The sequence below is a fragment of the Polypterus senegalus genome, chromosome 9 (genome assembly GCF_016835505.1).
Source record: "Polypterus senegalus isolate Bchr_013 chromosome 9, ASM1683550v1, whole genome shotgun sequence".
Classification (NCBI taxonomy): Eukaryota; Metazoa; Chordata; class Cladistia; order Polypteriformes; family Polypteridae; genus Polypterus; species Polypterus senegalus.
Genome location: NC_053162.1, coordinates 6,661,722 through 6,900,842, shown reverse-complemented (window position 1 = coordinate 6,900,842; position 239,121 = coordinate 6,661,722). Strand labels below are relative to the sequence as shown.

Genomic DNA, 239,121 nt, shown 5'->3' with positions numbered 1-239,121 from the left:
GCGGAGCTTTTAGTTAAGTGCATGCATTAGATGATTAGAGCGAGGGTGGCCAAACGTTTTTCACTGGGGGGCCACATACAGAGAAATATACGAAGGGCCGTGCCAACCACTAGAGGTCAGGTCTATTGCTTCACCTCCTGTGTATTAAGCTAGCAAAATCAATCAAATATCGGTAAACTATGATTCATCATTGAATATGCTTAAAGAAAAAACAGCATCACAGCTCTCCATTAATGGGTTTTCATTTATTGTATTACAAAATGCTCTCGTCACATGAAATCCAGTAAAAATCAAAAGCACAAGCTTTATCTGTCACTTGATGTTTTAATTCGCCGCACAACTGCGTTTCTGGACAAGCGAACCTCGTTGAATTCCTGCATTTTCTCCGTCCGGACACTTTATTCCTGCGACTTTAGTGAGGTACAATATTGTTTTATGAAGTCACCATCTGAGAAAGGTTTCCTGTGACGGACGGGCAGTGAGTTGCGCTCGCTACTTCGTAACTGGCTAATGTGGCGTCTTCTTGTGTTTTGTTAGCACGGAAAAAAAATCCTGTTGTTGAGCTAGCAGACTGGCTGCCATTTGCTTAACTTTCTGTTCTCTCGTGGAGGTCGGATATTTGGTTTCGCAGTGTCGGCGCACATTATACTTTTTCATCACTGCAAATCAAACAGTCATCACTTGACTTCTATGAAGAAATATTTATTTTCCCACCGTGTCTGAAATTTTCTGCACTCACTTGCTATTGTGCGTTTCTTTGGTTTTGCCACTTTTGTTCACCCACTTGTTTGCGAAGACGCTGCCTTGATCGAGACAGCAGCTCCGCCTCGTGTTAAACCTAAGAAGTACAATACAGTTAAGAACAAGTTTCGTGTGTGGGCCATCCATCCATTATCCAACCCACTATATCCTAATTACAGGGTCACGGGGGTCTGCTGGAGCCAATCCCAGCCAACACAGGGCGCAAGGCAGGAAACAAACCCCGGGCAGGGCGCCAGCCCACCACAGAAAACTAATAATGATAACATAAGATAAATGTGGCCAAGCTTTTTACAACAGGAGCACCGGAAGAGGCGGAGCTAATTTCCCCTCACATTTGGTTTCTCCGGACTGCAGGGAGAAAATGAGATGACACGGTTAGTGACAGGGCCCCATCTCACCCCGACTGGTTATGAATGAACCAGCAAGGAGATCCTCAGATGCACTTGTGTGACATAGGATAAGAAATGCTTTTTCTCACTGGGACAAAGCTGGCTGCACTGTGATGATAATTGGCTTTGATACCATCCAGCCATCACTGTTAGCACTAGAATCCCTGAAGCCTACAAAAAAACTCTGGGCAGGGCACAGACACACACACCAAGCACTCACTGGGGACAATTTAGGATCACCAATGCACCTAACCTGCATGTCTTTGGAAGGAAACCCCCGTGTCTGCATGCAAACTCCACGCAGGGAGCGAACTCGGGTCTCCTAACTGCGAGGCAGCAGTGCTACCCACTGCGCCACCGTGTGGGCCATATTTCATTATATTTTTAGAATTTGCTGTGCGATTCAAAATGGACCGCAGGCTGTAGTTTGGATACCCCTACATTACAGTGAGAAGGGGATCCCCAAGAAAAAGTAACTTACGTTTGTATCGCGTAAACGGCTCTTCGTCCGGATGCGCTCGAGTTCGCGCTCATGCTCGTTCTCGTTCTCGCGCGCGCACACACACAAGAGGCCGCTAGCCCCGTAGACATATACAGGGTGGTCCAGATCTAAATATGCAGGTCCAGATCGTCTGGATGACTTTGATTTATGCGGGGACGAGTCCAGTTCGGCGTGAAGACGATTCTTCATGTCGCCAGTTCGCACACTTCTTGATGGTCCGGGATTTTTTGGGTGATTTTCTATGTAATAAACTTAATAAGTTACAGTGTAATGAAAATTGCATAACTAGATCTGGACCACCATATAGGAAGACACCGCATTCACTGTGTTGCCCAGTCGACACGATACGTCAGCTCATCCGCCACATTGCGAGTGGCTGGGGTGCCATTTAAACTAATAGAGGTAGACGTGGAAACCGGGCTTTCTGATGAAAAACAATAACGTTTAAAAACAGTATCGTTTACATACAAGAGATTTTGGCGAATCGTTTAAATGCAATTGTTTATATCCATTTATACACTAATAATGACATTTATTAAATAATAATTATTATCATTATTAAATAATTCCTCCCATATAAGTAACATTTCTCGACTGCCTTCTTCCATCTCTGAAACATTTCTAGACTTCGTCCTGTTCTTACCTAACACAGTACTGAAGTATCAGCTAAAGCCCGAGTCACCTCACACATTACAGATTACTGTAATGCTATTCTGTCTGGCATCCCACAATCTGCCAGCCAGGGGTTTGATGGTATTTTCCCCTCTAGTGAGTATTTTTGGTTCGTCATTCATAACGCTCTGCGTTTTCTCAATTTTGGATCTTCAGTTTAAAGGATTCCATTTTGATTTGCGACGACAGTTTAACACCAAGCCTGGTTTTGGTTTTGATGAAAGATGTCGGGGTGACTTTTGGTTTAGACGTTGGCTTGAAAACGCGACTACGCATTACTTTCTGGTAACTCACCATTGACAATCCTGTCTCTCTGCTTCAAGAGAGCCTGAGCTTGAGACCCCTGCAGTGAGACCACCCGCTCCTTTCTTCTGTTTGACACTCAGTTGGCACCTTGGGGTCTTCCGGTCTTTCTCCACACCCCCTAAGACATGCATGACTGGTACAGTGGTGACCCCAAATGTACCCTTGTGTATGAGAGGAGAGGGTGAAGGATTGGATGCTCACTGTGTTGTGTCCAGTGCCAGGAGGATGGGCACCAGTCCAGAATGGGCATTTTGGTGTGGTGTGATAAAGACCCCCAAATCCAGTAACAGTGCACCCTGACAGTGTAAGCAGGGGGTGATTGAAATGAGATGGGGGATTAGTGTGCTGAGCCCCACTATATGATTCCCTGCAACTGGGCCTGCGCCAGTCTGTGAACTGGATCACAGATAACTGTGAAAGGCGCTATATAGCATGGATGTATCTTAACTGTCTTGTAAATCACCATGGCGTGCGTGTCTGTGAATCTGTGTGTCCATCCGGTTGCTAAGTCTCTGTTTTTCCAACAGACGGGGTGTCACAAACATTTATGGTAACAAAATGCATTGCATTTATCATTCCAACAGATGGTGTATCACAAACATTACCACTGCAATAACAAAGTATTTACCAAATGGCATATTCTAACAGATGGAGCATCACAAACATTTCTAGTAATAAAATGCATTATACTTGTCATTCCAAGAGATGGTGCGTTACAGACACTAACTCTGATGGTGCAGAGCAAACTCTAACAACGCTTTCATGAATTCCATACCAATTGGCATATAACAGGGACATATGCATTTCATTTGTCATTCTACCAGATGTCACATCACACACATTTGGAAGAATACATTTTAATACTAGAAATGTTTGTGATGCCCCATCTGTTGTGTGCCTGTCTCTGTTATTCCAACAGATGGGGCATCACAAACATTTCTAGTAATAAAATACATTGCACATGCTATTTCAACGGATGGTGCATCACAAAAACACAGCTTCCATGAAATGGCACATAAGAGAGACAAAAGGGTAATCACAAACATTTGTAGTAATGCACTTTAACACTGGAAACGTTTGTGACGCACCGTCTGTTAGAATGATAAATGCAATGAGCAAATTTTGACAAATTTTGACATTACAAATGTTTCTGACGCACCATCTGTTGGAATGAATGCAATGAGTATAACATTATAAATGTTCCTGACGCACCATCTGTTGGAATGAATGCAATGAGTATATTTTAACACTGGAAATGTTTGTCACGCACCATCTGTTGGAATGATAAATGCAATACATTTTTACTACATGCATTACAAATACGTTCCTGAAGATGTTATTAAATCCGAGGCCTGCGTTGATCACTTTGATTTACATCCTGACGGGTAGCACAGTTGGTAGTATATAAAATAAACACAGATTCACTTGTAAATGACTTAACATTTTTATTAAATAAATCTTTTTTTCTTTTAAATCATCTACCAGTTTTAGTACCAATATATTTTCAACATAATTATAGGAGAGTCACTTATCTGCACATACAAGTACCTCTGCTTTTCTGTAGCTATTTATAAATCTTCTAAAAAACTTGAGGAAATAAAACTGTTTCAGTTTTCAAATAAATTACGAGGAATTGCACAAAGGAGACGCACACACACAATGATCCTATCATCCACATAATAACACGAGGAGGTCTCACCGTATTCTCTAAAGAAAGACTGATTGCTGTTATTGTTACGTGTATAAAAGTTTACAGCAGCCGCAGTACGGTGTGTACGTGTGTGTGTGTGTGTGTGCAACAAAAACAAAACACGGCGTCCGGGTTCAAATGAATGACAGAAAAAGCAAAAACAGCCACGGCGCCCAACCTTTGGTGGTTGTGCCACAGGCCAGGGTGGGCAGAGAACACGTGAGGGGGATTCCCGATGCGTAAAACAAAAAGTCTCTCCAAACGTTGGTAAAATATTTTACTGCCAAGTCAAAAAGGAGTAGAAATCGGCTGAAGAAAAGTCCAGCATGGCCTGTGGAGAGGCTGGCGTGTGCGTCGACTGGCACAAGTGTGAGCTGCTGAACTTCACCTCCACGTGGCTGCAGTGCCTATTAAGTGAAGTCTTCACCCCCTTGGCAGTTTCCACAGTTTGTTACCCAACACTGAATCCCAGTGCATTTGGATCAACAGAAGAACGTCAAAAGCAACAAGGGACCTCCACAGAGACCTCCAAACTAACTAATCGATCAAGAATTCGCCTCCTTCAGGTCAGGACTGAATAGATGGCAGCCATGATGGCCCACAGCTCTCCCTCTAGCAGCTTTCCACTGCCGTTTGTCCCCCCCATTCTTCTGTGCAAACAGATCTCCATAAAGGGGTCTAAATTAATTAACTACTCCACCTTAACAAAATGTCTGGCTGCTCTGTCTCTGCCATTCCAACAGATGGCGCATCTCAAACATTTTGTCACGACTCGATTCGTGTTACTAATTTGCTCCGTTCTTCTTTTGTTATTTAAAGTCTTGAACTCAATTTTTTCGGGGGGTCTTCAAATGTGCCATTTTGATTCCCATTGTTAGGCCCGCTCCTTGTGGGGGCGTGGCCTCTGAGGTCGTGACCCGTGATTATCGATGTGCTGGGGTAATAGGATGGTTTTGAGCTCATTTCCTTTTCTGATTGATTGGATACCAAAAACCTTAAAAAACGTTACTCTGGGTTTTGACCCAAAGTCGAGACTTTGATTCCTGGTTCTCGTTTTGGGCTTCGGGTTTCATTTTGTTATCAACCTTTTATTTGTTTTGTTTGCTTTTCTTACGGGCGAGCAAAATAAAAATAAAAAGCGATTTACAGACAACCTTAAAAGAATTCTGAAGTTGAAGTATCAGTCTTGACAACGGGGAAGCTGCTGCCAGTAACGGACACACCTGCAGTAAAACCGTTCGCGAGGTTAAATCCGCTGAACCGGCGAACAAAAATGACAACAGAAGGCCGGCAGAGCAGCTCTAAGTTACGCCGGTCCACTCCGTAGAAATCGGCCTCCATCGTCACCCACAGACTCACCAAGACAGAGAGCCCCTTCTGTGTCGTGGGACCACCATTATGAGACTTGCTGGCCATGAGACCAGTAAAGAGAGGAGGATCGAGGGCGGCACGAGGAACATCCAGTGAGACTGTTAATGGGAGAACTGAGAAGAGAAGTAGGATCTGGTGGGACTGGTCAGGGGGTCAAAGGCTGCTATGGGAAGAGGGTGGGCCCCGAATCATCGACGACCCCATTGGCCCAAAGATACTCCAGTAGAAGTGACAAAGTGACAGTCTGGGCTCCACCCCACCCAAAACAACTGGTGGTCCTGCCTGAATGAGTGACCCACCCAATAGCAAAACAGCTTTAAAACAACAAAGTGAACGTCCCTGGAGGGGCCGAGTCGGAGTCGAGATCTCAAGTTGCGGTCAGACCTGCCAAAAGATAATCACGTATGATCGCCTTGACAACTGACAAGAGCCTGAGAAGAAAGGCGGGACTTGGTGGGATTGGTCAAGGGGGTCAGAGGCTGCTATGGGAAGAGGGTGGGCCCCGAATCATCGACGACCCCATTGGCCCAAAGATACTCCAGGGGAAGTGTCAAACAGAGATAAACACCAGGAAAAGAGTGACATGTGACCCATTACAGCTGGTGGTCCTGCCAGAATGAGTGACCCACCCAATAGCAAAACAGCTTTAAAACAAACCATGTGAATGTCCCCAGGGGGGCGGAGTCAGAGTCGAGATCTCGGCCCAAGCGATGGTCTGGGCTCCACCCACCCAATGCAGGCGGTCCTATCAGAATGACTGAACCCCCCCATATCACAAAACAGCTTCAAGACTACAATGTGAACGTCCCTGGAATGGACAAGTCAGAGTCAAGATTTCGGTCCAAATCGTCAATTGTGGCTGGACCTGCCAAAGGCGGATGACGTACAATCACCATGACAACTGAAGGAGCTTGAAAAGAAAGGTGGGACCTGGTGGGATTGGTCAAGGGGGTCAGAGGCTGCTATGGGAAGAGTGCTGGCCCGACTCATCGATGACCCCATTGGCCCAAAGATACTCAGTAGAAGTGACAAATAGACATAAATACCAGAACAAAGTGACGGTCTGAGCTCCACTCCACCCATTACAGCTGGTGGTCCTGCCTGAATGAGTGACCCACCCAATGGCAAAACAGCTTCAAAACAACAACGTGAAAGTCCCCAGAGGAGGCGGAGTCAGAATCAAGATCTCGGCCCACGTGACGGTCTGGGCTCCACCCCATCCAATGCAGCTGGTGGTCCTATCAGGATGACTGAACCCCCACCCCACCCCGACTAATGGCAAAACAGCTTGAAGACAACCCTGTGAACGTCCCTGGAATGGTCAAGTCAGAGTCGAGATCTCAATCCAAAATCGGGAATTTGTGGCCAGACTTGCAAAAAAGGTAGACGACGTTTGATCGCCTTGACAACTGACAGAGCTTGAAAAGAAAGGTGGGACCTGGTGGGACTGGTCAAGGGGCTGCTATAGGAAGAGGGTTGGCCCCCTTACTCATCGACAAGCCCATTGACCCAAAAATGCTGCAGGGGAAGCGTCAAGCAGATAAGTACCAGGACAAAGCGACGGTCCGGACTCCACCCCACCCAATACTGCTGGTGGTCCTGCCAGAATGACTGATCCCCCAACCCCCATGGTAAAACAGGTTCAAGACAATAATGTGAAAGTCGCGAGTCAAAGTTGAGATCTCAAGCCAAAATCAGGAATTTGTGGTCGGACCCATCAAAGGCGGATGGCATCTACTAAATGGTGGCGACTCCTACAGTCCATTCATTGTGGGTTACACGTGTACAGTAAGTTCATTTTGGACCACTTGGCAGAGATCTGATTTCACTTTACTACACTAAAGGGTCTTCCTCTGTTGACCGGTGTCAGAAAATGCCCAATTCAACCCACTGGGATTCAACAAGAAACTGGAAACCTGCCAACACTTGGGACACTGGAAGTGGAGACCCCCACCCCCCACCATGCTCTTTTGAGAAATATTTTACCAATATTTGAAAAACGTGGCCCAAAGTGAGCAAATACCAGGAAACAACGCAGCGCCATCTCTTTGATGCCAGCGTCCCCCGGCCTCCATTCGTTCCTTGTAGGCCTGAAGCGTCAGACGTCACCTTTGAGACTCTGCCGAAATGAAAAACCCCACAACACGAAAAGTACAAATCCGCATCACCCTCGGAGTTCACTGTATGAGCTGCCTCACCCAGGGGCTCCCTGTCACCCCGAGTTAGACGAGGTGGGCTCGATCGGTCTCTAACCCAAGATCAACTTCATGGTATCGGTCTCTAACCCAAGATCAACTTCATGGTAGCAGTAGGTTGACATACAGTAGAGAGGCTCGAGAAATCTGGGAAAGAGAGGAGGAACTGGAAGGATGAGGAAAATGTGGAGATGGGATGGGAGTCTCGGTGTAGGAGGAGAGCCTGAGGAGCGAGAAGGTTACTGAAATACCATGGAGGAAAGTAGAAATAATATGGGAACAGGATAAGGAGGAAGAAGGGGAATGGGATGAGGAAGAGGATGAAGGGGAATGGGATAAGGAGGAGAAAGAAGGGGAATGGGATGAGGAAAAAGGGGAATAGGAAAGGGAGGAGGAAGAAGGGGAATGGGATGAGGAGGAAAAAGGGGGACAGGATAAGGAGGAAGAAGGGGAATGGGATGAGGAGGAGAAAAGGGGATATAACATAAAGTTAAGGGGGAGGATGTTGATTGAGGGAGAAAGGGGGGGGGGTCTAGTGGAGGGTGACAGGATAAGCAAAGATGGAGTGGACTTATCAAGGCAGCTGACATCCCGTAAGGGATATCATCATTTGGGGGGTATCGAGGGGGTTAGGAGTTAGAAAAAGAAGATGGATAATCAAGATTGAGATTGAAACTCATGAAGAAGATTGAGATCCACCTAGAGAATCACCAAAACAAGAAAAATTTGCATTTCTTGATGTGATGGGTAGACATCTCTGGAACCGGGGGTCTGGGGGGCTCATGGAAGGGTTTTGGAGCCCTTTTAGGATGGTGCCTAGTCAACTTGACTCTCACCCACACCAAGCCCACCCATCCGACATGAGACAAAACTCAGTCTGTTTGTTTCTTTCAAAGTGCGAGCCACAGACTGGTTGGACTGAGTGACTGGGGATGTCAGACTACATGACTGCACATTACAATGGCCTCCGAAATGATGAAGGAGAGTCGCCACCCAACTCAAGAAAAAAAAAAAAAACCCAAAACGAGCGTCCAATTGATAAGAAAGAGGGGACAATGGAGAGTTTTGAAAAACGCCGACTCCTAATTGTGGTCTGATTGGTTGGTACCTATCACATGACCCTGAAAATGAAACTCAATCCTAGCACCAATAGAGTGCCTTTCCGATGAGGGGAGTCCGTGGGAACAGCATGAGACTGTCAAGTCAGCAGGAACCAAAAACCCTAAGGAACATTTCCACCATCCATCCATCCAAAGACTCCCAGATGTCTCTATTGCCCACCAACTCCTCCAGGACACCAAGGTGTTCCCAGGCCAACTGGGAGGGAGATATCATCTCTCCAGCATGTCCGGGGTCTTCCCGGTGGTCTCCTCCTGGTTGGCCACGCCCCAAAACCTTAGGAGGCGTCCAGGAAGACATCCTGCTCAGATGTCCCACCCTCCTCCAGTAGCCCTTTTCGACTTTGAGATTCTCCCGACTGTCTGCTCTCCTCAATCTAACTCTAAGGCCGAGGGCGGACAATTGGAGAAGGAAGCTCACTTCCGCTGCTTGTTTCTATAACCTCGTTCTTCTGGTCACTTACCCAACATTCACGGCCCACAGGTAAAGTGTAGGCAGGCAGGTCACTAGGTAAATGGAGAGCTCAGTGGTCTCTCTTCACCACGTGTGACTGCAGACCCCGCACGATCCATCGGTCAATCTCTTGGTCCCATCTTTCCTCACAGGTAAAGACCCCCCAAAATACTTAAAACTCCTACGCTTCAGGCAGCACCTCCTACTCACTGAATCTATTAGAAATCATTCAGGCCTCGGTACTGGAGAGGTGGACTTCAACAAATGGACGTGGTGTGAAGGTCGCTCCTTGGCCAGTTAGTGGACAGACACTTCACACGATGACGACACCGTAAAACTTCTACATGAGATAAATGTTTCTGCCCAGTATCTCCTTCCATAACCACATGAACAAACGTGCACCACGTGTTGGAAACGTAACAAAGTCGTTTAGTGCTTCTCCTACAGCAGCTATGAAGATGGTAACCTTGTCTGATCCCAATGCACTCCAGCACAACTTTCAATGTCAAACAAATCAGCCGACTGATTACTGATAGCCATAAACGCATCCTGAAACCCACTCAAGGTGAAGGAAACCTGGAAAAACCAGAGCTAGAGGAGGAAGGAGTAGATGGGCGTGAGGCAGACCCCCAGTAATGCTTTCCATAGCCTGCAAAACCCAGTCTTCCCTCACACACAAGTCCAAATTCAATACGAAGTCGTAACGCCCGCTCATCTGTTAGCTGGGAGACGCACACACCAGCCCGCTGCAGCACAAGGGTCTGACGGTCAGCGTGGACTTCAAGGTGAGGCTCGGGACCCTGTCAGTGCAATCAAATCACGGGGTTCTTTGGTGGAAACCAGGAGATTGATTCCCAAAGCTTGGTCCAGTTTGTTCGGTTGCTGATGCTGGTGCTTGGTTTATTCCCAGTATATTAACACATTGATCAAGTCACTTGGGGGGGTATGGGGAGGGGCTGGGGAGGGGGGTTCCCTTTTCCAGAAAAATGATGAGGCAGGACAACAATTTTAACTCAAGCTTGAGGGAGGGGAGGAATCTTGTTCTCCAGGAGAATCTTCTGATTCGTCTAAAGCGAGGTGGACACGCTGCTCGTCCATTCGCTTGGCTTGAACACGCTGAATGAGGCTGAAAAAGTCCTCGTCGGGGACAGTGGGAGCCCGGGGTCCTGGATCAGGCGGGGAGCAGCGCTGGTCATCAATTCTAGCAGACTGTAGAAAACAACAATTCAACACAAAGATTAAATGTAAGGAGACAACGTGAACGTTAAAACACACTGACGACACGACATCTCATCTCACACTCAATGCTGAGACCACTTGGGACCACTCATTGTCATCAGCGACGTATAAAATACCCAGCAGCCATAGTGGAGAGAAAGAAGACAGGGCTTTCTGGAAAAATGACTCAAGAAAATGTACAATCGGCCCCGAGAAATCTACTCAAGTAAAAGTTTAAAAGTCAGATATAGATATGAAAGGCACTATATAATAGATAGATAGATATGAAAGGCACTATATAATAGATAGATGATAGAAGGCACTATATAATAGATAGATAGATATGTGAAAGGCACTATATAATAGATATGAAAGGCACTATATAATAGATAGATGAAAGGCACTATATAATAGATAAGATAGATAGATGTGAAAGGCACTATATAATAGATAGATATGAAAGGCACTATATAATAGATAAGATAGATAAATAGATAATGAAAGACACTATATAATAGATAAGATAGATAGATGTGAAAGGCACTGTATAATAGATAGACAGACAGACAGATATGAAAAGCACTATATGTAATGAATTATTTTATTTTTATTTTTATATATAGATGGATATGAAATACACTATAGATAGATAGATAGATAGATAGAGTGAAAGGCACTATATAATAGATAGATAGAGAGATAGATACAAAAGGCATTATATAATCGATAGATAGGTAGATAGATCTGAAAGGCACTATATAATAGATAATGTTGGATCACAAACATTTGTAGTAATAATTTTTGTGATGCGTTGGCTGTTGAAAGGCTCTGTAATGAAGAATTGTGCTAACTGGCATAAAAGACCATCATAAAACTACTGCAGCTACAAGAGTGCAGGTTGTATACTTTATGTAGTTCTTCTGCCTCTGCTTCTTATGGTATTAGTTGCTTATGTGATCACTCATAATAAAAAGATAGCCGTCTGTGTGTCTGTGAATCTGTAGGTCCATCCAGTGTCTGTTTCCTTCATTCCAACATATGGTGCATCACAAACATTAACAGTCTTTACAAATCTCATACAAAATTGCATATAATAGAGCCATAATCACTGCATGTGTCATTCCAAACATTTGCAGCAATGTATTTTATTGCTATAAGGGTTTGCGCCATCACTACTTGTACCATCTGTAGAAAGCCATTGATATATTAATCGGACAGACACATTGATACACAGACACTTTTCCTGTTTTTAAGGTCCATTTTGAAATGAACAATAGCATTAACCTGACACATCTCTGCTTTCTGTGAATAAAAGTAAAAAGCTGTAAGTGCCAGTTGGAGATTCTTTTCCATGGAATAATTTGCTGTTGGTTATTGTGGTCAAGCTTTGGTTTCCATAGATGGAAGAGACATCATCACATGTCTAGACCAGCAGTTTGATGATAGAAGTTTATAGGATGGCACAAATCAAATTGATTGACACATTAACTACACCAAACCCTAACTTTAACACACAAAGTCCTAACGTTAAGAAAGCCCTAATTATAACCATTTATAGTTCACATTAACCACACAAACCCCCAACATTAACTCCCATTCTAAAACTGCTGATGTAGACCTGTGGTGACATAAGGTGCTGTGGCTCTGCTTTTATGAAACCCATAACAAGTGGCATATAACAGAGACATACGCATTGCACTTGCCATTTCAACCGATGACACATCACAGACATTTGCAGTAAAGCAATTTATTACTACAAATGTATGTGATGTGCCATCTACTGAAATGACAAATGCCAAGCATTTCATTACTATATGCCTTACAAAACACATCATTACTACAAATGTTTTTGATGCGCCATCTGTTGGAATAAAAAAACACAATGCATTTTTTTACTACATGCATTAGAAAATACACTGAAAATGTTACAACTGAGGTCTACAATGATTACTTACATTTATTCTGTCTTAGGTAGGTAGCACATTTAGTCCACCTAAATAAATTGACAAGCGTCTGTGTGTCCATCCGGTTGTCATGTCTCTGTCACTCCAACAGATGGCACATCACAAATATTTGTGGTATTAAACTGCATTACATTTGTCATTCCCACAGATGGGGCATCACAAACATAACACTGCTTTCACAAATCCCATACCAAATGGCATATGACAGAGACATATTTCATTCATTTGTCATTTTAGCAGATGGAAGTATACATTTTAATACTATATATGTTTGTGATGCGCCAGCTGTTGGAATGATAAATGGAATGCATTTTATTACTACAAATGTTTGTAATGTGCCATCTGTTGGAATGACAAATGCAAGGCAGTTTTTTACTACATGTAGTACAAAATACATTCCAATAGACGGTGCTGCATTGCAAACGTTAACACTGGGGTATACGGATGAGGATTATATAGATTTCATCCCGTCTTAGATGGCTAGCACAGCTAGTCCACCTAAACAAAAAGACAACTTTCTGTGTCTGTCTGGTTGCCACATCTCTTTCATTCCAACAGATGGTACATCACAAGCCAGTGTAAGAATGCATTTTAATATTACAAATGTTTCTGATATGCCATCAGTTGGAATGACAAATGTAATACATTTTAATACTGCATGTATTATAAAATACATTCCAACAGATGGTACACTGCAAATGAGGTCTATGTCGATTACTTAGATTTCAGCCTGTCTTAGATGGGTATTATATAATTCTATACAACAGCAGGCATGGCTATTTTCATATACACGTCTAATGTTTTTTCAGTTTCTAGTCACTACTTCTGTGCTTTTCTCTTTCTCATATTTTTTATGGCGGCCTTATGCTGCACTGCCACCTAAAGTCTAAAGTACTCTAAAGCCACCTTCAGTGCTGATAATGGGGATGGAAATGAAGACGCTGCCTACACAGCACACAAGGACCACCACTGCACCGTCATTAGATTTAGGAAATCAGGAGGACAACGAAGCAAGATGACATACCTGGCACTTCATCAACATGTTAAAGAACTCGTCACTGGGCTCCTGGGCGTCCGTGTCCCCACAGAGGTGTCCCAGGTTATTCTCAGTTATTCGGAGTCCCGGCAGGTTGCTAACATTGGCACGCTGATCATCTAAGCGGCGACTCTGAGAAGTGGCAATCAGGTCGAAGAACTCCTCTGTCTGGGGGGACGTCATCAGGGAGGATGGCACTAGAGGCAAATAAAGAGGAAAGGGTTAAGGGAGGTGCCTGTCAAACATGCCGTCAGACTCTCACGGGTTCGGTTGGCTTTGGGCGGCATATAAGGAGATGAGACTGGCAAGAGAGGGCACACAGAACCAGCAACTACCAACATGACCAGGACCCCAAAGTGGACAGTTTATGTTGTGTACTGTCAAAAAACTTCAAGGATGGGCGACTTGCAATTCCACCCCAAGTCACAGGGTGGCACTGCCTCCTAACGCCTCTCCTCTCCTACTCTCTGCAGAGCCAGAGAATCAGAGGCCAATCACGCATGATGTCACTTCTGGGCTTGGGGCGCCTGAACCTGCCCCTTCTGCCTCATCCACTTCATAATTGGCATCACCACCACCAATTTTTGTCAACTGTCACAATGTCATTAGATGCCCCAGTAATTTACCTTGGTTTGCGTTCACTAATAATATATTATTTAAAGATTAGGACATTCAAAGAAAAAGAATGACAATAAAACAATTCAAAAATTGTCCATTTAACAAGTTCAAAGTTCCTTAAACGTCCTCTTCCAGTGTGCGTCCATGGGTTCTTTAAAACAGTCAGGCTCCTATTCTGCTTGCCATTCCTCTTTTCTTCTGTCCCCATCACGAACTTATCCCACTGCTGCCACCAACTATGATGGTGCAGTCCTGCCCCACGCTACCGGGTCCCACTGGGAGCCTCTTCAACTTACCAGTAACATTTCTGAGGGCTGAGCCAGCTAATCAATTATTCATTTATTAAAAACGACCACAAATTCTGAGCCGCGGACCCTCTATCCCACAGTACAACACCAACGGTGTGCAGGAATAAAAAATGAGGGGCTGCACGACAGGGACGAGAGCAAAATTCCGGTACATTTCTCATTCCAATTCGTCCTGCACCAGACCAAAAGGGGCTGATTATCCACACCTACCCGGCCCGAGTCTCCCTATTAATTGTTGATTATTGAGATCAATGGAGTTTGAACTGGCGTCTCCGGTAGAGTGGCACACTTCTCTGGATAGCTGCTATTGTATTTGCTGGTACTGAGGGGCAACATGCATTCCCACTTTAAAGGATATCACTTTTGTTTTTCTAGTTAGCACCCAGGCAGGTGAAGGGACTTGCTCAGGGTCACACCAGGGTTTGAATCCCCAACCTCAGGGTTTGAAGTACCAAAGCTGTAACCCCTACACCATAATATAAAGTTCCATATCTTAGCCACTAGGGGGCATTGCTGGCTACAAAAAAACAAAACACAAAGAGCCTCTGATGGCCCAGCAGTCCCATTGTGAAGCTGGCACCTGTATGTACGCCAGAACCTACAGGGGGCATTAAGGGTTAACAGCAGCCCAAGGAGGCCTGGATTTGCTGCACTGGTTGACGCACCTTGGCATCTGTAAAGCGTCTCGGCAGATAAAAGCTGCTTTGTAAATGCAGACTTTAGCCTTCTGATTATAACATACTTGGAACTGATGTGGGCCGAAATTCAAAACGCTTGTCCGCAAGCAGCTGCTGGCATCGCGTGGGGGTTAAATGACAGGCCTTGTGTATTTTTTGGGTGCTGCCCGCTTTTTTTATTGGCTCAGTAACAATAAAAGACGCAGTCCATGAAATAAAACAAGAAATAACCTGGAGCACTGAGACTCGGAGAGAAGGAAATCAGACCGTGATTAGAGTTTAAACAAATCGATACAATAACATTTAAGGCTGTGTGTTTAATGTTTCGTGGTTGTAAGAGATGTTTGCCAATAGCTCAGAATAATAAGGCCAAGCAGATATATGTTTCCGGGCATTTTTTTTCTCCTTTATTCACTCCATTAATGATCCGATGGACTGGCGACTTTAAATTACGAGCATTGATTAAGAAAAGAGGATGTTGGTTGTGGATAGCAGAGCAACTCCAAGGGCTGGAAGGGTTTGATTTCTTAACCTTGACCTTAAAGTTCAAATGTTCAGCTGGGTGCCACTTATCTACAAGGCATGACCACGATCAAGTAAAATTACTGAAAACCAGCTGTGCTACCCATCTGACACAGGGCTGAAATCGAAGTAATTAATGTGGACCTCAGCGTGTTCAGCATTAACGTTTGCAGTGCACCATCCATTGGAATGCATTCTATAATGCTTGTTGTAATAAAATGCATGGCATTTGCCATTCCAATAGACGGCGCATCATAAACATTTTTAGTCATAAACTGTTTTGTAATGCATGTAGTAATAAAATACATGGCATTTGTCATTCCAACAGATGGTGCATCACGCACATTTGTAGTAATAAAGTATTTTGTAATGTATGCAGTAATAAAATGCATGGCATAAGTCATTCCAACAGATGGCGCATCACAAATATTTGTAGTAATAAACTGCATTGCGCATTTGTCAATCCAACAGATGGCGCATCACAAACATCTGTAGTAATAAAATGTTTTGTAATGCGTGTAATAATAAAATGCATGCCATTTGTCAATCCAACAGATGGCGCATCACAAACATTTTCTTTTATCCTACAAGTCGGAGTGTGGCGGAGTTGTGGCTCTGAGGCTAGGGATCTGCACTGGTAATAGGAAGGTTGCCGGTTAAAATCCCGTAAATGCCAAAAGGGACTCTGCTTTGTTTGGCCCTTGAGCAAAGCCCTTAACCTGTAATTGCTGAGCGCTTTGAGTAGTGAGATAAGTTCTATATAAATGCAAAGAATTATTATTATTAAGTCAACACATCCATAACCTGATCAAAGTGGTAAGGACTTCAAGAAGATCACTGGTGCAGACCGCCTCTTACTGGGATCTTGTTGGTTACCCTGATCCCGGGTCCACACTCAGAGGCACTCGCAGACTCAATATACAGTACAGTGTCCTCCATAATGTTTGGGACAAAGACCCATATTTCCTTGATTTCCCCCTGTGCTCCACAGTTTAAAATTACAAATCACACAATTCAGACTTGTTTCTGGTGTTTGGGGACTGGTGGCACCCTCTAGAGGTGACAAATGCTACCGCCAGGTATGGCAGTAGGCACTAGCTACACATGCTAAACTAATGGACATCACATCCTTGTGGCAAAACAGAAATTGGCACTCAGCCTTGACCTTGACTGCCAGAGTACCCATGAGTTGGTCTCAGTGCCCTCTCAGAACTTTCAGGTAGCCCTCCTACACATCAGAAGCACCCAAGGAAGATATAGATCTCTCAATGAGCGCTTACTTACCAGTCCCACCTTCAAGAGGAGACACCTGGTTGGAGGATGCTCCCTCAGTGCCATTCTGCTGCTCATCCAAAGGACAGCGCTGGTCATCCATGCGATTGCTCTGGAATTTACTGAGGAGGTCGAAAAAGCATTCTTCATCCGATGGGTCACGGCTGATCTTCTGAAAAACATGGAATCGCCAACACATTAAAAATGCCCAGGTGGCAAGGTGGAGCTGTCCTTTAGCACTGGAGTGACATGAAACAGAGTAGCCTACCCCCACTTCCTGGTGGAAAGGGGGGCATTATTACTACGCAGCCAAGTTACCTGCCAACCAAAAAACAAAGACGCACAACTCCTAAATCAGCCGACTATTACTCATGTTAACGGACTCTTGGAGACGCGGGAGAAACAAGGAGCCATAGTGAGGAGCATCGTCTTGGATAGATAAATGATTTATCTCTATTCTACATCTTATATAGTGTCTTCCACTTCTATCTATCTAGTGCCTTTCACATCTATCTGTCTATCTATCTATATCTAATTTTGTGATCCTGCTGACTATACTAAAACTAATATATTATATAGTACCTTTCATATCTATCTATCTATCTATCTATTATATAGTGCCTTTCACATCTGTCTATCGATCTTTTATACAGAGCCTTTTACATCTATCTATTATATAGTGCCTTTCACATCTATTTATATGTAATTTTGTGATCCTGCTGACTACTAAAACTAATATCTATTATATAGTTCCTTTCACATCTATCAATGTATCATTCATATAGTGCCTTTCACATACATCTATCTATCTATCATACAGTGCCTTTCATATCTATCATTCATATAGTGCCTTTCTCATCTATCTATTATATAGTGCCTTTCACAACTGTCTATTTATCATATAGTGCCTTTCACATCTACTTATCTATCTATCTACTTAGTGGTGTGAAAAACTATTTGCCCCCTTCCTGATTTCTTATTCTTTTGCATGTTTGTCACACAAAATGTTTCTGATCATCAAACACATTTAACCATTAGTCAAATATAACACAAGTAAACACAAAATGCAGTTTTTAAATGATGGTTTTTATTATTTAGGGAGAAAAAATCCAAACCTACATGGCCCCGTGTGAAAAAGTAATTGCCCCCTGAACCTAATAACTGGTTGGGCCACCCTTAGCAGCAATAACTGCAATCAAGCGTTTGCGATAACTTGCAATGAGTCTTTTACAGCGCTCTGGAGGAATTTTGGCCCACTCATCTTTGCAGAATTGTTGTAATTCAGCTTTATTTGAGGGTTTTCTAGCATGAACGCCTTTTTAAGGTCATGCCATAGCATCTCAATTGGATTCAGGTCAGGACTTTGACTAGGCCACTCCAAAGTCTTCATTTTGTTTTCTTCAGCCATTCAGAGGTGGATTTGCTGGTGTGTTTTGGGTCATTGTCCTGTTGCAGCACCCAAGATCGCTTCAGCTTGAGTTGACGAACAGATGGCCGGACATTCTCCTTCAGGATTTTTGGTAGACAGTAGAATTCATGGTTCCATCTATCACAGCAAGCCTTCCAGGTCCTGAAGCAGCAAAACAACCCCAGACCATCACACTACCACCACCATATTTTACTGTTGGTATGATGTTCTTTTTCTGAAATGCTGTGTTCCTTTTACGCCAGATGTAACGGGACATTTGCCTTCCAAAAGTTCAACTTTTGTCTCATCAGTCCACAAGGTATTTTCCCAAAAGTCTTGGCAATCATTGAGATGTTTCTTAGCAAAATTGAGACGAGCCCTAATGTTCTTTTGCTTAACAGTGGTTTGCGTCTTGGAAATCTGCCATGCAGGCCGTTTTGCCCAGTCTCTTTCTTATGGTGGAGTCGTGAACACTGACCTTAATTGAGGCAAGTGAGGCCTGCAGTTCTTTAGACGTTGTCCTGGGGTCTTTTGTGACCTCTCGGATGAGTCGTCTCTACGCTCTTGGGGTAATTTTGGTCGGCCGGCCACTCCTGGGAAGGTTCACCACTGTTCCATGTTTTTGCCATTTGTGGATAATGGCTCTCACTGTGGTTCGCTGGAGTCCCAAAGCTTTAGAAATGGCTTTATAACCTTTACCAGACTGATAGATCTCAATTACTTCTGTTCTCATTTGTTCCTGAATTTCTTTGGATCTTGGCATGATGTCTAGCTTTGGAGGTGCTTTTGGTCGACTTCTCTGTGTCAGGCAGCTCCTATTTAAATGATTTCTTGATTGAAACAGGTGTGGCAGTAATCAGGCCTGGGGGTGACTACGGAAATTGAACTCAGGTGTGATACACCACAGTTAGGTTATTTTTGAACAAGGGGCAATTACTTTTCACACAGGGCCATGTAGGTTTGGATTTTTTCTCCTAAATAATAAAACCATCATTTAAAAACTGCATTTTGTGTTTACTTGTGTTATATTTGACTAATGGTTAAATGTGTTTGATGATCAGAAACATTTTGTGTGACAAACATGCAAAAGAATAAGAAATCAGGAAGGGGGCAAATAGTTTTTCACACCACTTTATCTGTTATACAGTGCCTTTCACATCTATCTTTAGTGCCTTTAATATTTATATATCATGTAGTCCTTTCTGTGGGGCTTAGTGGGGTTGGGGTTTTGAAGGCTATTCCAGCTAGACAAGGGCAGAAGGCAGGAACAAATCCTGGAGCTGGCATCAGTCCATCACAGGGCGAATACACACACACAGGCCAATTTAGCATCACAGTTCACAGATAAACTCTGATGATCGGCAGCAAATCTCGAAGGCATAAGCTACAGTGGCGTGCAAAAGTATTCAACCCCATTGAAAGTCATCCTAATATTCTGCATGACAAAAGATTTGTCCTCATATTTATTATCCATTCAGTATTTCTAATGTGAACTCTTCTGCTGTAACAACAAACAAACTGAATAAAGAAACTGGGAAGAGGAAACAGAAGGCAGTTTGCCACAATTATCAATTTTAGACGTAATGGAAACGTATGGAGCACATGCCACTTGAGTTGCATTAATGGCGCCCCCCTTGTCATCAAAGGCTAATAATGCTGAAAGCACGATATAGACACTGGGGGGCGCCATTAATGTAAGTCAAGTGGCACGTGCTCCGTACATTTCCATTACGTCTGTGCAATGGACAGTGAGTGGTGCCATTTTGGAACCTCAGAAGGTGTGTGCTAGTGAGGGGGACCACCCCCCTTGTCATCGGCCTGTAGCACACACCTTCTGATGTTCCAAAATGGCACCACTCACTGTCCATTGCACAGACGTAATCGAAACATATGGAGCACGTGCCACTTGAGTTGCATTAATGGCGCCCCCCAGTGTATATAATGTGCTTTCAGCATTATTAGACTTGACTTTGATGACATCCCCCTCACTGAGTTTCACTTGAATTTCTAAAGTGGTTCCCCTCACTGTCCATTGCACAGACGTAATAGAAAGGTACAGTGGAAATGCCGATTGAGTTACATAAATGGCGGCCCCCCTCCCCGGTGTCTATGGCATGCTTTCAGTATGATTAGACTTTGATGACATTGGGGGGTTCCCCTAATCCCCTCACTGTCTGTACCACACACCTCTTGAGTTTCTAAAGTGGCGCCCCTCATTGTCCATTGCGTGGATGTAATGGAAAGGTACAGTGGAAATGCCACTTGAGCCAGGATGGCAGAGCTACAAAAGTCTAATAATGCTGAAAGCGTGTTATTGACACCGGGGGGCGCTGTTTATGTAACTCAAGCAGTATGTGCTCTGTACCCTTCTGTACTGACTGCACTGTGGACAGTGACAGCTGGTATTTTGTAGACTTGAGGGGCTTCTGCTATGAACCTCCCAGTCCTCAAAGTCTAATAATACTTAAAGCACACTATAGATCTATAGACCACAGAGGGGCGCCATTTATGGAATCAAACTTTTTCGTCGCCCCCGACTTTGTCCATTAAATAGACAACCAGGTTTGCAGCTTTGGTAAAATAAAGGGACCAGGCATCACCAACCCCCCCAGCTAGGACTCCATATGGGTGGGCTTTGACTGGCACTGCATATTAAGAAATTGGGAGGACGCCATTAATTAGGAAGCACAAGACTGCAAATCTTCATCCCCACCAGAGGAAGAGGTCAGTGCTCTGGATAAACAAAATGGATGGCTTCTCTGACAGACCGTGCAAAAGGAAATGAATTGAATGTCTGTGCTCAGCACCGGAGCTTGGCTCTATAAAATAAGTAAATTGAAAAAATTAATGACAAAGAATAACATTGCAGTGTCCTTCAGATGTCAAACGATTCCTCCATAAATCTCCCGCTTTAAGTTACTGAAAATAGAGGCAATTTAATGAAAAGTTTGTATTACACGAGTTCAGCGGAAGGCAGAAGGTAACGGAAGACACCGCAGTGCTTGGGGTCCATTTACAGAAAGTCCCTGCCTGAGAAAAATCGGTGATAATTAACAATAAAAGTGGCACCACAGCGCTGAAGAAATTGCAGGCGGCGGATGACAGGGGGCGTCTCGCTGCCCAATCCCGCCGCATGAAGACCACCCTCAGGTCCGAGAGCCTCTTTGTGTTTTCCCTCAGCAGCTCCCACTACTGGCCGGCTTGTCTTCTTTCCATCTCCAACTTCACTCGCCTCACAGAGGAGGATGGACCCCTGGAACGTCACAAGCAAGGTGAGAACTTTGGGGGTCTGACAGGGTCTCAGATCTCCTGACAAACCATGTGGTCCTCCTGAATTCTGAAAGTCTAAATTGTTAGGGGGTCCCGGAAATAAAAATTTTAAAACATGGTATACTGTTCTGACGTATTCAGTGCCCGTTACAGAGTTTGTGAGAGAAGTTCTTCCTGATGCTCTGGTTATCTCGTACACTCCAAAGACACGTAGGTTAGGTGGGCTGGACATGAGGTTTTGTGTGTGTGTGTGTGTGTGTTCACTCTGACTTATGGACTTGTGCCCCTTCCATACATTGTTTCTGCCTTGTGCCAGATGACTGCCAGGACAGGCGCCAGCTGCCCAGTGACAAGAAACTGGATGGAGAGACGTTGTGGCTGATGGCAAGAGTTCTTTACAGGCTGAATGGGGAAAGATAAATGTCTGGGAGCAGGATGGGCGGGGCCATACGAGTGTTAGGCTGCTGGCTGGGCGGGGCCATACGAGTTTATGGCCACCGTTTGGGTGGGGTTATATGTGTGTGTTTGGCAGAAGGCTGGGCGGGACAACATGAGTGTCTGCCTGCTGGCTGGGCATTGCCATATGAGTGTGTGGCACCTTAAGGGCCATGTGGCCTCAGGTTAGGTGGGACTATATGTGTATTTGGGCACAGGCTGGGTTGGGTCATATGTGTGAGGGTGGAGCCATACGAGTGTTAAGCTGCTGACTGGGCAGGGCCATATGAGTGTGTGGCCACCATTTGGGTGGGGTTATGGGTGTGTGGGGCTTCAGGCTGGGCAGAGCTATACAAGTGTGTGACCGCAGGCTGGGCGGGGCCATAAGAGTGTGTAGCTACATGTTGGGTGGAGTCATATGTGTGTGTGGCACCTTGAAGACACTGTGACCTCAGGTTGGGTGGGAGTATTTGTGTGTTTGGCTACAGGCTGGGTGGTGTCACATGTGTGTGCGTGTGTGGCAGCTTGTTTGGCCACGTGGCCACATGTGGGTAGGACTACATGTGTGTCAGGCAGCATGCTGAAAGGAGCCATACGAGTGTGTGGCTGCAGGTTGGGTAGCCTATATGAGTGTGTGGACATAGGCTGGGCAGGGACATATAAGTGTGTGGGCATAGACAGGGGGTGGCGGCATATAAATGTGTATTCGGGGTCACATGTGTGTGTGGCAATTTGTTGGTTGTCTGGCTGGGTGGGACCATATGAGTGTGTGGCCACAGACTGGGTGAGGGGGGGGGCATATGATGTGTGGCCATAGACTGGGTGGGGGGGGCTATATGAGTGTGTGGCCGCAGACTTGGGCATATGAGTGTGTGGCCACAGACTGGGGGGGGGGATCGGTCATATGAGTGTTTGGCCACAGACGGGGTGGGGGGGGGCATATGAGTGTGTGGCCACAGAATGGGTGGAGGGGCCATATGAGCGTGTGGCCACAGACTTGGTGGGGGACATATGAGTGTGTGGCCACAGAATGGGTGGGGGGCTATATGAGTGTGTGGCTGCAGACTTGGTGGGGGACATATGGCGTGTGGCCACAGACTCGGTGGGGTGTATATGAGTGTGTGGCCACAGACTGGGTGGGGGTCGGTCATATGAGTGTTTGGCCAGACTGGGTGGGGGCTATATGAGTGTGTGGCCGCAGACTTGGTGGGGGGCTATATGAGTGTGTGGCTGCAGACTTGGTGGGGGCATATGAGCGTGTGGCCACAGACTGGGTGGGGGCCATATGAGCGTGTTGCCACAGACTGGGTGGGGGGCCACATGAGTATGTGGCCACATACTCGTGGGGGCCATAGACTCGGTGGGGGCATATGAGTGTGTGGCTGCAGACTGGGCGGGGACACACGTGTGTGTGGCAGTTTGCTGGTTGTGTGTACGCAGGCTGTGCAGGGCTGTATGTGTGTTTGGCAGCAGATGAGGGGGGTATGGGGGCATATGAGTATGTGGCAGTAGACTGGGTTGGGGTCACACAAATGTGTGTGAAGTCATTTGGAGACAATGGGACTCGCATGGTGATTCCTGGGAGTCCCAGATTTTACAGATTGCTTTGTAACTCTTTTCCTGACTGATGTATTTTCCATATCTCCAAATGTAAACTGTTATCATTTCAATTTGGTTCTTGGATTGATTGATTAAGTAAGGAGACAATTACTTTTTCACATGGGTGATGCAGGGGTTGTTTTTTTGCCTTCTATAAATCAAATCAAGCTGTGTGTTATGCCCTTGAGGGTCCCAAAGCATGCAAGTCCCAAACAGTTCCACAAATTGCACAATAGAGGGGGAAACACTGTTAAAAACCCCGGCTAGATACATTAAGAGCCACATGGAATCCTTATCAATAATAAAAAAAAAAAAAACCAAAATCTGTGGAGCACAAAAGGCCAAAAAGGACTTGACTAAAAGGCAATAGCAATCCAATGCAAAGAAAAAAAAATGTCTCAATATAAAATCCAAAGCGAAGTCCAAACTAAAGCACAAGTTCAAAAACCTGAGTAGTCACAATGAGCAAAGAAAAAACACAAGAGAGCTCACCACACCACAAGTGCATTCTGGAGACTGTGTGCGTCGGCCCCGCCTTTACAGGGCTGAGGGCAGTCCCTTGTGATGATGGACAGACGGCCCCGCCTCTTGGGCAACCACCCACAAAACAGAGGAAACATAACAGAGGCATGGAGAACAAAGCAGATAATTAACAAACGCAACACTGACACAAAAACAAACAAAAAGGACATAAAATAAGGAACCGAACTGTCATGTCTCAGCCGGCTGTCCTCCTCTTTTGTCCTTCCGTGAGAATCCTAAAGCCAAAGAGGACTGTTTCATTTATGTTAGGTAGAATGCCCAGAGGGGACTGGGTGGTCTCATGGTCTGGAATCCCTACAGATTTTATTTTTCTCCAGCCGTCTGGAGTTTTTGTTTTTCTGTCCCCTGGCCATTGAACCTTACTCTTATTCGATGTTAATGTTGATTTATTTTTTATAATTATGTCTTTCATTTTTCTATTCTTTAATATGTAAAGCACTTTGAGCTACTGTTTGTATGAAAATGTGCTATATAAATAAATGTTGTTGTTGTTGTTGTGTTTTTTGATGCTGTTATTTATGTGCATTACTCTTTCTTGTTGGCTTTGTCTGTGTATACAAGCTGCCTTTGCTATGAGTGGTCCCTCCAGGAGGCGGGGCCACCTGCCAGTCACCCTATAAATCTGGAAAGTCCGAACTTCCTGGCATTTCATTTCAAAAGCGCCTGGGACTTGGTGAGCCTAGTTGTGTTTATTGCGATTCTTGTACATTTACTGGATCTCGGATTGTTTGACTTTCCGCTCCGTTTTCCCACCTTGTTTTTCGGATTTTGTTTGATTTGGACCGCCGTTGCTACTGTGGAGTAGAGCTTCACTTCACTTTTTGTGAAGAATAAATCTTTTTATTTTATAAAAAAGTCAGTGCTTTCCCCTTATGGCTAAGCCGGGAAGAGACAAGAAGAACACAGCAGTGAATGAGTAATCGCTATGAACACCGTGGGGTTGGGTCGGGAGGGGTTGCGTTTGGCGAGCCCCAAAATGGATTCCCGCAGGGCAGCATGGGAGTTGTGTTCCATTTGTAGGGTTCTGTGTTAGGGGGTCTGCACCAGGGGAGCTGTCTGTCAGATATTAACTACCTGGCCGAGAGGTGACTCTCTTGGATTGGATGTTCAAAGGAAGCCCCCACTTGGGCTGGAGAATCCGAGTCGGGAGGATTTAAAAAAGGAAAGAGAAGAATCATCCGATCATTCCGGAAGAAGGGGCAGAATGAGGGACGTTATTTGAACCCGGGACTGCGTTTGCAGCCATTTTGTCAGGGGTTTGGTGTTCTGGTGTGCCCCCTAGAGGCCACACTAATAAAATATAAACAAAGTGAAAGGGTCCGACGACTTTGGCGTGTGTCCAGAATGTTCTTCCGTGGACGTCCGTGTTTTCTGTCCGACTTGCTCTCAGCTGCACTTTGAAAGAGTCTCTCCTTTCATTTTGCTTTTATTGTCACAATCGGAGCCCAGAACAATTTGGCTATTTTTAACGGCATCATCAGGGCAATGCATTAACATTATTTGTGACACTCTATTTGTCACTTCAGGAATGTGAGCGGGTCGGTCTCATTACCTTCTATCTATCCACAGTTTAACCCATTCATCATCTCGACAGTCACGTTTTCCGAGTCTCCGTATTTACATGGAAACGGCCATCTGTCATGGGATTCGGTTGGCTGGCTCTATCGACAGAGATAATTTACACAATTAGGCTGCGAGGGGTCCTGTGACTGCTGAAGCCCAGACCGCCATTACCGAAATGATTGTAACCGCCAGCTTCATCCTTCAGCTCAGAGCCACAGCAGAGAAAGGGGGAAGGAAAAAACAAAAACCTCCGGCATCCTCACTGGGGGGAATTTACAAGATAGGATGATAGGAGGGTCTCTATAGAGAAAGAAAAAACAAAAAACAAAAATAAACGACAGGCAGCTGTCACAAAGAGAAGCGCCGCTCGTGCCATCGCTGCAGATGTCACCAGGTCCTTTCAACACGGCTCAGTGCTTTCATTGTTCTTGATGGCCCTGTGCTTTACAGCCCAAATCAAAGCTGCACAATGTCACCTTCCAGTAGGCAAAGGATGACAAAAATTCAACTGACAATCAGTTTTAGAAGCCCTCGAGGCACCAACACGTGACCTGCGTGCCCAGAAAGCCGAGGACAAGGACGTCAGGCCACATGTCACCCATAAAATATGGGAATGACCAGTCTGTGACCTCCAGAAATGCAGTTACTAATCGATCCTCTGATGAGTATTTGCTTGAGCTTTACAACTGGGAGGACCCCCAATGTCAACACAGCCCCGGTGTGATGGGCACAAAGAGGTGACGAAGGCAGAGGTCTTCACAAATACAGTGAAGGGGCTTCCTCGAGCTGGAAATGTCCGCGTCATTTAAATGTCACTCACAAATACGAGAAGTGCCTGTGTCTGGGACATTGGGGGTCGGAGATGGGGGGGAGTGGGTGTGCATCGTCAGCTCCAGGCCCTCACAATGTCACAAAGGGGAAACAGTCCTGTGAAAAAGTAAGGGCACCCCATTGGCATGGCTTTATTTTTAAGATATAAGCCCATACCTAAGACTTGACTGTCATTTAGAGAAAGGAGGCCATTCAGTCCATAAAGCTTGTTGGTGCGGCTAATAGCTAAGCTACGCTGTCCCAGTGTCTCAGCCAGAGCCCTTTTACAGGCCATTAGGGCTTCGCCTTCAACTCCACGTCTCGGTAGTTTGCTGCAGAGCCCCACAGCACTTTGCGTAAAGAAGAGCTTCCTGGCATCAGCCCTGCCCTGCACTGCCCCTCAAATTCTACTGATGTCCTCCAGTTTGGGATTCACCCTCAAGATCAAAGAATTCTGCGGGACTGACTTTCTCAATGTGTCCTGAATGTGGACAACCCCCTCAAAACCCGAAGAGCTGTGTTATACCAAATGGTTTGATTACACGTGAGCCCGGAATTACAGCACAGGCAATCTACGCAGTCCTCTCACCTCGATAGAGTCTTAAGGTACCACACTGAAAAAAAACACACACACCGATTACGACTGAACACTCCTGCTCTGGTGGGCCACTGTGGTGAAGGGTGGCTCAGTCTGCGGTTTGAACTTACGTTTGAAATATTATTAAAAACATACTGTATCATTCAGAACTAGTGCACCATGTCTGACGAGTACATGACAGAGACAGACAGCTGCGAAAGGCGCTATACTACATCAACAGACAAACAGATAGGTAGGAAGTCACTATGTAACACTTAAAGGCATTACATTAGATAGACAGATAAACAGATAGATAGATAGATAGATAGAAGGCACTATATAATAGATAGATAGATGTGAAAGGCACTAATAGATGGATAGACGTGAAAGGCACTATAAGATAGATAAAGGTGTAAGGCACTATATTATATATAGAAAGATAGACAGATAGATAGATGTGAAAGGAACTTTATAATATATAGAAATATATGAAAGGCACTAATAGATAGATAGGTAGATAGATAGATGTGAAAGGCACTATATAATATATAGAAAGATATGAAAGGCACTATATAATAGATAGATAGACAGATAGATAGATGTGAAAGGCACTATATAATATATAGAAAGATATGAAAGGCACTATATAATAAATAGACAGAGAGATAGATAGATATGAAAGGCACTATATGAATGATGGATGGATAGATAGATAAATGTAAAAGGTACTAATTAATAGATAGATAGATATAAAAACCCACGCAGACACGGGGAGAACATGCAAACTCCACGCAGGGAGGACCCGGGAAGCGAACCTGGGTCTCCTAACTGTGAGGCAGCAGTGCTATCCACTGCGCCACCATGCCGCCCAGAGACAGACATGAAAGGCACTATATAAGAGCAACAGTCAGATGTAGTTAGGCTGTCATAAAGGCACAGGTTACTGGGTTGAGTTTCACCTGATATTAAACATTTACGATGGGCTGCGTTTTGGGGACACACTGCTCTCTTGGTACAAAGCCCGTCAGTGTATAGGGCTGCATTTAGCTTCAAAATAAGAATAAGTAGAGTTTTACAGATTCAGAGATTGTCCAGCGGAAGGCCAATCAGAAAACAGAGTAAGGTGGGCTGTACTGGTAGGTTGTGGGTAGAAGGGGAGGAATGTGGTGACCACCTCGCTTGCCCCTCAGACATTCCAGAAACACTTCCTAGTATCATCTGAGGTTTCAACTCCAGTTCCAGAATCTTTTCCCCTGCAATTCCAATGTTCCACAATTCAGTTCTCCACAACTCGGCATTTGCTGTGTTGTCTCGAGAAACTAATGAGGAAAGTGGGACTGGTGGTCTGCGTACCGACTGAGTGTGGAGTAGGATCTATAGGATATGGCGCTAGAACAGTGGGTGAATGTTGATGTCGCCTACATTCCCAAACTGGTGGAGTCTGTGCCAGGCAGGAACTGCAGCCGCTCTTGGGTCCCACAGAGGAGTTCTGCACCGTTAAAGGAGACTTAGCCAGGGGTGACTCGTTATCTATATATTTATGTTATATAGTTTTTCTGATATATCTTATGATATGATATATGTGATATATTATACTAGCATTCAGAGTTGTGAGGCTCCAAAGCCTTTCCTGGTAGCAACTGCCAGGCCATTGAGTAGCCCACCTGTGCACACAGACCCTCACTGGGCCCATTTTGAATCGCCAGCCATCCTATTCTGATGAACAGTTACCATCCATTCTCATCATGAAAGTATTAGCACATCACCCGCTGTCCTTTCATACTGTACATAAGTTATTGAAATCAATTTTAAAGTCCTAATGACGTGAATTATTATTTTTTAATTAATGATGATATTATTCATTCAGTGACAACTGACCTCGAGAAGCTGGAGGGCCAAGGATGGATGCGTCTGGTCAGACGGGGCTCCCATTAATTGTTTCAGTGTATTTCTACTTACGCAGCCTGTTCTTAGATCATCCGTCCATCCATTCCTCAATGCTTCACTTTCTAAGCCTGTGCATCTGTTATATGGAAGAAGGTGAAACAGCAGAAAAGGGGAAGCTCACCCAAACAATGCATGGACCCATTTTCCAAACCTGCTTATCCAGAGAAGGATCGCAGGGAAGCTGCAGCCATTCCCAGTAAGTATTGGGCACAAGGCAGGGATGCAAACTGACTGCAGGGAAAATCCAAACACACACAGACCACCAATCGACCTAACCTGTACGACCTTGGGCTGGAGAGAAGGGGAGCTGACCCACATGAGAAGAACATGCAAACTCCAGGCCTTGAACCCCAGTCTTTTTGTTGTAACGCAGCAGTGCCTGTCATATACTAGGAGTCCCAAAGCTCTAAAGAGTATCTTCAAGTTCCACAAGCACTTCCAAAAATACTCACTAGAGGGGGATATCACCGTCAAACCCCAGCTAGTAATCAAGGTACAGGCAGGATCTGTTTAAAATCTGTCAGTCAGTCATTATCCAACCTGCTACTTCCTAACTACAGGGTCACGGGGGTCTGCTGGAGCCAATCCCAGCCAGCACAGAGCGCAAGGCAGGAACAAATCCCGGGTAGGGCACACACACACCCACCAAGCACACACTAGGGACAATTTAGGATTGCCAGTGCACCTAACCTGCATGGTGTCTTTGGACTGTGGGAGGAAACCCACGCAGGCACAGGAGAGAACATGCAAACTCTACACAGGGAGGACCCGGGAAGCAAACCCTTCAGGGTCTCCTAACTGCAAGGCAGCAGCGCTACCCACTGCACCACCGTGCCGCCCTCTGTTTAAAATAAGATATATTCTTAACACAGTGCTCAGTAAGAAGAGCAGGCCCAGAAGAGCACAAAAGAAACTGTCTGAAGGGGAGGCAATCCAAGTCACATAAAGTCCCAATAGAGAAATCCAAGGCAAGGTCACAAAAAGGAGCAAAACGTCAAAGCACCCAGAGAGCCAATAATTCAAAGAAATAACAGAAAAACACAAGTAAGCTCACCACACAAGTACGTACATTCAAAAACGAACCGCCAGGAACTGTGGGGCACTCTCTGGTTTTATAAGTCGGAGGGCAGTGCCCACTGGTGATTGGCAGGTGGCCCCGCCTCTTGGGAGACCACCCACAAAACAAATGGAATGTAACAAAGCAACTTAAATACATAGACATAACTAAAGCTAAACGAAAACGCACATAAACAACACAACTTAATAAGGAACCCTGGCTGGGGCAGTACAATAATAATAATATAATATAATATAATATCTATAGTAATAAAAGGCAAAGCCCTCACTGACTCACTGACTCATCACTAATTCTCCAACTTCCCGTGTAGGTAGAAGGCTGAAATTTGGCAGGCTCATTCCTTACAGCTTACTTACAAAAGTTAAGCAGGTTTCATTTCGAAATTCTACGTGTAACGGTCATAACTGAATCCTACTTACTTACATATATACGGCCATAGCCTGCAGCTCGGTCGCTGTGTGAGGTGGAGTTGCGTCCCTCGTCGTCGCGCCGCCCAAGTAATTGAGTGCATTTCCATTTAAGGCCGTCTGTCAGCAGCAACTTTGATGTTTATGAATGTTTAAACTCTTAACACTAGAGTTACCAGAGCCTACGAAAAAACTCGTAATTCTGTCCCACCTTAAATTGCTTCTTAAATCCCTTCACACCTCTCCGCCAGCGTCTTTTGTCCTCTAAATGTGCTGATAAAGAGAAGCTCGGAGCAGCCGGCTATTCCATCCCCCCACCAATTTAGAACGTGCACGAACTTCTCTCAGCTCAGGCCTTGATTGAGTATCTGGGAGTGAAGTGGAGTTTTAGAGTGGAAATAATAGATCGTTGTTTGGAACACACGCATTTCATGTCTGTTCTGTTTCTACAGTAATCTGTGTAAACACATTGTTAAAACAGAAACGTTTTTTATATTTTAGTAGTAGATGACAAAATGTAGGCATTAACTATATAATGTATGAAGCCTGAAGTCCAAATATCAAAGAAGCATTTTCACAAAAGGTACAAATATAACACAACAATTGCGCTTTTCTTCAAAAATATAACTGCAGAAACAAAAAGCCGCCTTAACATGCGACATTGACACCCGTTTACTGTAACTGCCTCCATGGTGCAATAGAATCAGTTCCCGCCTGGGAATCAAAAGGTTACGAGTTTGATCCTGCACCACTCCATTTTGAGAAGTAAACTGCTCTTGGTCTTACTATTTTAGAATAAAAACATACATTTGATTTCAGTCTGTAACAGCCGGTGTAATTTATGATACTTGTAAAGATTAGCTTTTTTTTTTTTTTAATTCACTTTTCATTCTCTCAGTCGCATTCAGAATCAATGCATACAACCCCATCTGACACGGCTGTTTTCACATAAAGACGCGCTATAGCTCTGCAGTGTACCAAGATGCATATTAACGCCCAATCCTCCAAAGGGTTCCGACACACAAACGCTGGCGAAGCTGCCTTCTTCGTATCTCACCGTCACTTGATTTTCTTTTTATTCATTTTATTGAGTGTTCCTGCCAGTCCCCGCATGTTGCTGTATGCTGTTTCTTTTGTACTCCAGGACATGCAGAGGAGAGAATGGTAAAGAGCAGTAACTTCGGCGCTATATGCAATCATATAGCGTGCATTGTTGCAATGTTACTTTTCTTAGTTGTTTATTAAATTACAGATTTTTCAAATGTTCATTTTTTTCCCCTGTGCCTAAAACTCATTAAAAAAAGAGTTTTTAGCGTGCTGGTCATAAGGCAATAGCGCAAATTCTTGCAGTGTTAGTTTTCTCTGTTGTTCAGGGTTTTCTTAGTGTTATTCAATGTTTTTACATTTAGTTTACTATTACGCTGTGCTTTCTATGGTATAGTTAACTATATTTGTGCTTAAAAACTTAAAAATATATATATTTACATACAGTTCATATGGTCTGGAACGGATTAATAGTATTTACATACAATCCTATGGGGGAAATTATTTCGGTTCACGACCAAATCGGGTTACAACCAGAGTTTTGGAACGAATTGTGGTCGTGAGCCGAGGTTCCACTGTATTACTGTCAGACATAATTACAGGCATTTTACGAAATACAAACCAGTTTTACTGAGAGAGAAAATGAAAGGCACACAATACAGTGACGGATATTACAGCCACATACAAGGTCCCTTGCCATTTAATATAGACTGTTCATACAAATGTTTATGCACTACTGTTCTAGCGCCCGTTATTTTAACGGGCTTAATGTCTAGTATATATATAATATAATATAATACAATATAATATAGTATAGAAACAAGTGTCTGTGTGTTTGTGTACCTGTGTATCTGTCTAGTTCTTATGTCTCTGTTATAAGCCATTTGGTATTGCATTTGTAAAAGCAGCACAAACATTTGTGATGCACCATCTGTTAGAATGACAAATGCAATGCGAATGTCTCTGTTATATGCCATTTGGTATGGGATTTGTAACAGCAGTGTTAATGTTTGTGGTGCGCCATCTACTGGAATAACAAATGAAATACATTTTATAACTAAAAATGTTTGAGATGTGCCATCTATTAGAACAAGAAAATGCAGTGCATATGTTTGTGCTATATGCTATGGGATTTGCAAAAGCAGTGCTAATAGTTGTGATACGTCATCTATTGGAATCAAAAATGCAATGCACTTTATTGCTCCATTCATTACAAGATATGTTTTATAGATGGCACACTGCAAACATTAACACTGAATTCATCCAACTGAGAGTAACTAGCAGACAGACAGAAGTCAGCCTATCCACCTTAATAAAAGAACAAGTGCCTGTATGTGTGTATTTTTTTCTCCAGCCGTCTGGAGTTTTTTTTGTTTTTTCTGTCCCCCCTGGCCATTGGACCTTACTCTTATTCTATGTTAATTAATGTTGACTTATTTTGTTTTCTTATTGTGTCTTTCATTTTTCTATCCTTTATTATGTAAAGCACTTTGAGCTACTGTTTGTATGAAAATGTCCTATAGAAATAAATGTTGTTGGTCACATTGTCTCTGTTATTAGCCATTCGGTATGGGATTCTTAAATGCAGTGCCAATGTTTGTGATGCACCATCTGTTGGAATAACAAATTCAAAGTAATTTATTACTACAAACGTTTGTGATGTGCCATCTGTTGGAATAACAAGTTCAAAGTAATTTATTACTACAAACGTTTGTGATGTGCCATCTGTTGGAATAACAAATTCAAAGTAATTTATTACTACAAATGTTTGTGATGTGCCATCTGTTGGAATAACAAATTCAAAGTAATTTATTACTACAAATGTTTGTGATGTGCCATCTTTTGGAATGAAAGATGCAATGCATTTTATTAATACATGCATTACAGAACTGCATTTTAATAAATGGTGCACTGCAAACATTAATACTGAATACGCTGAGGTCTTTGTTGTTTACTTAGATTTCAACCCATCTTAGACAGGTAGAACCGCTAGTATAATGTAATATAGTATATTATAATATAATAATGTATAATATCCATTTTCTTTGACTTATCTGGGTCTAGGTCTTGGCAAAGATGCCCAAACATTCTTCCTTCCTGCCATCCCCTCTAACTCTTCCAGGGGGACACAGAGACATTCCCAGATCAGATGAGAGATATAATGTCCCCAGTACGTCCTGGGTCTGCTCCGAGGTCTCCTCCTGGTTGGACATGCCCAAAAAACAACCTTATAGGGAGGCGTCCAGGAGCCCCCCATTCAGATGCCCGATCCACCTCTTTTCAATATCAAAGAACATATCCATTGAAGTTAATCCATTTTATGGTCAAGGAGGCGCAGGATTCAAATTGAGCTGCGAGTCTAAATACTCCACCACAAGGCCTCTCATTATATTATATTATATTATATTAATGAGTCTGAATTGGTTTAGGGCTCTCTCTGTGTGGCATTCACATGTCCTGGCTGTGTTCTAGTAGACTTTCTCCTAAACGCTCCACGCTATTTGGATATCTGGTGACATACGCTGGCCCATTGTGGGGGGCCAGTCAGAAACATTCACCACCTCCTCCAGCCGCAGTTTCTGCTAGGGTAGGCCCTATCTGCCTGTGACCCTGACCGGGAGCCATTCGGATGAAGAAGGACTGACTGAGCCGCTCGTCACTCTGCCTTGCTGCACTCGTTGACCACTCAGAGGAGATGCCGCCACTCATATCGGCCATCATGACAGCTTTGCCGGACTTGCAGACAGTGACAAGCAGCCGAGGCCCAGATCTTAAGCGTGTCGTTGCGGTGAGAAGGATGCCACGCGAATGCTGCGAGCGATGAGCAGATCTCAGTTCTCTTCAGTCACAGCGGTGGCGCCTGGCGGCCCCCTTTGCTTTTGCACTTTACAGCTTATCAGTCATGTCATCTTGAAGTGTCATTTTTCGAAATGTAAAGGAGTGACAGTACTCGCCGTGAGCGGAGCTGGCATCACTACACCCCTTTGCACTGCTATACTGCGATGCCCAAGTCTGTCCTGACAGCAGATGCCAAGCTGCCTTACGTCACACATTCACAGACAGAATGGCCGTCAGGTTCACCCCACCGACCTCCTTCTTCTTCTTCTCTCTGAAGTGCACTAAAATGCAAGCCGCTGTCAATCCCATCCACCTTTGATTTGGCCCCCTTTTATTTTTTTTTTTAAACATCTGATGGAAAAGCCAGCCGTGGGTCGACTCTCATTTCATTCCCAGCCTCAGGGGCGTTGCATGGCAGGCGTTACCACAATTGCATTTTAATTCAAGGTCTTGTGTTTTCTAAATTTAGCTTCAGGGGAGTAAAAGGAATTGGAAGAGACGGACAGCTCCCATAATAGGTGGGCTCGTGGAGTTGGTCTCTACTGAAGGAACTGCCGACGTTACAATGAGGGCATGAAGCAGGACCCCCCATTCATCACTGGAGTCCTACCTGAAGTGGAGCTCAAGGTGCCCACAGATGTCGTTTGTCTCCGTCTCAATCGGTGCCTCGCGCTCCACTCGGATGTCCCTTTTCAGGCTCTTTTCTTGTAATCTGACCTTGGCACCTCTTTTACAAATGATGGTGGCCCACTGGTTTGTGCTGCTGCTACTTCATGGATTGTGTCTACATGGGCTTTCTTCTTGGCACCCCATTAAGTTAACTGATGGCCCAGTGTTTCAGTTTGAGTGTGTCAGTTGGTGAACTGATACTCTTTCCGGGACCTGTTCCTGCCTTGTGCCCAGGGCTGCTGGGATAGGCTCTGCCACCCCACGACTCGGAATTACATCACGCGGGTTTAGCGATTGTTATGTAAACTGAAAGCTTTATGTACTCAACCACCATAAGCTGCATTTATTAATATATCTCGTGACACTTCCACACATCTAACTGGATTCTGTTTTTAATGTCCTCAATGCCCAATATGTCTGAAAATCCATTCCACCTGCAGTAGACAGTGGGCACAGGCTGGCATTCCTGCTGGGATGAGTTGCAGCCAGTCCATTGCCTGGCTGTGGCAAAAAAAAAAAAAAAGCAGGAAGAAAGGAAGGATGTCTCCAGACAGACAACTACTTTACGCTGGCATCTCTGCCAGGACAGGTTCAGGTGCCAATAGGATGGTAAAATGGCGGGTGTCAACCTACTTGAACTACTTGTGACCCCGCCCCCAGGATATGCTAGACGGCAGCATCACTGAGTTAGGATTTCCACAAAAGACAAACACAGGGCATGATGGGACCTGTAGTCCCATGGGGGCTAACCCTGTTGGGATGTGTGGGGGGCCACCAGGAGGGAAGCCACCGGGATTCACAATCCTTACTTTCAGGGATTTCTGTTTGACCCAGCAGAAGAAGTCACTTGACCTCATCCAGGTGAGATGGAGTCGGGGTGTGGAGGACGGGCAAAGGCTTGCCAAGGACCCTGTGCTGCTTCTGCTGATATGACTTTGGGGGGTCCCCAGAACAGAAATACCCCAAACTTATACAGCAACTCAGGCTCTTCTCATACTGCTACCCTATGAGATGCCATGCCAGCTCGGTCTTTCTGTTGGCCTTACCTGCCGGGTGTCCCCTCTCAGGTCTGTCCCCCATTTGTTCCTGCTTGGCCATCTAGAAGGGAAGTCTGACATTCAGACCCCCACTGGGTTTACATTTCAAAGTCACTGATGATCCAGGATGAAGTCTGGGCGATGGCGTCACAGCACCAAGGACATCCGAAACAGCCTGCGTCAGCATCCACAGGGAATTAAGGGGATGCTATTGCCAGGGGTTGACTCTTAAGGTGGGCCTCAAGGCAGACAGGACAACAAAAAGAGTCCCATGTTGTAAAGAAGTGAGGGGGGCACCGAAGAATGAGAGAGAGGGAGGGAGGGAGACTCTAAAATGTTAAAATAGAGGAAGAGTGGAAGCAATCGTCACCACCAAACAGGATCAGAGGACTGGTGTCGAAGTAAAAGACGCTGTGAGAAACTTACACAGGGTGCCCCATGGTCGATGTCTTAGAGATATGTCATGGTGGGGGGGCTTCTCAGAAAGATCAACCTAGGGAACACCTGATTCACGGTCACGGACCGCACTTTGACAACCACCGGCGTACAGCGAAAATGTCATTTCACCTGCCTGGACCCACGTATGGAAAATACAAAGAATCAGAACAGCTGAAATAAATCTCATCAGTTGTATGGGGCCTTGGCATGGTGTTCGATATCACAGGAAAAATAACGGAAGGAACTGAGCAACACCGGGCAAGAACAGGAGTTTTACTGAAGAGTCGGCCTGGGGGTCGGAAGAGGGAGGTCGTGTTTTACTAACACGCTGGAATTCTACGAGGAAGAAACAAAAGGATACGACCAGAGCGGGGCATCTGATATTAATGATCTTGAAAGCATTTGATGAAATGCCACACAAGAGGGTGGGCATCAAACTGCAAGATGTGGCTGTTCAGGGTGTGGTGTGTAGATGGGCGCAGACACAGGAAACAGAGGGTGATGGTAGGTGGAACCTCCTCAGATTTGGCTCATGTTAAGAGTGGTGACCAGCAGGGGGCAGTGCTGGGGCCGCTGCTATTTTTAATGTTGATAAATGATTTAGATAGGAATAGAAAGAACAAGATGGTTAAGTGTGCAGATGATACCAAGATGGGTGGGCTAGCAGATATTCGAGAATCTGTTCACTCATCATAGAGGGACGTGGATAGCATACAGGCTTGGGCAGATGAAATTTAATGTCGGTAGAAGTAAAGTGTTACACGTGAGGTTTGAATACACAATGGGGGGTCTAAAAATTGAGAGTCCACCTTATGAGAAGGATTTAGGAGTCATGATGGACTCTAAGCTATCGGCTGCCCGTCAGTGTTGAGAGGCCATTAAGAAGCTAACAGAATATAGCGCGGAGTACAAGTCACAGGAGGTCCAGCTGGTGAAGAGAGAGAAGCTGCCGATCACAAGTCGCCGGTGTATCTGTGTCCTTTGGCTGCGCTACAGCGTCGGCTGGGACTGTCCCGGGAGCTCCGGCATTGGGCGGACTTCAGATAAACCGCAACTCCTGATACAAAACAAGATCCTTTGACACGTCCACTGAACACACAGCTCTCCGTACGCCGACTTGTGCCAACAGGATATCCGACACAGTAGTAGAGCACGGGGAGGCACAGGTTTGTCATTTCTTTATTGCTAAGCCATTGCTCTTCTTTTTGTTTGCTTTTAATTTGCACAGATAAGGGAAAGGAAAGTAAAGTTTACTTAAGTTACAGGTGTAAAAAACGAGGAGGAAAGTGACGTGCGTTTGAAGGATTTACATAGCAATGTGACCAGAGCTCATTTAGTGTTTAACATTTAGAAAGCATGGAAAGAGCAATAAATCAGGGTGTGCTAAGAAATGTGAAAAATGTACTTGATGAGGCAGAAGTACAAAATAAACAAGAATAGTCGTGTCAAGTACTTGAAAGAATAAAATGTACACTATAGAATTATATAATATACATAATCAATATCATTATTAGATAGATAGAGATATGAAATGCATTATCTATGTATCTATCTATCTCTATTATAAACCACATTCCCTAAATGTCTATTAAAAATAATATATATATACATAAAAATATAAAATATATTATTAGATATAAAAATATATATATATATATAAATATCTACATTTTGTTATATCTATTATATAGTGACTTTCATATCTATCTATCTATCTATCAATCATATAGTGCCTTACATATCATCTATCTCTCTATTTATTGTATAGTGCCTTTCACGTCTATCTATCTATAATATAGTGCCTTTCACATCTATCTATCATATAGTGCCTTACATATCTATCTATCTATCATATAGTGCCTTTCACATCTATCTATAATATAGTGCTTTTCACATCTATCTATCTATCTGTCTATTATATAGTGCCTTTCACATCTTTCTCTCTATCTATCTATCATATAGTGCCTTTCACATCTCTCTCTATCTATCTATAATATAGGGCCTTTCACATCTATCTATAATATAGTGCCTTTCACGTCTATCTATCTATAATATAGTGCTTTTCATATCTATCTATCTATTTATTATATAGTGCCTTTCACATCTATCTATAATATAGTGCCTTTCACATCTATCTCTTTTATCTATCTATAATATACTGCCTTTCATATCTATCTATCTACCTCTCTATCATATAGTGCCTTTCACATCTATCTATCATATTGTGCCTTTCACATCTATCTATCTGTCTATTATATAGTGCCTTTCATATCTATCTATCTATCTATCATATAGTGCCTTTCACATCTATCTATCTGTCTATCATATAGTGCCTTACTCATCTATTGTAATATATTGCATATCTATCTATCTAATTTATAGGGTTATTGCTATCTTGAAGTGTGTTTATTCTCTCCCTCTTGATATATATATATATATATATATATATATATATATATATATATATATATATATATATATATATATATATATAGAAGCTCACACACCAGCCTCATAATATGCTGTAATATTTGTTATTATGATTGGCTGTTCATTAATGGAGATTGGAGAAGTTCAGACAGATAATCAAAAGTGCATCAGACAGATGAACATTTCCAATGGAGAACAACAGGAAGTAATCTTAGCCGCCCTGTGGGTGTCCAAACCTGAGATATGGCAGAGGAGCACCAGCACCTGTGATACTGGGGTGGGCAGGCAGTCTCCCTCTGTGCCCACCCATTATATCTGCAACCCGAATTGTAAAGAGAACATCCTAGCTGGGATATGCACCGGCTCATTCAACATATAATTCAGAATGCCAGTCTGTCCATGTCGTACGTCTATTACGAGACCTAAATGGATCTTTTATAAAGTCATCTTTATGTGTTTCGTTTTTTTTTTTTTGCTGATTTTTACCACCAGAGCACCTGCCATATGGAAAGGGGTGCCAGTTAGTGCTCACGTGTTTGCCCTTTAAGTTGAGTAAAAACCCATAGTGGAAACAACAGGACAGGCAAAATACAAAGTTATTTCCATTTGTTAATGTTAAAAAATGTCAGAACAAGAATGTTGGGTGACAGCAAAAATGGCACACTTATCCATTTAAAATAAAACCTACAAGACAATAAAGTGCGCCGCGAGCTCGCCCACCAATCTAAAGCCATCCTTTCATTTTCTGTCCCACCCTCGTCATGTCGTCACAGGGTCACAGCAAGGCATATCTCCTCCTGAACAGCCTAGCCTTTGTGGGGTCCCTAGCAGTACCCTGAAGTGCTCATCGGTCAGACGACTGGAACTCACTATGTTGACTCGAAACAGACATGTTGGACGTTGCCTTTGGGATGTGCATGGAGACTGAAGTACCTCAAGGATGTCCTCCACGGGGAGACCCCACCTTGTTGTCTGCCTTTATGTGAGTCTTCATATCCCAATTGGTGCCTGTGCTTTCATCCTACAAGACCACCTCTGTCTGTCCACCATAATCCCCATCTATGTGATGTTCTGTTCTACTGTGGTTTGGCCAGGTGCCCCCCGGGCACTGAGCCCGTCACCACCATGTTGTCCATCATGTGTGCCTTTTTGTGACTCGTCATGTCTTATTTAAAGTCCGTGTTCTCATTTTGCAAGATCATCACTGTCTTCCCACCATAATCCTTGCCCCTTCTGCTATGGTTTGACCGCCCAAAACACCCCCCCAGCCAACACGGCACCCTTCACCACCTTGTTGTCAGCCATGTGTGCCTCTTTGTGACTCTTCACATCCTAAATGATGTCTGTGCTCTCCACATGTAAGATCATCACTGCCTGCCCACCATAATCCTTGCCCCTTTCGATGCTCTGACCCAGTTTGGTTTGGCCAGGTGCCCCCCCTGGGCACTGAGCCCTTCTCCACCATGTTGTCCGTGACGTGTGCCTTTTTGTGACTCGTCATGTCTTATTTAAAGTCCGTGTTCTCATTTGCAAGATCATCACTGTCTGCCCACCATAATCCTCACCCCTTCTGCTATGGTTTGACCAGTTCTCCAACACTGCACCCTTCACCACCTTGTTGTCTGCCATGTGTGCCTTTTTGTCACATCCCAGTTGAAGTCGTGTGCTCTCCTCCTGCAAGAGCGTCACTGTCTGCCCACCATAATCCCAATCTATGTGATGTTCTGATCTACTGTGGTTTGGCCAGGTGCCCCCCTGACACTGACCCTGGCACCACCTTGTTGTCGGCCATGTTTGCCTCTTTGTGACTCTTCATATCCTAATTGACGCCTGTGCTCTCCACATGTAAGATCATCACTGCCAGCCCACCATAATCCTTGCCCCTTCGATGCTCTGATCCACTACGGTTTGGCCAGGTCTCCCCTGACACTGTGCCCATCACCACCTTGTTGTTTGCCATGCGTGCCCTTTGGTCACTCGTCATCTCTCAGTTGAAGCCTGCGCTCTCATCCTGTAAGACCACCTCTGTATGTCCACCATAATCCTTATCCTGCTTTCGATGTTTAGACCCTTCAAGGACTCACTGGTGGGAGCGGACCGAGTGAAAGGCGCTATATCACAAAAGCACAGACTGTTTAATGGATTGGGTCCCAGGTGTCAGTCCAGTATTTAGAGCAGAGGATTCTTTTGGTGGGCCGAATGTGTGCTCAGATGCACCCCCAATACATTGTGCTGGATGGTGTTCATTCCTCCCAAAGAAAGTATGGACAAGTGAGGTGGACAGACACAAGTGCACCCAATAAAGGCCCCCCAATCTTAAAGACAGGTGAAACCCAAGTGTGTTTAGCATCTCAATGTAACAACACCACGTCCCCGTCCCGACTGTATGAAAGTCCCTGTCAACAGGGGGGCCTTTGTGTCCCGTATGGAATTACTTAGCTACTGTGGGAAAAGAGCTCATTATGCACAGAGGGCCTTTGTTATGAGGTCAGGCTCTCGAAATGTGGGGTGTGAAGAAATTCAAAGGAAACAAACTCAGACACCCCGGACGAGAGGGGGACAAAACGCAGCCAACACTGGCAAGGCAAAGAAAGACAGCAAAAGCAAACAGACAAGACAAGCTGGCATGCCATCCATCCCGCCCGGAGAGGGGAGAACCCCTGCAGGCGAGTTACAAACTAAAACAAGGTTAAAAGTTTTGCTCACCTTTCCCGATGGTTCGGAAAAAAGAGACAAAATAAAGAACCGGCAATGTCAAAATAGAAATCCCTTCACTTGCACTCCTCTTGTTTCCCCCCATGCAGCGAAGCTTTCCTTCCTTACTTCCTTCTTTCTTTCCTTCTCCACCCCTTGGGGGGTCAACTCCTAATACGGCATGGAGGGCTCCATTTGAGACTGAACAGGACAAAGTTGCTCCAGCGCGCTTACATTAACAGTCACTATAGAAACCAAACTCTTTCTTTTTTTCCAGACGGCATCCCATCAGCCTTCCAATCGGAGCCCGGCTTGGCTGGGCTTGGCTCTGCTGTGTCCTGTCAGTGACAGAGCATTCCTCTGCAGCGCGGCTCACGGCACCTCGCGGCTTGTTGGGATTGGGGGTGGGGAGAAGAGGCGTCACTTGGCGAATCACATCCCAGCGGCTCCCCTCTCTCTCTCTCTCTCTCTCTCTATCCCGGTGACTGAACTTCTCGGGGTGTGGGAGGTCTCACTTCTCAGCCTAAGAGTCTCTCTCTCTCTCCCTCTCTGTGTCTGATTTTTGTGAATGTACCAAATGGTGTATGTGTGACTGTTCAAGGGGGTATTGTTTGGGGGACGGGGTGGCTCCTTTTGTTCTTTCCTAAACCCCATTGGCTATATCATGAATACGTCATTTGGCCAGTGCTGGACTCTGCTGGTGCTAATGTGCTGAGATATTCAAAATTAAAAAAAAAAAAAAACAACCCTCCACTCATCACAAAGGGCAGAGCAGCAACCAAAAAAATGAAGAAAACAAAATGCACTGTTTGTCCTCGACTGCACTGAGGCCATTTAGCTCACAACTGCTATTGAGCCCATCATGTTATACAGTAAAGTCATTTTCAGGTAACAATTTGGTTCTACAATCACATGACTCATTAATGATTCAATTCGAGGATCAAACGGCCAAGAATCACGTGACTCATTTTCAGGTAGTAATTCAGTATGAAACTTAAATGAACAAGAATCGCACAACTCTTTTCAGGTAATAATTCTGTTTCAGAATCATTGGATTTCTTTTATGGTAATGGTTCAGTCAAAATCAAATATACAAGAATCACGTGACTCATTTTCAGGTAATGATTTCATCTTGAGAATCAAACAAATGAGAATCATGTGACTCCATTCCAGGGAATGATTTAATTGGAGAATCATGTGACTTACTTTCAAAGAATGATTCCATCCAAGCATCAAATGGCCAAGAATCACGTGACTCGTTTTCGGGTAATGATTCAATTCCTCAATCCTACGACTCATTTTCAGGTAATGATTTACTTTGAGAAACAAGTGAACAAGAATTGTGTCGTTCCATTACAGGAAGTAATTCAGTTTAACAGTCACGTGACTCATTTTCAAGTAGTGATTCCATCTGAGAATCAAATGCACAAGGATCATGTGACTCATTTTCAGGTAATGATTTAGCTTGTGAATTGAATGGAATGAGAAATGAGCGACTCATTTTCAGGCTTTCATGCCTATCTATATATCATAGTGCTTTTCATATCTATCTATTAATTATAGTGCTTTTTATATCTATCTACAGTGGTGTGAAAAACTATTTGCCCCCTTCCTGATTTCTTATTCTTTTGCATCTTTGTCACACAAAATGTTTCTGATCATCAAACACATTTAACCATTAGTCAAATATAACACAAGTAAACACAAAATGCAGTTTTTAAATGATGGTTTTTATTATTTAGGGAGAAAAAAAAATCCAAACCTACATGGCCCTGTGTGAAAAAGTAATTGCCCCCTTGTTCAAAAATAACCTAACTGTGGTGTATCACACCTGAGTTCAATTTCCGTAGTCACCCCCAGGCCTGATTACTGCCACACCTGTTTCAATCAAGAAATCACTTAAATAGGAGCTGCCTGACACAGAGAAGTAGACCAAAAGCACCTCCAAAGCTAGACATCATGCCAAGATCCAAAGAAATTCAGGAACAAATGAGAACAGAAGTAATTGAGATCTATCAGTCTGGTAAAGGTTATAAAGCCATTTCTAAAGCTTTGGGACTCCAGCGAACCACAGTGAGAGCCATTATCCACAAATGGCAAAAACATGGAACAGTGGTGAACCTTTCTGGGAGTGGCCGGCCGACCAAAATTACCCCAAGAGCGCAGAGACGACTCATCCGAGAGGTCACAAAAGACCCCAGGACAACGTCTAAAGAACTGCAGGCCTCACTTGCCTCAATTAAGGTCAGTGTTCACGACTCCACCATAAGAAAGAGACTGGGCAAAACGCCTGCATGGCAGATTTCCAAGACGCAAACCACTGTTAAGCAAAAAGAACATTAGGGCTCGTCTCAATTTTGCTAAGAAACATCTCAATGATTGCCAAGACTTTTGGGAAAATACCTTGTGGACTGATGAGACAAAAGTTGAACTTTTGGAAGGCAAATGTCCCGCTACATCTGGCGAAAAGGAACACAGCATTTCAGAAAAAGAACATCATACCAACAGTAAAATATGGTGGTGGTAGTGTGATGGTCTGGGGTTGTTTTGCTGCTTCAGGACCTGGAAGGCTTGCTGTGATAGATGGAACCATGAATTCTACTGTCTACCAAAAATCCTGAAGGAGAATGTCCGCCATCTGTTCGTCAACTCAAGCTGAAGCGATCTTGGGTGCTGCAACAGGACAATGACCCAAAACACACCAGCAAATCCACCTCTGAATGGCTTAAGAAAAACAAAATGAAGACTTTGGAGTGGCCTAGTCAAAGTCCTGACCTGAATCCAATTGAGATGCTATGGCATGACCTTAAAAAGGCGGTTCATGCTAGAAAACCCTCAAATAAAGCTGAATTACAACAATTCTGCAAAGATGAGTGGGCCAAAATTCCTCCAGAGCGCAGTAAAAGACTCATTGCAAGTTATCGCAAACGCTTGATTGCAGTTATTGCTGCTAAGGGTGGCCCAACCAGTTATTAGGTTCAGGGGGCAATTACTTTTTCACACAGGGCCATGTAGGTTTGGATTTTTTCTCCCTAAATAATAAAACCATCATTTAAAACTGCATTTTGTGTATACAAGTATATATATATATATATATATATATATATATATATATATATATATATATATATATATATATATATATATATATTGTCACAGATGCCTGGGGCAACGACCCGGCCGGGACGCCTTGGAGGACCAGAAGAGGGCGTGCGTCCATCTCAGACCACGTGGGAGCAGCCACCCTGGTTGCTATGGGGACCATTGGTACAGAGCTTTGAAGCTCAACCCTGTAGGGGCCCGAGGTCACGCCCCCATGCTTTTGGAGCCCTGGACCTCAGCACTTCCGCCACACCAGGAAGTGATTGGGGGAAGAGCAGCAGGGACACCCGGAGTGCTTCCGGGGATACAGCTGGCACTTCCGCCACACTGGGGCATGTCGGCAGGAGATTGCCGGGAAGCACCTGGACCACATCCGGGTGTGAATAAAAGGGGCCGCCTCCCTTCATTCGGGACGAGAGTTGGGAGAGGAGTGGACTGAGCTTTCTGGAGGAGGCAAGGAGGTGGCCTGAAGAAGAGAGTATGGCATTGTGTGGCCAGGACTTTGGGGGTTTGTGTGGCACTTGATTAATTTGTAAATAGTGTAAATAAATGTGTGGTGGGAAAAATGAACGTGCCTGCCTGTCTGTGTCCGGGGCTTAGTCCACTATATATATATCTATCTATTATATAGTGCCTTTCATATCTTTCTATCTATCTATTAATCACAGTGCTTTTCATATTTATCTATCTATCTGCTCTAGCTAGCTAGCACTTTAAACAACATCAGGGCTGACCAAAGTGCTGCACAATAAAACCCAACATATAAGACACACAATAACCAAATGACCAGATCGTCAGCTAAGGTCCCAGTCAACATCTCACACTGGGTCCAAGGCTGGGGAGTAAAAGTGCATTTTTAAATAAGATTTAAAGACAGCAAGTGAAAGAGACTCCTTAACGTGCAACAGCAAATCCTTCCAGAGTTTTGGAGTTGCGACTGAAGAAGCCCGATCACCACTTCTAAGTTTGCATCGTGTCATCTGCTCTGCTGACCCGAGAGGGTGAGACGGTACATAAGGGTGCAGTAGTTCTGACAGATAGAATGGGGCACAACCATTAAAGGATTTAAAAACAAATACAAGGATTCAAAAACAAACTGGAAGCCAGTGAAGGGAAGCCAAAATCGAGGTAACGTGCTCATGCTTCCTTGTGCCAGTTAAATATCGAGAAGCAGGCATTTTGCACCAGCTGTGAGCGAGCAATGGAGGCCTGGCTCATTAAAAAAAAGAAGTGCATTGCAGTAATCTAGACGAGAGACGCTATAAAAGCACGTAGACCCTGTTAGCTTTATACTGATGTAAGACACGTTCCACAGGTTACCCATATGACCAAATCGGCATGCCAAGTTCTGTTAAAATTTGTGATAGTGAGGTCCAAAGGTGTGACGATTTCACATGAAATTACCCAACTCAGATGGGGGAAGGCAGCCCTGCCGCCAGATAATCTTGGGCCCCTGACAATTACAGCTGAGCCCCCCGGGCTTTGTACTTCGATCATTTTGCCTCCCCAAGCTGATCGAGTGACGTGCCTGTGCTACACTCAAGCTTAACGTCAATCACATTGAAATTTTCGCACAACTGTAATTAAATTTACATAATCTCGTATCGCATGTCGTGTCTCGTGATGCGTGGAGGGTCTGCTAATTCTGAATTAAAATTACTAACAGAGTCAACTTATCTTTTTGCAACGTTTTCATTTCTGTATGTGTATCTCATGATATGATATTAACGCTCTTGACGTGAATTGCCTCATCTTTCAAATTATGCGACATCCATCCATCCATTATCCAACCTGCTATATCCTAACTACAGGGTCACGGGGGTCTGCTGGAGTTAATCCCAGCCAACACAGGGCGCAGGGCTGGAAACAAACCCCGGGCAGGGTGCCAGCCCACCGCAGGGCACACCCACACACACACTAGGGACAATTTAGGATCATCAATGCACCTAACCTGCATGTCTTTGGACTTTGGATAGATAGATAGATAGATAGATAGATAGATAGATACTTTATTAATCCCAAGGGGAAATTCACATTACGGGGAGAACATGCAAACTCCACGCAGGGAGGACCCGGGAAGCGAACCTGGGTATCCTAACTGCGAGGCAGCAGTGCTACCTACTGCACCACCGTGCCGCCCATGATGCGACAGTTCTTTTGAATATTTTGCATCTAAATTTGCACAAGAGGCTTGAGATCTCCTCCGTGCTCGTGCTGTTAAAGTTTAAAACTGGACAAAAAAAGGCGACGTGTTGTTCAGGCTTTCTGAAATTAAGAATCCATCATAATGTGAAACATGCCTCTTGGGAATTTGACTTCTGGGTCTTGGGATTCCCAATCATCTGCTTCTGGATGGATAGATAGATAGATAGATAGATAGATAGATAGATAGATAGATAGATAGATAGATAGATAGATAGATAGATAGATAGATAGATAGATAGATAGATAGATAAGGCACTATATAACAGATAGATAGATAGATGGGAAAGGCACTATATAACAGAGATAGATAGATAGATAGATAGATAGATAGATAGATAGATAGATACTTTATTAATCCCAATGCGTCAGATCCATCGGACACGTGATAAGACGTCTTGGCCTTTTGCGACGTGGACCTGATATGAATGCTGCAGGGATTTTCCGTTTCATTCAGCTTCGTGCAAGAGAGCCTCCCACTGCTCGGGGGGTCCTGACAGGTGTCATGGTTGCCTCCCCCTGGTGGCAGCTCTAGGGAAGGCCAAGGGTTTAATGGCCTTAAGGAGGTTTTCATAAGACTTCTTACCCAGAAGTCAAGTGGAATAAATTTGCGAAAACTTGTCCTGGTTGGGCAAGTTTGTTAATAAAACTCCTTATTTCAACGATCTTTCAGCCTCTTTGGTGACACTCTGGGTTCAAGGGGTGCCCCCCTGGTGTTAACTGTATTTATTTTGCCTTGATGGGACACTTCAGTGTGCCTCCCTGTTACCAACTATTGACCTGAGGGGGGCACACAACCACTGTATTGACCCCCCAATCAAGTACTGATGCCCTTCTGTTCTTAACCTAACCAGAGCCTTGTGTTATCCATTAAGCTGGCATCCCTGCCAGGACAAGTCAAGGCAGGCTTTCTGTCCAAGATGGCAAAGTCCTCCTGAAATTGTGCCAGTTGGCAAAGGCAGTTTAGCTGAAATGTTGTGTCCTGAACCGTCTTTTTGTTTTTTTTAGCATGGAAGTAACTTTTACTTTGTTTCCATATACACGTGAAAAAGTAAGTACACCCCATGAAGCATAGATTTCTTTTTATGTGGAGTGGTGGCTCTGAGGCTAAGGATCTGCGCTGGTATCCCGAAGGTTGCCGGTTCGAATCCCCGTCACTGCCAAAAGAGATGCTACTCTGCTGGGCCCTTGACCTTCAATTGCTCCAGGGGCTGAGCCTGCGCTCTGACCCCAAGGGGTATGTGAAAAACCAAGTCATTTCCTTCAGGATTAATAAAGTATAATAAAAAATATATCAAGATTTGATCTCTGTTTAAACACTATCTGTAGATAAAGGTGATTTGATTGAAAAGAAATTGAAAATTCAACTTTGTAATCATTTTTGCAACAAAAACTACGCAGAAATGCCTTCTATTGTACATTGTAAGTGTGGGATCGGGCAGACTGGCATTCCAACTGGGATTGAGGAACTAATAATGGATGGACGAGGGTCCGGTTGATTTTTTGAGCAGTTCGTCCCCCAATACGAGAGGTGGCAGTGTTCCTCTGATAAGAGCCTCAGGGTTGCCAGGGACTCTGGGAGCCCCAAGGGGGCGCTGTCAAGACTGAAGATCCCTATTATGGCCTGGAAGTGCTTCCTCTGGGCACCACAAGTACCGTGGCATAAAAGGGGGCACCTCAGCTACTTCAGGGTCATGAGGAGGTGGACGAGGCTCACAGAGGTTAAAGTGGAAGGAGACAGAAGTGCTTGCTCTTTCAAATGTATTGTGTTAGACTGCCTTTAACTGTGTTAAGGTACAATTATAAAATAAATCTTATTTTATTTTACCCTGGAAATTGCATTCAACTGAGTTGTGTCTGATGGTTGTGGCTCTGGGGGGCCCCCTACAGTCCACAACGTCTGTGGAATAAATAATAAGTCCACCTTTAGATTTTCTACTCACATTGGCATTTCCTAGAACTGAGTAGAAGTGTCTGGGTGTATGCAGCAGGGGGCGATCTTTCTCCCCTGGGATGTGTTTCTTAATGCAGAATTAACAAAAACCAATGCCATCCCCTTTGTACCCATGGCGGAAAGAGAGAAATATGGTACAAAAAGAGAGATATACAGTGCATCCGGAAAGTATTCCCAGCGCATCACTTTTTCCACATTTTGTTATGTTACAGCCTTATTCCAAAATGGATTAAATTCATTTTTTTCCTCCGAATTCTACACACAACACCCCATAATGACAACGTGAAAAAAGTTTACTTGAGGTTTTTGCAAATTTATTAAAAATAAACAAATTGAGAAAGCACATGTACATAAGTATTCACAGCCTTTGCCATGAAGCTCCAAATTGAGCTCAGGTGCATCCTGTTTCCCCTGATCATCCTTGAGATGTTTCTGCAGCTTCATTGGAGTCCACCTGTGGTAAATTCAGTTGATTGGACATGATTTGAAAGGCACACACCTGTCTATAGAAGGTCCCACAGTTGACAGTTCATGTCAGAGCACAAACCAAGCATGAAGTCAAAGGAATTGTCTGTAGACCTCCGAGACAGGATTGTCTCGAGGCACAAATCTGGGGAAGGTTACAGAAAAATTTCTGCTGCTTTGAAGGTCCCAATGAGCACAGTGGCCTCCATCATCCGTAAGTGGAAGAAGTTTGAAACCACCAGGACTCTTCCTAGAGCTGGCTGGCCATCTAAACTGAGCGATCGGGGAGAAGGGCCTTAGTCAGGGAGGTGACCAAGAACCCGATGGTCACTCTGTCAGAGCTCCAGAGGTCAACTGTGGAGAGAGGAGAACCTTCCAGAAGGACAACCATCTCTGCAGCAATCCACCAATCAGGCCTGTATGGTAGAGTGGCCAGACGGAAGCCACTCCTTAGTAAAAGGCACATGGCAGCCCGCCTGGAGTTTGCAAAAAAGGCACCTGAAGGACTCTCAGACCATGAGAAACAAAATTCTCTGGTCTGATGAGACAAAGATTGAACTCTTTGGTGTGAATGCCAGGAGTCACGTTTGGAGGAAACCAGGCACCGCTCATCACCAGGCCAATACCATCACTACATTGAAGCATGGTGGTGGTAGCATCAGGAACTGGGAGACTAGTCAGGATAAAGGGAAAGATGACTGCAGCAATGTACAGAGACATCCTGGATGAAAACCTGCTCCAGAGCTCTTGACCTCAGACTGGGGCGACGGTTCATCTTTCAGCAGGACAATGACCCTAAGCACACAGCCAAGATATCAAAGGAGTGGCTTCAGGACAACTCTGTGAATGTCCTTGAGTGGCCCAGCCAGAGCCCAGACTTGAATCCGATTGAACATCTCTGGAGAGATCTTAAAATGGCTGTGCACCGATGCTTCCCATCCAACCTGATGGAGCTTGAGAGGTGCTGCAAAGAGGAATGCGTGAAACTGGCCAAGGATAGGTGTGCCAAGCTTGTGGCATCATATTCAACAAGACTTGAGGCTGGAATTGCTGCCAAAGGTGCATCGACAAAGTATTGAGCAAAGGCTGTGAATACTTATGGACATGTGATTTCTCAGTTTTTTATTTTTAATAAATTTGCAAAAACCTCAAGTAAACTTTTTTCACGTTGTCATTATGGGGTGTTGTGTGTAGAATTCTGAGGAAAAAAAATTAATTTAATCCATTTTGGAATAAGGCTGTAACATAACAAAATGTGGAAAAAGTGATGCGCTGTGAATACTTTCTGGATGCACTGTAGATATATTTACTTGCTTTAAAGGTAACATCTCATTTCCATTTTTATATATACAGTAATCCCTTGCTATATCGCGCTTCGACTTTCGCGGTTTCACTCTATCGCGGATTTTATATGAAAGCATAACTCAATATATAACGTGGATTTTTCGCTGCTTCGCGGGTTCTGCGGACAATGTGTCTTTTTACTTCCTGTACATGCTTCCTCAGCTGGTTTGCCCAGTTGATTTCATACAAGGGACGTTATTGGCGGATGACTGAGAAGCTAACCAATCAGAGCACGCAGTTAAGTTCTCCTGACTGAGAAGCTAACCAATCAGAGCACGCAGTTAAGTTCCTGCGTGCTGAATGCAGTGTTAACCAGGAAGTCTCGTCTCGCTCAATCAGCATCAACGTGTTTCGCTGTGTAAAGAGTTGTGCTCTTTTGTGTTTATCTTTGTGCATAGTCAAGCCCTTCATTATGGCTCCAAAACGATCTGCTACTGCTTCAGGGGCCGTGCCCAAGCGCAAATGGAAGATGTTAATGATTGCCAAAAAGGTAAACGTTTTGGATTTGTTGAAGGCTACGATTCTTTTTATTTAAAAAGTAGGAAAGGAATATAAGATCTACGGCCGCAGTGTCCTTTTAACCAGGGTGCAAAACGAGTTGTATGTGGATGTAATAAGGCAGTAGTCTGGATGGAATCTGCTTTAGGGATTTGCATTGAAGACTGCCAGAAGAAGAACAACGGCAGTGCTACACAATCGCCTGAAGTGGCTACTTTGGAAGAACTGTAACGCTCTCCTTTGTTGTGCAGTAAAATTAAACTCATTGTTATCGGACAAGTCATCGTGTCATTGTTGGTGAGTAACCATAATTAATTTTCAACTTACAGTACTTAGTACATGTACGTACGTTTAGTGTCACTGTACACATTTTACTGTATACAATTTTTCTTGCGTTGTACGTATTTATTGCTGGTGGCCTGTCTATCGTAATGGCTGTAACATATGTGATATCGGAGACACTCAATATCTTTAAAATAATATTTAGGTTTTACTGTATATAAACAGTGTGTTTATATACATAATTTCAATGAATCTTACCTAATATCTAAGAGAATACAAAGGGGTTATGCTGTATAACTCTGCGGGGAATATTTATAAACAGTGTGGGAGAGTTTATAAGGGCTTAAAATATATAAAAATAACTATACAAACATATGGTTTCTACTTCGCGGATTTTCACCTATCGCAGGGGGGTCTGGAACGCAACCCCCGCGATCGAGGAGGGATTACTGTATATATATATATATATGCTAGCAGGAGTACCCGGTGTTGCCCAGTAATCTATAACCGGTGAATTTCCCAAATGAAAGAAACAGAACATAGAAATAGAAGAAACATTTTATTGTAAGTTCCTCCACTCTGAATTCTGTCTGCTGTGGCGTTTCAGACGCCCTTGAAATAGACTTTCTTGTGGCATCTGAAGTGGACCTTCCAATTTTACGTCTTTTTTTCGGTGGCATGGGTAGATTAGCAAAAAACAGGACAATTATAATGTGTTACATGGTATTACGTACGGAATGAGCACCACAGTGAGATGAATTTACGTTATTTACAATACGTCGGAAAGCAAACAAATAGCACCAGTCCGTCAGAAAGAGCAACACTGAAATCGTACTGTGAGTCGCAAAGCGAGGAAATAGCACCACAAATACAGAAGCCAGTCAGAAAGAGTGGCACTGAAACTGTACTGGGAAAAATGGCGGAGAGGGGTGCTGTGTTTGTAAGAACGTTGGCGATGGTAACTACAGAGAGAAGTGACATACAACCGGTGCTGCGTTTGGGGAGAATGGCGGGGGAAGGATGGTGTCTTTTTAAGGCGAGTCTCTGTTCAAACGTGCTGCCATATAATGGACGTTGGCGAATGAAATACAGCACTATCAGTGCATGTGGGAGTGTCACGTGCAGAAACGCGGGTGTGCCAGACAGTCACGTGCACTGGGTCGTTCACGTTTTACACCCATATAGCAGATCCGCTTCACCCGATCAAAGCAGTCGGCCTTCTCATACCTTAGACACTTCCGCCATCTCTTGGCAATTTAAAGAAACATGGTAAAGAGCGGCGCACAGGGACCAAAGCTGCCACTAGATGGCGCTGCGGTGAACGTCTGTTGGAACGTCCAGCCATCTTGTCGATGATAAGTACGGGGACGTGTGCCAAAGGTTGTGTCGGTGAAAAGGTGCTCTGCGGTTCACCACGAACATGTTTCCAAACCAAACATACCCCATGACCTTCTCCTGGTCACAAAGGAGCCCAATGCCCAGTTTGGTGCCAATCGGACACCCGGTGTAGATTTGTATGGCGGACAAACATACATACACACATCGACTCTGCTTTATATATTAGATATATATATATACATATATATATACATATATATATATATAGTGGAAGTTGACCCGGACACAGACAGGCGGACATGTTGTTCTCAACCACCGCACGTTTATTTACAATATTTACAGATTATTTGGTTACTCAGACTCAGTCCAAAATGTGCACAAACCCCCAAAACAGTCCTGGCCACACAATGCCTTGTCTTCGGGCCACCTCCACAGCTCTCCTGAGCTTTGTCCTTCCTCCTCCCGACTCCAGCCTCGAATGAATGGAGACGGCCCCTTTTATATGGTTCCCGGATGAGCACCAGGTGTTCCTGGCATTCCTCCTCTGGCCACACCCCAGTGTGGCGGAAGTGCCGGCTGTCCTCCCAGCTGCTCTCCAGGCGCCGTCCTAAATCTTTCCCCCAGCACTTCCTGGTGTGGCGGAAGTGCTGGGGTAACAGGTCCTCAAGGCATTGGGGCGCCTCCTGGCGGTGACCACGGGCCCCTACAGGGTGGAGCTTCCATGCCCTGTACCCGTGGCCCCCACAGCAACCTGGAATGCAACCCCCACGTGATCCAGGGTGGGCACAGACCCACATCCGGTCCCTCATGACGCCCCGGCCGGGTCATGGCCCCTGGCATCCCTGACAATATATATATATATATATATATATATATATACACACACGCAGAGTAAATGAAGGCCCAATCTTGGTATGTCCACATATATCAAAAAAGAAAAACCACATCATGGGGTGCACTTACTTTTTCATACGACAGAAAATAAACACCTACCATGCAGGGTCGAGGTCCTATGCCAGGTGAATTCTGAAGAGGATCATTCTGTTTGAACCCTGCACTAAATTTCGCAAATTGAAAACAAAGACGACAAAAATTCCTCAGGTTTCTCTGCCATGACGGCCTCTTAAGACTCGACTGAACTGCAGAGACGCCAGAGGCTTACGGGGAGTCAGGTTTAAGATCAAAATTAAACAAACATTCCACCGAGATAAAAAGCAAATCAAACAAAGCTTCTCGCCGGTCACCTGGGACATGCAGTGGCGGTCCGGTGATTACGAAAGCGAGGGGCCGCGGTGTCATCTGCACATGACAAGCGCACAGACTCCCAGCGATATCCGCAATAAACGGCCTAATTTTACGCGACAGCCAATATTTCAGAGGCGCGGTTGACCCGCGATAGGAGAATGGCCGCTCCGGTCTTCATTTCGATTCGCTTTATTGCCCGTGATTTACTTCGTTTACTTCTTTACCAACTGCTCTATTAGATTACCCACCCGTCAGTTCTCATTACCAGGATCTCCACTTCAGGGTCACTGCCAGACGCAGTCTGTCCTCCTGGTAGAAACAAAGCAGCTTCAGGAGGGCTCCAGTCTGTAGTCTATTATATTATAATATACACTCACTGGCCACTTTAATAGGTACACCTTGCTAGTAGCCGGTTGGACCCCGTTTTGCCTTCAGAACTGCCCCCATTCTTGGTGGCGTAGACTCAACAAGGTGCTGGACACACTCCTCAGTGATTTTGGTCCATCGTGACATGATAGCATCACACAGTTTCTGCAGATTTGTCAGCTGCACATCCATGATGTGAATCTCCCGTCCCACCACATCCCAAATGTCCTCTACTGGATTGAGATCTGGTGACTGTGGAGGCCATTTGAGTCCAGTAAACTCATCGTCATGTTCAAGAAACCAGTTGGAGATGATCTGAGCTTTGTGACGTGGCGCGTTATCATGCTGGAAAGGATGGACATGGTCAGCAACAATACTCAGGTAGGCTGTGGCTTTTAAATGGTGCTCAGTTGGTACTAAGGGGCCCAAAATGTGCCAAGAAAATATCCCCCATACCATCACATCACCACCAGCAGCAGCAGCATGAACCACTGATCCAAGGCAGGATGGATCCAAGCTTTCATGATGTTGACCCTCCCAACTGAATGTTGCAGCAGAACTCAAGAAATCGTCACACCAGGTAACGTTTTTCTAATGTTCTACTGTCCAGTTTTGGTGAGCCCATGTGAATTGTAGCCTCAGGAGTGGCACCTGGTGGGGTCTCCTGCTGCAGTAGTCCACCTACTTCAAGGTTCAGCGTGTTGTGTGTTCAGAGCTGCTCCTCTGCACACCTCGCTTGTAACGACTGCTTATTTTCTTATATTAAAGAGCTTATTATACGTTTGTGCGGTGGGCTGGCGCCCTGCCCTGGGTTTATTTCCTGCCTTGTGCCCTGTGTTGGCTGGGATTGGCTCCAGCAGACCTCTGTGACCCTGTAGTTAGGATATAGCAAGTTGGATAATGGAAGGATGGATTATACGTTTGCTACTACCTCTGTACCTTACTGCTTTTTCTTTCTCTTCGTTTAATTTTATTAATGTTTAATGTCATTGTAAGGTAACCTTGAGTGTTAAGAAAGGTGCCTATTAAATAAAATGCATTATTATCACTATTATTATTATTATTATTATTTGAGTTCCTGTTGCCTTTCTGTCAGATCAGACCAGTCTGGCCATTCTCCTCTGACCTCTGGCATCAACAAGGCATTGAACAGCCACTCACTGATATTTTTCACACCATTCTCTGTAAACCTTAGAGATGGCTGCGTGTGACAATCCCAGTAGATCAGCAGGTTCTGAAATACCCACAGCAGCCCATCTGGCACTAACCACTATGCCAACACATTCAAAGTCACTTCAGTCACCATTCTTCCCCATTCTGATGCTCATCAGGCCATCTTGACGATGTCTACAGGCCGAGTTGCTGCCGTGTGATTGGCTGATTAGGTATTTGGGTTAACAAGCAGTTGTAACTAATACATTGGCCGGTGGGTGTGTATCCACCCATCCATTTATTCTTTTTCTTTGGCTGTGTATCTGGGTCCCTTCTCTCTACCACCTTCTCCAACTCCTCCAGAGGACTACTGAAGCAGCCACCCATCCAGCCAAGAGACATAACCTCTCCAGTGTGTTCTGGGCCTGCCCAGAGGTCTCCTTCTGGTTGCCCCAAAACATTTCCTCCTGGTGGCATCCTAATCAGATATCCGATGCACCTCCACTAGATCCTTTCAGTCCTGAACGTCATGCGCTCTTCACCCCGTTTCCAATTCTGAGCCAAGACACCCTGTGATGGAAGTTCATGTCCACCACGTGTATCTGTGATCGAGCTCTTTCCGTTGCTACCCACACCTCTTCTGACTATACAGGTGCATCTCAATAAATTAGAATATCATCAAAAAGTTCATTTATTTCAGTAATAAATAAATTCAAAAAGTGAAACTCGTATATCATTTAGATTCACATGCAGAGTGGTATATTTCCGGCATTTATTTCTTTCCATTTTGCTGATTGTGGCCTACAGGTTATGAAAACTCAAAATTCAGTATCTCAGAAAATTTGAATATTACACAAGACCAATAAAAAAAAAAAAAGATTTTTAATACAGAAACGTTGGCCTACTGTATGCACTCAATACTTGGGGCTCGGGGCTCCTTGTGCATGAATTACTGGCATGGAGGTGATCAGCCTGTGGCCCTGCTGAGGTTATGGAAGCCCAGAATGCTTTGATCGCGGCCCTGATCTGGGGTCTGATGTCTCTCATCTTCCTCTTGATAGATTCTCAATGGGGTTTAGGTCAGGCGAGTTGGCTGGTCAATCAATCAAGCACAGTGATACACACCATGGTCATTAAACCAGGTACTGGCACTTTTGGCAGTGTGGGCAGGTGACAAGTCCTGCTGGAAAATGAAATCAGCATCTCCATAAAGCTTGTCAGCAAAGGGAAGCATGACGTGGTGGCTGCGCTGACTTTGGACTAGATAAATAAAACACAAGTAGACCAACACCGGCAGATGACATGGCTCCCCAAATCATCACCGACTGTGGAAATTTCACACTGGACCCTCAAGCAGCTTGGATTCTGTGCCTCCACACTCTGGGACCTTGATTTCCAAAATTGACTTTCATCTGAAAAGAGGACTTTGGACCACTGAGCTGTTAACAGTCCAGTCCGTTATCTCCTTAGCCCTGATAAGACTCTTCTGACGTGGTCTCTGGTTCAGGAGTGGCCTGACTCAAGGAATGCTGTGACAGTTGTAGCCCACGTGCCCATTACGTCGCAGTCCACTCCTTGTGAATCTCCCCCAAATTCTTCAATGGGCTCTGCTTCACAGTCCTCTCAAGGCCGCACTTATCCCTGTTAGTTATGCACCTTTTTCTGCTGTCACATTTTTTCCTTCCACTCAGCTTTCCATTAATCTGCTTGAATACGTCACTCTGTGAACAGCCAGCTTCTTTAGCGATGACCTTCTGTGGCTTCTCCTCCTTGTGGAGGGTCTCAATGACTGTCTTCTGGACAACTGCCAAGACATCAGTCTGATTGTGAGGCCTACTGAACCAGACGGAGAGACCACTTAAAGGCTCAGGACCCCTTTGCAGGTGTTTTAGGTTAATTAGCCGAGTGGAGTGTCACACCAGGAGTCTACAATATGGAACTTTTTCACAAAATTCAAATTTTCTGAGATACTGAATTTTGGGTTTTCATTAGCTAGAAGCCATAATCAGCAAAATAAAAAGAAGTAAACACTTGAAATATATCACACTGTGTGTAATGAATCTATATAATATAGGAGTTTCATTTTTTGAATCAAATTACTGAAATAAATTAACTTTTCAATGATATTCTACTTTATTGAGATGCACCTGTAGGTGAGGACAGGCACGTAGATCGACCGGTAAATCAAGACCTTTGCCTTTTGGCTCAGCTCTCTTCACCACGACTGACTGACACAATGTCCACATAACTTCTGACTCCGCTTCAATCCACCTTTCGATCCCATCTTTCCTCACTCATGAGCGAGATCCCGAGATACTTAATCTCCTCCATTGGATGCCATACCTAATCGCCAGCCTGGAGGGGGCACTCTGCCCTTTTCCAGCTGAGAACCCTAACCCTCAGGTGTTGATCCTCATTCTGTCCGCTTCTCACTCAACTGCAAACTGCCCCATGGTGTGGCATCTGAGGTCAGCACCCGAGGGACCAAACAGGACCACATCAGCCACAAAAAGCAGAATTGTTAACCCTGAGCTCACCAAAGTGGAGACTTTCCACTCCTAGAAATTCTGTCCATAAAAATTGTGAACAGAATCGGCAACAGAGGGCAGCCATGGTGGGATATCACACACCTACCAGGAACAAGTCAGACTTACTGCCAGCAATACAAACCGGGCTTTCAGGGATGTACAGGGAGGGAACAGCAAACGACATCAGGTCAGGTATCCCATATTCCTGAATTGTGACTGGGCCATTACAATGGACCAACTCCCCCCAAAAGTAACTGGCTTATTGCGATCGAGACTTCACGATGGACCCCTAATTGCAACTGGGACATTACAATGGACCAAATCCTCCCAAAACTGCCCATGTTATTGCGATCCACACTTCACAATGGACCCCTAATTGCACTTGGGGCAGTACAATGGACCAAATCCCCCCAAAACTGCTCGCCTTATTGCGATCGACACATCACGATGGATCCCTAATTGTGCTTGGGATATTACAATGGACTAAATCCCCCCAAAACTGCTCGCCTTATTGCGATCGAGACTTCATGACAGAGCCCCCTACCCTTATTGCTATAATGCACAATGGACCCCTCCCCTTATTGTGATTGAGACTTTACGATGGACCCCTAATTGCGATTAGGACATTACAATGGACCAAATCCCCCCAAAACTACTCGCCTTATTGCGATCGAGACTTCACGATGGACCCCATTATTGCGCTTGGGACATTACAATGGACCAAATCCCCCCAAAACTGCCTGCCTTACTGCGATCAAGACTTCATGATGGACCCCACTTCCCTTATTGCAATCATGCACAATGGACACCTCCCCTTATTGTGATCGAGACTTTACGATGGACCCCTAATTGTGATTATGGCATTACAATGGACCAAATCCCCCCAAAACTGCCCGGCTTATTGCGATTGAGACTTCACTGTATGTAATTCAGCACAATTGGGTGGCACACTAGTAAGGCAAGCAATTATGAACCACACCAGGGGGCCTGGAGTAAGACAGGGGGTTTTGGAGTTATTTGTTATTTGTATCAGAACTGTTTTGGTGCAAATATTGGGCCAGAAAGCTGCTATTGATACTGTAATCAATATTTTAGTACCGATCAAACACTAATGTACGTGCTGATCCACTGACTGCTTACTTTGTAGGCAGGCATCATGGATCTCAACTTCATGTGTGCTGCCAAAGGAAGCCAACAGAGATGTTGGGTAGGGAACAGGCACTGATAAGTGCATTGCCGTACCCACCCCGATGAACCACCTGGATTAGGAGCCTACGGATTGATCTGAAAAGAGGAGTGACATGTCGACAGCTCTGCTGGTTGAACATCACTGAGTTTTAAATCACCTACACTGGCTTGGTGACACACGAAGTGTCACACACGTGCACACGGGAGACAGCTAGAGAGACCAATCAAAGAGAATTTCACGTCAGGCCAAGGGGCGGCAGGGGTACACTAATCTTTCCTCTGATATTCCTGCAGATCAAATATGGGAAATTCTGCCTGAGTCCGGCCCTGAAGACGTCACTTCTGTTTCTGACCATGAAGGCGTCACTTCCGGGCCCAAGAACTCAATTCTGGTTCGGGCCCCCAGATGAAGTCACTTCTGTTTCTGACCATGAAGGTGTCACTTCCAGTTCCACCCCAAGGCGTTACTTCCAGCTCCAGCTACAAGAACATCACTTCTGATTCCGGGCCCAAGAACTCAATTCCAGTTCCAGCCCCCAGATGATGTCACTTCCGTTTCCGGCCCCCCAGATGAAGTCACTTCTGCTGACCTACATTAAAAGCAAGACAACCTCCACTTGGATTTGGTTCTGTTTGGGACTCAAACCGGTTTGCAGCTTTCCATTAATCTGCCCTTTTTTGCCTCCAGGGATTAAGTCTACGGGTGGCGGCCCCAAGCCTTTTTTCCTTGTGCCAAGGCTGATTATTTTCACAGTTGGTGCTCCTGCCAGACGTGACGAGACCAAAGCCTGCATGCTCTGATCGTGTAGATGTTGTATGAAGTGAATCTGTATGACCGAGAAAGCATTGCATCGTGGGCTGTGAAGGACAGCTTGTCATCAATCACCACCCTGGGGTTGTGGCGGATGTTGGCGATAATGAGCCGCGCTGAACAGAGGTGGGCTGCTGGAATTGGAATAAGAAGGAGGTCCGACTGTGGCAGGTTGACCTGGAGAAGGTGGTCCTTCATCAAGATTGCAATATCAGTGAGACACGCGTGGTCCTCTGGGGGGAATAACAGGTACAGCTGTGTGTCATCGGCACAGCATTGATAGGTGAAACCATGGGACAGGATGACAGTGTGGTGGTGTATAGAGAGAAGACGAGAGACGCCAGTTCAGTATCGAGGGTGACTTCGGTGTCAGTATTCTTTCTAAAAGGGCCTCCAGATGAAGGCCAAAGCCTGGCTCTGTTATGAAGCGTTTCTGGGTCCGTTGTGTTAGAGCAGAGGGTGGGCCCAGTAAGGGCTTATACAGCCACAAGGGCTGTGCTTCTACACCAGGGGTCACCAACTCTGATCCTGGAGGGCCACAGTGACTGCAGGTTTTCATTTTAACCATCTTCTTAATAAGTGGCCTGTTTTGGCTGCTAATTAACTTCTTTTGAATTCATTCTAATTGACTTGCTCTTGGAGACTCAAGACCCCTACATTGTTATCTTTTTCCTCAATCAGCAGCTGAGCAATGATGAGATACAAAATGAGCCAAAAACAACCAGCAACCATCATACAATCTCTCTATTATAATAAAAAAAATCTTGGGAAGAGAGAGACGAGACGTGATTTTCTCGGAGAGACGAGATTTTGTGCCAAGAGATTTCATCACACGTGGGGCCGGAAATAAAAGACAAAGAGTAGATGACAAAGTAGAATGTCGTAAAGAATTCAAAAACGCAATACACGTCATTAAAATGAATGGAAAAGAAGTTGATTAGCAGCAAAAACAGGTCACTCATTAAGAAGATGGTTAGAATGAAAACCTGCAGCCACTGCGGACCACCAGGATTGGGGTTGGGGACCCCCACTCTACACTATGGATTAATTTCATCCTTTTTATTACTCAGTTAGACTTTTGCTTTTCTTTCAGTTCTCCTGCTGCCCATTTCTTCATGGGGGGCATTTTTATCTTTTTCTTTTACTGGGGGATTTCCATACTGATATCCCCCCAGAAGCCGATATCGCTGGGTTTTTTGCTGCTCTGTTATCTTACATTGGACTCTTGTTCCACACGCGCTGCATTATTCTATTGTGTCTCCGAAAATAAAACAGCGCCTGTTCTCGCTCAATAAAGTCTGCTGGGTGTGCGGTGGGGCCTGGTGACGCAACTCGTCTTTGTGCCCTAAGTGGTGACAATGACCGTCTTCACAAATGCATTCTGCACTATAACAGACCACAGAAAGAGTTCAGGGTGACGCACCCTCAGTCTCAATGGCACTTTTGCTACTGGGTGGTTGGAGGAAAGCCAGACCATAACTGAGCTGACACAAGCCTGGACGGGAATGGCGTCCACATCTAGAGGAATGACACCAGGCCCTAATGGAAGGGCCTCTACTCCAGAGAAGTGAGGAAGACCTGGATGGAATGGGGTCCTCGGGCCAATTCACAAAGTATCATACCATACCACCTTTAAAGCCCACTTAATCCTGAGCAGTGCTGTGGGAGGCTGGAGTCCATCCCAGAAAGCGTTGGGCACAAGGCAGGAACAATGGCTGGACGGGGTGCCAGCTCTTAACAGGGTGAACACACACACACCAGCGCCAACTTCACATCGCCAGTCCATCTAACCTGGCTTGCCTGGCTGGGATGCTCCTACAATGGAAGGTTCATAGGACAGGGCCAATCCAGACCATTACCTCCCCCCAGAGTGCTTGAGGGAAGCCCCCCTGGCATGCAGCACTGCCGCTGTATGTGCACACGTTAAGCTGTGATGCTGCTGCTGTGTGGGCATCTCGTGCTGCGGTGTCGGGTTGGCCACAACAATTGTTTAAACTGGGTTTCCAGACAACAGACGGCCAGGAAGTCCTATCTGGGATGCCACTTTTGGACCACCAGGGGGCGTATGGCACTTCAAACCCCAGCAAAACAGACACCAAGACACAACACAAGTTTACTCAGGTGTCTCGTTTCCCACCCATGCAGCATAGTACAATAAGGATCGTCCACAGCACACTGCACTTTCTTCTCCTTCTCCTCTTTCTCTCTTCTTCTCCCTTCCTCCCGACTCTGGCTCTCCAAGTAGTGGCAGCTGGCTAGCTCCTTTTATAGGACACCCGGTAGGACTCCAGGTGTCCAATGACCTTCTTCCGGCAGCACTTCCTGGTATGGCAGAAGTGCTGCCAAACAGGACCCAGTAAACATTCAGGCACCCCCTGGTGGTGGCAACGAGCCTCAGAAAGGTTGAACTTCCATGCTGTAAACCCATGGCACTGCTGCATGACAGTGGGGCAAGCTCTCTAGCACTCAGGGGGTGGTAAAGGTCTGAATAAGCTCTCTGCCCTGGACTTTCCATTATAGGGGCGTCCCAGCCCGGCAAGGGCCCCATGTCTTTTAACTGTAAAAGGAAACTGGAGCACCTGGAGAAAACCCACGTAGACAAGTGGAAAACATGCAGCCTACATACGAAGGACCCCCTTGACTCCTTACTACAAAGATAAGAGTGCTACCACCGTACCACACGATTCACGCAGGCCTAGACAGAACAGCGCCCACTCTATTGAGTGAGCTTCTATGCTCCAAGCTCATGGTGCCACTATGAACCAGGGGAATTGCCCTCTAGTGTTCTGGGGGAGGTATTGCTCTGAATATGCTCCACTACCCCAGTACATCCATCACAGGGGCATCCCGGCCGTCCACCACATTAGGTATCCGTTTAGGGGGTCTGCATATTAATGCAACCAGGTTTCTGCAGGATTTTTGTGTTCCTTTTTTAACTAAACAGTTTCTGATTTACTTTCTCCTTCTTTGTATAGATTGCAATTTTACAATCAAGGTGGAATACGTTCTGACTGGACTGATCATGCACAGAGTCTGCGATTTTGGCAGGGGTATGTAGACTTTCTATATCCAATGTACTCTAGCGAAATGAGAAAGACCTTTTCGAAATGGCGTCCACACCAGACAACTGACGTTGTTGCGAACTGAGAAAGACCAGGATGAGATAGCTTCCTCTGGACAACTCATAAAGTCTTGGATGGAATGGCCTCCACCCACTCTGGTGTATTCAGCACAGACACGAGGAGAACACACCAAATAAACAGAAATGACATAACATAATGTTCTCAAACTTAGAGTCCGGGGAGGACTGGAGCCGATTCTAGCAGAGCTGCCCACTAGACGGGAACAAACTCTCGGTGGGTCGCCAGTCCATTATGGCGTCCACATTTGAAACACCGGGCTCATTTAGAATCACCAATGAACGAGAAAGTCTGGATGTGAGAAGAAAGCTTTATACGGTGTGATGGGCACCCGGTCGGGACGCCCACAGAGTCGAAGGAGGGGGGAAGGCAGCTTGTCAAGGACACTGTCCCCCAAACCGTCCCAACACTTGATGGCAGCTCGCCTGGACTACAGCAGTGCCCCAGATTCCTGCAGTGGCATATGGGACATTTAGTTTAAAAATATCACAGTCCTGCTGGGTACCGTGGGTGCCACCAGGGGACGCTGTAAGAGAACTGGACGAGTCATATCTTATCCATAGCCTGGAAGTACTCGCACGTTACGAGAACGGAAGCTCTGAAATACTTCTGGAGTGAAGAAAATTCAGATTCTCCGTCTGACCCGGAAGTGCTCGCAGGTCACGTGATCGGGTCAAGGACTATTTGAAAGGGCTGCTGTGAACCCAGCAAAGGTGCCATCGTTGGGTGGAGGTGGACAAAGCTTGCTGGGAGGTGTGAAGGAGAGCTGGAGAGTGAATTGTGAATATTTTGAGTTTTTACCTGTGTATGATTATCATGGCTGTGGTGCTTAAGGCACTGTCGCTAAGGAGGAAGAATATTAAAATACTTGGGACTTTCACTCGGAGTCCAGAGCGTCTGTCTGTTGGGGTTAACGGGGCAACAGTGACCCCTGGTGTTTATAACGGGGAGAACCTACAAACTCCAAACAAGCATCGATCTGGTGTGAGATTTGAGCCCAAGACAACTGGAGCTGTGAAGCCGCAGCACTAACCATGGGGTAAGAAAACGAAAAGAACGGAGGAATGCCGAGATTTGAGCTGAATATCCGATATAAACCGGGAATTCACCAGAATGGACACTTTAATCGAGCGACGGGCCGCGTCCATCATTTGAGACTGTTGAATGTGTGTTGAACCCGTGCGTCTTCTTGGGCGTGCTTGCCGTAGCGCCGGTCGATTAATTCACGTGGTTAGTGCGGTCAGTTGTTCACGGCCTCCTCTCTGTTCGTTTTCATGAACCCACGGGATCAGACGCCGACAGACCCTGCTGGCTTTAAAAGCGTCGTGAGCTAATGGGTTTCCTGCAGAGCAATCTGTGGAGGCATCATGGGAACAAAAAGGAGAGAGAGAATTGAGTGAGGGGGTCACATAGGCCACTGGCAGCGCCTGCAGACTCCGACGGGCCGAAGCAAATTAACATTCTAGTCAGCCACCAGCGAGGCCACCAACTGGAGTTAATGTGAAATCGCTCAAGTGTCTGACAGCGGTAAACAAAAGTCGGAGCATCGGGCCGCGGGATCCTCCGAAATAGCAGGCTGCGCGGCCTGACCCGTCAGACATTCAATTACAGCGCAGCGTCAGTCGGCCTGCAATCGGTAACCTGCACCCGCTAGCCATTCCAGTCAATGAAAACTTGGGGAATTTATTTTTTGTTTTGTGTTTACTAATGTAGTACAGACGGGATGATTTTATTACAGGGATTCTTCAACTTTTTCATCTGAGGACCCCCAAAATATGAAAATCGGTACCATCCTGGGACCCAAGAAGTAGATTATGATTATCATATCGGCAGCATAGCCATAAATAGACACACAACACCAAATCCTATTATGGGATATCATCTACTGTTGAATTCTGCTCTGTACTTGTAATATGTCTATTGTATTGTACTGAGGATGACTTGTGTTCTGTTCTGTGTATTGTTGTACTGACCCCCCCCTCCTTCTTTTTGACACCCACTGCACCCCCAACCTACCTGGAAAGGAGTCTTTGTTTGAACTGCCTTTCCCAAGGTTTCTTCCGTTGTTTTTCGGGAGTTTTTTCTTGCCTTCTAAGAGAGTCAAAGCTGGGGGTCTGCTGTCAAAAGGCAAGCCCCGTTAAAGCCCACTGCTGCACTCCTTGTGTGATTTTGAGCTATACAACAAATAACTTGAATTGTATTGTATTGTATAACAATGGCCTATAATAAGAAAGAGGAAACACTTGTGTTTACTTTCATTCACTTCTCTCCCATGAATATTAATAAAAGCAGATGTGGGGTTAATAAGACGATAATTAGCTTTTAAAGCAGGGTAACAGATTCCTGAGGTCTAAAACCGGGAGAAGCTGGATATGGCCTGAAGAGGGCGCTCCATACCACCCAAACAAAACCAACACCCACAAAACCGACACAGACAGACACAAGGCACCAGTCCAGCACAACACACAAGTTTGATTTTCTTGTGGGAAACTCTTTCCCCCCAAAAGCGTTTCCCACAGCAAGCTTTGTCTTCTCCCTCCCAACTCTGGGGGGTCCTGGACTGAAGGCAGCAGGCTTATTTTAGTCTACACCTGGAAAAATTTCCAGTGGCCCGTTAGCGTGATCCGGAAAGCACTTTCGAGTGAGGTGGGAGCCTGACGAGATAGAAGTAGGGCTCAGGAGTCCCCGCAGCGCCCACAGGGCTGAGCAATAGAATTCCATCTCCCATGAAGCCCTGTGGAAATCCGTGGGCACTGCAGCAACCCAGGGGGCTGCCATCTAGTGCTCTGGTGGAAATAATGCCCTATGCACGCTCTCTCTCCGGTCCTATCAGTATAAAGGTGTGCAAGGGTGCCGGCCTTCCGCCATAGTGGTCATCATCATCACCACCATCATCGGTTGGCTAAGCAAAGGTGCTGGCCATCCGCCACAGTGCTCATCATCATCATTGGTTGGCAGATTTTGTGCGGTCAAGAACAAGTTTCTGCCACTTCTCTCTCAGTTTTGCTTGGGCAACAGTTGAACTGCGGTGCTGATGGCATAGGCGATGTGTTGCCAAGAATGTTTTATTGGATGACCTTGTTTAGGCACTTTGGTGGGTCTCTCCGATGGGTCGTATAGCACGTATTTTCTAATGAGATCTTTTGTGTCTCTTCATTGCATGCAGTCATGTGAAAAAGGTTTTATGTATCAGGTGTCACACATATTTACATGGGAGGCAGCCAAAGGGCTCAAAATAAGGTAATTCCTGGGCGGACCAGGGGGTGGCAGAGTGCACTGATCCTTTCTCTTTCTTCCCCAGAGACCAAAGGTGGGGAATTCCGCCTGGGCTCTATGACGTTAACTTCCGGTTCCTCCCCAGATGACATGATATCCCCCCAGTCCAACTATGAAACCACCTTGCATATACCATCACCTCAGCTCTGTTTTGGACTCTTGTCTGTAAAGACCATTTTTTTTCAACAATTCTTCCAATGCTCAGCCAAACACAAGGCACAATGAACAGCATCCAATGAGAAGGAAGTGGGAATCAACAAGAAAAATGGCAAAAAATTAAAAGCAACACTGCGCCACAACATTGGCAGTCACTTCATCAATCAAGTAAACATAAAATTCTAAGGACTAGGCGAGAGTGAAAATCTGCAGCCGCAGTGGAGCCCCTGGGCTGGACTTGAAAAACCACAGGACTAAGGAAAGCGCCATCTGCTGGTCATGGGTTGTCCTGCTCACTTTAGGTGCCAATCATTCTGCGCAATAAAAACAAAACCCACGAGTACTTACCGACGGGGTTACTTGAACTCTGATGTCATTGGTACCCACTGGTGAAGCTCTCTGGTCCAGCCAGTTCTTCACCTCCGCTGGTTGGCTGTCATCAAAGCCTTTAGATTTAATTCGCCCAGACAGATGACACTGGGTTCGGCTCGGAGACTCTTCTAGATGATGGCTGTCACCATTCTCATCCTGAAATGAGCAAAACGAGTGGTGACTGTGGTATCCCTTTACACGATAAGTGGCCTTGTGGACCTGTTGGTGTTTTACACGCGTGTCTGGATTACAACTAGAGGGCTTATGTGGTCAAACTACCCATAAGCCATTGCAAATGTCTTGCATTGTGTCGACCTCTATCCGTGCCATTTTCATATTGCCTTTCCTTTTTGATTTACCTCATAATTAATTAACATTATCAGTGGCCATACCACTTGCACTTTAGAACAGGTCATCCATCTGAAGCTAAGCATGTTCAGGGGTCCGGCCAGTACTTGAATGGGAGGCCATCTAGGAACCCACCTGAAGCTAAGCATGTTCAGGAGTCTGGCCAGTACTTGGATGGGAGACCATCTAGGAAAAAGCTTTAGTTGCTGCTGGACGAGGTGTTGGTGAAGCCAGCAGGGGGCGCTCACCCTGTGGTCTGAATGTGGATCCCGATGCCCCCAGTGTAGTGATGGGGACACTGAGCTGTAAAAATTGTGCCATCCATTGGATGAGATGTGACACCAAGGGTCCTGCCTCTCTGTGGTCATAAACGATCCCTGAGCACCCTTTATAAGGAGCAGGGCATATCCTAATATCCATGCTAAATTGCCCAACACAGCCTAGTTATTCTGGCACCAAAATGGCTGCCGTCACATCATCCAGGTGGATACCAACATTAGTGGTGGTTGACGTGGCTCCCCATTCAGTATGTAAAGTGCTTTGAGTAGTGAGAATGGTGCTATATAAATATAAGGAATTATTATTATTATTATTATGTATAGAGTTTGATCCCTTAATTGTACCCAGATGCTGATGAGCGCGTATTAACGAAAGTTTCTTACAAGTGGGCGGCCGCCGAGGTCATTGCATCTCCTTGTGTATTCCGCGTTGTCAGCATTCAGATTCAATTAAGAGAGTTAAGCTCAGGAGAAAAAGGGTTTATTAAAAAGAAAATGGAAGAGGTAAGATACAGGAAATGTTTCAGGTTTTGGCAAAACACAAACGTCTCTGAATTTCTTAGAATTAGAGAATAAAAAAAAAAGGGGGGCAGTCATTAAAGCCTGGCATCAATTAAAAGTAAATGGGAAATTGATGGGAATAAAACATGTGCAGCCACTGGGGACCCCCAGAGATTCAGTATATTTAGCACTGCGCCGCCTTCTGAAAATCTTCAGACCCCCTTTCACTTTAGTCTCATTTTGTTACGTTACATTTTCGTGCTGAAATCATTTTACATTCATTTTTTCCCCTCATCCAGCAACATTCAACATGAAAACAGTGCAATGGCCAGCCAGATGGAACTGACCTCCCAACCAGGCTTCTGGGTTTCATGCCCTCATGAAATGTTAGGTGTGGCGGATGGCTGGGGCTCTTGCCCAACAGGGAAGCCTAAAGGATGGAAGGACCAGGAGAGAGAGAGAGAGAGAGCCAATATCTCCCCTGGGATAAGAGAAAGCAGCCCCCCTGGTCTGCATTGGGGCAATGGGACTGGAACTTGGAAGCTCAACCCTTTTAGGGACCGTGGCCACCGCCAAGGGGGCGCCTGGACAATCCCACAGCCCGGGACTGCAGCACTTCCGCCACGCCAGGAAGTGCTGCCGGAAGAATGTCAGGGAGCACCTGGAACACATCCAGGGACAATATAAAAGGGGCCGCCTCACTGCATTCTGGGAGCTGGAGGACAGAACTTGTGAAGAGAGGAGTAGAGGCGGCAGAAGTAAAAAGAGAAAGGAAAAGAAAGAAGGGATTGAGCCCAATTGTGTTGATCTGTGCACTGTGTGCTGTGCTGAACTGGAAGAAAAGAAAAAGTGTGATCTTTTGTACGTGTGCCCCTTGTGTCTATCTGTGTCGGGCTGGGTGGCTGGCATGCCCCTACAGGTGTCATATAGGACAGGGGGAGAATGGCTATTGGACCTGCATGCTCCCTCCAAGATACCAGGTGGCAGCATCCTGGGACTGAAACAGAACAGTAGTGCACCCTGGGTATTGATACCCCGAAGCACAACCCTGCAGGATGCCACAGTTGCTGCCAGGGGGTGCCACTCAGAGTCAAGTTTTCACTATCCCGACTGGCCTTAGACGGAGACAATTCCTCAGTGGGAAGTCACCCCCCTCTGGAAGTGCTCCACGGGGTCCGGCATAAAAAGGAGACACCGTCCTTCACTCAGAGGTTCGCTTGGTGCCAGTGGACCAGCCTGAGGAGGAGTGGAGTGGAGAAGAAGTGAAGCAAGAGGGAGGCCAAAAGAAAGGAGGAGAAAGGAGAATGGAAGAGTTCATGTTGTTCTGTACAGACCTGAGTGCAAGAGGAAGACTGTGGCAGGGATCTGTGGGAATATCGACTGCACTGTTAACCCTGGAACTGCTGTGGGAATTGGGGTCTGAGGGGCTTTAGGGGCATAGGTGCACCCCCTGGTGGTCACAAGAGGATACCACAATTTTTTACTCATTTATTAAAAAAGAAAAGTGAACTATCACATTGACACAAGGATTCAGACCCTTCAATCCTCACTTCGTGGAAGCCACTCTGGCAGCCATTCCAGCCTGAGGTCTTCTTGCGTCTGACACTACAAACTTCACGGACCTGGATTTAGGGATTTTCTGTCATTTCTCTCTGCAGATCCTCTCAAGCTCCATCAAGTTGGATGGAGACCACTGGCATAAACGTGACACTGACACAAGTGTTCAGACCCTTTACCCAGCACTTCGTTGAAGCCCCTTTGGCAGCCATTCCAGCTTCGATTTTTCTCAACTTTAAAGCGACAAACTTCACACACCTATATTTGTGGATTTTCCACCATTCTTCTCGGCAGATCCTCTCAGGGTCTTTCAGGTTGAATGGAGACCACTGCCACAAGTATTCAGATCCTTTACTTGGCACTTTATTGAAGCCCCTTTGGCAGCGATTCTAGCCTGGAGTCTTTTTGGTCTGACATGGATTGATGAAGACCATCAGGGGGCAGCTATTGTCAGGTCTCTCCAGAGATGTTTGATTGGGATCAAGTCTGGGGCAGTGGATGGGCCACTCAAGGACATACCCAGGGTTGTCCCAGAGCCACTCTTGTGTGTTCTGTTGGACGGTAGTCCTTAGGCTCAGTCAGGGGTCAAGGGCCATCTGGAGAAGTTTTTATCAAGGATAGCTCTATACTTAGCACCATTCAGCATCTCCTCCACCCTGTTAAGTCTCCCAGTCCTTGATGCACCAGGTTTCATTGTTGGAATGGTAACTGCACAGGTGACGACTGGTGCCTCTTTTTCTCCAGACATAACACTAGTCTTGGTTTTGAGAGACCTTAAGTTGCCTTTTTCCATGTGTCGTCCACTGTGGAGAGGCTTCTGTCTGGCCGCTCTCTTATAAAGTCGAGTGCTGCACTGGTGGATATCCCCTGGTAGCTTCTCCCATCACCACACAGGTTCTCTGGAGCACAGCCATTGGGTTCTTGGTCCCTTCTCTTACCATAGCCCCTCTCCTATGATTGTTTAGGCTGAATAAGTGACCAGTTCTAGGAAGAGTCGTCATCGTTCTAAACTTCTTCTTGTTAAGAATTATGGAGGCCACTTTGATCTTGGGAGATTTCAATGCTGCAGATGTGTTTATGACCTTCCCCAGATCTGTACACCATCACAGTCCTCTCTCTAAGCTCTGCAGGTCATTCCTTCGACTTCATTGCTTGGTTTTCCTCACTTGTGGGGCCTTCTGTAGGCAGGTGTGCGTGTCTGTCTGTCTTTATCAGGCCCAGTCAACTGAACTGACCAGAGGTGGACTCCAAAGAACCTGCAGAAACTCAGCAATGATAAACAGGGTGGGACGAGCCAAAGGAAAGGGTCAGAACACTTGTGTTAATGGAATATTTCAATTGTTTAATAAATCTGTAAAACTATCAAAAATCCTGTTTTCACTTTGTTATTATGGGGTGTTGCTTGATGTGAGAAAAAAAAAAACATTTAAATTATTTTAGCACAAGGCTGCAACAAAACAAAATCTGCAAATTGTGAAGGGGTCTGAACACTTTCTGCAGGCGCTGTATATGAATGCCAAATATCTAACTATTACAGAGTGCCTTTCAAATCTATCCTTCTATCTCTTTTATATCTGTCTGTTGTTTTATATAGTGCCTTTCTTATCTATGTGCTTTATTATACAGTGGCTGTCTCGCTGTCTACTTATCCATGTAGATCCCTCACATAATTGTACTCTGTTATATAATGCTTTTAATATCTACCTGCCTATATGTCTATTGACTAAATGGTGACTTTCAAATCTGTTTGTTAAAGCATTATACAGTGGCTTTCTATCTATCATATAGTGCCGTTCAAAATTAATCTGCTTTTTATATAGTTCCTTTCTCACCTAACTATTTTACAGTGGCTGCTTGCCTGTCTATTTATATAGGCAGATACTGTACATGGCGGAATGACTCTTTATTACACAGTGCCTTTCATATCTAAGTATCTACATTATAGTACCAGTGCAGTGATAATATGGATTCTTTGCTCTTTACATTGGTCTTTTAGGTAGCCCGCTGTCCTCATAAGGACCATCTGCTGTTGCAGCACTAGTTGTAATTCTTACATGACTATGGCATGCTCGCCTTTTTTCTAAGCTCCCTTGCAGCAGGGGATGAAGCTGCTTGGTTACATGGTGAAATGCCAGCTTATACCTTGGGTGACTCCTGACCTGGCTGATGCAACCTGTCAGTGTCGTTAGAGTATGCACGATAAAGTGGATGTCCACATGTCTGTCTACCTAATAATGCCTATCTATCTATCTATCTATCATATAGTGTGTCTTCCACTCTATCTATCCATCTATCATATAGAGTCTTTCACTCTATCCATCCATCTATCCATCTACCATATAGTGCCTTTCACTCTATCTAATAGTGCCTTTCATTTTATCTAATAGTACCATTCACTCTATCCATCTATCAATCTATCTTATAGTGCCTTTCACTCTATCTATGTTATATAGTGCCTTTCACTCTATGTATCTATCTATCTATATTATATAGTGCCTTTCACTCTATCTATCCATCTATCTGTTATATAGTGCCTTTCACTCTATCTTATAGTGCCTTTCACTCTGCCTATCTATCTATGTTATGTAAGGCCTTTCACTCTATCTATCCATCTATCTATGGGCTGGAGCCTGGCCAGGACGCCCAGGAGGACGAGAGGAGGGCTTGTGCCTCCTTCAGACCGCGAGGGGGCGTCCGTCCTGGGTATGTTGGGGGCCTCGGGTAGGGGGCTTGGAAGCCCAGCCCTGTAGGGACCCGTGGCCACCGGCAGGCGGCGCCCCAGTGCCAATTTATCCCGGGAGCCCGGCACTTCCGCCACACCAGGAAGTGCTGGGGGGAAGACTACAGGGGACACCCGGACGGCTTCCGGGTGCGCAGCCGGCACTTCCGCCACACAAGGGCGTGTCTGCGGAGGAGTGCCGGGAAGCAGCTGGAGCCCATCCGGGTTCCCATAAAAGGGGCCGCCTCCCTCCAGTCATTGGTGGATGTCGGAAGGTAGCGAGACAGAGCTGGGGAGAGGATTGGAGGCGGCCAGGAAGAGAAGGCACAGTGACTGTGAGCCCTGGACTTTGGGGGAATCGGTGCAAGAGGCACTGGGGTTGATGCACGAATTATTATTGTAAATATTGTAAATAAACAGTGTGTTGGGTGAACTTAAGATGTCCGTCTGTGTGTGTCCAGGCCAGCTTTCACAAGAGTCATTCACTCTATCTATCCATCTATCTGTTATATAGTGCCTTTCACTCTATCCATCTATCATATAGTGCTTTTCACTCCATGTGATAGTGCCTTTCACTCTGTTATATAGTGCCTTTCACTCTATCTATCTATCTTATATAGTGCCTTTCACTCTAGCTACTGTATGTTATATAGTGCCTTTCACTCTATCCATCTATCATATAGTGCTTTTCACTCCATCAATTCATCTATCATATAGTGCATTTCACTCTATCTATCCACCTATCTATGTTATATAGTGCCTTTCGCTCTATCTATCTTATAGTGCCTTTCACTCTGCCTATCTATCTATGTTATATAGTGCCTTTCACTCTATCTATCCGTCCTCTTGATTTTTACCCTGGCCATGCATGAGTCACACAGGCAGCACTCCTACAGATGGGCACCACTGCTAAATCAGAAGCCTAATATAATAAAGGCACTATATCAGCCTGGGCATGCACACTCAAACTAAATGCTTCACTTGTTATTTGTTTAAAACATAAAAAAGGGCGTCTAGAAAATCTTTATTATGTGCACACAGTAGTTACTCTCAAGAGGGGACACACACAGTAGGGGGCTCTGTTTCCATCTTGCTGACTCTGTTTGTGTAAGTAGTGGTGTCAGCTTTTCCATTCAGGTCCTGGATGGTGCCAGCAGAGGGCACCATGTCATGACCCCCTATTCACCTCTGCCCTCCCTCCCTCCCTTACCTTTAAGATTTTAATTTCGCCTGGCAGGGACACCGCCAGCTCATTGTGTGTACCAGTGGTGAACTGCTCAGGTAGGTCTGCTATACACACCTTCTCAGATGAGTAGTTCCATAAGTTGACGTTGTCCATGCTGTTTCTCTTGGGGATTTTGGGCCGCGCACCTGTAAAAAAAAAGGGGCAATAATGTCAGCTGTGTCACTTTAACAAGTAAACTGGAGACTTCATCAGAGTGAGGTGGCCAGCAGTGTGGATGGTGCGCAGCTCCTTCTTGTTTAACCTGGAAGGACAGCCAGCCTCACAAAGGAATGGAGGACACAAGAAAGTGAGAAATGAATCAACATGAACATCCATCAGGGTCCAGCACAAAGCGAAAGGTTCAAACCGCAGCAGTGACTCTGATGAGTGACCTGTCTGTGCATCAACTGCATGTCACTTTGCCTGGTGTTTACTATGGACAGGTGCTGTAATGTACTTAAGGAGGAGACAGTGTGGTCTCACTGCCTTAAATCACAGGGTTATCAGCTCAGCTACATAATGTATATAACGTCTTTCACGCCATCTCTTCTTATTTTATTAAGTGCCTTTCATGTCTTACAATCTATCACATAATGTTTTCAGTATTTATGGATTCAAAGTGCCCTTCCTGAAAGGTTTTTATCCCAGTGCCATCAAAAAATTCCCTGTGGAGATCTCAGTCCTCCTGACATCTACCAACATATAATCACACACACACTCGCACACACACTCTTCATTGTTCTTATATCAATGTGCAGTAGTGGTGACAATGACACCTGACTGTGCAGTGTGCGGTAATGACTGGTGATTCTGAGCTTATTATTTAGTATGCATGTCTAAAGAATAAATAACTTAATGTGTGTTCAAGATGTGCGAGTGTGGACAGGATATGGGTATGTGAGTGTATATACGAGGGACGTTCAAAAAGTTTCCACATTTTTTTTTTTTTTTAATTTTATTTATTAGGAATTTCAAAAACAAATGACTTCACTTTTCTACAGTCACCTTTGTTTGCAATGCAATTTTCTCATAGTTGTACCAACTTTTTAATGCCCAATTACTACTCCTCCCTCGCGCCTTCACTGTTTCTAGTAAAATTATATGAAAGTAAGGAAACTCTTTGAACGTCCCTCATATATTGTGATGGATGGTGGCCGGCGCCATTACCTGGCCTGGGCATCTCTGTAATGGAAGTACAGGGGGAGTTGACTTATGAAGGGTGCCATCTCCCCCAAACTGCTATTTGGCAGTCAACCTCGCCCTTCCTTTTGTGCAAGGGCCCCTTGGAGTCCCACAGGGCTATATGGGACTTGGTATTGGTCAGCTCAGACATGTTGCGTTCTGCAGGTGCCATCAGGGGGAGCTGCGGGAGACTGCAGTGCCCCACTTTGGGTATCTGCCACACCTGGGAGTAAGTCCAGACCTCCCTAATGAGCCACCTGGAATACTCCCGAGTGGGGCTTAAAGGGAGCCAACCGCGTCAGAGACGAATGGACGAAGAGGAAGAAGAAGAAGAAAAGTGCTGTGTTGAATTGTGCCTTTGGCACTTAATTGTACTGTGCATTCCAAGGGGAGCGAGGGAAAGTGCTTCCCACATCAATAATAAACTGTCTGTCTGTCTATCTATCTGTCACATAGTGCCTTTCCTATCTAACCATTTGACAGTGGCTGCCTATCTATGTATACACTGTACTTGGCACAATGACTCTTTATTACACAGTGCCTTTCATGTTTATGTATCTATATTACAGTACCAGACAATATGTGCCAATATGGATTCTTCTTCTAGCTATCTATAAAGCCTTTTACATCTATGATTAAGTGCCATTCATATCTATTTAATATTGTACCATTTACCTGTCAAACGTATATACTGCCTTTGACATCTATCTGTTTGTTGATTTTATATAGTGCCTTTCATAGCTATGTAGAATGATCAGACATGGTAATGCAGACAATAGTTTTTAAATTAAATTACATACTTTTAATAATGTTACAAATATACAAATTTCATGTAATGTCTTTCAAATTTATCTGTCTATCTATTATATAGTGCCTTTCACATCTATTTATCTATCTATCATATAGTGCCTTTCACATCTATCTATCATATAGTGCCTTTGAAATCTATCATATAGTGCCTTTCATATCTTTCTTTCTATCATATAGTACCTTTCATATCTATCTATTTATCTATCTATCATATAGTGCCTTTCATATATATCTATTATATAGTGCCTTTCATATCATCTACCCATCCATCCACTATCCAACCTGCTATATCCTAACTACAGGGTCACGGGGGTCTGCTGGAACCAATCCCAGCCAACACAGGGTGCAAGGCAGGAAACAAACCCCGGGCGGGGTGCCAGCCCACCACAAATATCATCTTTCTATCATATAGTGCCTTTCACATCTATTTATTATACAGTGCCTTTCAATACATCTATTGGTCTCTCTCTCTATTTAACTTTCCTTGGACGTCATCAGCCACTCTTTCTCAGCTCTCTCAGATTGCCTGAGGTGTCTTTTGTGTCACCACACAGTCCTGCATGAAAGTGGCCTGTTCCGGTGTTTGGGCTGTGTCTCCATTAGCCGCCTGAGTCGGTTTGGGATGCCGTGTGTGTGTGTGTGTGTGTGACACAAGTCACGCGCTGGCCGGCCCAGCTGACCACGTGGGCGTCGACGAGACTCATACAGTGTAATTGCCACTCTGAATGCGGGCTGCTTTTGCACACACAGGCTTCTTCAGAAAGCTTCCAGGCAGGCAGCTGGCACCACAAGTCACTTCCAGAACACGGCGTTCCACAAACACTGAGGCTGGAGGCCAGCAGCAGAGCGGAGTGGACACAAAGACGGCTTTTGACAGCCTCGTCCGCTGACCTCCGCACTGAAAGGTAGGGCCGGTTTAGGAAAAGTTTCACGATTCTGAAGTGAGGAAAAAACCAAAAAAAAGGAAAAAGAAACCAGAAAGAGCCTTGGGAGTTGTGGACGGCGAGGGCCGATTTCTCCTTTTGGCGAATTTTTTTCTTTTAAGGATGAAAAGCCACACTGACAAGGTCACAAGTGGGGAATGTGCAGACCTTATGAATTTGAATTACATATATAAAAGTTAATAATTCGTACATTTTTGATCATTATTTTACTTATTAATTATATATAAATCTATAATCGATTATATACTTAACATGATAATTTATTGCCCTGTTTCTGAACATAAAACATGTTAACACAATTAAAATGCATAATTCATTAATGACATTTCATTACAGATGGCATGGTGGCACAATGGTAGTGCTGCTGCCTCCAAGTAAGGAGACCAGGGGTCACATCCCAGTTCCTCCCCCCATGTGGGTCTGTCTCCTCCAGGTGATCCGGTTTCCTCCCAAACAGGTTCGGTGAGGTGGATTGGCATTTCCTGAACTGGCCCTAGTGTGCGGTCTTTGTGTGTCTGCCCTGAGATGTACTGGCCACCATTTCCAGGGTTTGTTCCTGCCTTGCACCCTGTGCTAGTTGGGATAGGCTCCAGCAGACCCCTACGACCCCATTCAGGACTAAGCAGGTTAGAAAATGACTGACTGACATTTAGTTACAGAATTCCAAATGAATGAGAACTGTGCGACTCTTAACGATTTGTTCACGAATCAAACGAATGAGAATCGTTAGACTCGTTCACCAATCAATGAGAATCGTTAGACTCGTTCACGAATCAATAAGAATCTTTAGACTCATTCATGAATCAATGAGAATCGTTAGACTCATTTACGAATCAAATGAATGATAATTGTTAAGACTCGTTCACGAATCAATGAGAATTGTTAGGCTTCTTCACAAAGCAATGACAATTGTTAGACTTGTTCACGAATCAAATGAATTATAATTGTTAGACTTGTTCACGAATCAATGACAATCGTTACTCGTTCATGAATAAAATGAATGATAATCATTAGACTTGTTCACAAATGAATGAGAATTGTTAGACTTGTTCACAAATAAAATGATTGATAATCGTTAGACTTGTTCATGAATCAATGAGAATCGTTACTCGTTCACAAATCAAATGAATGATAATCGTTAGACTCATTCACGAATCAAATGAATAATAATTGTTAGACTCGTTCACAAATCAATGAGAATTATTAGATTCGTTCATGATTAAAATGAATGATAATCGTTAGACTTGTTCACGAATCAATGAGAATCGTTAGACTTGTTCATGAAGGAAATGATTGATAATTGCTAGACTCGTTCACTAATCAATGACAATTGTTAGACTCGTTCGTGAATCAAATGAATGAGATCGGGGAAAGGTTTGAAGAAATCTAGCTCAATTACTGGGGCAACCAATGCCCTGAAACTAATCTGCAAATAGTGGGTTTAACCTGAAGCATTAAAGGATAAGTTTGTCATTTTTCAAGTTGAACTTATGTTTTCACAAACATAATATATTTGCATTTGTCATGGACAATCATGTCCGAAAGTTATGCGCTTTCCATAAATTAAAAAAAACATCTTGACCGTATTAGTGCTTTACAATGGGAGCCATGGAGCACAGAGGAAAAGCTTAAAAACTTACCAAATGCGTTAATTTTTTCAAGCTAAGACAGTTGTTGAATGTTGCTCTGTGCGTTGCAATTACACACAGACTTTGCAAAAAAGTTTATACTTTCCACTATACTGTATCACTACACAATTCTTTTTTTCAGATCCTCGGAGAGTTCTTTGCCATGAGGCGCCATGTTGAACTTCCAGTGACCAGTATGAGAGAATGTGAGAGTGATAACACCAAATTTAACACACCTGAGACCTTGTAACACTAACGAGTCACATGACACTGGGGAGGGAAAATGGCTAATTGGGCACAATTTGGATATTTTTCACTTAGTGGTGTACTCACTTTTGTTGTTTAGACATTAATGGCTGTGTGTTGAGTTATTTTGAGGGGACAGCAAATTTACACTGTTATACAAACTGTACATGGACTACTTTACATTGTATCAAAGTGTCATATCTTCAGTGTTGTCCCATGAAAAGATAGAATAAAATGTTTACAAAAATGTGAGGGGTGTACTAATGTTTGTGAGATACTGTATCTGCTGGTGCGAAATCACAGTATAGCAAGATGCAATACAATACAATTTATTTTTTGTGTAGCCCAAAATCACACAAGAAGTGCCGCAATGGGCTTTAACAGGCCCTGCCTCTTGACAGCCCCTCAGTCTTGACTCTCTAAGAAGACAAAGAAAACTCCCAAAAAAACCCTTGTAGGGAAAAAAATGGAAGAAACCTCGGGAAAGGCAGTTCAAAGACAGACCCCTTACCTGGTTGGTTGGGCATGCAGTGGGTGTCAAAAAGAAAGGGGGGTCAATACAACACAATACACAGAACAGAACAGAAGTCATCCACAACACAATATAAAAATTAAAATATTACAAGTACGGAGCAGAATTTAACAGTAGATGACATCACATAATATGATTTGGATTTGTTTAGAGTCCTGGAGACCTCGGTCATTCAAGCTGCCTCTCCCCCTATTGGCCATTCCACAGCTGAAACTGTGCTGGGAAAGCCAATCCGATTAAAAGAACCCCACTACCCCACGATTGCTGTGATCCTCCATCAGAGATGACTTTACCTTAGGCAGGCAAAACAACTTGGCAGGTGGGCTCATTTTGAGATTCAGGTCTATCTTTCTGGAACAGACCTCAGGAGTTGTTCCAAAAGCAACAGGGCTCAATCCACCGGGTGGCGCTCTTTCAGTAAAAAGCAGTCCGGCACCAATCTCTACACACTTATAGCTTCTAGCCCAATCCCTACTATCACACCCGCTGATTTAAGTGCCCAGGAATTCACCTTCTTTTGGTTGTCTGGCAGCAGCAGGTGAGGTGAAACTGCCCATTCTCTTAGTTATAGGAGGACATGTTGCCCTACTTTTACCACACCTGGCATGACTAATGATGAAGCCCGACTTCCTCCATCACAATTTCCAAAAACAGGCAGTACGGAAGAGCACATCTGTGCTACCAACGTGGCAGACCCCCACACTTACCGTTTTTTTCAAAAGGGCCACACCCTTGCATCTCGATTAAGCACATCAACTCCTTCTCGACGGAAGCCCACCTAAAGAGCCATGCAACGGAGCCGCCAAACCCGGCACTTTCCAGTCCACAGCAGTGAGTCTCTCCATGAATACTTAACTGTCCGACTTCAGGTGGAGCTCGCTAAAGTACGTAAATGTGTGCGTGCGCTTGCTGGCCGCTTCTGACTTTCAAGTTTAATTCTTTTTTTTTTTTTTTTTTTGTAGCAGTGGGTGGAATTGACTGGCAGAGGGAGGTGGGAAGGTAAAGCAGCGAGGCCGAGTCCCACCTTTGAGAAGCTCGTGTTTTAAAAGAGACGGCAGTCGCTGTGCTGTTTGTTTTACCAGCCAGCATCAGGCCTGGCGTAGCCTGCAGTTTGAGTCAACAGAGGTTCTGAGCTCTGGGAGTTAACTCCTTCTGTGTTGACGGGCACCTTACACCCACCTGAACAAACGCCTACATGATGAGGTCTATATAGCGCCTTCACTTTAACCATTTTATATAGCAAAACTGTTCTGTAAAGTGAGGCTTATATAGATTTGCACCTTCACAGTCCTGCATAATGAGACCCTATAGCGCCTTCACCATAACTTTCGTATTAGGCTGATACACCACCTTCACCTTAAACAGTCCTGCATAATGAGACCCTATAGCGCCTTCACCATAACTTTTCTATATACTGTACTGTAATAAGGCTTATATAGTACCTTCACCTGAAATAGTTTCATATAATGAGGCTGATATAGCATCTTCACCTTATCTGTTCTATATAATACAGCCTGTATACCACCTTCCCCTTAACTTTCCTATATAATAAGGTCTATATAGTGCCTTTATCTTATACAGTTGTATATAATGAGGCTTATATAGGGCCAAGGGTGGCACGGTGGTGCAGTGGGTAGCGCTGTTGCCTCAAAGTTAGGAGACCTGGGTATGCTTCCCGGGTCCTCCCTGCGTAGAGTTTGCATGTTCTCCCGTGTCTGTGTGGATTTCCTCCCACAGTCCAAAGACATGCAGGTTAGGTACATTGGCAATCCTAAATTGTCCCTAGTGTGTGCTTGGTGTGTGGGTTTGTGTGTGTGTGTGTGTGTGTGTGTGTGTGTGTGTGTGTGTGTGTGTGTGTGTGCGCGCCCTGCGGTGGGCTGGCACCCTGCTCAGGGTTTGTTTCCTACCTTGTGCCCTGTGTTGGCTGGGATTGGCTCCAGCAGACCCCCGTGACCCTGTAGTTAGGATATAGAGGGTTGGATAATGGATGGATATATAGTGCCTTTACCTTAATGTTTCTGCATAATAAGGCCTGCATAGCACCTTCAACTTAAACAGTACTATATAATAAGGCTTATATAGGGCTTGCACCCTAACAGTCATAAATAGTAAGGACTATATAGTGCCTTCACCTTAACTTTTCTATATACTGTAATAAGGCTAATATAGTACTTTCACCTGAAATAGTTTCATATAACGAGGCTTATACAGCATCTTCACCTTAACCTTTCTATGTACAAGGTAGTCCAGATCTAATAATGCAAATCCAGATCATCTGGATGACTTTGATTTATGCTGGGACGATTACAGTTTGGTGCAAAGACAATTCTTCATGTTGTCAGTTTGCACACTTCTCAAAGTTATAGCGTAATGAAAATTGCATAATTATATCTGGACCACCCTATAATAAGGCCTATATAGCACCTTCACCATAGACAGTTCTATATAATAAGGTCTATATAGTGCCTTCACCTTAACTGTTTTATATAATAAGGCACAACTTTCACCTTAAACTGTTCTATATAATGAGGCTTATATGGTGCTTACACCTTAATAGTTCTATATAATGAGGCTTATAAAGCGCTTTCACCTTAACGTCTCTACATAATAAGGCCTATATAGGTCCTTCAACTTAAAACAGTCCTACATAATAAGGCCTATATTGCGCCTTCATCTTAAGCAGTTCTATATAATGAGGCTTATTTTGCGCTTGCACCTTAACATTCCTACATAATGAGGCCTGTATAGCACCTTCACTTTAACTGTTTTACATAATAAGGCCTGTATAGCAAAACCTTCACCTTAAACTGTTGTGTATAATGAAGCTTATATAGCGCTTGCACCTTCACATTCTTGCAGATTGAGACCATTTAGTGCCTTCACCTTAGCTATTCTATAAGGCCTACACAGCACCTTCACTTTAACTTTTCTATATACTGTAATAAGGCTTATATAGTACCTTCACCTGAAATAGTGTCATATAATGAGGCTGATATAGCATCTTCACCTTACGCCTTACGACCCCAAATTGGACTAAACAAGATTAAGAATGTAATGTGACAGAATATTCAAACTGAGATGACTATAAAGCCACTTGACTTGACAATGCATTCTACCTGAGACAGAGACTTGAGCCTTTATATCAAAGGGTGGAGTCCGGCTACTTGATAGCACGTTTAGGACAAATACAGTGTGATGGACAGCCACGGCCACTACTCGGCCCAGGAGGCAAGTGGGGCGGAAGAACCAGGGGAAAGGGCATTGATGAGGCAATACCTCCCCTGGGACACTAGAGGGCAGCCCTTCAGGGCAGCTGTGGCACCACGGATTCCTGCAGGGCATGTCGGGAAATGGAGTTTGGTGAAGCCCTGTTGGATTCTGTAGGAGCCACCAGGGGGAACTGCAGAGCCCTGCAGAGGACCTCCAGCGTACCTGGGAGTGATCCCAGGTAATAGTGATGACCCACCTGGAACCTGAATAAGAGGAGCCGCCTCACTCCATTGAGGGGCCAGGGTCGGGAGGAAGGAGACAAAGTCTGAGGAGGAGTGGACTGGCGGCAAGGAAGGGAATGGACTGTATATTGTGGTGTTGGTAATGTGTGCATAGACTCTAAATAAACATGGGTGTTGAGTGAACCTGTGAACTGCCTGTCTGTGTCCAGGGGTTAGGGTGGCAGTACACCCCCTAGGGGCTAACTAAAGCAAGGGTGAAGGGTACAGTTCCACTCGTCTCCACTAATCAAGTGAAGGAGCTGAAAGCTGACTGCAGGTGGTCCTGAAAGCCCCTTGGCACCAGCAGCCATCTGAGACATCTCTTGCATTAATACCAGCTGTCGCATTTGGGTCCTTCATCAGTGGGGATTTTCTGGTTTTTATTTTAGGACGAGCTGTACTTGCACTCTCCATCACACCGTTAATGACGTTAATCGGCTGAAAAGATTAACCTGCAATTATTGTAATCTCAGTTAATTAGATACAAATGTGCTTAAGCCAAGGGGAGCTGCTTTCACTGAGCGGGTCCAAATGAACTATTTAATGATTAAAACCTGAAAGAACACCACAGGGGCGGAGGAAACTCCTTGTACTGTAAGTGAAGGATTGCTCTGTGACGATGCGGGCTCTTGCTCCACGCTCCCTTCGTACTTTTGGGAGCATCTCAAACCTGATACTCGTCTGTGATGTAACCGGATGAGCTGGATAATGAGGACACCAAACGAAGCAAAGGGCAAGGTGCAAAGTGCAAATGGCGCTTTTATTAAAGACAGTCAAAACCAAAACAGTCTCCAAATAAAGTAAACAAGAAAATACGAACACATAACTCCAGTTCTGAAATCGCTACACTGGCTCCCGGTTAAGTTTAGGGCGGATTTCAAAATCCTCCTTTTAATATATAATGACTTAAATGGCCGAGGTCTGGCTTACTTATCTGAACTTATCAAGACTTACAAACCTGAGCGCACATTAAGATCTCAAGAAGCCGGTCTGCTTAGGATTCCAAGGATTAATAAAAGAACAGTGGGAGGTCGAGCTTTTAGTGACAGGGGGCCCCTAAAAAACTGTGGAGTGGTCTGCCTGCTACTATAAGAGATGCCCCTTCGATCTCAGCTTTCAAAGACTCACGACTTCAGTTTAGCACACCCTGACTAGAGCTGCTGATCAACTGTACAGACTGCATCTCTGTTGTCAGTCATTAGCACTAAAACATAAGTAACATGGTAGTTATAATTTGTTACTAACCCTCACCTATTCTGTTTCTCTTCTCGGTACTCAAATGTTGCACTTGGTGCCCACAGCCCACCTGCCTAATGTAAAGTCATCCCTGATGGAGGATCACAGGAATTGTCGCGTAGAGGGGTCCTGTCACCAGACGGCCCAGTGCTGTCTCAGCTGTGGAATGGCCAATAGGGGAAGGCAGCTTGATGGCCGAGGTCTCTGGGACTCTAAACAAATCCAAATCATATTATGGGATATCATCTACTGTTAAATTCTGCTCCGTACTTGTAATATTTTATATTTTTATATTGTATTGAGGATGATTTGTGTTCTGTTCTGTGTATTGTGTTGTATTGACCCCCCCCTTTCTTTCTGACACCCACTGCACGCCCAACCTACCTGGAAAGGGGTCTCTTTTTGAACTGCCTTTCCCAAAGTTTCTTCCATTTTTTCTCCCTACTAGTAGTTTTTCCTTGTCTTCTTACAACAACAACAACATTTATTTATATTGCACATTTTCATATAAACAATGTAGCTCAATGTGCTTAGAAAGTCAAGGCTGGGGGGCTGTCAAGAGGCAGGGCCTGGTAAACACCATTGTGGCACTTCTTGTGTGATTTTGGGCTATACAACAAATAAATTGTATTATATAATCCACAAAACCAGGTGAAACGTGGAGGTTAACATAATCCAATAAATATTCAATTTAAATACAAGGTTAAAAACAAGAATGGATGGAAGAAGTCCTTTAAAAAACCCGGTGCCTTCTTTACCAGGCAAGTCACCCTGCCTGCGCTGTTAAAAGGAGTTTCCACTTACGTGTCAACATGCCACAGGCGTGTTGGCGGAGTTAATAGCGCGCCAGGAAAGCCAAGGACCCATTAAAATGCATCCATTTTTGCCCTCCAGGATCACCGCTTCTCTTGCGCCACATGTTCTTCTGGTGGTGAACAAATTTCTCCCTCATGTTGCCCACTTTTTCATTCAAACAGAAACACGTGTCAGGAAATACACATTTACCAAAGTGGTGTAGGCGTCGGTGTAAAGGGTTCAAGTTGACGTGACGTGACAGAGGGCTTGCACCTCCTCCAGACCACAAGGGGGCGATCGCCCTGGTGGCTTTGGGGACCATGGGTGCAGAGCTTGGAAGCTCAACCCAGTAGGGGCCCGTGGTCACCGCCAGGGGGCGCCCCGAAGCCTCTGGAACCCTGGACCTCAGCACTTCTGCCACACCCGGATGTGCTGGGGGGGAAGAAGAGCAGGGACACCCGGAGTGCTTCCGGGGATGCAGTTGGCACTTCCGCCACACTGGGGTGTGTCGATGGAAGATTGCCGGGAAACACCTGGAGCACATCCAGGTGCTTATAAATGGGGCCGCCTCCCTCCATTCGATGGCTGGAAGTCGGGTGAGGAGAAGGATGAAGTCTTGGTGGAGAGGAGTGGAGGCGGCCTGAAGAGAAAGAAGAAGTGTGATGTTGGCCTGGACTTTGGGTTTTGTGGTGCACTTTAATTGTAAAAATGTGTGCTTGGTGGGTGTGTCCTGAAGTGGGGTGGCGCCCTGCCCGGATTGGTTCCTGCCTTGTGCCCCGTGTTGGCTGGGATTGGCTCCAGCAGACCCCCGTGACCCTGTGTTCGGATTCAACGGGTTGGAAAATGGATGGATGGATAATAGTTATGGATAAACATGTGGTGGTGTTTTAAGACATGTCTACCTGTCTGTGTCCGGGGCTCGTTCCACAACATCATCTATATGCTACACCGATCCCTCTCCCACCTGGACAGAGGCAGTGGTGCTGTAAGAATTATGTTTTTGGACTTCTCTAGCACCTTCAACACCATCCAGCCTCTGCTCCTCAGGGACAAGCTGACAGAGATGGGAGTAGATTCATACCTGGTGCCATGGATCATGGACTATCTTACAGACAGACCTCAATATGTGCATCTTGTGAACTGCAGGTCTAACATTGTGGTCAGCAACAGGGGACTGGACTTTCTCTGGTCCTGTTCAATCTATATACATCAGACTTCCAATACGACTCGGAGTCCTGCCACGTGCAAAAGTTCGCTGATGACACTGCTATCGTGGGCTGCATCAGGAGTGGGCAGGAGGAGGAGTATAGGAAGCTAATCAAAGACTTTGTTAAATGGTGCGACTCAAACCACTTACACCTGAACACCAGCAAAACCAAGGAGCTGGTGGTGGATTTTAGGAGGCCCAGGCCCCTCATGGACCCTGTGATCATCAGAGGTGACTGTGCAGAGGGTGCAGACCTATAAATACCTGGGAGTGCAGCTGGATGATAAACTGGACTGGACTGCCAAAATTGATGCTCTGTGTAAGAAAGGTCAGAGCCGACTATACTTTCTGAGAAGGTTGGCATCCTTCAACATCTGCAGTAAGATGCTGCAGATGTTCTACCAGACGGTTGTGGCGAGTGCCCTCTTCTATGCGGTGGTGTGCTGGGGTGGCAGCATAAAGATGAAAGACGCCTCATGCCTGGACAAACTTGTTAAGAAGGCAGGCTCTATTGTAGGAGTAAAGTTGGACAACATCTGTGGCAGAGCGACGGGCATTAAGCAGACTCCTGTCAATCATGAAGAATCCACTGAACAGTGTCATCTCCAGGCAGAGGAGTAGCTTCAGTGACAGACTTCTGTCACTGTCTTGCTCCACTGACAGACTGAGGAAATCGTTCATCCCCAACACTATGCAACTCTTCAATTCCACCCGGGGGAGTAAATGCTAACATTACTCAAAGTTATTGTCTGTTTTTACCTGCATTTTTATTACTATTTAATTTAATATTGTTTTTTTGTATCAGTATACTGCTGCTGGATTATGTGAATTTCCCCTTGGGATTAATAAAGTATCTATCAATCTATCTATCAGACTAAATATAACACCAGAGCATGTCACTTGGAGAAATTTCCTGATAATTCTGCTCTTATCAGGGTGTATGAGACAAGAGAAGAGGAGACAGATGGGGAGCTTGGTTGATGGAGACGCTGCTTTATTTAGAAAGACACTTGTGTACCTACCTGCGTACAGAAGGTCCCACCTATCTCACTGCATGTCAGGATGAAACCCAGACCATAAAGTCTAAAGAACTCTTTAAAAGCCTCTGCGGTCAAATTGTGGCAAAGCATTGAGCAAGGCAAGAGGATCAAACCATTTCTAAAGCAACAGAGTTTTTCCCAGTGGCCTCAAAAAATGAAAAATGGAAGACATTCCAAGCCACCAGGACTCTTTCTAGAGTTAGTTCCCCAGCCAAATTGAGCAGCCTGGCCAGAATTGTCTCGGTCAGGGTGGTGTGAAAGAACCCAGTGGTCACTCTAACAAAGCTGCAGCAGTCCTCTGATGAGATTGGAGAATTTGTCAGAAGGATGACCATCTCTAACAGTACTCCATCAGTTACGGTAGAGTGGCTTTAGAGAAGCTACTCTTGAGTAAAAAGCAATGATGACATCTCAGGTCAAGAGGAAAAAGATTCTCTCGTTTGTTGAGGCAAAAAGTGAACCCTGTGGGCAAAATTCCAAATAATAAGTCTGATGAACTGAGTGTTGCTTTTGCCATATCAGCGTGTGCTCCTAACCTCTCTCTCTGTCTCTCTCTCGTACCTACATGGCCACACGGTGATACCCGAACTATTCAGAAGTGACATTTGCACTGATTTGTGTTTTTTGTATCTCACACCCTCATACACTTTTACCGTAAGAGCATCCCTCATCTAGGATGGAGCGTTCGATCAGAAGGAAATATGAAGCTGGTTTTAAATTTAACGTCGTTGAAGTAGCGAAAGAAATTGGTAACTGTGCTGCTGCAACAAAATTCGATGTGTCTGAGAAACTGGTGCGAGAATGGAGGAGACAAGAAGATGTAAAAAAAAAAAAACAAATAAAATTAAGTGTCGCATTTTTGAACGGTAGTACAAGCCGGGGTCTGATTTTATGACCGATTTTTTTGGGTTTCAAGACCCGACTTATACACGAGTATATGCGGTAAGTGGATAGGCCTGGAGAGCTTTGTTGGGCTGAATGGCCTGTTATCGTCGAGACTGTTCTTATGTTCTAATATGAGGAGTCACTTGAGAAGGGAGAAGCACCTGCAAACTGGAAAGTTTAAATGTGACTCCAGTCTTCAAGAAGGGAGACAAAATGGTTCTGCTAATGACAGACCAGTAAGTCATACAAAATTATGTTTAACTATAATTAGAAATACAGTCAAATGAAAAAGTTTGGGAACCCCTCTTAATTCTTTGGATTTTTGTTTCTCATTGGCTGAGCTTTCAAAGTAGCAACTTCCTTTTAATATACGACACGCCTTATAGAAACAGTAGGATTTCAGCAGTGACATTAAGTTTATTGGATTAACAGAAATTATGCAATATGCATCATAACAAAATTAGACAGGTGTATAAATGTGGACACCACAACAGAGATATGACATCAATACTTCAACAATACGCTGTCCTCCTATAGCCTTTGATGAGTGTCTGGACTCTGATGGAGGTATTTCTGACCATTCTTCATACAAAATCTCTCCAGTTCAGTTCAATTTGATGGCTGCCGAGCATGGACAGCCTGCTTCAAATCATCCCGTAGATTTTCAATGATATTCAAGTCAGCGGACTGTGACGGCCATTCCAGAACATTGTACTTCTCCCTCTCCATGAATGCCTTTGTAGATTTTCAACTGTGTTTTGGGTCATTGTCTTGTTGGAATATCCAACCCCTTTGTACCTTCAACTTTGTGACTGATGCTTGAACATTATCCTGAAGAATTTGTTGATATTGGGTTGAATTCATCGGACCCTTGACTTTAACAAGGGCCCCAGTCCCTGAACTTGCCACACAGCCCCACAGCATGATGGGACCTCCACCAAATCTGACAGGAGGTAGCAGGTGTTTTTCTTGAAATGCGGTGTTCTTCTTCTGCCATGCAAAGCGCTTTTTGTTCTGACCAAATAACTCCATTTCTGTCTCATCAGTCCAAAGCACTTTGTTCCAAAATGAATCTGACTTGTCTGAATTAGCATTTGAATACAACAAGCGACTCTGTTTGTGGCGTGAGTGCAGAAAGGGCTTCTTTCTCATCACCCTGCCATACAGATGTTCTTTGTGCAAATTGAGCTGAATTGTAGAACGATGTCCAGATACACCATCTGCAGTGAGATGTTCTTGCAGGTCTTTGGAGGTGATCTGTGGTTGTCTGTCACCATTCTCACAATCCTGCTCATATGCCACTCCTGTATTTTTCTTGGCCTGCCAGACCTGCTGAGTTGGTTTAACAGCAACTGTGCCTGTGGCCTTCCATTTCCTGATTCCATTCCTTACAGTTGAAACTGACAGTTTAAACCTCTGAGATGGCTTTTTGTAGCCTTCCCCTAAACCAGGAGACTCAACAATCTTTGTTTTCAGATCTTTGGAGAGTTGCTTTGAGGATCCCATGCTGTCTGTCACTCTTCAGAGGAGAGTCAAAGGGAAGGAAGCACAACTTGTAATTGACCACCTTAAATACCTTTGACCACTCATGATTGGACACTCCTGTCTATGAAGTTCAAGGCTTAATGAGCTCATCCAACCAAGTAATCAGCATTGAGCAGTGACAGGCATTCAAATCAGCACAATGACAAGGGGACCCACATTTTTGCACAGCCAGTTTTTCACATTTGATTTAATTTCATACAACTAAATACTGCGTCACTAAAAATCTTTGTTCAGAAAACACCGCAGTGCTCAGATGTTCCTAGGAATTGAAAGACATACCACTGGTATCTTGTTTGTTGAAAGGAGAGTCAATTATTATGCAGGCTGAGTAGGGTTCACAAACTTTTTCCATATGACTGTAAATCAGAAAAGCACCTCTATGAAAAATATATACTAAAAATCAGCCAATGTGGGTTTGTGATTGCCAGACCAATCTCTTAGATTTTTTTAGGCAGGCTACTGCAGTACTTGACAAAGGCAAAGCATACAAGACGATGTACTTTAACTTTCAAGAAGTCTTTGACTCAGTTGTCCCACACCGAAGATTAATTCTGAAACTATAAGCTGTAAGCATCAGAGGTCACCTATAAAAGTGGATCTCAAACCGGTGAACTGACAGGAAAAACGGATAAGAGGAAAATGGGGTCATTAGTGGAGTCCCACGGGGGTCTGTCCTTTGTCTGTTACTTTTTCCGATTCATATTAATGACTCTGATTCTGGTGTGGCTAGAAAAAATGTCAAATTTGAAAAATGACACTGTAATTGTAGCAAACGCTGAGGAGGCAGGACAAAGAATTCAAAAAGATATGGAGAAGCTTCAGTACTGGGCGAATACTTGGAAAATGGAGTTTAATGCAGAAAAGTGTAAAGCACTACATCAAGGGCTAAATGAAAATTACTGTAGACCCTATATAAACAAAAGACCTGTGTGTGTGTGTGTGTGTGTATGGAGCAGTCTGCTCTGCTCGCTCTCAACCTTCTTCTTTCGGCAGATCACAGCAGAAAATCTTCTTCCATATCTTTCTATCCTCGTCATCTTGCTCTGTCACACCCATTACCTGCATGTCCTCCCTCACCACATCCATAAACCTCCTCTTAGGCCTTCCTCTTCTCCTCCTACATGGTAGCTCTATCCTTAGTACCCTTCTCCCAGTATACCCCTCATCTCTCCTCTGCACATGTCCAAACCAACGCAATCTCGCCTCTCTGACTTTGTCTCCTAACCGTCCAACTTGAGCCAACCCTCTAGTGTCCTCATTTCTGATCCTGTCCATCCTTGTCTCACACCCAATGTAAATCTTAGCATCTTTAACTCTGCCACCTCCAGCTCTGTCTCCTGTGCCACCATCTCCAGCCCATATAACATTGCTGGTCTCACTACCATCCTGTACACCTTCTCTTTCACTCTTGCCGATTCCCGTCTCTCACAAATTACATTTTTAGGCAGCCTGCTTCAAGTATACGGACGGCTGCCCCCAAACCTCTTTCTGTGTCCGTTTAATCATACCACAAAGGTCATAACTCTGCACACCTTCTGGGAAATGTGCGGGAATCAGTAAAAAGTGTCCCTAATTAAGGGTACATACATATGATGGCAGCGCCCATAACAAAACACAAACTGATGAATTGACAGATCCTTTAATTTCTAGGACACTAAAACAATATTTCGCAACAAGAATATAACCTCGATATTCCAAAATGTAGAAATTTACTACAAAACATTTTCAGTGACAGAAAAAAATGTGTTCAAAACAGTGTTAGCGACATACTTTATATTGCTTACTTACTTATGATTTAACTACTTATATTTCAATGATTAACGAATTCGCTACAAGAGACTTTAGGAACTAAATTAAATGATCTTTTCAAAAATACTAACATGAGGCCCAAGGTGAGCAGCTGTGGGATTTAGAGTTTTGCAGCTGTTGTGGTACTAACTAAAGGTTTTAATGAAAACGTCTGGCTTTAAAAGGCTTATAAAATCAGGAAATAAGCACGGAAATAGTAATCCCAATGCTAATCCAATGCTCTCCATGCTCATCGACTATATTCAAGATTGGATTAGCTTTCGGGCGGGAGAAATGTAATTAGTAAAAACGGTGTGTGAACTTGGACCCGGACACACACAGACGGACAACATAGTTTCACCCAACACACCGTTTATTTACAATATTTACAGTTTTCAATTATGTGCACTCACACATAACATGACACACTCACACTCCAGCACCGATTCCCCCAATTGTCCAGGCCACACAGTTTCTCTGCCTTTCTCTCGACCGCCTCCCGTCCTCTCTCCAGTTCTGTCCTCTTCCACCCGACATCCACTGCTGACTGGAGGGAGGCGGCCCCTTTTATAGGAACCCGGATGGGCTCCAGCTGCAATTCTGGCCAGTGCCGGGCTCCTGGGATAATCAGGCATTGGGCGCCGCCTGGCGGTGGCCACGGGTCCCTACAGGGCTGGGCTTCCAAGCCCTTTACCCGAGGCCCCCAACATAACCAGGACGGACGCCCCCTCGCGGTCTGGAGGAGGCACAAGCCGCCCTCTGGTCCTCCTGGGCGTCCCGGCCGGGGACCACAGGTGTCATAAATCTGTCTGTCCGCTTTTCAGACCCGCGTCACGTCATTTTACAGGTTACCAGAGTCAGACTCCATCCAAGATGGGGTGCCAGTATATCACAGAGAACACTTTCTCATTTGATGGCCATTAAGCCAGATCGAATGTTATTTACCTATTTACCTTTATTTATTAACTTACTTCCTACAGCGTAAAGTCACAAGTAGAGTGCAGAGCTTCCCATGTACATACACAAAGTACAGCGATGACAAAAGTGCATTCTTGCTCTGATGTAGAACAGTCGTCATGATCTGGGCTGACCTCTGTTATAGCGCGTCTATGTGAAAACAGCAGTGTCAAGTGGGTGGGCTTTAGGGGGGTTAGTTAGCCAATAAAAGGTGTCATTTCACCCTACTTTCTCCTGTATTAGAACATGAGAAAAATCCAGATGAGAACAGGCCACTCGACCCAAGAAAACTCCTCAGCCCTATCCACGTAACTCACCTAAAATAACATCTAGTCTATTTGTGAAAGTCGCTTAACTTCTGCCGTCTACCACACTACTTGGACACTTACTCCATGGATCTCTGAGTCAACAAAAACTTCCTAATATTCGTGCGAAATTTAATCATAGTAAGTTTCCACCTGCGTCCCCGTGTCCTTGATGAAAAATAATGTCATTATTTATTGCTAGGGTTCTTCGCCCCCAGTTCACTTCGCTCGCCAAACCCCCCAACCTGCACTATGCGCCAGCCACTTCACGTTTCTGTCACTCGCGTATGTGGATTTCACTTTCACCAAACAATAAATCTTTTAATTCTCGTGGATGCGCCTGTTCATTGGGAAGAAACACTACTTTTCCCTGATGGCAATCTACAAGTCTCTGACTTACAGTTTAAAACCTTACAATATTTCCATACTTCTGTCACATCACCGATGTTCATATATTTGATCTCTTTTCGCCAATATGAATTTTGGTTCCGTGTTTGGAATTACATCGTGACAATGCAACGTATAACTGCCCGTGAGTGAATATCGTTTCTTTCTCTCTACACGAACTGTGTCTGACGATAGTATTCACACAAATGAGAAATGACTGACCCGTGTTCGTGGTTATGTGGGCAGCACTTTTCCAAATCTCTTTGCATAAGCCCTTGTCTCTCGGAGGGCTTGAAATTTTCTCTTGCGTGATTTGAATTTTCACCAAACAACAAAACTATTCATTCTTCTGAATTGGCCTCTTCATTGAGAAGAAACACTACTACTCCCTGATGGCAACATGACTTAGTTTAAATCCGAACAATATACTCGATCTCTTTTCGCTGTTTCGTTATTTCACCGAGTAATAATTTCCGTTTGTTAGTGCTAATGAGATCTTTACTATCAGTTCTTTGAGACATTTGAATTTTAGTACTTTCATACCTGCTCTTCATGTGGACCGTGCCAACGTTTTGGAACCTCTTTACGACTTTCTACTTTGTCATCTACTCTTTGTCTTTTATTTCCAACCCCGCTTGCAGCATTGAGTGCAGGAACGGTTTCTGATTACAGCATTCACACGAATGAGAAGTGAGTGGACCGTGGGCACGCCAGCCACTTCACGTCTCGGTCGCTCACGTATGTGGATTTCACTTTCACAAAACACCAAATCTTTTAAATCTCACAAATACGCCTCTTCATTGGGAAAAAACACTACTTTACCCAGATGGCAACACGAATTAGACAATCTACAAGTCTCCGACTTAAAGTTTAAAGCCAAACAATATCTAAATGCTTCTGTCATATCACCTATGTCCATATATTCGATCTCTTTTCACTGTTCCGTTATTTCATTGAGTAATAATTTCCGTTTGTTTGCGCTAATGCGATCTTTACTATCTGTTCTTTGAGAATTTTAGTACTTTCATCATCTGTAACCTGCTCTGCATGTGTATCGCGCCAACGTTTTTGAACCTCTTAACGACGTTCTACTTTGTCTTCTACTCTTTGTCTTTTCTTCTTCTACTATTTGTGTTTTATTTCTGCCCCCGCTTGGACCTGTTAGGTTTTCAATTCATCGCTTGGCACAAAGTCTTGTCTCTCTGAAAATGTCTCGTCTCGGCCCAAGATTTTTTTTATATAATAGAGAGATAATTCTAATAATTCATATCACCAATCCATTATTATAATATGTGTTAACGTGACAAACATTATCTGGGGTGTTGAACTCCAGTCCTGGGGGACCACCGTGGCTGCCGCTTTCATTCTCACCCTTTTCTTAATTAGTGACCTGTTTTCACTGCTAATTAACTCCTTTTGAATACATTTTATTTGAGTTGCTCTTGAAGACTCTTAATTGTTTCTTTTTCTTAATTAGCAGACAAACAATAATGAGATACAAAATGAGCCAAAACATGTGCAGCAAACTGTGACCGCCATACAATATCTGAAAATAAAGAAAGGTGGCGGTCTCAGGAATGGCAATCTGCTCAGGTCCACAAGACATTTTCACTGTGCTCTTAGGTAGAGAAAATCAACAATTTCGGACATGTCTGCCATGGCACAATGAGAGCAGCAACAAGCCATCGAATTAAAGAATGAACAACTAGACTTGGCACCTCATTAAGTAGCTGGTTGGAGTGAAACTGGTTGGAGTTTGAGGCCCTGACTTAGTTGCTCTTCTGTTGGCTCACTCACTTCACATTTCTCTTTAAGGAAAGAAATGAAGTAATTGAGAGGAACGATGAAGAAATTCAGGGGAACAAATCTTAAAAAACAAGTCAATTAAAATGAATTGAAAAGAAGTTAATTAGCAGCAAAAACTGGTCACGAATTTAAGAAAAGGGTGAGAATGAAAACCTGCAGCCACTGCAGTTTTCCAGGACCAGAGTTGGGGACTCCTGCTGCACTGTGTAAAATTGTACGTGACAAAAGTGTGATAAAAATGTCACTAAGAGATTGTGGGACTTTCAAAACTCAACTGGATGACATTTTACATACACTATGTTAGATGAACCAGGGATGTCGTCTTTACAGCATCATAGGCACCCCGGAGAAAGTAGTGCGCTGTTTTGATAGCAAAACAGAAACCTACACAGGCATCAGAAACATCGTGGGCCCCTATGCTCCTCGGGTCCTTGGCCAGGGCCCACTGCGCCCATGATGTTAAGACAAGCCACTCTCGTCAAGGCTGTTGTTCTTCTGTTCTTATTCACTCTGCCTTCACATGAGCATGCGGACTGACAGAGTCCACCATGCCACAGTCAACTTCAGGCTCTAGTAAAGGTAGAATACGTTTTTTCCAGCAAGAGTAGAACAATCTGCAAATTTCAGTTCAACCACGCTGCATAAACTTGAACTGGAAGCCCGTGGGACGCGTATAAAGCATGAGGTGCACATACAGTACAGTAGCTTGGGGGCATCGTTATATTATTTTCTACTCTTGATTAGAACCGCTCTTCTAACAAAGTCCAAACGTGGAGATGGAGACATCATGGACTGGACAGTCCCATTAAAAATGAGACGCTGTAATCCAGGTAAGATTTACGGTGCTCTGAGCGCCATACAAAAATAAATTGAATTTTCACGTGCAGCACTGAAGCGGAAAGCACTTTGGTTTCCCACAAAATGGTTTCCACTGGGTAATTGCCTCCCTTTACATATAATCATGTTTAAAAAAGTAAACGGGAAAGCTGCACTTACATTCAAATGGGCTTTCATGTATAAAACAGCTGTTATTATAATGAGAGCAATTCAACTGTTTGCATCATCCACTTTAATGAGACGCTTTCGATATTCCTAAGATATACAATGAATATTTTTATAGAAATGCAATAAAGCCGCGCTGCTTCCCAGTATGTCTCGCTGCACTTCCTGTATTGTCCTGTTTTGTGTTTATTTAGGAAACGTGCTTGTGATGATAAGATCTAATTATGCAATTTTCATTACGCTATACAGGGAGTCCTCGGGTTACAACATACAACGTTTCGAGTTAACAACGCTCACTCCCATAAAAACTTTAAAAAATTGAGACATGAGTGTTTTGGCTTACGCCACTAGCGTCATACTTACAGACTACATGGGCAAACTAGTTTGGCTGTACGCAGCAGAAGAATACGCAGTAACGCAGCGTATGAGTGAGGGACTTGGCAAACTAGTTTTGTTGCACGCGGAGGAAGTGTTCTGTTTGTGTGGCTTTGTTTGCCGACTTTGTGGCCCTTATCATGGCTCCTAAACGAAAGTCAGAGTCTTCAGATGGTAGTGCTTCGAAGAAGAGGAAAGCCATCATGATGGAGGTGAAATTAGACATTGGAAAGAGATCAGAAGGAATAAAGGTAAGGAATTTTTTTACACTCATTTTTTGTCATGTTTTCGGTTACTACAGTACAGTGTACAGTACAATATATTTAAGGCCTTTTCCTTTTTCTGTGGCTTAGATTTGTTTTTATGCTCTAGATTATGATTTTTCAAATATGTTAGGATAGTAAGTGACTTAGGCTAGGGTGTGTTTCGATTTACACTGTGTCGTAACCTGAGGACCCCCTGTAACTTATTAAGTTTATCACATAGAAAATCACCCAAAAAATCCCAGACCATCGAGAAGTGTGCAAACTGACAACAAGAAGAATCGTATTCTCGCTGAACTGGAATCGTCCCCGCATAAATCAAAGTCATCCAGACGATCTGGATCTGCATAATTAGATCTGGAACACCCTGTACATACACCGGACTGAGCTTGGGACTTCCTGGAAAACCGCCTGGAGGTCAGCCAGACGTGAATCCTAGAACTATGTCACGCGCTCTCAAACCGCTGACCGGCTGGGTACATCCTGTGAATACCCCAGTCAGTATTTGCACAACAATCGCTACACGAGTTGCTGCTATAATGTCAGGTAAAAAAAAAATCGAACAGCGAGTCAACATCAAATTTTTTGTGAATTTTCTCTTTATCCTTAAAGCAGTTTTTGACTGTCAAAAATATTCCTGTCCTTGATCATCCTCCCTATTCGCCCGATTTACAGTGGTCTGAAAAACTATTTGCCCCCTTCCTGATTTCTTATTCTTTTGCATGTTTGTCACACAAAATGTTTCTGATCATCAAACACATTTAACCATTAGTCAAATATAACACAAGTAAACACAAAATGCAGTTTTTAAATGATGGTTTTATTATTTAGGGAGAAAAAAAATCCAAACCTACATGGCCCTGTGTGAAAAAGTAATTGCCCCCTTGTTCAAAAATCACCTAACTGTGGTGTATCACACCTGAGTTCAATTTCCGTAGCCACCCCCAGGCCTGATTACTGCCACACCTGTTTCAATCAAGAAATCACTTCAATAGGAGCTGCCTGACACAGAGAAGTCGACCAAAAGCACCTCAAAAGCTAGACATCATGCCAAGATCCAAAGAAATTCAGGACCAAATGAGAACAGAAGTAATTGAGATCTATCAGTCTGGTAAAGGTTATAAAGCCATTTCTAAAGCTTTGGGACTCCAGCGAACCACAGTGAGAGCCATTATCCACAAATGGCAAAAACATGGAACAGTGGTGAACCTTCCCAGGAGTGGCCAGCTGACCAAAATTACCCCAAGAGCGCAGAGACGACTCATCTGAGAGGTCACAAAAGACCCCAGGACAACGTCTAAAGAACTGCAGGCCTCACTTGCCTCAATTAAGGTCAGTGTTCACGACTCCACCATAAGAAAGAGACTGGGCAAAAACGGCCTGCATGGCAGATTTCCAAGACGCAAACCACTGTTAAGCAAAAGAACATTAGGGCTCGTCTCAATTTTGCTAAGAAACATCTCAATGATTGCCAAGACTTTTGGGAAAATACCTTGTGGACTGATGAGACAAAAGTTGAACTTTTGGAAGGCAAATGTCCGTTACATCTGGCGTAAAAGGAACACAGCATTTCAGAAAAAGAACATCATACCAACAGTAAAATATGGTGGTGGTAGTGTGATGGTCTGGGGTTGTTTTGCTGTTTCAGGATCTGGAAGGCTTGCTGTGATAGATGGAACCATGAATTCTACCGTCTACCAAAAAATCCTGAAGGAGAATGTCCGGCCATCTGTTCGTCAACTCAAGCTGAAGCGATCTTGGGTGCTGCAACAGGACAATGACCCAAAACACACCAGCAAATCCACCTCTGAATGGCTGAAGAAAAACAAAATGAAGACTTTGGAGTGGCCTAGTCAAAGTCCTGACCTGAATCCAATTGAGATGCTATGGCATGACCTTAAAAAGGCGGTTCATGATAGAAAACCCTCAAATAAAGCTGAATTACAACAATTCTGCAAAGATGAGTGGGCCAAAATTCCTCCAGAGCGCAGTAAAAGACTCATTGCAAGTTATCACAAACGTTTGATTGCAGTTATTGCTGCTAAGGGTGGCCCAACCAGTTATTAGGTTCAGGGGGCAATTACTTTTTCACACAGGGCCATGTAGGTTTGGATTTTTTTCTCCTAAATAATAAAACCATCATTTAAAAACTGCATTTTGTGTTTACTTGTGTTATATTTGACTAATGGTTAAATGTGTTTGATGATCAGAAACATTTTGAGTGACAAACATGCAAAAGAATAAGAAATCAGGAAGGGGGCAAATAGTTTTTCACACCACTGTAGCTCCCTGTGATTTTTTACTTGTTCTCGAAAATCAAAAGTGACGTGAAGGGAACACATGTTTCTTCAATGGATGATGTGAAGACAGAAACAGCAAGCCTGTTAAAGACCCTTAAGGGAAGAAGACTTCCAGCAATGTTTCAATCAGTGGAAGATACGTATGGAGTGGTGTAGAGATCGGGAGGGGGAGTATAGAGATACCCCGTATGTATGGTGTTCGCGTCAATACCTCGACTTAATACAAGTTAGAACCATGCAATGGGACTCTGCCTCTGTAGTTAGATCATAACGTGGCAAACGCAGACACAGTATTGCATGATTGGCTAAGAATGTTCGAACGCTTCAGTGACGCTGCTGGACAGCCAAGTATAGTAAGTCGGCGTTGGTTCGAGCAGATAACAGTAAGTTTGGTTGGTTTTTGGAATGTTGGTTTGGTGGGGCGTACTTTCCAGGACTAACATCATCGACTGACTTAAACCCTTCAACAGCTCCGGAACCGTAAGTAATTTAGAACGTATCGCCATTTGCTTGGTACGTCGAAATCTATCTTTGGGCAGTTTGGTTTTGGCAACTGTCCTGACATCTATTGGCAAACTGAGTAATGACAGCTGGGTATTAACAACGGTCATTGTTTAAAATTTTAGCCGATCTCAGATCTAAAATGACCACGCCAACATAATTATTACTCTGACTCTGATTAGAGTTGCAAAATACGGTTTGTTTTGAAAATTTGTTTGCCAGAAAAAATCAAATGAGGTGCGCCGAAGAGCCGAGTTCACGTCTCGCAGCCCCATTTAAACAGGAAGCTCTTCGTTACAACGGCCGAAAAGGTCTATTTTAAGCACAAATCAGTGCCATGATAACAAAATCATTTCAAGGACTTAAAAAAACAAATAATTCTTTGCAAAGAAAATATGGATTTCACAAACGTAGAATTTGCAGCCCAATTCGATCAGGCTCCCAGTCGCTAGTATATATATATATATATATATATACTGCTCAAAAGAATTAAAGGAAGACTTTTTAATCAGAGTATAGCATAAAGTCAATGAAACTTCTGGGATATTAATCTGGTCAGTTAAGTAGCAGAGGGGGTTGTTAATCAGTTTCAGCTGCTGTGGTGTTAATGAAATTAACAACAGATGCACTAGAGGGGCAACAATGAGATGACCCCCAAAACAGGAACGGTTTAACAGGTGGAGGCCACTGACATTTTTCCCTCTTCATCTTTTCTGACTGTTTCTTCACTAGTTTTGCATTTGGCTACAGTCAGTGTCACTACTGGTAGCATGAGGTGATACCTGGACCCTACAGAGGTTGCACAGGTAGTCCAACTTCTCCAGGATGGCACATCAATACGTGTCATTGCCAGAAGGTTTGCTGTGTCTCCCTGCACAGTCTCAAGGGCATGGAGGAGATTCTAGGAGACAAGCAGTTACTCTAGGAGAGCTGGAGAGGGCCATAGAAGGTCCATAACCCATCAGCAGGACCAGTATCTGCTCCTTTGGGCAAGGAGGAACAGGATGAGCACTGCCAGAGCCCTACAAAATGACCTCCAGCAGGCCACTGGTGTGAATGTCTCTGACCAAACAACCAGAAAGACTTCATGAGGGTGACCCAAGGGCCCCATGTCCTCTAATGGGCCCTGAGCTCACTGCCCAGCAGCATGCAGCTCGATTGGCATTCGCCATAGAATACCAGAATTGGAAGATGCACCACTGGTGCCCTGTGCTTTACAGATGAGAGCAGGTTCACCCTGAGCACGTGACAGAAGTGAAAGGGTCTGGAGAAGCCATGGAGAACATTATGCTGCCTGTAACATCATTCAGCATGAGTAGTTTGGTGGTGGGTTAATGATTGTCTGGGGAGGCATATCCATGGAGGGTCACACAGACCGCTACAGGCTTGACAAAGGCACCTTGGCTGCCATTAGGTATCAGGATGAAATCCTTGGACCCATTGTCAGACCCTATGCTGGTACAGTGGCTCCTGGTGCACGACATTTCCTGGCCTCATGTGGTGAGAGTATGCAGGCAGTTCCTGGAGGATGAAGGAATTGATACCATTGACTGGCCACCACACTTTCCTGACCTAAATCCAATAGAACACCTCTGGGACATTATGTTTTGGTCCATCCAATGCCACCAGGTTGCACCTCAGACTGTCCAGGAGCTCAGTGATGCCCTGGTCCAGATCTGGGAGGAGATCCCCCACAACACCATCTGTCATGTCATTAGAAGCATGCACCGATGTTGTCAGGCATGTATACAAGAACACAGGGGCCATACAAAGTGCTGCGTACAATTTGGAGTTGCTGCAATTAAATTTGGGCAAAATGGACGAGCCTGCCACATCATTATTTCACTCTGATTTTTGGGGCGTCTTTGAATTCAGGGCTCTGTAGGTTGATCATTTTCATTTCCATCAAACAATGTGGCATCCTTTCGTTCCTAACACATTACCCAGTCTATATCAGTATAGATATCCAGGAGGATTTCTTTTCCCATTGAGATCTGATGTGTTTTCAAAGTGTTCCTTTAATTTTTTGAGCAGTTTATATATATATATATATATATATATATATATATATATATATATATATATATATATACATACATACATACATATAATACTAGCAATCTCCCACTAGTTACATGGAGGCAAGTTACACTCTAAAATGCAGAGGTACACCGACTCGAACAGAGGCTGGCGCATGACTGAGGTGGGACTGGCCCGGCTCCCCACTTCTGACGTCACGCTTCCCCCTCCCCTCGGCCCACAGCCCCTATCTCAGACTAGCATGAATATATCACTCTTACAAGTGAACTCTGATTCTTAGCACAGTGCCAGAAGTTATAAAATCAAATCACTTAGTTCAATGTGCTGCCAGGATAAGTGCCAGTTCCCCATTAAAAAGACTTTGCAGAATTGACAACAGAGTTCCCTGTAATGGACTGCCATGTCATCCACAGTTGGTTCTTGTGTGATGATGAGAGCCTCCAGAATCGATTATGGCTTTCTGCGAACACAGGTTTGCATGTTGCGTTTGTATGAATGATGCCGCCCCATATTCCCCCTCATCGGGGTGCCCAGGTAAGCTCTGGTGCAGTATGATCGTATGATAGAATAATCAGGTGAAGAAATGGATGGACTGTCTACCTTACCCCCATTTGTCACTTTGTACAATTCTACTTATAAATCTTCCTGTGAAAGGCGCTATATAAAGTAAAGATGAAAAACAGCACATTCAAGATCTGTAAGAAGCTGCCAGTGCAGTGCCCGTTACAAATGTAAGTAGAAAAGGATGCCTAAAACACCTATAAACAATTTGTCAAGAATGAAATGCCCCCCTGTCTGCCTCCTCAAGCAGGTGCACAGTGCCGGGGTGTTTAGGGTGCCACATGCCTACCTTGCACTTCTGTCTCCGATCCGCAGGGTGACAGGTCACTTTCAGACAATCCCAGGGCTGCCAGGAGCTGCTCGAGGTTCATGCGGGCCGTTAGCTCTCCATTGCGATCTCCGATCTGTGGAATCAAACAAAAGTTTTTTTTTTTTCTGGTCAGGAGCACTGGAGGAGCAGACCCAAGCTGGACGATGGATCTGCTCTGGAATGACAGCCGTGTGAGGAGGGAGGTAGAAAGAGGGAGAAGGAGAGGGAGGGCAGCAATGACTTACCAGACACAGCAGCTCAGGGATTAAATTGGGGAGGACCTAATGCACCAGTAGCCGTTAATTGAGTTGCAGGCGCTTAGCTCTGCCCGTCTGCTGTTTAATACACTTTAATGGCACATTGATTCAATGCTCCCTCTGGCAGGGTTACACCTCGAGGGATGGGGTGGCATCAAGTCCACCAGTCTGCAGAAGGGCTTGAAAAATCAGACACCAGAGATCTGAGGATGGGCGCTCATGTTTTAACCCATAAGACCCTAAAAGGTAACTGAACTGTCCTGGGCTCAAACCTCGGGCCCCGTCTTTGGTTCGTTTTCTTTGAATTGTTTGGCGGTATTTCTTGTAGCTCAATTATCGTCATTTTCAAAATTCACATCTTCAGAAAAGTCCGATATTAAAAAACCAGGCCTGGCCATTAAATGATTTCATCTCTAATACCCTTAAAATGTTACCTCTATTATTTTTAGAGGCCAAAAAAACAATACAAAATGTACGCATGGCATAACAATCAGGTGCATTTGAGGGTTGTGCAGGTTGGCTCTCGTCTGGATTGTTCTAAAGGCCTTTAAAACTTCTAACACACCCACAAATAATGTAAAACCTGCACCTTCACAGGACCACCGTGGCTGCAGGTTTTCATTCTAACCCTTTTCTAAACCAGTGACCTGTTTTTGCTGCTAATTAACTTCTTTTGAATTCATTTTAATTGACATTTTCTTAAAGATTCAGAACCCTTAATTGTTTCTTTTTCCTTAATTAGCAGCCAAAAAAGAATGAGATACAAAATGAGCCAAAACAACTCGTCATACAATATCTGAAAATAAAGAAAGATGAAGGTCTCAGGAATGTTGGTCTGCTCAGCTCCTAACAGTGCTCTTAGGTAGAGAAAATCGACAATTTCAGAAATGTCTGCTATTGCACCACAAGAGCAGCAACATGCCACAGAACTAAAGAATGGGTTTAATTAACAACAAGAACTGGCACCTCATTAAGCAGCTGGTTGGAGAGAAATTGGTTGGAGTTTGAGGCCCTGAGTTGGTTGGTCTTCTGTTGGCTCCCTCACTTCATATTTCATTTCTGTTTGGGTGCCATTTAAGGAGAGAAATGAAGCAGAGGAACGATGAAGAAATTCATGGGAACAAATATTAAAAAAATAATTCGATTAAAATGAATTCACAAGAAGTTAATTAGCAGCACAAACAGGGCACTCATTAAAAAAAAAGGGTCAGAATGAAAACCTGCTGCCACGGTGGTCCTCCAGGATCGGACTTGGCGACCCCTGATCTAAACTGAGCTCCAAGGGCACTGCAAATTGCTGACGGTAACAATAACAAGAAATGTCCCCTCCACGGCTGTCCCACTGGGCATCAGCTATGAGGCTCAGGTGAATGAAGTCAACCACTGAGGTGCAAATCAATCCGTCAGCCTGGACCTTCGTGGTTTGCTTTTGGGACAAAAACTGAACGGATGTCAGCAGGGCCGCCTGGTTAACACACGACTAATCAGAAAGGCCGTTCTCCAAATAGTAAGTGACATCACGTCTCACTGTATCAAATCGCTTCCGAAAGCACTTAGGGATTGGCGGATGTGCAATGTTAGCAGGATCAGGGCAAGTCTTGAAATACAAGATACCACTCCATCTGCGTTGCGAGGAAAACTCAGTCAAACACGACAAGGGCAAGCCTGGATTGGGATAAGAGAGGGGAACAGCCGTCACTCTCCTTTGGCCTGTCTATAAGCGTAAAGTCCATCCATCCATCCATTATCCAACCCGCTATATCCTAACTACAGGGTCATGAGGGTCTGCTGGACCCAATCCCAGCCAACACAGGATGCAAGGCAGGAAACAAACCCTGGGCAGGGCGCACATACACACACACACACTAGGGACAATTTAAATTCACCAATGCACCTAACCGGCATGTCTTTGGACTGTGGAAGGAAACCCATGCAGACACGAGGAGAACATGCAAACTCCACGCAGGGAGGACCCGGGAAGCGAACCCGGGTCTCCTAACTGCGAGGCAGCAACGCTACCCACTGCGCCAATTTCCAACATTTATCATTCCCCCCGTAAGTTGAACTCATTTCACAGCAACTGAGTCTCTTCTGTACTGTTGTGAACAGAACTGCACAGACTGTCATCAATGCGATTGAATACCTTGTAAGAGATGGCCGGCAGGTCAGGCAGGGATGCCCCTTTGATGGAAGGCAGAATTTCAAGGACACTGCCTTCCCCAAAACGCAAGATGGCAGCTCCCCTGGAGTGCAACGGCGCCCCAGATTCCTGAAGGGCACTATGGGACACGAAGTTCGGCAACACAGTCCTGCTGGGTACCGTGGGTGCCACCAGGGGACGCTGTAGGAAGATGGTGGGAGAATAAATTCTCACCTAGCCTTGAAGTACTACTGGATTAAGACAACGAAACCCCAAAGTATTTCCGGGCTGATTAAAAACTTGACTTTGTGTTGGCAAATCACATGGGAGAAAGAACAGAAGCACTTTTGGGTCGAGGACTATATAAAGGCCTGCTGAACACCCAGCAAGCAAGCCAGAGTTGGGAGGAGGTGGACAAAGCTTACTGGGAGGTGAGGAGGAGACATATATTTGCCTGTGTATTGTGGCTGTGGTGCTTAGGGCACTGTTTTTGAGAAGAAAAGAAATAAAAATACTTCTCAGTGCTTTTACCCTGTGTCCTGAGCGTCTGTCTGTTGGGTTTAAAGGGGCAACAGCCACCCCTAGTGTTCACAACCTTTGGATTCATTTTTTGGCTATTCTTCACAATACTTGTTTGCATTATTGCATATTACTTTTTCATTTGATCACTCTGACTTATTTCTCTGGTTTTCTTCACTGGAAATGTTTTGAGGCTGCTAACATGCTGTTAAAGGAATACTCCACCCACAGACGACATTTGGTAGGGATTGAGTGTGAACCATGTAACCCTTACCTGGCAGAGAAGCCAAAGTAGGGAATGGACAAGCGGCGACAGCCCCCCCAAGAATGTATGCCCCCGCCCGTACCAACACTCTGGGTGGAAGCATTCCTGGGCCAGGACACTACTTTGTGTGCCAGCAGGGCATGCTGGGAATGGCAGTCCCATGGGCATTGCTGGGTGCCGAAAGGGGGAACTGCACTAGAAGGCTGTCGCTACTTTCAGGGACTCCTGCTTGACCTTTGAAGTAGGGACAGCTCTGTCCACTTGAGGAGTCGGAGTTGGGTGGAAGACGACAAGACTTGCCTCGGAACTGAGAAGAAAAGAAGAAGAAAGTGTTGACTATTGTGAGACCTGTAAAAAGGTATTTTGTTTAACTCTTTTAGGGCAGATGTCGACATTCAGGGATAGAGGGCGACAATCAGCTGTTAATGGCGACAAAACTCATTGTCACGTCACAGGCATTCCCTCTCTGCTTTTCGGAATGTTAGACTCGTTGGCTCAGCAACTAATCCTTGCGTGTGCGTGAGTTGCGATATGTAAACAAATAGAAACAAAGGCAAGATGGCATCAACATCTCATGCGGGAGCGAAGCGAGTTCAAAAAAGAAAATACTCGGCAGAAGACATTTTGCGCATTATCGCGGAGTCGGACTCTGATTTGTCAGAGTCCGATTTCTTTGATAGTCATCAGGAGATCGAGGAAGAAATTGAGGAGCAGGCATCAGCCGATCGGAGACCAGCCGATGCCACCGCAGCTGCTTGGCTGGCAGCTGAGCACATTCTCGCTGCCGGTGCACCTACGGCAAGGTTCGTGTGGGAGGAATACCCAGAAATTGAACCTTGAGAGCCGAACTGGCTACCGGACTTTACAAGAAGGCACGGCTTGCTGCTGGACACAACGGATTACAAGTCGCTGGACTATTTCAGGCTGTTTTTTCCTGAGGCAGTTTTTCAGCCGCTATCTGATGAGACAAACAGGTAGGCAGAGCAATTTTTTGAATCGCGGGACACGCTTGCTCCGCATTCTCGTTTTTCGAAGTGGAAACCCACAACCAAAGACGAGATGAAGGGCTTTGTGGCATTGCAGATAGAGATGGGACTGGACTGGCGATACAATTTCAGGGAGCATTGGTCCAAACGTACTTTGTCATCTGGTGGCTTTGGACAGGTTATGCTGCATGATAGGTACGTGCTGCTGCAAAGCTTCATTCACTTTTGTGATAACCAGAAGCAAATCCCAAGGGTTGAGCCAGGCTATAACCCCAGGTATAAAGTTCAGCCCCTGCTTGACATAGTGGAGCCAACCTATAAACAATTTTATCAGTCTGGCCGTGATTTGTCTGTGGATGAGTCCATGATAAAATATAAGGGACGGCTTTTTTTCCACCAATATATGCAAGATAAGCCCACCAAGTATGGCATCAAGGATTTTGTATTGGAAGAAGCAAACACTGGTTTCTGCCTGAAAGTAATTACTTACACTGGTAAGCATTCTTTTCAAAGAAAGAACTGTCCTTTGACAACTCAGGTTGTGCTGGAGCTGCTTCAGGGCTATGAACATTTGGGACATGTTGTGTACATTTGGACAATTTTTATACTTCACCAGAATTGCTCATAGAGCTACAGAGCAGGGGAATTGGAGCTTGTGGCACAGTAAGGGTGAACAGGAGACACATGCCTTTACAGTTGATGCCAGAGAGGCTGAAAATGAAAAAAGGCGACAATCCTGTTTTCATGCGGGTGGATAACTTGGTGGCATTGACATGGCATGATGTCAAACGGGTGACTTGTACTACTACAGTTCACACCAACAATTCATGTGAGAAGGTAATTCGTTCAAAGGGAAACCCAGAAGGTAGGAAGCTGGACAAGCCCGTTGCACTTGAAGAGTACAATTGTAAAATGGCTGGAGTTGATCGACTGTATCAGATGCTGCGGTCATAAGTCCACCAAGTGGTACCACACTGTGTACCATCGCATGCGTGAGATTGCACTCACAAATGGATATATATTATTCAAACAGGCAAACAGTGACAGCACTATGACTGCGGCAGATTTCCGCAAGAAGGTGGTTGACAACTTGCTGGCAGAATATGTTGGAGTGCCTTTGTCAAAGCGAGGAAGGCCATTACAAAGAGCAGTGCCAGACAGGCTGACTGAGCGCCACTTTCCTGCAACATATGAGGACACAAAGTACAAGCCTGACTGTGTTGTGTGCAGCAACAGACTATTAAAAAAGGGGCACCAGTGCAACACATATTGGAAGCAGTGCAACATGGCAATGCATGCAATTGGCTGCTTTGAGCGTTACCACACTTTGCAGGACTTTGCTGTGTAAAATGTACAGTATGTGAAATAATAATATGTTAAATTATATAGTATGCAGGCTCATACAAAATGCAAAACAGTTATATTGTTCAAAAATAAATATTTTTTGTTGATTTGATAAGTTAAACAATTGTTTTGTGTTCTTTTTGTAAAAAAAAAAAGTTTTTAGAAAAATATTCATCCCTGGGAGAAAAGAAAAAAAAAAATTAGCCCTAAAAGAGTTAAAATAAAAAAGGTCATTTTGACTCCTGGACTGCACAGTAGTCAGTATAATCGTGTTTGAGATTTGAGGATCGGTGAAGCTCCTTAGAGGCCACAAGAAGAAGAAAAATTTTAATTAGGGGGTCGGCTCAGGTTGGAAGGTTTGGAGACAAAGTCAGACAGGTGAGATGGAGCTGGTTTGGACATGTGCAGAGGAGACATGAGGGGTATACGGAGAGAAGAATGCTAAGGATAGAGCTGCCAGGTAAGAGGAAAAGAGGAAGGCCTAAGCAAAGGTTTATGGATGTGGTGAGAGAGGACATGCAGGTGACGGGTGTGACAGAGCAAGACGACAAGAACAAGATGATCCGCTATGGCAACCCTGAATGGGAGCAGCGAAAGAAAAAGAAGAAGAAAAAGAAGAAAGAAGATCAGTCAATAAAACTTTATTCCAGAACCTCTGTGTCTTCTTATCTCTATACTTTTCTTTTTTTTTTTTCCAAATTCCAATCTGGAATTTGGCCCCTTGCAGTCCACCATGACCTAAAAATCATTGCAAATCTGCGGAGAGATCTCAAAAAAAGAGAGAGCACGCATGCAAGATGGCCCAAGAGTCTTGCAGAATTAGAAGCCTTTTGCAAGGACAAATGGGCAAAAAGACCCCAAGTTAGAACTGAAAGACTCTTAACTGGCTATAAGAAGTGTTAACAAGCCATGACACTCGCCAAAGGGCGTCTTACTAAGTACTGACCATATTGGATGCCCAAAGTTTTTTGCCTTTATCATTTTATTGGTATTTTGTATCTGTGAAAGATGGAAATAAAAATGTAATCTTGCTTAAAATGTTAAAGAAATGTGTCGCCGTGAACTGAATGCCTTCTGGTGATCAGCCCAGTGGAGGCTGGGTGGTCTCATGGCCTTGGAACCCCTGCAGATTTTTTTTTTTCTCCAGCCTTCAGGAGCTTCTTTTTTTTGTTTGTTTTTTCTGTCCTCCCGGCTAATGGACCTTACTTTATTCTTTGTTATTTCGTATTGCTTGATCTTATTTTTACATTTTTCTTGTTTTATAAACATACATTTCTTTCTTCATCTTGTAAAGCACTTTGAGATATATCATTTGTATGAAAATGTGCTATTAAAATACAGTCATATGAAAAAGTTTGTGAACCCCTCTCAGCCTGCATATAATTGACTCTCCTTTCAACAAACAAGATAACAGTGGTACGTCTTTCATTTCCTAGGAACATCGGAGTACTGGGGTGTTTGTTAGTGAAGCAGTATTCACTTGTATGAAATTAAATCAAATGTGACAAACTGGCTGTGCACAAATGTGGGTCCCCTTGTCATTGTGCTGATTTGAATGCCTGTCACTGCTCAATGCGGAATTACTTGGTTGGATGAGCGCGTTAAGCCTTGAACTTCATAGACCGGAGTGTCCAATCATGAGTGGTAAAAGGTATTTAAGGTGGTCAATTACAAGTTGTGCTTCCTTCCCTTTGACTCTTCTCTGAAGAGTGACAGACAGCATGGGATCCTCAAAGCAACTCTCCAAAGATCTGAAAACAAAGATTGTGGAGTCTCCTGGTTTAGGGGAAGGCAACAAAAAGCCATCTCAGAGGTTTAAACTGTCAGTTTCAACTGTAAGGAATGGAATCAGGAAATGGAAGGCCACAGGCACAGTTACTGTTATACCCAGCAGGCCTGGCAGGCCAAGAAAAATACAGGAGCGGCATATGAGCAGGATTGTGAGAATGGTGACAGACAACCACAGATCACCTCCAAAGACCTGCAAGAACATCTCGCTGCTGATGGTGTATCTGTACATCGTTCTACAATTCAGAGCATTCTGCACAAAGAACATCTGTATGGCAGGGTGATGAGTAAGAAGCCCTTTCTGCACTCAGGCCACAATCAGAGTCGCTTGTTGTATCAAATGCTCATTTAGACAAGACAGATTCATTTTGGAACAAAGTGCTTTGGACTGATGAGACAAAAATGGAGTTATCTGGTCAGAACAAAAAGCGCTTTGCATGATGGAAGAAGAACACCGCATTCCAAGAAAAACACCTGCTACCTCCTGTCAAATTTGATGGAGGTCCCATCATGCTGTGGGGCTGTGTGGCTAGTTCAGGGACTGGGGCCCTTGTGAAAGTCGAGGGTCGGATGAATTCAACCCAATATCAACAAATTCTTCAGGATAATGTTCAAGCATCAGTCACAAAGTTGAAGTTACGCAGGGGTTGGATATTCCAACAAGACAATGAGCCAAAACACAGTTCAAAATCTACAAAGGCATTCATGCAGAGGGAGAAGTGTAATGTTCTGGAATGGCCGTCATAGTCCCCTGACTTGAATATCATCGACAATCTGTGGGATGATTTGAAGCAGGCTGTCCATCAAATTGAACTGAACTGGAGAGATTTTGTGTGAAGAATGGTCAGAAATACCTCCATCAGAGTCCAGACACTCATCACAGGCTATAGGAGGACAGCGCTGAGAGGCTCAAAGGAGCAAAAGGAGGCTCAACTAAGTATTGATGTCATATCTCTGTTGTGTGCCCACATTTATGCACCTGTCTAATTTTATGATGCATATTGCATATTTTCTGTTAATCCAATAAACTTAATGTCACTGCTGAAATCCTGCTGTGTCCATAAGGCATGTCGGATATTAAAAGGAAGTTGCTACTTTGAAAGCTCAGCCAATGAGAAACAAAAATCCAAACAATTGGATTCATACGACTGTAAATGTTGCTGTATCAGTTCATCTTCTGTTCACTGAACCATTCACAGTAACAGACATTTTAAGCAAGGGGGCTCAAACCTTTGCCTGCCACTGTATGTTAGGTAACACACACCAACTCTTATCTAATACTAGCTGCCCACCCCCCGGCTCTGCCCGTGTAAAAGTGAAACAGGACAGCGAGGAGGGCACTGCCCAGCTCCCCAGTCCTGACATCACGTTTCCCCTCCCCTCGGCCCACAGCTTCTGTCTCGGATTAGCGTGAATATATCGCTCCTGCAAGTGAACTCTGATTCTTAGCGTAATGACAGAAGTCACAAAATCAACCGGAATGTTCCAGAAAATTCCAGAAAAGCCCGATCTAAATCCTTTAAGTAGTTCTCTTGTCGCTAGCTAAGCAAATGCAAGGAACGCCTCGAGTCTTGAGGCTGGTGCGTGTGTGAGGAGGGCTCGGCCCACTGCAGGTCTCTCAGATTGACGCAAATAAATCGGTACCGCAAGTGAAGTTAGCGTGATGAGAGAAGTCGCACAATCAACTGGAATGTCCAAGCAAATTATAGAAAAAAAAAAACAATCCAAATCCATTAAGAAGTTCTCTTGTTCGCTATCTAAGCAAACGTAAGGAACGGCTCTAGTCTCGAGGCTGGAGCGTGAGTGAGGAGGGCTCTGCCCACTACAGGTCTCTTATAGGATTCATGCAAATAATATGGTATCGCAAGTGAACTCTGATGCTTAATGCAATGAGAGAAGTCGCACAATCAACCGGAATGTTCCATAAAATTCTAGAAAAAAGCCAGATCTAAATCCGTTAAGTAGTCCTCTCGTTCGCTAGCTAAGTGGATTTAAGATACACGCCCCGAAGCTGGCACATGGGTGAGGAGGGTGCCCTCCACCTCTTCTCGGCCAATTTGCAGGTCTCTGGGATTCACGCTAGTTAAATCGGTATCGCAAGTGAACTCTGATGCTTAATGCAATGAGAGAAGTCGCAAAATCAACCGGAATGTTCCATGAAATTCTAGAAAAAAAAACAGATCTAAATCTCGTTCGCTAGCTAAGCGGATGTAAGATACACACCTCGAGGCTGGAGCGGGGGGGTTAGGAGGGCTCCGCCCACGTCCCCTTAGCCCATTTGCAGGTCTCTCAGATTCACGCAAATAAATCGGTATCGCAAGTGAACTCTGATACTTAGCGCGATGAGAGAAGTTGCAAAATCAACCGGAATGTTCAAACAAATTCTAGAAAAAAACCTGATTTAAATCCGTTAAGAAGTTCTCTTGTGAAAAGCAGACAGACGTTGGGTTTTATATATAGAGAGATTTTTGGAATGTAATGTTTTCATTATTCTTTTCATCTATTTCTAATTTGTTTTTCTTTTCTTGCTATTTTTTTCTTTGTCATCTTGTAAAGCGTTTTGAGCTACACCCATTACAGAACAAGGTGCTGCTGTTATTCAGTATGACCCCTTCGACTACCAATGGGGGCTGCACAGTGATTTGACGCACCGGTCAACAATGAAATGCCTGAACTCTCAACAATTTGGTTATATGGGGTGGCCATATAATGAATCAACCCAAACCAGCACAATTATTTCATTTTATTATACCGTAGATCCCGTTGTATAAGCCGAGAATTTCGTCCTAGATTTTTGGCTTGGAGTTTGGGGGTCGGTTTATACGAGTATCGTTTCAGATTCAAGATTTCCAGCGCAATGCGGTTTTGCTGATGAATACGGAAGTAAATAATGACGAAACCACAGAGCCATCTTTCAGATGAAGAAGTAACTTTGCATGCCGGTACTTTAAATTAAATAAAGAATTCATTCAAAAAAGTGTTTTAGTTGTTGATTTTATTAATAAAATCTATACTAATAAAAGGCAAAGCCCTCACTCACTCACTCACTCACTCACTGACTCATCACTAATTCTCCAACTTCCCGTGTGGGTGGAAGGCTGAAATTTGGCAGGTTGATTCCTTACAGCTTCCTTACAAAAGTTGGACAGGTTTTATATCGAAATTCTACGCGTAATGGTCATAACTGGAAGCAGTTTTTTTCCATTTACTGTAATGGAGATGAGCTTCAACGCCGGGGGAGTTTCGTGTGACATCATCACGCCTCCCACGTAATCACGCAGTACATAGAAAACCAGGAAGACCTCAAAAAGCGCTGAAGAAAACATGCATTATATAATTGAGAAGGCAGCGAAACAATAAGAAGCGAGTTCTGCTACTTCGGAAACAAAGCACGATGTAAACCTACACTTTAAATTAAGTTCATAGACAGGCTGCCGCTGGCGTTTGTAATTTAGTGCCTGCCCATATAAGGCCATCCGTCAGCGGCAATCCAATAGCAAACTGCCACGGGTAAATATTCACGGGTGAAGGACTGTGCTTATGGAGAGGAAGATGAGATGGTCAGGGTGGTGTTTGACACAAACTCAGCGAAACTGCCAGAGAAAGTTTTAAGTGCCAGGACTAAGGTAACATTAAATAAAGCTATGGACATAGCACGAGATGGCACCAGCACAGCTGGGAACCTTCGATGCAAGTACACCGAGTGGCTCACGTGAACTGATGCAGTGCACAGATAAAAAGCAACAGTTCCAAAGAGCTGAACAAAACCGAATTACACAATTGAAAAGGCAGCAAAAATATGAAGCGTCTGATAAGCATATTCATAAATGCAGCTACTGTGGAAACAAAGCACACGGTGGAAAAAGTCAATGTCCGCTAAAGGAAGACAGCGTAAAAAAAACCCGTGCATGCAGTTTGTCACATCACAGATAAAAGGAAGGCGAGCTGTTTATTGATGCAGTAAGGAACTAATCGATGAATGAAACCTCTTATCTTTACAGCGATTGACAAACACGGAATGTAACTTGAACACATCCTACAAATACGAGCCTGATTGAAAGAAATAATGATAATCAAATCCTTGATGACAGCAACATTCAATAACACTCACAAAACAATTACTGTATATTGACAATCATGTTACGTTATTTTTAAAATGTTCCCTTTTCTTTTCATAACTTCTACTTCTCCACTGCGATACGGGTATATATATAAATGTATATCTATAGCCCGATCTACAATACATACTTTAGCATAGACAAGCGGTGGCGCAATTGTAGAGTCTTAAGCCTCTAACGCCGACATTGAGGTTCGATTCGAGAGGGATGTACTGACTATGTACGCGCTACCGATTCATTTTACCTTCCCATCTCCTTGGTTTGGGGCGTATGAAAAATATTAGGTTAGCAGAATCATGTTACGTTATTTTTAAAATTTTCCCTTTCTTAGCACAAGCACAGTTGAGAAGCTTCGATGCATGTACTCCATAGCGTTAAAAATAACGCATTTAATCACACTTTCAATTCCAAGCAAGCGGGAACTTTTGTCAATGCATGATTTCCTGGTACATCCATTACACTGATGCACACATCACAGCTACAAAAATGTTAGAGTCGGAATAAAGCGTTCCTACGACTGATCATTTCGACTACCCGAGCGAAGCCTTGATAAAAGCATGGTTTTGTGCACACTGAAAAGCAAGCAAAATTAGATGCATTACAGAAAGCGGACTTTGTGGCTCTTACTGGGGATCATTGGACTTCCGTGACCGTTAGTAATTCTAAATACATCTAATTACAAAATGTTCAATGATCACACTGTTTTAGCCTAATGTACAAAATAATTTTGGCTAATGTTACTCAGAGTTTAAAGAGTAAGCTGGTCAAATTACCTTTTATGTTTCTGACTTATTTTTTAAGAAGAAAAACTGCACTTTATGGTGAAATTTTGGTTATTATTATTTAAAGACAATACTATTCTGAAAATGTACTTAAAGTACTTAAACTACCACTTTATTTTTAAGTCTGCCCAATTTTAACCAGGGATGATATTTTTGTTTCTGTTTTGAATTCAAATGCAGTTTAAAAGCTTTTTTCAGAAATTAAAACAGCTTCAGTTTACAATATTCATGTCCATGTCTATTATTTGATTCTGTAAGCCCACTAAAACCGTTTTAAATAAAAAAAAACATTTGCGATTTGGGGCAAATTTACATGTCGATTACATACGATTAATCAAGATTAATTCTTACACAGCCTCTAATTAATTGGATTAATTTTTTAATCGAGTCCCACCTAATATATATATGTAGATTTGTATATATATGTGTATATACAGTATATATGTAGATATGTATATGTGTATATACAGTATGTATATATGTGTGTGTGTATATATACAGTATGTGTATATATATGTATATGTATATATATGTATGTGTGTATATGTATATATATATAACTGTATATATATATGTGTATAGATGTGTATATATATATATATATATATATATGCCAGCAACACTCATGACAATTACAAAACAATTACATTGTCAATCATGTTACGTTATTATTAAAATGTTTCCTTTTCTTTTTACTTCTCGCTGCCAATGCAGCTATTTTTTATATATATATATATATATATATATATATATATATATATATATATATATATATAAATAGATAGATATGACAACAACACTCATATCAATGACAAAACAATTACATTAACAATCATCTTACGTTATTTTTAAAATGTTTGCTTTTCTTTTTCATAACTTCTTTAACACACTACTTCTCCGCTGCGAAGCGCGGGTATTCTGCTAGTTTATAATAAATTATCGGGAAGTTTAAAATGAAATTTTTGTTTTGATTCTGATCGACATCTTATGCGTTTAAACGGATGCGGTCACGTGTATCCGCTTGCGCGATTGTAAACAAACAACCGAGAGCGTTAGTAGTGTCAGTCGGAGCCCAGATACATGTGTTTGTGGATGTAATTTCTGTCATTGCAGTGATTTACCTATATATATATATATATATATATATATATATATATATATATATAATTCATTAAGACCATGCAAGCAAGACACATAATTGCTAAGGAAGGAAGAGAAGGTAAAAGAAAGCGATCGCAATCGAAACGAAGATGGACATTGTGTGGAAATATCTCCTCCCTTCCTGCAGCCCAAAGATGTCAAATTAAATGATGAGTACAGTATGAAATTGTTTCTAGAATAGAATGCCTTTTATTGTCACTATACACATCTACAATGAGATTAAAAGCAGCTCCTTCAGCGCAGAAAAATGTTCTGTTTAGGGCTTGTATGGTTGCGTTTTAGCTTTTGCATAACGCCGGATCTGCGGCCCCGCTTCTGCTTTCTTTCCCCCCTCCGTCTGTGTCGTCACCTAGACCCGACAACAATCCACGGCGAGCCCGCTGGTCTCGTTATGTTGTCTGGGATGTTGCGCGTGTGATGAAAAACACTCGAAACAGATGTCTGGCTCTGGACACCGATGTCTATAAGGTTCTGAATGGTGTAGCAGATGTTCGCCGAACCGATCGTGCACAAAAAAGGACAAAAAAAAAGGACAAAAACAACAAAAAAGTGCACTGAAAAGGAGAGCCCTGAGCCGCTGCGACCTCCTAGCTTAATCGAAGTAGGCTAGGCACTTTTTATAACTTTTTGATTAGTACATTAGAAAAATTATTGGTGTTTTGGTAAATTATGCACATTATATTATATATCAAAAATGCTGGCAGTCTCAAATTCTCGCCGATAAACATTATAAATATACCCGAAGAGACACTTTTAAGGAAATTTAGAAAATTTTGCTTGGAGAAGGGGGTCGGCTTAAATACCGGTCATCGGCAAATACATGTAATTTAGTAGGTAGAGAAGGGTTCGGCTAATATACCGGGTCGGCGTGTATTCCGGGATCTACGGTAATACAAGTTTTTAGTGATTCTGCCCACACTTACTTTTGCCATTTGCTTCCTTTGAAAGGCCTAAGCAGCCTGAAACTTGGTGCAAAACATCTGCACCCCTCCAGGCGCGTGTCTGTGGCCTTTAGTCTGCTGATTGCAGTTCACATCTCATAGCCTGCTGCTCTGGCTTGTAATCAGCCACCTTCAAAGCCATTCAATTAATATAATAAACAATAAGATTTTAAAAGATCAATCTGTAGCATTTACAAAAATAAACCTGAAACATCTGCTCCATCAGATAAATGATTTGCACGCACACCTGAAATGATACTGGGGTGAGGTGTGACGGATCCACTTTATAATTTTGGGTTTGGTCACAGACAGGGAGCTGCTTTTTTATTCCAGTTTCCCAAGGACACCACTTGGCCAAATGATGCACAGGGCAGTCTAGTACACAGGGGCGGACTGGCCATCTGGGCAATGCCCGGTGGGCCACGGACTCAGGTCTGGTCATGGGCCTGCCATTTCATACAAAATAAATTTTATGTACTGGTTACTTTTTGACATTAAAATTAATTTTCTAAAATACTGAACATTATCTGTCCGGTACTGCGATTTATATAGTCCTATATAATATACCGTATTACGTCATCAAGTTGTTTTAGTTGTCAGTACACAACATTGCAGCAAAAAATTTGGTCAAAACTGCCTTTTCTGTTTCGATCCCGCTACATTTCGGTTAGCATATACATTATTGCAATTTATTTTATCTCACGGGTGGCACAGTGGCGGAGTGGGTAGCGCTGCTGCCTCGCAGTTAGGAGACCCGGGTTTGCTTCATGGGTCCTCCCTGCATGGAGTTTGCATGTTCTCCCCGTGTTTGCGTGGGTTTCCTCCCACCGTCCAAAGACATGCAGGTTAGGTGGACTGGCGATTCTAAATTGTCCCTGGTGTGTGCTTGGTGTGTGTGTGTGTGTGTGTGTGTGCCCTGTGGTGGGCTGGCGCCCTGCCTGGGGTTTGTTTCCTTCCTTGCACCCTGTGTTGGCTGGGATTGGCTCAAGCAGACCCCCGTGATCCTGTAGTTAGGATATCGCGGGTTGGACAATGGATGGATGGATGGATTTTATCTCATATCTAGTATTTAAAATCATCGGTACTAATAATTAGTTTAGATTATGTATTATGCATTTTATTGTTCTCTGGTAATTGGCGTGACCGATAATTAGCGGTTCTCAGCTGCCATTATTAGTATGATGAAAAAAAATTATAAAGCACAGGATAGGGATTTTCATATTAGGAAGGACCATTTATAGTTTATCATTAAGTTAATGGAACACTTCAATCATGTGATTTTTTCATTATAACCTCGGTTGTAATCTATTTCATTGTAAATGAGCAGCTATTACCCTACTGGCGCTTGGACATGACAATGACATGTGACATATACTCGAACAATGTGTAAGCCATTTTACTAATTTTTTATTTTCATTAAATTTTATTTCTAAGCATGTCGTCAAATTTAAAGTTGTGTCTAAACAATAGTGTACAGATTAAGTTTGGCAACAGTTTAGATAAGAGCTCATATCATAGGCGAGCTGTGTACTCATCACAAATGTTAAGGAAATTACAATGAATATTGGGCCCAGTGGGTCGACCTCGTCACATCACTCGTTGAAGGATGCCCGGGCCGCCTTTGAGACCCAATCCGCTCCTACGAGTACACACACCTAGCCGGCAAATGTCATACTTGTCATTTCTAGGATGTCTTTTGGAAGCGCATTGATTTGTCTCTTATTATCACAGGACAATCTTCCCACACCCTTTTCCTTTCTGACCTGTGACGGACAGCTGTGGTCATTGCCTAGCCGGGAGGCCAATATAACGGAAGGAACGGGGGAGCAGATGTGCATAGGATGCTGCTTCCATCAGAGTCCCCCTGGGTTGTTTTGGCTCCACGGATTCCCGCAGGACTTCATGAGAGTTGGGAGTTCAGGACTGCCCTGTTGGGTTCTGTGGGGACTGCTGCTGCAAAACCCTACATTTGGCTTTCACCACACCTGGGAGTGACCCCAGATCTGCCTAACGAGCCACCTGGAGCACTCCCAGGAGCAGCTTCAAAGGGGCCGCCTCACTTCACTCAAGGAACCAGAGTGGGGAGGAAGCAGGATGAAGCTTGACGGAGGAGTGGAGGCGGAAGAGAGAAACAGAGGAGAGAAAAAAGGGATAGGAAGGGGACTGTATTGTCTATTGTGTGCTTGGTGTTGCTGCTGGGGAGCGAGGCAAAAACGCTTCCCCAACTCAGAATTAACGTGTGTTGGGTCCTGTCTGTGTTGGATTGGGGTGGCCGTATGCCTCATGGTGGTCCACAGACCATTTTAAACCTGAGGGACACATTCTTTTCAGGACAAGCAGATGTTTAGGGTAAGTCAGCTATTTGAATGGACGCACAGTACAGAGCTGAACGGGCCACCGAGGACATCGAAACAAAAGATGGCACTATCCATGAAAAGTGTCATTCTTACCTCACAGGAGATTTCCAGATGCTTCCTGACAAACTGCAGGGCTTTGCGGTGGTTCCCCAGAGACACATAGGCGTTCCCCAAACTCCAGCAGGCGCGTCCTTCCCCCACCCTGTAAGACAAAGACAGAGCAGAATGTCATCGTGGTCACCTGTTCAAGGCAGGCAGGCAGGCAGACTCGCACGGGGACACCGTCTGGAATATCTGATGTTGTCCATTGTGGAATGGATCAAAGTGGGAAGTACTGGATGAGACAGGCCTCCCTAATGAAGTCTCTGGACCCCTGAAAGCTGGAAAATGAATATTGTAGGAGGTCGCTGAAAATAGTCTTTAAAAAACACTTGTGGTCTTATGAATCACTCCGTGCTGGGAGAGAGCGCATCACAGGCTGGGCGGGGCCAAGCACTTGAGTGGCAGCGAGGCTAGGAAGGCTAGATGTCGGAGTGGCCAATAAGCAGGGTTGGGGTTAGACGCTTGAGTGGCAGCAGGCCGGATGGGATTAGACCGGGGGTCTCCAAAACGTCGCTCACGAGCTACCGGTAGCTCACAACACCCTCTCAAGTAGCTCGCCAAAGGGTTAATGAATCGTACATAAATTTAAAAACTTGATTAGTCAAATTAGGGCTGCTGGGTGATCCCTTTTAACACAAAATCACGATCCACAATCTGAATTGCAATCTCTCTTTTCAATGTGGCATACACTTAGACAGAATATCCGGACTCAAACTCGTCAAGGTTCTGTGTACTTTTTGGTTATTTGAAATTTCATTTTAGAAGCAAAAATGAAAAAACGAAAATGAAAGGAATTTTCAGATTTAGATTTCTGATTAAAGAATACAACGAGGGAATATAAGGTATTTTTTTTAATGCTATGTTAACAAATAACAGTCACACACACACACACACTTACACACACTTTTCTGGATTTATTTGTGATTCAGATAATGAAAATGTAATAGCTCAAAAACAACAAAACAGACGCATTTTCGTTGTCTGAATCCGTAAGTACTTCTTCTTCTTCTGCGCGATGTTTGACGAAACGTGTGAACAGTCCTCCTCACAACACATCGATCGACGGCCTCGAAGTTACACTGGCATCAGCAGAGGATGGACCGTTACATCGTTTTGTGGAACAGTAAATGAGACACACACCGGGACGAGGACATGACCGCAGAGAAACTGAGTCACATCTTTCTGGTAAAAATACAAACTTTGCATCATTGATGTAGCAGCTCTTTTATGAACGTTATTGTTATTACTTACTGTGAAACAGCCAACATTTGGTGATTTCATTTACTAACACTAAGTCTGGCAATTTTTATAGTGCTAGAATTTTGAATGTGTGTAAATGTGTGAATGGTTGCTCATTGACAAGTGTTACACTTGTGCGCACTGTTAATACTCGAAAAGTCAATGAGCAACCATCCAAAATGCTAGCACTCTAAAAATTGCCGGACTTACTGTTAGTAAATGAAATCACGAAATGTTCGCTGTTTCACAGTAAGTAACAACAATAATGTTCATATAAGAGCTGCTACATCAATGAAGCAAAGTTTGTAAAGCTTGTATTTTTACCGGAAAGATCCGACTCAGTTTTTCAGCAGTCATGTCCTCGTCCCGGACTGTCACTCTTTTACTATTCTGAATAAAAACCTAATGGTCCATCCTCTGTTGATGCCATGCAGTGTAACTTCATCTTCAGTGTAACATCAATCGATGTGTTGTGAGGAGGACTGTTTGCACGTGTCATCAAACGTCACGCAGAAGTACTACTTCAGGTTTTCGACAACGAAAATGCGTCTGTTTTGTTGTTTTTGAGCTATTACATTTTCATTATCAGAATCACAAAAAAATCCAGAAAAGTGTGAGTAATTTTAAGTTTATGACTGCTGTTTGTTACCATAGAATTAAAAAAAAAAATACCTTCTTTTCCCTCAGTTTATTCTTTAATCAAAAATCAAAATCTGAAAATTCCTTTCATTTTCGTTTTATCTTCTAAAATGAAATTTCAAATACCAAAAAGTACACGGGCCATCAAGGGTCTGTGTACTTTTTGGTATTTGAAATTTCATTTTAGAAGCAAAAACGAAAAAACGAAAATGAAAGGAATTTTCAGATTTTGATTTTTGATTAAAGAATAAAATGAGAGAAAATAAGGTATTTTGTAATTCTGTGATAACAAATAGCAGTCATAAAGTTAAAATTACACACACTTTTCTGGATTTATTTGTGATTCAAATAATGAAAGTGTAATAGCTCAAAAACAACAAAACAGATACATTTTCATTGTCTGAAACCGTAAGTACTTCTTCTTCTGCATGATTTTTGACGACACGCATGAACCTCCCAACGCCCTCCTCACAACACATCGACCGACGGCCTTGAAGTTACACTGCATGGCATCAGCAGAGGATGGACCATCACGTTGTTTTTCAGAACAGTAAAAGAGTGACACTCTGGGACGAGGACATGACTGCAGAAAAACGGAGTCGCATCTTTCCGGTAAAAATACAAAATTTGCTTCATTGATGTAGCAGTTGTTTTATGAACTTTATTGTTATTACTTACTGTGAAACAGCCAACATTTGGTGATTTCATTTGCTAACACTAAGTCTGGCAATTTTTATAGTGCTAGCATTTTGAATGTGTGTAAATGTGTGAATGGTTCCTCATTGACAAATGTAACATGTTAAGAAAACTTTCTGTAAATCACGTCGCTCTACTAACGTGTTACACTTCTGCGCACTGTTAATACTCGAAACGTTTACTAGCTATAGTAGCCGGTAAAAGTCAATGAGCAACCATTCAAAGTGCTAGCACTCTAAAAATTGCCAGACTTAGTGTTAGTGAATGAAATCACCAAATGTTGGCTGTTTCACAGTAAGTAACAACAATAATGTTCATATAAGAGCTGCTACGTCAATGAAGCAAAGTTTGCAAAGCTTGTATTTTTACCTGAAAGTTGCGACTCAGTGTCCTCGTCCTGGAGTGTCACTCTTTTACTCTTCTGAAAAACAACGTAACGGTCCATCCTCTGCTGATGCCATGCAGTGTAACTTCAAGGCTGTTGATCGATGTCTTGTGAGGAATACGTTGGGAGGTTCGCACGTGTCTTCAAAAATCGCAAGAGAAGAAGAAGTACCTCCGTTTTCAGACAACGAAAATGCGTTGGTTTTGTTGTTTTTTAGCTATAACACTTTCATTATTTGAATCACAAATAAATCCAGAAAAGTGTGTGCAATTTTAACTTTATGACTGCTATTTGTTATCACAGAATTACAAAATACCTTATTTTCTCTCATTTTATTCTTTAATCAAAAATCAAAATCTGAAAATTCCTTTCATTTTTGTTTTTGCTTCTAAAATGAAATTTCAAATACCAAAAAGTACACGGGCCATCAAGACCTAAGTAACACTCGATTTCAAATATCAAACAAAGTTGAATTCAATTGTTCTCTCATTCGCTAGCTCTTCAATAAGATTTGGGCATAATAAGTCTTCTTTTATTGGGAACTTAAAGTGAGGAAAAAGTAAAAACATAAGAGCTGAGAGCGCAGGAACTGTGTCTGACAAAAGAATTCACACCAATGAGAGGTGAGAGGATACCGCGGGCGTGGGCCGTGAACCGTAAATGGTTGAGAGGAGGGCGGTACGCAGGCCTTGAAAAAATTTCTTGGAAATAGCTTTGTCTCATCCCAGGATTTCCTTTTACAATAGAGAGATGTTTCTATGGTATACTGAAATAGAATTACAAGCATTTCAAGAGTTTCAAAGGCTTTTATTGACAATGACATGAAGTTTATGTGCAGAGTCCATATTTGCAGTGTTAGCCCTTCTTTCTTTTTCCAAGACCTCTGCAATTCGCCCTGGCAGGCTGTCTGGTAGTCAACTTCTGGGTCCAATACTGACTGATGGCAGCCCATTCTGGTATAATCAATGCTTGGTTTGTCAGAATTGGTGAGTTTTTTGTTTGTCCACCCCCTGACTCTTGAGGATTGACTACAAGTTCTCAATGGAATTAAACGTCTGTGGAGTTTCCTGGCCATGGACCTGAAATTTCGATGTTTTGTTCCCCGAGCCAATTACGTTCTCACTCTTTTGCCTTATGGCCTGGTACTCCATCATGTTGGTCACCAAACTGTTCTTGGATGGTTGGGAGAAGTTGCCCTCAGAGGATGTTTTGGTCCCATTCTTTATTCAACGCTGTGTTCTTAGGCCAACTTGTGAGTGAGTCCACTGCCTTGGCTGACATGAATGGTCTCAGGATGCTTTACTGTTGGCGTGACACAAGACTGATGGTAGCGCCACTCACCTTTTCTTATTTCCAGATGCCCCCAACAATCGGAAAAGGGATTCATTAGAGAAAATGACTTCACTCCAGCAGTCCTCAGCAATCCAATCCCAGAATATCAGTCTCTCCCTGATGTTTTTCTTGGCACCCACCAGGCCATCTTCCAAAAGTCTTCGCCACACTCACACCTGCCTGCTGCCATTCCGGAGCAAGCTCTGCCCTGGCGCAGCCCGTAGCTGAATCAACTTTAGGAGAGGGTCCTGGCGCTTGCTGGACTTTTTTGGGTGCCCTGAAGCCTTCTTCACAACATTTGAATCTCTCTCCTTGAAGTTCTTGACGATCCGATAAATGGTTGATTTAGTTGTAATCTCACTATCCTTGCCTGTGAAGCCCTTTTTGTGCAAAGCAATGATGGACCTTTTGTGGCAGGGCTGAAAATGCAGTGGAAATGAGTTTTTTTGGGATTAAGTTCATTTTCATGGCAAAGAGGGACTTTTCAATAAATTGCAATTCATCTGATGGCTTTTCAGAACATTCTGGAGTTGATGGAAATTGCCATCATAAAAACCGAGGCAGCAAACTTTGTGAAAAGTAACACTTGTGCCATTCTCAATACCTTTGGCCACGACTGTATACTGTGGTATGGTAAACGTTTCATGTGCCACTTACCTGTCTGCCAGCTCCTGGGCAATGCACAGGTGCTTGAGGTGATAGTCCACCGCCTTCTCGTACTGCTGCAGCAGCGTGTACGTGTTCCCCAAGCTGTAGCAGGCCTGAGCTTCCATCACCTGGTCTTTGAGCTGCCGAGACAACTGCAGAGTCTTCCTGAGGAAGGGCAGGGGGGAGAGCAATTAGCAGAGACAATGGGGCAGGGTGCGACAGGGACTGACAGGGTGAAGAAAGGGTGAGGGGGAGAGAGTGGAGGGGGTGAGATCTTTCGCCACACTGACGGTTTGACAATGCATAGCAAACTAAACACACGAGTATTAAAATTAGTACTTTTACTTGAACAAAAACAGGCTAAGAAAAAGTGCATTACATTGGAATACAGGTGGCTGGCGACTTACAACATTAATATGAACGAGTACATAAAACTCAAAAAGGTTTCTTTTCAGTAAATTTCAGTCGATGTTTATCATATGATATCTGTTCTTTGCTTAAAAATGAAGCACACCAGTTTTGATATGGATTAATACATAAAGTCCCCGTCTTAATTATTGGTATCCCTATAATATACTACAGGGAGATTCACTCAAAAGTGGCCCCGAATATTCTGTTGTACCTCCCGTTTAATGAAGCAATCTGAGCCAAAAAAATACGCTCTACAGCTTGACGTAGGTGTAATCGATTGCATTACATGCGATGCTGGAAGTTGTTTCCGTTTTCTGCCGGTCCAATTTCAACGAGGAGGTCTTTCCCATGGTGGTGGAGAGGTTGGAATGGAGGAAATTGATTCTGTGGACAGGTGAGCTTTAAACACATCACGAGTAGAGATCAGGAGTACCTGGAATTGATTGATAATAATCGGTGTGCCACGTGGGCACACTGCCAACCTCTGGGAGCCAGAAGTCTGGCTGGGATGTAGAGGATCGAACCCTCATTTCACTCAATGACATGCCAATCAATTTAGAACTTTTATGCAATGTGTTTATTATGGATTTTTGGTTGATATTCTGTCTCTCTCCATTAAAATGAAACTACCATAAAAATTAGACTGTTCGTTTCTTTCTAAGTGAGCAAACTCACAAATTCAGTAGGGGACCAAAAAAAGTTTTTCCTCACTATATCTATCTATTTATGTATTTATTATTGAAAATATCTATCATTAATAGTGCCTTTCATATCAATCTATCAATCAATCATTCATATAGTGCCTTTCATATCTATCTATTATGAGATGTGGCCGGCTTGTCATCCCGGCCAATACCGCCAGATGGAGCCCTCCCTGCAGTATGAAGGTGCCCCGAAGACCAGCAGGGAGTAATGGGACATGTAGATTTTATACAAGACCCTGCTGGATACCACAGGGGCCGCAAGAGGGAGCTGCAGGGAGGACCGAACACTTCTTTGTGCCCTTTAATCCGGAAGTTCGTCAAAGGAAGAGCGACAGGCTTCCGGGGTGAAAAGAAAGGACTTGTACCTGACCCGGAAGGGATTGAGAGTCACATGGACTGGGGTATTGGAACACTTCCAGGTCAGGGAATATAAAAGGACTATGGGAGCTCCCAGACGGAGAGCTGAGCTGGGTGGAAGGGTGGCAACGCGTCTGGGAGTGGTGGATTGTGTATTATTGAGTATTGTGATTTATTTAATGAGTATCGTGGAGAGGAGGGTGCTTTGTGCACTTTGTGTTAATAAAAAGTCAACTATTTGTACTTTTACCTGGTGTCTGGCATCTTGGACAGGGGTTCAAGGGAGTGAGAGCGCCCCCTATCTGTCACACTATCTAGCTATCATATAGTGCCTTTCATATCTATCAATCTATCAATCATTCATATAGTGCGTTTCATATCTATCATATAGTGTCTTTAATATCTATCATTCATATAATGCCTTTCATATCGATTTAGCTATCTTTTTAAGACCCCAGGTAAGGATTTGAATCAGGGTCCAAAGGAATGTACAGTAAGACAGCAGTGTCACACTCGCTCGTTTAAATTCGGTTCATTTCTTTTATTGTGTTCTTCGCCATCGACAGACTAAGCCATATGTCTCCGGGTGTGAAATTCTAATCACAATTTAAAATAAAAAATTCCCGAGGCATCGGCCAAGTTCTTAACTGTCTAACATATGGACACCATTCCGAGTTCTGCCGAGGTCGAGACTCACCTGTAATAGTCAGTAGCCACACTGAACTGCCCCAGGAAGATGTGAGCATTGCCTAGATTACTGTAGGCTCTTCGCTCAGCAGCTCGGTCCCCAAACTCCTTTGCAATGGAGAGGCGCTGTAAAAGAAAGTACATTGAAGTTCAATCCAGATATATTCCATGGTATTCAATGCCGAGAATCTTTGGCCATTTCTGTAAGTGTGTGAAAATGAAATGAAGGTAGAGAGATGCTGAAGCTCTTTCACTGTAGATGTGCCCCATTTCAAATTCAGCAAGAGACCTTTTGTGTCTGCTCAGGGTGACTGGTGTTCCCCCCTTTTGGATACTCAGAAAAAGGAAAAAGCATTGAACCTGTGCTGTCAACAAGAGGCATAAACAGGGCTGGCTGGGTAGGTGTACGACTGATTACCCACAATGCACAGCTGCAGAAAAGAACACAGGTAAACAAGAGGCACTTTACCCACCACAGGAACTTTTTACAGAAACCAGAGAGATTTTAGAAACTCAGGAACTTTTGCAGCATTCCCACCACAGGCACTCGGACCAATTGTAATTCCTGGTGCTTTTCTTTTGTAGCTCCTACTCCAAGGTTCGTACTTTTCCTGGAACTGTCATGGGTGGGGCTCAGACAATGAATTGTGCTGATGGGTTGACCACAAACAGTAGTGCCATCTTACAAACCCTAACCCTTTCATATCTATCTATCAATCATATAGTGCCTTTCATATCTATCTATCTATCATTCATAGTGCCTTTCATATCTATCTATCATATAGTGTATTTCATACCTCTCTATCTATCATATAGTGTCTTTAATATCTATCATTCATATAGTGCCTTTCATACCTCTTTATCTATCATATAGTGTCTTTAATATCTATCATTCATATAGTGCCTTTCATCTGATACGGTGCAGCACTTTAAAAAAACTGCTGAAAACACATTATTTTAACATGGCTTTCTCATAACATAAGCTCTCAATTTACCAGTCGATCTACGCTCCTACCCTCACCTATGGTCATGAGCTATGGGTAGTGACCGAAAGAACGAGATCGCGAATACAAGCGGCTGAAATGAGTTTCCTCCGCAGGGTGTCTGGGCTTTCCCTTAAAGATAGGGTGAGAAGCTCAGTCATCCGGGAGGGGCTCAGAGTAGAGCCGCTGCTCCTCCGCATCGAGAGGAGTCAGATGAGGTGGCTCGGGCATCTGATCAGGATGCCTCCTGGACGCCTCCCTGGTGAGGTGTTCCGGGCACGTCCAAACGGGAGGAGGCCCCGGGGAAGACCCAGGACACGCTGGAGGGACTATGTCTCCCGGCTGGCCTGGGAACGCATGGGATTCTCCCGAAGAGCTGGAAGAAGTGGCCGGCGAGAGGGAAATCTGGGCCTCTCTGCTTAAGCTGCTGCCCCCGTGACCCGACCTCGGATAAGCGGAAGAGGATGGATGGATGGATGGATGGCTTTCTCATAATTTCACTGTAATCAAAATCCTGATACTCTGTATCTCCAACTCATTATAATAACTATTCATGGTGGCTCTAAAATCTGTACTAACCCCTACTCTCTCTCTTGTTTCCTTTTCCGGTATCCTTTTGGTGGTTGTGCCACCACCATCTACTCAAAGCACCGTGATGTTCCAACAATGATGGATGGATTAAAAGCCAGAAGTCTGTATGACCATCAACATCAAGTAACTCCGTGAGAACCCTAACTACAAAGAGGACTGTTTCATTTATGTGAGGTAGAATGCCCAGAGGGGACTGGGTGGTCTCGTGGCCTGGAACCCCTGCAGATTTTATTTTTTTTTCTCCAGCCGTCTGGAGTTTTTTTTTCTGTATTTTTCTGTCCACCCTGGCCATCGGTCCTTACTCCTTTTCTATGTTAACTAATGTTGTCTTATTTTAATTTCTTATTTTGTCTTTTATTTTTCTTCATTATGTAAAGCACTTTGAGCTACTTTTTGTATGAAAATGTGCTATAGAAATAAATGTTGTTGTTGAGTCTTTGTTGGTGACGCTTAATATAGCTCGCGTACGGAGTTGTTCCGGAGTGACAGTTGAGAAGTCGATGTTGCCATATAGTTTTTGAACGGGATCAGAATTAAAAAGAAAAGAATGTGAAGGTAATGTTACAGCTGTTCCGTTTTTCCCATCTCCAACATCAAGGAGCCATTTTGCGAAATGTTGTTCAAGAGGAAGAGCTCTCATATTTGTCGTCAGTGTAAGTACATGCATGTGACGCCACAAAGGTTGCTTGTTAATGCAACTGGCGACAGTAAGTGCTCGGGAGCCACGCATAATGATGGGGAGTATTTGTCGGAAATCTCCACCCAATAGTATTGTTTTCCCTCCAAATGGCTGCATGTCACCCGTGAGGTCACGTAATAACCTGTCAACTGCCTGGAATGCGTATGCGTGTGTCATTGGCGCCTCGTCCCATATTATCAATTTAGACTGCAGAAGATGTTGAGCGTGTGGCGAGGTAGGTTTGAAGTTGCATGTGGAAGTAGTAGTCAGCTTCAACGGTATTTTAAAAACGGAATGTGCAGTACGTCCACCCAGTAACAATGTTGCAGCAATTCCTGTGGATACTACAGTTGTAGGAATGTCTCCACTAGCTTTGATGGTATGAATCAGGGTTTTGTAGACAAAGGTTTTCCCTGTTCCTGCAGGACCATCGAAGAAGAAGCATGTTTGTCGCAGATGGGAATCGCTGTATGCAGCGTTTAAACATGTGTTTGGTGAGGTGTTGGGGGCGGGCACATGAGCAGGCAGTGAGCATGCCTCGATAGCGAGGGTGGGCGCGGGAGGAGTGTTAGAGTTGGAGGACGGGGCTCCGCCGTGCGTACCCCATGGTCGTGCTTTCCATGGTTGGGCGACTTGGTCAATTTGTATATATACAGTACAGGCCAAAAGTTTGGACACACCTCCTCATTCAATGTGTTTTCTTTATTTTCATGACTGAAGGCATCAAAACTATGAATGAACACATGTGGAGTTATGTACTTAACAAAAAAAGGTGAAATAACTGAAAACATGTTTTATATTCTAGTTTCTTCAAAATGGCCACCCTTTGCTCTGATTACTTTTTTACTCTCTCTTGGCATTCTCTCGAACACCTGTGAAGTGAAAACCATTTCAGGTGACTACCTGTTGAAGCTCATCGAGATATATATGTATATGTATATATATTCTTTACATTTTAATAGCACTTTTCTCACCACTCAAAGCACTTCAGTGAGTGGAGAGCCACTTCAGCCACAACTAATGTGCAGCATGTAGTGTAGGATGTAGTGACGCCCGCCATTTTGGCGCCAATACGCTCACCACACATTAGTTGTTAGGTGGTGAAGAGGTGGGGTGGGGGGGGTGATTAGGGGGCAAGAATGACTATGGGCAATTTAGCCAGGAAAATCACAATACAGGACAGCACGGTGGCACAGTGGTAGCACTGCTGCCTCACAGTAAGGAGACCTGGGTTCGCTTCCCATGTCCTCCCTGCGTGGAGATTTGCATGATCTCCCCGTGTCTGCGTGGGTTTCCTCCCACAGTCCAAAGACATGCAGGTTAGGTGCACTGTCGATCCTAAATTGTCCCTGGTGTGCGTGTGCCCTGCGGTGGGCTGGCACCCTGCCCAGGGTTTGTTTCCTGCCTTGCGCCCTGTGTTGGCTGGGATTGGCTCCAGCAGACCCCCGTGACCCTGTAGTTATGATACAGCGGGTTGGATAATGGATGGATGAAAACATTAAGATATGCCTGAATTACCTCTCGGTGAAAGGCAATCGCCTCGGTGAAGTTCCCCAGCAGGTATTGGGTGTTTCCAAGGTTTCCCAGGGCTCTGCCTTGTGCCGCCCGATCTCCAAGCTCCTTCACCAGGGATAAGTTCATCCTGCAAGAAACAAGGGGCTCAGTTTTAGGTAGTGCTTTGAACACGGGTCAACAGAGAGCAACATGAGGATGAATCAAAGGCGTGGGTGACACTTTAGCTGAACGTGGATGCAGAATTCAGTTCCAGGCTGGAGTGCCCTCTGTGTGATATTTACAGTCGCAACCAAAAGCTGAGAATGACCCAAGTGTTGGTTTCACAAAGTTTGCTATTTCAGCGTTTTTAGATCTTTTCATCAGATGTTTCTATCGCATACTGAAGTAGAATAACAAGCTTTTCATGAGCTTCAAAGGCTTTTATTGACAATGACATGAAGTTTATGCGCAGTCCATATTTGCAGCGTTGGCCCTTCTTTCTTTTTCAAGACCTCTGCCATTCGCCCTGGCAGGCTGTTAATCAACTTCTGGGCCAAATCCTGACAGATGGCAGACCATTCCTGCAGAATCAATGTTTGGAGTTTGTCAGAATTGGTGGATTTCTGTTTGTCCACCCGCCTCTTGAGGAGTGACAACAAGTTCTCAATGGAATTAATAAGATCTGTGGAGCTTCCTGGCCATGGACCCCAAAGTTCAATGTTTTGTACCCTGAGCCACTTAGATATCACTTTTGCCTTATGGTCCAGTGCTCCATCATGCATTGTTAGTCACCAAACTGTTCTTGGATGGTTGAAAGAAGTTGCTCTCGGAGGATGTTTTCTTTCTTGGCTCGGGATCGGGGGGCACCACCAGTGCAGAGTCTGTTCAGGAGTGACAGCAGGCAGGTGTGGGTGAGGCGAAGACTTTTGGAGGATGGTCTGGTGGGTGTCAAGAATGGCAGCAAAGAAGCCATGAAAAATATCAGGGACTGGACTGCTGAGGACTGCTGGGGTGAAGTCATTTTCTCTGATGAATCCCCTTTCCGATTGTTTGGGGCATCCAGAAAAAAGAAAAAGGGGAGCGGCGCTACAATCATTCCTGTGTCACGCCAACAATAAAGCATCCTGAGACCATTCATGTCAGCCAAGGCAGTGGGCTCACTCACAATTTGGCCTAAGAACACAGTGTTGAATAAAGAATGGGACTAAAACAACCTCTGAGAGCAACTTCTCCCAACCATCCAAGAACAGTTTGGTGACCAACAATGAACAATCCAGCATGAAGGAGCACCGGGCCATAAGGCAAAAGTGAGAACTAAGTGCCTCAGGGAACAAAACATCGACATTTGGGGTCCATGGCCAGGAAACTCCCCACTGAGAGCTTGTGGTCAATCCTCTAGAGGTGGGTGGGCAAACAAAAACTGACTAAATTTGGCAAACTCCAAGCATTGATTAAGAGCTCACCATAAAACATACCTCTACAGGAGGGCAGCAAGAAAGAAGCCATTCCTTAAGAAGGTCCACATAAAAGCCCATGTGGCATTTACTACAAAGAAGGAGAACGGCTCAGTTAAGATGTGGGAGAAGGTTTTACGGTCAAATAGAACTTTTTGGCCAGACTTTATAGAGGTATGTGTGGTATAAAACTAACACTGCCCAGGCCTTGAGTAAAACAATACCCACAGTGCTGTGAAAAAATATTTGCCCCCTTCCTGATTTCTTTCTTTTTTTTTTTGTTGCTTCTTTGTCAGACTTAAATGTTTCAGATCTTCGAACAAATTTAAATATTACACAAAGATAACCCAAGTAAACACAAAATGTACCTTTTAACTGATGATTTTATTTATTAAGGAAAAAAAAAAAACAACTATCCAAACCTACATAGGCCTATGTGAAAAAGTAATTGCCCCCTAAACCTAACAACTGGTTGTGCCACCCTTAGCAGCAACAACAGCAATCAAGCGTTTGTGATAACTGGCAATGAGTCTTTCACATCGCTGTTTAGGAATCTTTGCAGAATTTTCTCAATTCAGCCACAATTCTGAGCATGAACCGCTTTTTTAAGGTCATGCCACAGCATCTCAATTGGATTCAAGTCCGGACTTGGACTCTGCCACTCCAAAACCTTCATTTTGTTTTTTTTTTTTTTAAGCCATTCAGAGATGGACTTGCTGGTGTGTTTTGGATCATTGTCCTGCTGCAAAACCCAACTGCGCTTCAGCTTGAGGTCACGAACTGATGGCCGCACATTCTCCTTCAGGCTGACCACGCTGAAGTCAGAGGACAAAATGAGCTTACCAATCATGAGCACACAAATCTGCAGACGTCCCGCACTAAGATGATGTAAACTAGAGGAGCAACCAGCAACTTTTGGGTTGCATCTGTCATTCATTTTGTGGGTACGAAGCACATTCAGGAGGGGCTCATGAGATTTGGATCAGTCACAAAATGAATCTGACCCATCAAAAGCATAGCCTTAAAAGAGCAGCATCCAAAAAAATGTTAAATGTGTGAAAATGCTAAATTGGGGTCCTACTATAAATCTGTAATTTCAGGGAGGAGCCCCCATCTCCGCTGTTGTGGGGTGCGCCAGTCCATCGCAGGCTGAATCGAGGTGACCTGAACAAATAAGAAGGCCAAGCTGTTCTGAGAATCGGTCAGTCATAACATAGCACGGGGGTAACATCTCGGCTCCTGGAGTGTCCCATTGGCTGCAGCTTTCCATTTCAGCTGCTTTCTTAATTGTTTTCTGATGCAAACTGAACCAAGTTTGCACTGCTATGCCATGTAATGAAATAAATTAACATGTTGCATCATTTACAAGCAGAATTGGAATTTGAATTTTAAAATGAGTTACAGCAAAAACTTGAAGCCAACGTGGCTCCTCCAGGAACAGAATTTGAGACCCCTGGCATTACAGCCTGGCAGTGCACTCACTCTGACACACCAGACTTTTCGAATGTGATTTGCTTTCTTTTTCGGAGATGCCATCCAAAGGATTTTAGATTTTGAGCATCTCAGGCCTTGTTGATTAAGGAAAAAATAAGCAATAATGACAAACCAAGATGACAAAGTCTGTTTCTTCATCAGCAGTAACTGACTTCTAATTAACAAAATGCCTAGAATGAAAAGCTGAGACGAGTGAGACCCTCCAGGAACTGAGCCAAAGACCCTGAGTGATGTTATAATTGAGGTAATGTGGCCCCCTAGTGGCTAAAGCTCTGCATTGTAAAGCAGGAGTGTCAACTTCAGATCCCGGAGGGCCACATGGGCAACAAGTTTTTGTTTTGGTCACTTTCATACTCGTTGACCACTTCAATAAATAAGCAATTTAGACATCAGTATCTTAAAAATTTAAATCAAGTCAACAATGTCTGTCCCTACATCAGTAGTAATTGGCTACTAAACTTGTGCTTGAAAGTCTGTGAACCCTTTAGAATTTTCTATATTTCTGCATAAATATGACCTTAAACATCATCAGATTTTCACTCAAGTCCTAAAAGTAGATCAAGAGAAACCAGTTAAACAAATGAGACAAAAATATTATACTTGGTCATTTATTTATTGAGGAAAATGATCGAATCCTCTTTAATAAAACAGTCTGTGTGCGTCCAGGTGTTCATGTGCGTGTGTCTGTCTTCTGGTGAAGTGCGAATGCACGGGCCGCGCCCATGCGCACGGCACCGTGGACGCACACACACTGGAAGCTGGGCACCTAGTGAACAAGGTCCCTTGCCATTTAATATAGACTGTTCCTACTAATGTTTATGCACTACTGTTCTAGCGCCCGTTATTGCAACGGGCTTAATGTCTAGTATTACATATTTGTGAGTGGCAAAAGTATGTGAACCTCACGGATTAGCAGTTAGTTTGAAGGTGAAATTCGAGTCCGGTGTTTTCAATCAATGGGATGGCAATCAGGTGTGAGTGGGCACCCTGTGTTATTTAAAGAACAGGATCTATCAAAGTCTGCTCTTCACAACACATGTTTGTGGAAGTGTATCATGGCACGGACAGAGGAGATTTCTGAGGACCTCACAAAAAGAGTTGTTGATGCTCATCAGGCTGGAAAAGGTTACAAAACCATCTCTAAAGAGTTTGGACTCCACCAATCCACAGTCAAACAGGTTGTGTACAAATGAAGGAAATTCAAGACCATCGTTACCCTCCCCAGGAGTGTTGACCAGCATAGATCACTCCAAGAGCAAGGCACAGGTGTAATAGTCGGCGAGGTCACAAAGGACCACAGGGTAACTTCTAAGCAACTGAAGGCCTCTCTCATGTTGGCTAATGTTCATGTTCATGAGTCCACCATCAGGAAAACACTGAGCAACAATGGTGTGCATGGCAGGGTTGCAAGGAGAAAGCCACTGCTCTCCAAAAAAAACATTGCTGCTCGTCTGCAGTTTGCTAAAGATCACGTGGACAAACCAGAAGGCTATTGGAAGAATGTTTTGTGGACGGATGAGACCAAAATAGAACTTTTTGGTTTAAATGAAAAGCGTTATGTTTGGAGAAAGGAAAACACTGCAACGCAGCATAAGAACCTCATCCCATCTGTGAAACATGGTGGTGCTGGTAGTATCATGGTTTGGGCCTGTTTTGCTGCATCTGGGCCAGGACGGCTTGCCTTCATTGATGGAGCAATGAATTCTGAATTATATCAGAGCATTCTAGAAGGAAAATGTCAGGACATCTGTCCATGAACTGAATCTCAAGAGAAGGTGGGTCATGCAGCAAGAAAACGACCTTAAAAACACAAGTCGTACCAAAGAATGGTTAAAGAAGAATAAATGAATTAATGTTTTGGAATGGCCAAGTCAAAGTCCTGACCTTAATGTTGTGGAAGGACCTGAAGAGAGCAGTTCATGTGAGGAAACCCACCAACATCCCAGAGTTGAAGCTGTTCTGTATGGAGGAATGGGCGAAAATTCCTCCAAGCCGGTGTGCAGGAATGATCAGAAGTTACCGGAAATGTTTAGTAAGGGGGGTCACACCAGATACTGAAAGCAAAGGTTCACATACTTTTGCCACTCACAAATATGTAATATTCAATCATTTTCCTCAATATATAAATGACCAAGTATAATATTTCTGTCTCATTTGTTTAACTGGTTTCTCTTTCTCTACTTTTAGGACTTGAGTGAAAATCTGATGATGTTTGAGGTCATATTTATGCAGAAATATAGAAAATTCTAAAGGGTTCACAAACTTTCAAGCACAACTGTAATTAAGAAATTAGTTGGATTAGTGAGACCTTCCAGGAACTGAGACGAAGACCTCTAACCTCACACATAACATTCTCAGACTCAAACTAATTTAGGGTCACAGAGCCCACTCACATATTCCACCACGAAGGGCCAATTTAGAGGAGCCAGATTAACTTAACCTGCACATCTTTGGAAATATCCCAGTAGGCCCAGGCTACCCAGAACACTGGATCTGTGATGCAGCAGTGCCAACCAGTGAGGTTACTGTCAAAGTTTATAAATAACAACTCTGACAACCCTAGGTTTGGATTTGTAAGCCACACGGGGGCCATGTTGTTTTAATCAGTCAATCATAACACTTGAATTCGAAAATGGAAGGATGCATAGGAACACCTGAAGGTTTCTCGCACCTTGGGTTTAATAGATTAACATCAGGAATATTCTGAGGGTCTGGTCTTTTATCTCCATTGTATATTGGCAACAAGCTGAGGCTCTGCCCCTGTCTAGTATTCAGATAACATTGCATGCTAAAAAGTTTAATAGATTAATGCCAGGAATATACTGAGGGTCTGCCCTTTGTTTTATCTTTGTGTATTGGCAACAAGTTGAGGCTCCGGCCCAGTCTGTTCTTTTACCTGCATTGTTGGGATACCTGCAGTGTGTAGGGGTACAAGTTGAGGCTCTGACCCGGATCTGTTCTTTTGCCTGCATTATATGTTGGGTTAGTAGCTGAGGCTCTACTCCAGTCTGTTGTATGACCAGTACTGTATGTTAAGAATGCACTGAGGCTCTGCCCTAGTCTGCTCTTTTACCTGCGTTGTATACTGGGAATGAGCTGTGGCTCTGCCCCATCTGTTCTTTTCCCTGTATTGTATGTTGTGGTTCAAGTCGAGGCTTCTCTCCATTTGTTGTTTTACCTGCATTGAATGCGGAGAACAAACTGGTGCTCTGCTACTAGTTTACTCTTTTACTGGCATTGTATATTGAGAACGCACTGAGACTCTGCTCCAGGCTGCATTTTGGTTTGCGCTGAATTCTAGGAACAAGCTGACGCTCCAGGCCAGGCCATTTTTTTTCTTACCTTTTTCCTTTGACTCCTCCCATCTATGTCTGTTACTATGCAATACTTTTTGTACGGCAGTCACATGATGGTTGGAAGGAGTTTTGGGTGATGGACCTTGTATATTGATAATGTGGTTATCTGCCTCAAGGCTCAGCTGCACATCAAACAGTGCAAACAGCACCGTCTGCTCAGAGTCAGAGGTGTTCAATCACCTTCTGCACTCCCATGACTTCTATCTGCGGGACTCACTTGTAGAAATCGGTGGCTTTCTCGAGGGTGTCATGCACTTCAGGTGGCAGGTCCCCAGGATCTTGGGTACAGCTCCATGACTGCTGTTTTCCTTTGGCATGGTACACATTCCCAGTGTTATACAGTGCCCGTGCCTCTCCCACCTGAAAAACAAGAGCAGAAGCAGATCACATGATACAGCCCCCCATCTTTGGCAGTATGCAACTATCACAAGACACCTTCACAATTAAGCTTTGATACATAGATAGATAGATAGATAGATAGATAGATAGATAGATAGATAGATAGATAGATAGATAGATAGATAGATAAGTCACTTATGCCACCTGCCTAATACGGGTTGAAATCTAAGTAATCATTGAGAAACTCAGTGTTAACGTTTGCAGTATAACATCTACTGGAAACTTTTTGTCATCCACAAAGTAACAAAATGCATTACTACAAATGTTTTTGATGCATGATGTCTGCTATATTTGGTAAGGGATTAATAAAAACAGTGTCAATATTTGTAATGTACCATCTGTTGGAATGGCAAATGCAATGCACATGTCTCTATGTATTTGGTATGGGATTCGTAAAAGAATGATTGTGTGTGATGCCCCATCTGTTGGAATGATAAACGCAATGCATATGTCTCTGCTATACTTGGTATGGGATTCGTAAAAGCAGTGTTAATGTTTGTGAGGCACCATTTGTTGGAATGACAAATGTAATACATTATATTACTACAAATGCTTGTGATGTACCATTTGTTGGAATGACAGAGATATACAGCACCAAACAGATGGAAATGCAGATACACAGACATTTATCCTTTTATTAAGGTGGATGTGAAGCACTTTGTGACTTTATGTTTATGAATGGTGCTATATAATTAAAGTTTACTTACTTACATAATGCTCAAACATTTGTCCAAGCTAATGTATTTTAGTTTATTCGGGGATTTTGATATGTGAGATTTCTGTTTCTGACATCAATTTAACAATTTGGCATTTAAAAAGTTGATTTTTATTACCACTTTATTTTTATTTACATAACGCCTTTTGTGTCTGATCACATGATCACTTTCATCATGCTCCTTCCAGGATCTGCCTCTTCTGGTTCCCAAATTGAAAGAACACCAAAGGCCAGAATTAAGTCATAAGTCTACTAGAGTATGCCGGAGAGGATACTACCATAGCACGCAGGGTTGCTTTTCACTGCAGGAAATATCACTGCTTCTGCTTTTTTCCTATCCCTTTATTTTCATTTTTTTTTTTTAACTGGATTTGTCCGGCTGGGCCCACAACTCTTCTCTTGAACAGTATATGCTTGATTATTTTATGTGGGACACTCAGCCTGCAAAATGTATCATGAAGAACAGAACAGAATATTCCGAAAAATGCTTTACGTGAATTAGGGATGCAAGGAGCCGGAGTCTGTCTCAGCCAATGGCAGACAAGTCAACAGGGGCCTCATGTATAAACGGTGCGTACGCACAAAAATGTTACGTGCGAACATTTCCACGCTCAAATCGCAATGCATAAAACCTAAACTTGGCGTAAAGCCACGCACATTTCCACGGTAGCTCATACCCTGGCGTGCGCAAGTTTTCAGACTGGCGGCCCCCCAGCTTCAAAGCAGTGCTACTGTTCCTATGTGGTTACTGGTTTCTTTATTTGATCCACATCCACGACAGCGGCTTTATTAAATACACTGAAATTAACCGCATATCGTTCATAAATTTAAGGCACCTGATTGTAATCAACCTGTAACAATATAATGGTGCACAGAATGGCCAAACTATTCTAAATACCATAACTGCCTTAGCGTTGTTACTCTCACTGAACCTTCTTCTTCTTCTTTCAATTGCTCCCATTAGGGGTTTTCACAGCGGATCATCTTTTCCATTTAACTCTCAATGCACCAATCAGAGTATTTACAGTTAGGTCCATAAATATTTGGACAGAGGCCACTTGTTTTCTCATTTTGGTTCTGTACATCACCACACTGAATTTGAAATGAAACAACTCCGATGCAGTTGAAGTGCAGACTTTCAGCCTTAATTCAGTGGGTTGAACAAAAAGATTGCATAAAAATGTGAGGCAACTGTTATACTAAGGTTGTTATAATATTAAGAATTGTGTCACTGTATCTGTTTTAGATCTCTTTAAATGTATTTTTCATTCTTTTTCTGTATAACATGCCATGAAGAGCTGAGCCAGCTTTAGCACAGAGTGTTAACTTTCAGAAGTTCTGGGATAGGCAAAGCATAAAGATAGACAAGAACAGCTGTTGTCAGCCCTAAAAGGCCTAAGGCCTTGTTCACACGGGCGTTAAAATCGAGCGTTTTTGCGTTCAGAAGCGCCCGGTGAGCGGATCAAGCACCGAGTGTTTTCTACACGTAGGAGTCAATGAGAGTGTTCACACGGGCTTTGGTGACGCGTTTGTCCGCTCGCGTTTATACGGCATCAAAAAAACGTTGCATGCAGCTTTTTCTTGGCGTTCAAAACCCAATGAACGCAAGGAAACCGCTTCTAGTTCGTTTTCTGCGCATTTATTTTATGCTTTGGAGGAGCCGGGGGGCTTGGGGTGGGGGCATTTCAGTGCATAACACCGGTGTAAGCGCCGCACACTCGACGGCTGTTTCCTTACCTCAAAGTGACAAGTAGTCTCTCTTCGGAGCTAACACCAAGTCGCATATTGGTTGATCGGCGTGCAATGTGGCATTGCACCAGCTGCAGCAGACAATCAAAAGTGGAAACCGACATCCGACAGTAATTAAAAACTTGCTGAAATTTTCGCATTTCTTCATAAAGCACAAAAAAGCTTCCTTTAACCCGACGTTGTGCAGTCAGAGGATGAACCCAGTAGCGGCGGCGATTTTTTCTCTCCCTACGTCGCCGTATTACGAGTATTTTTAAAACAAGAAGATTAATATCTAACACAGCAAAAAGGAGGCACCTCAAATAAAACGACAAGGGCTTTCATATCCAGTTCCCGACACTGCCTCCACAGGTTAACACACAAACTGCAATTTGGGCTGCAGGCTGGCGTTAGACAGAGACAAACGAACGCCACCACAAAATGCAACATAAACGTCTAGGACGTTCAGAGCAAGTTCGTTTATCCAAAAACTTAACGTCCGTGTGAACAAGGCCTAAGTGTTATATGATCTGACTGTCTGCTGCTTAGCCTAAGTTTGTCTACCTTGTTTGGCATTGTACTGGGGGATGTGGTCGTGTGGACACAATATAAAAGAACGCTGAAACCTTGCCAAGCTTTGAAGACCTGCGGGAGTGGAAGAAATAGACTCCAACACCACCTCCATTGTGACAGAAAAAAGCCATTTCTACACGACCAAATCCCCGTGGTTAGAAAAGAAATGTGACTGGTCTTCCCTGTCATTTTAAAGCAACGTAAACCGCATTAAACAAGCTAAGTATATTCTGTCTTTTCTGTGACTTTGTCGCCTATATCGAAAAGAGGGATATCGCGTTATCATTTATACTTATTTAACTAAAGGGTTATTAAAACGCCGCAATATAAAAGAACATATTTCCACGGAGCTAACACTCCCATTGGAAACAGCAACTAAAGTATTTTTTGAACACAATCCCTTCATTTCATGTTGGTCGACCACTCCTGGGGAAGGTAACAAGGGTCTTGAATTTCCTCCATTTGTACACAATCTGTCTGACTGTGGATTGGTGGAGTCCAAACTCTTTAGAGATGGTTTTGTAAACTTTTCCAGCCTGATGAGCATCAACAACTCTTTTTGTGAGGTCCTCAGAAATCTCCTTTGTTCGCGCCATGATACACTTCCACAAACATGTGTTGTGAAGAGCAGACTTTGATAGATCCTGTTCTTTAAATCACACAGGGTGCCCACTCACATCTGATTGGCATCCCATTGACTCGAATTTCACCTTCAAACTAACTGATCATCCGAGAGGTTCACATACTTTTGCCACTCACAAATATGTAATAGTCGATTATTTTCCTTAATAAATAAATGACCAAGTATAATATTTTTGTCTCGTTTGTTTAACTGGTTTCTCTTTATCTACTTTTAGGACTTGAGTGAAAATCTGATGATGTTTTAGGTCGTATTTATGCAGAAATATAGAAAATTCTAAAGGGTTCACAAACTTTCAAGCACAACTAACTGTACATGAAGTGGCAGTGCCTACCAAAGCAGCATCATGCCATCCTAGTCACAACTAATGGCATTACTAAAAAGAATGAAGCAGAAGAGGACTCACCTTATCATGTAGCTCACGGGAAATATCGAGGTGTCTCTGACAGCACACCGCTGCTTCTTCAAACCGTCCCAGGGCTTTCAAAGTGTTCCCCAGGTTCCCACTGGCCTTTCCTTCTCCGATACGATCGCCAATCGTCCTACAGAAGGACAGACACACAGGGAGACACATAAGCAAGTGACATTATACAAAAGCAGACTGATGATTGTACAGTATGTGTGACAAAGCCTGATACTTGGATGAAAGCGGCTTCTGGATATGTCACTCTGACATGCAAAATTAAACAGGCCTGTTTAGAGAACCCTATGCCAAGACGTCAAAAGAAAACCGTCCGAGACATTGGGAGGTCTTCAAAACCTTCACACGCATCCACTGTCAGGATGCAAGTGACATATCATCATCATTTGTGGAAATCAGGCCACATCCACCATTAGCCTGGAAGTCCACCATGGTGACAGGAGTGACAGATTATCAATTGTGGAAATCAGTCTACATTCAACATCAGGCCTGAAGTCCATCATGGGGCCAAAGGAGCTATACAAAAGACATTGTTAAATAGGCTGTGTAGTCCAAGAAGTTGACAAGAACATTTTTGTTTTAACTAGTGCTGAAAAAACATCAGATCTGTCTGGTTCATGTCAAATTTCCAAAATGATACATCGCCTGAAAGAAGGGGCCTGAGTTACCTCGAAAGCTTGAATATTGTAATCTTTTTAGTTCGCCAATAAAAGGGGTCATTGTGCTTGACTTTTCGTGGGCAAACGTATCCATTTCAAATGAAACCTGCAACACAATAAAAGTGAAGGGGGGTCTGAAGACTTTCTCATTCAACGCCACTTCTCACTCCCTATACAGCCTACTCATGACCCGTCGCAGAGGCCGAGAAGCCTTGGACCTCTTGAGGTTAATCATTGACCAACGTGTCATGCTCTGTCACGCTCTGTGATGCCGTGATAAATAATTCATAACCTGGAAACACAAATCAGCTTACCTGAGCTTACCTTACTCTTATTTCTATGCTATCATCAATGCCGTCTTAACGAATGGGCACACTGGGCAGTTGCCCGGGGGGCTACACGAGCATAAGGGCTCACATTTTTTCTAAAGCCTACAAACACAAATCAGCTTACCTGATGGACTCCTTACTCTTATTTCTATGCTATCGTCAGGGCCGTCTTAATGTATGGGCACACTGGGCATTTGCCTGGGGGCCCCATGTTTATTTCTAATGCCAATGTATGTTTCTGTTTTGCTATCAAAACAGGGGCTGCATTGCTCCACTTTGCCTGGGGGCCTATGATGCTGTTAAGATGGCCCTGGCTATCATTACCTGTTTCGACTTATCAAGGAGTCAGACTAATGCCTAACAACTGGACACACATTTTAGTATGCCCAAGACATTTCCGGTTGTATGACGCAGGGGATGGACCCTCTAGCGCTGGCCTATTCAAACTGCAGGCCACATGCAGCCCAGAAGAAACCTCCAAGCGGCCCAACCTGTGATCCCACAAGAAAACACAGGAGAAAAACCCACTTTACAAGCCTTCAGATATTTCAACAAAAACTATGCCGTATTACAGACCACTGCGGTAGGCTGGCACCCTGCCCGGGGTTTGTTTCCTGCCTTGCACCCTGTGTTGGCTGGGATTGGCTCCAGCAGACCCCTCCGTGACCCTGTAGTTAGGATATAGCGGGTTGGATGATGGATGGTACAGACCATAAATGCAATGAGAAAATTCCAATCCCTGCTCCAGACTCAAGACACGTGGGGATTGAGCATTTCAATCTGTCACTCCCAGAGTGTGGAAGGGTCTTTCTCCTGCACTGAGATTGGTGCAATCAGATGAACAGTTTAAAGCCCAGCTTAAGAAATTACCTTTTTAGACGAGCCTTTGGGTAGTTTTTGTTAGAATATCTCTCTTCTTCTTCTTTCAGCTGCTCCTGTTAGGGGTCGCCACAGCGGATCATCTTCTTCCATATCTTTCTGTTCTGTCACACCCATCACCTGCTTGTCCTCGCTCACCACATCCTTAAACCTTCGCTTAGCCCTTCCTCTTTTCCTCTTCCCTGGCAGCTCTATCATTAGTACCCTTTTCCCTATTTACCCAGCCGTTAGTATATTTCTCTTATATATAAAGACTTTTTTGAAGAGACGAGACAAGTCCCGTCCTCCTCTCAACCATATTCACCCACGCCCACGGTCGTCTCACCTCTCATTGGTGAGAATGCTTTTGACAGACACAGTTCCTGCTCTCTTAGCTCTTATAAATTTTCCTCACTTTAAGTTCTCAGTAAAAGAAGACTTATTATGTCCAAATCTTATTGCAGAATTTCATCCCGAAGGTTTATCACCAGAAGAAATGAGCAAAAGGGCAATCCTAGCACCGAAAAACGATGAAGTCAAACAAATGAACGCAAAAATTGTCGGTTACACCAGGCATGTCAAACACGCGGCCCGTAACAGAAATCTGTGCGGCCCGCATGACAGATTCTAGTTAGCACTGAATTTGTACAAAATGATTACTATCGCTTGTGATCGAATCATTTCTGCCTTCTGACAAAAGCGCGTTTTCCTATGGCATTACAGTACCGGAAAACGTAATTTAGTAGTATAACCACGAGCCTTGACCAAAGTTAATGAGTCGCAACGTCACAACTGAAGTGCTAGGCTGCAGCAGCGGGCAGCAGGGGCGGCTTAAGGCATGTGCAAACTGTGCACCTGCACAAGGCCGTCACGCCAATATATATTGAATATAAAACAGAAAGAGAAAATAACGACATAACTGACGGCAATGTGGCCGAATAACATTGTGTTTCTTGCTAATTAGTACGCTGTATTTACTAATGTCGCTAGAGTCGGAGCAGTAAGCTATATGAAGTATTATAACGTTCTGCCGTAATGAGAATATCATGGGCCGCCACTTGGTTTTCAAGTTACGGACACACGCATATAGCAGCGTGACATGAGCACGAGGCAGCTATGCAGTGTCTGCGACGGATGTGGCCTCCGCCGTGCATAAGATACCATATTGAAACTGGCGGGCGTAGGGGCCACCGATTCTTTCTCTGCCCAGGGCCGCCTAGAGCCGCCCCTGCTAGGCTACACTACTGGCCGGGCTGCTGAGACTGGCCACTGGGCAGAACTGACCATCACGAGTAGCAATAGCTCGCATATTTTCACGTTAGTTTTATATAATTTTGTGCTAGTATTGTAACGAACAGTTAGTGCAGACTACAGCTGAAGATCTGAAGTGGACACGAGAAGTTGGCGAGTTGTTTATTAACATATTCTTGTGATTTTGAGTTTGTAAAATTAGTTTAGGTCAGGGGGCTTTTTGCATATCGGCTTATTTTACAATATAAACTTTGAAATAAACTTAGTAAAGTAAAATTTGATTTTTGGAGGATTTGTTTTCCAACTTGAATTACTGAGCAATGAATTCAGTGAACGTTTTCGTGATTTCGGTTCACACGAACAGGACTTTGCGCTGTTCTCTTACAACATTGACAATGCGCCTGAGAATATCCAAATGGAATTGAATGAACTGCAGTCAGATTCTATTCTGAAGGCAAAATACAATGAAGTTGGTGTGCCAGGCTTGTATGCTTACCTGCCACCCTCGTATGTGCAGATCCGTAAGTTGGCATCGAGAGTACTGTCTATGTTTCGAAGCACTTACCTTTGTGAGCAATTGTTTTCATTAATGAAAGCTACCAAAACCCCACATCGCTCAAGACTTACTGTCGAGCATCTGTCATCCCTCATAAAAGTTGCAGCTGCACAAGATTTCAAGCCTGATGTTGACAAACTGGTAACTAACAAGAGATGCCAAGTGTCGGGACAAAAGAAATAAATCTCACACTGTAAGACTCCTACATAAGCAATGAATATAATATAATAATATAAGGACCTAGCTAAGAGGATAAGAGTCTAATTGTATGCTGTTGTACGGAGAGTGTATGGAAATAAATTGCTTTTCTTTAAACTTTAAATGTTACATTTTTTCAAGTTTTCATGATTACATCTTGCCTGAAGAAGCGGCCTGAGTTGCCTCGAAAGCTTGCATATTGTAATCTTTTTAGTTAGCTAATAAAAGGTGTCATTCTGCTTGGCCTTTCTCTACAGTATTGGAAAGAAAGCTTTGTACAATATTAAAATAGTATTTGTTACAGTGCGGCCTGCTGACGCACATATGCAGTCGACGCGTCCCACCAATGGTAGTGAGTTTGACATGCCTGGGTTACACGGCAATTTGGTTAAATGCTTACCAATAGACTCTGCTGAAGCAGTTGGTGGTGATGGTGCGGAAGATGAAAACATCAACTTACAATATCACGTAGAATATCTACAACCGTTAACACCATCTGGTCTTCCACCGCACGAATTACTGTTGAAAGAAGGCCGTATTGTAATGTTATTGCGTAATTTATGTCTGAGTGATGGGCTATACAATAGGACAAGATTAGTTATATTCAAAATTGGTCGAACAATTCTGACATGTAAAAATTTAACAGGTAATGTAGTACATGGATAACCATTAGACACCAAAGAAGATCTTGATATGTCATTCGTATTAAAACGTTTACCGTTTCCCGTTAGAATAGCTATGAAAATTAAAAAAATCACAGGGACAAACATTCGAAAAAGTCGGTTTATTTATTAGAGAGAAAGAAATGAAATTCAGTCACGGGCAGTTATATGTTGCATTGTCACGATGAAAGTCCAAACACAGAATCAAAATTCAGCGCGATATTGACGAAAATGTAATAAAAAAAATTCTTTTTACTGAGGCGGCACGGTGGCGCAGTGGGTAGCGCTGCTGCTTCGCAGTTAGGAGTCCTGGATTCGTGTCCCGGGTCCTCCCTGCGTGGAGTTTGCATGTTCTCCCCGTGTGCGCGTGGGTTTCCTCCCAAGACATGCAGGTTAGGTGCATTGGCAATCCTAAATTGTTCCTTGTGTGTGCTTGGTGTGTGGATGTGTGCCCTGCGGTTAGCTGGCACCCTGCCCGGGGTTTGTTTCCTGCCTTGCGCCCTGTGTTGGCTGGGATTGGCTCCAGCAGACCCCCGTGACCCTGTAGTTAGGATATAGCGGGTTGGATAATGGACGGGTGGATGGATGGATGTATTTACTGAAGTTTAAAAAGTATTTGCATGTTTATTTCAAAGCCAAACAGAATGAAATCGTATTCTGCAACAGATACCTCTAACGCAACATGAAACCTAATTTTCTTTCAGTTTATTACTTTTCACTATTTTTTTTACTATGGTTAATTACTCACTGTAATGTAAAATAGTTAGGTCTATTATGCATATGTAACAATTCCCATGAAAATAACAATCTGTTTAAATTGTACATCAGCACCCCATACGTGAGTGGCAAAAACCGCAAAGAGGCAAGTGAGTAGCACCCGCCCGGGGGTTGACAATAGAAGCAAGCAGGGGGCAGAGCCTCCTAGTTTTTACTTTATTTTCATTATAACTTCTTTGTTCTTTTATTTTATTGTAGAGCACTTTGTGATGCCCGTGTGTAGAAAGCGATTTGTAAATAAATGCGACTTACTTACTTACAATGCAGCTCATTGTCGCATGTCTAGAAGCGGTGGTAGCAGTCCATGATCCTGGGACGACCTGTCAAATAAGACACACAGCGGCCGCTTCTCCAGGGGGGAATCTTCAAAAGGCTGACTGGCTTTTTAATTGTTGTGCCACGATATAAACGGTGCGCCCTACCATTTCTTGTCTGGGTCACTGGGACACTTCCAGTAATAAAACTAACAGGTAGCCTTCCACTTGTCTGCCCTTTCCTGCTCTTTAACCATTCGCTCCCCTCTCAACCCTCTTTCTAGGGAGGTGCTCACAAAGACTCCGCCCCCAACACCCCATGCAACAGCGAGATACACAATCCCACATTATATTGATATTGTGACGTAACAATAATGCCTAATCACACATGTGGTGATTTAAATCAAATCTGTGACCTCTTGGGCACGGCCATCAGCAGTGTGTCTGTCTGTGGCGAGAGTGGCGACTTCAGCAGTGACATTCCTGTCTCTGGTGACAATATGTTGCACTCTACTAATATTTCTACTTTTTTGTATTCATAGTATAGGAATCGTAAGAAAATTCAACCTCGAGATTTTGAATGAATCTTGACATTTTACACCTTTCCGAGTCTGAAAATATAATTTTGTCTGTGTGAGAGAGTGCAATGACATTCATGTCTCCTGTGACTCTTCCTATGAAGTCAGTAGACAGACTGGGAGCAGCAGTGTGTCTGTCTGTGGAGAGAGAGTGTCGACCTCGTCGAGGGGTTTACTTACCTTGGCAGTGACATTCATGTGACTCTTCCTGTGAACTCAATAAACGGATTGGGAGAGCACTGGGGGTCATGAGGTCGCTGGAAAGGGGTGTGTGGCGCTCCCGATATCACTACAAAAGGACGTAGGTCCAAGTCTTTAGAGTCCCCTGTTTGTGAGACATGGACACTATCCAGTGACCTGAGATGAAGACTGGACTCCTGTGTCTTTTTGGAGAATCCTTGGGTGTCCCGCTGGTTTGACTTTGTGTTGCTCATGGAGACCCGAATGAGGCACATGACCTGCATTGTGAGGGAGAGTCAGTTACGGCACTACGGCCATGTGGCGAGATTACCCAAGGGTTATCTGGCTAATAGGATCTTCATCGTTGAGTGGCTGGACCAGGCCAACAGGGAAATTGTATTGACCCCCTTTTTTTTTTTTTTTTTTGACACCCACTGCACGCCCAACCAACCCAGAAAGGGGTCTTTCTCTTTGAACTGCCTTTCCCAAGGTTTCTTCCATTTTTTCCCCCTTTTTTTGGGAGTTTTTCCTTGCCATTTTAGAGAAACAAGGCTGGGGGTGTGTCAAGAAGCAGGACCTGTTAAAGCCCATTGTGTGATTTTGGACTATGCAAAAATAAATTGTATTGTATTGTATTGTACTGGTTTGTTTCCTGCCTTTCTCATAATATGTTTGTTATAATATTAATTTAATGTCACTGTCTCTATGCTCACTGGTATGGCCTTATTCATAAAGGCAGACCAAATATGGCACACAGGGGCTCAGCATTTAGAATTGCCAACCAAGCATTGGATTAGATAGCCAAAAACAACTGGAGGATTGTATAGTCAGCTTAAACACAGAACAGTATTTCTGTCCTCTGTCAGTACAAAATCTTCTTTCCTTGTTGGGAGAATGAGAACCGGCATGTAGGCATTATGTTATTTCTGTATTTTGTGGAGGAGGAGTTCAGTCCCTACCTGCCCTTGTTGGGAGACAGAAAAGACCAGCAAGTGAAACAGACCGTATTAAAAGGCTTGGACAACAGGCAAACCCTTGGAAGCTTTGTCGGATCTCTGTCCGAAAATCCTCTCACCGTAGGGAACGACAAAACGGCAGACTGCATAGATCCAGATTCCCACCAGCATAAAAGTCTGTCATGTGCTTCCCGTCTGTAACCGCATCAACCATCAGTAAATGTTAGCTAAAGTATATGTTTCTCATGTGATTCTTATACCGTCGTAATCACGATGGGAGGGCTATCGCCTTTTCTGTCATATTACTATATTGTTTAGTTGCCTAATGTGCCGCAATTTCAAAAGAACACATTTCCAGGGAGCTAATGCCTCCAAAGGAAACAGCCTTGCGCCCTGTGTTGGCTATGATTGGCTCCAGCAGACCCCCATGAACCTGTAGTTGGGATATAGCGGTTTGGATAATGGATGGATGGATGTATTTTACTGTAAAGTCCCTGTTGGTGTAATGGCCAGGCGTCCCAATACTGTTGTCCATATAGTGTATGTCACCTTTATCTGTAGACAGAGGCACTTCAGTTGGGTTTGAAGGACAGGAAAGTATAAAAGCCAAGACACCAGATAGTCGGGGCAAAAAAAAAAAATGAGAGGCACTTGTACAGGAATGCCCAGTGGGGCAACAGATTGACTTTGTTCTTGTACAAACCGGATTCCAAAAAAGTTGGGACACTATACAGATCGTGAATAAAAACTGAATGCAATGATGTGGAGGTGCCAACTTCTAATATTTTATTCAGAATAGAACATAAATCACGGAACAAAAGTTTAAACTGAGAAAATGTATCATTTTAAGGGAAAAATATGTTGATTCAGAATTTCATGGTGTCAACTAATCCAAAAAAAGTTGGGACAAGGCCATTTCCACCACTGTGTGGCATCTCCCCTTTTTCTTACAACACTCAACAGACGTCTGGGGACCGAGGAGACCAGTTTCTCAAGTTTAGAAATAGGAATGCTCTCCCATTCTTGTCTAATACAGGCCTCTAACTGTTCAATCGTCTTGGGCCTTCTTTGTCGCACCTTCCTCTTTATGATGCGCCAAATGTTCTCTATAGGTGAAAGATCTGGACTGCAGACTGGCCATTTCAGTACCCGGATCCTTCTCCTACGCAGCCATGATGTTGTGATTGATGCAGAATGTGGTCTGGCATTATCTTGTTGAAAAATGCACGGTCTTCCCTGAAAGAGATGACGCCTGGATGGGAGCATATGTTGTTCTAGAACCTGAATATATTTTTCTGCATTGATGGTGCCTTTCCAGACATGCAAGCTGCCCATGCCACACGCACTCATGCAACCCCATACCATCAGAGATGCAGGCTTCTGAACTGAGCGTTGATAACAACTTGGGTTGTCCTTGTCCTCTTTGGTCCGGATGACATGGCGCCCCAGATTTCCAAAAAGAACTTGAATCGTGACTGTCTGACCACAGAACAGTCTTCCATTTTGCCACACTCCATTTTAAATGATCCCTGGCCCAGTGACAACGCCTGAGCTTGTGGATCTTGCTTAGAAATGGCTTCTTCTTTGCACTGTAGAGTTTCAGCTGGCAACGGCGGATGGCACGGTGGATTGTGTTCACTGACAATGGTTTCTGGAAGTATTCCTGAGCCCATTCTGTGATTTCCTTTACAGTAGCATTCCTGTTTGTGGTGCAGTGTCGTTTAACGGCCGGAGATCACGGGCATCCAGTATGGTTTTACGGCCTTGACCCTTACGCACAGAGATTGTTCCAGATTCTCTGAATCTTCGGATGATGTTATGCACAGTTGATGATGATAGATGCAAAGTCTTTGCAATTTTTCGCTGGGTAACACCTTTCTGATATTGCTCCACTATCTTTCTGCGCAACATTGTGGGAATTGGTGATCCTCTACCCAGCTTGGCTTCTGAGAGACGCTGCCACTCTGAGAAGCTCTTTTCATACCCAATCATGTTGCCAATTGACCTAATTACTGTTTATTGGTCTTCCAGCTCTTCGTTATGCTCAAATTTACTTTTTCCAGCCTCTTATTGCTACTTGTCCCAACTTTTTTGGGATTTGTTGACACCGTGAAATTTTGAATCAACATATTTTTCCTTTAAAATGATACATTTACTCGGATTAAACGTTTGATCTGTCATCTACGTTCTATTACAAATAAAACATTGACATTTGCCATCTCCACATCATTGCATTCAGTTTTTATTCACAATTTGTTTAGTGTCCCAACTTTTTTGGAATCTGGTTTGTAATTTCATTCAATAATTTGCTTTCCCCTTGAGGGTATCCTTTGTGTGTTTTAGTTTCAAAAAGCATTTCTCTTGCCAGTACAGGCTCCGCAGTTTAGTAAGGTCTTTATGGTGTGATCTGTAAGAGTCATTGCAGCCCTCCAAACACCAGACACAACCTCAAAGACACGAGTCCAATATAGTTGCACAAGCCACCACTTAACTCTCTCTATCTCTGTCACTCTCTTGTCCTCTACTCCTCCCAGGTGACCTTAGCACGTCCTCCAACTCCAACTCGCCTGGGTAAGGCACAGCGGCTCCCTTTATCTTGACCCAGGAGTGCCTCCAGTGCTAGCACATGATCTGTCCAGAGTGCTTCTGGGTCAAAAAGAAGTCCCACAAAGTAGGGTTCACTAATCTCTGCTCCATCCCTCTTGCAGCCTTCATGGAACCCAACAGGACTGCTCCTTGGGACTACAGCTCCCAGCATGCCCTGCAGGTGTCATAACTCTGGGATGCTGCTGTCTAGCGTATCAGGGATAGTCTGATCAGGTTTACTTCTGCTCTGTTACCATTTATATTTGCCTCTTGACCAGGTCAGGGACTTGAACCTGTCCCAGCAGGGATGCCAGCATATCCAGTTGTCTAACAAAGGCAGGGAACATCCTTTATTTTTTCCTACTTGGTACACTGAAATCTATCCTTGCAGGGACACCAGTCCTTGTTTGCTGTCCATTACAAAGGATAATGCAGCATAATAGAGCACAATATCAGACAGAACAAAGGTGATTATCAGCCTGGCATGGGGGTAAGGTAAAGAAAGATTTGTATTCTTGAGCCAGTAGCAAGAAAAAACATCCATACCTGGCCAGCATGAGGTCATGGCGATGGTACTCCAAGGCTTTGGCATATTCTTTCAGGTAGAAGTAGGCATTGCCCAGTTGGCTGTAGATGGCGCTCAGCGTCTTCAAGTCTTCTGTACCAACCTGGACCGCTGCCTCAAAGAAGGCTGTGCCCCCCTTAAAGTCTCCGCATTTGCACAGGCGTTCTCCTTCCAGCGCCAGCTCCAGACAGGACGCCTCCATCCTGAAACACAAAAAGCGACCAATCAGGATAGCGATTCTGATACTGGGCCTGACAGGCACCGTGCCCTCCATAAGGTTTGGGACACAAAGACACTTTTTTTTTTTGATTCCCCCCCCTGCTACAAATCACACAAGGGGAGACATTTCAGTCACACAGCACACTTTTTCTACACGGTCACCATATTTCAGGGCACAATAACATTTGAGACAATTGACATCCCGAGTGTTTGTGATTCCTCAGGTGGGTTTCATGGCTTCATAAGACACCTCAGGCTGCTTCTACCCTTTGGAGTCTGTAGCTGCCATTGTTCAACATGAGGACAAGAGCTGTGCCAATGAAAGTCAAAGAAGCCATCATGAGGCTGAAAAATGAGAAGAAAACCATTAGAGATATCAGTGAAACCTCAGGATGAGCGAAATCAACTGTCTGGAATATCATGAAGAAGAAAGAACACACTGGTGGGCTCAGTAATCACAAAGGGGCTGCTAGGCCAAGGAAGACCACTGCTGACGACAGAGAAATCCTCAAGAAAAAGCCTTCAACACCTTCAGTTAGGTCCATAAATATTTGGACAGAGACCACTTTTTTCTAATTTTGGTTCTGTACATCACCACAATGAATTTGAAATGAAACAACTCAGATGACGTTGAAGTGCAGACTTTCAGCTTTAATTCATTGGGTTGAACAAAACGATTACATAAAAATGTGAGGCAACTAAAACATTTTTTGAACACAATCCCTTCATTTCAGGGCTCAAAAGTAATCGGACAATTGACTCAAAGGCTATTTCATGGGCAGGTGTGTTCAAGTCCATCTCTATGTCTTATCAATTAAGCTAATAAAAGGCCTGGAGTTGATTTGAGGTGTGCTGCTTGCATGTGGAAGATTTTGCTGTGAACAGACAACATGCAGTCAAAGGAGCTCTCCATGCAGGTGAAAGAAGCCATCCTTAAGCTGCGAAAACAGAAAAAACCCATCTGAGAAATGGCTACAATATTACAGTGGCAAAATCTACAGTTTGGTACATCCTGAGAAAGAAAGCAAGCACTGGTGAACTCAGCAACAAAAAGACCTGGACGTCCACGGAAGACAACAGTGGTGGATGATCGCAGAATCATTTCCATGGTGAAGAGAAACCCCTTCACAACAGCCCACCAAGTGAACAACACTCTCCAGGGCTTGGTCGGCATATCGATATCCAAGTCTACCATAAAGAGAAGACTGCATGAAAGTAAATACAGAGGGTGCACTGCAAGGTGCCAGCCACTCATAAGCCTCAAGAATAGAAAGGCTAGATTGGACTTTGCTAAAGAACATCTAAAAAAGCCAGCACAGTTCTGGAAAACATTCTTTGGACAGATGAAACCAAGATCAACCTCTACCAGAATGATGGCAAGAAAAAGTATGGAGAAGGCGAACAGCTCATTATCCAAAGCATAGCACATCATCTGTAAAACACGGTGGAGTCAGGCAGTGTGATGGCTTGGGCGTGCATGGCTGCCAGTGGCACTGGGACACTAGTGTTTATTGATGATGTGACACAGGACAGAAGCAGCCGAATGAATTCTGAGGTGTTCAGAGACATACTGTCTGCTCAAATCCAGCTAAATGAGTCAAATTGATTGGGCGGCGTTTCATGATACAGATGGACAATGACCCAAAACATACAGCCAAAGCAACCCAGGAGTTTATTAAAGCAAAGAAGTGGAAAATTCTTGAATGGCCAAGTCAGTCACCTGATCGTAACCCAATTGAGCAGGCATTTCACTTGTTGAAGACTAAACAGACAGAAAGGCCCACAAACAAACAGCAACTGAAAGTAAAGGCCTGGCAGAGCATTAAAAAGGAGGAAACCCAGCATCTGGTGATGTCCATGAGTTCAAGACTTCAGGCTGGCATTGCCAGCAAAGGGTTTTCAACCAAGTATTAGAAATGAACATTTGATTTCCAGTTATTTAATTTGTCCAATTACTTTTGAGCCCCTGAAATGAAGGGATTGTGTTCAAAAAATGCTTTAGTTGCCTCACATTTTTATGCAATCGTTTTGTTCACCCCACTGAATTAAAGCTGAAAGTCTGCACTTCAACGTCATCGGAGTTGTTTCATTTAAAATTCATTGTGGTAATGTACAGAACCAAAATGAGAAAAAAGTTGTTATTTATGGACCTAACTGTATTTGACAGACCAGAAACAATCTTCAGGGGGCCGATGTGAGTGTGTCAGAGATGACTATCAGCAGAAGACTTTGTGAGCAGAAATACTGAGGACACACTGCAAGATGAACACCACAAAAACAAGATGGCCAGATTAGTTTGTTACAAATGATTAAAAAGAAACTGCGAGGGAGGGCGCCTTCTGGTGGACTGTGGTGGCTCTTGCACCCTGCCTGATGTTGCTCTGGCTGTCCATTAACAACTCAGTGTCATCAGGGTGTTAAATGAGCAAATCCATGTTTGTTCAACACGCCTGCCATTGCCTACAGAGCACCTACGTGACACTGAACGAGCGCAGACAGTGTCTTGCCATGGGATAAACGCATCCTTCATATTACAAATACAATATTATTTTCCTACAGTGAGTGAACCCTCCTTGGTTACCTGTTCTTCCGCAGGCTGTGAATCCTCTCCACGTAAAGTCCGAGCTCCGAGCGAAGAGGGCGTAGAGAAGAGCGCGGCCGGGGTCCCAGGTGGACCAGTTGGCACATGGCTTTCTCGGCCACGCTGAGTCCCGCTGCCCGGTGCTGCAGATGCACGGTGGACATTTTCAGGGAAAAAAGAATTTTAAAAAATAATGGCAGCAAAGACTCATCAGTTGAAAATGAAGGACATTGTTGTGAAGTCCGCAAGGGATCCACGGAGGTCAAGCTTAGACATGAGGGACACAAAGTGGCCTTTCGGGAAAGATGGCTTCACCGCTTGTCAAAAAAAGGAAGGAGGCAGGAGAGGCAAAATTATAAGACGCTGGAGTCTGGGACCATAGCAGCAGATTCCACTGATCTGTCGAGTTTCATGAAAGGCAAGATGGAAAGGCACTATATAAGAGACTGACACATAGGAAAGGTATTGGAGACAGACAGATATATAGAGAGAAATGAAAGGTGCTATATTATACAGAAAAACAAATCATTTAAAGAGGTGCACCAAAATACACAATCAGATACGTTACATTTTGATTTCATTTCATGGAGAGATACTGCAGATAGCTAATATGTGATATTATGGTTAGAGAGACAATGCAGATAGGAATGAAAGGTGATATACAAGATAGCTGTGAAAGGCACTATATCATCTAAGACAGACAGAGAGAGGGAAAGGCCAATACAAGATGGACAGATAGAACAGATACAATGAAAGGTGCTAAATAACACACATGCAGATAGGTCATATTCTCCATTTCACAGATAAGATAGTGTGAGGGACGGACAGGAACTTTACCAAACCGAGGATGCCCTCAATGCGGAAAGACAGGAGGAGACACCCTGCAAAGGGTAAGATGGCCTGCAGTGCCCTGCATTCCCACCAGGCATCATGGGAACTTGGACCAGCCCTGTTGGGTTTCGTGGGTGCCTCCAGGGGGTGCTGTAGGGACAAGCGAGCCTTACTTTATGGGGCGCGCCAACCTTACTTGGAAGTGCTCCTGGGCAAAGTCTTTGGAACAATGGAAGTATTTTCAGAAAGTACACAAAAGGAATCTGCCTGCCTCAACTCCAAGAGCCAGAGTCGGGAGGAGCAGAGGAGGCAGTGACAGAGAGAGCAAGAAGAAGAAGAGGAAGAAGATGAAGACAGAGTATTATTGTGCTTTGTAACTGTGGTTGTGGGTGGGAAAAGATTATTTGAAGAAAAAATGTTCTTGTGTACTGTGACGTGTGTTTGGTGAGATGTAGACAGATAGATAGATAGATAGATAGATAGATAGATAGATAGATAGATAGATAGATAGATAGATAGATAGATAGATAGATAGATAGATAAGGCACTATATAATAGATAGATAGATAGATAGATAGATAGATAGATAGATAGATAGATAGATAGATAAGGCACTATATAATAGATAGATAGATAGTACAGAAAAGCAAAAACATTTAAAAAGACATCTTTAAAGAGGTGCTAATTATATATACATTTAGATTTATTGATAGAAAGATAGCAAATGTGCTATATAATGGTTAGATAGACAATGTAGATAGAAATGAGAGGTGATTTATAAGATAGATGTGACACTACATGATACAGACAATGACACAGAGAGAGAGGAAAGGGCTAATAAAAGACTAATAGATATTACAGATAGTAAAAAAAGGTGCTATATAATAGATACAGAATGCTCCTTTATAAACCAAATAACTAAAAAATGATTATGAAAGGTGCTATGTAACACATTCAGATAAGCACTGATTTTAACTTCGCAAATAGACAGATAGATAGATGTGAAATGCACTATGTAATAGATATGAAGGCTGCTATACGATACAGAAAAACAAATACTTAAAAGATACCCTTCAAAAGGTGCTATATTATACACATTTAGGTAGTTAATATTTATTTTAATTTCATGGGTGGAAAAATAGAAATGTGCAATAAAATATACAGACAGATACTGTAAATAGAAATGAAAAGTGCTAAAAAAGATACTGTATATTTAGGCATGTCTGTATAGGATTTGATACATCCATTTAAAGCAGTTTAGACCAAGTATAGGAAAAATATTTTAGACATATACATGTATGTATATATGTTATATAAATATATCATTATAAATATATTTATATATACAAATTATATATATATATATATATATATATACACACTGTATATATATATATATATATATATATATATATATATATATATATAAAAGAGAGAGAGAGAGATTTATCTATTTGTCATAGACAGATAACTGTAGCTGTCTCTAATAGATAGACAGACAGACAGACAGACAGACAGACAGAGATACCTGCAGCTCGACAGTCACATAAAGCGCTCGGCTGGTGGTCAAGTTCTTTTCCAATCCACCCAACTACATTTTATTCCTCAGTTTACTTTCCTAATTTTCAGCCACACGTGTGTTTCCGCGTCATGAACTTGTTATGGCCTCCTTTACAAGTGTAAATAAAAAAAAGCAGAGATCCAATTCCCCCGAGGATGCCAAAGGATATCCTGTTTGTGGGCGTAAGTTGGTTGGTCCTCCAGGAGAACAAAACATCCTCAGCTCTTGCTTTGTTACTCCTTCCTCTTCTTGGATTTGAGGGTCACCTCACCTCACTACTCATTTCATGCTTTAACACGCCAGTCAGAACTTCTGGGTTTTGTGGTTGAGTTCCCACTTGAAATTCTGTACAAAGGTTCTTCTTGGTCCTTAAGATGTGTGCTCGCTTACATCTCCGAGAGTCAAATGAAAGTGCCATCTGTCTTCCTGGCTGCTAATACTTTTAAGAGCTTTCTGATCCCGTCTAATTCTGTAAAATGCAAGTCTCAGCAGACATCTGGGCTGCTGTCCCATCCTGGTCCTTTAATGCCACACAAGTCCGATCGACGGCCATTACACAGCCTGCAGTTCAGTTCAGGGCTCCTTATGATGTGCTTCTATTGTGAAGTGCAGTCAGCCTCATGTGACAGAAGGTGGCATTCATGCCTCGCGGCTCTTGCACCCTGATTCAGTCCCTGGCTATCTTCTTATTGTGTGTCTATATGACTCAAAGGTGTGTTGTAAGATGTCACACACATGTGAATAGGAGGCAGCTGAAGAGCTTGCAGATGAATGGTAATGCATCTGCCCAGGGGGTGGCGGGGTGCACTGACACTTTAAGTTCCCTGCAGACCTTTCCTGGGAAATCCCACCAGCAGCCACCGCCTCGACTCGGGAACCCCCACTTCCAGTCCCAGCCCTGAGGACGACATCACTTCCCCCAGACTTCCTATAAAGCTTCACACCTTTTCACTGGAATTCAGTTCTGCTTTGGACTTGGTCTTGTAAACTTGACTAAAACTAAAAAGCATTTTACTTTGCAGCCAGGACATGGAATTATACGGGTGGCTGCCCCAAAATTTGCCATGTCTCTTGTCCCTTCTTATTACAAAGGTTAACTCTAGGGAATGCGCCCCCTGCTGATCAGTCCTATTTTCTCCTCAAAAAGGACTGCAATGGACTGGCACAGGAGCACAGCAGGTAAAATTAGCACCTGTAATAAGTTTATATATTTAATATGTCACTGTGTTCTGCACAAAAAATATTTTTTATAAGTCTGCTTCTTCTGACATGTACAGCTAACACAAGGCCAGATTTAGCACATCATTTAGAACTGCTAGGCAAGCATTAGAAGACACGAAAGGGACAACTGTGAAATGGGCCTTGTACTATTTCTGTGTGTCAGAGTCAGTATGACATTGGATCTTCTTTTCCTTGTTTGGAATGGCATGATTTACCTAAGGGGGGCCTGCACATGAAAAAAAAAAAAACAGTATAAAACCTTGGAACATTGCCCGGCACACCTTTGAAGCCGACGGACGGATGGGAGATAACGTCATCCGATCCGGAAAATCCTTCCTGCGCATCAACGCAAATGGCAGACTGTATACATGGGGCCTCCACTTCAGCGAAAAGTCTTGCTATGGCTTCCTTTGTCTGTTATGGCGCGTAAATCGACATTAAAGAAGTTATTTCTCCTATGTGATTTCTTACCACTGTATCACTAAGGAAGGGCAATGGTCTCTTTATAATATATCTATATAGTTTCAGGTTACTTAAGATGACGCAATTAAAAAAACATATTCCAACCAGGGAGCTAGCGCCCCCTAGAGGAAAACAGCACCTCACAAATCCTGTGTCACACAATGGTTTGGTGCTTTGTACACAAGTGTGTTATTGTACGGTAACCAACTCATTGTATTCATTCTTATTTTATGGTTGTTTTTCCATCCATCCAATATCCAACCCGCTATATCCTAACTACAGAGTCACGGGGTCCTGCTGGAGCCAATCTCAGCCAACACAGGGCGCAAGGCAGGAGTTTCCATGTTTTTGTGTTACTTTGATTAGATTTATTCATTTGTTATTTGTCTCTTTAAATCTGCTGCTATTACCTCTTCTTTGTGGGTGGAGCCACAGGAGGTGGAGCCACCCTTATGTCACTGCTGTTGGCTCCTCCTTTTGGCCAGAAAGAGAAAGTCCAGAAAGTGGAGCATTGAGTTGGGATTGGAGTCTTTTTCTGAGCACTGAGACACAGCTGGAGGTGGCTGAGTCAAAGATGTGAAGATTGGCATTGGGTGTGACGAGGATGGACAGGATTAGAAATTAGAGGGTCAGCTCAATTTGGACAGATGGGAGACAAAGTCAGAGAGGCGACATTGTGTTGTTTTGGACATGTGCAGAGGAGAGATACTGGGTATACTGGGAGAAGGGTACTAAGGATACAGCTGCCGGGTAAGAGGAAGGCCTAAGAGAAGGTTTATGGATGTGGTGAAAGAGGACATGCAGGTGATGGGTGTGACAGAACAAGAAGAGATGGAAAAAGACGATCCGCTGTGGTGACCTCTTAACAGGAGCAGCCACAAGAAGAAGAAGAAGAAGACTATGATTTGGTTATGGTTTGTGGATTTTCTTGCCTGGTTATTAGATTTCCCTTGCATTCAGTGTGGTGCAGTGGTTAAGGATTTAGACTTCAAACACTGAAGTTGGGGTTTCAAATTCAGGCACTGATACTGTGTGACCATGACGATATCACTTCACCTGCCTGTGCTTAAATTAGAAAAGCAAAAGAAACAGAATCAATTGTATCTCTCAAATGTTTCAAGTCTTGTCAGGGTCAAATCCTGACCCTGCAATCCTGAGCAGGGTCACAGGGGAGCCAGAGCCTATACCAGTAGGTGCAGGGCACAAGACACGAACGATCCCTGGGGCGGGTGCCAGTCCATCACGCTGTGAATGAACACACACAGCCCGACCAATTTTGACATGACAGCTGATCCTCTGGCTAGGATGGTGGATATCTCAGGGTCCGTGGTTCTTCAGGCTGATCCTCCAATTAGCTGTGAACCCCCCAGTCTCACTGAGATGGCACAGGTGGTGAACCAGCTGAGGGGAGGAAAGGCTGCGGGGATCTGTGGTATGCGGGGTGAACTTCTCCCAGCTGGTGGTCCTCCTGGCATTGCAAGCAATCTTTGCTTCTATTTGGGAGACGGGCATCATTCCAACAGACTGAAAAACAGGACAAGGAAAGGGAAGGGTGATGCCCAGTGGGGGCTGGGTGGTCTCGTGGCCTTGGAACCCCTGCAGATCTTGTTTTTCTTTTTGTCTCCCTGGCCATCGGACCTAACTTTATTCTTCGTTACTTAGTATTTACTAATCTTATTTTTTTTTATAAACTTTTTCTTTCTTCATCTTGTATAGCACTTTGAGCAGCACCACTTGAATGAAAATATGCTATAGAAATAAATGTTGTTGTTGTTGTTGTTGACCGCCTGGATTGTGGCAACTACAGAGGGATAACCTTGCTCTCGGTGCCAGGTAAGGTCCTCACTAGGGTCATCCTCAATAGGATCCGTGGTCACTTGCTCACCTACCAGCGACTGGAGCAGTTTTTTTTTTACGCCTGAGAAGTCTACCATCAACCACATCCTTGCACTAAGGGTCCTCATTGAGCGCAAATGCAAGTGTCAGCAGAGTTTCTTTGTAGCCTTTGTCAATTTTTGTAAAGCATTCAACTCAGTTGATCAGGCAGACGGTTCGCAGGATCCCCCCAAAGTTGCTGGATATCATGGCCGGCCTGTACACTGGTACTGTGAGTGCTGTGCAGAGTGGAGGTAGACCCTCTGTGTTTTTCCCAGTTGATTCTGGGGTTTGTCAGGGTGGTGTGTTCTGCTCCCACTCTGTTCAATGCTTGTATGGACTGGGTGTTGGGCAAGGTCGTGGGGTCCAGCGGCTGTGGGGCATCTGTTGGTGAAGAAAGATTCACAGATCTTGACTTTGCTGATGATGCTGTGATCTTCGCAGAGTCAATGGAGGCTCTCGGGAGACTGAGTGAGGGGTCTGAGTGTCTGGGCTTGTGAGGGTCCTGATAAAAACCAATGAGCCAAGCCTTTAATGACCTCTTGGGCACATCAGTGTGTCTGTCTGTGGAGAGAGTGTCATCCTCGTCGAGAGGTTTACTTACCATGGCAGTGACATTCATGCGACTCTGAAGTCAGTAGACGGATTGGGAGAGCATGGGGGTCATGAGGTAACTGGAAAGGGGTGTGTGGCGCTCACAATATCTGAAAAAGGATGAAGGTCCAAGTCTTTAGAGTCCTGGTGCTTGCTGTTTGTGAGACATGGGCACTATCCAGTGACCTGAGACAAAGACTGGACTCCTTCAGTACTGTATCTCTTTGGAGAATCCTTGGGTACCTCTGGTTTAACGTTGTCTTGCTCACAGAGTCCTGAATGAGGCACATGACCTGCATTGTGAGGGAGCGTCAGTTACGGCACTACGGCCATGTGGCACGATTACCCGAGGGTGTTCCTCATTTTTGAGGACCCGAGTGGCTGGACCAGGTCAAGGCACCTGGCTGTGGCAGATAGCTGGTCAGTCATTTCCGGGGAGTGGGAGTGGACCACGTGTCTGCCTGGGGGCTTGCCAACCTGGGATCCCGAGCTGTTTAGTCGTGTGGTGGGTGCGGTACCAGTGCATGCTCCTCAACCTGACAATACACCTCCTTACTGTCAACTCTGCAACCAATGACATCACTTCCAGTTTCTGCTCACCTGGACCCGCCCCTTCCTGCCTGCCCTCAATATACAGCAGCACTTGACTTCCATTTCTTAGTTCTGTTCTGAACTTGTGTCTCTTTTATTTCTTTGCCTAACCTAAAGTATACGGGGTTACTAAGGCGATACCCCCAAACCTTTTTCTGTGTTTTATCTCACTTATTTACAGTGGCATAGTTGGCAGGATCTGCAGTGGGAGAAAGAGAGTAAGGATCAGAGCATAGCGCCATCCCCTGGCTCGGCCAGTAATCACACTTCCTCAATCCGTAAGCTATCTGCAGTCTTTGAAGGCGACTCTCTCAGCATGCCTCCTATGCTTTTACTCCTCCTCACGTGTCTCCCACTCGCACTTCCTTTTCCAAACTGACCAATCAGATGGTTTTCCTAAGCCAGTGTTTTTATGATTTTTCTCCCTTTGAATGGCATTTTTTGTTAAGTTAGGAACTTTTCTTGTATTCTGAACTTTTTCAACCCGTTCCATAGTTTTGGGACCTATGAGGGGACTGGTTGTCTTGGGGTGGGCCTCTCCTGGGCTGGACAGTGAAGATCCTGGCCTGCTCTAGTGGCTTATTTTAGAGGCCTCACAATGTTTTGCCATGTCTGGCGCTCCAATTGTACAACAACAGATTGCAATGGCAGTGCAATGCTTAGCATGTCTCTCTGCCGGAAACAGACTGGCAGCACAAACTGACCAATCACACCAAAGCAAACTGACCAATCGGATTGCTCTGTGGGACAGAACACATAGATCTTAGTGTTTTATTATACAGTCATTTAATAACATTGGTAGAAATTGCCTAAGAAGTGAAAACTCTGATTTGTTTTAAACATTTTAATAATAAGTTGAACTAACCAAGGGGAGCTTATTAGTTATTTAGCATGACATTTTGTGTGGCTGTACCCCTGCCATTAAGGCAGACATGCCACTGATGCCTTGTGTTTTGTTGTTTCAATAAACCCCTCCCTGACCATTGTAAGGGATATAATGGCTTCTTTTTGGGTATGGGGTCTGCTTCAGACTCATAAAACCTTTGTCGTACATGTGCGAATAGGAGACAGCTAAAGGGCCTAAGTAATGGTAATTCCATGACGGACCGGGGGAGGCAGGGTGCACTGACTATCTCGCTCGATTCCTTACAGATCACTCTCGGGAAATCCCGCCAGGTTCCGGCACCACAGATGACGTCACTTCTAGTTCCGGCCCTAGAGATGAAGTCACTTTTGGTTTCGGCCCAAGAGAGGACATCACTTCCGGTTCTGGCCCTAAAAATGATGTCACTTCCTTAAATGGCCTTTAAAGCTGCCATCTTAGCTCTAAGACTCCAGTTCTGTTTTGGACTCCGACTTGTGAACATATCACAGTTATTTAAAACCTTTTTCAGCCAGGGCACATTATACGGGTGGCTGCCCCAAACTTTCACAATGGCTTTGTCTCATTATTCTGACACCTGTAACCTTAAATTGGATTGGCTGAAAGTAAAGGGCTGTCCCAAACTGACAACCACAATGAGATTCCATTAAAACCGCAAACCCGACACTCTCAAGACCACCTCACCTCTCCCATACTCAATGCGTCTGCTCTCTGCCCTGCTATTTCAGATGTTATGCCAGCCTGAGGAAGAAGCAGTTTGCATCCACTGAGAGCCGTTAAATGAGCCTTAACCGACTCCCTCTTGTGGCTCTGACTGGTCATTAATTATTCACTTGGCTCATAAATCTTTCACAAAAACAATTAAACAGGAGTTGTGAACTCAAGTGTATCTAAGTGTTAATATTTTATTTAGCAAGACAAGACGGCAACTGAAACCCAGCGTGTCAAAAGAGCAGGAGGTGGGTGTGAAAGGCCCTTTCCGATGGCTAAGTGTCAGCAGAATGGCGAGTGCGTCCTCAAACGTCACACCGTGCAGATGCATGGCTCGGCTTAGCCAGGGGATAAAAGGCATAAGCTATGAGAAGAGGATAAAAGAATGAAGGGACTTTAGTCCTGCGGGGAACAATGGGACTGTCATGTGGTGCGAGTGGAGTGGAGGGTCCGCTTGGCTATTAGTGTGTGTGGTGTGCCCAACGTCTAGACTCCACAACTCTGCCAGTGAGTCGGGCCAATTTGGGTTTGAACGTGTGCCACAATCTAAGAAAACCCATTATAAGATCATCACATGAGGACATCGAGCAGCGTGCCTAGTGACATGTCCAGAATACCAATGGCTCAACACAGATTTCACAAAAAACACAACAACGCAGGTAAGTGAAAGGAACTACTCTGGGTGTCTCTCTCCTAGGAGGATTCGTATTGCCGATGCGCTCGTCTCGTTTGTGACTTAGCAGCTAAGCGACTTTGTCTTTCTTCTGAGATTTTATTTTGCCCGACGTGCTTGCCTCATTTGTGGATTGCCGGCTAAGCGAGTTTCTCTCTCCTCCGAGGTTTCGTTTTGCCGACATGCTCGCCTCATTTGTGAATTAGTGGCTAAGCAAGTATCTCTCTCCTCTGAGGTTTCATTTTGCCGACGTGCTCACCTCGTTTATGAATTAGCGGCTAAGCAACTTTGTCTTTCTTCAGAGGTTTCGTTTTCCCGACGTGCTCACCTTGTTTGTGAATTAGCGCCAAAGCAAGTTTTTTTCTTATCCCTGAGGTTTCGTGTTGCCGACGTGCTCGCCTCATTTGTGAATTAGCGGCTAAGCAAGTTTCTCCTCAGAGGTTTCATTTTGCCAACGTACTCACCTTGTTTGTGAATTAGCAGCTAAGCAAATTTGTCTTTCTTCTGAGATTTTATTTTGCCTGACGTGCTCGCCTCATTTGTGGATTGCCGGCTAAGCGAGTTTCTCTCTCCTCCGAGCTTTCATTTTGTCGACATGCTCACCTCATATGTGAATTAGTGGCTAAGCGAGTTTCTCCTCAGAGGTTTCATTTTGCCGACGTGCTCGCCTCGTTTGTGAATTAGCGGCTAAGCAAGTTTTTTTCTCTGCTCTGAGGTTTCGTTTTTCCGATGTGCTCGCCTTGTTTGTGGATTAGCGGCTAAGCAAGTTTTTCTCTCCTCTGAAGTTTTGTTTTACCGACGCGCTTGCCTCATTTGTGAATTAGCAGCTAAGTGAGTTTCTTTCTCCTCTGAGGTTTTATTTTGATGATGTGCTCACCTCGTTTGTGGATTAGCGGCTAAGTGACTTTGTCTTTCTTCAGAGGTTTTGTTTTGGCGACGTGCTCGCCGTGCTTGTGTATTAGCAGCGGAAGGTAAAGTAAAAGGGATACCGTTTTGTCATGTGCTCGTCTCGCTTGTGTATTAGTGGCTAAGTGAGTTTCTCTCTTTTCTCAGAGTCACTTTTATTGAGCTTCATGCTGTAGCCTCGCACTTCCAGGCCGGACAGACAGACACACACACACACACTTCCACATGTAGACGTTTATTTATAAGATTACTGGGATCGGAGGGGATGCATTCATGGGTATACAGCGAGTACAGCAAAAGCCCAGTGGAGAGCCGGTGTTGAAGGTGAAGGTGGCGGACATATGGGAGCCATACTTCACCGTCTGGGGTCAACAGGTCAGAAAGTCCTTAAACCAGCAGCAGATATGAGAGGAGAGGCCAAGGTCAGATAGCTTTTTGATAAGGGTGTTTGGGATGATTGTGTTAAATGCCGAGCTGTAATCGACAAAGAGCATCCTCACATATGGCCCACTGTGCTCCAGATGGTTCAGGGCCGTGTGAGGAGCAATAGCGATGGCATCGTCTGTCGCTCTATAAGCAAACTGGTGTTGGTCCAGGGTCAGTGGGAGAGTGGTTTGAATGTGTTTTAGTACCAGCCTCTCAAAGCAATTCATAATTACCGGGGTGAGTGCCAACGGTCTGTAATCATTCATTATGTTAGGTAGAATGCCCGGGGGGGCTGGGTGATCTCGTGGTCTGTAGATTTTGTTTTTTTTTTTCTCCAGCCGTCTTCCGAGTTTTTTTTTTTTTCTGTCCTCCCCAGCCATCGGACCTTACCTTTATTCTGTGTTAAGAACTATTGCCTGAATTTATTTTTTATATTTTGTCTTTTTTCTCTTTCTTCATCCTGTAAAGCACTTAGAGCTCCATCATTTGTATGAAAACATGCTCTAAAAATAAATGTTGCTGTTGTTCTCATGGAGCACAAATGCGAACATCGGCAGAGTTTCTTTGCAGCCTTTGTCGATTTTCGGAAAGCGTTGGACTCAGTTGATCGAGCCGCCCTGTGGGACATCCTGAGGGATCGCGGGATCCCCTTGAGGTTTCTGGATATCATGGCCAGCCTGTACACTGGGACTGTGAGTGCTGTGCAGAGTGGAGGCAGGACCTCTGTGTTTTTCCCAGTTGATTCTGGGGCATGTCAGCGGTGTCTTCTGCTCCCACTCTGTTCGATTCTGGCATGGACTGGGTGTTGGGCAAGGTCGTGGGGTCCAGCGGCTGTGGGGCATCTGTTGGTGAAGAAAGATTCCCGGATCTTGACTTTGCTAACGATGCTGTGATCTTCGCAGAGTCAATCCCTACAACAGATAGTGAAGACAGCTGAGAAGATCATCTGCGTCTCTCTCTCCCTTCCATCATGGACATTTACACCAAACGCTGCACCCGCAAAGCCACCAGCATTGTGAATGACCCAACACACCCTTCACACTCACGGTTTACAGTTCTGCCATTGGGAAAAAGGTAGCAAAGCATTCGGGCCCTCACAACCAGAATGTGTAACAGTTTTTTCCCCACAAGCAGTCAGATTCCTGAACACTCATGGACCGGACTGATATCTGATACATGTGTTCTGCTCTGCAATGTTGCACATGGTTGCTCACGTTTGCACATTTGACTCACATGCACCTTGTCTTTACGTCATGTGTCATGGATTCTTCGTTGTCCTGTGTTTTATGTAGCACCATGGTCCTGGAGGAACGTTGTTTCGTTTCACTGTATGCTGTACTACTGTATATGAATGACATGACAATAAATACTCTTGAATCTTGAATGGAGGCTCTGAGTGAGGAGTCTAAGTGTCTGGACTTGCAAGTGTCCTGATAAAAACCAAACAGCCAGGCCTTTAATGACCTCTTGGGCACGGCCATCAGCAGTGTGTTGTGACGATGTGGGTTCTGGCTCCACGCTCCCTTTGATGTTTGGGAACCCTTGAACCCAACACCGTCGATAATGAAACCAAGAGAGCTAGTCAGTGAAGGCAAATAATTGAGCATCTGAGCAAGGGGATGGTTAAAAGTGAAACAGTGCTTTTATTAAAAAAAACAGTCCATCAAAACAAAAGTGTTCATAAAGTGCAGTCCATTCAAAAATAGTCAATTAAATAAATAATCCATTAAAATGAAAAAACGTGGAGGTTAAAACAATAAATAGAAAAAACAATCCTTTAAAACCAGAGGTTAAAATCTTCTCTAGGAAGCAGTCTTTAAAACAACAACAAATCCGGTGCATCGTTTATTAGCGTCTCACCTGCTTATCCCGTTTGGGCCAAGCAGCAGGCAAGACGCTCTCTGCAGCTGCCCTCCTCTACACTTTCGCGAGACTGAGACCTCCCGATCCCTGGCTCCGGTATGGCACTCATCCCAGTCCCCAAGACTTGATGTCCACCAATGACCAGGACGCACACACTGGGGACTCCACCACCAAGCCTCCCGACTTCCGCTGCCTTTCCGCGGCCTTCTGCGGCTCGTCGCTTTCACCTGGTCACTCCCGCTACATGGTCGCTCAGCGGGAGCAACCTCAACTCAAACGTCTGGGTGTTGGCCTAACACCCAGCTTCCTTGCAGCTGCCCTCGATCGTGCGCTCACCACACGCACACACCGCCTGTCCGTCTCTCTTGCACCGCATGCTTCCTCACTCCCTCTAACCTCCATCCTCTTTCCTTTCCTTTTTCTCTCCGATCGTTTCCTTTCACCTTCTCAACCGACTTGCGCTTCTTTTTTATAACGTGAGGGGCCATCACAGCTGTAGCATTAGCCACGGGAGCAATCACGAATGTGGGCAGTTCCTCACCTGTGCACACGGTGAGAAACGCCCACATCGACGACTGCCCCGCGGCTCGCTACATCGCCCCCTCACGAAGCCGCCTCGGGTGCGGTGATTATTTAAAAATGGCCTTTGCTCAACGAGCTGTGGACCCATAACACCACATGTGTCCGTCTGCGGAGAGTGTCAGTGACATTCATGTGACTCTGGTGACTCTTCCTGTGAAGTCAGTAGACGGATTGGGAGAGCATGGGGGGGTCATGAGGTCGCTGGAAAGGGGTGTGCGGCTCTCCCGATATCTGCAAAAGGACAAAGGTCCAAGACTTTAAAGTCCTGGTGCTTCCTGTCTTGCTATATGGCTGCGAGACATGGATGCTATCCAGTGACCTAAGACGAAGACTGGACTCCTGTGTCTCTCCGGAAAGTCCTTGAGTACCGCTGGTTTGACTTTGTGTTGCTCATGGAGTCCCGAATGAGGCACATGACCTGCATTGTGAGGGAGCATCAGTTACGGCACTACGGCCATGTGGCGTGTTTCCCCCGAGGGTGATCCGGCTTGTTAGATCCTCATTGTTGGGGACCCGAATAGCTAGACCAGGCCAAAGGGTCGCCCATATAACACCTGGCTGTGGCAGATAGAGGGTCATTTCCGGAGGGTGGGATTGGACCACGCGTCTGCCTGGGCCTGCCAACCGGGATCCCGAGTTGTTTCGTCATGTAGTGGGTGCGGCAACGCTCTGTACCAGTGCATGCTCCTCAACTTGACTTGACTTGACTTGTTGTAGAGGGTTGAAACAACCAACCAGGCCAGGGTCCTCAGAAACTGCATGCAAAAAAAAATTGCTGAAGTGGCCGTACCAAATATGGAGTTCATTGTGCATTCTTGTATCACAGGTGCCAAGACATTTGCACAGTACCGTACATCTCCAGGTATACAAATGTCTACTTTTGCATGTGCCGTTACACTCGCCGGCTGACTTTCATGCAAATCCGACCACAGCCTCTGCTTTGTTAGTCTGTGTTTGCATTTCTTTGATTATCTACATTTGGACATGTTAGTTTTTTATTATTGTTTCTTTCCTAATAGGGGATTTCTGAGGCCGGCCGTCCACAATATTTTTATAACTTATTTTATTTTTGAAACTGTTTGATTTTTAAGAGAATGGACCTGCGCAATTTCTGTCACCATTTTGTTTTTCCCAGAACAGTGTTGCTTCGAGTCGACGTTACATCGGTTGTCTATTTCCAGATGTGATGCACTGACATCTCTGCCATGATGCAATAAAAAGCAAAGCATTTGATTCATCATCGTCTGAGTTTACAGATATCCTGTGTCGGGCACAAGTGCTTAGGGGGTCGCATTCCCACCCTGGAAAGGAGAGGGTGCCATCATTCACTTGGATTTCTTCTCTGTGCACAGTCCAGGAGCTCTGTGGCCTGAAGAACATGACCTCACATAGGAAAGCACACCATCATTAACTCAAGTCTGTTTTTCAGTCCTCAGTCTAGAAGCTCAGTGGCACATGGAACAGTGACCTCATTTAGGAGAGTGCGCCATCATTATTGTGGTCTTCTTCTTTGTCCACAGTATGGAAGCTCATCAGGTAGAGGAGCAGCGACTTCACTTAGATGAGGGTGCCATCATTAACGCGATCTTCTTCTCTTTTCCGCAGTCCAGAAGGACAGGAGCTCATGGAACAGCGACTTCACTTCAGAGAGGGCACCACCATTAACTTGGACTTCTTCTCTGTCCTCAGTCCAGAAGCTCATCAGACAGAGAAACAGTGACTTCACTTAGAAGAGAGAGCGCCATCATTAACTTAGTCTTCTTCTTTTCCACAGTCAAGAAGCACAGCATTTGGAAGAACGGAGACCTCACTTCCGCTTCCTGCTCCAAACCCCGCCTCCTCCAGACATCACCACATATGAAATGCCCTCCTACCTGAAGGAGCCATTCATTTGAACCAGGAGTCCAGTCTGAGGACTAGACACACTTCCTCTTGCTATTTTGTGGAAATTCCAACCATTCTTTTGACTTTTGCACCATCGAGTTCCTGGAATTTGTTTTTGATCATTTATAAACTTTAACAGTTTGTCAGCGGACTCCCCAACACCCTGCTTGAACCCGTGTCTTTCTCTCTAGACCTAATACAACATTTTTCGTGCATGTATTAGCTTGTAATCTATGGATTTCCACGTTCCTAATTTCTACATTTACATTTGACACCTTTATCCAGGGCGACTTATAACATTTATCACAGAATTGGTTACATTTCTTTTATTTTTGGTTTTCCAATTGGAACACCAGCAGGTCAAGTGACTTGCTCAGGGTCACAGTGTGGTGTCAGTAGAGGGATTTGAACCCACAACCTTAGGGTTTGAGGTCCAAAGGACTTAACCACTACACCACACGGCCTGTTTCTATATTTCTTGCATTACAATTTGGCTTTTACAAATGACAGGACAGACTTTTGGTTTCAATTCTGGCATTGTTTTCATCCCCAGTAGGATTATGTGACATACGGTATGGGAAAAGTGCCAAATTTGAACTCTTTGAGGGCTGAATATTTTAAAGCAGGGCAGAGAGTGGTGGCTCTGAGGATAAGGATCTGTACTGGTATCCTGAAGGATGCCGGTTCGAATCCCCGTCACTGGCAAAAAGAGATCCTACTCTGCTGGACCCTTGCTCCAGGGGCACTGTACAACGGCTGACCCTGCGCTCTGACCCCAAGGGGTAAGCGAAAACGAACAAATTCCTAATTGCATTGTTTCACACATAAGTGCTGTTGGCGCCTGTTCGGCATCTCTGGTGGCAGTGGCTGCGTGGGAACACCTCGATGGCCAGCAGGAATGCACGGTGGGCCAGGGTGGTGGTGGCAGTGTGATGCAATCTGGTTTGTACCTTTTGTTATCATAAGTGGTGGTCCTCCATGAAAGTGTTCAGTGGCACGATCAGCCGGGGGTACCTCACTTTCATTTCTGATATCCATCTCCAGATCACTTGCATCAAACTCTGAGTCCGACAAGTCAGAGTCCTAGTCAACGAAACTACAGGGTGGGCCATTTATATGGATACACCTTAATAAACTGGGACTGGTTGGTGATATTAACTTCCTGTTTGTGGCACATTAGTATATGTGAGGGGGAAACTTTTCAAGATGGGTGGTGACCATGGTGGCCATTTGGAAGTTGGCCATTTTGGATCCAACTTTTGTTTTTTCAATAGGAAGAGGGTCATGTGACACATCAAACTTACTGGGAATTTCACAAGAAAAACAATGGTGTGCTTGGTTTTAAGGTAACTTTATTCTTTCATGAGTTATTTACAAGTTTCTGACCACTTATAAAATGTGTTCAATGTGCTGCCCATTGTGTTGGATTGTCAATGCAACCCTCTTCTCCCGCTCTTCATACACTGATAGCAACACCGCAGGAGAAATGCTAGCACAGGCTTCCAGATTTTGTTCAGTGATGAGGCAAACTTTTATGTGAATGGTGAAGTTAACAAACAAAACCAGCGCTATTGGTCTGACACTAACCCACATTGGATAGATCTCTGCAAGACTGTTGGAACAAAAAAATTGATGGTATGGTGTGGTATATGGGGTACAAAGATAGTGGGGCCATTCCTCATCAATGGAAACCTCAAGGCCACTGGATATGCGAAATTGCTACATGATGATGTGTTTCCCTCTTTATGCACTGAAGCTGGCACGTTCCCTGAGTTTTTCCAGCAAGATGGTGCACCACCACATTATGGGTGTCAGGTCCGAGCATTCCTAGATGAACAGTTTCCTGGAAAGTGGATTGGTCGTCGTGGGCCAGTTGAATGGCCCCAAGGTCTCCGATCTGACCCCTTAGACTTTTATCTTTGGGGTCATCTGAAGGCAATTGTCTATGCTGTGAAGATACGAGATGTGCAGCACCTGAAACTACGGATACTGGAAGCCTGTGCTAGCATTTCTCCTGCGGTGTTGCTATCAGTGTGTGAAGAGTGGGAGAAGAGGGTTGCATTGACAATCCAACACAATGGGCAGCACATTGAACACATTTTATAAGTGGTCAGAAACTTGTAAATAACTAATGAAAGAATAAAGTTACGTTAAAACCAAGCACACCATTGTTTTTCTTGTGAAATTCCCAATAAGTTTGATGTGTCACATGACCCTCTTCCTATTGAAAAAACAAAAGTTGGATCCAAAATGGCCGACTTCCAAATGGCCACCATGGTCACCACCCATCTTGAAAAGTTTCCCCCCTCACATATACTAATGTGCCACAAACAGGAAGTTAATATCACCAACCATTTCCATTTTATTAAGGTGTATCCATATAAATGGCCCACCCTGTACATCAAACCTCCATGGAGTATTTTACTTTGCACATTCGCTTTGGCTGCGGCGGGCTGGCGCCCTGCCCAGGGTTTGTTCCTGCCTTTGTGCCCTGTGTTGGCTGGGATTGGCTCCAGCAGACCCCCGTTACCCTGTAGTTAGGATAATAGCGGGTTGGATAATGACTGACTGACTGACATTCACTTTGGTCTCTATTATCAGATGTCGGCGCCATTTGTTTGCTCTTCACTACTCATGAACACGTAGGGAATCAAAGTTAAATCAACAAAGTTATGTAACTTTATTTCTAGCAAATAGAGTCAAACTAAAATGTAAGGGTGAGTTTTGTTGCCGTTTACAGCTGATTACCATCCTCTACTTGAGGATTTTGACAAAAGTCGACAGAAAGAGTTAAGATGGCACAGATACCAGCAAATCGGGATTTTTGGTACCATAAGCAAATATCAGGTTTTCTCTTAAAAACCCCAACCCTCAACCCTTACCCTGCAGCAAGAAGGTAATTTTGTGTCAATATAATCAGTGAAATTTATGTCAAAGCCAAGCAGTTCAACTGTGAGAGAGAGAGAGAGAGAGATAGACAGACAAATGATAACTGGAGAGGCAGACAAGAGAGATGGACAGAAAACAAGTGAAGGACACACAAGCAGGTTCATTCAAAAATGCTGAAGTACTGGAGAGCCAAAACAGAGCCACAGTCTGCGGAAGTCAACGATGATGAGAACAGTTGAAGATGTTCTTCTGGCACACAGCTGCCCACATCTGACAAGAATTCTATGAATATGTAAATTATGTGAGTGATTATAATGACGAGGCTGCAGCGTGAAGTCCGAAGCGCCTCCGTGACATCGACATTCCCCGCCGGATGGGACATCTGGTTGTCAGCATTCCCCCCACCTGAGCAGGACAACAACAACATGCATTGGCGATCCTAAATTGTCCCTAGTGTGTGCTTGGTGTGTGGGTGTGTGCCCTGTTGTGGGCGGGCGCCCTGCCCGTGGTTTGTTTCCTGCCTTGCGCCCTGTGTTGGCTGGGATTGGCTCCAGCAGACTCCCCGTGACCCTGTAGTTAGGTTATAGCGGGTTGGATAATGGAGGGATGGAAAAAGTACGGTCCGATGGCAAGGGAGGACAGAAAAAAAAAACTCCAAACAGCTGGAGAAAAAAATAAAATTTGCAGGGGTACCGAGGCCACCCAGCCCCCTCTAGGCATTCTACCTAACATCAATGACCTTAATCAGTCCTCATGGCATTCAGAGTTCTCATGGAAGAACTTGATGATGTTGGTCATGTGGACCTCTGGCATTTAATCCACCAATGTAGGGCTGTCGCGTTGCTTTGATGTGGTGGTGGTGGTGCAGAAACCAGAACCAGAAAAAGAACAGAAGAGAAAGTAGGGGTGAGTACGGATTTTGGAGCCACCATGAATAGTAATGATAATTAATTGAATACACAGAGCATCAGGATTAAATTAAAATGAAGTTATGAGAAAGCCATGTTAAAGTAATGTGATTTTTTAAAGTGCTCCACTGTATCAGCCTGGTGAATTTCTATTGGCAGGCTATTCCACATTTTGGGTGCATAACAGCAGAAGGCCGTCCGCCTCACCACTTCTTTTAAGTTTAGCTCTTGGAATTCTAAGGAGACACTCATTTGAGGATCTAAGGTTACGATTTGAAATATTATTATATTATTATTTAAGGCTTTGTAAACTATAAGCAGGATTTTTAAGTCAATTCTAAATGACACAGGTAACCAGTGGAGTGACATCAAAACTGGGGTGATGTGCTCAGATTTGCTTTTCCTAGTTGAGATTCTAGCAGCTGCATTCTGCACTCGTTGCAATCGATCGGTATCTTTCTTTCCTGATATTTGTATAAAAACGTGCTATAGAAATAAATGTTGTTGTTGCTGTTATTTGGTGAGGCAGTGACTCTCTGTCCCTTAATGCACAAACACCACTGGGCATCTACTTTTTTTCACAAAGTAAACAAACCAAAAATTTAAAAATCTAAATTTTAAATACTTCAACTTTCAGAACACATTTGTATGCATCTGAATGCGTACTGTGGACACCAGGGGGCACTGCAGCTCCCCAAACACCCAACACTAACAGGCTCAGACACAAGTATAAAAGGCAAAGAGTCTTTTATTGTGGGAAACTCTTCCCCAAGCATTTCCCACCACAGACACAAGTATAGGTAAGCACGAGCACAACAGGGCACAACTCTTTTAAAATCATCTTCTCTCCCTGTCGCTGCCTGCCCCAACTCCTTTACACTAGGGTTGTCCTCTTCCTCCCCTCTCTGGCTCATTGATGTGAAGCAGGCAGACCCCGGGACTGCTTCTGGTGATATGGCGCTGCAGCTCAGAATCACTTCCGGGTGAGGTTGGAGCCATACGAAGTAGGGACCCCCCGTATCCTGCAACTCTCCCTGGAGGGCCCCAACAATACAATACAACACAATTTATTTTTGTATAGCCCAAAATCACATAATAAATGCCACAATGGGCTTTAACAGGCCCTGCCTCTTGACAGCCCCCCAGCCTTGACTCTCTAAAAAGACAAGGAAAAACTCCCAAAAAAAATCCTTGTAGGGAAAAAAATTGGAAGAAACCTCTGGAAAGGCAGTTCAAAGAGAGACCCCTTTCCAGGTAGGTTAAGCATGCAGTGGGTGTCAAAAAGAATGGGGGGCGGTGGTCAATACAATATAATACACAGAAGAGAACACAAGTCATCCTCAATACAGTCAGTCAGTCATTTTCCAACCTGCTATATCCTAACTACAGGGTCACGGGGGTCCGCTGGAGCCAATCCCAGCCAGCACAGGGCGCCAAGCAGGAACAAATCCCCAGACAAGGCGCCAGCCCACCGCAGGGCACACACACACACCAAGCACACACTAGGGACAATTTCGGATCGCCAATGCACCTAACCTGCATGTCTTTGGACTGTGGGAGGAAACCCATGCAGACACGGGTAGAACCCTGTTTGTTCTCAGTGGGAGGCTGGTAATGCAGCAAGTGGCAACCCGGTTGTGGCTGAACGGAGGCCACTGAGGGTGAACGGGGCCGCGGGGGGTAGCACTGTACTGTGCCTTGGGTGGCTGCCTGTTGAATGGGGGCGGTGGTGGGCGATTCACTACCCGCCTTTGGCCGCACCGTGTTCGTTCTCGGTGGGTGGACGCTGCAGGCAGCATACTGTACTGGAGGTGACTGTGAGGTGGGCTGGTGGTGAACCCCCCACTCACTGCCCCCATTCATTCTCAATAGCAAGCCTGCTTGTACTGTTACATACATAGTGGGAAGTTGTCTTTCATTCAGTACATCAGACGTGTTGACGACGGGTGCCTTCCTACTGTGATATCGTGGACAGTGCTGTGCAGAAGAGCTCATCTTAACCTTTTGTCTTCACCCTTCAACAATGTTTCTGAAACACAAATCACGACTGCTGAAGGCCTGTGCGTTGGAACTGGGGAGTCCTCTACAGCGCATCTTCAACCTGAACCTGGAACAGGGGAGAGTCCCAAGGCTTTGGAAAACATCTTACGTCACCCCAGTCCCAAAGGTATCACGTCCTAGTGAGCTGAATGACTTCCGGCCTGTTGCTCTGACCTCACATCTGATGAAGACCATGGAGCGGCTGCTGCTTCACCACCTGAGGCCACAGGTCCGCCACACCCTCGACCCTCTGCAGTTTGCATACCAGGAGAAGGTGGGAGCGGAGGATGCCATCATCTATATGCTACACCGATCCCTCTCCCACCTGGACAGAAGCAGTGGTGCTGTAAGAATTACACTCACCTAAAGGATTATTAGGAACACCTGTTCAATTTCTCATTAATGCAATTATCTAATCAACCAATCACATGGCAGTTGCTTCAATGCATTTAGGGGTGTGGTCCTGGTCAAGACAATCTCCTGAACTCAAAACTGAATGGCAGAATGGGAAAGAAAGGTGATTTAAGCAATTTTGAGCATGGCATGGTTGTTGGTGCCAGACGGGCCGGTCTGAGTATTTCACAATCTGCTCAGTTACTGGGATTTTCACGCACAACCATTTCTAGGGTTTACAAAGAATGGTGTGAAAAGGGAAAAACATCCAGTATGCGGCAGTCCTGTGGGCGAAAATGCCTTGTTGATGCTAGAGGTCAGAGGAGAATGAATGGGCCGACTGATTCAAGATGATAGAAGAGCAACTTTGACTGAAATAACCACTCGTTACAACAGAGGTAGGCAGGAAAGCATTTGTGAAGCCACAAGACGCACAACCTTGAGGCGGATGGGCTACAACAGCAGAAGACCCCACCGGGTACCACTCATCTCCACTACAAATAGGAAAAAGAGGCTACAATTTGCACGAGCTCACCAAAATTGGACAGTTGAAGACTGGAAAAATGTTGCCTGGTCTGATGAGTCTCGATTTCTGTTGAGACATTCAAATGGTGGAGTCAGAATTTGGCATAAACAGAATGAGAACATGGATCCATCATGCCTTGTTACCACTGTGCAGGCTGGTGGTGGTGGTGTAATGGTGTGGGGGATGTTTTCTTGGCACACTTTAGGCCCCTTAGTGCCAATTGGGCATCGTTTAAATGCCACGGGCTACCTGAGCATTGTTTCTGACCATGTCCATGCCTTCATGACCACCATGTACCCAGCCTCTGATCGCTACTTCCAGCAGGATAATGCACCATGTCACAAAGCTCGAATCATTTCAAATTGGTTTCTTGAACATGACAATGAGTTCACTGTACTAAAATGGCCCCCACAGTCACCAGATCTCAACCCAACAGAGCATCTTTGGGATGTGGTGGAACGGAGCGTGCCCTGGATGTGCATCCCACAAATCTCCATCAACTGCAAGATGCTATCCTATCAATATGGGCCAACATTTCTAAAGAATGCTTTCAGCACTTTGTTGAATCAATGCCACGTAGAATTAAGGCAGTTCTGAAGGCGAAAGTGGGTCAAACACCGTATTAGTATGGTGGTCCTAATAATCCTTTAGGTGAGTGTATGTTTCTGGACTTCCCTAGCGCCTTCAACACCATCCAACCTCTGCTCCTTAGGGACAAGCTGACAGAGATGGCAGTAGATTCATACCTTGTGGCGTGGATTGTGGACTATCTTACAGACAGACCTCAGTATGTGCATCTCGGGAACTGCAGGTCTGACATTGTGGTCAGCATGGAGCGCCGCAGGGGACTGGACTTTTTCTGGTCCTGTTCACCCAACATACATCAGACTTCCAATACATCGGAGTCCTGCCACGTGTAAAAGTTTGCTGACGACACTGCTATGGTGGGCTGCATCAGGAGTGGGCAGGAGGAGGAGTATAGGAACCTAATGAAGGACTTTTTATTAAATGGTGCAACTCAAACCACCTACACCTGAACACCAGCAAGACCTAGGAGCTGGTGGTGGATTTTAGGAGGCCCAGGCACCTCATGGACCCCGTGATCATCAGAGGTGACTGTGCAGAGGGTACAGACCTATAAATACCTGGGAGTGCAGCTGGATGATAAACTGGACTGGACTGCCAACACTGATGCTCTGCGCAAGAGAGGACAGAGCTGACTATACTTTCTGAGAAGGCTGGCATCCTTCAACATCTGCAATAAGATGCTGCAGATGTTCTACCAGACGGTTGTGGCGAGTGCCCTCTTCTACGCAGTGGTGTGCTAGGGAGGCAGCATAAAGATGAAGGACGCCACACACCTGGAGAAACTTGTTAAGAAGGCAGGCTCTATTGTAGGAATGAAGTTGGACAGTTTAACATCTGTGGCAGAGCGACGGGCACTAAGCAAACTCCTGTCAATCATGAAGAATCCACTGCATCCACTGAACAGTGTCATTTCCAGACAGAGGAGTAGCTTCAGTGACAGACTTTTGTCACCGTCCTGCTCCACTGACAGACTGAGGAGATCGTTCCTCCCCAACACTATGCGACTCTTCAATTCCACCCGGGGGAGTAAATGCTAACATTACTCAAAGTTATTGTCTGCTTTTACATGCATTTTTATTACTATTTAATTTAATATTGTTTTTTGTATCAGTATACTTCTGCTGGATTATGTGAATTTCCCCTTGGGATTAATAAAGTATCTATCTATCTCTCTATCTGATGCAAGTGCTGGTGATACAGTAAAGAAGAGAAAAACCATCACCATGGAAAATAAAGTAGAAATAATAAAAAGACCAGAGAGAGATGAAACTCCATCATTCATTGGCAGAGCACTTGGTTACAGTCGGTCAACAATAGCATTTATTAAAATAATAGACCTGTTCCAACTTACATACAACTTCAACTTAAGTACAAACCCACAGTCCCTATCTCGCTCGTAACCCGGGGACTGCCTGAACAAAGCAGAATTCAAGAGCAGATGACCTCACATACTAGGATTCCAGTATCTTGAGTCCAACAAGGATGTCCCCCAGGACTACAATACCCAGCATGCCTTGTGGGCACCCATGTGAGAATCTGAGCCTGTACTCGCAGCCATCTAGCATCTTAGGGGAGATAAAGCCTGTGTAAGTCGTCTCCCCCGTACTTCCACCTCCAGGACATCCTGGCCGGTTAAGAACGCTGGGCGTCCCTCACAGAACGATTTCATTTGATGTGAGAGCAGCGCTTCAATAAAACACAGCGAGACCCTCAGTGGTGCCGTGCTTTTTGAAATTCTCGTGCAGGTTTTGTAACAGGGTTTTAAGAATTCAGGTCTCTTCTACACATCTGGCAACCTGGGTGGGCCACCTTGGGGTAACGAGGTTTGGCCTGGGGGTCTGTCAGGGGAACTAAATAACGGACAGACTGTGATTTTATTTATTCATTTTATTTATTTTTTTTTTTTTAAGGAGCTGCCGGCTTCTCCTGCCCTGCCTTTTTTTCCCTCTTGTTGTTATGGCAACTAGACTCCGACCCTTCTAATTTACTGTGGATTACTGCTATCTAATTACAGCCGCCAGTCTGAAAGCGAGCGATGCCAACGCGACCACAGTTTTTCAGTTAAGAGCAAACCATGTGTGGCCGCAGACATCGAGGTGGCGGTGGTGGAAGTGGGGGCGGTGGGGGGGATGGAAACGATATCTGTCTTGTAGCTGACATCAAAAGATACCAGCTGGTCAATGCCACACACCTACAGAGCCTATGGAAAGTAACCTTTCCCCCGCCTTGGAAGTTTTTAAATTTTATTGTCGGCAATTCAAGTGGGTTTAATTTGCCTTTTTTGACACTGATCAACAGGAAATGGCTGTTTGTACTGTCAAAGTGCAACGAGAAATCTGCAAAGTGGTCTCAATTTACTACAAATACAAAAATAATGATGGGCATCAGTATTTACCTCCTTTAATATGACACCGGGTGGCATGGTGGCACAATGGGTAGCGCTGCTGCCTCGCAGTTAGGAGACCCAGGTTCGCTTCCCAGGTCCTCCTTGCGTGGAGTTTCTAAATTGTTCCTAGTGTGTGCTTGGTGTGTGTGTGTGTGTGCCCTGTGGTGGGCTGGCACCCTGACCGGGGTTTGTGCCTGCTTTGGCTCCAGCAGACCCCCCTCCCCGTGACCCAGTGTTAAGACATAGCAGGTTGGACAATGACTGACCCTTAAACTGTGACTGGTGCAGCCAATTGGTTGAATTAGTTCAATGGAGGTCACACGTCTGGGGTTTCCGTTGATTGTATCTGGAAGGTCCAGCTTCTGGTGGGCAAATGTGGTGACACAACGAAGACAAACAGAAAATGATAAGCAATTCCATGAAAAGTACAAGTCAGGGGATGGAGACAAATGAAAAATATCCAAGTCACTGAAAATCCAGTGTGAGAATGACAAAGACGGGTCATAAGGGGTGGGGGCACGAACGTGATGCCAGTATATTGTAGGGATGCCCAAAAAGAGAAGCCAGGTGGAATAGGAGCCAGTTATATGGGATCCAGACAGGAAGAGGCGGGCATATGACGGAAGTGGCGTCAGAGCTGGTACGGGTGGTCAGTCCTCTTAGGTTAATAGCATGCGCTGATAAACTGAGACCCTGTAGTTAGGATAGAGCGGGTTGGATGATGGATGGATGGATGGAAGTTCTTTTTGTTCATTTTGAATGATTATTTCTCATGTCGTTATGTTATTTATTTATATTTAGTTATTTATTTATGTTATTTATGTATATTATGTTATTTCCATTATGGCTTGGAACACCTGCAGATTTTTTTTTTTCTTTCTCTCCAGCCGTCTGGAGTTTTTTTTTTTTTTTTCTGTCCTCCCTGGCCATTGGGCCTCTTATTCTATGTTAATTAGTGTTCTCTGATTTTAATTCTTACTTTGTCTTTATTTCTCTTTTCTTTGTCATGTAAAGCACTTTGAGCTCCATTATTTGTATGAAAATGTGCTATAGAAATAAATGTTGTTGTTGTTTTAATACAGTGACGTACAAAGGTATTCGCTTTGCAGATTCATAACACGTCCTCCCTGCGTGGAGTTTGCATGTTCTCCCCGTGTCTGCGCTGGTTTCCTCCCACAGTCAAAAGACATGCAAGTTAGGTGCACTGGTGATTCTAAATTGTCCCTAGTGTGTGCTTAATGTGTGTGCGGGTGTGCCCTGCGGTGGGCTAGCACCCTGCCCAGGGTTTGTTTCCTGCCTTGCGCCCTGTGTTGGCTGGGATTGGCTCCGGCAGACCCCCCGTGACCCTGTAGTTAGGATATAGCGGGCTGGATAATGGATGGATGGATAGATGATTGGGGTATTCCTTCTAAACTGAGGTCCACCATGCTTGATGAGTATTTATAAGAGACTTAAAAAACAATCCATTCATTTTTAACTGACATTCTTTAAGACAGAAAAAAAATGACTAATCTACAGTGGTGTGAAAAACTATTTGCCCCCTTCCTGATTTCTTATTCTTTTGCATGTTTGTCACACAAAATGTTTCTGATCATCAAACACATTTAACCATTAGTCAAATATAACACAAGTAAACACAAAATGCAGTTTTTAAATGATGGTTTTTATTATTTAGGGAGAAAAAAAAATCCAAACCTACATGGCCCTGTGTGAAAAAGTAATTGCCCCCTTGTTCAAAAATCACCTAACTGTGGTGTATCACACCTGAGGTCAATTTCCGTAGCCACCCCCAGGCCTGATTACTGCCACACCTGTTTCAATCAAGAAATCACTTCAATAGGAGCTGCCTGACACAGAGATGTCGACCAAAAGCACCTCAAAAGCTAGACATCATGCCAAGATCCAAATAAATTCAGGAACAAATGAGAACAGAAGTCATTGAGATCTATCAGTCTGGTAAAAGTTATAAAGCCATTTCTAAAGCTTTGGGACTCCAGCGAACCACAGTGAGAGCCATTATCCACAAATGGCAAAAACATGGAACAGTGGTGAACCTTCCCAGGAGTGGCCGGCCGACCAAAATTACCCCAAGAGAGCAGAGACGACTCACCCGAGAGGTCACAAAAGACCCCAGGACAACGTCTAAAGAACTGCAGGCCTCACTTGCCTCAATTAAGGTCAGTGTTCACGACTCCACCATAAGAAAGAGACTGGGCAAAACGGCCTGCATGGCAGATTTCCAAGACGCAAACCACTGTTAAGCAAAAAGAACATTAGGGCTCGTCTCAATTTTGCTAAGAAACATCTCAATGATTGCCAAGACTTTTGGGAAAATACCTTGTGGACTGATGAGACAGAAGTTGAACTTTTTGGAAGGCAAATGTCCCGTTACATCTGGCGTAAAAGGAACACAGCATTTCAGAAAAAGAACATCATACCAACAGTAAAATATGGTGGTGGTAGTGTGATGGTCTGGGTTTGTTTTGCTGCTTCAGGACCTGGAAGGCTTGCTGTGATAGATGGAACCATGAATTCTACTGTCTACCAAAAAATCCTGAAGGAGAATGTCCGGCCATCTGTTCATCAACTCAAGCTGAAGCGATCTTGGGTGCTGCAACAGGACAATGACCCAAAACACACCAGCAAATCCACCTCTGAATGGCTGAAGAAAAACAAAATGAAGACTTTGGAGTGGCCTAGTCAAAGTCCTGACCTGAATCCAATTGAGATGATATGGCATGACCTTAAAAAGGCAGTTCATGCTAGAAAACCCTCAAATAAAGCTGAATTACAACAATTCTGCAAAGATGAGTGGGCTAAAATTCCTCCAGAGCGCTGTAAAAGACTCATTGCAAGTTATCACAAACGCTTGATTGCAGTTATTGCTGCTAAGGGTGGCCCAACCAGTTATTAGGTTCAGGGGGCAATTACTTTTTCACACAGTGCCATGTAGGTTTGGATTTTTTTTCTCCCTAAATAATAAAAACCATCATTTAAAAACTGCATTTTGTGTTTACTTGTGTTATATTTGACTAATGGTTAAATGTGTTTGATGATCAGAAACATTTTGTGTGACAAACATGCAAAAGAATAAGAAATCAGGAAGGGGGCAAATAGTTTTTCACACCACTGTAAATCATGTGAAGACTAAAGTGGTATGCAATGGGTCATCGTAACTCGACCTTCAGCTAACTAAATCACGCAAATAGATGAATAGATTATTTTTTTTAAGTTTGTTCCTGTGAAAGAAAATTTATTCGATCAAAACTATAAACCACGACTTGGATATTCATAACACTTAATTCTTTCCAATCTCCAAATAAATTCAGAATAATTCAAAAGACAGCCTGCACAAACACAATATACATTTTTAAACAATCATTTGATTTGCTAAAGGAAAAGGAGTTTGCCATCATCCCCAAACGGAGAAAACATGGGAAGAGAGGTAAATCAGACTTGGGCTTGTCATGGAGTCAGTTGCTTGTTGTGTTCCTTTGTCTTCATTGTATAGGTTAGGTCAAGATGTGCAAAGCTGATAGAGAAGAACCAACAGACTCAAGGCTGTCATTAAAGCAAAAGGTGGGTCAACAAAATGACAATGACATTGGGGGGGGGGTGAGTGATCCTTTATTAATCTCAGGATTTCTTGTTTTTTTATTTTTTATAATATAACTGTAGCTGTGATGTCTTTCACTTGGATGGTAGAGGTGGCATTGAATAAGTAAAGCTGGGAAAAATATTGGTTTGTGTTTTCATTTAAAGCTGTAAATCCAAAAAAAAAAAAAAGGAATATTTCAAAGGGGGGGGGGATTCTTTTCTAAACCCACTGTACGTTTTCACATGGGTAGTGTAGGCGTTGGTGAACTTTTTTCCTTCAATGAATCAAACGATCGTTTAAAAATGGTGTACCGAGTTTACTCAGGTTGTATTTCGTGTTATTTGGAGATCAGAAACAAGTGTTGTAAATAAGCACAAAAATGGAGGAAATAAGTAAAGGAACAAATACTTTTTCACGGCGCAGTATGTGATGTTATAATTATGTTCTGTCACTCCCCAAGAGGCGAGACCACCCTGATGTCACCACTTCTGAGCCGTACTCTCAACTCTTTAATCTGGCGGAGACGACTTAAAAGTGGAAACAATTTGTTTAAAGACGTTTTATTTAAATACTGTTTTGTGAATTATTCCGTTTTTCTGAGGAAGGCAACTTCCTTTGTGCCCTTTCCTTGCTGTAATTGTTTGTGAAATACATTCTACTCTGCTGGGCCCTTGAGTAAGGCCCTTAAAATACAGTTGCTCCAGGGGCCGCCGTACAATGACTGACCCTGCTCTCTGACCCCAAGGGGTATACGAAAACTAACTAATTCGTAAAACGAGAAATTGTATAATGCGAACTACAGAACGAAAAAAATAAAAAAATGAACAGTGGTGCCTCGCACTTCAACCTTAATTCGTCTCCACAGGCCGTTTGAAGTCTGAATTGTTCGAAGTCTGACTCAATTTTCCATATCTCTACATATATAAAATCCAACGTCTGTCTGTATGTCTGTCCGCTTTTCAAGAGAGAACTACTTAACGGATTTAGATCAGGTTTTCTTCTAGAATTTGCTTGAACAATCCGGTTGATTTTGCGACTTCTCTCATCACGCTAAGTATCAGAGTTCGCTTGTGATACCAATTTATTTGCGTGAATCCGAGAGAGGTGCAGCGGGCCGAGGGGAGGGCGGCAGGGGCCTCCTCACTCACACGCCAGCCTCGGGGGCGTATCTTACATCCGCCTACCTGGTGAAGGAGAGAACTACTTAACGGATTTAAATCAGGTTTTTTTCTAGAATTTGCTTGAACATTCCGGATGATTTTGCGACTTCTCTCATTGCGCTAAGAATCAGAGTTCACTTGCAGGAGCGATACACTCACGCTAATTCGAGACACAGGGTGCGGGCCGTCAAGAGTGTGGGGCACTACTCACTGTCCTGTTTCACTAATATGCAGGCAGAGCCGTGAGGGACGGCTAGAGTGAAATAATGGAATGTGAATGAATCGGGTTCCCAGACCCTAAACAATACCCATTTCAATAAACCTAAACAGCAAATTCAAATAATTTATGGTAAAAATAACACAAATGCTATAACTTCCAGTCTGTGAATTGCATGTTACCTGAAGAAGGGGCCTGAGTTGCATGCGTTAGCCAATAAAAGGTGTCATTTTGCCTGACCTCTCATTACATGCCCTAAGTAATAGATAAAATATGTAAATATTGTATGTTCTTCTTCTTCTTTCGGCTGCTCCCGTTAGAAAAAGATGATCTGCTGTGGCAACCCCTATCTATTTCTGTCCTCTGCATCTTGTTCTGTTCCCCCCATCACCTGCATGTCCTCTCTCACCACATCCATAAACCTCCTCTTAGGCCTTCCTCTTCTCCTCTTATCTGGCAGCTCTATCCTTAGTACCCTTCTCTCATTATACCCCTCATCTCTCCTCTGCACATGTCCAATCCAACGCAATCTCGCCTCTCTGACTTTGTCTCCCAACCGTCCAACCTGAGCTGACCCTCTAATGTCCTCATTTCTAATCCTGTCCATCCTCGTCACACCCAATGCAAATCTTAACATCTTTAACTCTGCCACCGTCTCCACCCCATATAACATAGCTGGTCTCACTACCGTCCTGTAGACCTTCCCTTTCACTCCTGCTGATACCCGTCTGACACAAATCACTCCTGACACTCTTCTCCACCCACTCCACCCTGCCTGCACTCTCTTCTTCACCTCTCTTCCACAATCCCCATTACTCTGTACTGTTGATCCCAAGTATTTAAACTCCTCCACCTTCGCCAACTCTACTCCCTCATCCTCGCCATTCCACTGACCTCCCTCTCTCATTCACACACACGTATTCGGTCTTGGTGGTCCTACTGACCTTCATTCCTCTCCTCTCATATCTCCACCTCTCCAGGGTCTCCTCAACGTGCAGATCACAATGTCATCAGCAGACATCACAGTCCAAGGGGACTCCTGTCTAATCTTCTCGTCTGTCAACCTGTCCATCACCATTGCAAATAAGAAAGGGCTCAGAGGTACTGGACATTTAATTCTTCACCTGTTTCTACTTAATCATCTCCCTTTCTACCTCTAATTTTGTCTGCTTGTTACTCTGTTTTGGTTTATTATATTACTTTTTTTTACCTAGAATGATTGTGAGACAGTCTTCTTGCACTTATAACATTTACATTTAAATACATTTTAAAAAAAAAAAAACTGTTTTACAGTTATGTGGCTGTTGATCCCAACTTGAAACTGGAACTCTAAAACATTTTTTAATGTTCTGTGAAATTGCCAGAATTTTAAAAGTGCACTTTTTTATATTGGTTACTAGGGGGCTCTGCCTCCTGCTTGCATCGCTCACCCAAACCCCCGTGCGGGCCCTACGCAGTTTTCATTTCCTGGATCTGCCTTTTGCGACGAATCATGCTTTGTCTTTGGATAAACACAAATATCTCCGTCTTTTGAAACTATTATCGCTGACAATTCATCACATGTTGGTTTATTATATACAGTCATATGAAAAAGTTTGTGAACCCCTCTCAGCCTGCATAATAATTGACTCTCCTTTCAACAAACAAGATAACAGTGGTGTGTCTTTCATTTTCTAGGATCATCTGAGCACTGCGGTGTTTTCTGAACAAAGATTTTTAGTGACGCAGTATTTAGTTGTATGAAATTAAATCAAATGTGAAAAACTGGCTGTGCAAAAATGTGGGTCCCCTTGTCATTGTGCTGATTTGAATGCCTGTCACTGCTCAATGCTAATTACTTGGTTGGATGAGCTCATCAAGTCTTGAACTTCATAGACGGAGTGTCCAGTCATGAGTGGTCAAAGGTATTTAAGGTGGTCAATTACAAGTTGTGCTTCCCCTTTGACTCTCCTCTGAAGAGTGACAGACAGCATGGGATCCTCAAAGCAACTCTCCAAAGATCTGAAAACAAAGATTGTTGAGTCTCCTGGTTTAGGGGAAGGCTACAAAAAGCCATCTCAGAGGTTTAAACTGTCAGTTTCAACTGTAAGGAATGGAATCAGGAAATGGAAGGCCACAGGCACAGTTGCTGTTAAACCAACCCAGCAGGTCTGGCAGGCCAAGAAAAATACAGGAGTGGCATATGAGCAGGATTGTGAGAATGGTGACAGACAACCACAGATCACCTCCAAAGACCTGCAAGAACATCTCGCTGCAGATGGTGTATCTGGACATTGTTCTACAAGTCAATTTGCACAAAGAACATCTGTATGGCAGGGTGATGAGAAAGAAGCCCTTTCTGCATTCACACCTCAAACAGAGTCGCTTGTTGTATCAAATACTCATTTAGACAAGCCAGATTCATTTGGGAACAAAGTGCTTTGGACTGATGAGACAAAAAATTGAGTTATTTGGTCATAATAAAAAGCGCTTTGCATGGCAGAAGAAGAACACCGCATTCCAAGACAAACACCTGCTACCTCCTGTCAAATTTGGTGGAGGTCCCATCATGCTGTGGGGCTGTGTGGCCAGTTCAGGGACTGGGGCCCTTGTGAAAGTTGAGGGTCGGATGAATTCAACCCAATATCAACAAATTCTTCAGGATAATGTTCAAGCATCAGTCACAAAGTTGAAGTTACACAGGGGTTGGATATTCCAACAAGACAATGACCCAAAACACAGTTCAGAATCTACAAAGGCATTTATGCAGAGGGAGAAGTACAAGGTGGTCCAGATCTAATTATGCAGATCCAGATCGTCTGGATGACTTTGATTTATGTGGGGACGATTATAGTTCGGCACAAAGACAATTCATGTTGTCAGTTCACACACTTCTCGATGGTCCGGGATTTTTCGGGTGATTTTCTACGTAATAAACTAAATAAGTTGTAGCGTAATGAAAAATGCATAATTAGATCTGGACCACCCTATACAATGTTCCTGAATGGCCGTCACAGTCCCCTGACTTGAATATCATCGAACATCTATGGGATGGTTTGAAGCAGGCTGTCCATCAAATTGAACTGAACTGGAGAGATTTTGTATGAAGAATGGTCAGAAATACCTCCATCAGAGTATAGACACTCATCACAGGCTATAGGAGGACAGCGTCTGGAGGCTCAAAGGAGCAAAAGGAGGCTCAGCTAAGTATTGATGTCATATCTCTGTTGGGTGCCCACATTTATGCACTTCTCTAATTTTGTTATGATGCATATTCCATATTTTCTGTTAATCCAATAAACTTAATGTCACTGCTGAAATCCTACTGTCTCCATAAGGCATGTCAGATATTAAAAGGAAGTTGCTACTTTGAAAGCTCAGCCAATGAGAAACAAAAATCCAAAGAATTAAGAGGGGTTCCCAAACTTTTTCATATGACTGTATGTGAGTGTGAGAGTGATCGGATTCATATAGAAATGCAAGAAAACTTCTTTGCCCGTGTTTTTCAGATAAATTTTGTGTAAAGTGCGATACTTTTGGATATATGGATTTGTATCCATTATTGGCTGTAGAATTTCTAATGCGTCCGATCGTTTAACTCTTTCGATTCTCTGTTGCATCGCTTCTCCATGATCATAAATATAAGCCTGACCGAATTGTGGTTTCTTTGAAATTAAACTTGTCGTAGCTTTTACTGTTTTGGGACCACAGATTCTCACAGCGTATGGTCCTGAATCATGTAAATCTACGTTTTGAGCATTGAATGATGCAAACGCGAACAGATTATTGTAGATTCAGATATTTTGCCTGTAGTGTTTATGGATTTCACTTTCACCAAACAACAAATCTTTTCATTCTCGCGGATACGCCTCTTCATTAGGAAGAAACACTACTTTTCCCTGATGGCAACATGAATTAGACGATTTCCCACACTATGCGACTCTTCAATTCCACCTGGGGGAGTAAATGCTAACATTACTCAAAGTTATTGTTAGCTTTTAAATGCATTTTTATTACTATTTAATTTAATTTTTTTTTTTGTATCAGTATACTGCTGCTGGATTATGGGAATTCCCCCTTGGGATTAATAAAGTATCTATCTATCTATCTATCTACAAGTCTACAACTCAAAGTTCAATATCTTTATACTTCTGTCATATCACCTATGTCCATATATTCGGTTTCGCTGTTCCATAGCGCATAGAGGTATACCGGTTCATACCGAAAACCGTTTTTTATTTTTGTTACGATATGGATTTTTATTATACCGCAACACAAGTTTAAATCGCCGAAACAACGTTCAGAACGTGGCGCAGCGGGAACGGTTTCATTGCTACACCGCTAATAAGGTATCCATTCCCGGGAATTCAGGAATCCCGCATGTCATTCCCGGGGATGACACAGTGCATGGGCATCTCACATGTGAACTTATTTTTAATAAAACTACTGCAATATGTTGACACCAATAAAAGACTAACCTTATCTAAAAGCAGTTCATGCTGTCATATAAGTACACGTATCTAGTTCAGGGGTGCCCAATGCGTCGATCGCGATTGACCGGTAGATCACAATGGTAGTGCAGGTAGATCGCATTGCATTCAAAACGTTAAGTCATTCATATATCCTCCCTATGACATTTGCCACGTGATTGACATACAGGGTCGCCAGTCCGAGATCTCTTTTCTTCTAACACACTGGTCACCCCACACGCACGATCAAATGCGCGAGCTACTGCAAAACTCCGGCTGTGATCGAGTTAGCCTTCCAATTTATGTCGACTAAAGAATGGATTTTAAAAAATTGTTTGGGGAGGGAACAGGCTCAATGTGGAATTGGAAGATAATATTTTTCTCACAATGTCACAATCGAAGTGACGATGTCTGATCTGTCAATCAATCATTGCTATTCCAAAGAAGGAAAATGTGGAAAGGCACTTTCGAACTACGAAACTGACTTCCTTCTGAAAAGCGATCTGAGAAAGAGAAAGGAGAGGGAACTAAAATCGCAGTTAAATTGGACAGCCGTCATTTTTCAGAGCCTTGATTTGGGGAACATCCAAAACCTCACGTCAGAGCTGGAGACGCAATGGACGGTGTGTGCGCCACGTGACAGCATCCGCTACACAGAGCGGATTGAAAATTGTCCGTCAGACTTTGACAGACGGTTTCAAGACTCGGCTTTACTTGAGCCAAATCGCTACATTTAAGTGCTGTCCATTTAGGGAAGATGTTGAGGCTGATTCACTCACATCTGAAATTGCAACGCTGTTTCGCCGTGGGCCAAAAAAAGTGCCACTTCAGGGCTCTAGACCAAATTTTTGCACTGGTTGCACTGGTGCGCCTAACTTTTTTTCTTAGGTGCACCAGCACAAAAGTTAGGTGCACCCAAATTTTCAACCGCATCACATTTAACACCACAGTTTTACACGTTCACTTTATTTATTTATTTATTTGGTTTTTTTTTTATATCGCTGTCCACATAGGCAATATTGACTTGTAAATGATTAACTAACAATCTGGTCAATATAAAGTTCTTTATTTGAAGGCAAGCACAATTCTACAAGAAAGGTAACTTACTGAAAATGTGTTGGTGCTTAAAGTGCTTTACTGAGCTGAAATTTAAACTTAAAAAATCTCAATTTAGATTTTCTTTTTAGTTAATTTATCTTAAGTGTTTTAAGGGCTTCAAACTGAACATCTCATGGCTCAATGTCTTATGGACTATCCTCCATTGCAGTCACATGCTCCTCGGATGGCCAACTCCTGTAGTTTGGCCTTCTTGATCTTTGGCCTTGACTAAACCAGCTGGCCACACTCTCTCTAGCATCAAAATCTTCCAGACTTGGGCATGAGCATGCTCGACCTCAATGTGTCCAATAAGTATATTCACCGGTCTTCCTCCCAAGATACGACCGTACACAATGACGCATTCCTTTGTGGCGATATCTGTGTCTCTGTCGATCAGGAATGCCATGTACGCACTGTTCGCAATTTGCACAGACATCTTTTTTTTCAATGTATCTGCGATGACTCCTATAAATTGGGCGCACGCGACATCATTGCTGTACGTCGGGTTTACGTTCAAGCCATTTTTCTTCATAAGAATTATTTCGGACTTGAATTTAGTGAAGGGAAGTTCTTCTTTTGCAATATTGTAGGCAACGTTAAACTTAATTATCATCTCGACCTCGCCTGATGATCTGTTTGCTGCTGCCTGCCGCTGAAAGGCAGCGGGAGAGGGACACTTGAGCAGTGCATTTATCGCGGCATGTAATGTGTTTTTTAGATGCATTGTGCTTTTTCAGCGTTTCAATTCTAAATGTATTAGAACCAGTCACAAATGCACTACTGCCGGCCATGGTCTTCCCACACTCTTTACAGTAAATACAGTGCATTATATAATCGACGTTACTGTATCTTAGCCAGGGAAACTGGTCAAGCCACTCTTTTCAAATGTATACACTTTACCCTTTTAATTTCAGTGGGCTCGGACTCGATCGTATGTGGCACATTATCTAATGCCGTCTCCGGACCAGGGCTTGCTATAACTTGGGAGGTTGATGGCTCCGTGTCAGAGCATTGGTTATGATTTTCGGATGGATCAGGCCCTAACTTAACATTCTTAACGAAAAAGCTGTCAATCGTTCTTTTCATCTTCTCTCATAATCCGCGGCTACATCCACTGTTTACCTGATGGGCTACTCACCTCTCTCTGTCTGACTGCATCACATGCATTTTCAAGCGCATACACACACGTACAGGAACATCTGGACCACGGCCAATCAAAGGGGGGGCGGGATCCGCCCTTCACTATCTCTGATTGGTTTAGACCACGATATGGGCCTAATGTGTGTCTGTTGTTGAACAACAGAGAGACTTTAAGAGTCACAGAGTTTCGTTTTTTTTCCCCCTCGAACGGCTGGTCGCACCGGTGCAACCTTTGATTTTTTTTAGTCGCACCATTGAGAAATTAGGTCGCACTCTAGAGCCCTGCACTTAATTATTTTCAACTATAACTCTGTTATTTCTTGATCGATTTTTACACGCTATATATGCGAGTTTAGCCGTTCCCGGGAATTACAGCAGTTTCATTCCTGGGAATGCGGGAATGAAAAATGTCCGGGAATCCCGGGCTCTGGAACGGATTCCTTAACCGCTAAACACACATGTAACGGAGTATATGCGTTAGTGGAGGTATTAAGCGGTGAAAATGGACAGAGAACATTTCGAAACTGAAGCTGTAGCAGACGATAAAGTTGAATTTGATGACAAAGATGAGCTTTTGCTGAAAAAAGGAGCCATGTCTGTTGTCTGGAGATACTTTGGTTTTCAAAGGTCAGATGTGGGCCAAACAACTATTTACTGCAAATGCTGTCATTGTCACCGGAGGCGGGTGGACAAACAAAAACCCACCAATCCTGACAAACTCCAAGCATTGATTCTGCAAGAATGGGCAGCTGCCATCAGTCAGGCTTTGGCCCAGAAGTTGCAAATGCGAATTGCAGAGGTCTTGAAAAAGAAAGAAGGGCCAACACTGCAAATATGGATTCTCTGCATAAACGTTATGTTATTGTCAATAAAAGCCTTTGAAACTCATGAAATGCTTGTAGTTCTACTTCAATAGACCTGATAAACGTCAGACGAAATGATCTAAAAACACTGAAGTAGCAAGCTTTGTGAAAACCAACACTTGGGTCGTTTTCAAAACTTTTCGCCACAACTGTACACTCACAACAAACCACCAGGAACTGAAGACCCTCCAGATGTAAAGGACAGTTTCTGGAGGTGATCAGCAGGTGGCCCCACCTCTCGGGGAACCACCCACAAATACACACGGATCATAATAAAGGCAGCTTACATCATACATTGATAACATAAAGAACACATAATCAACATAAATAAAAGAAAGAATCAAGAATGAACAAAAGAGACATAAAATATGAGTTGGAACCCCAGTCATGGGAGGGTCCTTGGCTGAGATATGAAACAAGGGGGGTCCGAGAACTCTCAGGATGGCCCCCATATTTTGAGGCTTGCCACTGAGCCACCAGAGTTAATTATAAAAGCTCAATACCTTTTTTTTTTTTTTTTGGTTGTTTAACTCCCTGAGCATAAACATCAGTTTTGTTCGAAAGCAACATAATCAGAAACGAGATCGATGGCCCACCTAGCCTCCCTTCAGTGTGCCAAGTCAAACAGCCGTCCGTATTCACCGAGCGCAGTTCATTGAGCAGTGACAATGGAGTGCTTCTTTTGCAATCCACAATGAATCCAATTCCAAACATTGGAGAGGTAAAAAACACAAAATGTCACTCTTTTAATTACAGTAATACATAACTGATTAAATCTTCACAATGGAGCACTCAGCGCCAGCTTATTCTCGCCCAAATCAAACAGCATCTCCCAGGAAACGTGAGACGATGATGGGCTCTCCCATCCGCTGGCACCCAGGCCAGGCTTCAAAACAGGTCAGAAGATTTTAAAGACCTCCCTTCATACTGCAGATTTCACAATCAGGATATAGCGCCAGGTGGGCACATTTTTAGTGGAGTGGGACTTTTACATATTGCATGATGTCTGGTGGTCACACCACCTTTAGAACATTAGAACAATCTGGACGAGAACAGGCCATTCAGCCCAACAAAGCTCGCCAGTCCTATCCACTTATTTCTTCCAAAAAAAACGTCAAGTCGAGTTTTGAAAGTCCCTAATGTCTTACTGTCTGCCACACTACTTGGTCGCTCATTCCAAGTGTCTATCGTTCTTTGTGTAAAGAAAAACTTCCTAATGTTTGTGCAAAATTTACCCTTAACAAGTTTCCAACTGTGTCCCCGTGTTCTTGATGAACTCATTTTAAAGTCACCGTCTCGGTCCACTGCACTCATTCATTTCATAATTTTAAACACTTCAGTCAGGTCACCTCTTCATCTTTCCTCATAACTCATCCCCTTTACCCCCATAATCCGCCTTGTCACTCTTCTCTGGACCTTCTCTAGTACTGATATGTCCTTTTTATAGCCTGGAGACCAAAACTGCACCCAGTACTCCAGATGAGGCCTCACCAGTGTGTTATAAAGACCCGAGCAGAACCTCCTGTGACTTGTCCTCCACACATCAAGGCGCTATATAACCAGACATTCTGTTAGCCTTCTTAATGGATCCTGAACACTGACTGTAAATTGACAGTGATGAGTCCACTCTGACTTCTTAATCCTTCTCATAGTGCTGCTTTATCTTCTTTGTAGCTTGGTGGATGACAAGTCTGACCCATCTGTACACAAAATGAGGCCTCACCAGTGTGTTATAAAGACCGAGCAGAACCTCCTGTGACTTGTCCTCCACACATCAAGGCGCTATATAACCAGACATTCTGTTAGCCTTCTTAATGGCTTCTGCACACTGTCTAGCAGTTGATCGTGTCAAGTCCACTACAACTCTTAAATCCTTCTCATAAGGTGTGCTTTCGATTTTCAGACTATCCATTGTATATTCAAAGTTCACATTTTTACACCCTACGTGTAATACTTTACATTTACTGACATTCAATGTCATCCCCTGTAGCCCCGTAATCAGCCTAGTCGCTCTTCTCTGGACCTTATGTCCTTTTTGTAGCCTGGAGACCAAAACTGCACAGAGTACTCAGATGAGGCCTCACCAGTGAGTTATAAAGACTTGACCAGAACCTCCTGTGACTTGTACTCCACACCCAAGGCTATATAACCAGACATTCTGTTAGCCTTCTTAATGACTTCTGCACACCATCTAGCAGTTGATGTGTCAAGTCCACTACAACTCTTAAATCCTTCTCAGTGCTTTCGATTTTCAGACTATCCATTGTATATTCAAAGTTCACATTTTTACACCCTACGTGTAATACTTTACATTTACTGACATTCAATGTCATCCCCTGTAGCCCGTAATCAGCCTAGTCGCTCTTCTCTGGACCTTCTCTAGTGCTGTTATGTCCTTTTTGTAGCCTGGAGACCAAAACTGCACACAGGACTCAAGATGAGGCCTCACTAGTGTGTTATAAGGACCTGCGCAGAACCTCCTGTGACTTGTACTCCACACATCAAGGCGCTATATAACCTGACAGTCTATTAGCCTTCTTAATGGCTTCTGAGCACTGTTGGGAAGTCAATAGCTTAGAGTCCACTATGACTCCTAAATCCTTCTCATAAGGGGGTCTCTCGATTTTCCGACTGCCCATTGTGTTTTCAGACCCCACATTTTTACTTCCTATGTGTAATTTTTTACATTTACTGACATCACATTTCATCTGTCACCAATCTACCCAAGCCTGTCTGCTATCCAAGTCCTTCTGTGATGATACAACGGATTCCAAATTATCTGCTAATCCACCTATCTTGGTATCTTGAGCATACTTTTACTGCACCCCAAGTCGGTATATGCAGATCCACAGCAACAGAGGACAACGTAAATTGTCAGTCTTCTCTGATGAAGGCACTCAACATGCTGATGTGGGCTTGTGTGCGCGCGAGGATCCAGTATACCCACTTCCACACTGGCATCTTCTGCCCCTCTTCTGACTGAGGCAGGGTCTGCCCTGCCTCTCTTCCTGCTCTCTCACTGCCGTTGGCCTCTCAACGAGTTAAGAAAGTGGCCCGTGCATGTCGTCCATCACACCCGAAAAGTGCCAACATCCAGAATCTCGATTACCCCCACCCCAAATAGCTATTGTCTCAGTAGACACACACTTTCAAAATGCTTGATTTTCACCCTCCGACAGCAAAACCTACTCACAAAATCGCATACCAGTTACATCTGACATGTTTAGAAGGTTCCACCACAACTGAGAGTGATTAAAAAAAATAATCTCATATATACACACAAGCAGGAAATGACAAGATGCCAGAATAAAAGGCGCCCGAGGATCCCTGCGCGACAGTCATTAGCACTTTTGCCTTAATTAGCGTTCACAGCTCTTTCTCAAGAGCCCCGTGTCCTTCAGCACATTACAGCAATCAGCAACGCTCGACGTGATACAAACGGAGCGCATGTCTGACACATCTGCTTGCTTGAATGTTTACAAACTGTGCACTTGTTTCCATCATAATTAATAATAACGAGGCATTAATTGGGTTTATACAGCAAGCCATTACATAACGTGTTATACTCAAACCCTGCTAAATTCCCTATGCAACCGGATCCCGGACTTCCTGACAGACAGAGAGACTCCAGGCAGAACAGCATCTCTAACACCATCACGCCGAGCAATCCAGGAAACCGGACTTGAGGCACTTCTGTTCCAAAGCAACTTACAAATCAGGTTACCATAATCGAGGAAATATCCGTCTAGGGGACTGTTTGGGAACAAGTGTGGCAAGAAAAGGGGACACCACCAAGTGAAGAGCTCCGAAGAAAATACAAGCGAGTTACAATTCCAAGGTTACAAAACCTGACAGCTCATATCTGAACGAAAGTGACTAAAAAACACTTCTTAAACACACCCAGGGGGTCAGCAGTTACCCAGGAGATGGTCAGCTCCTTCCGCCACATGAAAAGAGTCTACAGTGAGGTTTGATGGTGGTGTCATCAGATGATGTTTACTAGCAGACCTGAATGGATCCTGGAACCTCATGGGTATCTCCATATAAACGGGCACTGACCCACTGACTACTCTGTACGCAGTGTGGCAGGAGGCTGGGGAGCAGACCCAGCCGGGATGCCTGGAAGGAGATCTACAGTGGTGTGAAAAACTATTTGCCCCCTTCCTGATTTCTTATTCTTTTGCATGTTTGTCACACAAAATGTTTCTGATCATCAAACACATTTAACCATTAGTCAAATATAACACAAGTAAACACAAAATGCAGTTTTTAAATGATGGTTTTATTATTTAGGGAGAAAAAAAATCCAAACCTACATGGACCTGTGTGAAAAAGTAATTGCCCCCTTGTTCAAAAATCACCTAACTGTGGTGTATCACACCTGAGTTCAATTTCCTGATTACTGCCACACCTGTTTCAATCAAGAAATCACTTCAATAGGAGCTGCCTGACACAGAGAAGTAGACCAAAAGCACCTCCAAAGCTAGACATCATGCCAAGATCCAAAGAAATTCAGGAACAAATGAGAACAGAAGTCATTGAGATCTATCAGTCTGGTAAAGGTTATAAAGCCATTTCTAAAGCTTTGGGACTCCAGCGAACCACAGTGAGAGCCATTATCCACAAATGGCAAAAACATGGAACAGTGGTGAACCTTCCCAGGAGTGGCTGGCCGACCAAAATTACCCCAAGAGCGCAGAGACGACTCATCCGAAGGGTCACAAAGGACCCCAGGACAACGTCTAAAGAACTGCAGGCCTCACTTGCCTCAATTAATGTCAGTGTTCACGACTCCACCATAAGAAAGAGACTGGGCAAAAACGGCCTGCATGGCAGATTTCCAAGACGCAAACCACTGTTAAGCAAAAAGAACATTAGGGCTCGTCTCAATTTTGTTAAGAAACATCTCAATGATTGCCAAGACTTTTGGGAAAATACCTTGTGGACTGATGAGACAAAAGTTGAACTTTTTGGAAGGCAAATGTCCGTTACATCTGGCGTAAAAGGAACACAGCATTTCAGAAAAAGAACATCATACCAACAGTAAAATATGGTGGTGGTAGTGTGATGGTCTGGGGTTGTTTTGCTGCTTCAGGACCTGGAAGGCTTGCTGTGATAGATGGAACCATGAATTCTACTGTCTACCAAAAAATCCTGAAGGAGAATGTCCGGCCATCTGTTCGTCAACTCAAGCTGAAGCGATCTTGGGTGCTGCAACAGGACAATGACCCAAAACACACCAGCAAATCCACCTCTGAATGGCTGAAGAAAAACAAAATGAAGACTTTGGAGTGGCCTAGTCAAAGTCCTGACCTGAATCCAATTGAGATGTTATGGCAGGACCTTAAAAGGCGCTTCATGCTAGAAAACCCTCAAATAAAGCTGAATTACAACAATTCTGCAAAGATGAGTGGGCCAAAATTCCTCCAGAGCGCTGTAAAAGACTCATTGCAAGTTATCGCAAACGCTTGATTGCAGTTATTGCTGCTAATGGCGCTTTTCCACTGCATAGTACGGCACGACACGGTTCAGTTCAGCTCACTTTTGGGGGGTTTTCCACTGGGAACAGTACCTGGTACCTGGTCCTTTTTTTAGTACCACCTCAGCCGAGGTTCCAAGCGCCGAACCGTTACCAAAACGTGACGTGTAAACTCTGCTGGTCACTGATTGGCCGGAGAAAATCATCATTACTGCGTCACTGGCTATTCTTTTAAAGGTACACACACGCGGAAGTTTGTGTCCCGTCTCTCCATCGCTGGACGCAGTTTGTTGCATAAGTGGATGAATGTTTCTTCAGACATTCGAAAGTTCTCCAGCCACTGAGTGTTTGTAAAACCGGGAACAATCACATCCCACCACTCTGAAGCACGGTTAAATGTCCAAACAGATGGTCTGTTGCGGCGACTTTTTTGCAAAATGTGGAAGATCTGTAATACACAGAATCAGCATTTTAATGTTACACTGACAGTTAAGTTCATTTTATGCTTTGCAACAGTGATAAAAGTTAGCTAGTGATGTGCTATTTTTAGATGCTTACCCTTGCGCGTCGTCGAGCTAAAGTGTTGTTGTTGTCTGCGTGTTGTAAAAGTTCCACGGTGTCACGGCAGTAGAGGCGGAGCAACTATAATGACACGTGAATAATCCCGCCCACTCTAAAGCGGTACTAAACTGCAGTCAAACGCAAACCGAGCCGAACTGAGCCGAACCAAGGTGAGCAATATTGAACCGTGCTGTGCCGTACTATGCAGTGGAAAAGCGCCAAAAGGGTGGCCCAACCAGTTATTAGGTTCAGGGGCAATTACTTTTTCACACAGGGCCATGTAGGTTTGGATTTTTTTTTCTCCCTAAATAATAAAAACCATCATTTAAAAACTGCATTTTGTGTTTACTTGTGTTATATTTGACTAATGGTTAAATGTGTTTGATGATCAGAAACATTTTGTGTGACAAACATGCAAAAGAATAAGAAATCAGGAAGGGGGCAAATAGTTTTTCACACCACTGTATATGTCCCCCCAGGCCATGAGGGGGTAACCACCCTGGACAGCAAGGGAACCACAGGGAAGTAGCAGGGAGGCTACCCCCAAGCCTCATAAAGCCCAGGAGATCGACACTTCCGCCACACCTGGGAAGATGGAGGAAGGACCTTCCAGCAATGCCTGGAGTGCTTCCGGGTGCTCATGCGGCACTTCCGCCACACCAGGAAGTGCCGCCGGAAGAACGTCAACAAGCACCTGGAGCACGTCCGGAAGACTATAAAGGGGGCCTCCCTCTTACAGTCAGAGGGCAAAAGTCAGGAGCTGGAGGAGGACGAAGCTCCAATGACGAAGGGAAGAAAGGCGGCCCATGGACATTGAAAGACCCGAGTAAGGATGATTGGTGTGGGGTACTGTGTGTGTGCAAAACTGTAAATAAAACGGGTGTTATATTTTATATACACACACATATACATACAGCGGGTACAGAAAGTATTCAGACCCCCTTCAATTTTTCACTCTTTGTTATATTGCAGCCATTTGCTAAAATAATTTCAATTAATTTTTTTTCCTCATTAATGTGCACACAGCATCCCATATTGACAGAAAAAAGACAGAATTTTTGAAATTGTTGCAGATTTATTAAAAAAGAAAAACTGAAATATCACATGGTCCTAAGTATTCAGACCCTTTGCTGTGACACTCGTATATTTAACTCCGGTGCTTTCCATTTCTTCTGATCATCCTTGAGGTCACCTTCATTTGAGTCCAGCTGTGTTTGATTATACTGATTGGACTTGATTAGGAAAGCCACACACCTGTCTATATAAGACCTTACAGCTCACAATGCATGTCAGAGCAAATGAGAATCATGAGGTCAAAGGAACTGCCTGAAGAGCTCAGAGACAGAATTGTGGCAAGGCACAGATCTGGCCAAGGTTACAAAAAATTTCTGTTGCACTTAAGGTTCCCAGTGGCCTCCATAATCCTTAAATGGAAGACGTTTGGGACGACCAGAACCCTTCCTAGAGCTGGCTGTCCGGCCAAGCTGAGCTACCGGGGTAGAAGAGCCTTGGTGAGAGAGGTAAAGAAGAACCCAAAGATCACTTTGGCTGAGCTCCAGAGATGCAGTCAGGAGATGGGAGAAAGTTGTAGAAAGTCAACCATCACTGCAGCCCTCCACCAGTCAGGGCTTTATGGCAGAGTGGCCTGTCGGAAGCCTCTCCTCAGTGCAAGACACATGACAGCCCGCATGGAGTTTGCTAAAAGACACCTGAAGGACTCTGAGATGGTGAGAAATAAGATTCTCTGGTCTGATGAGACCAAGATAGAACTTTTTGGCCTTAATTCTAAGCCGTATGTGTGGAGACAACCAGGCACTGCTCATCACTTGTCCAATACAGTCCCACAGTGAAGCATGGCGGTGGCAGCATCATGCTCTGGGGGGGGTTTTTCAGCTGCAGGGACAGGACGACTGGTTGCAATCGAGGGAAAGATGAATGCGGCCAAGTACAGGGATATCCTGGACAAAAACCTTCTCCAGAGTGCTAAGGACCTCAGCCTGGGCGAAGGTTTCCCTTCCAACAAGACAAAGACCCTAAGCACACAGCTAAAATAATGAAGGAGTGGCTTCACAACAACTCTGTGACTGTTCTTGAATGGCCCAGCCAGAGCCCTGACTTAAACCCAATTGAGCATCTCTGGAGAGACCTAAAAATGGCCGTCCACCAACGTTTACCATCCAACCTGACAGAACTGGAGAGGATCTGCAAGGAGGAATGGCAGAGGATCCCCAAATCCAGGTGTGAAAAACTTGTTGCATCTTTCCCAAGAAGACTCATGGCTGTATTAGCTCAAAAGGGTGCTTCTACTAAATACTGAGCAAAGGGTCTGAATACTTAGGACCATGTGATATTTCAGTTTTTCTTTTTTAATAAATCTGCAACAATTTCAAAAAATCTTTTTTGTCTGTCAATATGGGGTGCTGTGTGTACATTAATGAGGGAAAAAATTAATTTAAATGATTTTAGCAAATGGCTGCAATATAACAAAGAGTGAAAAATTGAAGGGGGTCTGAATACTTTCTGCCTACAGGCAGTCCCCGGGTTACTTACGAGATAGGGACTGTAGGTTTGTACTTAAGTTGAATTTGTATGTAAGTCGGAACAGGTCCATTATTTTAATAAATGCTATTGTTGACCGACTGTAACCAAGTGCTCTGTCCATTAATGATGGAGTTTCACCTCTCTGGTCTTTTTAATATTTCTACTTTATTTTCAATGGTGACGGTTTTTCTCTTCTTTACTGTATCACCAGCACTTGCATCTGATTTGTGTTTCAGAGACATTCTTGAAGGTTGAAGACAAAAGGTTAAGATGAGCTCTTCTGCACAGCACGTTAGATGCTATCACAGCAGGAAGGCACCCGTCGTCATGTACTGACAACAGACAACTTCCTGCTAAGTGCGTAACAGTACAAGCAGGCTTGCTATTGAGAATGAGAGGGGGCGGCGTCGGGGGGTTCATCACCAGCCCACTTCACAGTCACCTCCACTACAGTACCTGCAGCTTCTGCCCACCGAGAACGAACACAGTGCGGCCAAAGGCGGGTAGTGAATCGCCCAACCCCAATTCAACAGGCAGCCATCCGAGGCACACTACAATGCTACTTCCGCCACCCCGTTCACCCTCAATGGCCTCCATTCAGCCACAACCGGGTCACCGGATGCAGCATCACCAGCTGCCCACCGAGAACGAATGGGTCAGCCGTGTGTGGTGGGCGGGCAATGGAACCGTTTGCCGCCAGGAGCTGCCCGAGGGACACTACACTGCGCGAGCAGCAAATTCGCCCCTACCTTCAACCTCCGTCCAGCCACCGATTGCAGCGTCCCCAGGCTGAAGATGACAGAGCGGCAGTTACTGAGGCGCATGCATCTTTTCCTGTTAACGGCCAACACCCGCGGCCCTCTCACCTCTCATTGGTGTGAATGCTTTTATCAGACAGAATTCCTGCGCTCTCAGCTCTTATAAATTTTTACATTTTCCTCACTTTAAGTTCCCAATAAAAGAAGACTTATTATGTCCAAATCTTATTGAAGAATTTCATCCCAAAGGGTTATTATGAACAGAGGAAACGAGCACATGGGCAATCCTAGCACAGAGAAACGATGAAGTGAAATGAATTAACACAAAAAATGTCGATCGGTTACACGGCAAATTGATTAAATGCGTATCAATAGACTCTGCTACAACGGTTGGTGGTGATGGTGCGGATGATGAAAACATCAACTTACAATATCACGAAGGATATTTACAACCGTTAACACCATACAATCTTCCACCACATGAATTACTGTTGAAAGAAGGATGCATCGTAATGTAATTGCGTAATTTATGTCCGAGTGATGGGCCATGCAATGGGACGAGATTAGTTGTACTGAAAATTGGTCGAACAATTCTAACATGTAAAATTTTAACAGGTGACAAGAAAGGTAATGTAGTACATCTTCTGCGGATAACATTAGATACCAAAGGAGATCTTGATATGCCATTCGTATTAAAACATTTACAGTTTTCCGTTAGAATAGCTTTTGCTGTGACAATTAAATAAATCCCAGTGACAAACATTCGAAAAAGTCGGTTTATTTATTAGCGAGAAAGAAACGATATTCACTCGTGGGCAGTTATAGGTGGCATTGTCACAATGTAAGTCCAAACTTCAAAAATTTAATACAATATTGACAAAAAGTTAATTCAAAAAATAGTTTTTACTGAAGTTTTATTGTTAAAGTAGATGTTTAAAAGGTTTTTGCGTGTTAATTTCAAAGCCAAACAGAACAAAAACGTACAATGCAACGAACACCTCAAACGCAACATGAAACATTATTTATATTCAAATTATTACATTTTACTATTTTTTACTACGGTTAATTACTCGCTGTAATGTAAAATAGTTCTATTATGCATATGTAACAATTCCCATGAAAATAACAATCTGTTTAAATTGTACATCCGCATCCCCATATGCAAGCGGTAGATTCACGTAGCACGTAGCGCAGGCCCAGGGGTTGGCGAGTGAAGCGAGCAGGGGGCAGAGCCCCCTACTACATCCTAAATAATAACCAAATACAGTAACAATAGCAGGTAATACATAATCAAGCAAATAATAAATGAACAGACAATAGTATAACAAACTGAAAACAATGGCCAATAATGTAAAGTACAGAAAGCAGCACTTAAAGCATAAGACAGGCAGGAGGCCTGGCTTGACCATAAGACCACCCTTTTCACCTCTCGTCTCCCTCTGGCTGATATTCTTGTCTTCTCATCCTCCTGCTTAGGCGGAGTGCTGGCTCTGAGGCTAGGGATCTGCACTTGCAATCGGAAGGTTGCCGGTTCGAATCCCGTAAATGCCAATAGGGACTGTGCTCTGTTGGGCCCTTGAGTGAGGCCCTTAACCTGCAATTGCTGAGCACTTTGAGTAGTGAGAAAAGCGCTATATAAATGCAAAGAATTCATTATTATTGCTTTAGATCTCCGTTGTCCCAGTTTACCCAATGGACCTCTGAGGCAACTTCAGTTCCGTCCTGGACTCCCTTCTAGTGCCATCTAAATCAGATGTGGGTTTATAAAACCTTCAAAGCACCAAACCACATTGCCTTCTGCCATCCTCTAACAGCAGACCACCCCCCAACTCCAAGGCCTGTCCACAGTACTTCTGAGGGTGACATGATCCCAGCCCTCCTGCTTAGAGACTGAGTGAGTGAAACAACTGGCCCTGCAATAAGTCCGAAGTTTAAAAATCCTGTCCAACTGGAGCCATGTGCTGCCATTTAATCACCCGGGGGGCATTAAAACCTTCCACAAAATCACAGTGGCCCGTTTCTCACTCTTGACAGATGGTCAGGTGACACTTTCACTTGCTAGGTGGCTTGCCGTCTAGTGTCCAGGTGGTCCTCCAAGTTTGCGCCTTGTGTGCAATCTCGGAGCATAATCCTGTCTCAATGCCATCCTCTTCTGCCTGGCAGCCCTTTTGTGTGTCAGAAGCCCTCACAAAGCCAAACTTTCCTTTGCTTTGTTCATTTGCGAGTTGCACATCTATACTAAGAAAAGGCAAAGCCCTCACTCACTCACTGACTCGTCACTAATTCTCCAACTTCTCACGTAGGTAGAAGGCTGAAATTTAGCAGGCTCATTCCTTACAGCTTACTTACAAGAGTTAAGCAGGTTTCATTTAGAAATTCTATGCATAACGATCGACAACGTCCGCCATGTTAAACTTTCTTATTTATGGTTCCATCTTCACGACATTTGGTAGGCGGCTTCCCTGCCAGAAGGATAGTGGAGCAATATCAGAAAGGTGTTACCCAGCGAAAAATTGCAAAGACTTTGCATCTATCATCATCAACTGTGCATAACATCATCCGAAGATTCAGAGAATCTGGAACAATCTCTGTGCGTAAGGGTCAAGGCCGTAAAACCATACTGGATGCCCGTGATCTCCGGGCCCTTAAACGACACTGCACCACAACCAGGAATGCTACTGTAAAGGAAATCACAGAATGGGCTCAGGAATACTTCCAGAAATCATTGTCAGTGAACACAATCCACCGTGCCATCCCGTTGCCAGCTGAAACTCTACAGTGCAAAGAAGAAGCCATTTCTAAGCAAGATCCACAAGCTCAGGCGTTGTCACTGGGCCAGGGATCATTTAAAATGGAGTGTGGCAAAATGGAAGACTGTTCTGTGGTCAGACGAGTCACGATTCAAAGTTCTTTTTGGAAATCTGGGACGCCATGTCATCCAGACCAAAGAGGACAAGGACAACCCAAGTTGTTATCAACGCTCAGTTCAGAAGCCTGCATCTCTGATGGTATGGGGTTGCATGAGTGCGTGTGGCATGGGCAGCTTGCATGTCTGGAAAGGCACCATCAATGCAGAAAAATATATTCAGGTTCTAGAACAACATATGCTCCCATCCAGACCTCATCTCTTTCAGGGAAGACCCTGCATTTTTCAACAAGATAATGCCAGACCACATTCTGCATCAATCACAACATCATGGCTGCGTAGGAGAAGGATCCGGTACTGAAATGGCCAGTCTGCAGTCCAGATCTTTCACCTATAGAGAACATTTGGCGCATCATAAAGAGGAAGGAGCGACAAAGAAGGCCCAAGACGATTGAACAGTTAGAGGCCTGTATTAGACAAGAATGGGAGAGCATTCCTATTTCTAAACTTGAGAAACTGGTCTCCTCGGTCCCCAGACGTCTGTTGAGTGTTGTAAGAAGAAGGGGAGATGCCACACAGTGGTGAAAATGGCCTTGTCCCAACTTTTTTGGATTTGTTGACACCATGAAATTCTGAATCAACATATTTTTCCCTTAAAATGATACATTTTCTCAGTTTAAACTTTTGTTCCGTGATTTATGTTCTATTCTGAATAAAATATTAGAAGTTGGCACCTCCACATCATTGCATTCAGTTTTTATTCACGATTTGTATAGTGTCCCAACTTTTTTGGAATCCGGTTTGTACATTCATTTATTCAACAATCTGATTAACCGTTATCTGTTTTTCCAACATAAAATATTTTTTTTTAAACATTATCTTTTTAAATCAACCAAAAGTTCAAAAACACTAGCAATTTTAAATACTTTACAAAAGTTTTCGCGGCGCCCCTAGAAAATTCCATGGCGCACCAGTTGCCCGACAATGGAAGAGTGCCTCACTGTGGCTGGGTCTGCCAAGTCGGTAGTTTACTTTCTAGGCCATGGCGGGCAGTTCCGCCAGGACATCAGGATACACCCTGCTCTTTAACTCTTTGAGAGCTGAATATTTTTTACAAAAAATGTAGTTTTCTGAAAAGCAATGGCTTCCCACAGAATTCAACAAAAAAACATCTGTTTTTGCGCGCTGTGGCTGCCAGTTTGCCAAGAATGTGCGGCAGGCTTGCTGCCAGACTGTCTCTGCGTGGCAGCTGTTCTTCTTAGTTTTCTTTCTTATCAGTCCCTAGCTATGTTATCCTTGGAAGACATGTAATACAGGGTGGTCCAGATCTAATTATGCAGATCCAGATCGTCTGGATGACTTTGATTTATGCGGGGACGAGTCCAGTTCGGCGCAAAGACGATTCTTCATGACGTCAGTTCGCACACTTCTCGATGGTCCGGGATTTTCCGGGTGATTTTCTATGTAATAAACTTAATAAGTTAGAGCGTAATGAAAATTGCATAATTAGATCTGGACCACCCTATAGAACATGGGTGTCAAACTCCAGTCCTGGTGGGCCGCAGTGGCTGCAGGTTTTCATTCTAACCCTTTTCCTAATCAGTGACCAGTTTTTGCTGCTAATTAAATTCTTTTGCCTTAGTTTTAACTGACGAGACTCAGGCCCCTTAGTTGTTTCTTTTTCCTTAATTAGCAGCCAAACAGTAAGGAGACACAAAACGAGCCGCCACATGAGCAGCTCACCACATGATCTGAAAATAAAGGTGATGGTCTCGGTAAGGTTGATCTCTCAGGTCACCCAAACATTTTGACGGTGTTCTTAGAAAAAACAGAAAAATCTACAGTTTTGGAAATGTCTGCTGTGGCAGAATGAGAGCAGCAACAAGCCATGGAATTAAATAACAGCTTTAATTAACAGCAAGAATCATCCATCCATCCATCCATCCATTTTCTAACCCGCTGAATCCAAACACAGGGTCACGGGGGTCTGCTGGAGCCAATCCCAGCTAACACAGGGCAGGGTGCCAACCCACCGCAGACAGCAAGAATCAGCTTCTCATTAAGAAGTAGAATTAAGAAGAATTGGTTGGAGTTTGAAATCCCAGTTTAGCTGGTCATCTGTTGGCTCGTTTCACATCTCATTTCTAGTTGGCTACCATTTAATGAAGAAAGGAATAAATACTGAGGACTGACTGCTTAAAAACAAGGCTGTTACAATGAAGAGGAAAGAAGTTGAATAGCAGTGAAAACTGGTCACTGATTAGGAAAAGGGTTAGAATGAAAACCTGCAGCCACTGCGGCCCACCAGGACTGGAGTTCGACACCCCTGCTATAGAAGAAAGCCTGAATAACTATCGGGACAGTATTCTGCTGCCATCTAGTGGATGAAATAACATCACGCTGCAAAATAAAGCATTAATTACAGTGATCCCTCGCTATATCACGCTTCGACTTTCGCGGCTTCACTCTATCGCGATTTTTTCTCATACACGCTTACGTCACTACGCATGCGCTTTCTGAGAACTTTTATCTAAGCCCCACGATGGCTCCTAAACGTGCTGCTTTTTCTAAACCTTCTGATAATAAAACTAAGTGCCGGAGGAAGATGCTTACTATCCAGGAGAAGGTGAAACTCATGGATATGATCAAAGATGGCAATACCCTACAAAAGCCTCCTCACGCATATGAAAAGACAGAGCCAGCAACTGCCTATCAAGATGTTCTTCAGCCGCGCACCCAGACACCCACTGCCTACTCCTAGTACTCCTTCAGCGGAAGAAGACAATGATGCACCTTCTGAAGATACTGCACCACCTCTGAAAACTCTCCTACTGCGGTCGTGCCTTCATAGGTTAGTGGTTGTGTGTAAGAACTGTGTGTGTGTAATTAAATGTACAGTACAATAATCTACTATATAAAAGCGCTCGGGATTGTCCTTCCGTCCCGTGAGTGCAAAGCGTAGCGGTCTTCTGCTTATCACAGACTTACTACTTGCGGCTTGCGGTACAAAGCCACGTGATGTGAGCAGAGTTCTGCTGCTCCCATCATCCCCTTGCTTTTGTGTGCGATGCGCTGGAAAAATAGACAAAATTATGTCTCTGGAAATAATTCATGTTGATGGAGTACAAATGCCTCACCGCGTAGTAAATATCAGGGGAGATGGTGCTTGCTTATTCTCATCTATAGCTTATTTAGTGCATGAAACTCCGTCTTTAGCGGTACAGATTCGGGCTGACGTGCGACTTTGGACAGGCACTCGAGGGGATAAAAAAAAAAACGTAGGGCACTTTAATGTTCTCATTCCCTACACTTACATGCCTGATGTACGCATGGAGCGCACACAAATTGAGGATAAAAGTCGGTCGCCTTAAAAGGCGGGTGAGCCTAGTAATAATATATTTGTAACGTCTAATATGTCTTATTTTCTCTTATTTTGTCTAATATATTGGGTAGAGTGTAATGGTGACTAAAGTGTGTTATTTCATGTCTAGAGGGCTCTAATAATGTTAAAAAACGTATTTAGAAGGTCGTAAACAGGTTTTCTATACTCTAACTGCAAAATATTGATTTATAAATAAAGAATCCTACTTCGTGAAAATTCATTTATCACGGTAGAGTCTGGAACGGATTAACCGCGATAAACGAGGGTTCACTGTATATGCTTTCTACCACTTTATGTTAACTCTAAGGTGGCTCATCAATATTCATGAGTGGGGTGGAGCCTTCAAAGAAAAACACAAGGGCAAACAAGAAACTGTAAAGGCAGTTTTAGAACAAACTGAAACTGAACCATTGCTTGAGTCGAGTGAAAGTGATGACGATGGTCATCAAACGTTGACACGGATTGTAAAACTGATGCATGATACGGTGCTGTACAACCCAAACCACCATGACATAGCCAGTGAACTCAAGTCGCGTAAAGCTTCACTGTGGTGCGATTTTTGTCACCCGTTGCATGGCCAACCCTACCTGGAACGGAGACTCTCTCTGAATTGCCCTTCACAAGATGTCTTCCATTTTTTTTTTTCCTATCGTGTTTCCCCGAAAATAAGCCTAGCACAGGGGTCCTCAATCCCGGTCCTGGAGAGCCGCAGTGGCTGCAGGTTTTTGCTCCAACCCAGTTGCTTAATAAAAAGCACTTATTGCTAAAGTAACACTTCTGCTTCACTTTAGTGATTTTGAGCCCTTATTGCTTAATTTTGTCTTAAACAGCTATTTTAATTGCTCCTTATTATCAATAACATGCAAACGACAAGCGAGAGCAGCATTTCTCCATTTAGCTTATTTACATTTACACCTGTGTGTATTTATCTGCACTATTGGGTTTAATTAAATACTTGGAAGAAAAATGAAGAGAAAAAAGTGAAGGACGGAGAATTACTCGTCCATTTTAGCCTTCAAATCATTTGCATGATAGAAAGGGAAAGAAAATCGAGGATATGAGAATGACCTGACAGAGCAGAGTTAATTTAATTTCATAGCTTGTTAGTGCTTTATTGGCAAGAATTGCTTTCTAATTAAGCAACCAGGTCAGAACAAAAACCTGCAGCCACTGCGGCTCTCCAGGACTGGGATTGAGGACCCCTGGCCTAGCATGATTTTCAGGCTGCTCTGTAATACAAGCCTTACCCCAAAAATTAGTCCTAGTCAAGATCATCAGCTGAAAAGTAAGGCGCCTAAAGCCAAGTTTATACTTCACGCTGTGACAGTTTAGGGCTTTCTCGCTCCCTTGAACTCTCAGACGACTAGTCAGATACCAAGTAAAAGTCCAAATAATTATTATTTATTATAATAATAAGTGGGCGGCATGGTGGCGCAGTGGTAGCGCTGCTGCCTCGCAGTTAGGAGACCCGGGTTTGCTTCCTGGGTCCTCCCTGCGTGGAGTTTGCATGTTCTCCCCGTGTCTGCGTAGGTTTCCTCCGGGTGCTCCGGTTTCCTCCCACAGTCCAAAGACATGCAGGTTAGGTGGATTGGCGATTCTAAATTGGCCGTAGTGTGTGCTTGGTGTGTGAGTGTGTTTGTGTGTGTGTCCTGCGGTGGGTTGGCACCCTACCCAGGATTGGTTCCTACCTTGTGCCCTGTGTTGGCTGGGATTGGCTCCAGCAGACCCCCGTGACCCTATTCGGATTCAGCGGGTTAGACAATGGATGGATGGATAATAATAAGTGCACAAAGCACCCTCCACTCCCAAATACTCCAATAAACACATCCTCCAATCTCCCAGATGCTTAGCCACCCTGCCTCCCAACTCAGCTTGTCTGTCTGGGAATTCCCAGAGTCCTTTGTAGTCCTTGACCCGGAAGTGTTTGTCCCTCAGTCCATGTGATTTTTCTATCACTTCCGGGTCAGGTAAAAACTCCTTTTTTCTTCAGCCCGGAAGTATGTAATTTCTATATACTTAGATATTTTCTATATTTTCTATACGGGAAATATAAATCCCTGGGCCTCCCTGCAGCGACTCCTGGCGGCCCCCTTGGTATCCAGCAGGGCTGTACATTATAATCCCACTGTCCATAATTCCCTGCTGGCATTCGGGGCACCTCTATGCTGCAAGGAGGGCTCCATCTGGTGGCCTGGGGGTATTGGCCGGGATGAATGGCTGGCCATATCTCACAACACGATGCGACGCGTGTGCCCGAAACATCCATTAAATTCCGAGGACACTTTGCCACAATATCTCTGAAAAGGATGTTTAATGATTACATCCATCGATTCAGGGATGCGCCCATTCCGGCAAGCATCGGGCGCAAGACAGAAACAAAATCCCTGGATGGGGCATCAGCTCATGGCAAGGTGAACACAAGCGCACACACACACACACACACACAGGCGTCATTGCAGCTTCACCAAATCCCCAAACCTTCATGTCTTTGGATGGAAAACTGAGCCCACTGTGGAAACCCAGCAGGAAAAACATGCAAACTCCAGGCAGGGGTTCCGTGCTCCATGGTTACTCTCTCAGGTGGGCGTTAACATATCATAATCTCTTGGACCAATAGCGTAAGCTTTCTGCACTCGACTTATATGACCGACATTATAAAATACGGGAAATTATACGGTAAAAATCAAGCCCCGACTTATCCAGAGGAGAACTTAAACGTGAGTATATACAGTATTAAAAGGGGTCCCTAACACTTTGTTTTGACACCGCTTATTTTCTCGCCGTGGGTTTGAGAACGTTACATTTACATGCAGGAAAATATAAAATCGATCTTCTTAACTGAGTAATGAAGTCCTGACGTCACTCGGTGTCGAAGCATGCTGTGAGCTTTTAGGAAGTTTGACTTGGCACAGAAGTGGCAGAAATAGTAAATTACAGAGAGAAGTGATCGAGTAAGCAGGAGGGCTCGAGGGGGGGGAAGAGAGGGGGCCTCGCAGTAAACCGTAAGGCACGCTGCCAACCCTGAGCCCATCCGTCTCCATTTATTTTTTTTTTTTGCGAAGGACATACCAGTCTGTTAAACACACTCATACTTACTCACTCACCCACCCACCCACAAACACTGCCCGTCATCGGTCACCTTTACTTCGCATATTTTGGTGGCCACTGAATGAGCAACTTGCAGGAAATCCTACACTGAACGTGAAGGGAAGTCCAAGTTTAAATTAAAGCCAAGTGACTTGAGGCCGCAGTGGCAGCTCTGGTATTTCCAATGCGGTGACAGACGGCTATGCAAAAGATTTGCGGAATGCGGCAAGCAATTGAGCAGGTAATTAAAAAAAAAAAACAAAGAAACAGAGAATGCGTAACTTGAACTTTCCAGTGGTGCCAAGTCTTACCTACTACATGTTTGGTGGGCTTGAAACACAAGGCTGCCAGTTTTTTGTTGTTTTTTTTCCCAGGGATCTTCTCCTTTCCTTCCCAACCATCCAATGAATTAAGCAGACTCTTGTCTGCTCATGTGCCCCTTCATTCTTATACTCATCCCAAGACTCTTTCAGTGAAGCTGATCCTGTCAGACGTTGCCCATCCTTCCCCTGCTGTTCTGATCCCATACCTTGACACCCTCTGGTTGGCAGATTGGCAGTTGGGGGCCAAATCACTGCCCATCATCTCCTGACTTCCACCCCAGCTTCCTCCCTTTTGTAGCATAACAAGCAGGAAGGCTCTTTCCTGCTGCTTTTCCAATCCTGCGAGCAGCCGAATTGAGGCCAGTGAGTACTGAACCCTCTAAGCAATAGAAGATTAAGAGGTGACCTGATTGAAGTGGGGCGGCACGGTGGCACACTGGGTAGCGCTGCTGCCTTGCAGTTAGGAGACCCGGGTGCGCTTCCCGGGTCCTCCCAGCGTGAAGTTTGCATGCTTTCCCCGTGTCTGCGTGGGTTTCCTCCCACAGTCCGAAGATATGCAGGTTAGGTGAATTGGCGATTCTAAATTGTCCCTAGTGTGTGCGCCCTGTGGTGGGTTGGTGCCCTGCCCTGGGTTTGTGTCCTGCCTTGTGCCCTGTGTTGGCTGGGATTGGCTCCAGCAGACCCCCCGTGTACTACCTAATGCGCCACCATGCTGCTAAACCAAATAAATAAATAAAGAAGAGTAAGATAGTAAATTCAGAGAAAAAGCCTAACAGAAAACATCCATGAACTATACGTACAACAAAGAAATAAAATAAGTATAAAAAAAGTGCAGGATTTAGGCAAATTTTTACAAAAAGTGTTACTAACAGGGAGGAGCGGCAACAGCATGTGTGCGCCAGCATTCCCTCCTCTGTACAGTGTTGGAAACTTATTCAGGGTAAATTTCGCACAAACATTAGGAAGTTTTTCTTTACACAAAGAACGATAGACACTTGGAATAAGCGACCAAGTAGTGTGGTAGACAGTAAGACTTTAGGGACTTTCAAAACTCGACTTGATGTTTTTTTGGAAGAAATAAGTGGATAGGACTGGCGAGCTTTGTTGGGCTGAATGGCCTGTTCTCGTCTAATATTCTAATGTTCTAATGTAAGCACAGCTCAGCAGGGAATGGCCACTCCTGACACCCTGTATCCCTGGCACTCCTGCACCAAGTTCTGGCACTTAGTGGCTATCCACTCATGGGCTTTGTTGTACCCCTTTACGCACAGGACAGTCAGTTTGAGAAGGGTGACCTTCATTGCCTATACTGGCCAAGTGACAATGTCAGGATTTAGGAATCTAGAATTCCTGAAGCGACAACAAAAAAACTTGCAATCCCAGCCCACCTTAAATTCCTTCACACCTGTCCGTCAGCGTCTTTTGTGTTGTAAATGCGTCGATCGGCACAAGCAGCCTGCTCTCCCATCCCTCCCACTGCCAGTTTCCCCAGCTCAAGTCTGTTTATCTGCGTGTGACGTGTTTGGAGTTGTACAGGGTAAATAATACATTGTTATTTGAAAGACATGTATTTCATGTGTGTTCTGTGTCTACAACGATCTACGTACACGTAGGATGACAGGAAATGCAAGACATGCTGAACACATAACTAAAACAAAAACTTTTATCACGTGTAAGAAAGGCGCCCAGCCCGGCACAGACTTGACACGGGAGGCACGTATAAAATTAAAAGACTTATTTTTCTTCAGCTGGAGGGCACGTCTTCCCTGTGAACCCCCCAGCCACAACACAGTCCCAAGCACTAAACACTGAAGTCCAGAAACACTCCTCTCCCTCTTTCACCACCACTCCTCCACAGCTTTATCCTCCTTCCACCCGACTCTGGCTGCTGAGTGGTGGTTGCTGGCTCCTTTTATGGCCCACCCGGAAGTGCTCCAAGTGCTTGATCACCTGCTTCCGGTTGCACTCCCGGGTGGGGATGAAGATTAGTCCACCTGGGCTCAGGGACCCGTGCCACACCCCCTGGCTGCCATCCCAGACCCCAACAGGGCTGTGGAGAACTCCATATCCCATGAAGCCCTGCGAGACACTGAGGCACCGCTCCAACCCAGGGAGGCGGCCATCCAGCATCCAGGGGGAGGTACTGCACTGTCCAGGGCTACTCCCCCGAATACACATCGAAGGGTGTTCTGGCCAGGCATGGGACACGGCCGTCCATGACACACGTTATAGTACTAACAGCAAAACTTTGACATTAAACACTAGAATTATCAAAACCTACAAAAAACTCGGGGATCCGTCCCACCTTAAACCACTTTGCACCTCTCCATCAGCGTCTTTTGTCCTGTAAATGTTTCGATAAGTAGCAAGCAGCCTACTATCACATCCCCCACCACTGCACAGCTTTCTCAACTCAAGTCGGTTTACCCTGCGTGTTAGTTGCGCAGAGTGTATAGAGTGAGAAGTCAAGCAAAATGACACCTTTTATAAATACTATATTGTTATTTGGAATACATGCATTTCATACTTATGTAAACACATCGTTAAAACAAACGTTTTTCATGTTTTAGTAATAATTGACAAAATGTAGACATGAAGTGTATAATGTATGAAGTCTGAAGTCCAAATATCAAATAAACACTTTCATAAAAGATACAAGTATAACAGAACAAATGCGTTTCTATTCAAGAATATAACTGCATATAAAAAACCCGCGTTAGGGTGCGACATTGAAACACATTTGCCACGACCGCTTCGGTGGCGTAACGGTATCAATTGTTGACCGATAATCAAAACTTCACGAGTTCGATCCTGGACAAGTCCGTTTGGAGAAGTGAGCTGCTCTTATTCTTACTATCTCAGAATAAAAACTTACATTTGATTTCAGTCTGTAACAGCCGGTGTAAATTTATGATACTTGTAAAGATTAGCTTTGTTTTTTTTTTTTAATTCAGTTTTATTCTCTCAGTCACGTTCACGATCTCACCCCCCAGAAACACTGCTGCTAAAGACGCGCTATAACAGAGGTGAACTCAGATGATGACGACGGTTCTACATCGGAGAAAGAATGCACGTCGCACTTTTGTCGTCACTGTACTTTGTATATAAGAGCCAGATCGAATGTTATTTATCTTTATTTATTTACTTACTTCCTACAGCATAAAGTCACAAGTAGAGCTTTCCGTGTACATATACAAAGTACAGCGAACCGTCGTCATCATCTGAGTTCACCTCTGTTATAGCGCGTCTTTATGTGGAAAAACAGCAGTGTCAGATTGGGGGGTTTGTTGTAAATAATAATATTTATATACAATGGAACCTCAGGTCACAACCGTAATTCGTTCCAAAACTCTGGTCGCAACCCGATTTGGTCGTGACCCGAAGTAATTTCCCCCATAGGACTCTATGTAAATACAATTAATCTGTTCCAGACTGTACGAATTGTATGTAAATATATATTTTTTTTTAAGCACAAAAATAGTTAATTATACCATAGAATGCAGAGTGTAATAGTAAACTATGTAAAAACATTGAAGAACACTGAGACAACCTTGAACAGAGAAAACTAACATTGCAGGAGTACACGCTATAGCCGCTCGAGATATATAGATAGATAGATAGATAGATAGATAGATAGATAGATAGATAGATAGATAGATAGATAGACAACTTGCCATTGACCACCTTAAATACCTTTGACCACTCATGATTGGACACTCCTGTCTGTGAAGTTCAAGGCCTAACGAGCTCATCCAACCAAGTAATCAGCATTGAGCAGTGACAGGCATTCAAATCAGCACAATGACAAGGGGACCCCATTTGTGCACAGCCAATTTTTCACATTTGATTTAATTTCACACAACTAAATACTGCGTCACTAAAAATCTTTGTTCAGAAAACACCGCAGTGCTCAGATGTTTCTAGGAAATGAAAGACACACCACTGGTATCTTGTTTGTTGAAAGGAGAGTCAATTATTATGCAGGCTGAGAGGGGGTCACAAACTTTTTCATATGACTGTATTTGAAGCACTGCACTATTTTAGAGTAGTGAGAAATGCGCTATATAAATGCAAAGAATTATTATTATTATTATTAAAAGCACTTTTCACTTTTCTGCGGTGGGCTGGCATCCTGCCCAGGTTTGTTGCCTGCCTTGCGACATGTACTGGCTGAGATTGGCACCAGCAGACCCCCTGTGACCCTGAGTTAGGGTATAGCGGGTTGGGTACTGACTGACTTTGCACTTTTTGCACCATTCCCTTTGCTTCGTTGATATCTTCACTGTCTGCGGTGGGTTGGCACCCTGCCTAGGATTGGTTCCTGCCTTGTGCCCTCTGTTGGCTGGGATTGGCTCCAGCTGACCCCCGTGACCCTGTATTCGGATTCAGCGGGTTAGAAAATGGCTGGCTGGCTGTCTTCACTGTCCAGCTCATCCGGTGACATTAACAATGGTGTCGGGTTCAAGAGCTCCCCAGATGCCAGATAGAAGCGTGGAGCTGAACCCTAATCGTCATAACACCACAGCAAATGTTATTTACTTTGATTTATTTCCTTCTCTTCCAACAGCCTAAAGTCACAGGTTGATGGCAGAGCTTCCTGTGTTTGAGCGACACGGGCACGCTGACACAGTACAAGTGTACTGAAGTGACGTGAGCTGCAGGTGGAAGCTCCTGTCGCACTTTACACAACTGTTGTTACGGTTCTGCCTTTGTCCAGAAATGGCTCCATAAGCTTTATGACCACAGTCTCGGAAAGTCTTTCTCCCGTGGGACAACTGGGATCTTTTCCTGAATAAGATGCCAAATTGGCACCAGACAGAAGCAACAAAGTCTGAGGTTTGTGTTCAGTGCTGAGTGTATTTCTAATAGAGACGTTGGGCAGGCAGGAAGGTCACAGATGTTCCTTGCTAATATCTGCCAAGGCTGCTTCATTTGTAAACGGAGAGGTTGGGTGGTCACTGCTTCACCATGTTTTGAGTCCTGCATTTAACAGTGTGGTTATGGGTGGAGCCCATTTATTAGTAACGTACAGGGGGGTGTGGTCACCACTGCTCCATGTTAGCTTTGGTCACAGTGAGTCAATAGTGTGGTCACCATCATGCCACATAATCACTTGGCATCCCAGGTTCAACTTCCCAAAGCGTCATCACGGCGGGGTAACTCCTATACTGTACAATGTCTTTGAATTTCTAAATGACGAGATTATTGCTCTGCCATGCTGAGAGTCAACCAATGGGGTCTTCTTTGGCACATACTTACTGGGCAATACGGGTTCAAACTTTCTATCGATGGAGGAGAGCAGAGTCATTCCTAAAGTTGATGATGAGATGGTGTGGTCCTGATTTACATGTAATAAATTTCTCAGCTGAGACCCTCCACTTGTGTCCTTGACCCAATACCAACAAGTTTTTTCAAAGAAGTATCGGACGTGCGAATTGATAATATTCTTGACATAGTAAATTCGTCATTAGATACGGGGGGTCTTCCCAGACTGTCTTAAGACTGCTGTAGTTAAACCCCTGCTCAAGAAAAACAATCTCAACCCCTCTGCTTTTGAAAATCTTAGACCCATTTCTAACCTGCCTTTCTTAAGTAAAATTTTAGAGACGCCAATCATTACGCAGCTAAATGACCACCTCAATAAACATGCTGTTCTTGACAAATTTCAGTCAGGTTTTAGAACAAATCACAGCACAGAAACTGCACTCGTTAAAGTAGTAAATGACTTGCGGGTCAATGCAGAAAGAGGCCGCTTATCTGTTCTCATCCTCCTCGATCTGAGTGCCGCATTTGACACCATTGATCACAACCCATCTTAGAAATCGCCTTAGTCAAAGGGTGGGCCTCTCTGGCAGGGTCTTAAATTGGTTTGAATCCTACCTGACAGGTAGAAAATTCTTTGTTAGTTGTGCTAATTACAACTCAAAGACACATGATATTCTATATGGTGTTCCACAAGGCTCTATCCTGGGTCCGCTGCTCTTTTCGATTTACATGCTTCCGTTAGGTCAGATTATCTCGAGGCACAACGTGAGCTACCACAGCTATGCTGATGACACACAACTGTATTTATCAATAGCACCTGATGACCCCGACGCTGTTCTTTCACTAACACAATGTCTTACTTGTGTTTCTGAATGGACGAATGGTAATTTTCTCAAGCTAAATAAAGAGAAAACAGAAATTTTAGTGATTGTCAATAATGGATATACAGTAAAGTCTTGCTTATCCTACCTTCTGTATTATCTGACGTCCCACAGCAAAAAAAAAAAAAGAACTGCAAGTTGCGAGCATGAGCGTAGTCTATTTTTTGCTGCTCCCGACTCTACCGCAGCTAATTACAGTGGAACTTCGGTTTGAGAGCATGCAGTGGTGTGAAAAACTATTTGCCCCCTTCCTGATTTCTTATTCTTTTGCATGTTTGTCACACAAAATCTTTCTGATCATCAAACCCATTTAACCATTAGTCAAATTTAACACAAGTAAACACAAAATGCAGTTTTTAAATGATGGTTTTTATTATTTAGGGAGAAAAAAAATCCAAACCTACATGGCCCTGTGTGAAAAAGTAATTGCCCCCTTCAAAAATCACCTAACTGTGGTGTATCACACCTGAGTTCAATTTCCTGATTACTGCCACACCTGTTTCAATCAAGAAATCACTTCAATAGGAGCTGCCTGACACAGAGAAGTAGACCAAAAGCACCTCAAAAGATAGACATCATGCCAAGATCCAAAGAAATTCAGGAACAAATGAGAAGAGAAGTAATTGAGATCTATCAGTCTGGTAAAGGTTATAAAGCCATTTCTAAAGCTTTGGGACTCCAGCGAACCACAGTGAGAGCCATTATCCACAAATGGCAAAAACATGGAACAGTGGTGAACCTTCCCAGGAGTGGCCGGCCGACCAAAATTACCCCAAGAGCGCAGAGACGACTCATGCGACAGGTCACAAAAGACCCCAGGACAACGTCTAAAGAACTGTAGGCCTCACTTGCCTCAATTAAGGTCAGTGTTCACGACTCCACCATAACAAAGAGACTGGGCAAAACGGCCTGCATGGCAGATTTCCAAGACGCAAACCACTGTTAAGCAAAAAGAAAATTAGGGCTCGTCTCAATTTTGCTAAGAAACATCTCAATGATTTCCAAGACTTTTGGGAAAATACCTTGTGGACTGATGAGACAAAAGTTGAACTTTTTGAAGGCAAATGTCCCGTTACATCTGGCGTAAAAGGAACACAGCATTTCAGAAAAAGAACATCATACCAACAGTAAAATATGGTGGTGGTAGTGTGATGGTCTGGGGTTGTTTTGCTGCTTCAGGACCTGGAAGGCTTGCTGTGATAGATGGAACCATGAATTCTACTGTCTACCAAAAATCCTGAAGGAGAATGTCCGGCCATCTGTTCGTCAACTCAAGCTGAAGCGATCTTGGGTGCTGCAACAGGACAATGACCCAAAACACACCAGCAAATCCACCTCTGAATGGCTGAAGAAAAACAAAATGAAGACTTTGGAGTGGCCTAGTCAAAGTACTGACCTGAATCCAATTGAGATGCTATGGCAGGACCTTAAAAAGGCGCTTCATGCTAGAAAACACTCAAATAAAGCTGAATTACAACAATTCTGCAAAGATGAGAGGGCCAAAATTCCTCCAGAGCGCAGTAAAAGACTCACTGCAAGTTATCGCAAACGCTTGATTGCAGTTATTGCTGCTAAGGGTGGCCCAACAAGTTATTAGGTTCAGGGGCAATTACTTTTCACACAGGGCCATGTAGGTTTGGATTTTTTTTTCTCCCTAAATAATAAAAACCATCATTTAAAAACTGCATTTTGTGTTTACTTGTGTTATATTTGACTAATGGTTAAATGTGTTTGATAATCAGAAACATTTTTTGTGACAAACATGAAAAAGAATAAGAAATCAGGAAGGAGGCAAATAGTTTTTCACACCACTGTATATGTGCAGGGCACAGTATTATTTTCCCCCGACCCTGCCTGACTGCTGTGTCTGTGTATAGGAGATTGGCAGAGCCCACTACAATAAATAACCGCGCTGTTGCTGTTTCAAGCTTAATAAAGCTGGTGTTGCTAAAGTACTGAGACTCAGCTTCGTGTTTTCGTGTGCAAGACGGGGACTCGCACGTCACAGCACACACACACGCAGTCACAATGCTGTAGTAAACAGTATACGCTCGTACGGATGTGGACTATATGAGTGACGGAGTTAAGGCTCTAGAAACTGCAATTAATTACATTGAGCAACAAGGAGAGGCTATAGGAATCGACATAATGATGCTGCTGCAAAGATGGCGAGACTTGACAGCGAAGAAAAGGCGCTCGTCAGGAAAGCAGACTACGATCAAAACTTTTTAAGTACAGTACATACTGCATATAACTTCAGACAATTCTGTCACTGTAAGTTCATTTTTTCAGTTAATTTATTCTGTTGTTTTGATGTAAAACATGATTATTAGGTTCATAATGTGTAAAATTATAACATAGTTTGACGTTTAATAGGCTTTTCCTTAACACCTGCCATTATCCAACATTTACGCTTATCTGACGTTCTGCCGGCCCCTTTATGTCGGATAAGCGAGACTCTACTGTAGTGAGATTATTAGAAATAAACTGGATGCATTAGGATTAAAGGTCAAGATGGAGGTAAAAAGCTTAGGGGTAACTGTTGACTGTGACCTGAATTTTAAATTGCATATTCATCAGACCACTAGGACAGCATTTTTTCACTTAAGAAACATAGCTAAAGTTAGACCTCTTATATCTTTGAAAGATGCTGAGAAATGAGTTCACGCTTTTGTTTTCAGTCGACTAGATTACTGTAACGCACTCCTCTCGGGACCACCCAAAAAAGACATCAATCGACTGCAACGAGTGCAGAATGCAGCTGCTAGAATATTAACTAGGAAACGAAAATCCGAACACATCACTCCAGTTTTGATGTCACTACACTGGTTACCTGTGTCATTCACAATTGACTTTAAAATACTGCTTATGGTTAACAAAGCCTTAAATAATCTGCTCTCTCTTATATTTCAGAATGTCTGACACCTTATATTTCAAATCGTAACCTTAGATCTTCAAATGAGTGTCTGCTTACAACTCCAAGAGCTAAACTTAAAAGAAGTGGTGAAGCGGGCGGGCGGGCGGCCTTCTGCTGTTAGGCACCTAAAATCTGGAATAGCCTGCCAATAGGAATTCGCCAGGCTTATACAGTGGAGCACTTTAAAACACTGCTAAAAACACATTACTGTAACATGGCCTTCTCATAACTTCATTTTAGTTTAATCCTGATGCTCTGCACATTCAATTAATTATCATTACTATTCATGGTGGCTCCATATTCCATACTAACCCCTACTCTCTCTTCTGTTTCTTTTTCCGGTTTTCTGTACCACCTGATCAAAGCACCGTGATGTCCCTCCATTGATGGATTAAAGGCCAGAAGTCCACATGACCGTCATCATCGAGTCCTTCCATGAGAACCCTGAATACAATGAGGACTGATCATTGATGTTAGCTAGAATGCCTACAGGGGGCTGGGTGGTCTCATGGCCTCGGTACCCCTGCAGATTTTTTTTTTTTCTCCAGCCGTCTGGAGGTTTGTTTTTTTTTTTTTCCTGTCCTCCCTGGCCATCGGACCTTACTTTTATTCTATGTTAATTAGTGTTCTCCGATTTTAATTCTTACTTTGCCTTTTTTCATGTAAAGTACTTTGAGCTACATAATTTGTATGAAAATGTGCTATATAAATAAATGTTGTCCCTCATGTGCCATGTAATCGTTAGACAACATGGGTTCAACTTCCAACAGTATGGCTATATGGAGTCACTCTGACTTGTTATTTGCACTTGACTGAACTCCTAATAAGTCTGAGATGTGGTCACTGTTGTGCCATGTTACATTGGCTCATAGCGAGTCCATAGTGGGGTCACTGTTGTGCCAGGTAGCTATTATACAGAAACAAATGTAGTTATGGGGGTCACTGCTACACAATATCAGCATTTGACAGGAGGCATTAAATTTCTAAAATGTTTTGAGGTGTGATCAGAGCTCTGCCAAGTTAGATTGGTCCAAAGCGAGTCAATAATGTATTTGTGTGGTATGGTGTCACTGGGCAGCACAGGTTCAGTTTCCAGCAGTGTGTTTAAGGGAGAGCCGTGTTAACACTTGATGGAAGTCTCTTGATTTCTAATAGAAGTGGAGGTATGGACACTGACTGCTGTGCACACTCAAGTCTACTGTGAGCCAACCAGCAATGTGGGCAATGCTATGGTGTTACTAGGCAGACAGTATGGTTACACTGGGGTCACCCCTACACAATACTGGCACTTAACTTCAAATAACTCTTAAGTGTGGTCAATGCTGCATGATTGGTTCAAAGTAAATCCATAATTTGGTACCTCCTTTGCTATGTAATAATTAAACAGCATGGGTTCAGCTTCCAACAGGGTGGTTCTAGGGTGTCACCCTGACTTGATATTTGCACCTGACAAAAGTTCTAATATGGTCACAGTTGGCTCAAAGTGAGTCCATGGCGGGGTGTGCCAGGTAACTACTATGCAGCAACAAATGTAGTTATGTGGGTCACCGCTGCACAATATCAGCACTTGACAGGGGACACTAAATTTTTAGAATGTCCGAGGTGTGGTCAGTGCTCTGCCAAGTTAGAGTGGCTCAAGATGAGTCCAAACTGTGCTTTCTGCTGTGCCATGCAATCACTGGGGCAGCAGGGGTTCAAGCTGTGACAGCGTGCTCATGGGGTGTGTCTCTTTCCCAGTGTCTTAGCACTTGTGGGAAGTCTCTCAGTCTCTTAATGATGATGAGGTGTGGTCGCTGCTCTATCATGTTAGCTCTGGTCAGAAGGGGAAAAGAAGGAGGAGGAGGAGGAGGATGGCAGTCATCGCCTCTCTGAAGTAAACAGGAGCAACCAAGCCCCTGAACTGTCACAGTCAGCTTTGCCACAAGTTAATATGTGCCGTTCACCCTTGAGACCCCTGTGACCATGGGGGACCGAACATCCAGCAACAGGTACAGAATGACAGTTCACTTCGTGTAACTCGCACTTAAACAGCTCCTTCGTTTTCTTTTTTTTTACACTTCACGCTCTTAACAGTTCAATCAGGGGTCAAGCACTTTACTGCCCTCATTGTAACTCACCGCCTGTAGCTGCGCCAAAAAGACAGCCGTCCCCTGCTTGCCAAAATAACGTTTGAGCCCCGTTTTGCTAAACAAGCACGCTTAATTACAAGTTCCTCCTTCAGGGTGGAAATACAAACAAACTCGGTAGTCCAAGCAGCCGCTACTGAAATGGACAGACAGCACGCTGCCTAACTGTTCCCGGTAGCCTACACCCCCCCTCCACCTCTACTGTCGACAGACCCTCGTGCCTACCTTGAATGCAGTCGTTTGCATGTGGGATCCGGGTCTGCACCATTCGCAGACAAAGCCATGAGCCGCTGAGAGTTGCCCCTTCTATGAGCCTGTCGTGTCGCTGCTTCCTCCTCCTCCTCCTCCACTTTCTTTCAGTAGATCGGCGCTGATGGCAGCTGCCGAGGAAGTGATGTATTCTGCAAATAAACCATACGGGCAGAGCCCGCCTAAAGCTGTGACGTCAGCACGGGGCGTGAAGGAGGCGGGACTAAGGAGGAGCCAAGCGGGAGCGGCACGTTCTACTGAAGACTGCGTCCTGATTGGTTCTTCTGGCAGGCAGCTTGCTGCTGCTGGGAAAGAAAGAAAGAAAGAAAGAAAGAAAGAAAGAAAGAAAGAAAGAAAGAAAGAACTTTATTAATTAATACTCAACATGTCATTTACAATAGCAAAAGTAAAGTAAACAAAGAAAAACCCAATTCACCCCAAACAAACAACACTTATTTCATATCTCTCTATTATATAAAAATCTTCGGATAAGACGAGACTTTTTCATAGAGACATGTTCACATCCCCCTATAGTGTTAAAAACTTAAAAACTGTGCAAAGCGCAGGGAATTTTAGTTTTTCAAGTGAAGTGAGCAGGGGGCAAAGCCCCCCGAGTAGAAAAATAAAGAGACAGTAGGATTAAAAGGTCCAGGCAGTCTAGTGGGCTGCCCTGTACACTGGGACTGTTAGTGCTGTGTAGAGTGGAGGCAGACCCTTTGTGTTTTTCCCAGTTGATTCTGGGGTCCGTCAGTGGTGTGTTCTTCTCCTACTCTGTTCAATGCTTGCATGGCCTAAGTGTTGGGCAGGGTCAGGGGGTCCAGTGGCTGTGGGGCATCTGTTGGTGAAGAAAGATTCACGGATCTTGACGATGCTGTGATCTTTGCAAAGTCAATGGAGGCTCTCGGGAGACTCAGCGAGGAGTTTGAGTGTCTGAGCTTGCGAGGGTCCTGATAAAAACCAAAGATCCAGGCCTTTAATGATCTCTTAGGCCATCAGCAGTGTGTCTGTCTGCGGAGAGAGTGTCGACCTCGTCATCAAGAGGTTTACTTACCTCAGCAGTGACATTCATGTGACTTTAGTGACTCTTCCTATGAACTCAGTAAACAGATTGGGAGAGCATGGTGGGTCATGAGGTCGCTGGAAAGGGGTGTGTGGCGCTCCTGATATCTCTGAAAAAGGACGAAGGTCCAAGTCTTTAGAGTCCTGGTGCTTCCTGTTTGTGAGTCATGGACGCTATCCAGAGACCTGAGATGAAGACTGGACTCCTTTGGTGTCTCTTTGGAGAATCCTTGGGTGCCGCTGGTTTGACTTTGTGTTGCTCACGGAGTCCTGAATGAAGCACATGACCTGCATTGTGAGGGAGTGTCAGTTACAGCACTACGGCCATGTGGTGCGATTATCCAGGGGTGATCCGGCTCATTGTTGAATGGCAGGACCAGGCCAAGGGGACGCCCATGTAACACCTGGCTGCGGCAGATAGAGGGTCATTTTTGGATGGTGGGACTGGAGCGGGTGTCTGCCTGGTGGGGGTGGCCAGACAGGATCCCAAGCATGTTTCGTCGTGTAGTGGGTGTTGCAATGTGCTGTACCAGTGAATGCTCCGTAATTTTAGTAGACCGCATAAACAGCAGGTCTACATCTGTCTATCTATCTATCTATCTATCTATCTATCTATCTATCTATCTATCTATCTATCTATCTATCTATCTGTCATATAGTGCCTTTCATGTCTATCTATCTATCTATCTATCTATCTATCTATCTATCTACTGGTTATGATTGGTTCTTGTGGCAGGAAGATTGCTAATGCTGGGAAAGAAAGAAAGAAAGAAAGAAAGAAAGAAAGAAAGAAAGAAGAGTGTGAAGGAAAGGAAGGAGCCGTTAGATAGCAAAGGCACCTTCTCAACTAAGACCTACTTAAATCTAACATTGAGTCTCTGAGCGCCACTGCTGGCCTGAATACGGACACAGAAAGGCATCACAATATAAAGTCTTTGAATGACGTTTATACGTGTGAAGAAGTCAATAACCTTCAAAAAGTAACAGGGACAACTAAGGAGGTACTTGGAAATTGTAGAGGGAGAAGAGTTGCTTGGATTAAATAGGCTGCAATCTAACAAATCACTGCATAATCTACTTTGTACAGAAATGTACAGTTACCTGCAAAAGTTTGGGCAACCTTGAACAGTCTGTTACTGACCTGACCACCAGGCAAGCCTTGCCCACCACCTCCCGACTCCAACTCCCCAAATGAGTTGCGACGGCCTCTTTTATCCTGGACCCAGGAGTACATCTGGCGCTAGTACATTGTCTGAAGTGGTACGGATTCTCCCTCTCTAAGGCTCCCCCTGGTGGTGGTGGTACCCATGGAATCCTGCAGGGCTGTCCAATGGGACTACGGTTCCCATTTTGCCCCGCGGGCATGTGCATGGGTGCACCAATCCAGGCAGGCTGAAACCTAGTTACAGTCTTGACAGGTTGTCTCCCCCTGTCCTTCCATTATACTGGAAGGGGTCTTCTGTCCCACTCCACCAGAATACCAGTCCATCCATGTTGGCACATGGTGCCAGCCACCAGGCAGATTCAGGGTACAGGGTTTAATGTGGCGGAGATGCCAAACCATCCATGCCACCCATCACAACTGGTTCAAGCAGAGTCCAGAGTGTGGTCTCTGCCATGCCATGCAATCACTGGGCAGCATGGGTTTCATTTCGAACAGTATGATAACAGAGAGTCACTCCTACATGATACTAGCATATGGCAGGAGACACTTGATTCCGGGACGCCCCAGCAATGGAAGGATGGGGAAGGCAGCTTATCAGGGACACTGCCTCCCCCAGGACGATAGATGGCAGCTTTCCTAGACTGTAGCAGTGCTCCGGATGCCCGCAGGACACTATGGGACTTGGAGTTCGGCAACACAGCCATGCTGGGTACTGTGGGTGCCACCAGGAGATTCTGCAGGGAGACGAGGGAGTCCCTACTGTTTCCATAGCACAGAAGTACTTCCAGGTTCAAGAAACGACAAGTTCTCCATCTGACCCGGAAGTGCTGATGAGTCATGTGGACAGAAAGACTTCCGGGTCAAGGTCTATATAAAGGACTGGTGGAGACCCAACTGGTGGAGTTGGGAGGTTGTAGGACAGAGCTTGCTGGGAGGAGAGATTTGTGTGGATTTCTTATTTATTTACTTCTTGATGGTGGCTGTGGTGCTTCAAAGGCACTTTGAAGAAGGAAAAACGATTAAAAGAGCTTTTCCGTGCTTTGATCCTGTGTCTGTTGGGCTGAACGGGGCGACCGCGACCCCTGGCGCTCACACATGTTTGAGATGCAGCCACTTCACTAACCATGTTAGACTGGTTTAAAGTGTGGTCACTGCTGTGCCAGGCAATCATTAGTTGGCATGAGTTTCCTTTCTAATTTGTTTTTCCGAATTCCAAATCTCACTACTGACACAATGTGACCACGAGCAACTCGTTTCACCTTCCTGTGCCACAACAGAAAAAAAACAAAATGAGGAGTGTTGTACGGGTGAGGCAATGGTGGTGGTCGGCAGTTGGTGACCATGTCTGTGACCCTAAGGCATGTCATAAATGAGAACGTCTTGTGAAAGGCGCTATATGGGCGCCCAACCCGACACAGTCTAACAATGGAGGCACAGGTAAAAAATAAAACAAAAAGATGCATTTTCTTCTGCTGAGGGGGTCACCTCTTCCCCGTGCCCCTCAGCTACAGCACAGTCCCACAAAGCACCATACATCCATCCATCCATCCATTATCTAACACGCTATATCCTAACTACAGGGTCACAGGGGTCTGCTGGAGCCAATCCCAGCCAACACAGGGCACAAGGAAGGAAACAAACCCCGGGCAGGGCGCCAGCCCACCGCAGGGCACACACACTAGGACAATTTAGAATCGCCAATACACCTAACAAGCATGTCTTTGGACCGTGGGTGGAAACCGGCGTACCCGGAGGAAACCCACGCAGACACAGGGAGAACATTCAAACTCCTATCTGTGAGGCATCAGCGCTACCCACTGCGCCACCGTGCTGCCCACAAGCACCATACAAAACAAATCAAAAATATTCTTCTTCCTCCACTACTCCTGGGCAGCTTTGCCCTCTTCCTCCCGACTCTAGCGCCTTGAGTAGTGACTGCTCGCTCCTCTTATAGCCCACCCAGAAGTGCTTCAGGGGTTGATTAACCTAAATTCAGGCTGCACTTCCGGGTGTGGCGGCATCACAGCCCACATGGGCTCAGGAAGCTCCCCTTGGCGGTGGCCACGGAGCATAACAGAGATGAGCTCTTGTGTTCCATGATTGTGGCCCTGATGTAACCCGGGGTGGGGGGGCTGCCACCAAGCATTCCGGGGAATGTAGTGTGCACCCCATGGCTGTCCTCCCGTGTCAAAGGGGCGTCCCGGCCAGGCATGGGACCCGGCTGTCCACCACCGTCTTAACAAAGACGCTACAGGATTGTCTCATATTAATTAGGGGAAAGTGTCTGGGTGGGGACACTGGAAAAACAAGAATACCAGGTTGGCTGCTGTTGAATTAGAAACACAGAGAAGTGTGCACTAGTGACAAAAGTCAAGTCAAAAGTCACTCCTGAATCACCAAGGAGACATTGCAACAACTGCCCCTCCGTCCCTACTCCCTTCGCCTTCGTCAAAGTGGGCACAATAAGAAGAGCAACATGGTGGAAAAACACCTGCCCTCACCCCTCGCAAACAGGTTAGGTTGTGCTCTCCCATGAATGCTATTGGCTGACCTGTGACCCGTGCAGGGTATTCTTTTTTTTTTCTTCCTCATTCCCAACTTCATCCTTTTGCAAAGATAATTGGGAGCGCCACACACACACACACACACACACACACCACTTTCCCTTTCTTTAGAGTCCTGGTGCTCCCTGTTTGCTATCCAGTGACTTGAGATGATGGCTGGATTCCTGTGTCTCATCAGAGGGTCCTTGGGTGCCTCAGGTTTGACTTTGTGTTGCTCATGGAGTCCCGAATGAGGCACATGACCTGCATTGTGAGGGAGCGTCAGTTACAGCTCTACAGCCATGTGGCGCGATTACCCGAGGGTCATCAACTTGCAGGACTCTCATTGTTGAGGACCCAAGTGGCTGGACCAGGCCAAGGGGACTCCCACGTAACACCTGGCTGCCACAGATAGAGGGTAATTTCCAGAGGGTGAGACTAGACTGCGTGTCTGCCTGGGGGGTTGCCAACTGGGATTCTGAGCTGCTTCCTCATTTGGTGGGTGCAGCATCATGCTGTACCAGTGCATGCCCCCCCAACCTGACCTAACCTGAATCCAGTGTGCAGAGATAAATAGATACTGAGTAGAAGCTCAGACCTGATTAGCAAGAATAGCTGCACATGGAAAAAAAAAACTGTTTAGGTGACATGTTGCTTTACCTTTTACTGCATGAAGACGTCTGCAGGAGGGAAGTCTTTGGAACAGGTGAGTCAGTTACGGCACTACGACCATGTGGCGCCATTCCCCAAGGGTGATCCTCATTGTTGAGGACCCGAGTGGCTGGACCAGGCGAAAGAGATACCTACGTAACACCTGGCTGCGGCATTTCCAGAGGGTGGGACTGGACTGCGTGTCTGCCTGGGGTTTGCCAACCAGGATCTCAAATTGTTTCATTGTGTGGTGGGTGTGGCAACGAGCTGTACCGGGTGCAGGCTGTCCAACCTGACCTGACCTCGCTCCCACTAAGTACGAAGTGTGAACACGTGTTTGTGTGTTGCATCAGAATAAAAGGATTGTATCCCCAAAACATCTTCTGTATCTAAATTAAATCTGGAAAACCCATCGCTGCCACCTCACCTAGCTAACTTCTGCCCCTTGCGTGAGATAGGTGGCATATCTTGCTCCTGCTTTTCCGTTACCATTCACTCTTCAGCTTGCAGCTTATAGGCCTTTTGGGAGACCACACACAAAACACAAGACACATAACAAGGGCATTGATAAACAGATGATATCAAAGACAAAGAAAAGTGCAAATAAGCATTGTGACCACTAGGAGGTGTTGCAGCACCCAAAATCCCAAATGCAAGTCCCGGTATAATAAAAAGATTTATTCTCACTAACACCTTACACAAAGGTTCCAAAAGTGGCAGAAATGGAACACAACTCTTCTCTTTCTTTCTTTGATCCCTTTACTCATCCCCATTTCACTTTCTTTCTTTCTTTGTTTGATGCCATTACTCCTCCTCATTTAATTTTCTTTCTTTCTTTCTTTCTTTCTTTCTTTCTTTCTTTCTTTAATCTCTTTACTCATCCCCATTTCATTTCATTTTCTTTCTTTCTTTCTTTACTCATCCCCATTTAATTTTCTTTCTTTCCTTCTTTGATCCCTTTACTCATCCCCATTTAATTTTCTTTCTTTCTTTCTTTCTTCCTTTGATCCCTTTACTCTTCCCTCCATTCTTTCTTTCTCTTTCTTTTTGTGCTCCCTTTAGTCTTCCATCCATTCACTTCTTACTTTTTTTCTTTCTTTGATCCCTTTACTCATCCCCATTTCATTTTCTTTCTTTCTTTCTTTCTTCTCCATACTTCCCAGGTGAGCTTTTTCCATCCTCCATACTGAGTCCAACTCACCTGGATGAAGACAAATGGCTTCTTTTATCTCAGATCCCAGGAGTACTTCCAGTGCATGAGCATAGCCTTATGGAAGCAATCAGAAGTCCCATAAAATTAGGGAGAATAACTCCCTGCTGCACTCCTTGGTAGCCTAAACCACAGACCCCAGCAGGACTGCCTCAGTGGACTTCAGTTCCCAGCATTCCCTGTGGGTATCTGAATGGGTATACAAGCCCAGGTAAGCTGCCATCTAGCAGGTCAGGGAGCATACAGCTTTGAAATGGGACCCCCGATCTCTCCATTATATTGGCCTCCCGACCGGTTAAGGGAATGGGGCCAATCCTGGCTGGGGACTCCAGCCCATGTGTGCTGTCCTTTACAACATAAATAAAACTATCCATCCATCCATTATCCAACCCACTATATTCTAACTACAGGGTCACAGGGGTCTGCTGGAGCCAATCCCAGCCAACACAGGGTGCAAGGCAGGAAACAAACCCCAGGCAGGGCACCAGCCCACCGCAGGGCACACACGCACACACACAACCCCCCAAACACACCAAGCACACTCTAGGGATAAATTAGAATCGCAAACGCATCTAACCTGCATGTCTTTGGACTCTGGGAGGAAACCCACGCAGACACAGGGAGAACATGCAAACTCCACACGGGGAAGACCCGGGAAGCGAACCCGGCTGAATCCTGGCTGAACATAGCAGTTAAGGGCGGGGCTTCAGCATTCGTGACCTCCTGTTGAGTTAAAAGGCTGTCAATCAGATCACGTCCTTATCACAGTCTACAGAGAGATGCGTTGCCTTTTGGTGTCAAATTTTGATTATTTCTAAACCCTTTTCAGGTGTTTTATGATGTGACTTTTTGCTACAAATTTAGATCCTGAGATTGTCTTTATCTCAAATGTGAATTTTTGAGTTTTGAGCTTTGGAGTATTGTGACTACATCCCTCTCACAATCTGCCTCTCCAAATCAAGTCATGATTTGGTTTGTTTTGGCCCTTACAGGCAGCCATTTTTTTTTCATCGTTGGGTCTGCTTCCAGTGTTATGAGGGGTGAGGCCTTCGAGGTCGGGACACATGCGTCATCAGCTGGATAAAAAGACAGCTATGAGTGCAAATCCTTATCCAATTTGCTGGGACCAAATCTCTGAAATATTTAAAGTTTATCGTCGTTCTCTTTTCTCGAGTGTACTTTTGGTTTTGACCCTCTTGTTCTCTCGACCACAATTTTGGGCTTTGGTTTCGTTTTTACTTTGTATTATTTGTTTTTTTTACATGCATCTGCTGGTTTTTGCTCAAATGTTTATCTGCTAGTTTTGATGACAGATCATCAAATATAGCACAAAACTGGCCGGCATAGTTTGGGGTCAGGCCACCTTAGGTGAGGCCTTCACTGGCCTGTTCTACGGGTCTTTATGAGGCCTCACACCATTTCACTGTTTTGTGTGCTGCTCCATCACAGCACTGTGTATTTCCCCTTATGATTAATAAAGTATCTATCTATCTATCTATCTATCTATCTATCTATCTATCTATCTATCTATCTATCTATCTATCTATCTATCTATCCTTGACAAGATAGTAGTTCATTGAGGAGGTTGCGTCTCTGTCATGGTCATGGCTGAATTTTGAGGTCTTATTACCTTTTCCTATAGAGGAAGCCATTTTGTGTACCATTGTTAGGGTCGTGTCCCGCGTTTTTAGGGTGAGGTTTTCGGGGTCATGACCTCAAGTTCATCAGCAGATGGGATAAAAGGTTAGTGGTTGCACTGTCTTGGAGGTAAGGAGGAATATCCATCCATCCAAACCACTATATCCTAACTACAGGGTCACAGGGGTCTGCTGAGCCAATCCCAGGGCACAAGGCAGGAAACAAACCCCAGGCAGGCCGCCAGCCCACTGCAGGGCGCGCACACACACACTAACACAGCAGGGACAATTTAGAATCGCCAATCACCTAACCTGCATGTCTTTGGACTGTGGGAGGAAACCCACATAGACAACATACAGACTCCACGCAGGGAGGACCCAGGAAGCGAACCCGGGTCTCCTAACTGCGAGGCGGCAGCGCTACCCACTTCGCCACCATGCCACCCCTAAGGAGGAATATTTCATGCAAAATTAAAGAAATAAATACTATGAAATGCGACAATGAATAAATAAGAACATGAAACGTGAGTCTTCTTCTTCTTCTTTATCGTTTCTCACTTCTGTGGGGGGGTTGATGTGCTTGATGAACCTTCTCCATACAGCTCAGTCCTGCGCCTCCTCCCCAGTCAGACCTCTTTTCCTTCAGATCTTCTTCTACGTTATCCATCCACACCTCCGCTTTAGCCTCCCTCACATTCTCTTCCCCCGGACTTCCATTCCTATCATTCTTTTGACCACATATTCATGGTTTCTCCTCATCGCATCTCTTTTTTCCTGTACTTTCTTAGATTTCTCTCCCACTTTTGTTGTACCTCTGATGGTCCCATTTCTTATTCTGTCCTTCATGGTAACTCCACACACCCATCTCAACATTCTCACTTCTTCTCCTGCACTCCTTTACTGTCCATGTCTCAGCTCCATACATCATTGCTGGTTTTATAACCCTGACCTTTAACCTTCTAATTCTTCAAACACATAACCATCCATCTATTATCCAACCCGCTATATCCCAACTACAGGGTCACGGGGGTCTGCTGAAGCCAATTCCAGCCAACACAGGGCGCAAGGCAGGAAACAAACCCCGGGCAGGGCGCCAGCCCACCGCAGGGCACCCACACACACACACCAAGCATACACCAGGGACAATTTAGAATCGCCAATGCACCTAACCTGCATGTCTTTGGACTGTGGGAGGAAACTGGAGTACCTGGAGGACACAGGGAGAACATGCAAACTCCATGCACATGCACACCTAGTAAATTCTTCCAATTGTTCCATCCACGCAGCTCTGACTCCACTTCATTAGGCCCTTGAGCAAGGAGGCCCTTAACCTGCAATTGCTACCATGATGTTACTCTGCATCCATCCCTGCATGTAGGCCCTCCAATCTGCAAGGAAAAACCTGGGGGTTGGTGGCAGGATTGGCACTCCAGCCACCATACAAAAACCTCCCACTGTTCCACTCCATCTGAACTGGTGTGGTACAGAGGTGTCCCCCATCGCATGGCTGCACTCGGGTCCTGATCTGGGATCATGAGGTGATTTGTCGTGTGGTGGGTGCGGCAATGCGCTGTATCAGTGTGTGCTCCTAACTTCCTCCTCCTTTCATTTCCCAGAACTTTTGATTGATTTTCGTATTTATTTATTTATGTCGTTTTTGCCAGAGGTATTCCTTCAGGTGTGGGAGGCACAAAAGCAGATGGATGGAAAAAAAGGCACATGTTAAACATGCCAACTCCACAAAGAAAATAATTTGATGCTTGAATTGAACCCGAATGGTGGACTTGTCTGGCAGCAGCCCTAAAAAACGTGCCAGTAAAGCAGGGCACGGGCACAATGGCCCAAACCTTCAAACAAAAGGCAAATAAAGACAAACAAGAGCCCAGTAAAGCACTGGCCCCTCCCATCATGGGACTAATTAGCACTGCTAGGCAACAGGTGCTGGTGGGAGGAGCTTGAGAACAACTGCAGGAAGAGGGCCATCTAAGGAGCTTGGATCACAAAGATAAACTCCCTGATTTATTCCAGTGGAACCTTTTCCTCTAGCGTGAACAGTAAGGGGGGGGGTACCAGCACCCCCAAACAACAGACACAACAACACAAACACAAGTCCCGGGTGCGAAGAAATGATTTATTGTACTTTGTTAAATGGTGTGACTCAAACCACCTACACCTGAACACCAGCAAAACCAAAGAGCTGGTGGTGGATTTTAGGAGGCCCAGGCCCCTCATGGACCCTGTGATCATCAGAGGTGAGAGTGCAGAGGGTACGGACCTATAAATACCTGGGAGTGCAGCTGAATGATAAACTGGACTGGACTGCCAATACTGATGATCTGTGCAAGAGAGGTCAGAGCTGACTATACTTCATTAGAAGGCTGACATCCTTCAGCATCTGCAATAAGACGCTGCAGATGTTCAACCAGACAGTTGTGGCGAGCGCCCTCTTCTACGCGGTGGTGTGCTGGGAGGCAGCATAAAGAAGATGGACGCCTCATGACTGGACAAACTGGTGAGGAAGGCAGGCTCTATTGTAGGGACGGAGCTGGACAGTTTGACATCCGTGGCAGAGCGACGGGCTGAGCAGACTCCTGTCAATCATGGAGAATCCACTGCATCCACTGAACAGGATCATCTCCAGACAGAGGAGCAGCTTCAGCGACAGACTGCTGTCACCTTCCTGCTCCACTGACAGACTGAGGAGACCCCACACTATTTATGACTATTGTGACAGATAAAGGGCGCTATCATCCTCTTGAACCTTCGGAGATAATACATCAGACACCAGGTAAAAGTCCAAAATAATGACTTTTTATTAATACAAAGTGCACAAAGCACCCTCCTCTCCACAATACTCATAAATACACTACAATCACCAATAAACAATAATACACCACTCCCAGACATGTTGCCACCCTTCCACCCAGCTCAGTCTTTTATAGTCCCTGACCCGGAAGTGTTTCCCATCCTTCAGTCCATGTGACTCCTTATCACTTCCGGATCAGATAAAAAGTCCTATTCTTCATCCCGGAAGTACATCACTTCCGCTGTCACTTTGACTAAGACGTACTTCCAGGTTATAGGGCACAAACGACTCTCTGGGTCTCCCTGCAGCACCCTCTGTTGGCCCCTGTGGTATCCAGCAGGGCTGTAAAGGAAAACTCCATCATCCATGATTCCCTGCTGGTATACTGGGCACCTCCATGCTGCAGGAAGAGCTCCATCTGGTGGCCTGGGGGTATTGGCCGGCATTGTTATCATACTTTAATTTAATATTGTTTTTTATCAGTATGGTGCTGCTGGAGTATGGGAAATTCCCCTTGGGATTAATTAAATATCTATCTATCTGTTATATAGTGACTTTCCTATCTATCTATCTATCTATCTATCTATCTATCTATCTATCTATCTATCTATCTATCTATCTATCTATCTATCTGTTGTGAAACAGGATGGCCCGGACACACACAGGCGGACGCCGTTTTAATCAATACGTTTATTTACAAATTTACAAAGTGCACCGCCACCAAACCCCAAGTTCCCCAAAGTCAATAAGCACAGTCTTCTCCACACAAACACTCGGGCCTCTCCTCGCCTCCTCTGCCATGACCTTGTCCTCCTCCTCACCCGACTCCAGCCTCGAATGAAGGGAGACGACCCCTTTTATGTTATCCCGGATGAGCTCCAGGTGTTTCCCGGCATTCCTCCCTGGACACGCCCCCGTGTGGCGGAAGTGCCGGCTGTTCTCCCGGAAGCTCTCTGGGTGTCCCTTCTCCTCTTCCCCTCAGCAATTCCTGGTGTGGCGGAAGTGCTGAGGTCCAGGGTCCCCAAGGCATTGGGCGCCCCCTGGCGGTAACCATGGGTCCCTACAGGGTTGGGCTTCCAAGCCTTCTACCCATGGCCCCCAAAGCAACCAGGATGGCGGCCCCCACGTGATCCAGGGTGGGTGTAGACCCTCTTCCGGTCCCTCAAGGCGTCCTGGCCGGGTCGTTGCCACTGGATTCCCTGACACTATCTATCTATCTATCTATCTATCTATCTATCTATCTATCTATCTATCTATCTATCTATCTATCTGTTTGTCTGTCTGTCTGACTGTCTGTCTGTCTGTCTGTCTGTACAAATACCACTATCATACAGGTTCCTCTGTTAAATACAAAAAAGCCTTCTCTTCTTTCCTTGTCTCTCTCCACTCCTCCTCAATGATCTTCGTCCACTTGCCCCCTGACTCCGACACTATATGGCAGTCCCTCTGGGTGGCAGTGGTGCCTCAGATTCCCGCAGGGCTCCATGGGAGATGGAGTCCTTTGCAATCCTGTTGGGATCTATGGATGCTGCCAGGGGGTGCTGCAGTGGTTCCTGAGCCCGTGTGGGCAGTTCTTACGCCACACCCAGAAGTGCAGCCGGAAATAGGTCAACAAACACCTGGAGCACTTCCAGGTGGGCTACAAAAGGAGCCATCAGCCACCACTCCGAGAGCCAGAGTTGGGTCGACGGAGACAAAGCTTGCTGGAGAGGAATGGAGGAGATAAAGAAAGACGAAAAAGTATTGTTGTGTTTTGGTGCTCGTGTTGTGTCTGTGAGAACGGGGAAGGCGTTGCCCACTGGCAACGAAAAATAAAACATTTACTGCGTGCCTGTCTGTGTCGGGTTAGGCATTGATATAGCGCCTTTGTCATATAAGTTTCTTTTATCTATGACCTAAGAGTACTAGTTCCCGAAAGCAGGGATCACAAACCCCCACAGCACCCTATGGCAGTTCATCCAGAACCCAACAAGGATGCCTAAGAAAGATGTCTTGTGAAGAACCAAAATGGACAGTTGTTATATGCGCAGAATTTTCCAAGGGTGCTGGCTCAACTCAAAGGTATAAGAAGAACCAGAATCTAATAGAATAGACTTTTATTTTACATACGTAATTTGGGTGTAAACCAACGAACCAACCAGAGACAATGTATGCATTGATTGACACCGTATGTAAATTCAGTCATTTATAAAATGACCCTCTATGCTTGGATTCTCCAACCAGGCTGTAACAGACTGCTTTAGAAGAAACCTTCCTCTATGGCAGATGGCCGAGGAGTAATTTAAAGATGCAATGAACAGCCCTTCTCCTTCCTGATTACAGACTTGTCCTGTTGGAGGATGTTCCTTTCTTTAATAAGACTAGGGGGCCTTGCGAGCCCATCCCGGCGAGCTTCTCTGCTGCTCGCGTTGTGAAGGGAGTGGCTGAACGCACGCTTTGGAGATGTGGACAGATCACCTGCTTGCTTACTGCTCCTCCTGCTATGCTGCGTGTTCTACTTCTTAAAGCCTGTACAGCAGCCGTCCTCGCTTCGCTCACTTACCTGCCCCCCCCAGCTCATCACCCACCCACCAAACCTCCCCCCCAGGGGCGCTAAGTGCTTGCCAGTTCACGTCTCTGCCGCTCGTGTTGTGAAGGGGGGGAGGCTGAATGCACGCTAAGGAGATGCGGTCGGATCAGCTGCTGTCTTTCTTCTGCTGCTGCTGGCGAGCTGTGTATTCTGCTTGTCTCATTATCGTTGATCATTTCAAAGCCTGTACAGCAGCTCTCCTTTGGTCTCACAGCTTTGTCTTGCGGGACGTTAAAGTGTCTCTCATGGGACATCCGGGCTGATTATTACAGTGATCCCTCCTCGAAGGTAAAAATCTGCAAAGTAAAAACCATATGGGGCGGCACGATGGCGCAGTGGTAGCACTGCTGCCTCGCAGTTAGGAGACCACTTCCCTGGCCCTCCCTGTGTGGAGTTTGCATGTTTGCCTCGTGTCTGCGTGGGTTTCCTCCCACAGTCCAATGCAGGTGAGGTTCATTGGCGATCCTAAATTGGCCCTAGTATATGCTTGGCGTGTGTCCTGTGGTGGGTTGGCGCCTTGCCCGGGATTGGTTCCTGCCTTGAGCCCTGTGTTGGTTGGGATTGGCTCCAACAGACCCCCGTGACCCTGCGTTGAGATTTAGCGGGTTGGAAAATGGATCGATGGAAAAACCATATGTTCATATGGTTATTTTTATATATTTTAAGCCCTTATAAACTCTCCCACACTCTTATAAACATTTCCCACACAGATATACAACATAAACCCTTTGTATTCTCTTAGATATTAGATAAGATTCATTTAAATTATGTATGTAAACACGATGTTTATACACAGTAAAACCTAAATGTTATTTTAAAGATATCGAGCGTCTCCGATATCATATATGTTACAGCCATTACGATAGGCCACCAGCAATAAATACGTACAATGCAAGAAAAATTATATAAAATGTGTGTACAGTTACACTAAACGTACGTACATATACTAAGTATGTAGAAAATTAATTATGGTTACTCACCAACAATGACATGACGACTTGTCTGATAACGATGAGTTTAATTTTAACAAAGGAGAACATTGCAGCTCTTCTAAAGGAGCCTCTTCAGTCGACTGTGTAGCACCGCCGTTGTCATCTGAGCTTTTTCTTCCACTGAGGGCGTACTAGGCAGTGTTTTGCGGGTAAGGAACATCGTGATGGGCAGTTGCTAGCGCTGCTTTTTCATTTGTGTAAGGAGGTTTTTATACACTTCTGTGGCGTCGTCAAGAGCATTTCTAAATTGCAAAGAACAAATCATTTGCGGGTCCCGTTCTTCAACCGATGTCTGGAGATCTTTTGCCACTCGTAGAATGGTTGCGAGACGCTCGAGAGTTAGGCCGCCGTCGTCTTCCTGTGCTGGGTCCTCTTGTTCCTTATCTTCCTCACTCGCTGACTTGGTCATCTCGCCCAAATCTTCGTCGATCAGCGTCTCGGAGTGGGCATCGAGCAGCTCATTGACGAAACTTAACTCTTTACACAGCGAAATACGTTGATGCTGAGTGAGCGAGACGAGACTTTCTGGTTAACGCAATGTGGAATTGAATTCTGCGCTCCGTCGCTGAGCCAATCAGCACCCAGGAACTTAACTGCGTGCTCTGATTGGGTAGCTTCTCAGCCATCCGCCAATAGCGTCCCTTGTATGAAATCAACTGGGCAAACCAATTGAGGAAGTAAATACCAGAAGTAAAAAGACCCATTGTCCACAGATAACCCGCGAAACAGCGAAAAATCCATGATATATATTTAAATATGCTTACATATAAAATCTGCGATAGAGTGAAGCCGCGAAAGTCGAAGAGTGATATAGTGAGGGATTACTGTACTTACCTTATTTTCTGAATCTATACTAATAAAAGGCAAAGCCCTGACAGACTGACTCACTCATCACTAATTCTCCAACTTCCCGTGTAGGTAGAAGGCTGAAATTTGTCAGGCTCATTCCTTACAGCTTACTTACAAAAGTTAAGCAGGTTTCATTTCGAAATTCTACGCGTAAAAGTCATAACGGTCGACAATGTTTGCCATGTTGAACTTTCTTATTTATGGCCCCATCTTCACGAAATTTGGTAGGCGGCTTCCCTGTGCTAACCAAAACCAATGTACTTATTTCGGTGATATGACGCCACTGTCGGCCGCCATATTGAACTTTCCAGCGTCACTAATTCTCCAACTTCCCGTGTAGGTAGAAGGCTGAAATTTGGCAGGCTCATTCCTTACAAAAGTTAGGCAGGTTTCATTTCGAAATTCTACACGTAACGGTCATAACTGGGGCCTACTTCTGTCCATATACAGTAATAGCCTGTAGTTCGGTGGCTGTGTGAGGCGGAGTTGCGTCTTGCATCATCACACCTCCCACGTAATTGAGTGCCTGCCCATATAAGGTAAATATTCGCGGGTGAAGGACTGTGCTTAGCATATTCATAAGTGCAGCTGCTAAAATTAAATGTAGCCGTGGACATCGCAAGATCGCACAAGATATTCGCGAAATACAAGTTTAATGAGAAGACGCAGGGTATAAAGCCTCGATGCTAAAGACCTGGCGAAGTCACGCCTTCTCTGCTGGCCTAAAAAAATATCTGAATCACAAACTGATGTTAATTATATTTTGTCCATGCATACTTCTTAAATAATTCCAAATAGTCTGTCCGCCTCCTTTCATAGCTTTTCCGATGGTTGTGCTGCTTCCAGACATGTATTTTCATATTAAAGCATTTGACCAATCACATTTCAGCCATCATTTGTTGCCAGGCAGAGAGGCTTTCACAATTCATTGTGTAGGCACTCTAACACAGAATAAATGTCGATTAACCTGTTGCTTCAACCAATCAGATTTTGAATTGGTGTCAGTCGGGCCCTCTAGCGGCAACGTCACGACCCATTGATTGGATAGAAGCCGATATGAGGAACTCTACGAGGCCACTGAACGCACCGCAGGTGCTCCGAGCGAAAGATCGTCGCGCGCACTACGGCCAACTCCATGGCAGGATTCTGGACAATATTATTTGCCAGACACAGACCAGATTTCAAGACCACGAAAACCTGATGTTTTTCACGCTCCTTGACCCCCAGAGGTTTTGGGAATACAAGAAACATTTCCCGCATGCAGCCTTCTCCAGTTTAACACAAGAGCCACAGAGCAGTTTTTGATCTGTCTCGGCTAAAAACAGAACTGACTGTAATGTATGCCATGGATGATTTTGCAGGTAGATCTCCTTGACTTCCTTCATCAGAAAAATCTGAATGAGAGCACGGGGCAGCTGTTCACACTGGTAAATTTGGCGGTGAGCATTCCCGTGTCCACTGCTTCTGTCGAGCGGACATTTTCAGCCCTAAAGCGAATTCAAACTTATGCCAGAAATACGACAGGGCGGGTTCGACTTTCAGCATTAGCTTCGATGGCGATAGAAAGGGACTTTTTGATGGAACTGCCCGTACGACAGAGTAATTAAACTGTTTTTGAGGAAAGAGAGGAGGATGGATTTTGTTTACAAATAATCCGAATTTTTGGTGAGTAAAATGTTGCGATTTTCCTAAATAATATTGCAAGTTTATGAGTTATTATTGATGTTTTTTATGTGTGTCGCGGCTGTAGCTGCAGTAGAAAGGAACTTGTTCACCCCTGGTTTGTCTATTCAGTAAAGGCATTGATTGTGGCTACAGAGTTATGCAGCGGCTCTTTATATTGTATTTCTGCATATTAAGATGGTTTTTCTAGTTTTTGAGGGGCGGGTTGATTCAGACAGAGCACTACTGAAGGCCTAGGTGTGAGATGCACGGTCCGCCACTGGACCAGATGATACGTAAATTTGATGGACATTACAACCCGAAAATAAACGAAACTGCAGAGAGGTTCAAGATTATACTTCTCCCAGTGCGTCTCTCTAAACCCTCCGTGCGGGAACATTATCATAAGGCTTAACAATCCTATTGTTACACCTTCTGCGTGCACCCAACCGTCCTTATTACGGAGTCTTCCTTGCTTTACCGCTGGCTGCTTCTTTCCACTCACCTTCTTAGCTCTTTATTTGAACAGTTTTCCTTCTCACTTTTCTGCTCCTTCGCTGTCTTCTCCCTTTTCGTTCAAAATACGCA

At 44.3% G+C, this 239,121-nt stretch overlaps 1 protein-coding gene across 2 annotated transcripts; it reads right to left on the bottom strand.

The window, feature by feature from the left end:
• Positions 1-8,268: 8,268 nt before the first annotated feature.
• On the bottom strand, positions 8,269-221,565 carry gpsm1b (G protein signaling modulator 1b). 2 transcript variants are annotated; one of them, XM_039762645.1, is made up of 15 exons: positions 221,367-221,443; positions 153,639-154,037; positions 150,820-151,041; positions 140,415-140,550; positions 136,171-136,313; positions 129,674-129,797; positions 125,913-126,028; positions 123,753-123,908; positions 118,796-118,904; positions 102,024-102,138; positions 73,984-74,054; positions 67,257-67,436; positions 17,087-17,246; positions 13,666-13,874; positions 8,269-10,668 (listed from the first exon to the last, which is right to left on the bottom strand). In XM_039762645.1, the coding sequence occupies exons 2-15, from the start codon at positions 153,800-153,802 to the stop codon at positions 10,468-10,470; spliced, it is 2,106 nt and encodes a 701-aa protein (XP_039618579.1). In that variant the 5' UTR covers positions 153,803-154,037; positions 221,367-221,443; the 3' UTR covers positions 8,269-10,467. The 2 variants fall into 2 exon arrangements, with proteins under 2 accessions (XP_039618579.1, XP_039618580.1); XM_039762646.1 differs by lacking the exon at positions 153,639-154,037 and having other exon boundaries at positions 221,367-221,565.
• Positions 221,566-239,121: the final 17,556 nt, after the last annotated feature.

Bases quoted from the DNA above. Each gene is read 5' to 3' on its own strand.
- gpsm1b (XM_039762645.1), bottom strand. From the start codon at position 153,802: ATGTCCACCGTGCATCTGCAGCACCGGGCAGCGGGACTCAGCGTGGCC. The intron at 102,139-118,795 runs GTAAGAATGACA...TTGATTCCACAG, and splicing joins ATCTGGAAATCTCCTGTGAG to ATCGGAGATCGCAATGGAGA. The intron at 67,437-73,983 runs GTGTGTATAGCA...TGCTCATTTCAG, and splicing joins GGAACTACTCATCTGAGAAG to GATGAGAATGGTGACAGCCA.